This window comes from Gallinula chloropus (genome assembly GCF_964237585.1).
Source record: "Gallinula chloropus genome assembly, chromosome: 2".
NCBI classification, from domain to species: Eukaryota; Metazoa; Chordata; class Aves; order Gruiformes; family Rallidae; genus Gallinula; species Gallinula chloropus.
In genome coordinates, this window is record NC_140086.1 from 102,829,287 (window position 1) to 103,117,644 (window position 288,358).

Sequence of the window (288,358 nt, forward strand, 5' to 3'; positions counted from 1 at the left end):
GAGTTGAATTCTGCATTCAAAACCGCCATTCCATTCATCATAACTTCTTGAAGAGGTTATACATTGAATACCATCATATAATAATAACACCTGATATCATTTACATTTCCTAGCAAGTGAAGTGAGAGATGCATTCATTCTCTTAATCTCCTTGTGAAGTCTTATTTTCCCAAATACCCTGCCAAGTGAGCTCTGATAACGCAAAGCTTCATTCTCTTTCCCCTCCTGCCAACTTTTCACTGTTCTACCTCTACTTATTTCAGTGGAGCTGTTCTTACTTCTTAGCAATGTTATGAAACAGATTCCACAAATTATGTGACTGCCATAGTGTGCCTTCCTAAATCTAACTCCCCATGAGAGATTATTTTGTTTAACTGACAGATAGTAACGTTTCAATTGTCAAGACATGCTCCTCAATGTCTTCTTTTCAGCAATCACAGAATCAAGGAATCATTTATGTTGGAAAAGACCTTTAAGATCATCAAGTCCAACTGTAAACCTAACACTGCCAAGTTCACCACTAAACCATGTCCCTAAGCACCACACATACACGTCTTTTAAATACCCCAGGGATGGTGACTCAACCACTTCCCTGAGCAGCCTGTTCCTGTGCTTGATAACCCTTTCCATGAAGAAAATTTTCCTAGTATCATTCAATCAAACCTAAACTTCTTCTAGCACAACTTAGAGGCCATTTCCTCTCATCTTAAATGTCAATAGGTGATTGTCCCCAATTTTCAAATGTCCTCACATTTTCAAATTAATTATAATATTCAGTAGCACACAGACCACAATCCTTTTCCTCTAATACACAACAGAAAATTTCCAAGGGACTGTGCCTCCAGGGGCCTATGAAAACCCACACAAACAAGTAGTTTGTTTCAGTGCTATCAGATCAGTAAGTTGAAGCAGTGAGTACAGAAGCTCCTGTTTCTGTACTGGCTACATTTCGGGGCTGTATTTTGGACTAGCCTGTTAGACCTAATGTCTCAAATGGATCAAAATGCCACTCATTAGTTCAGACCCAAATGTCCTCAGGTCACCGGGAATATTGCCAATGAGTTCGGCAGCAGGAACAGGGTTTGCTTGAGCCCCCTTGTTTTCTGGCCACACCCACATATATAAAAAGATTTACATATCTTTCCAGCATCATTTGTGACGTCTATCCTTCTGAGAAACTACTGCACACAGATGAAGAAGAATGTTTGTTTGTATGATGTAATTTGAGTTTCCAGATTCTTCTAAGAACTGACAGAGTTTGTGGCTCACAGCCAAAACCAAGACATACAGCACTCTTGTGAATTGCAGAGATAGGCTTTGTGCAAGGATAACTATGCTGAAATTTGGAACCAGCCTATTTCCAGACTTTTTTTTAAAAAATCATGATAATTTTCTGACTAACCCTCAGGGAGATGGAATTTTGAAAAACAGCAAAACAACAAGAAGCATCAGACAGCATGGGATACTAAGCCTGCGTATCCAAATACGTCATATATATTTTTGTTCTCTTTCGAGATGCCAGACTTGCGAATGTGACTGTATTTAAAAAAACAAAACAAATCACTGGTTTTATTCCTGGGAAATTTTTCCTTTTGGTCTGTAGCACGTCTCAGGATCCCTTTCTGCAGTTCCCACACCCAGTGGCACGAAGCTATACTCCAGCTAAAGACCCTAATTAATGGCTCCTAAAAGGACAGAGATTCATATCTGATGGATTTAGGATCAGACCCCCTCATAGTGATACTACTGCACTGTGCCCTTCTCCTAGCATCAATTCACTGTTGCGGAGCCATTCAAATTATCCAGCAAATATTAAACTCAGCTATGCCTGGACTTTATTATTCCTCTTGTGCTTTGGGAAAAGGCTGAAATGCTCATTGATGACTTCAATTGCAGTCAACGAAGCATCTATCAGACAAAAGTTGCTTGGGAAACAAGCAATTAAGCAACTCATACATAAGACTTTCTCTTACATTTGAAGGTGTCTGTGTTAATCCTAGTAAGTACAGCAAACTTATTTTTCCTACAGGAAGGTACAATTTTTGTACCCTGACTTTCCTCCTTTGTAATTCTGTGTATAGTCCTGCATTACTCACATTACTCTTGTTGCATGCCATTGTATAGAAAACAGGTTTCAGACAGAAAACTTAACAAGCCTGTTAGGCATATATTGTGCAATTTAATTTCTGAATTCCTAAAAACCTGGGTCTACACTGAAAAAGAAAATAAAGAAAAAAATATTATTTTGGAATTGGTATTTGATACATTTTAAAAGGAGTCTGTATATCAGAAATTACTTAATACTTGGTATCTGTCAGCATTCTTATGGTGGGCATAAAATTTATTTATAAGTAAAGATAATAAGAAGTTGTTCATTAAATGGGCAGTGTGCACATTGCTGTCTTCCAAAACATTAAAATCATAGTCAAAGAAATGTAATAGGTGAGTAAACTGAAGGAGAGTGGGAACTGATGGCAATTAATATGAGCATTTTTTTCTTCTGTTATTTGTGTACCTGAGTTCCTGGTTGAGTAATATGTGTATAATAATTAGTTATTGTAAATTGTAGCCTATCATTTGGGCATTAGCACCCAATGGTTTGAGGTGCATAACAGCAGACATTCATATAGACCTGACACCTACCTAGTGTGATCAACAGAGGAAAGGATCTTAACTCCTGTCAGGCCAAAGAGGCTTTGGGTATCCATGATGCCCAATGTTGGACTAAGATGCAAGTAATGCAAGTCTGATGTACAAGATAAAGTAAACTAAAAAAGTAGATTTGCAACGAGAAAACAATATTTCATGGCTAGAGCAATACATAGGATGTTAGAGATGCCACGTTTATCTGGAAATGATTGAGACTTCTGTTATTTTAATTAATTAATGTAATAAATACAACAGACTTAAAACTATCTGTTGTCTTTTGCACACAAATCGCCCCATGCATTCCCTTACCTTCGTGGTTTTGGTAAGGGGAAACTTCTCAACAGAATACACAACATATGCTGTTGGCTCTAACACCAGTCTGTGACATGATTTTTCAACTTGGTATTTTCTTTCTCAACTTATACCCTGCAAATATTTTAAAAGTGTCTTTTCTTTGTAACTTATTCTGAAGGCCACATGGTTCCAGATCTGTGAAGGCGCTTTCTTTTTGGTCTGAAAATGGAAAAGGGTTGCTAAATTACACAAGCTTTAATTTGGCATTATGTAGGGAAGCTTGCATTCTTGAGAGTTAAATTTTGGATAGTATCTAGATGACAGGTTGGCCATGAGCCAGCAGTGTGCCCTGGTGGCTAAGAGAGCCAATGGGATCCTGGAGTGCATCAGGAGGAGTGTGGCCAGCAGGTCAAAGGAGGTGATCTCTACTCTACTCTGCCCTGGTCAGGCCCCACCTGGAGTATTGTGTCCAGTTCTGGGCTCCTTGGTTTAAAAAGGACAGGGACCTCCTGGAGAGAGTCCAAAGAAGGGCTACAAAGATCAGTAAGGGCCTGGAGCATCTCCCCTGTGAGGAAAGGCTGAGTGAGCTGGGACTGGTCAGCCTAGAGAAAAGAAGACTAAGGGGGGACCTTATTAATGTTTATAAATATCTTAAGTATGGGATGCAGGGGGAAAGGGCCAGCCCCTTTTCAGTGGTCTGTGGAGACAGGACAAGGGGCAGTGGCTGCAAGTTGGAGCACAGGAAGTTCCGCACCAACATGCGGAAGAACTTTTTCACAGTGAGGGTGACAGAGCCCTGGCACAGGCTGCCCAGGGAGGTGGTGGAGTCTCCATCTCTGGAGATATTCAAGACCCGTCTGGACACCTATCTGTGCAATATGAGCTGGGGAGCTGCTTTGGCAGGGGGTTGGACCCAATGATCTCTCGAGGTCCCTTCCAACCCCTACAATTATGTGATTCTGTGATTCTATAACCATATAGAGTAAAATGGGACGATACTAAAAAGTCTGGATTGCTACAAAACGTAATGTGATCATGCAACAGAAAGTAGACCTACTTCAACCACAACTCTAGTTCCCATGTCTTGTCCCTGTAGCAAACACAGCCACAAATAAACAAGTACACGAAAGGTGTAAGTTCAGCTAATGTACCAGAGAAGAGACAGCTGAATATGAAAGAGGGGGAAGGATAAAGTAGGAAGGGAAAGAAAATGCACCCTTTCTATGTGTCCATAAATTACACTTTCACTCTTTAGAGCAATGGGAGGAAGACAGGAGATTCTGTGAAGCACAGTGCTTTTCAGTTGTTTCTCTCCTGCTCTCCATCATCTAGAGTGGATTGCAGAGATTCAGTATAACCCTACATGAGTTCTCTGCTCTCACTAAATCTGAATAAACAGGAAGAAAATTGCAAGGCCTCTAGAATAAACAGGAAATGTAAATGTGGAAGCTCAGATTTCGTACAGTTTTATAAGCAGTGCTACTTTGCATATTTAGCCTTTGTCCACATGGAAGAGTTCCATCAATATTACTCAGGTTTGGTCTATAAGTGTTATTCAGCTGTTATCTGTGTTGGAGTTTTTCTTTTTTTGTTTTCTTTATAAATTTATTATCTGGATTTCCAGATACATTGGTATTGATCTCATGATTGCCAAGTAAGGTTTTGAGCCAAATTCTGTCATTTACATAAACGCATTGCAATGCAGTACCCATTGGCTAACACAGTACAAACAGCTAATTGTTTAACAAATGCTGCAAAGGAGATTCAACTGCATGTTTGGCAGTGTTACTTTTCCATTTGGAGTGCTTTTTGTTTGAAGTGCCACAATGTTGCATTAGCCTTGGTTTATGCTGTTTAAAAATATGTACTAAGTTCACTAATTATGTATTTTTTTTTTAAAGGACTGCTTTTATTTGTTGACATTGCCAGTCTCTTCTTCAGGTCATCAAAATGGTGCACCAGAAAGTTGCTGGGATATTATAAAAGAAAGAAGAGAAAGGAAAGAAAAATCTTTCTGATCGTGGGAACCACATTTCTGTGTGATAAAAGCACCCATGCCACTTGTTAGAATACAAGTTACACCTGTATTAGTGTTTAAGAAAGAGGTGTGTGACTGTGGTGAGGGACAAGGGATTGCTCCCTTTCATTCCCTCCACCCCCTAATTCCCTTTCTCCCATTTTACTTACCTTGTCTCAGCATTTCTCCCTGCATTATTGTTTCAGTTTTGAAAGTGGCATACTATAGAAACTCCCTGCATCTGAAAAGATGCTTGTAAATGCAGTGTACAGTGCTACCCAAGTATGTTACTTCCAGAGCACAGAGGAAGAAGGTCACCTTTTTCTGCTACATCTAATCTGAGTTCTGCTGGTACAAACTGCTGGACAATCCCAGAGATTTTCAGACTCCATAATCTGAAAGAGTTATTAAAGAGTTATTAAAACTGAAGTAAAATTAAAAAGTAGCAGCAAACTTTTCTTCAACAGACTCAAAAAACCCCAAACCCCCAAACCCAAACATGCAGGATACTGTGATCAATTTCCCCTTTTTTAGAGGGACTCGCACAGATTAATATATTGAGTCTCTAATTCAATCCTGGACAACCTGCGACCTCTTTTGGTCAATTAACAAAATGAGCAAGAGTACAAAAGGCTGAAAGGCCTTGGTGCAGTCACCAAGTGGGGCATTAAGCAAGGCGGATTTCTCTCTTGACACATCCTTAATTTAAATTCCCAAAGAAAAGTAGCTATCTACTCATATACCATATTCTTCCCACATGAAATCGGGCATTTTTTATCCTGTAATATGGTACCCCTTTCAAGATGGTATCTGAAAGGTATCATGACTGAATAAAGAACAGAGAAAGCGAACTGAATGGCTGATTCTAATTATCTAAAGTGATCTGATTTGTATAAAGGGCAGTCTTGCAAGAGACTTGCAAGGATCAAGGCCACTACCTTCAGCAGTAATGTATATACTTTCCTCTTCCACATGAATTTAGACACATGAAAAGCTGATGAATTACTAGGTGAGCTTCAGTGTTAATAAAGAAGGGCTTGAAAACAGCAGTAGGCCGTCTCTTACCATTTCTACAGCAAAATAATTTGTATAAGCCAGTATCTGCAAGCATTACTGGTTTTATTTTGCATGAGGACCAAGCTCCTGTGCCTGACAACACTGTATGTATAAGTCTACGTATACCCTTCTGCATCAGCTCACAGGATAGCTTCAGAAATGATGGTGACGAATTTTGGCATTGCTAATTCAGAATTTTTCCATCCAAATTAAGCCAGGTTAACAGGGGGAGCAGAATAAGCCAAGTGGAACAAGGATGGAATTTGCAGTGGCTACAAACAGAACGCAAACACGTGCATTGTGCAAAACCAACATCAGGCTTTGCTGCCGGGTTTTGGGGGGGGTTTGGGGAACTTTTTTTTGGGATGGTTGTGCTTGCCTTTTTTTCTGGGTATGTAAGGATGTTGCAATGAAAAACATTTTCTTATGGCTGCAGGTAAAAGCTTCAGAAGCTCAGAAAACACTTCAAAAAAAGATCAGGGAGGTAGATCCAGGAAGCCGGAGCACCACATGCGCTCAGTCCTGTACCAGAGAGAGCAGTGCCTGTGCAAAGCCGTGGGTGTGGGTGTGCGTGTGCGAGCGCGCACATATACATCCCCCCCCTCCCCCCTCAACCCCACCACCCCCGCATCTTCCAAGGAAATGCAGCTGTCATGTGAGCTGTAAGCCGGTCCCAAGGTATGCCCTGAACCTGCGTGCCTGCCTGCGTGTGCGTGTGCGACCGAAGGCACGCCTCCTCGATGGCCGGGGCTCTGTCAGCTGCAAAGCAGGCGGGATTGTAGCCGGGAGTCCAAAAAAGGGTACTGCCCGCGAGCTCTACTCGTGCCTCCTCCGCCGGTGCCAAGGAAACGGTGACGGACACGGACACACACACGGACACACACACACACACACACACCCTCCACTTTTCCTTAAACAAAAGGCGCACGACGCGCCCCCCACCCGAGAGCCGTACCCCTCACAGCTGATTTCTCAGAAGTGCCCGCAAAGCCCGAGCACCGCCGCGCCCCCCGCCCCCCCCTCCCGCCGCCTTCCCAGCCCCTCCGCGACCGAAACCTGGATTTGGCGAGAGCCGGCGCCCTGCGCCGCGCCGTGCCGCTCGTTATTCATGGCGCGGGGCGGGACGGCGGTCGCGGCGCTATATAGGGCGGGCCGGGCCGGGCGAAGAGGCAGATGGGCGCAGAGTGGCGGGGAGTAGAGGTGGATGGCAGGCGGCAAAGAGAATAAAAAGAAGATACCCTTGCTTTCTTCATCAATTTTTATTTTTCCTCTCCTTTTCCCCCCCACCAACCCCTCAGCTCCTTTACCTCCGCTCCTTCCCCTTTCTTTTCTGAGGCGTTTTTGGACTAAGTTTTCTTCAGACCGTCGGGGTTTGGCTTTTTAACTTTTTCTTTTTGGGTTTTTTTTTCTTTCTTTTTACTTTTAGAAGGCGTTTTATTTTATCGTTTTTTCCAGTGTTGTGTGTGGCCAAAAAAAACCAAAGAAAAAACCGAGAAATTAGTGTCGAGCGAAGTGATTGAGGCTCTCTCTGCAGGGAGGAGGGGGAGGGAAAGAAGGAGAAAGTTGCCTTTGTTGCTAGCAAGCTTCTTAGTGCCTTCGCATTTAGTAAGGGCAGGCGGCTGAAGAGAGGGGTCGGCGTGCGTGTGCCAGCAGCGAAGCTCCTGCGTCCCCGCTCTGGTAGGGGGACGAGCGGCTGTCCGGTGGCTCGGCTGGCCGGTGGCTCCTCTCGCCGCAGCCCCTCGGAAGCGGCGTGGGCCCTACGTGCTGCTCCGCTCCGCTCCGTTCCGTTCCCTCCGCCCGCGGCGGCTGCGCTCCAGCAGGGGAGCGGCCGCGCTTCCGTGCCCGCGCGGGGCTCTGCCAGTCCCGCTCCCCAGCCGGGGCTGCGCGGGGGCGCCTCCCGGCGGCCCCCCTCTGCCAGTTGCCATGGTTCCGCGGCCCGGCGTTCTGTGGGCAGTGGTGGCGGCGGCGCTGGCGCTGCTCGTCCGACGGGCGGCGGCGGCCGCGGCGCTGGCAGGGCCGGTGGTCCGCTGCGAGCCCTGCGACGCGCGGGCGCTGCAGCAGTGCAAGCCCCTGCAGCCCGACTGCGCCGAGCGGGTGCGGGAGCCGGGCTGCGGCTGCTGCCTCACCTGCGCCCTGCGCCAGGGACAGCCCTGCGGCATCTACACCGAGCGGTGCGGCGCCGGCCTCAGCTGCCAGCCGCGGCCGGAGGAGGCGCGGCCGCTGCAGGCATTACTGGAGGGCCGCGGGCTCTGCACCAACGCCACGGCGGGCGGCAAGCTGCGGACCTTCCTCCTGCCGGGACCTCATGCTGCAGGTAAGGGGGCTGCGCTCCGGGGCGGGGGCGAAGGAGCATGAAGAGGTGGCGTGTGCGCGCCCCTCTTTCCTTTTTCGCTACTTACTTGCCATGCTTTTTAACTTGCAGACCTGTTGGTGGGGAAAGGCCCCTTCGCTGGCTGCCCGGCTTTGCCGGTCCGCTGAGGGGGAGGGGGGCTCGTCGTGCAGCCACGTAGCCGAGGCTGAGACCGTTTTGACGGAGGGGTGCTTCGGCCGCAGGAAAGGAAGAGAGACGCCTTGGTTTTTTTGTGTAAACTGGCTTTCTCCGCGGCTGGTGCTAAGAAGTAGCTCCTCACGAAACAGACACAGTTTCTCTTTTCCCCAAAAAACCCCCCCAAAGTAATCTGTGACACGCACACGCAGGCGGGGGGACACACACACACACCGCGTGTTGGTCCTTGCGGGTGCGTGGGGCTGACAGGCTGCAGAGCCTGGGATGGAGAGAGGGTCAGGTCCCCGCGATTTTCCCCCGCAGTGTTCCTGGAAAGAGTGCGGGAGTAAACCCGAGAGTGTGGGCTGCCCCCTGTAGCTGCAGCGTGCGGCTAAGTCAGGGGAACGCGAAGCGCTGAGAGGAGAGAAAAGGAGTTAAATGCTCCCCTGGCCCGGGAACGGGGTTATTCGCAATACAGCGTTTGCACAGCGGTGTTTGAGAGGACGTTGGGGTTGGGTTTTTTTTTTTTTGCCTGCACTGCAAATAAATTTTTGGTGAAACGAAGTTTTCCCCAACTTCTTACATGTCTTGTTAATGAGACCTTCACAGAGCCGGGTTTGTTTTGTTTGAAGAGGAAGGGACGATTGGAAAAAAGCTCTGTTAGCATGCACATTTGGAAACTTAAGACAGGGACGCTTGGGATTCAGATCAAGAAAGTACAGTCCCTCTGTGCAAACATTTAATTAAACTGTTTGCTAACCAACAGCAAGTATGTTAACATTTATTTAATGGAAAACTGTGTCAAAAGGCTATCCAGTGTTTGCATTTTTAAAAAGTCAGGAGTTTTTCTGCTAGGTTGCAGGGACTCTTTGGCTGGCCTTTCTCCTTAGCTGAGGAAGTGGCACCATTGCTCTAGTTAACTGGCTGTTATGAGAGTAGGAGATGCCTTATTATACTTCTTTATGTGCTGCTCCCAAAGCTGTGGCGTTTTGAATGAGAGTTTGTAGGCACTTACTATGTTTAAATCTCATTGGAACACAGAGCAGCTTCCTGCATCACAGGAACTTGGCTCTGCATATTTGTCCTGCACATGAATTGGAAACAAGGGATGACTCCTCCATACTTGAGAGTCTGTGCTATTTAATGGAGGGGTAGTGCTTTTGACAGCGACTGTTAGAGAAGGAGAAAGGGGAATGTAGAGCTCCACTGTGCTGAAAATCTTTAAGTTTTCAGCCTAAATATGCAGAGTTCCTTTTTTTGTGTGTTCTTGGCTGAGAGAGAACTCAGGATTTGAAATCAGTAGAAGCTTTGATTCCTGATAGAGTGTAAAGTAGGGCCCTTACAGATCACATTCAAGAAGTGAAGGTTGGAAACCTGGGGTGCAAGAAGGAAGAAGTACGCTGAACCTGTGTCACACATAGTGCCTACCTCCTTGCAGGGACCATTCCACTTTCATCTGGAAATCCAACAAGCAGGTTCACATCATCTCCCTTGCACACAGCTAGGTCATGCATCATGTGCTACACTTTTGGTCATTTCTAGTTTACAGAAATTGCTAGAAATTTGTATGGGCTGCTATATATTAAAGTATTCTCTTAACAGCTCTAGTAGGCCACTGACTTAACTTCGGCTCTGAACTGCCAACTAGTAATGTGCATGCACAACCCTTCCAATCTCTTTTTTTAAAAGAGACCAAGTAACTCCTAGAGCAAATTTCTTTCTGTTACAATGGTGTAAAGATGATAGGGCACCAAACTTTGCAAAGCTTTGTTTTAAAATGTTAAAATGAATGTATGTAGCATTACATACATTCTGAATTGAAGTGCAAGAAGCGCTATTGAGATGTGGTGGCCTATCTAAACTGAAGTGACCAGCCTGGTAATTGTTCAGTGCACATTACAAAAAACAAGTAGAAAATACTCTTAGAGAAGGCAATCTAATGAACTGAGCTGATTGCAGAAAACCTAGTAGACATTGATTTATGTTTAGGACATTCAAGTTCATAACATTTTATTGTGTTATTTCTTTCAAACTTCACCGAGAATGTGGAAAAAAATATCACTGTTTAAAAACAGGACATTAAACCACCAAAAATATGTTCAAATACCACTGAGAGTCTGAGTTAAACCCACAAAAGCCAGGAAATTTAGTCTTAATACTTAAACTTCCTTAACCCATTTGCAGTGGGAGTTGGATTTTCCTGGTCAATTATGTCCATTGCCAGCAGTGGCTACACTAAAACCACTGGTACCAAGGTGTTAACTCAGATCCCTCCTCCTCGTGTCCCGTCCCCAATTTCTGTGTATTGGCAGTGGCACTGCACTGCCTGTATGAATCAATGGGCTAGATGAACATGGGCTTTCAGGTTTAGCAGTGAATTTCTTGAATTTTGTGGTTTTCCACTGAGCCATCAAGTACAATTTTTAATACAGATTTCCACGACGTTCCTTGCACATTAGTTATCATTGTGCACTCCCAAATGATTACACACTCACACGTACCACACCCCCTCCCCACCCCTCACCCAACCAAAAAGTGGCCAGCAGCCAAGACGGCAACTAGTGGGACTGATAGGAATATCTAAAATTGAAAAATTCCCTGGAGGAAACGGAGCCAGTTACAGTTACACATCAGGAGTGTCCTACAAGGGGCAAATGCAGTGGAGACAAGCATCTCAGAAGGTGCAGGAACACTGGGCTTATGCAGTATTTTGGAAAAATGTGCTTCTCCGGTATTTTTGCGGATGGCAGTTTAAAGAGGAAATGTTTTTGAAGCTCATAGTGAAGGCAGATGTTTGTCTTTTGACACCATTACAGAATGAATGGCGGGTTTTGTACATTACCTTGAAAATATTTTGCACACCTAAAAACGTTTCTGGTTTTAGTACCAGAAAAGTGAAAATGTGCAGGTTGGGGTTGTTGTTGGTTTTTTTTTTTTCTTTCCTGTTCTGTATGTTGAATAAAATCAAGAAAACCAAAGTGCTAAAAGTAGCCAACTACAACCATGACACTTTAACGTGGTAGAATTCGTTGTATTCATGCCGCTTCTTTAAAAAAGAGAAAAAAAAGGACCTTCCTGGGTAAGACAACAGAGTCACGCAACAGCCCATAAGTTAACCAAGCCAGACGGGTTTAAGTGAAGTTTATTAGATTAGCCGTGGGTCGGCAGTGGCGGAGGGGAGGGCTCCGCGCCCCCGGCGCCGGGGAGGCTACCGCGGGCTCCCGCTCCCCGGCGGCACAGACCTGCCCCCTCCTGCCGACGGGTGGAACTGCAGCGGACACCGAGGGGCGAGAAAGCGGGAGGGAGCGCTTTTTCGGATGCGGGGCAGCCAGCACGGGCGGTACATGAGGGACCTGGAGAGGCAAGGGGATGCTTCAGTTACAGAAGTCGTCTCTTTGGCACCAAAGATCCCGATGCTCGAATGCTAAGTTGTTAATGGGGTTTTTTTGTACAGTTGTTGATTCCTATTTTGTAAAGGCAGACTGAGCAGGTAGGCTAATCTAGTGGGTTGTTGCCTTTCCAGACACAGCTGGCAGTTGATTAACATTGTTTCTTCAATGCATTTATTTTTCTCAAAGGAAATTCCAGTGATTCAGAAGAAGACCAGAATACCAGCAGCATAGAAAATCAGGCCATCCCAAACTCTCACAGGGTGCCAGATTCCAAATCGCATCCACCACACATCAAAATAGATATTATCAGGAAAGTGCAAGCCAAAAATACGCAGCGCTATAAAGTGGAATACGACTCGCAGAGCACAGATACACTGAATTTCTCTTCTGAATCCAAACAAGAAACAGAATACGTAAGTACTTTTGTGAATGGAAAGACATTTCCCAGCATGAGAGTGTGTGTATGTACATACATATTGTGCATGAGACAAGATAAATAAATAAAGAACTAAACAGTTGTAATTGTTGTAGCAGTTTAGGGGATTCTGGTTGTTTAACCAGTAAAACTATTGGGTCTGCAAATCCAGACAATCAGCAGACTGAGCAGATCAGGTTCAGAAAACACAGAGCTACTACCACAATGATGTTTACGTTGATACAAGTAGGATTTACATTAAGTAATTTCTTAGCGATCGAAAGTTCTTGTTTCTGCCTGTAATTATCACACATTTGTGAGTAGAATTAGGACAGGTTTAACAGTATCATTAAATTTGGTTGCAAACAGCATTATTGGGTTGCAATAATGGAAATAAAGATGTCTCACATGCAGTGTAGTGGTACTGTGTTAACACTCCACAGGGCAAATCAAGGGAGGTACACTTAGACTTCATTGAAGGTTTAGGATCTGGACTGATTACTTTGTTCATATGAAGTGCTGAACACCACCTCCACTTCCAGTTGTAACGTGGTGCCACTGCCTAAATGCCAAGGCTCACAGGCACAAAAGCTGCCATTTCTCTCTACTGACTGTTGCCCAGTGGATTTGCAGAGCAGAGCATCTGGAGTGTGGTGAATCTGAGGGGTTTCTGTTCCTGGACATCCTGGCTGCTAACCTGTTGGTTATCCTTACGCCTGTGCCAGATGACCTAAAGAAAATATGTTGGGATATACTTTGGCATTTCATCAAAACAGTCATGGTGAAAACAGATGTGGCTTCCCATTAGCAAAACTGGGGTTTGAAACCTTTATGATATGAGAAGTTGCTTCTGAAGAGAGCGTGGCCTCCAAAGTAGCACAGGAAGGATGGTGAAGCTGCATGTTTAGTTTGTCACTGATACCCAGCCACTTAGTAAAAACACTTCAGTATCTGCCTTCTAGGGTGTCTTCCTCCTAAAATCATGAAGTAAACAGCCTATAGTAAAATAACAAGCTTTGTTAGCTCTAAGGAAATAGGGTCCTGGTCTTAACTAGGACGGATGTTTCACTTGCATAGTAGCTGGGCCCCATGAGCAAAGGCACACAGTCTTACAAAGATGCTGGTGTCCGTAAAAAACAGAAGTATATCTACGGGAGACAGGTATCTTAGCAAATGCCCTTCCATCTGTGTCTGTATGATAGCTTTAGGTATGGATCTTTGTAACCCTGCTTCAGAATAATAATTAAAAAAAGCTGTTAAATCTTTTTGTAGGCCTAACTTGGGACCAAATATTTGAACATGTGTGATTTGCAGTCAGTATGGCTGAGTAGTTTTCATTTTTTTAAGGAACTGCCAATAAGAGCAGCAATTTAAAGCACATGTTTAGAGGTTGTGAGACTGATAGGGAAAGAAAACATATGAAAGTAGTAAGGAAGGTCTTTGCCAACCAACAAAAATCAATTTTAAAATCCAGTAGAACTGTGGAGTCTGTATGCTTTCAGACACTCACATGAAAGGCACGTTATATGAGCAAACTTTTAATATTACCACTTGAAAGTATAAATGTCATTACTCCAGTAATTAAAAATTGCACCAAACAAGTCTTTATGTTGATACAGCAACTTAAAAATTTTAAATCCATGCTACCATGCAAAGAAATTTTTTCGTGTCTCTGCTGAATAAGCGGGCTGGTGAACCAAGTCAGTAATGTGCCCAGACAGGAGTGTAGCTAAGTACGGTTTATAGGCTGTGACTCTTGAATCTCAATCCCACTGCCTTCTTGGCCTCTGGCAAAATTGTGAACTCCACCACTCCTGGTTTTCTGACTGCAAAGTGGGGCTTGTAATGCTTTGTTCCCTACCCTGAAGGGCTGTAGTAAGAAATAATTAGTTGGCATTTGAGATATGCTCTTAAAAGTGCTTCTGGAAGTTCTTTTTGGTTGGGTGTCCTAGAGCTAATTTCACTACATTGTTGTCAGCCTTTTAAAGATTGGAGAAAGGCAAAAATGTGAGTGACATACTTAATGTAACAAGAGTGTTGTGTACTTCCTTTGCAAGTCTGCACCTATTTGGTCCAGTTGAAATTGGGAGTTTTTGCCAAAGTTGTACTACTTTATATAAACATTACGACAAGCTACTTGTTTTCAATTAAATCGATTTCATTTAAACTTTCAAATGCAGCAGAATGATGAAAATCAAATGGCATTAGGGAAAAATCTCAGTTGCCTACCCTCTTTTCCCACTTGGTGCAAGACCAGCTTTACAAACCTAGGTTATGTTATACATGATTGATTTACATAATCATTAAGCCTTCCTGTAGGTATATGTGGCTGAGATTTCTACAGGAAATGCCAGTCTGTGCCTCAGCATAGCTTAGGGCCTTTGCTGTTTAGAAATTGGCTTATTCTGAATAAAGCAGAAAGTCAGAATTTTATCTGTAAATGGTCTGCCTTTCCTGACATATCCAGCCAGCCCTTTTTAAAAATGTTTGGGGGTGTGTGTGTGTGTGTTATGCTTCTTGCCCTTTAACTCTTGTGTGAAAGGCAGCATTTGAGAATGAAGGTTCACCTGTGTTTTCTAAAATATGTTTGTTAACAGGGTCCCTGTCGTAGAGAAATGGAAGACACTTTAAACCACCTAAAGATCCTGAATGTCTTGAGTCCCAGGGGGTTTCATATTCCAAATTGTGACAAGAAAGGGTTCTACAAGAAAAAGCAAGTAAGTACAGTTTCTTGAATGCACTTCATCTTTTCTGCGTCTTTACTGGAGGATCTTGCCAATATGATGCACAATGTATCATTTTAAAGGGGAACTAGTTTATTTCCAGTTTCAGGACCTGATCCCATAGTGTTGAACCTTGTCAAGTGGGGACAGTGTTTTTATTTTCTGTTGATCTTGACAACAGATTCATTTGAGAAACATACGCATGAGTTGGCTGGTGTCCTAGATGCCCTTTGGTTTAAAAAAAGCAGTGCCTGTAATAACCCACAAAGCTAAATGTTGCAGTCACCATATGACTGCAATAGATCAATGCTTTGAATTGTAAATAGCTGCTTCAGAGTTCCTAGAAGAACTTCACTGGATCATATTACAAAAAGCAACTTGAGAAAGGTATATATCTGTCCTTTATGTGCTACACAGATCGCTTCCAAAATCCAGGTCATGTTATCATGAAAGTGATAGGAGTTACTCTGCAGTAAGGATGGCTTATCAGCCCTCTTCGGTTCTGGGGTTGTGACCTTGACAAATGCAGACCTAAACTGCAGGTATTTATGCTTTAGTTGTTTCAGGTTGAGCTATGGCAGCATTCCCCATTCAGCGCTGCCCTTGAAGCTTATTCAGGAACTCGGGGAAGTGTAGGACATGCCAGGTTCTTTGCTTAGTGTGCACATCCCATCTAAATCCTGTGTTTAGTTAGTGATCTGCCTCCAAATGTGTTTCTTGGTGTAATTCCAAAATTTCCTGAATTCAGAAGTTTCTTTTAAGATTTTCCTTAAGGTAAACCCTCTACAAGGATAGATTTTGTTTGTGGACCATCTTGTCTATCCCATTTGGGTTTACCCAAGTCAGCCTCTCTCTATCTCTGGTAGCCAAAGGAGTGTCTGACTCTGTGTTATTAGCTAATGCAGTACACTGGTTGGAAATGAGAGGCCAATGTTCAACCCTGCAACCTTATTTTAGGAACGGTATCTCTCCCATTTTTTTGGCTTCCAGCTTTCTTAGAAACGGTCTTTCCCTTTTGGGTATTCCCTGGAGCTCTGTGTTAAGCTGGCAGTGTCAGGTGGGGCATTTGCAATAGGGGTGAAGTTACCAACCATCCCTTCTGCCATCAGCCTAGCATTGACTGTACAGCTTGACCTTCGGTGCATGCTGCTGAGCTTGTGTACACTCTGCAGCTTTTCCTGAGCAGGTGGTGGCAACTCCCAAGCAGGGACAGCGTTTTGTTTTGTTGTCTGGAGTTTTGAGAAGCCTCTGTTATTTACGTCCCACTGTGTGTAAACTAGCAGAGAGTAATGCTCGCATCTCAGCCAGCATTTGTGTTCAGAAAATACATCAAACTGCTGCGTGGAATGGGGCTAGGACTGTGTTTCATGCCTGTGCCATAAAAGCATTTCTTGGCTACTCTAGAATGGCACATCATTTCACTGTGTTAGAGGCACACAAGTAGTATTGTAGCCCTGTTCCTTTTCTAGTATTACAGAAGACTGCAGATTGGTATTTACTTTGTTCAGTGGATCTTCCTTTCATGTGTCCTCAGGCTCTGAGGGTTTTGCTTTGTCAGCAAAAAGGTGGTTCATACGCAGTCTTTGGAATGTCTGTGTAGCAAATGGGATCCTCAGTAAGCACGTATTGCAGTGTCTTACTTTAAAGGATGACTGTAATTTAAAGTGCAATCATGGTTCTGCCTCTGAGACCGAAGAAAAAGAAAAGAATGCTTTATGAGAATAAGGTGTTGGTATGGAGCAAAGACATGGTTCTGCTGTCTGTGTAGTGTCTGTGCTGCCTGGAGATTTTGAAACTGCTTTAGGAAAGCTTGCTGCACTATGTGCGATGATAGCCCATCTGGACAGCAAACCTAGAGGATGGAGGGGCGCTTTCATACCTGGCCAGCCTTGTCAAGCACCAGGTATGCCAATTTGCACAGGTCCTAGTAGTTTCCAGGGTAGTTTGAGACAATTCAGGATTGCAGGAGGTGCCCATGTGAAAAGCAGTTGGAGTGTAAATGAACCTCAATCAGCTCTGGAACAGGCATTCACTAGTGTGGCTTACAGAGGCAGGCTGCTTTTCATACTAACAAAATACAAACCAAAAATAGTATGCTTGAGTTGCTTTTGTAGAATTAACTCCTAGAAAAGGAGCATCAGTTTGAGAAGTGAGCAAGTCTTGCCCAGACTGAGTTCACTGTCTGCAAGGCAATGCAATGATTGTGTTTGGTCTTCTCTTTGGAGCATTAACATTTAGGGCTAATACTTTAGGCACCATGAGCAGGTGTCTGATCTCATTAACAGAATGCTATGCTATTTTATTAATTTCCTTCATTAGAAATATGCAATATTCTTTTTAGTATATTATTAGCAATATTAAATATTCTTTTTAGCATATTATTAGCAATATTAGCAAATAGCGTTCCATATGTAATTTAGTTACATTCTCTTGTGACAACAAAATATAGAGTAACAGGTTAGGAACCAGACAGTAAATCTATCAAAAAATGAGTGTGAGCTAGGTATTTTTAATTCTGGAAACAGCTACCAAAAGCACTACCTACGATGATAATGTAGATAGGTGTGTGTGATGGTAGGAATCTGATAATTATGGTCACACTGTAAACCATTAAAACTCATTCAGGAAGCACTTCACATGTTAATATATTCTACCCTCCTGATCCCTTGCTCTTTCAATCAAGGTGAAATCAGTTATTTTTCAAGACATTGATGGATATCTAGAAATTTGCCTCAGAGGAGTAATTTGCATATATGAAACAATTTTAAGAACATAAATTTATTTGTCAGGGTAGAGCTTGAAAAATACTTTGCACTTTGTGTTATATATAAACTTTGTTAAAATCAAGCCTATTAGCATTTAGAACTCTTTGACTTAATAAATCACATATGTAAGGTTGTACTATTCAGCTGTGGTGTATAGGTACATTTACGTGGAATAGGTTGATACAGGCACATTTCTGCCTCAAGCATGGAAAAAAAGGGTTTTGATGAAATTAAATTATTACATGGGGCAATTACTAGAATTGCCCCATATTTGTATAGTGGAGCCAGATACTCACCTAAATGGGAGCTGGAATTGTTCCACTGAAAACAGAGCTGGCTTTGGCAGGAGCCAAGACGGCCTGAGGTATATGTCAGTGCTGTCTGCAGTCTGTTCTGGGAGACCACAGTTGTAGCTCCACAGAGACCTCTGGGCTGACCAGGAATTCAATAGGATACCATATGCTTTACTGTGCCCCACGAATACCTCTGCGGCACTTCTTTGTGGAAGGGAGAGGGGCAGGTGTCATGGAAGATGGCAGCTGGTGTTTCTATCAAAAGTAATTATTGGCTCCACCGCTTGGGCAATTTTCCAGCTTTTTGGACTTCTGAAGTCATACTGAAGAGCCTTGGAGTCCAAAATTCAAGGAGCAGATACTTACATATATTTTTTCCAGACTAACTGTCCACCAGTTCTGTAAGGAATGCAAGCTAGTTGCTTCAGGATAAAAACTTAACTTTTGAATCAGACAGTGCTTTACAACTGACAACATGGCTGAGTGAGTAGTACAACACTGAAGATTGGAGAAGGTAAATTGTTTCCTGACAGAGTGTTATTTCAGCTGTGGAATGATATAAGTGTTTCATTTTCTAAATGGGTTATCTAAATGAAACTTAAAAAAAAATAATGCTGGTATTAGGGAAGGTGTTCCTGCAGACTAACTTCATGCTGTAGTTAATTCTGAAAATTGATTATGCGGCGGTAAAGAGCAACAGAAGCCTTCGGCAGCATGAGATAACTTTAATTGATCATTTGTTTTGAGAGTGATGCAAGCCTATGAATCAGAGTTGTGTAACACACTTCATATAGTACTTCTAAAATTGGAGGCTGTGTTACTATTATTAGCAGAAGTGTGGTTTCATTGCTGGCAGCCAGAAGCCCTGTGCTTTAATTTGGGCTTGATCTGTGCCTGCTCTTTTGGGAAAAACAACTCAATAACTGCTGTCTCAGTTTCCTTTTCTGTAGAATTTAAATTATGGAAAGGCTGTTGTTTATGAATTCCTCAGTTTTGGGTATGAAGAATTTAAGTCACTAAATGCTAATGCCACTTAAGCTGGAGTCCAGTACAGACACTAAAACTGAATGAAAAACTACCATTGACATCAGTGGACTTTGAGCAAGCCGTTCACAGAAATCCTGGAGAATATGCAGCAGCTTGAGTCACGATTTTGAGACAATACACAGTTGTAAAACTTACGTTTAAAGATTTACTACCTAAAACCAGCTGAACAGGTAACAAGAACATAAATGCAGCTAACCACATAGTTTAGCAAATTATTAATAAAGCTGTGCTCTCAGTAGGTTTGAACTTTCCCATCCTCTCCTAAAATAAGTTGATAGGTACTTTAAGCTTGATCTTGTCTTCCTGCTGCTGTCCATTTGCATAGGGCTAACGTTGAAGGACTGCATATTCAGAAAAGAGAAGGCACTGTATTATTTCTGCGTTTGGCTTCTTACTCAAAAATATATCACAAAGGTAGATTAGCTTGCAGTTGCAGTGAGTAACATTACTTCATTTACTCTAAAATAAAATAAACAAGATGGAACCTTGTTCAGAAATTTGTGCCTAATGTGTGATCTGCTTCTATCTCTCATGAATTCCAAGTGAGCAAGAATGTCTACCCTACTACATGCTACCACAGATTACTTGGCTCAGAGGCTAATCTGCTGGTGCAGCTGTTCCAGAATAGACCCGTATTCATCGTTCTGTCTAAAATACCACCCTTTTGCCTGAGGTCCTAAGCTAGATGTGGAAAGGATCAGGTGCTTTGGACAGCCCAACACTTGCTTGATGTTTCCTTGTGTTCCACACATGGAAAAGATACTTCGCTTTATGAGACACTGCTGTTACCCACATGGGAAATGGGGACACACCTATTTAGACTCTGGAGAACAAGCAGTTGAGTGGTTGTGGCAAACTACCTGACTTGTACCAGCCTGAACCTCTGAAATACTTAAATTGCCATGTGATCTCAGAGGCAGTATTTACTCTGCTTGCAGTGCTGAGGGCCATGAATGGCTTCAGTCTAGCCTAGCTTCCTTCATGTTGGCAATGCAACAGATAAAAACTCAGTCTTTGGAAAGATAGATATATTTGTGTCACCATACTTGTGTCACTGGCTCCTTTGTAAGTCTGTCCTGACTAAACAGACATTCCTGTTAGCATTTGCAGCAAATCCTGTATCACCAAATATCAAAACTTGAGCTGACAATGAAACTATGTCTTGGCAATGAGGTTGACCTTGGCAGATCTAGTGAGATAATCTGTGTCCTGGAGACACATGTCTTTTGAGTGGGTGAAAACCTTGCAGGGTACCAGAAGTTCACAGTATGTAGCTGTGTCTGGGGTTGCATACTGAATGCAACCTGCAGCAAGTTGTCTCCTTCAGTCCAGTTTTTAGCATTCTTGGTTCATTGGGGAGGGCATTACTTCATACCTACTAAGTTTCATAATGTACTTCTACTGCATATTTCTAAAGAAGTTCAGTTCTGTTGCCTGTCTAGTGGTAGTTTCAGGTTGATCAGCATTGCTGGCAAATTCCACCAGGCCACTTCTAAAGCTGACATAAGTTATAGACTAGTATATGAGCAACCTTATTTATAGGAAAATAAATGAGAGCTGGGTCTGTTTAGCCTAGAGCAGACAGAGAGGATCTGACTAATGTTTATAAATATCTAAAAAGTGGATGTCTAGAGAAAGGGGCTAGACTCTCAGTGGTGCCCAATGACAGGACAAGGGTCAATGGGCACGAACTGGAACACAAGAAGCTTATTTTCGACATGAGAAAACCTTCACTGTGAGAGTGAAAGCACTGGCACAGGCTGCCCAGAGAGGTTGTGGAGTCTCCTTCTCCGAAGATTTTCGAGACCTGTTTGGATACTGGCCTGTGCAACCTGCTCTAGGTGATCTTGCTTTTGACAGGGGGATTGGACTAGATGATCTTCAGAGATCCCTTCCAATCCCTACCATTCTGTGAAAATACACGTGTAAAGTTCTGGTACACCTAGCAGTTGTTGAAGTGATAACTCCATTACAGAGGGGTTAGGTATCCTCTAATAAATGTTAACTACAGTATTGAAATTCCTCCAGCAAACAGATGCAAGCCAAGGGTGTTTACTGCTGTAATGGCTCCTTTGCCAGACCTGTACTTTAGCACAGAACAAATTAACTTTCTTTTCCAAAGATGGGTCCCAGTCGTCAGCCTGTACTGTTGCAAGTAGTCCTGGTATGCAAAGGGAGCAACTTTGCTGCCTCATATAATAGGGAGTAGTTCATAAAGCTGTTTTCTGGTATTTCTTAGAGGAGTTTCATTAAGGAGTAATTAAACCCAAAGGGATTGACAGGCCGATGTGGCAAGCTTTTATTTTAATACTTTGTAGTGATATTAAATACTCTGATTTTGTCAGAAACAGACAGGATATGGGAGTGCAGATAGCAAATAAGCAGGGATCCCCACTATATTAACACTAAGGGTGGAGAAAACAAAAGTGATGCTAACTGGGTCTTCTGTTCTCTTTCAGTGTCGCCCGTCCAAAGGTCGAAAGAGAGGTTACTGCTGGTGTGTGGATAAATATGGACAGCCGCTTCCTGGGTACGATGGGAAGGGAAAAGGAGATGTCCACTGCTATAACTTGGAAAGCAAATGAGGGCTGGGTGCCAGCTCTTCTGGCATCTGTGCATGGCTGCTGGACCTCACAGAGACCTTGGAGGGGCTGGGCAAATACTGTGGACTGCATTGTGCGTGGAGTAATGAGCTCTGTCTCTGTGGCTGACAGGAAGCTGCAGCCTCTGCGGACGCTGCTGCAGCTGCACCCCGCCATTGACACACACTGGGCTTCCTATAAGACCTGTAGGGAGCTCTGAATTCCCACGTAAACCTGCACTATTGATACCCAGAGAGAGAGAAAAACAAAAGGCACTTCAGAATGGATTCAGGGAGTCTCCACTGACTTTTTAAAGAATGGCCTGTGACCAATTTGATCCCGAAAGATACTGTTTTTTTTTTTTATTTTAAAGAATTTATAAATTTTAAGCTTGTAAAAGCATTAAAGAAAAAAAAAAGAAATACACAGAAATGAGGATTTAAAGGTTAAGCTTTTTTTTACAGGTCTGATGGGAAACTTGTTTTCACGGGTAAAAAATTTTATAAAAATCTCAAAGAACTTTTTAAAGAACGTATTTCTAAAATAAAGACATGGCTATTTTTTCTGTAAAATATATTATGAATATTCTGTTAGTCTGTATTTAATATAATTGTTTTTTAATAAACTTTATTTAAATGTAACAAGTGAATACCAAATACTACACAATAATTCTAGTGTATACTTCTGTATGCAGAGAGAAAATACGAGTATGGAATGATTTACCAACATGTATAGATCCATATGCATACACACTGACCTAGGTAATAGAAATTAATTTGTGGAGCAAAGGAAGTGTTTTCAGAAGAGATTAAGTTTTTGTTATTTGAAGTAACTACAAATACCAAGATATTTTTTGTTTTGTTATGTTATTGGTATTTGTAATGTACCCATCACTGAATTATGCCACTGGAAAGGATAACAGTTGCACTGAAGCTCTCGGCAAAGCATTCTTCCGTCTGTCCTTTGCTTCAGTTTGTGCAACAGGGCTTACATTTCCTCTGTTTCATGCTCACACTAATATAGAATATTCACGAACAAAAAATTGCCATTACAGTACCACCCTTTTTTCAATTTATTTCCCTTATTTATTTTGAAAAGCTGCATCTGTTTTGTCTTGTCTTGGTACACTCTACCAAAGCACATACTCTGTATGAGGAACTCCTGTTTAAAACAATGCTGACGAGATGTCGGGGATCGTGGACCCAGGTGTTGAGACCCACGTGCTTCCTTTATGCTGCACAGTTGTTGCTTGCTTTGACTTTGGTAGAAATTATTTGCCGGCATCTTAAGCATAGGATAAGAACCGTTGGGTTGAAATATTTAAGCCAACTGTCTGCCATGATGTTACATGTCCTTTTAATCAGAAGTGATTTGGGTTTTTTTTCTGGTATGTGATGCTTTTGTATAAGGAAGACTGGAAATATTTTTTTTTTTTGAGGCTGATTGTTTATTGAACTTCATGACAAATTCTGTATGACAATGAAATCTGGATAAGGAAAGGTGGCCTGTGAAATGTAACATCTCTCTGGAAAGTAATGCCATATTTTGTATATGTATTTATTTATATATTTTATATAAATATTTTATATATTTATATAAATATATAATATATTCTTACATGTGTCACTATAAATGTTTGATGTCACTGTAGAAAAATGAAACCATCAACACTCTAATTTCCTGTTGGGTTGGGAACTCTATGGAAACTGAGGGCAGTGGGTTTCCAGCCAATGGGGCCAGGGGTTGTGCTGATGGAGGTGATACTGTGGAGCTAAGGAGCCCATTCCTCTCCCATCCCATGAATTACAGCCACCCTGGTTCCTGCCAGCAATGACAAATGTCTTGAAACTGTGACATGGGAAAGTGTGGATATGCAACTTGCCAGGATCAAGACAGACTGTTGCCATAAATTTGATGTTTATAGCCTTACCCTGAAATGTATTAGATGAACAGCCCTGTGTGCATTCTGCACATTTTCCTAATTTCTATCTAGGAAGTTTACATCATCATTAAAGTTGAAATCTTTTAACCTTAGATTAAGGAAAAAAGTATACATGAAGTGATGTTTACTCCAGGCTAATACAGATTTCCTGACAGATGGTTACAGAAAGCTTTGTGAGGTGAAGATTTCTTGCAATATTTTTACTCCTAATGCAAATACAATGCCTGCAAAGATTTGTTGGCAAAAAAATAAATGTTGGGCTTTTTTTTTTTTTTATGTTGTAAACCAGTTCCTTTCAGTTTCCTCCACAGAGGGAGAAAAGTTACATATACAGCAATATTTGTGCACTGAATCGTAGAAATGAAAATAAGAGTGATTAAGGAAAGTGACTTAGGTCGGGTTTGGTTTTTTTTTTCAATTGGTATCTTGTGAGCCATCTGAAAAAGAAAAGCAGCTTCTCCCAAAAAAGGTGGGGAAGTCCCGTTTTTTAACAGCCTGTAGCATTATTTCTGATCTGTCAAGTTTTGTCCAGTAATATTCTCTAATCTCTGCAGAGCACAAATTTTATTTTGAAAACAACCCAAAATACTGTATTTCAAGGAACTCAAACTGATTCAAGCAAGCAATCTTGCATGAATTATGAAAGAAATTGCATCCATCTCCTTTAATGGTACTAATGGTCTCTGATATGTAACAGAAAACATACAGCCATAAGGGGAAAAAAAATGCATGATCGTGCCAATCAGTTTTCTTATTTTGCTTCCAATAGATGTCTTTAAAACAAAGACTATGACTAAAAATACTATAAAAAAAATAATTCTCACCTTGAATTTAAAGCTTCCCCTTCTTCAGAAGTTCCCTTTTATATACTTTTACAAGCACAGTTGCTTGCAGTAGTGTTGGATACTTCCCATTGTCTTATCAGATGTTCCTGGCAGCTGGCATTCTTCATATGAAATGCAAAATAGCATTATTCCCTCCACACCCCTCCTCCCCCCCAAAAAAAACCAAACCCAAACCCAAAAAACCCTCTTTAAAATTAAGTGAATCAGTGGTGGCTTTTTCCTTTTTAATATTCCTTTTTCTATGAATTCAAGAGTTCAATTCAGTAGAGAAGTTACTTGTCACTCAAAGGTTTTTCTCATGGCTATGAGAGTCAGACTTCAATTCAAAGAAAAACATTTGTGAGTTACATCCAAGCAGCAGAACGTGGGCAGCACACAGTAAATGTACAGATCAGTATCAGTTCATGGGAAGATCACCCTCCATGCACAGGTTAGAAATGTTTCCTGATAAGAGTGGGGGACTTTGGTTTTGGTAGCAGAAATTAAACCAATGCATTAGAAAAATACCTCCTGTTTTGGTGGCTTCGCTGCCTTCATCTCAGATGTTTGGGGTTCTTTTTAAAAGTGAATATTTGTCAGCTTTTTTTCTTAATTTTAACAAACCTCCAGGAATCTCAGGTGATTTGAGTGAGCGTGATGAAGTCTTAGAAAAATCCTTGTGCCTTCTAACAGTATTTACACATCAAATATTTGCATGCGAAGGCACTACAAAAGCTTAACATATGTACTGCAAAAGTTGGTAATTTCTTTTTGAGCATATTTCATCTCTAGGTGCTTCATGGGTACCATATGTAGCCCAGATTGATGTGGTAAGTTTTTATTTTAACCAGTGTAATAAATAGTTGCATAAATCCCTATAATTGACCAGAATGCAAGTTAAAGCTGTTGGTAAGCAGCTCTATTATCTTCTGAACTATTTGAGAAAGTTCCTTTTTTAATAGACCTACTGTTCTGTAGCCTTTTGAGCTCAGAATATCCTTTTCCACCTTTTTTGGCATGCACACCCTTCAGGGCATAATGTTAGCTATTTGTGCAATAGGGGAAGGAGTCTTCAATGAATACCAAAACCACAGAATTAATTAGGTTTTAGTACAGTCTAAACTTTTTATGACTAAATTCCATAGAAACCTTAACACAGCATAATTCTTTATTGCACAGAACCCTAAGTTTAAGTAATGGTTTTACAAACCTTTTGGGAAATCATTTTTTGGTATCTAGTCACTCCTTAAAACTCTGCAAGCAAGGATGACTCCACAGAGATTTTACAGATTAGCAATAGGAATTATGTTTAAAGTATGAAAGGTGCTGAGCAATTTTCCTGAATGACAAAGCACATTAGTATTAAAAATTAAATGTTTAGGTGGGTAGCTGCTTTGTACATGGTCCTGCTGAGCCTTTAGGAACTCCGTTAACTTGTATCAGAAGCTTACTTGCTTCCTGCATTAGAAAGGACCACTTTTTCTTCCCCCACTCCCTCTTTTTTTCAAAGAGTTACAAAAAGAAGATGCTGTTGTGCTCTATCCCCAGCTGGCAACTAAGCACCACACATCTACTCGCACTCCCCCACCCCGAGGTGGGATGGGGAGAGAAAATCAGAATGGTAGAAGTGAGAAATCTCGTAGCCTAAGATAAAGACAGTTTGATAAGTAAAGCAGAAAGGGCACATGCAAGGAAAGCAAAACAAGGAATTAATTCCCCACCTCCCACCAGCGGGCAGATGTTCAGCCATCTCCAGGAAAGTAGGGCTCCATAATGGTGACTTGGGAAGACAAATGACATGACTCTGAATGTCCACCTCTTCCTTCTACTCCTGGCTTTATATGCCAAACATGACATCATATTGTATGGGATATCCTCTTGGTCAGTTAGGGTCAGCTGTTGTGGCTGTGTCCCCTCACAGCTTCTTGGGAACCCCCAGCCTTCTTGCTAGTAGGGTGGTGTGACAAGCAGAAAAGGCCTTGGCTCTGTGTTATAAACACTGTTTTCAGCACGAAACCAAAAAATACTAGCTACTGTGAAGAAAATTAAATCTATCCCAGACAAAACCAGCTCAGATCCAAAAAAGGATATCAGAGTATTCTGAGGGCAATCTTTTTGTTGACAGTATCAGTAATGCCTTCCTCTGCAAGCGTGCAAAATTTTGTTTAATGCAGTTAGAAGAGAAACGTTCTGTTACGTCCAGTGGACCTGAGTATCTCCTTCCAACTGGACAATAGCTAATCTTCATTTGATTTTGGAGTCTCCATACTTGGAGATACTCCAAAGCTGCCTGGACGGGGTCCTGGCAACCACCTCTGGGTGGGCCTGCTTGAGCAAGGGGGTTGGACCAAGTGATCTCCAGAGATCCATTCCAACCTCAACTGTCCTGTGATCCTATAGACCTGTCAGAATGTGGTATCTTGGTATCCCGAGTTCCAGCACATGAGATTGTCTACATTGTAAAACACATTGATTGAGAAGATGCTTCATTTTTTTTCTGCTAAAAAAATTTTCCTAGTAAAATGGCTTGTAGTGCAGATTTGTTTGTCACCAGAAGTTTTAGTTTTAAAACTTTGCATTTTATATTCTATTTCATCCAGTTGAGATTTTGCAGCTATAAAACATATGCACAAGCCTTAGAGAAAATTTCTTTATAAAAAAAAACTTTGCTTTTGCCCTGTACATATATTTAAAAAATGCAAACAACTTCAAGGCTGAAAGCTGAGGCTGAAAAAAAAATGGAGACCAGGTTTTAGCAGAAGCAAAGGATAATGCTGCAAATCTCAGTTTATCCTTGCAGAATGTATGTCCTGCTGCAGTATGTATCCTGGCTTTCCACTTCTGCTGACCTATCCAAATTCCTTTCTCTGTCATGGCTAATTTCAACCCACTGTTCTCTCCATGAGTGGGGATGTAAAGTAAGGCAGCAAATTTATTGTTGCAGAGACCGGCTGAGATTTCCTCCAGAAAAATCTGTGAAGCTGATCAAAATGTCATTGAGAAGGACTACTTCCTACAGCCATGTGTGGTAAGACCTTCCAAAAGTGGGGTAGTGAATGAACTTGCTTACAAGAGCCAGGCTGAGTGTACATTTCCCTTACTTCTTGCAACTTAAGACCAGTGGCTATTTTTGCCTGTTTATGCCACACAGAGAATATTCAAGGTGAAGACTTGTTTCCTGTATCTGCTGCATATCATATAACTTGCACCCAGTAAAGAAGATCTAACTGACTGATCTTGAAAAGCTGATTACTGCTTTATCACAGGGGTGCCACACTTTCTGCCCTCAGATCCTGCAGTACTTTTCCACAGCTTCTATTACTCTTCTCTGAGTGACATGTAGCTGCTCTTCTTTTTCCTTTCCCTTGCTGGGGCTAAATGGTGAGGGCTCAGCTACTGAGGCAGCAATGAACAGAAGCCTCAGGCAAAAAAAATAAAATGAAAGATGATGATGATATAGCCAGCATTTGCTCTGGGTGTCCAGAGACATCCCGCACTTTTCCAAGGTACCTCATCAACAACTTCACATCAGCCTGTTGAACTACAGTGAGAGAGAAAAATATCATACATCACCACTGGCACAATTATGCAATTAAATACCTCAGTGTAGGCACAAATGGGCTGTTCTTTGTTAGCTTAACAGGGGTTGGAGGAGACTGAGAGCAGGAGGAAGACTGTTCTGCAGGAATGTTCTGAGTGGCACAACTGCATCAGGGAGACTGCTGCAGTAGCTGTGCCCACTGGCCAGGCACTTCCCTGATGGGAAACATGGTTCGTAAGGAAACAGCAAGGAGCCAAGCATGTGTGCAGCCCTGCCTCACCCTGCGTGCCCTTGTCTGCTGGGCTGCCCATACTGCCACTCAGAGGTGATAATCCAATGTGGAGTCTGAAAAGGCGAGCAGAAACATTCACAAAATGAAACAGCCATATTTGGAATTCCATATCTGGAATGGGCTAAATTTAGATTTGTTCATTTGATCATACTTCAACATCCACAAGCACCCTTACTTCCACTTCTCACCCGGGAGGTTGCCCCTCTTCCTGGGCTCTTGCAGTAGCTTATTTGCAGATGAACTTTGCACCCTGGGGAAGGAGGTAGGTCAAGGGGAAGGAAATGAGGGAGAATAAAATCTTTGTTGACAGAGCTATCATCAGAACTGTTTTCCTTACTCGGAATGCAAGTGTTGGTATGTCTGGGCTCCTGCTCTACTGCTGTTGGTTTTGGTACTTTCTGGTAATACAGAACAAACTGGCTATGTTTCAGCAGATCCTCTTCTCCTTTGTCCCCTCCCATCTTTACCTAAATGTGACAAGGTAATATAGGGTGAAATATCAGTACGAGAAGCCCCCCACTTATCCCAACTCTGCCATTGTTATTTATATACCACTTACCAAAGTTTAAAAAAGGCAAATGTGCTAAACACTATTAGGTGTTTGTTGAAATGCTAATACTGCACTTTCCCATGTGATCTCAATCCCTGCCTGATTCTCTATGCAATGTACAACAAGTGCTTAAAATAATTGGCCCATAAATATGAAATATGCTGGCAATTTGAAAGCCTGGGACCTTGTTGTCAGTGCAGCTTGAGGAGGTTGTTTAGGCTAGTGGTTTATCAGAGAAGCGATAAGCCAAGGAAAAGTGAACACACTTCAAAGGTGCTGTCTAAAGGCAGAGATAGGACTTGTCTTTTTGATGTGCAGCATGGGCTGAGAGTCTACCTTGGAATGAGCCACTTGGATCTTTATTTTTACACATACTTATGATTATGATTGTGATTATAATGATGGGTTGGGCAGGGGTTAGACATTGCTGCTATTCTGCAATAGCAAGGCAGTGATGTGGGTAGAAAAATAACGTTTCTAATTCTGCAGAGTCAGTGCTTCTAGACTGCTTATGAAGTACAGACTTCTTTGTTTCTGACTTCACAGAAAAAAAGCCTACACTGGTTTATTATTTCTCTTGGACTCCCATGTAGTGTCTGATGCTATGGGAGCTGAGCACTTCCCAGCAGAGCAATAAGTCTGATGACAAGCCTCTGCCGTGTGTCATTCTTTTCCACCTCACTTTTATTCCCCTTAAGGAATGCAAGCTATATGTGACATATTTTCTATTTGTTTTTTCTATTTTCTGATGTGTTTAGGAGTCTTATTAGCAAGTGCAAGGTCAAAGGAATATATTGAGTTTGGGAAGGAAAAGGCTAAATCTTGATGTGCTTAATATCTAATCATGTTTTGGGCTGGGTTTGCAGAAAGCTATTCCCTGCATAAGTTTTGCCTTTGTAAACCTTGTGTCCTTACGGCAGAGGAGTGACAAAGATGCTGATGAGCTTTCAGTATTAGTGTTGGCTGCTCTCCACCCCCATTTTCTTTCTCTCCTTTGTCTTCCCCTGCTTCCTGCCAGCGCTAGCCAACACAAATGTGTCTCTGCTGTACCCCAAACTGATGAACTGAACTGACTCAGTGTGAGCAGAGCCAGGTGATTGTAGGCTGTCATGGAGAGCCTTAGGTAAAAAAGAGGATAAAAAATAAAGTACAGAGGGCAGTGACCTCATTTCTGTGCTATGAGCATTTTGTACCTGGCAGGAGGCCAGAGGCAGGAGGAAGCATGGCTAGAACAAACACTGCTGCAGCAAACCTGGCAGGGTTTTGGCAGGAAGAAGCACAAACTAGGTAGGTAGGGTTCTCAGATAATGTGAACCAAACACTACAGATGTTCACCTAAGACCTTCCCACCAATTAATTTTTTTTTTAGGTGGGGTAGGAGGAGTGGAAAAGGTTGTGAAGGGAGGTAGCTGAAATAACGAGGAACAGTACATCCCCTTTACACATCCAGCTGCATGCCAGGTGGCTAAGAGCATCCTGCAGCACCTTCCCCGTCCCCCCCCCCCGCCCATTCCCACCAGGCTTGGCTCATCAATGAAGCTGGGACCACTGCAGCAAGCACACACTGAAGTCAGGATTGCCTGCCAGCTGACACATGCCAAAAACACCCACCCTACAACCAGAAAAAAATATCCAAAACCAAAGGAAAACTACAGACGGTTGCATTTTCACCCTGTTAACGAGAGATAAATCATAGCACGTGGCATCAATGGCCTAAATGTAGTCCAAGCTCCTGACAGCACTGTGATAGGGGAGATAAAATTTGCTGCCTTTGCCTCCTTGCATTAGTCCTAATCCCAGTATATGGAAGAGTCTGGCCCAAATCAGACAGCCCATCCCAGAGCAGCTCAGCAGAAGTCTGTCCTGGTGAGCCTTGGCAAGTTGTCACATGAGGCCAGATTGCAGATAAGGAGGTACCTATCCCCTGTTGCTTTCAGTGGGAGGTAAGGAGCTAAACCCCCCTAAGAAATTGGTCTGTCATGCCTGAATGCTGTATGAAGCAACTTCTGCTTCTGGTACTTAACATTTAAAGGAAAGAGTTGCCTTAAAACCTTCATCTTGTCAAAAGTTATTGCAGCTAGGATGAGAACCTGTCACTCTGCAAAACATTCAAGTGCCTGTCCACTGGATTGGTATACTGCAAATAGACCGTGCTGTTAATAATTATTAATGTTATGAACATTTCCTGTGTCTATATATATATAATGATCCCAAGAAACAGGACCAATTTCTGTTTTTTCGAGATCAGCCTTTGCACAACGTCGATGTGGTGAGAGCTGTCACAGAGCCCTTAAACATGCAGAGTAGCTGTGTGAATATGATTTTCCCCTCTTTTCTTCACCATTTTCCCTTGGCAATGCCACATGACAATTGTTCAGTGCTGGGTAGACTCTATGAAAGGTTTTGCTCAAATTTGCTGCTTCTTCAGTATTTTGATACAGTGATTGCCAAGCATTTTGACACAGTGAATGCGGTGTCGTAACACAGTTTTAGCCAGGTCTTACTGTTGCTCATAACTGGAGGGTTACACAATAACTTATAACACCAATGCTATCACCTGCTTTGCAGTGATTTATTTGTGAAGATCTCAAAACACTTTACAAAGAAGGTCAGTAGTTTATTCATACTTTTAAATCTAAAGCAGTTTATTAGACCCCAGTTGGATCAGCTGATACTGACATGCAAATACAGCCAAGACATTCAGCAAGCACCATGTGCCATGCCACAGAACTGTAATATGAAGAGCAGAGATCTCCACACTTTGACTTTACAGTTTCTACAGGCCGCTACTCGCTCCCATTTAAAACCCAAAGCTTGTGCCAAGAAACGGCAGGAGGATTTTATGCTGAGTTTACCTCCTGCCAGGCTCTTAGAAAATGTTATTACTCTCCTCTCAGGCTGTTTTCTCAGAGACGGTTGGTGCAGCTTGTTTCCACCTCTGGGACTTGCTAAGTCCCACACCAGTTTCTCCATGGACAAAACCAGCTTGAAGCTTTCTTCTTTTCTCTGCAACCACTAAGTTGAAGGAACATTTCAGGGAGCGAGAGGGACAAAATCTCAAGCCAAGGGGACCCCGTTTTTTCCCCAGATTCCCTTTTATAACCTCTGACTTCTCTGTGGAGGAAATGGCTCTTTCTAGTCTTGACATCATCTTTCAAGTGCAGGAATACTGCTGCCTTGTGCTTTTGAGTGGAGAAAGGCATTTGGCTTTCCTATCCAGAAAATAAGTTTTAATAAGTTCCCTTGGAAGCTACTGCTTTGCCCAAGGCAAACGTTTGCAGAGCACAGCTGGGATTGGAGAGGACAGGAGAAGGGGAATGGAGTGTGCAGAGCAGAAGACTCATTGCAGGAAAATGGAGTTCAGGGGGGCAGATTTGCAAGAACTGTGTTTTCCTTCCCCTGCTGCACTGTCTTGCCAAGGCTGAACTGGTGAACAGGCACATGCACAAAGCAAGAGACCAGGACAGTGTAAGAAGACAATATTTAATAACTCATCTTAAATAACATGACAATGTCAGCAACTTACAACTGTCAAAGGTGGCACAGAATATCGTGTTGTGTTTTGCCATTTATCTGGTGAATATGTTTGGAAAACAGAAACAAATACTGTCTTGTCAGGAGCTTCAGAATATAATCAAGGTTTAGTCTTTTTTTCTTTTTTTTTAAGCAACAACTTGACACTGAAACAGAGGTGCAAAAACCAATGTGATATATAAACAAAACAGGTTTTAAATAAGTTTCTAAGTGTGTTCTCTACTGAAAGGTATTTTTTAAAATTCAGTTTTACATCTATAAATATATAGTATAAAAAAAGCAAGTTTACAAGCCATTTTTCCCAATAGAGTTAGGCCATTTGAAGTTTTAAGTAGCAACATTCCTCCAACATATGATGCATACATTTAGGAGCAATAATATTAAGTATTTACATATAAAGTTATGAAGTGTTTGAGCATATAAATTAGTAACAACACACGCAGACAAAAATGCACATACTGTGAAATAAATAATCCAACAGCTTTACATATGAGGGTATCTATAATACTATACAAACAAAATATACAAGATTGTAGGACCTGATCTTGTAGTTGCTCATATCTGTCACTCAAGCATCTGACTAATCCCAGTGCAGTTAAAAAGTTGCTTTATGGGATTACTCATATCTTGAAAATCAGGTGCACAAATCTACTTTACTGAAATGGCTTCTGACTGAAATGTCTCCTGACTAGATCAGGCCCCACATAAAACTTGGTGTGAGTGAATGTGTTCGGCTTTATTCTTGTGAGTTGAGATATTGTTGACATTCAGGGTCTCCTTTCATTTCTGGAGATCCAAGAATTCTTCTTCCACTTTTAGGATAGACACACCAGCATTCAGCAGACTCTCCATCCAGTGAAGTTTCACACTAGAATATCATTAACAAAGAAAAACCCACAATAAGTAACTGTAAGCAGAATTGCAAGTAGAAGTGTTGGGACAGAACTAGGATCAGAAGGTGGGGACCTGCCCTGTTTGTTTTGAATGCAGGGATCCCTGTTCCAACAGAGCCTTTGGACGACACTTGGATAGGGAGCAGTGTCCCAAGCTCAGTTACTGCAACAGCAGCTTCAGATTTAAAGCAGTTTGCCCACTCCTTGTTAAACAGCAGTATCTTCCAGTATGAGAAACAGAAGGAAGGCATAATATATGAGCAGGTAGAGTGAGAGCAATGACTGGATGGTCTAGGTCTTCACAAAGGGAAGTAAATAGGGTGGGCTTTTTTTTTCTTGGAGAGGAGGTAAAACAGATTTCTGTTTGCACCTGATTACATCCCAAGTCACACTGTTTGTGAGTCACACAGCAGCGCCATGCCCAAAAAAAAAAAGGAGCCTTGGTGACACGTGTTTGTGCAGACCTACTAAATTTGTGTTCATGACCTGTGGTTATAAGGGTGTGGCTTGAGGTTTGGATCTTAAATTTGCAGATTATTCTCAGTGTAATTTGCCATGGTTTATTTTGAGGCGATAATGGAAATGAGCATATAACATATTCCATAGGCAGCACGAATCAGTATTTTTTTCTACTTTCAGAAGGATAATTTTGATCCAGAGAGCTTTTCACTACCAGTGTGAGTTTTTCACTGCCTGGGAGCTGAGAGCCTACTTCCTCCATAGTCATCGTTATATATTCAATTGGCTTTGCAGACAGCATGGTGGATATTATGAATTAATGTCGACTGGGAATATGCTAACAAATTAGGTACATGGAGCTTGATTTGGCCTGGGAGCAGACAGGGTTAAAAAATTTTGGAGAAGGTGCACCTGTTCTGTGAATGGAAAAGACTCCTGCCTCCATTGCTGTCAGCCCACAGCATGGAGCTCACTTAAGAGAAGGACAAACCATCTGCTCCCACTACTAAGTATCTGTGTTTTCACAACCTGCTTTTCCAGCAGCTGCAAACTCATGACTTTGGGAGCAGAGGGCTATGAAAGGGTTGGCTGTGTCAGGCTAGTTGCAGTGCTGCTGTGAGCAGACAAGGGAAAAAGCACGTACCTGTTTGCTGTGGTAAAGTCCATTCTTGTTGCAGTTGGGCAAGTAGAATTTGTAGATCTCCCCTCTGCTTCTCTGCTGAGCCTTTGCTAATTTATAAAGGGCTCTGTAGAGCTCCTTCTGACAAGGCCCCTGCAAGAATACCATGCAAAAGTTATCATTACCAAAATCACAAAGAAAACAGCTAAACAAAAAGTTATCAGTATAAAGCTAAGAAAAAAATGAAAATACTTAGTCATATAATCTGCACCAGGCTGGTTTGCATGTAGATTTTACTTGTTTCAGTAGGAGCACAGCCAGAAAATTCTGGTGTTGCATTCAGGCCTTTGTTTTTTATTCTTTGAGGTATTTTCTGTCCTCAGAAACATGAGGATTTAAGTCCTTAAATTGCCACACAAGGAAATTTAACCTGTACTAAGTAAACACATTACTGTTCAGAGGGTACAATCTCTCCTATTATGGGGAGGTACACATTAGGAGGCTGGTGTACGTGAGGCTAGCCACGTTTTCTGGGTTGCCATGGCCCTGTGCTCTGTTGATGTATGGAGAATAGGAGCAAGACATATATAGACAGTGCAAGAACAAACATCTGAATGTTTGTTATCTTTTGTGCAGGACAGAGCTGTCGCCAAAGCAGAATAGAGATCACCTCCGTGGGTCTCAGACCCAAACCCAAAGTTCCTGGAACTGAGTCTGAAGAACTGTTTGCAATGTTCACTGTTCTCACTCGCTTTTTCAGAGTCACAATTGCTGTGTATTAATAGCACCTAACGTGCTTAAATGAGTGAAATGGGAGAAGTGACTGAGCAAATATTTTTACTTTAGAGTTAAAGTAATCATACCCTCTGCTTTTGCAAGACCTTTCCTTGACAGCCCCTCACATAAGTCGTCCTGTTCAAGTCAATGGGCTTATATGTGGCTCTGAGTGAGAAAAGCAGAAGCCTAAAAATCAGAACAGGAGCTAACAGCACTTCTGTATAACAGTTCAAACTAAATTAAGTCCTGTTCTGAATGTGGAATTAGGTTTCCTAGGATGGGGTGGTGGTTAGTAGGGTTTTGTTTGTTTGGCTTTTTCACCTTGTCCGTGAGAATTATGAAACTGGGTTTCTGTAGTGCCCAATTCTAGCTCAGCGGAAAGTGCTGCTGCGGCCTGGGACTGGTCTGGCTGCGGTTCTCTGGTGCCCTCAAGTGGAACAGGGGCCTGCTTGCAAGGGCCTCACAACCCCGTTACCCACCGCGGTTTTGCATGCAGTGTTGACCCTGAAAGTTGATTTTAGTTGCTGAGCTTTCTGCCTTTTCAGATGGATCGACGACTTCATAGTGCTTCCTTGTGATCAGGGTGAAACTGGCTTGGGTTTGCATTGGTGTTTCCTCAGTAACCGTGTGAAGTTATTTCACTGAGGATTGGACCAGTGAACAATGCCTTTAGTTTTCAGGGTTTTTTTTTAACTAAAGCACAAAAAGACTCTAGGGTTTTAATATGGACTCGTGGAAATTAAGGGCCCATGTCATAATCTGATAGTAAATGCAGAGAAAGATTCAACCCCTGCATGGAGTCCGTATAAGACGCACCTGATGCACACCTGTTTTTATTGCTCCTGCTATTTTGACTGTTCCTCAAGCATCTGATGGAGGCATCCAAATCTGATGCTGGCTACCCAAAACACTGACAGTCAGCATGACTGCTAGAATTTAATATACATTTTAATTTTCCATTTTGAATCAGTAGTATCTACTGAAATGGTCTTTGAAAAGTTTACAAAGAAAACCTACCTGCTCTTTCCATTTCTTGAGTTCAGATAGTCTCTTTGCTTTCATGTTTTCATATACATTGATTGTATTCCAGGGGATGGATTTCTCCTGGCCTATGGCAAACATCAACTGATAGTTCAGCAATTGATCCTGTGTCATTTCAGCGCTTTCCAAAGGCACATCCTCAGGTTCAATAGAGTCTGGAAAGGAATAATACTAAGGTGAACATCTTCAGTGAACTTTTGCATTTATTTCTCCAAGTTAAAATGGTAAAGAAAAAGAACAATCATAAAACTTCCCAAAAAGTAATATCTAAACCAGATTCATTACAGTAGGTCTTGCAGAAGCAATAAATTGTATATGCAGCATGGCAAATTAAACTTTTTTTCATAAATGAGGGTGCATTGGCTGTTCTCTAAAAAAATTCTTATTTTATGACCTTTTGGAAACATCGTAATCCCAAAGAAGAACTGCAGCTGATCTATTAGAAATGGAAAAACTTTCTTGACCACAGTGGGTTGTAGAGGCTTTACTAAAATCTAAATTCATTACAAGTTTAACAAAGAGTTAAATTTGTAATAAATTTAGACTTTTTCCCAGCATGATTTGTTCCAGTTTTCCTTCAGGAAAGAAACTGGTCCAGACCTGATTCCATGGCATCCTGTACTTTGTTCCATGGCTTGCTTCACATATAAGAAGGGGTTGCAATTCACAGGAGCCAGCAGCAGCTCACATTGGCCTGCAGTGGATCAAATAGCAAGGGTATGGCAGAAGCTGTTCGGATCTGCCTAATCATGGCCTGCGTGCCAGTACCTAACTCAGCATGTGTGAACTATCCCACTGGAAGCAACAGATGATCTTTGCAATTGCAATTGTGTGATAAAAGTTTTTCATGTGTCTAAATAACTTGTCAGATTGAGGCTGTAAACAATCATCCAATGGACCAAACAACATCTGGCTTTCCCTTTGCCAATGTTTCAGGGAAAAAAAAATAAAAAAGGGGGATGGAAAATTGAGAAGGGGAAGAAAGATTAAAAACAAAGAAATAATAAATTCAAAATAATATCCTAGACCTTTTTAACTGCAGGAGGCTTAGTCACTGTTCTCTCCAGTTCTCACCCCATCAAGTACAAGAGAAACTCTATTTATTGCCATCAGTGGCCACGGTTATTTTGTCAACAACTATTATTTTTGTAATGCTCTGGAGTTACCAACACATGAACATAGCAGTAATGATGGTGAAAATAATAATAAATGGCAAAACAATGAAATAACACTAAAGAAGCTCCTGATCATCATACAGCATCATATGCTCGATACGTCGTTTTGGTCAAAGATAATCTGGCTGGCACTGCACTACTTTAGATACATTTTGTTCTTGAAATGAAGCTTCTCATTCTTTGTCATGACTTTTGGAGATGGACATAAAGTCTAGAAAACGTTTGTCCCACTGTAGTTTAGTTTACTGCTAAAGAAAAGCAGTTGCAGCTTTCCAGAAACCTTATTTTGATCATTCTGCATCATCCCCTTACCGCGCTTTAGGGTTGCCCTGCTTGCTAGCTGTGGCGTACCCGCTGCACCCATCTCCTGGCCCCGCATCGAGATACGTCTCACCTCGCACAGGTCCGAGCACGTTTTCCTGGACAACGCAACCTGCCTTCCCTACTTGTCAGACGCCTGCCTGACTTCGCTCATTTCCCCCCCGCCAGCTCCCGACGCCCGGTGCCCGCAGCGCTCTCGCTGGCCTCGGGCGCACCGAGTTCCCCTCGGCGCGGAGCTCCCCAGCCCGGCGGTGAGGAGCGGGGACGCGATCGCGCCGTACCTGCCGGCTCCGCCATGTGCATCCCTCCGGCCTCGCTGACGGGCAGGCACGTCCCTTGCCCCCGGATGAGGGCGGAGAGGGGTCGGGGCTCTCCTGCGGGGACGTGGCAGCGCAGCCCCTGGCGGCACCGGGCTGTGTAGATCCCGCACGCCTGGCCCGGCCCGAGGGCACAGGTCTGGCAGCAGCCGCAGCCAGGCTGCCGGGCCGTCTCCGGGCAGCCGGGCGCCACGGGCGGGCAGAGGGATAGCTTCTCCTGGGTACACGGGGCGCAGTGCATGGGCTGCAGGGCCACCCCGGCGGCGAAGCGGCAGCCCAGCAGCGCCGGGAGCAGCAGCGACGGCAGCCAGCAGCGGCGCAGCCGAGACCGCAGGCTACTCATGTCGCTGGTGAGGAGGGACCACAGAGAGGGCAGCTCAACGGGCTAGGAACAGGAGGCAGTTCACAGACATTCAGCTCGCCCGGGCCATTTATACAGTGCCTTGCCTGGCTATTAATCTTTAACCCCGAGTTAACTATTATCTGCACAGGAGGGCTGAAGAAGCATCATTTCACTGGCAGTTCAAGTCCCTGACCACACTTCCCCTCCCCTTTCACTTTCCCCCTTTATCTTTTTTCTTTCCTCCAGACATGCAGGAATGCTTTTATTCCCTCACCCCCACCTCTCTGCCCTAGCACAGTCAACAAAGAAAAATGTGATGGGGGTGGAGGGGAAACCGGCAGAGGCGAATGGATGAGTGTGTGTGTGTGTGTGTGTGGGGGGGGGGGGGGGGGGGGGGGTATCCCCTCCCCTTCTCCTTGTCACAAATGTCTCCTGTTCTTGACATTTAGTAAAAATGTAAATGTTTAAAAAAAAGGGGGTGGGGTGGAGGAAGTTGGGGGTGGGGGGGCGGAAACCCCATTGAAGCTGAAGCAACAGACTTCTTATTTCCACAGCAACAAATGTAACAAAGCCTTGTTTTAGTTTTTGTCATGTGGCTGCAGGTTAGAAGGACACTGACATACCGAAGAGGAGGCCCCAAGGGTAATAAAGCCATCAAGGTCCTGTAACCACTGCACGAATGCACGTAGGAGTCCTTGCATTAACCTTCGGGAGGGGCTGCACAGCCGAAGCTGCCAGGATGGTCCCGCGTCTGAGCTCAGCTGTGTTACCGCTGCTGGGACGGGAGGGGTATCAGTCCTCAAAACTGGGGAGGGGGGGGAGAGACAGTGTTTGTCAAACAGTAAATGAGATATATGCTTTCTGGTTGTCCTTTTACCTTCTCCATCTCCTCGTATATCACCGGGGGGGCGGGGAAATCTTTCCTTTTCTCCTTTGCATGCGATGGTTGTCACTACAATAAAAGCAAAAGTATTTAAACTTCACCGTGCTGAGCAAATTATTTTATCGTGGTATTTGCAGTATGTACTGAGCTTGAAATAGCAAATTCCACCGACAAGTTATCTAATGTAGCATGATATTTGTTTGGGTGGGGGCTTTTTGCATCTAGTTCTACTTTTTTTGTAAACACACCATTTGTATGAAAGAAAGTGAAGCAGAACTCCAAAGGATTGTTTAACATTCTACTATTCACTCAGGGTTTTTTTGTGGGGTTTTGTTTGTTTGGTTGGTTGGTTTGAGGTTTTTTTGTGTATTGATGCCAAAGGTTTTGTTTAGAATAAAGTGCATTTGTCACAAAAATATTCTTTTTGGGGACAGGCTTCCATAACTTGAGACATTTTCACTTAACTATTTAAAGTATTATTTTTTTTTAATTCAGGTTGTTTTAGGCATCTCTATCTGCATATACAGAACATGGCAGCTCTTAAAACTCACTAGCATTTTTAAGTATTTTAAACCAAACTGACTTTACATATTTTAAATTAATCCTGTGTACTTCACATGTCTGACTAGGAGCAAATTTTGGCTGAAAACCCTAGCGCATGACAATCTTTGCAGAACATCACAATTAGACTTTCCAAGCTCTCATGCTGTTTCACCCCCCTTCATTTCTAATTTTTTTCTTATATATCTGTTTTATAGAATCATGACTCTCTTACCATTCAATGTGAAGTGAAAAAATATGCAGAAATGTCTTCTTTCCTCCCTCAAAAAAAATAGTAAACAATGCAAACCAATGTCCTTTTCATGAAGAAACATGAAAAAAATTACAAATTAAAGATAGACCCAATTGTAAAATAACTAAGATGCAAAGAGCTAGTATGCATTTGTATATGTGTGTGTATGTATTCATTCACTTATCTATGTATGTCTCTCTGCTATGTTAGATAGCTTTGAGTGAGCATGATTGAGGATCATTCTGCTACTGACTGCTTACTATAAGTTACTTGTTCCCGAAATGACTGGAGTCCAGAGTGGCTGACACTGTCCTGCCTGCAGTTTTTCTGTCTTTGAAAAAAAAAGATGTGGACTGAGAGGAAATGGCTTTTGATGACATATGTGAAAAGTTTTTTAAAAAAGGTTTTTAACTTATTACTATAATTATTAAGTAACTAGATAAAATCAGACACAATGCAAGAACAGAATCTTTGTCTGACATACAGACTTACATTACAAAACTTCCATTAATTTTAGAAGAGTCTCCTTCTTTCAAAGCACTATCACATTTTCAGATCTTGGGCATTATTTTAACCTCACTGTGGTCTAGCTGGCAGTGTCTGAACTGTCCTGGAAATTCCTAACAACTGGCAGCCTTTTAGAAGTTAGACTTTTTCAGTTTACCTAGTAAAATAAAACATAAACAAACAAACAAACAAAAACCAAAAAAACAAAACCCAACCCCAAAACAAACAAACAAACAAACAAACAAAAAAAAACCCACCACCAAAACTCCACAGATTATAAAACATTTTGAACATAATTTTGTTTCCTTTATGATTTAGGTCAACTCTAAATAATGGCCCAGCCTCTTTTCCTTTGCTGTCCTTTGTACAATCAAACTGAGAAAACCTAAAACTGCTAGAGCAGACTTTGTAAACAGATGTTCTCCTGCACAAAAGGTAGACCCATAAAAATCGGTCCCTTTCATATCTCGTTTATAAGTTAGAACAGGTTACAACAACTTAGGGCAGTATCAGTCAACAAGGCAATGTTTTTGTGTAGCCCATGGAACATCAATGAAGTCAAAGTATTGTATATGTTTATGTAGGCTCTGTTTGATGTAATACTACAACTCATCTACCAATCTCCATCTCTGACCCTGACATTGCTTTAAAGAACACAAACAGGTAAGAGTCATGAGGTTAAAAACATTCATGATGTAGAGTTGTGTTTACTGAAGACTTTTGATGGTAATTTTTTGGTGTCCCAACTGTTGTCCCCTAATGTGAACCACTTGTCAAAAGACACCACATGAATCCAAGGCAAGGGATACTTTTCTACAAGGCTTTTCTCAATGGTTTCTCAATAATTCTTAGCCAATGACCTCATTTTGCATGTTAAATAAAGTTTGGGATTTTAAATTTTTTTTAATTTAAAGCCACATGGAGTGACTCATAAAGAGAACACAAAGTTTTATTTAAGTTTGTCTACAAGTGATCTGATCTCTATCCTCTATTCACCAAAATTCAAGATGCCAAATAATTTCTTACTGGGACTGCTACACTGGATGTTTAAAAAAAACCACCCCAAAACAAACAGTGGAATATCTTCATTATTTTTCTTTAAGTAAGAAACTAGTACTGAATTGTAAGTTTAATATCCAAAACTGCTGTGTGAAATACACACACACACATACACACACATGGCATCAAGCATATGAAGAGAAACAGTTATGATTGATAGAAATATTTCAAAAAACCCTAGTCCCTTCTCTGTCATTTATGCCCTATCAAAATATGCTTTATTTCAGATCTGTGGATTATTAAGCATTTTTATCCAAATAATTGACAGTGATTAGATTATTGAGGAATAATTTGATTTAAACGTTTTCTGATTGCTTGTCACTTTGTGGCAATGACATATATGTCATTTGGTATTACTTTTCTGTTCTGGTTGGGTAAACATGATTTAAAATTAGATTCTGGAAGCAGATAATGAGGTTTCCAATTTTGTGTTGCAGTAATATTCCCTTACTTTTGCAGACTGACTTGTGCTGGTTTCGTTTGGTTGGGTTTTGTTTGGGGTTTTTCTGGTTGTTGTTTTGGGTTTTTTTTTGTTGTTTTCTGGCAATACCTAAACCTGCAGAAACACTAGTGAGAGAAGAAAAGAGACTGTCTCATGGCTAGTCTAGCTAGGGAAGCCTATGGACTTTCTTCATCAAATCATGGTTCAAAAACAAGGGGGGAAAGGTAATTTATTTCCGTAATGGCACCCAAAGTGTTTGGGCACTGCGTTAAACACCTTCTTCACTACACTGTGCATGCATAGACCAGCCAGATAATTATTTTCTAAGAACTATTGAGTTCTTCTGGCAAGGGAGGTTGAAGTCCTTTAGTCATCCTACCATGGGCCAGCTCCTCCATGCAGTGATGGAACAAGTGTGAGTTTGCCTAGCTGGAAAAATAATCCAGAGATACTTTGCCAAGAGGTAAAGAGGACAGCACTATGCAGAGTTTGAGTTCCTGTGTGAAGTTAATAGAAAAAAATCTTCTGCTTCAACCCTTCTGCTGTAGTCAGCATTACTAAGTGAAGTTAAGGGTATTCTCTGGGACCAGCGGTGGAAATGAAAGCTTTTCACTACTTGCCAGAGTAGCCTGTGGCTTAGCAGGGACTTTGGAAAATTTAAATGATCCCTTTAGCACTGACTCCAGGCACTTTAACTAGCACCTGGTGTTTAAATCTCTTTGTATTCTTCAGCCACTTTGTCTCTCTGGGCCCAGTAATAGAAAAGAGCACCACCAACCAAGTAATGTGCCCTTTACTGCAGTCTCTGAGGGCTGTAGGCACTGATGAAACCACTCTCCAGCCTTCACTACAATTACGGATAGTTTTACTTTCCTAAAGTGGTTGCTATTTTGTGCTGATAAAGGAAAAGGTAAATTCCCCAGAGATTTACTCTGAAAGCAATTTAAATAGAATAGGGCTTTCAAATACATATTAAGGCATCTCATGTGAAGGTCAGTTTGAGGCAGTAACAGAAGACTACTGCTTACTTTCATGTCTGAGTCTGTCACATGGGTTAAAGGCCAGGATGCACACAAAACTCCCCTTTTCACCCCAGGCTAATACATGGCTTTCCAGGAACAAGCCTTTCCACATTCAGTAGGAAGAAAAGTAGGCAGTACCAATGGAGAAATCCTGAGATCCAGCCCCAGAGGAAGGGCATCATAGTCACAGCCAGTTACACAACTTAAAGGAAAAGTTTCTGTGGAACAACAGGCCAACAATAATTAATTTCTATTGGTTTATATTTCATCAGATACAACAGTGGATATTCTCTTTCACAGTAGAGAGGCTGAATTTTAAAGGAAGAGCCCTTGATGTTCCAAATTCTGGTTCTTTTTTTCTGAGGCTTCATGGAGGCTTTTTTCCTCCATGTAGCCAATAGTACTCTTTGGATAATAGTACTAAAATCTAAAATGCTGGTTTTTTTCATTTTTATCTTTTAAAAAATGCCATGTAAACCAGGAATAAGTCATACAGCCAGAACACAGGAAGTTAAGAGATACATTTTCTCTGGTTATCCATTCTATGAAGTGGAAAGCCAAAACGGGACAAACATGACTGAACTGTGCTGACTACAGGAACAGGGGCTGGACTGCAGGCAGAGCAGAAGACATCAGCCTGGAATTCTGAGCAAGACAGAGGCCTATTACTAACAACAACATTACATGCTGATAGAACAGGAAGGCACCTTTCTCTGGATCATTTATAATTGTTTTCCATACGTAGATTATTCACTTCTGCACTGGTTCCTGCAAAAATAAACCAGCTTGCCCAGCTGCATTTGCCAAAAAATCTGTCCCTGCCTTTTGTTCTGGGCATTTCTGATTTCATCAATATCATTGCTACCAATTGTTTTTATAATGTTTTTGCTAGTAATAAGGAGAGGTTTTTGTTTTTTAATTTTTCAGAGCCTCTACTGTTTCCCTAGAAGACAAGATACAGGACTGTGAGATTTCTGTTCAAGAGAGCTTGAGGCTTGCTTGGATGAGAACTGAAACCAGGTGAACTGCTGCTAGGATTCATGGTTGCTTGGGTTACTCAAACACTTATCAAGTGTGAAAGCTTTTGGTGCTCACTGCAGCCTTAAACTACATGTGTTTACTGTTTCAAACTCTTTGCAGGGAATCCACAGTGAGGTATTGGCAAATTCACACTGCCCAAAGGAAGAAAGATGGTCAGAGGTGCTGTCCTGTGCTTGGGACCCTTGAACATTTTGGGGTGTGTGGGCTGGGGGCGGGGCTTGCTTTCTGGAGGAAAAGATAGGAGAACAGAATGAAGGCAAAGTAACTGTGAGACACAACACACTTGTTCAGGTGGGTCACCCTGTGTGGCACTTACTCTTGAGCAAATACAACTCAGCAAGTATTTCAGAGAAAACTGAAGCTACTGACTCTATTTGTCAACAATTTTAGGGCTCTTTGAAGGAGAGCAAATTTTGCAAATAGATACATGAAAGGGTTAGTCCAACCTGTTATTATATCAAAATCACACTGGAGATAAGATTGAATGTCACATGAATATTTGCCTGACCTACTGTATAAATAATCTCTGCCATCAAACACAGAGATCACACAGAGTTACTTGATTAAAAAAAAAATCAATATAATTAATGTATAATGAAACAAAGCAAAAAGCCAAGATTAGACTGTCAAGGCATTTCATTACAGATGAATGCCAAGTGCCTCTCTTTACAAATAGGATTTTGACTGAATTCAATTAATGTCTGTGATGATAGTGTATTCTGTAGCAAAGCCAGGTGGAAAAGAATCAAAGTTCTAGTGACCTACAGCTTGGTAGTGATGGGTCAGTTCTAAAAACTCAGACACAGAAAAAAATTATGAGAAGTCTCAAAAACTTTTCTCTCATGAAATCTGATTAATCTAGCTATTGTAGAAATGTTATTGTGCAACTATAAAAAAAGACTTATTTTTGTTGTTGCTGTTGTTATGACAAAAATAAGCACCCCCCAAACCACCATCTTTTAAATGTAATTTTCTACAGTTTTCTACATTTTCTACACTTTCCTGCCCTCCCCAATTTGATAATTTTCTCAAAGATATCTATCTAGAAAAAAGATGTTCTGCAGACTTATTAAGTATATAAAAAACCCCAAATCATACCTTTTAAAATAATCAGTCCAACTTTTATTTTCCTTTAACTCCACTGGTTTTGCATTTTGAGAAACCAGAACAGCCAATTGACCTTTTACGTGTCAGGAGTCTGCTACTGTAGTTCATCTTGCTTTATTAATGTCTTCTCTACAGTCTTCATTATGCCACTCTCATGTAAGGGCTTAATACTCTGGCTTTTGTTTTCCTTAATCCTTATTATCACCCAGTCATGGCCAAAAAAACCCACCTGCTGCTGAATATACTAGGCAAAGTTGGTTTGTATGCTCGCATCACAAGCTATCACAGAATCACAGAATTGTAGGGGTTGGAAGGGACCTCGAGAGATAATCGGGTCCAATCCCCCTGCCAGAGCATGGTCCCTAGCACGTATCACAACCCTCTGGGCTCTGCCATAAGCTATGTAGTAAAATTTCCAATCCTACAGTCTCAGTGAATTTAGCAGCTAGCTAGCGACAGTCAGGATGCCCAATAGCACTTCTTTCTCCAGCATCCCAGTTCCACCCCTCTTTCTTCCCTTTAGCAGTTACAATTATAACATGCATCCACTTCAGCACACGTGTTGTAATTAAAATTTTAAATTGTAATTGTAAACTTACTATGTAATTGTAATGGTTTCCCTCCCCTGGTCCCAAAGCCTGTTGCTGTTATTGAGCTATGGCTTGTGCAGGCTTAATTTTTGTTTTTTTTTCTTAGAGAAGAGCAACAAGTGCTAAAATACCTGTGATCTCCTTTCTATGAATATTTACACACAGGACCAATTTGATTTAATTGCACACTGTATGATGGAATAAATTTTATGTTGCTCTCTTGGCTGGGAAACACACTTTGAAAGCCATTTTGCCTAAGCATCTTATAAATGTTTTTTTTGATTCAGTTCTTCTCCTAGTAAATTTGTCAGCAATGCTGCCCATACTTCTGGAGGATTATGGTATCTGCCAATAGAAGAGGGTCAGTACAGGGACAGACCTGCAATGATGTGATGAGCTGAAAGCAGAAGTAAGTTAGAAAGTGACATGAAGAGTTAGGAAAGGCCAAAAGGGCGAAATGTAGGACAAAAAAGATATCAAAATTACAGCAACAGTGAGAAACAGAAAAGATATGAATTTATTATTTATTTTTTCACTCCCTGGTAGTAATGAAGGATGTTTTTCGCCCCTTCTTTCAATTTCTTCAACAAAAATGAATTAAACCAGAAAAGGCCCCGCAAAACATTTGAGAAACAAATACCACAGATGAAGACAGTGAGTCACTCACCTGTGATGCAAGTTCAGTCTTCCTTTTTACTGAATATTTAGGCAAAGTAGAACAATACTGGCAGGTAACCCTTAAAAGACTTGAGTCCACAATAAGTCTAGAGATGATGCCTATCTCAGATAAGAATAGTAGTTGAAATACGGTCTCTCACTTCCTGGAGTTTTATCCTGTGGGCTACTGAAACTAAAGGGAGATAGATATACCTCCTGTCTGACTGGTGTCTGAATCTCCTGCACACATGTCCCATTTCAGGGTGAAGAGCTGAGACTGATGTAAAGCACTGTGAGATCACGTGCAAAGGCAGATCCAGGAGTCTGGCATCCAGGAACTGCCATCAGGTTCTATGGAGTCTGCAAAATTTCGTTGAGTATGGACATTAGGTACTTACATAACAGTACAAGGACTTAGCAGCAGATCTAAGGGGTTTTTTCTTTGGGAAACACACACACACAACCCTACATCCTAGGTGGGATCTCAGGATCTGTGCCTATGTCTAATTTTTAATAACATTTGAAAACGTTACCAAATAGCTTCAACTGGACCAACTTTTCTCAATGCTGCTAGGCTCAGTCAAAACTTCAGGAAGTTTGTTAATTTTTTTTGAGTCAGAAGTTTTGAGGAGTGATCTTTTTAACAGGTGTTGTGGACTGCAGGGACAGATGGAGCTAAGGGAGACTTTTGTACTTATGTGTCTTATAGAACAAAACACAGTGGAGTACAGGTCCATGACACTGCACTGAGATTTATTATTCAGGGTTTTTCCTTCAGCAGGAATGCAACTATGTTGTAATTTAGAGGAAAAAATAATATTTTTGACTTTTCCTAATAATCCTAAGATTGTTCAGCTATGATCAGTGAATAAACTTAGTTACCAGTTCTTTGTTATTTAAATCCAAAATATGTTAAATACGTGTGCTAAACATTTTTCTCTTCATTTTGGCCTCCAACAGAAGCAGCTGGGCAGATCACTCCCAGCTCTGTTGTCAGGAGTGTTACCATTGCTTCAGTGGGAACAAGGCTGAGCTCATAAATCCAGGGTGAAGACATTTCTCTTCCCTCTGTTCTTGGTAGTGTTTTTGTTCTTCTCCATCCAACATCATGCTTAGTCACCATCAGCAGGTAAATTGTGTAATATCCATTCAGGGACAAGTGTACTGAAAACAGTTCCCTAGGTCAAGGTCATAGCTTAGCTCCTAAAGGAAAATTACTGCCCTAAAAGAACATTGCATTTACAAACATGTTCAGTGTTGCATTCGAAAGCCAGGGCAAGAACAAGGCTCAAGAACCTGCTGCAATTCTGATTCACATTCATCCAAGCAGAAAATGGACTTCTTATCTTACAAAATACAAGGCCTTGGGTTAAGAATCTGTTCCCTAACATTTTTCCAGCCTCAGCACCTGCAGTCCATGTTTAGGTCACTAATAATGAGAGGCACAGTTTCTGGAGGTACTGGACTCTATGGCTCCCTTTAAGGGTTTTTTTGGTGGGTTTTTGAGGGGGTTTTTTGGGGGAGTGGTTTGTGTTTGTGGTTTTTTGTTTGTTTTTTGTTTAAACTGTGTTAATATCACAATATAAATATGGATAAAGGAACTTGGCATGTGAAGAGTTGCTAACCTAACAGTAATTTGCCATTGTTGCCACTAGAGGATGAACATTCAACAACATTGAAATTGCATACTACTAGTGTCTCTCTCAAAGCCTATTCTTTCCAAAGTATGTGTGTATACTGTAACAGAAAACTAGCTTCATCACTAAACTTAAATATTAAACTCCAGTATATTTGTGAAACATAGCAAAACAAATGAAAGTGCAAACTCTGTAAACAAAAGAAATGCTGCTTTTTTTATTATTCATTTTTCATGGATATAGTGATATGTGAAATGCAGTATGTGTAGTTTCATATTGCCTAACAGCCTGGGTTTTAAATAATAGAGACAAACCTGTCTTTGGGAATAGCATTCACTAGGAGATATCACGTAGCTTGGTAATATGTAAGTCTGGCTGAAGGCCTGTGGTATTCTAACCTATAATTCACAATAATACTGTTAATATAGAGCAACAGAAAATACCTGAAGTACCAACTAATGCTATTTATGTTTTCTCCTGAACATCTATCAGAGCAATATTGTGACTTTCAAACTCACAAGGACCCACTTTACAGCAAGATAAACGCTGTACAGCCTTTTTTATTTCTTTTAAGACATTCTGAAGAGAGGAAATAGAAGTGGTTTCCAAAAGTCTGAAAGCATTGTGCATGTTTGCCTAATACAGCTTAAGGACTTGAAAAGACCCAGAGAAAGTCAATTTTATGTTACCACTGTGGGAAACTGGTTTTCTTCCAGTGAGGAAAGTCTCTGGGATTTTGTCAGTACCAACTAGTTCTGTGAATGCGGTAGGGCAGCACCCTTGCTCTCTGGAATACTGTCAGCATTTACTGTTCTGAATCTTAAGTTTTGCATTGTACTTGGCAGAAGCCCAAAGACTTCTTAGATATTACGCAGTCCCTGGATTCCTCTTGTATTTGATGCAGCCCAAAGCAGGGCCTAAGAAGGACTTTCCCAACAGCTACATCTCTGGCCTACTAAGGGCTGGAATTTGGTCCAATTTGCCCTTAATGGCCTTTCCACTTGGCCTGTCATCTTGGAGGGCAGCAACCAAAGGAGACAAAGAAACCCTGGCTATGGTAGCTGAGTCTGAGTTTTGGTAGAAGACTGACATCAGGTATCGGTTGAGCAAGTAATCCAGGTATGGAAGACAGAGGACTTCTATGTCTTATAAGGAAGGAAGCCACTAGAAACCAAGCTGGAGAAGACATTTGATGGATGGAGACATTTGAAGACCAAGGAACTGAATGAGCTCAGGCAGGAGTTGAGGATGGCTTTAAGAGGTGACTGGGAGAGAGAAAACTACAGAAGCAGCATCAAGACTTTCTGAGACCATGATGAAGAAGGAATTGGCTATCTGGGAAGGTACAAATAAACAGGAGACAGAACTGGGTCATTTGGATTAAGCACTGGGTCATGTGGCCAGACTAATCTGTGCTTGTCCCAGAAGTGGAGGAGGGTTTTACGCTAACCTTGCACTTGCCTGATCTTAGTTCAGACCCTGGCACAAATCATAGATGCTGATGAAATGCCTGCAAGCTCAAGGGGAATAGCAGCACATCTGCAACAATGCCTATTTTATCTCAAAAGCAGCTTGAGATCTACATCAGCCAGGCTCTCCCTGGTTGCCAGAGGAACCTGTGGGGGCCAGACAAACAGCCTGGGTAACACACACAAACAAATACCAGAACATTAACTAAACATCAAACTAAGTGAGCATGCCTTGGCTGGTGACCTGAGGGACAACATCACCCCACTGCCTGGCTGTGGCAGAAAGCCAGGTCTGAGGACAAGGCTGTTCTCCTGAGAAACTCTGAAGAGTTTAACTTCAGGAATCATTAGCAAAAACATCCTAATCCCTTTCAAATCCTGAGAGAGGTCGTAAAAACCACAACCCCACTCTTGCATTTTTGAGCATAACACAGATGTTACTGGTTAGTCTGTCTCAATGTTGGCTTGGGCCATGCTTCTTTTCCTCTGCCATCTTGGACATGAGATGTTACAAGCTTCAGTGTGTGAAAGGAAGTGTAAAAGCTTCTCTTGCTTCCATCCTTCATTCACAGCTTCTTTTGAACAGGACCTCTCCCCTTCGGGGTAACTATGTAGTGCCTGGGACAGGCTGAAAAACCAGTACTGGCAGGCAAGTACATCTACTAGAGCCACAGAAGAGCAGGAATATATATATATGTGATAAAACTGTTCTGGATCCCTGCTACTGGAGTCCCATAGATCACTAAGGTGTTAAACTCTGCCTAAAGATTATGTAACAGAAAATAGTAGAAGCTAACATGAGCATTATGCTTTTTGCTTCACTGGTATTTCAGGAAAAGCTGTTGAGAGCTAAATCACCATTTTTCCCCCCCATACAGCTTTCACAAGGCACCCTTCCTCCCCCACTACATGCACCAGCTCCAGAGAAAAAACAGGAAAAACATACCCCCTCACAGCACCTAGCTGATCTTTAAGTACCTCCAACAAAAGTCAGGTGCATTTAAAACCCAGGACTGGGACAAACTAATTTTGAACCAAAACTTCAAAAAGAAACTGTCAATAATTAATAATCTCTAAAGGCTGGCCTCCCTCCTTGGTGCCTCTCACTATTTCCTCATCTCCCCAGCTAGCAGCAAAAACATTCCTGATTGCATCAGTTTTGATTACTTTTTAGATGTGGAGATTCTCCTTCAGCTAACGAGGATTACACTCTATGTGGCCACCAGGACTTTGTCACTTAAAGAACATCAGCAACTCTAGACTATTAGAATGCTACACAAAAGGGAATTGTCAGGAAGATCTGTTGTAGGATGAAGAATGATTCTAATACAAAATTCCCCTTCCCTCCTTTCTTCCAGGCCTTTATACATTATAAATTAACATAGACTTTGATGCAGTGTCAGTTTTTAATGCATACATGACTCCTAGACTTAAGTGACAAAAAGAATCAAGAACAACAACAAATAATATTTTGGAAGGAAAAAATGAGAGAATGTTTAAGAGGCACTGTAGTCAGTTGTGATTTATTTGAGCCAGCTGTTACCACAAGAAGGGTGTGATAGCATTAATTCCACAGGTTCAATCAAGCTTCTTCAATTGTCAGTTCATGTTCAGTTGCTTCTTCAATGTTTTTAAGTTGACGAAGAAGCCATTCTCTTTGTTTCTTTTTCTGTTATAGAAAATAAAATATTATTTATTCAAAATAACACATCCAGATATTTCCTGCTTTTAAAAACACCACATAAACAGAGGCATTATGGAACCAATTGGATTTTGGCTGAAGTTATCCATTTCTTAAGTGAAGAAGCATTTACTCTCTAAGTGAGTAAGTTTGACCCATCCATAAACAACATGGTACACAGTAAAAAAAAAAAACAAACCAGAACAGAATTTAATGGCCTCTCACTGACATGACAGTCTTTGGAGTCTAACTCTGCTGCCTGCTCATCCTTTCTGTGGACTTTCCACAGGGCTTATGCCAATACTAAAAATTCTAGGAAATCGAGTTCTCACACCCCACAGAAAGATAAAGATCTACATAAATTCTATTAATCTAAGCTTTCCTCAGGAAAACATACACCAAATCAAATGACTGCAGAGAAGATCCTATTTGCAATGGCGAGCATTGTTTTTATAAAACTTTGCAGTTTGGATTAAACAAGGAAAGAAATAGATTACTAGTTTCTTCAGTTTTAGTTAACTTGCCATCATAAGCTTGAGATTTCAAATCACTGATTCTTTACCATTCTTAAGTTTCTCCTAAAGAAGTTTCTATTTTTAAGAAAATAGACTTTTGCCCTAGTGTACACAACTAGTTATGCAGTTTCAGGAGTTAAAGCAAGAACTGCTTTGGAAGACAGCATCACCTCCCGCCTGTGATTATGAATTGAGTCATAACCTACTAGTCCCTGTGGTATCATTCCTAAAGATATAGTCTCACTGGTAAAGTTGTGGAGATATTCTATAATAAATAATCCTATATTACTACAAAAACCTGTATATATTAAGCATCGGTAGGAACTTGTATAGCTGAGCTATTTGACAACTAAGGAAAAACAATTACCACAAGAGCTTTATCAATTTTCTTCTTTCTGGTTTTTACTAGTGGAACATCTTTTATTCCTGGTATTCCAACAACAAGCCATGAAGGTTCACTCTCGGGAATTACTGCTACCTCCTCAGATGCTTTGGCAGGAGCTTCAATTTCCATGTTTGGGACAACTTCATCACTTGGGTCTTCATTTGATTCATTTGAAGCCAACACTGTTGAAAGCCTCTTTCTAGAATATACAAGCCGAGAGCTTTGGCTTATCTCATCATTTAATTCTTCAGAGCCAAACACTGTTGAAAGCCTTTTTGGGGACGTATAAGGGAAGTATGCTTCAACACTTACTAAGGATACTTTAGTTAATGATCTACTTAGATTTGATTTTGACATTGGAGATCCATGAGCTCTCTTACTGGCATCTTGGTCCTTGATTGATTGATTTGTCATATCTAGAAGAGATGGCATTGTTCTTGAAAGCACTGAGTCCACTGGAGTGCTGTGTTTCACCAGTTTCTTTTTCAGAGATCTTTTAACATTCAAAAATGAATCTTCTTCCTCTGACATCTTGAAGTCGGGTTTATTGACTTAAGAAAATAAGAAGAGAAAATTTTATATTGCTCACATAGCAAGAGGTACTATGTACGGTGTTCATCTGCTGATAAAACAAATCAGACTAGCAGTCATCAAAGGTTCAGAAAAGCCAAGTTGAAAACAGAACCTTAGAAGACAGCTTGTCCCATATGCAATACTTATTCCTGTCCCAGCCCTCTGCATATGCTAGAAATTTAAGATCTCATTAACTACAACATCATTAAAACTGTTTTCAGCATGTACATATTGAAGCTGCTAACATTTATAAAGTCTGCTCATTCCAGAGGTATTAGCATAATGTGACAAAAATTCAAGTGCTCTAGAGACATGTGCAGAGAACTTCTGGATTCAAACAACTGCATTGCATGCACCAATTGAAATTTTATTTCTCTCCTTAAAAACAGGTCACAGAACTCATTCCCTTCTACTTGACATTTGACTTACTACTGCTGATCCTAAACCAACTATGTTCCTTGCAAGTCTGTTTTCAACTGAATTTGCAGCAATGGCAAGGTTGTTCTTAGCAGTGTTTGCCAGCCCTCAACAAAAAACCTAACACCATGGCTTCTTACACATGGAGAAGCCCAAGATTAATTATCTCAAATATATCCAGTTTAAGATATAATATCTTAATTAGATGAGCAGTTAAGTATTTCTAGTACCTCTTTGTTTCATGAAGCAGTTCAGATATTTCAGAGAGGTTCATTGCATGAAGCACAAGGGGGGGGGAAATGTTTTAAATACCAATATTCTAAGCTGTATCAAAGATCTTGGTAGCAATTGAGGGGCAAAGTGATGAAAGAGGGGTGCACAGTAGGACAGGGTCAAATGCTTGCTAAAGTAAAAGGTATCAGTTATCCATTCTTTCTCAATGTTTTTCACCTGTGTTGGATCTGGTCTAACAGAGTTTCACATCCACTTTGGAATGTAAACAGATGGCCAAAGGTAGAGCACTAATTCTTCAGTACAGCAAGTCATGTGTTTTGTGACTTTTTCCTCTTTAGAAAGAGTGGGAGAAGAAAGTTCCATTAGCACTTATTTTTTCTTCTCACTCCTTCACTAGGCTAGTTTGTGATACATTACAAACAGCTCTCAGGCTACAGATGCTACCTTTTCCCTTTCCTGTTCAGCCAAATTGACTTCCTTTAGTCTATATCACAAAAGTTTTCTGGAAATAAGCTTGCATGATTAAACTTAGAGTAAGAAGTTTTCAGCCACCACCCCTCCCTCTCCAAACCCATTCTCAGCTATGTTTCCCTTACTCATATAAGGTTTAGGTAGTCAATTAAAAGTTTCTTCTTATTAAATTTTTAAAGAACGCTTTCGACCAAAGCTTCTGAGGAAAACAAAGTGGTTTTTTCCTCTTTCACACTTTTTTGTGCATTAGATATATATACACAAGCAACACTTTTCTATTCAGTTGTTTTAATATCATTATAGATTAAAATAGGGGAGAAGTGTAAAAACAACAAAGATAAAACATTTAAGAATATCAGAGTCTATCACAGAGAACATTTCTTGCAGCAACACAAACCACAGATCCAGCATCCAACAAGACAAAAAACTATCCCATTAAAAAAACCAAACCAAAACAAAAAACCCTAGACTTACCAGATTCTCCCTGATAGCCTCCTCTGCTTCTCAGGAGACTTAGCTTCACCTGCTTCTTCACTTCTTATAGCTCTGCTAGCCTCCCAACATCCTTTGCTGCGAAAATCACACATTTAGATTTTTTTAATAGTTTCAGCAGTGTCACTCACCAAATAAGCTACTAAATAGAAATCTATGATGAATTAATCACAGAAAAATGGCTAGCCAATTTATCTATGTGCTATGCCTATTTCTGTTTAATCTCTGTTGCTTGCTCTGGAATTCTATCACAAAAATACATCTATTGGTTAATTGGTTTCATGTATTTCCTTAAGGGACATCGAGGATATGTCACAGGATGGATTTGTGCTGATGGAGTATATCTGTGCCCCTACTGATTTTATTTTTTCACTGCTTCTCTTGCTTCAAAAAGAAATGAGAAAACAAATGTTAAATCTGCCATTAAAATGTCCTTTTTGTAGGAAAATAAGTAGTGAGAATTAATTGAAGATTATTTTAACCCAGGCTGAATTTCATGGTGTTGCTAAAAACTGTGGAAATAGCAACATTTTATCTTGAAGAAAGTGGTTTCAAAATACCGGCTCTCAGATGAGAATTGCATTGGTCTGAAATGGTATGGTTCAGGTAGGGGACTGTAATTTTTGTTGGCAGAGAAAAGCAGCTGGACTGCGCTGTGCTGGCTGAACTGCAAGTCAGCTCTGTGGTTGGTGGCAGTAACCAGCTGCTACCACAACACTGTAGAGCAGGCACAGGCTTGGGGGAGCATGTGCAAAAATATTGGGGTAGCCCCTTTTGACAAAGCCTGACCTGTGGACCTTTAAAATCGAAGCAGATCAGACAGACCTAATTTCAGGGCTTTATGCTGGTGACCTGAGGTTGTAGAGTGCATCTAGTGCAGACAGAGGGGCGAAGGGCTGATCTCACTGGGATTTGAACTTGTGGTTCCAGAGAGTCTAGGCACTTCTAACCTAATCATAAACCAACCTCTCTTGCTGCCTTAATTGCACTATGAATAGAGAATTGGAGCTACCAGTTCAATATTTAGGAATAACAGTCTGTCAGTATATGGGGAAACTTGCTAGGTTTAAATTATGTGCCCCTAAGGAACTGAAAGAGAGCTTGAGAAATGGAGGCACTTTACAATCACATGGATCGCACGAGTAAACATCCTGGAAATAAATAGTCTGTCCAGGATAAGCTATTTATTTCCTAAACTCCCAGAGGAGGTTCCTACAGGAATATTTTGAGAACTAAACAAAAAATATTTTAAGATATTTGTGGCTGGGCAAAAAAAAAAAAAAAAGACAAAACAAAAACCAAACCAAACTGAACCGAAACAAAACACCTCAGTCCTTTATAAACACATAAGAGGCAAGACCAATCCTTACCTCATTTTGAATATTAGTAGCTTGTTTTCAATCTAGAGGCCTTGTGGCTTGGTGAGCAAACCCACCATGTCAGACCTACTGTACCTTGCAGAGCTCACAAGCCAGTTCCTTATATAGCACAGAGCAGAGAGTGATGTCTTGACATAGTGTTGCAATGTTTGCACTCTCCTCCTGTGCCGGGGGGACATAATATCACTTCTCCCAGCAAGCCAGTTGTGAAAACAACTCTGCACAGCATGAACCTGCATGAAAACCTTTTTGGTGGGTCTGAGCGAAATTGACATTTCACTGGATTCCTGCAAAAACCCTGGTGTTGGTTTCCAGGCCTCCTTGCATTGCTTGCCGTCCTTGCCATGCTTGCCCTCACTTTCTAGTGTATTCTTCTCGTGACATCTTACAGCCCACCAGCACTTTCTGTAGCTACATCATCTTTCTCCCAACTTTCCAAGGCCTTTTCCTACAAACTTTTTAAAAATAACATTCTCCTTTCCTGCAAAGCCATTACTTGCCATTTCCTCTAGTTCCTTGACAAATGTTGTCAAGATATAAATAAGGAGATTTGATGTTGCTCTCACTGTTAGCCATGGTTTCTCTTATGCCCTACAAATGTAGCTTTTTATAAAGTGGGGGCAGAATGTTATAGAGAACAGGAAGGACATAAGTATGCAGAGATCAAACAGGAAAGAGTCTAAAATTCATTCAAGCATGTAGAGCTTAGCAGACCAGCTGTAGTCATGATACTGCCTTGGCTTTGTTATATCTTTAGCCTGGACACAAAACATCCAATCTCTTGTACAACTGGCACCTTGGAGACTTCTTGCATCTTTCAAAGAATGACACATACCATACCCACTCACACAGTCACTCTGAACCATTCCTTCACTAAAATTACATTCCTTGGTATGACCATCTTCCACAGCATTTTCTACTCGATATGGAGCAATAACTCCACAGGTCTGGATCTAGTTGTTTGGTCTATGTTTACACACCTTTCTCTATTTTGCTGTGTGATGCAAGATGGCACACAATTCTAGCAATATTATTTTGCACTTTCGTATGTATTATATCAAACTTCCCACAGCCTTATGGTTATGGAGTGAAAGATTATTTTATTGATCTCATTTTAGGAGATAGCTTCATATCCCTTTCTAAATTTGTTTGAAAATGACAAAACACATATAGGAAATTACTTAAATGTTTTTATTGCATTCCTTTGTGGGAAACATTGACTTAATATTTTTACTTCCAACCTAACAAAAACAGCACAGTGTTTTCTTCAAATATCAGCCCTTTCATTCCAGTTCAAATGCATGAATTCCCTTTAGAGACAAGAGAGACTGAGGAGGCCTCATCTGGAAGAGAAAACTGGAATTATTTTTCAGTTTACCAATGGATAACATACATACAGAGAGATAAAGGGACACCTTTTTCCCTGTGCGTCCTGGTCTAATCTGAGACACAGCACTTCTTCGATTGCTGCTCTAGTAATTTCTTCATTTCCCCACTCTGATCAGGCATCTCCAGTTTTCCTGAAGAGAACTTGGATGGTAAGTCCATAACTCATTTGCTTCCCTAACATACCATATTGAATTTGATACATAATTCTAGTTAGTGAATTCACAAAGTTTGCAAAAGTTACATTCAGATGTAACTTAGATCCTGCTAAGCAGGTAGGAGGTAAGTGGGGTCTTTTCTGGGAAGAACAGTATCAGGTCTTCTCCCTGTTCATGCAATTAGTCTGATGTTTAATAAATGACAGAAATTAGAGGAAAGATTAGAGGAATGGGCAAGACAAATGAAAAAATAAAAGAAAGGAAAATAAATTGTATTTCCTACATGATTTAGAAGACTTAGGCTCATATTATGAGTTTATGGATGAAACCACATTAAAATGCAAATCTGATTTAAATCCCATAACCTGTTCTTCCTGTATCTGAGCTTTGTGTATAGGCAAGTGAAACAGGAGAGCTCTAAGACTTCTGATCAGGCTGAACTCCTTGGTAAGAATAGGAACATGTCATTTGTTGACATGAAGGTTGAAAGCATCATGGAGCTTCATCAAGAACTACCCTCTGCAGATGTAAACACTCCCTTTGTCTTTTCAGAATTATCACAGAATCACAGAATTTCAGAATGCTAGGATTTGGAAGGGTCCTCAAAATATCATCTAGTCCACCACCCTGCCAGAGAAGGATCACCTAGAGTAGGTCACACAGGAGCGCATCTAGGTGGGTTTTGAATGTCTCCAGAGAAGGAGACTCCACAACTGGGCAGCCTATTCCAGTGTTCTACCACCCTCACAGTGAAAAGGTTTTTTATTATGTTTACATGGAACCTCCTATGTTCCAATTTGCACCCATTACCCTTTGTCCTATCACTGGCCATCATTGAGAAGAGCCTGTCTTTGTTCTTCTGACACTTGCCCTCTACATATTTATAAACATTAATGAGGTCACCCCTCAGTCTCCTCCAAGCTAAAGAGGCCCAGCTCCCTCAGCCTGTCCTCCTAAGAATGGTGTTCCACTCCCTTAATCATCTTTGTGGCCCTGCACTGGACTCTTTCAAGTAGTTCCCCATCCTTCTTGAACTGAGGGGCCCAGAACTGGGTTCAATATTCCAGATGCAGTCTCACCAGGGCAGAGTGGTACAGTGGGGTGTGCAAAAGGAACAGAGCTACTGTACCACTGAATCATAAGGTCCTTAGGCAGCCACAGATATTGAAATGGAAACAGTCCAACACTCCCTGTGGACTTAGCTTCTTGAGAACAGAGCAACCCAGTAAGTCTGGACACACTGAAAATTCGGATATTTATGATAAGGTATACAATGGAAACAGTCATTTTATATTGTGTTTTTCATAGCATAGCATAGAATAGAATAAAATAGAATACTTTTTTTTAGTTGAAAGAGGCCTACAATTATCATCAAGTCAAACTGCCTGACCAATTCAGGTCTGACCAAAGATAAAGCATGTCATTCAGAGCATTGTCTAAATATGTCTTAAACAGTGACAGGTGTGGAATATTAGTTGTCCCTCTAGGAAGCCTATTCCAAGGTTTGGCAAACCCTTTGTAAAGAAATGTTTGCTAGTGTCACATCTGAACTTCCCCTGATGGACATTAGATTTTGATGTTGATGCTATAAACATTTTACCTAGGTCCACTAATTGCAAAGAATTGAAAGTAGTATTCAAAAGGATTGTGTCTTTTTCCCTGCTTTAATGTTATGTTAGGACTGAGAAAACAAAAGCCTTAAGGAACACATCTTCATCCCTTATGGACAAGTTCAGTGACACATCTTCCCTCAGCATGAAACATCTCTGTCCTCAGATGCAGGGATTGGTGTTGTATGTGAAAGGAGGATTGGGTGGGAAATATTTAAAGATGCTACTATCTTAAGACCACTTATAAAACCTTAAGGCATTAAAAATTGTTGCCTCTTTCAGTTAAGCAAGGTTATGATACACAAGTAGTCACTTTAAAGCCATTGTGGGGAATCCCAAAGTATCTTTTTTTATCCAAAGGCCTGACAGATTAATATTTGACTTCAAAAAGTCTAATTACCTCAGTAGTAAAAAAAATATGTACACTTCAATAGCAGTAGAGGTCACTGACCTTCGATAAAAATCAATGTGCCACCACCTGCCTTTGTAATTACGTCAATGACTCCTTGTCAGTATATGCTTATCCACTTCACTCTTACCAGCGTGCCACAATGTGTTCTATCTGCGTGTTGTTTATTCACTAGACAGTGTCCTATACACTTTCTACATGTTTCTACACCCCAGAAGTCAATCTGAGTTAATAAGCAACCAGGATCTTTCCTCAGTAACTTGCTCTGTGTTTTTTGATACCACTGCTTCTTTCTAATTATGTTGGCAGTGCTGCTGAGGAGTACATATTATTGCCAAAGTTCAATAAACATGCGGAATAACTATAAAGTTTGGGGGAAAACAGTTGGTGGAGCTTTCATGACCTTTGGCAATAACATGAACACAGTCTGGCCAATGCCAAACAAATGAGTAACTGCAAATCTCTCAGCAACCAGAAAATGATGGGTTTGCTTTACTTTATTACAGCTAATAACAAACAAATATTGCTGTGTTGGTCAGTGCAGTTGTGTGGCCAGACAGTGTAGTCCTGTGCAGGAGGTCAGGCCAGATGAATATCAATGATTCTTTCTTGTTTATTAGAATTGCAAAGATGAATCCCCAGGTTGTCTGAGATGAGGGAATGCTAATGAAGTCGTCAGAGTCCCACTGACTAAGTGAAGCAGAGCATTTGTCACCCAGAAGCTCATATGCTTTGTGGTAGTGTAGTAAGAGGTATGTTACACTGTTTTTATGAAAGCCCTCATTGTCATTTTCAGGCTATGCTTAGTAAATGTAAAGGTAAACATTCATCATAATCAGAACTACTTCATCACTACCTCCCTCTAATTCCTTATTTCTGCCTTGCTATAGCTAAATTCCAGCAATAGTGGCTCAATGTCTGGTTATAAGTATAGAAACAGCAGAAGTCTGAGAGGCTCCCATTAATGTGGTAGCAAAAGCCACTGTCTGTTCTCTGAGCCTTGAGACTGAAAACCTACGCAAACTACCGTTGCAATTGTTAGCACAAACAATCTGAATAGACTGGATATTTAGGATCAGATCAAGACTCTTAAGAAGCCTGGCTATACCTCAAGATTCCCATCCTTAAATGCTCTCTCCACAGTTCAGTGGGTTTAACAAGAGCCAAAATTGTCACGGACAATTTCCACCATATAGCTAACTTTCCAGCTATGACCTTTTTTTCCATCAGAATGGCCCAAATGAGAATATGGCCCATGACTGGTACTTGTGTAAGTGTTTCCTTCCATTGAACTTCATGTTATGCCAGCAGGAACAGTGCATTAGCTGTCTGCTGCCCTAGGGAATGGCTGCAAAACTGGAAGACTTTGACATAGATTTAATGGCAATACACCAATAATGTCTGGATGATGTACACACTGTTCTTATTTTCCATTCTCCCCTTCCCCCTATTTCAAATCAACAATATCTTCTGGTGACATTTTTGGTAACACTTCCAGTCCTGGGTGGTGGTGTGGTGGGTTGCCCTGGCCTGGAGGCCAGGTGCCCACCCAAGCCATTCTATCCCTCCCCTCCTCAGCAGAACAGGGGAGAGAAGATACAATGAAAGACTCATGGGTCAAGATAAGGACAGGGGTAGAGATCACTCATCACCATGATAGGCAAAACAGACTCAACATAAAGAAAAATAAAACATTGAATTTATTACCCAATCAAAACAGTAGGACAATGAGAAATAAAACAAAATCTTAAGACACCTCCCTCCATCCCTCCTTCTTCTCAGTTTCAACTTCACTCTTGAATTCTCTATCTCCTCTACCTGAGCAGCAGAGGCAGATGGGGAATGGGGGTTGGGGTCAGTTCATCACACGTTGTCTCTGCTGCTCCTTCCTCAGTGGGAGGAATCCTCCTCACACTCTTCACTTGCTCCAGTGTGGGATTCTTCTCATTAGACACAGTCCTCCATGAACCTCTACAACGTGAGTCCTTCTCATGGGCTGGCAGTTCTTCATGATCTTCTCCGGCATGGGTCTTTTCCATGGGATGTAGACCTTCAGGACCAGACTGCTCCAGTGTGGGCCCCCATGAGGTGACAAGTCTTTCCAGAAAACCTTCTCCAGTGTGGGCTTCCCACAGGGTCATACCCTCCTTTAGTTGCCTTCACCTGCTCTAGCATGGAGTCCTCCACTGGCTGCAAATGGGATCTCTACTCCCCATCATCCTCCATGGGCTACAGGGGCACAGCCTGCCTCACCATGGTCTTCTGGGTGGACTGTAGGAGAATCTCTGCTCCAGTGCTTAGAGCACCTCCTCCTTGTCCCTCACTGACCTTAAACTGTCTGCAAAGTTTCTTACATCTCATTCCTTTTTGGTGATGAAAAGCTGCTGCTAGTTGTTTTTTCCTTTCTTAAATAAGTTATCCCAGAGGCCCTACCACTGTCACTGATTGGCTCAACCTTGGTCAGTGGCAGCTCTGTCTTGGAACTGGCTGGCACTGGATCTGCGGACCTAGGTGGAGCTTCTAGCAGCTTCTTGCAGAAGCTACCCCTGCAGACCACCTTCACCCTCAGTTATCACATAAACCTAAACCAGGTGGTTTATGCTACAATAATACAGTCTTTCTGGAACTTCCTATCCAGGGACTGCATTTCTATAGCATAAACCACCCACAACTGGAACAAGTGTTCTTGTCCAAATATGCTACCCCATTCTTTAAGCAAAACAGATTTTAATACTGTGTGATTATGACTCTGAAGTGATGCAGCTGTGTAATTTGGCATAGTAGAAAAATGTTTCCAAGTACCTGGCCTTTGTCAGTAATGCAGAACATACGTTATGTCATTAACAAATGTTTGTGTATGTATATACTTTATAGACAAGTATGTGTAGCTCTGTGTGTATTTATATTCATACAATCCTCCAAAACAACATAGGGAGGGTTGTGCATTTTAGTACTGAGAAATAGACTTAAAATTCCAATATTGCAGAATAGGTCCAGTGAAAGTTGACCAGATTTTCAGTTTCTGAAAGTCCTTTTGACTTTAGTGGAGTTATGCTGATGGACACTTATGAAAATCTGGCATGCTGCCTTTCAGAGGGGAAGGGGGAAAAAATGACTACGTAAGACCTTGAACACTTCTCACTGGTGTAAGAGCAAGCGAAGAACAGTTCCATCACACTTACTGTCATCACTTTAGTTCTGTACATCGCTGTGCTCTCTAACCTGCTAGAGCAACAGCTGGGGAGCCTTAGTCTAGCATTTGGAATAAAAAGCCTTGCATCTGAGCCCAGGCTGTTTTTCCATCACAAGGGACTCTGCACTTCCAAGTTATCTCAGGGCATATCTGCATGGACAGGCGTGGCAGACCTGAGCGCCTCTGCTTTTGCTCTGAGCTGGCCAGATGGGAGACCGCTGTGATTTGGAAGCGGTACAATCGAGTTATTTTGGTACTGTGCCCAAGCTTACAGAGGCTCTTGGGAGATGTGTTACCTGATACAACTTTATCAGTTTTCAAATCAATTTTAATTTAACCTATGCAGTATTACACTTAGGTTCATTCTATATCTTGCATAATATAAATTGCCTATGCAAACTATACTTGGCCCAAGTTGGCCCAATATTTCTGGCTTGTGGAAAAGGAGAGATGAGCTTCCCCTCCAGGACTTCTAGTCTATGTGGCCAGTATTTTGCCAGCATTTGCACATGTTTACTTTCCTCTGCTTGCACAATGGATAGAGCACTTGGTCCAAGCTGGCTTTCAGTGTGGTCAATGCAGAAAGTCAACAAGAGTCACAAGGCACCTGAATTGTTCCCATAAGGTTCTTTAGTTCAAAGAAATTGTGAAAGTAAAAATGCAGGATCTTCAGATGCATGTTTTGGCCTGAAAATGGAGAAGTAGTTGGAACCTCCAAAAGGCATATTGGTATAGAATAATGAATACAACTTGATTTTTAGATAAAACCAAACCAAAACAACAATCCCAAACAGCTGTTTATTCAAGCAATTTTTTTTCCTTTATTAGATTCCAGAAATTATAATAGTGCAAACACTCAGTATAAAAGTTGCAATAAGAAATTTACATTCACATTTAACATTTCAGTCCATTCACTTTTTAACATAAAAATAGGACAAATATTCAATTGCTTTTCTCAATTTAACAATCTTGAAAAAGACTGGAAGATACTCTACAATATTCTATTTACATAAAAATAGACCCGTATTATTAATGCAAATCTATCATTAGAAGTTACCCAGTGTTAAGTTATTGTATTGTACTATGTATATACATACATATCTATATATATAGTGTATAGATACATAGATATAAAAGCTATTTATAGATTCAGTGGGCTATAATACTTGCAAAAACATCTTGACTTGCTAGGTTATTCCTTAAATTTAGGACTATTAATTTTATTTGCTTTTGTAGATATTTCTATTATGATACAGCAGGACTTCCCCAGTCCTTTTGAAGTCACTGGCAATATCCCATTTAACATCAGTGGCAGAGGAATATACCTTAGAAGAAGGCCTGATCTAAGAATCCAACAGTCATTGAATCCATTAATTTTATTGGGCTGTAAAGATCTTCTGAAACCTCATATGTCAATTAAATAGAGAGAACAATGTATTTGGTTTTCCGTTTGAGGCCTGGAATATCTCTACCCGATACAATTTTTCTTTTTTCAAAGTTTAAGCTGAGTATTCAAATTAGTTCAGAATGCAATGCAGAATTTGCTGCAAACATCTACAGATTAAACAGCTGAGAAGATTCCCCTTGCATGGTTTTCTTACTGAATACTTCAATTCAACCTATCTTATAAACCCTCAACTCTGCATTTTTCCTGAATGCCCTGCATGTATTTAGTAAACTGGTAGGGAACATGAATTAGGCTATTCTCTCTTGCTCATCTGTGTCTCTTCTTTGGGGACACAAGCAGAGGTGTTGTGCTGTCTGCAGCTGGCAAGGCTCACTCTCCAACTTGCTGCCAGCTGCTGGTGCCTGCACTCCTACCACAGGGAGGGCACATTTATTTGCCCTTTCAGGTTTACTATTATATGTGCTAACCACATCATGTCAAAGATACTTCTTTTCCCCTGAAGACCTATTATACGAAAAATCTGCTTTTTGGAAATATATTTTCTTTTTGATAAAGGACAAGTTGGACAATCATTTGATGGAGGACCTATGGAGAGATGTGGTAAGCAGGCCTGAGAGGACAGTAACTACCTGCAACACATGTGATGGCACTGAAAAAATGAAGGCAAGTTAAGGGCAGCAGTGTCACCAGTTTCTTATAAAACAGTCTTTTATGAGCTGCAGGTCACATTTTTACATCCAAAGAAGAATTACAGTGATGTTAAGAGGCTGGTGGGGATGCCTGGCTCCTTTTCCTCTTTTTCTTATGATGTTTATTAAATTTAAACCCTTTCTAGGATGCTTAAAAAGATACACACTATACAGACCAATTTGAATTGCAGAACAAAAGCTCCATGGGTTTGTTTTTTTCCTTCCTTAGGCTGCCTTTATAAAAAGAAGAAATCACACACACTTTCAAATCTTTTTGGTTAAACAGATCAGAAAAATTCTTCACATCTTAATTGAAGCAGAACCCATGGACATATACCAGAGTGGCAAAAAATAGCCTCTTGAGAGCAGAGAGTATCTGCTGTCTGATCAGCAGACAATCCAGACCAATGTGAGCTGCAGCACAAGTTTTAGTGGTGGGAATTTTAAGAGATGGGTCAGATTTGGCTGAATCCTTCTGAAACTGTGAAATCTGTATATTAATACTGTTTTGTACCATTATCCACATTATGTCTACAAAACAATGATTTGTGCACAAATCTCCACACAAATATATCATGGAGCCTCCAAGAAGTTTTTGAGCACTGTCAGAATTTCTTTGCCTAAGTCTGAATGTGTGGACTAGTTACACCATCACTCTTTTTTCTTAATTGAACCCTAGCAATGTTACCATTAAAAAAGCAGGAATTCTAGGTGAAGAAGGATTTTTACAGTAACGATTTAAAAATGTAATTATCATGAAGCTATTTTGTGATGGCACAGGTAACTAATTTCCTTGATAATTCTTGATGTATGGATCAAATGGAATTTGAAATGTAAAAACAACCAACCTTTGCACCCATACATGCTAAGGTGTAAAATACACAAAAAACCCCACCTAAATAACTTCAATGTGCCAGTCTGAATTTTTCATGACTCATGCCACCATTAACAGCTGTAGAATCAAAGCAGCCGGTCAGGCACTTAAAAGTAAGACACAATAGTGTGCAGAACCACAGGAATTAAAACACACATTAGCCTTGCTCACAAGAACCAGTCTAACCAACGCCTAGCAAACCCGGCAGCACACTTACAATCTGTTTGGAAGTGTTCTGGATGTTTCTAATCAAAGTGCTGTGTAATCCTGTTCTGAAAAGGAGTGCAGCCATCTGTTTCAAAGGAGCTCCAAACTATCTGGACAGATTTTCTGCAAACTCAGCTCGTTGTGTGCGCTGAGCTTTTCTAGGAAACCTGCTCTTATTTAGCTTGGAGCCACATAAACCTGTGTATGGCCTCCCTCCACAAACACCAGGAACACTTCTTGCACCCACATCGCTGTGTCAGTAGTAAATGAAAGTAGGAAAGGAAGTAGTAAAAAAGCTTCACAGTGATGCAGCACTTTTTGTCCCTTCAGTTTTATTCCAGTGTGGTGTCTTTGATGCCACAGAAAGCACAAAATGGGGATCAGATCCTCCAGCATGCAGTAAGGCACAAGAAAGACCAAGTCCTTTCAGCACGTAGGCTATGTACCTTAACCAATGCTAATTCAAGGTCAAATTCATGATCAAAAAATAGGCATTAAAGGTGATAACACCCAACCATTCCTAGTAATTCCTTCAGAAATTCTGAAAGCATTTTGCCAGGAGATCTTAAACACTCTTTTGGATGTGAACAGACACAAAAACTGAGAAATGGATCTGGCACAACTCTTATTTCTGTTGCACTAGGAATTTGGTTTGGCTCTGCCAGCTCAGATATTCAAGACCTGTCCCATGTCATTGAAAGCTTTATCTCAGTCTTCAAAAAGGAGTACTGGCTTTTCACCTTTTCCTTTCAGCAATTGCTAATTCACATGCTTCTTTTTGTTATTTTGTACTCTTGCTGACTTTGTGGAGGGTTTTTTTTCATCTTTTCCTGTTTTTGTCCTTGCACTGATCAGATCAGGTTGTAAGTCACACCAGGCCACCTAAGCAGTGTGATGTTTTGAAAAGTAATTAGAGCAACATGCAGCTCCCCTTTATGTGTACCTTTTTTCCATTTATTTACATTTACCTATGCATTCATGATTTAGATTTGGCCTGAAAACTCAGTGAGAGATGGAATTCAAAGTAATGAAGAGCTAATATGCAACAGAGTTGTGGAAAAAGCCAATCAAAAACTGGGTTGGGTAGAGAACAGAGTCCAGATTGTCATTACTCATAACAATTATGCCACACTGGGATGTACAACCCACTGAATTTGGGATGAGTTAGTTTATGACAGTTAGAATCCCTTAACAGGTGTATTAAGCAAATCACCCATACAAGGTAGTGGCTGTTGTATGCAGGCATCTGGGATACATAGTATGAATGCATCTACATCTGAACTTATGATGACAGAAGTACTTGCAAAAGCTGTACTGCTTGGTTAACATCGTAGTCACCTGATTAAAGAAACAAAATAAAGAATTTCTAAGTCCTATTATAAAACTAGCTCAAATCTGTAAAATGCAAGAAGTCCTTATTAATCCATAGCACAAAGTATTCACAGTCCATACCCATTTTCCTCTGCCACCAACCTGTGTTATGCTTCTGCAATACTCCTCATTTGTCATACACTAATTATGTAAGTAATTTGAGAAGTAGTCTTGAGTTGCAGTGACGCAGATAAGTCAACTTTAAAAAAAAAAAAACACATGCAAAATACCTCCAAAATTTATAGTTTGTTCAGCAGCAATCCAGGAAAAATCAGCTAGATGATTGCATATTGATTTCTTATTCATCTGTCACTGATGTGGGCCTCCAGCTGTGGGTTAGGTTGTGATGCCTTAGGGAGGCATCCCTGGAAGCATGGCTTTAGTGAGAACAGGAATCAGCACAGAACCCAGATGGCTCAAAGCCAGGGAATCCAGTGAATCTTCTAATAGTTTTGTTAAATACTTTCTGCTTATCAATAGAAGTTACTTGGAAAATGAGTCAAAAAAGCTAACAAAAATAAGGCAACAGAATTAATTTATCTATATATACATACATATGTATGTATCTAGGAAAACAATCTATTTGCATTGTTCACATACAATAACTTATTAGCACATTAGAAATATACTCTGGGTAACGTCAATGGGCCAAATTCACCTCCTTTACCTTCCATAGTGTTGCACCTGCATACAGCAAGGATGGATTTGACACTTGGTCCTTCTTGATGAAAATACTACATCAAATGCAGTATCAGAGAATACCCACTGAATGTCAGATATTACACCATTATGAACTAGAATATCTGGTGATTTTTATATTACAGTAAGTAGAATTTATTGCTTCTAATGACCAGAAGGTACCTTATGAAGACAGCATAGATGTTGATAACACTTTTAATATACTGTATTATGGATCTTGGAACACTGAGGTTGGTAGATCATAATCATTAAATTAGTTTCCTTCTTTATTTGCTGTTTGCATTTTGATTTTGCTTTGCTGAATGCACATGCAACCAGTAGATTTAACTTTGCGCCAGTAGTGATATGTCAAAAACATTTAAGGAAAACTTACTGTTTTGTTTTCTATTACTGAAGTCAGGCATGAGTGGCATGCAGTAGATTGCAAGGAAAAGCAAAAGGACATCCATTTCCAAAGGATTTATAATCTCCATGCACATGTAAAATGTCTCTTACAAAAATCATTAACATTTCTTAAAAGTGTGACTCTTTGCCTCTTTCTATACAAGTGTACATGCAGATACCTCTCCGAGCTAAAACTATTTACAAAATTTCATAATACAATACATCTTTAAAGTGAATAATACATGAAAGGCCAATGTTTTCTGTTGTTTTGTAACACTGTACAAGATTAAAAATAAATAAGGCAGTATAATACAGGTTTATCACAAATTAAAAAATGTTGGTATTCACTGTAATATAAAACTCTAACTCGAAAGAACATTATGGCTAAATAGTCCTCCTGCCTGGGCAGAACACATACAGAATCTGGACTTGCTGATGTAAAGAAAACACTTTGTTTCTGCTGCAAGCAGGAATTCAACACATGAAAATGATTCATGCTACTCACTAATGTATTCAGACTCCTCAAAGCACTGAAATGGCAAAGGTCATACACACCGTTTCCCCTCGACCAGTGACTCCCAAGTACTTTCTTTTGCCTTACAGATAAACTACAGGCAAAAGCATGAAAGAGATTTAGGTGCATAACCTACTCTCAGTTACAGTGTTGTAAAATACTCAGTTCAGTATTATTGTGAGACTGTTGTAAGCCAAAGCAGAACTTGGCCTACAGAAGCTCAGATCCTGACCTTCATAAGCATGCTAAACTTCTGGCGATTTCTGCAGGCCTTGTGGGTATGTAAAGGATGCTGATTCAGCCCTGATGAGCTGAAGCTTTTGGCTTTAAGTCTCACCTAGAGAAAGCAAGGGAGAATATGCATGTGTTGCAGTGAAGACAAGGGAGTGTGACTTGCCACAGTGGGAAGCTGCTACAAACCCAACACGTTTTACAGGCTGGATTAAATAGCTCTCTAATCAATGGAAATAGAAAATGTTTGGAAATATCTAGCCAGTAATTCAACTGAATGCCAAGTTTTTAATCTCAGCAGAGAATAATTAAAAAAATAATTTAAAGATAAAGGTTTCATAGGTACACTTTGAAATTAGCTCCCAAAACAGTGAAGTTTGAAGATCTCTGATACATATCTCCCCATATAAAGAACAAAAGACTTTAATTATTACTGTTGTCTAAAAGAGAAAACGTGCAAACTGATGTGAAATATTGTGCTTGCTATTGTCAGACATCAACATGCCAAAATGGCATCACTTTGTTGTAGGACTTGTACATGTTAATTGTTTCAAGCTAACCTCTGCATGAAACCGTGAACAGAAGTGCAGGAGGCTATTCTGCCCTCAATGCAACATTGGGACTTTTGGATACTGTGTGGCAGAATTGCTTGCTTGCTGGGGCTACAGCAAGGTCCTCCAGGAAAAGTTACAGAGCTTGACCAGAAAATTAATAAATGCAAGAGAGGAAACACATCTGCACAGACTAAGGTGGACACAAACCAAATCCCACAGAAACCCAAGGAAATCCTTCTGATGATTTTCAGGGATATTGGAATGGGGCACATATTATATTCAGCTAATTGCCAATAAAAATTTGAGAAAATGTGCATTTGTGGGGTTATCAGAAGTATTGCTACTACCTCTTTCCATGTTTAAACTTAGTGAACATAACAAAGAATGTAGAAGAACAGAGACATTTAAAGCTATCACATGAGAGCTGAAATAAAACAAACCTACACGGAAAAGGAAAACGGGGAAAAATTACATGGATAGGGAGGGAAAGCATAAAGGCAAGAGCACAGCTTCATGATTTCATGATTTCAACAGGCATTTGGTTTTCCCTGTTGGAATGGCTGCTGAACACTGCCTATTATTTTCACATGGCTTTTTACTAATTTGTGCCTTGGCTGAACTTTCTTCATGGTTCTGTACTGCTCATTCCAGGACTATAAAGAAATTTATTTTTGCTTTCCTTAGTAAAACCAGCAACAACAGCAGCAACAGAATAAGAAAAGTGTTAATAGTAGGACTCAAAGTCTGGAAACTGACTCTAAATACCCCATCATTAATGCTGGAAGCTGGCACATGCACACTGCACTGGCTGCAGCACCAAGAAGCCACCCTGGTCTGCTTTACTTGCTCTGGAGGGTCAGACCTCTTATAGAAGGGCTGACTGACAAATGGATGATGGACTATGCCTGCATGTCTGGTCCTTCCCATTCAACATGGAAAACATTCTTACAAAAGTCATGTGTCTCATTTGACTATTGGAGAGGGGGATCAGGTTTAGAAAAACTTTGGAGTAATCATACTTGTTTCTGTTAATATTTTAAAATATTAAAATGAATAACCAAAGTTTACTTTGCTACATAATCTTCCACTGACATTACTCCAAGACCAGGCTGAGAATGAGTCTGGAAATGAGAACAGTCTGGAAAATATTAGTGCAGGGGACCGACTCATTTCTGCTTACTGTCCATTTAGTCATAAAAGAAACAATGGCAACATGCCTCTATCTTGGACCTATTAAAAAGTAACAAAGAAATAATTTCATCGTAAAGTTTTGAGGTGGGTCAATGGCTGTATTTGGTCTATGTATCCACATACTACCAGATCTGCTGCCAGGATCTGAAGATGCTTGTAATAACAGCACATGTAAAAATAATGTTTTGTTATAATCAACAATTGTATAACCTGGTCTATTTGTGAGTGGAACTGAGTGATTAGTGCTATTGCCCATAATGTTTTCCATTTTGGTTAAATATCTGTTTGATTCTTTAGTTCTTACAAAACTACTAGAAAACATAAATATGCAGTGTGGTTTACATGGCTACCACTTATTCAGTTTAATTATTTAAATATTTCTTCTTCTAAATCTGCATTCTCTACATATATTTCCTTAAGTGCCTTGAATGCCTCAGAATGAGAATTAGATTATGCTAGAATAATACCTGTGTACTGGATAGGTGTTAGGGAGATAAAGAAATGCAGCAGCATCTGCAGATCAGGCAGGGTGTATACACCTAGTGCAGTTAAGAAGAAGTTCTCAGTTCTTTATAGTCACTTTAATCACAACATTAATTTTTCTAGATTTATAATGAAGCTCCTCGCTGACTGTGTACACAAAAAATAATTAAAAACCCTGCTGAAAACCACAGGAGTCCCACAGCAGCCTGATATGGCTACATGGAGAATGCAGCATTTCTTTAACCATTTGCATCTCTTGACACAGTATTTGTCTATATACTTTTAACACAGTGACTGCTCCAAAACAAATGCCAATTGCAGGAGAATCACTCAGAAACTTTTTTCCACTGAAATCAGTAATAAGATAAGTCCACCAAATGTGACATCTAGTACATGGAAATTTTCTACTGTACAGTCTGGAAAACTTCTGTAGGGTGGGGGTTTTTTAGGTTTGGGTGGGGGTTTTTATAGGGGTGGGAAAGTTGTTTAATTTAGTTAAAAGGAAGCTTTGCATGGTTATAGACAACACAAAGTTTTGTTTCTCTTTTGGAAAGCAATGAGGCTGGTTAGCTTGCACATCCCCATCAGGACAGTATAGCACCTATCCATGGAGCATGTGTCACTCAGCTGAATGACATCCAACTACCCCCACCTCAAGTACGGAGTTGCACTCCACATTTCACATCCCAATTAGTGTTTCAAGATGAAACCATGAACCATATGATGTGGACTGCATTGAAGGAAAAAGAACTCAAAATATGTTCCTTTTTATGCAGATTAAAATCAGGACTCCCTCTCCTGGCACATTTACCAGTGTGTTCCTCATTTGGGCAAAGTTTGGCTGTGCTTGTTTCTCAAAATTACAGCTTTCTATAATCTACAGCTTTGAAGAGCAAGCCTGGGTAGAATCAAGATATAATAAAACTGTGGCATCAATTTAAAAATCAATTAAGACTTAAGACTATGTTGGCAAACATACAAATATCACAAAGCTAGCAACAGCATGTTTGTCACCAGTACAGGACTATTCTTTGAGCTGTTTAGAAAGGTAAAGCTTAATCCTGGAACTGAGCCACAGGAACTGTGCTGTTTGTAAAAGCTTGGAATAATACCATCCTTGCTCTTCAAGAAAAACAACACTGTACAAAAAAGAATTTTTCTATATTGCATAAGCATATTGCTGTGCTTGTGGGGTGGCTCCTCTGTTTGGCACACTCAAATGACTTCTGAAGAGGCAGCACTTCTAAACTACCACCTTTTTTTTTTTTTAAATGGAAAGAATATAGAATGTTGTTTTGCCAAACCGTTAAGCTCTGTGGTTTATCTATTTCATATCCTAGTGTTATGATTTGAATTGGATTTTTTTCAAGTTTTTGGAGCATGCAAAAAGAATTTTAAAAAATACATAGGGGTTAGCAACTAGCTGAATCCATCCTTCATTAATATGCCATGGACAGCACAATGAACACTGTTCTCATTGCTTTAACTCATGCTCTGAGAGCAGTTTCTCTAATTCTTGCTGTAGCTCTGGGGAATCTTCAGCTGCCCCATACTCCATACAAATGCAGCTTTGCTAATCCCAGACCCAAGAATGCTGGCTATGACAGAAAGAGAAATCTGTTTCCTGTCATTGCAGGTGGATGTATAAATCAATACATATTTTTATGTTTATCTCTATAAATCTTATTAAGTCTACACTGGACTGTTTGTATATGTGCATATATAGATTAAAACATACACACACACACACACACAAATAATTGCTTGCACGTTAATCTCATTTTTTTCATTTACCACTTAAAAATGCCAAGAAAATATCCCTTATTTCCAGAAAATCAGGTTTTGACTTTTTCTAACAGAATTGTTAGCCCTTATATGTTCCATCCCAAGAGTTCATTACACAGTCCCCAAGTTCTCTTTGGTTGGGTTGCAGTGGTCCTTGGTTAATGCCATAGCTTATGGCCTATGACCTCTGATCTCTTGGTAAAAATTCAGGCAAACATTGCTCTCCAAGTTCATCGCAAACGGCACAACCAAATCTCCTTTGCTCTACGCCTCCTTCACAGCTGGCACAGAAGGAAGATAATGCAGTGTTTGATTTGTGTGAGTGGCAGACGTTTGACCAGCTTTTACAGTAAAGCTGGCAACTGAGGACACCGACGGGCAGCTGGTGCCCAGCTTTGTTTGAATGTTTGCTCTACCGTAAGGGTACATTTTCCGCTCTAAGTTTAAAGACCGTGTTTGTGAATTATTTCCATCGGCCTTTCCTTCCAGGAAATAGGTCAACATTTCACCTTTTCCCTTGACACTGACTTTACCCCTGCACACGAATTCGTAACTGCACCTTTTTAGTATCCGCTGAACTTCTTCTGTCACCTGAAGAAAAAACAAAACCAAGAAATATTAGTTTTTCCTGCTCATGCAATCCTAGGATTGCTCTCTGCTCCCCATTACACTTCTCTATCACGAAATACATGTAAGTAGAATGAATTAGCAATTATCGTTGGTCTTGGGCTCACAGTATTTTCTTAAGAAATAAAAAAAATCACTGACTAAATGTAAATCTGAGAAGCAGAACTTCTGGTCTTGAGCTGAATAATTACACAGACAGATTAAGCTCCTTCCAACAGAAATGTGTAACCAAATTGTCCGCTGTTGTAAGTTGGATCAATTCCCGTGACGTTAATTTACTCCAGAAGAACTTTTGATCCCTGGAGATTAGACAGGTATTTTGGATGAAGCACTGTTCTAATCTGAAGGAGATTTTGAGAGGTGAAGCATTGCTTCTAGTGAAGTTCTAGTAGAACAACAATATGTTCTTTGTCTATGTAGCCTCTCTGATCCACAGTATCCAAGACATTTTTAGAGCTATATGAAATGCAGTAGGATGCAAATGGACACAGATCCTTTCCTTGTAGTTCTTATTCAGGCAAAATTCCTACAGCATAAGGACTGGCCCATGCAGTGTTGGTACTCCCAGGCTTGCTTGCAAGGGTGTGCAATGCAGCAGAGAACTGATTTTCTTCTGACAGGAAATTATTTATTTGAGAATTTTGTTACCTCCAAGTAATGAAGCATATATAATGGGAAACAAGTATACCTCTGATATTTGAATCACTTGGAGAATGTTCCCCTTTTCATAAGAACCACTAGGACCAAGTGAGACTACGTTTCCTAAGTGGTCTTGAAAATGTAACCACATATAAACCAGGACACATGTAAAGTTTGCAAAATTGTCTCAGAATGCACTCACCTGAATCTTCCCCTGCACCCCAGTACTATCCATCCGGCTGGCAACATTTACAGTGTTCCCCCAGATATCATACTGTGGTCTTCTGGCTCCGATGACTCCAGCTACCACCGGCCCGACATTAATACCTAAATTCAAAAGAATGAGTTTGTTTTCAAACACTACAACATATCATCCAAAGGAAACATGAATCTTGCAAAACAGATTTAACACACGTCCCTTAGAATTCTTCTGGTCATAGGACATAATATATGCTAAATCAATGCCAATTGGACTCTATATTTGTAAAATGTTTAGAAACAAAATAAAGGCAAACAGCGATATGTTGTTGGAAAATCAGTAAGATAGACAACATAAAAATTTAGTTCATCTGTGGATTTTCTTTTTTGGTTTAAGAGAAGAAGAAAAACAGTGCTAATACAGAGTTTAGCTGTTGAACAATTCCGGACAAACAGTTAAAGATCTTTAATTGTTTGTTATGACTTCCACTGTGGTTGCTCATATAAAATATTTAGTGGAGGTTTTCCAAGTAGAATAGCAATAATTGCCTGGACGACACAAGGAATGAGAAGCATGTCACATTGGTTGTCAGTATTAGACAGAGAGACACTGGAACAGGATGTTCAGGGAAGCAGTTGAGTCACATTGCTGGATGTATTTAAAACACAGGTAGATAAGGTGCTTAGGGATATGGTTTAGTAGAAGACAGGTATAGTTGGACTTGATGATCTCAAAGGTCTTTTCCAACCTAGTGATTCTGTGAAAATGGCCCAAGCACCTTCTTGGAGAAACTACAGAGACTGATTTTACATTTTTATCTGGTTTTGATATACTGTTTGGAAAATAAAAGAGGATGTTCCTTGTTCTGAGTGCCCCAAAGAGCTGCAGAAAGCTAAAACATGCATGAGATTCTGTGAAAGAGCTTTCCCAGGCAAGTTATGCAGAAGAATGGGGATTAGATATTTGTCTTCTGCCCCTTTGTGAACCTGGAAAGACCAGTTATAACAGAATTCAAAGAGAATTTGGGGCTGATAATTATTAGGATGTACAGGAGGTCAAAGATGTATAACTCTCCTATTGCTACCCTTGATGCCTTTGTCTTTCTCAATTTACACAGCCGGCAACCTCCTTTTTTCCCTTGTCCAGCCTATTCTCACAATTCAGTCATGAAAATATACAGAGAAAGAAACTGGAGAAAACTATGTATTAGAAAATGCTATGAAATGAGAACAGTAGTGGAAGTATCATTGGAAAGGAGCAGGATGCAGGGAAGGCAGGGAAAAGGGGCACCTGCTCTCTAGGAGGGCTAGGAGAAAAGGACTCTGAGAGGTAAGATGTGTAATAAAATGTAAAGGATTGCATTGGAAGGATTTGATTTGATGGAGAAAACAGGACTCAGCAAGATGATCTGGTATCTGTGGAAATAAGCTCCGATCACAATTCCAACAAAGCTTATGCAAATGCAACTTAATAGTTAAGTACAGTCAGGCCCAGTTTTCAGGGGTTTAGCTATGCAAAACAGTGCAAGCCACATGACTGGGTACACTAATAATACTGTATAAAATTAACAGTGCAGCTTTCCTTTTAGGGGTGCTTAGATTAAGTAAACACACTTTGACATAATTGTCTCAATATGTATCAAAGTATCAATAAATACTGATGCTCACTACACAGCCTGCTCACTTTCTATATGTATGTGACTCTCCCACTAATGAAGCCTTTTAAGTTTTAATCGTGAGTGCAGACCACGTAATTCTTTGCGTACAGCACAGGAAAAGCCAACAAACAACAATGTTTTGCTTGTGTAATAATTGTAGAAACGTGACTTACCAACTCTTAGGACAAAGTCATTGTAAGACTGATAGTTGATTTCATCAAGAACGTCAAACATCTCTATTGCAAAATCTGCCAGTGTACTCAGATGGGAATAAATTGATTTTTTAGCCTAGAAACAAAGTAGTATTGCACATTAGATTTGTATGATACTGAGAGACAGGTGAAATCCTGAAGTGAAAAACAACAAAAAGCTCAGACTGAGTGGCTTAGGAAAAGAACTGAAGTCATTTTGCTGTTAGTGAAAAGGAAGTTTTGATGATGGCTACTGCACATGCATTCTTTTCTCAAGTACTGATTTTTTTTCTTCCCTCTCTTTTTTTGATTTCTGGAAAGATTGGAATGCAAAGTTCCCATGGTAAAGTGGTTCTGTTGCTAGAGAGCTGCAGATGTTTGTTGTGAGCCTGGCAGGGAATATAACCTGCTTTCTTACAAAACTGTTTTGCCTGATGAGTATTAATAACTACAGTTTCTGCTCTCTTCTCCCTTTGGGGCTTTTGCCATCTCCCAGATCCATGGGGTGCATGCTGTTCCCATTGACAAAACTGCTGTCAGGTTTAGTCCTGTGAGATTTTTGAAAGGTAAGCAGGAGTGTGTTGTTATAAAACATATTTAAATAAAGCAAAGCAAAAGAACCAGAAGGGTTTAAAATGTTTAAATATCGACTAGTAAAAAACCCCCAAAACATAAGAATATAATTTTTGCAACTATAGTCTAATTAAATTCTGGAATTCCTTTTCAGTGTGTACTGTGGATTCCAAAAGTCAGCTAGATTCAAACATAATTACTCAAACTCATGGAAGAAATATTTTCTACAAAGTAGTAAAAAGATATTATGTCTAGCTCTAGAATTTCTTAAGCAGCATTTCATTAGAAAGTATAAAGAAGAGGTTTGCATGCTTGTCCTGTAACTCATGCCCTTCCCTGGGATTTTAGTTGGCTAGTCTTGCATTGGCTAGTTAAAGGCAAATTACTAGAATAGATCTTTAACCTGACTCAGTATTGTTGCTTTCATGTTGTGCTCTTATTTGAATAATAAATATGAATTCTTTAACAGATTTGCAAAATGAAAGTGGGCTAAAGGTAGGATATGGTGAAAGAAATACAGGGTCAGTGGCAGTCTAGCTTCAGTAGGGTGTTGCACAAGAGGGCTGTGGCAGCTGGCACAAGATGAGAGCTCACTGGCTTTTTGTCATGATAGTGAAACTTTATAAATGGAGTACTTGACAGTGGCTGAGAAACCTGAGAAACAGGTTGCTATTTGCTTTATTTGGTTCAGTTTGAAAGGTTTCCTTCATGTGGCTGAAAAACTTAAAAAAAGTAGAGCAAAGTGCTAACAAAAAATGATAAAAGCCATCCTCAGGCCAGTCCCAATTTTTAGAATGGATGCTTTTTTATCTGCCTGGGTCTCTAGCATTTTACTTCTTGCAATGTCAACTAACTCAACTGCTTTCCAGCCACACCAAAAAACAAAGGAAGAACAAGAGTTAAGTTTAAGGAGCTTATGACTACCCTTCCAACAGAGAAGAATAACATTGAATATCTGGAGGAGGGAGGGAGGAGTGTATAGTTTTATTTAATCCTCTAATGTTCTTTATATTCCTTATCCCTCCATTTTTTTGCTGCCTAATGAATGCTTTGATTTCCTGCAATACCCCTCAGAATTGCAGGACAGAGGACTGGTAACAAATACTGGATGAGCTGCAGAAGTGATAGATGACTCTCAAAAAGACTACTGGCAACCTGTTTTGAATCTCCACTGAAGAACACCACAAAGTTAGGACCCTGGTGAATTCAGGACCCTGGTGAAATCACAGGTGTAATTTCAAAGGACTCCACACACACAATGAACTTACATTGTGCAAAAGTTCTACAAAGAGTTTGGTTTGTGTGCTGTCCGAGCTTGGTTTGTGTGCTGTCCTGATGGTGAAACTGGCATGTAATTATTTATTTAAACATCAGAGGAATAGTTACTGGAATGACTGTCCAGAGCACCACAGCAAAACCACTCTGACAGAAGCAATGTGCATTTACTATGGTCACCTGCTGAAGTCAAGCTGCAGAAACAACAGTCCTGTAAAATATTAAACATTTAACTTCATCAGGGTATCAGGGTAGTGGGTTCTTATGTGTGTAAACATCATCAGTTAACTCCATACTCATGTGTCCAAAACCTAGTATGAAATTCATGGCTCACAATCAGAGGCTGTGACAGATTTTCTGATGAAACTGGGACAACCCTGGTAGAGAGAAGGCCATGAGTCTTTAGTCTCCTATGGCTTCCCATGGGCAGATATGATTTCATCGGGCAGTCCAGGGACTGTGATGGTTGGCAGTGAATGTCTGTGCATGATGGGCTGGCTAGCCAGGATCACTGGACTCCTGATGCATATCCACACTCTGAAGAACTAGTGGGAAACTGCCAAGAGGATATGAATAATTTCTACTCATTTGAATCACACAAGCAGTGGGAAGAGAACACCCAAGACCTGAAATGCCAAGTTAAAGCAAAAAAATAAAAAAAAAAGGCTCTTTCATACAAGGTCTTTATATTTCCTGGAATATGGAGTGTTAAATAAATTCTACCTGTACAGAAAACTTCAAAATTTGTCCCAAGATTTCAGAGAAAAGTAGAGACCTGTACAAGGCCTTCTGCAGTCATTTAAAATGCATTATTATCATATGTTCAGAGCTGTATATTCAGTACTGGGCCAACTCAACTGACCCTTTAGTTAGCAACTCTAGAATACAAGAGATAAATATAGTTAGGTTTTGGAACATATGCTGTTGAAGTTACCCAATAACACACTTGTTTTCAGGATTATAGTTCAAAGAGCATTTATAGCAGACACACAAGTATGCTGTTGCCTGTTTGCCTGATATCATACCAAACAAAATTCAAAGGATCAAGTTTTTTGCCCGCCTCAGGACCCAGGAACCAAACATTTCAGTATAAAATACTTTTTGCAATGTGTTTCTAGGAATGATACAAAGGGAAATGTCAGTTGTAAACACCCTGCAGACTAGAAAATTAGTTGCATGTGATATACTCCAACACGATTCTAACAGCTGATTTCAATGTGGCCTTGTTTTTTATTTACTTAACAAGGATAATTGTTGCTAGAAAGTTCACAGGCCATATTCTGGCCCTTTTTGCTTTTGCCCTCTAATACAATGCTATTTCTTAATATTATATCATAGGCATGAGTGTACATCTGCCACATCTGTACATGCATATCAGAACAGGGGAGAAGCATTTAGTAATTCTAGGCAGACTAGGTGCATTTTTTGCTTTAATTTTAATTATATTCTGCATAGCAATATTTTTTTTCAGAAATTATATTATAATTATGTTTATTGTGCACAGTACTCTGTATATATTTAGTATGCTATACAAAGGGATTTTCTTTGCTTTTCCAGATGCTGCATGCAAATAGAGGAAATCTCTGTCCCAAGACACAAACTTAAGGTAAGAAACACACTCAGGAGTAGTAATGATAAGAAGAGAACTGTACTGCAGAGCTAGTGGATCTGAAATTACTCAGACCTTTTTATTGTTGAGTAATTAAAGGAGTAAAAAGAATGCAAGCAGTAAAGTCAAAGAAGAGGTGATTTGTAATGAGCAGGGTAAAGTGCAGTAATATACTTAGTGCTAAGTTCCTGTTCATGATGGGAGTTGGGAGACACTGTTTTAATTGTAGGTTGCACCAAGATTTCAATATAAAAATAAAAAGAAAATCATAGTCCTGTTTTAGTTTTGCAGCAATTCTTTACGCCTGGAATGTCTCCTTCCCTGCATCTTATAAGGCCATCTAAGATACTGGTTTTAAAGCACTGTCACTCTGACTTAGGAGCTCTATATGCCAATTTGCAGAGAATTCAGGGCTGCAAACAACGAAAGGCCATATGAAGGCACATCAGCAACTGGTGGGATAGCCATTTTTATTTTTAGGCTACAGTTCTTTGAATTTCATATTTAAATTGTTGTAAAGAAGTAATACAAGTTATCTATGATCACAATGAGTTAGCTATTTTTCTGATGTTCCTCTGGAACTTGAAGGAGAATGGTTCCTCCATAAATGACCATCATGTAAAATCTTCTTACCTTAGTTCCTGAAGTAGGTACGAGTCCCACAGCTGCCATATATGTACTTCCAATTGTCTTGATCTTTTCTATGTCCTTATAATATTCTTTGTCCATAAGCTTTGTTTAAAACACAAAACTGTTAAATATTACGTAATATTTTAGACAAGCAACCATAATTACCAGATATTATGTGCAAGTTGATCAAACCATATTATTTTTGGCAAGTTGAGGCTTGCCTGCTTTGAGAGCATGCAAAAAAATTACTGTTATTTTGAATTTTAATACTCTTCCTATATTAGAGGTATTTGAGGTCAGACTCACATGCTTAAAAGTACAAACTGGACACTATGGAGAAGTTCAGTAGATGCCAACTATAATTAAGTAGGATTTTTACAGAACTGTTTTATTAGGCAGTTCAAGATATGCTGAGTTGCTCCAGACAGTAGCAGATAGTAATAATGTTGACAGTAATTTGGTAGAACTGATATGGTCAAAAGACAAAGTGTTTAGACCTTACCTCATCAAAATCAGCAATAATTTCATTTAAGAGGCGTAAACATTCCACTCCCATATTATTGCCATCCAATTCAATGTAGAAATCATTGAAATTTGGGATGGAAGCAAACATCACTCCCACTTGTGAATATGACTGGTAATAGAGGTCCTGCAGTTCATGAGCAGATAAAATTTTTGTTTTAAAAGGTTAATCTAAAGTAGGCATCATTATTATGATATCTATTCTACTGCTAAGCAACAGATAAGACAAAAGCAACGATTTTTCGTAGAGAGAAAGACAGCCTTATTAAAAAATGTTGAAAGATCTCTTCACTCAAAAACACAAGCGAAAATTAACACCTAATCTATTAAATGCATTTAAAACAACTTAGTGTTTTTCTCTGTTTAGACATGGAAGTAGTGAGTAAAAATTCTGTAGAAAGTCCTAACAGTTGTAGAACTTCTCTTGTATGGGAAATCTAAATTTTAATTTTGTTTTATAACTAAACAATTTTACCCTGCAGTATAAAACCAGCCTCACTCCTTCATATCTCTCAGTTAGAAACCTGTATACAACATTTACAATATAATGATGCTCTGTTCAATAAAGTTTCTGCTTAAGAATTTGGAGAGCTCACAGAGTAAAACCACACTTCTGTGGTGCAAATACATTGATCTAACCTCTGAAGACCAGCATCATGGCCATTATGGCTGCACCAGAAAGACTCTAGTAATGGTTTCCTGAACCACTTTATTTAATCACTGCCATCTTTGATGTTAGAAGTTTATGTGTTTTCCTTGGTTGTGTACAGTTCTCTCTTTTAACTTTAAATTGATGGGTTTGGAAATGGCAGCGTATTTGCAGAACTAGAGTGGTTCATACAGAAGTGTCCAGCAGTTCATACACTCATCATTCAGAACAAAACTAAGATGATGAAATGCTGGGATAAATTACATATTCTAAATTGATTGGAAAAAGGAAAAGTGATTTGCATGCAGACACTTGGCTGAATATATGTTGAATGACACAACATCCCCTTATCCTGCCTTTTAATAATGTTCTCCAGAGAACACAGATACTACAGCAAAAGAAATAATCCCAGTCTAATTCTTCAACACAAGTTTTTACAAAACCATTCCTTTTAATATGAATGCAATTTTGTAAGTCCAAGCCTTCCCTGAAAACAGAAAGTTGAAAGGTAACCCAAGCCACACAGTCTCAGAGCCATACAACATCACCATGTATTTAAATTTTATTTTGATTACCATATTTCTTGGATTAGACATAAGAAAGTGCTGTGCAACATGCGCTGGCAACAGGTTGAAGAGAATTCTTTTATTATCCAGCTTGACTCTCTCCATATCATCTCTCTCTTCTTCTGCCTGTGGGCACAGAGGAAAAGTAAAGCCTTTACAAAAAGCAAAAAATTATCTGAAGCCATCAAATAGCTTCTATTAATTCACTCTGAAATTTAATTACACAAAATAATGCCTACAAAGAAGAGTGGGAACAGTTTTCCTTTATCATTATTTAACATAAGGGAAAATTCCTTTAAGTCTTTAGTAGTTCAAGTAAAGTCACTGGGCTGATGGCTATTTTCATGGCTTGATAAGCTAAGTGTATTGGTGTCTTCAGTGGTTTTCGGTTCTTTTAGGTTCTTGATATTTCTACAAAATAAAAATCTAGGATAATGCCACGTAAGTCACATTGGCCTTGCAGGCCAATTTCTTTCCCAGGTAGGCAGAGACAGTGACAGCAGTGTTTGATTCACCTTTTCAAAATGATAAGCCTGGAAAATCACCAGTGTTTAAAGCAAACCTACTATATTTTGTAGTAAAATTGAAACAAACCTGGTAATACAATAACCACCAGGGAAAAAGGTTTTTAAATTGAACATACTTAAGAATTATTAAAATGCATATATACACATATGTAAAAATAATTACCATTTTTAGAGGTGTTCTCAATTACTCTGTTATTTGTCATGAAAACATAAGACAGTTCCTGCACACAAAACACAGTTCTGTTGTTGTGTGCAACAGCAATTTTATCATTTTATCATTTACGTGAAAGATAGCATTCAGATGGAGTGCCTAGGAGTTAAAACAGCTGAGGTCATTAACCCAAGATACAAGTATCATATTATAGGTGACTTCACTCACAGGAGTTAGGAGGAATTAAAAATTAGGACACAATTCTAAAAATTACACCCCTTATTGGAAAAATACTTAGTATCTAGGTCCCAGAACTCATTTGGGACTCCTGGGTTTTCAAATTCCAGCCTAGAAAAATTAGTTGTCTGGAATTTGCTCTTTCTTGTTAGAACCCCACATTCTGATTTCAATTAGAAAATATTTGATCAGTATCGTATCATTTCATAGAGACCTCAGCTTATTCTTTGCTCTTCAACCACATTCACTGAAGCGTAATTAAGATTTTCTGCCATGATCCCAATATGGTTTTATCTGGTTACAGTCAGCTGAAGACTGGAAGGCCAAATTCTCAGGTGTTGTTGAGAAACTACAATCACATAAACCACCAAAGAATGTGCTCTAATCATTGTTGGTGTTCCTTTGTATGTAGAATTTGCTATCCTGATCTATTACAAAATCCACATACTTTTTTTCACTATCTACTCCTGTCTCAGTAGGAAAAAAACTAGCCACCTCTTCTCTTTGTATAGTCTTGCAATATTCTTTTCATGTGTTGGTTGGGTTTTTTTCTGGAAGAAAATTTTTGCTTTCCTAACAAAAATTAGGAAATGCCCTTTTTATTGAAATCACACATTCTGCTTTGCCTTGCAGTTAACTTCTGTATTCTTAAATTTTTTACAAGTAGAAAGAACGGTGAAACAGTATTGGTTTTATAAACATAGCTTCTTCAGAGATCATTAACTTTTGAAATAAATTCTCATCTCTTCCTCTAATTTATGTAATAGAAATCAGAATTTATTTCAGAGGTGAAATATCAGTAAGCAATACACAGCAGTTAAGATCTGCAAGAAATATAGCCCAAATTTTTATTCTAAGCAAGAATGTATTTGTGAGATGTTTCCTGACACTTTTGTTTGCTGTTTAAATTTCATATGCTGTTTCCTTAAAATATACTTGCCCTATTTTGGTGCTGTAACTGTCTGACTTATTGCTGTCTATGAACATGTGTAATGACCTCTCCCATTTAGCCTGACGGATGGAATTTAAACATTCTAATAGTAAAAATAAAAAGCTTCTTTCTTCCTAGAAATTATTAAGTTTCTCAGTTAAGCTCCCAATACAATATAAGGCAGAATAGCTGCCTAAAGAAAAATACACCTTTGGGTCAGATCATAGAGATTTCTGGAGAAGTCAAAGTAATCATGCAGTGGTAGGTAAGTAATCAACCTGATGTACTCCCTGGGTAGAGTTGTAGTTCAATCACTGGCATCTGCTGCTCATCTCTGATCTAGATATTTGAGATCAGATTCCTTGCCCAGTCATAGACCAAAGCGTTCCTTTTGGATGACACTCACAATGTTCTTTAGCAATACGTAGTGTTGTAGTGTTTCCTATCATAGTGTATGATTCACAATAAAGGTTTCAGAGCAAGCCACAGCACAAAGACAATGCTGCCAACACTGAAGCAGATCTTTGTGACCTTGGTCATGTTGCTGAACTAAAAAGCTGAGGACTGAGCTTTTGAATGAACAGCTAATAGCTTAAACCAAACCACTAAAGTCGTGACTTAAGGGATGGCAAAAAAAGCTCTAAGAGCAGGGAAAGGCATCCTTGGTGACTTGGCAGGTTTAGATTAGATATAAGGAAAAAAAATCTTCACTGAAAGCGTAGTCGGGCATTGGAACAGGCTGCCCAGGGAGGGGGTTCAGTCACCAACCCTGGATGTATTTAAAAGATGGGTAGATGAGGTGTTTATGGATATTGTTTAGTAGAGGATGTCTATGGTTGGACTCAATGACCTCAAATGTCTTTTCCCACCTAGTCATGCTGTGATTACTAAGAAACATGGTAGCATGCTACATTTCCAACACACCTAGCAAGTATCTCTTCCTGTCTTCAGATGTAAAACCGTTAACTGCAATTTTAACTCTGAGAAGTTTCAGTTGCCAGAAATCAGATGAAAGGTACTAAAGTCATGGAAGGCCCTGAAATAATACCGTGGGGGGGAATGGTAGCAAAGCCTAAACAGAGGCAAATTATGCAAACAGGAGAACAAGGGGAATGTAGGTCAAGTGCTTTTTGTGCCCTGGCCTATTTCAGGTCAGAGATTTCCTAGCCAACAAGGAGAGAGGAGTGCACCCTGCGGTTCAGAGAGAATTTGCACTGGCAATGCCTGTGTGGGGTAACATGAAGAATAAGCTGTGTTAGCTCTGCCAGACCCAGAAGCAGAACATTTGTGGAATTAGCATAGGACTCCTTCTGAGCTACTTAGTCATGCGTAACAGTTTAGACCAAACATGGACTGACTGTACTTATAGCATCCACACATGCAAATATCTAACATCCTGCCTTTATTAAAGTGATCTGCTAGGAGTATGAACTGAAGTGTATCTTCTCTGCTACTACTGCATAGAGCTTGAGTATCCATACTTTTGCCCTGCGCTGCCTAAGACAGCTCTCATATATGTCATTCCTTGGGAGTTGCCTGGTGAAAAAGGAAAGATCTTTTGTCTCTTGCTAAGCAAAATGCAGAGTGAAGGTGAGGTAATAAAAGACTGATTGTGCTTAGCAGCGAGGACACTAAAAGTATCCCATCACATGGCAATAAGAGGAGGGAAGTAAACTGATTATTGATATTTTCTAGACGTTTTCCCAGCTTCCTGCTTTCTGCCCTTCATGGGAATGCAATGAGAGCTGTTTTTTCTCCTTGTGACTCAGGAAAACTACTCATTGAGCAGCTGTGATAAAAGTATGTGTAGGCATCACCGTTTCCCAGTCAATACAGACACTGTGAAGGGAGGTTACTTGGGGTTGGAGAAATAAGATTAAAATAGCATAGGTATTTACATTCCTGGTGGAAATATTATTCAGGCAGCTAAACAGAATCTAAATTTCATCTGTTTGCCCGTATTCCTATTGGTTAATTAAGGAAACCTGTGAGTATGATTTTTATGCAGTCGCTTCTGGATCAAAACCCAACTTCTTATTGTGAAAGTAAACAAGAAAGAAAATACATAGGTATGAGCAGCATCATTTTTCACATGCTGCTTTTTTGCTTATACATGTTTGGTATTCATGGCAGCTAAGTCATTTTGCAGACTGTATTTGCAAAGCTACAAGATTTAAAAGCAGGCTTTGTTTTTGTTTCAGACCTGGTGACAAAATTAAAAAAGTTCTTTGGTTCTATGGCTTTTGACATCAGTGTAATTAACAGCAGTAGTTATCATCAGTAGTTATCATCAGTAGTTAGACAGCAGCCCATAGTTTCTACCATCACCGATAACTGGCTACACATCCTCTGTTCAGGAAGTGGATGGCACTGTTGTATCACCTGAGATATCAGGTGACTGTTTAATAAGCATAAAAATGCTATAGCCATGTCGCTGGCTGAAGAGTTAATCACATGAAAAAAAAAAGATAACAGATAAAAGATAACAGCTAAAAAGAAGCCAGGCAAAGAAACATCATTTTTGTACCGGAAGGTGGCACTAAAACCTCAAGAAAGAAACCCATCATACTGCTTCTATAGGGCCAGATTTTTAAGAGGACATGAAAGAACACCTGCCAAATCATGCCTAACAACTGTAAAATACCTGTTTCTTACAAGTATCACGGATTAGAGAAGACAGGAGAATGATATTCTAGCATTCCATAAAGAATAAAACAATCATTTATGTTATTGTATTATTTTAATTTTCCTCCCTTACATACTCTGGGTGAGTGAGCAACTCCCTTTTTTGGGCAGTTTTAGCTTCTTCATAAATGTATTGCTTATATTTATTTGTCCATTTTGCCCCCAGCTTTGTTGAATAATTTGCATAAGAAAAAGTGATTTTCACAAATATGTAAATTCTCCTATACTTGCTATTCAGTTATTGTCATATGAGCCACACAGAGTTACTGAAAAACATTATGTAGGAAACAAAATTCCCCTCACACTGCCTGTTAAAAAAAACCAAACCAAAAAACCAGAATTTTTTTTCTGGAAATAGTGTGATAGTCAGAAAGTTTAAATTTGGACCAGAAAAAAAACCCACCAAGCCAACAAGAATTTATAACGCTATACTATGCATGAAAAATAAATACAAATATAAATGTTTTAACAACTTATCATCAATCAGAAAAAAATATTTTTCCACACAATGTACATTAAATATGCTGGTTTATCTCTGTTTTGGCTACATTGCCTAGATGCATGAAAATTAGATAAAATTTTCTTGAAACTATAATTTTTCCATATCAGTTTTTGTTGTTTGGAATCTTTTCTTCAGAACACATTTACTTCCTCTTGTGGCAGATGAAAGCTATAGAAATGGGTTTCTTCAGACATTAGTATAGATCACTAAGCATCTATCTATATATTCTTATTAATAATGGTATTAAATGAAGGACACTTTAAGTGTTCAAAATATCATTTCATGAGTACTAGACTGTTGTTCTTGATGAAGTAAATGAAAATATCTATTTAATCCTCTTTATTGCAGCTTATGCCACAAATGTTTTTATTCATCTGAGAACATTTTTACAGGCTTAGCCCCACAATGAACCTTACTAGAAGTACACAGTGCTTACAGTTTCCTGAATTGCCTCAAGTCTGAAATTATCCCAGTTGTAAGCCAGTAATTGCGAAGCTTCCTAAAAATACATGTTGTACCATGTTGACATGTCCTTCACACAGCAGCGGCTGGCTTCTGGGAGATGTGAGCCTCCCGGTCTAGTGGTGGTTCATGCAACTCAGTGTTTGCACAAAGAACCAGTATGGTTCTTAAAAACAAGAAAATCTCTACTATCTCTGTGCACCCCATCAACAGCATTTCTAAAATTGATGCTACCAAGAATGTAACCCAATTAAGACAACTTGATTCAATGGTTACTAGTACCATGGCTGTAGAGAAACATGCCCAAGAATACTGATTCATCATATAGAGAGCTCCTGCAGTCCTCCAGCAGCTAGAGAAAGCTGTCAGTCAGGACAGTTGCTTTTACCCTTGTTTCCTCTTAAAGAATATGAAACTACTAGTAGCTTGGCATTTGCTAACTCTTCAAAGGCATTTTATTATATAGGTATTTCCAACCTTCTTCCCAGAACGTTTTTAATACTCAGATTTTTCTTAAGCCAAAGAAACCAGTAAGTACAAAGGTAATGTGGGGTTTTTTTTAAACTTATCCATTTGAATAGGTAAACACTTCTGTAACTTCCATCACAATGGTACTTCTGCATGTTATGCTAATTAGTCCTTGTAGTAAATATCATTTACAGTCAATACACAGAGAGGAAATGAGGACAACATTCTTTTCAACGTGTTATCCACTACCATTTCCTGCACAGGGAAGATCTTCCATGTGGAATCAAGAACAACAAAGGTATATGACCTGACCATCAGAGGCCAAACATCCACCCAACATACAGATTTCAAAGAATGGTAGTTATGTTGATCTCTAATTTCTGAATTTCCTACCTACACTGATTGTTTTTTCTTTCTGTTTATTAACATGGAAATCTCACAGACAAGATGGTACCAAATAAGTACCTGATTTTCAATTGAAAAGACCTGAAAATGCCATTTGAACTTCTCAGATGAACAGCACTTTTTGATAGGTACCTGAAGATGCTGGACATTACTGACATTTGAAAGGCATCCATATATCTTCACTCCCCTATTGTCCTTTGGAATAAGTGCACATTTGTTTTAACAATAGTGGTAGATGACTAGGTATTTCTGTAACACCTGACCTCAAAAAAAAAAGGAAAAAACTTTTCTTCTTTTACTATTGTCCAGTTCTGGTCTTTCAGGAGGCAAACATCCTATTAGTTTCCAGTACTTGAATTTTAAAACTAATTGCTAATTAAAAGCAAAGTTAAAGCTAAGAATATTTAAGCTGTACATTCCCAAAGGCTGCATAATTCACCATGCAATTCAGAGCAACAGAAATGCTGAAAAGCATTTAAGATGTCAGAACTCATTCTTGATATGTTGAAAAGCCACAGGACAGCAAAACAGTCTCTTCCTGTTCGCTACTCAATTTCGTGTCTAGGAATGTGATAGAGTATCTCATGTGTCATGTGTCACTTGCATACTTCCATCATGTGCCAACCTATATAAGGATAACCACTATACAGCTAGTCCTGTGCTATGTTTCAGAGGATTTTTTTTCCACCTGAAACTATATTTGGCACCACAGCAAGAGGAAACTACTATCAGTTTGTCCAAAACAAACTTCTGAGGCTCAACATCTATCAATATTGGAGGTCATAGGACAAAAACTAAATTAAGTAATCACGTGCTGTTGACACAGTTAAACAGCACAGAGTCCACAGAAACTATAGAACAAGATAAACTTAAATCATAAAGGAGATGGACATGGTCTTGGACATCAGGACAAATAAAAGCCAGCAGAGCTTAACTGTGAGGTTGAAAATCTTTAATAGTAGAAGATAATAGAACTAAGTCGTTCCCAATTTCTCCATTCTAGGTAACACAACAGAGCCAGGGATGTGTTTAACCCATGTATTCCGGTCTTGGTCTTACATGTAAAAACAAGCACTGTGATGATTTATACAGTACTCTTAACAACACAGTTAACAGGTGTTGTAGGTGAGAACCTTTGTGAACTACAGGAGCATAAGAATGCAAGATTTATCATTAAAGCAGCTTCCAAATTCCACCAAAACAAACTCACATCTTCTTCAACTTTCTTCTTCCCTTAGGGTGTACTGTGAAACACTTTGGAGGTGGGAGTAGGGCTGTTGAAAAGTATGACAGGAGGTAGACGTTCCCTGATGCTCCTGCTTGTGGCCAATATAACTTCTACAGGTTTTTCTGTGAATATGATAGTTAGGAAATATATTGCCAAAAAAAAGGTCCACGCACCTGGTATCTACATAAACTTCTGTTCTTTCTTTGGGAAAGAGTTCCATAGTCTCATTGCATGATATGGGTATAAGTATTGCTGCTTATCAGTTTTATTTGCTTCTTTTCTTGACCTAAACATCAACTTACTTTCACCACTTTTTGCATTGTAAGATGAAAAAACTTCATGTACTTAATTTCTTTACCTCAAGTTTATATTGCCAATAGTCAATTACCCATGCTGGAAATTCTCCCTATCCATAATACCCCTTAGAGATATATATATAGCTTCATTGATGAGGCACTCTTATAGAACAATTACAAATACGTAAATAAAAAAATCACTTCTCCAGAGCAAATAAATTTTATAAATCTATGGAAAGAAAGCTATCATAATTTTTTGCTGTAAACCCCAAAGACATGAAAAATTTTGGAAGAGTTTTAGCCCAGCTAATTAGTTCTGAAAATATCTGCAAGCCAATTTTATGTGGATGAATATGAGAAAAGAGAAGTTCTATGACTTGCCTGCACAGCCCAGAGGTAGTCCAGTCGCAGCTTCAAGTCCACCTGTCTGGAATGCAGTGCCAAAGCGCAAGAAAATAGTAAAATGGCTAGTATTGGTTCATAGCCACGCATATAAAAGGAGCCGCCCCTTAAAAATAAAAGGGAAATAAATGCATTACTACAGGTTTTCTAATACCTAATACTGCATATTTTTAAAATCACATCTTTAGTTTAGAACATGTGGGTACCCCCTAATCGCTGGCTCATGTAGGCAGGGAGATAGGTGACTGTAAATGTGAATACTGCATCACACCAACATTCAACTTCTTGAGGACTTTATAATGCTATACATTACTGTAATGTGTGTGCATGCTTTTAATTAGAAAATATAAAACCACTCTAAAGCTCAAATGAAATTGAAATTGGTGAAGACTGCTGAACTATGAAGTGACATTTTTAACAGTGTTTTTCTATTTCATAGTATAATTAGACTTCAGTGTGTTAAGTTGAGGTATATCAGCATAAAACTACAGAATAAGAGAGCAAAAGTTGCTACCTCCCAGAATCTGATTTTCTGTTGATGGCTATTAGTAGATACTATGATTGCTGAGGAGAGGATGGCTTAAGTATTTCTTATAGTCTGCTGAGTATGTAACCCGAAGAAGCCCTGAATGCTAGATAATAGTTCTCATTTGAGTAACCAGTGTTGTGACTATCTGTACAAAAGTACCCATTGCTTTAACTTTACAAGATACCTACCCCACTGCTTTTCTGTAACCACTGAGTTCCAGAATAGCTATGTAAAAAATTGTAACAAAAAGCAGGAGAATCATTTTTGGCAAGGAAGATACACGTAGAAATATTGCCAAGGTCAGAGTCCCCACTACACAGGAAAGGAAAGCATAGTGGGCTGTGTCACATGGAAGTTCACTCATTGTTTTATTTGTTCCACCAGGAGAAATGATGACTATTGAACTGCTAGAATTGGTATTCCAAACCCATGGCATACAGCCAACCTAGAAAAGATGAAAAGGGGAGAAAGTTAAATACAAAATAACCAGAAATGTGGTTGTTATGGGGACTGACTGTACTTTGGGAAAATATGGCCATGGAGCTTCCATACAGCTCACTGCTCTAATAAAATCTCTCTCTTTTTCCTGTAACACTTTTCCCAATTTTAGGTGGGAATCACTCTTTGTTAATTAGGACCCAGTAAGCCAACCAACTAAGATACGGGCTTCACACTCAGTGCTCAAAACCCAGAGGTTCTCAAACCAACATATTCCTGATAACATAAGAAACTTCAGTAAACATTTTATGTGGCCATCTAGGTGAGAAAGGTCCTTGCACAGAGCACAGCAAAAAATGTCTTTGTTTTATAGACTAATTTGTATCATTTTCAATTAAACAAATATAAAATGAAACATATTTTGATCTTTGACTGGTAAGCTAAACATGAGTAATATTTTTTCCACCTCTGCGATATTTCTGCTATCATGTATGATTCAAATACAAGTCCCCATCTTAATTATCCCTGCCATTTCAGTTGTCCAAGGAGTTCGATTTTCTCCCTAGACTGAAAGGAAAGAAATGTTTTAGTCCGTTTCCTATGGGAAATTTGATGAAGTTTAACCTGCTTCTTCCAAAGGCAATGTCATTCACATATCTCAGAGCTGTTACCCGAGGAAGGGAGGAATTTATAATTGAACTCCAAACTTCACCACTTACAAAGTGAAAGTATAAGAGTTAGCATAAATGGGGAGAGTGGGATGATAGTGTGAAACTGATTTTACCAGGCACTGCCACATATAGCCTGCTCTGTACTTAAGTTTCTCCTCTGAAGTGTGCAATGAGACCTTTTTATTTCATCCTAACCATCACTAATGAAATTTTATAGCATGCTGTAAAATAACTGACAACCTGAAAGGTCATTAAGTAATATATTTTTCATTTAAAAAGAAGAGTTATAATAAATGAAATATAAGTTAAACTCATAGTATTTCCTAATGGCTAACACTAGGAAATGAGATGAGAGTGAAGTGCAAAGTTGATTTAATGTGATTTTGTACAATATCTTTAAAAATGCTGTTCGTACTAAACTCATCTGAAAACACAGGTATGCATGAAGAGTTCATAAATGAGGTGCAATCCATCCAGGAAAACACCATACACTCTACAACTAAGAGTGAAACCTCAACACCTAGTTCCTCTGCTAGCTGAAAATTCAAGAGGTTTTACTTTGCAGGAACTACTAATTTCTACGGATGAAACATTTCTTCTAGGCATATCAATGGTTACAGGCAATTTTTGCTTCAATAAGGAGAATATTATATTTGTGACTTGTTGCTTGTAAAGTTTTAACTCAATGACCACTGCCTTGCTGGAGGCCAGAACTTCTGAATCTGCCTACTTCCACCAATGTTCAATATGGACTTACTATGTCTGTTTCTCATTTTCACTGTCTTGAAGTGGCAGCTATGTTACTTGTTTCATCTGATCAAAGTAAGTATCAGATCTATGGGGGCTAATCCACACAGGTTCTGGGTGTCATAAAATTAAGCTCAGTATCGAAGTCAGATACGCAGCACTTGCTAAGATGCTAGCTAGCCTGGAGACTCTGTACATCTCTATGCAATTGTGCTTATGTGCATATTAAGAATCCCATATATATATCCTTATGTTGTTAGGGCTGTGTATCAGTGCGGAGCTGGATGTTCAAAGGGAAGGCCCCTTCTACACTACACTTCTACACTGATGCGACGTGGAGCAAGTGGGTTGCATTTATCATGCGGCAGGCTTGAATAGGAAACCACAATCACCCAGGAATCCTGGAAGTGATCAGAGACTTGCCAGAAGACAAAGATTTTGGAATGTCACCAGAGGAGGATGTGATGGGTGCTGAATAGTCCCCACTGTATAGTGAACTGCCAGAAAATGAGAAAGAATATGCCCTGTTCACTGATGGGTGCTCTCGCATTGTTGGTAAACATCGGAGGTTGGAGGGCTGCTCTATGGAGTCCTACCAGATGCATTGCAGAAGCTGCTGAAGAAGGCAAATCCAGACAGTTTACAGAGGTAAAAGCTTTAAACATTGCCAAACATGGAAACTGGCTGAAACTGTACCTCTATACTGACTCCTGGATGGTGGTCAATGCCCTGTGAGGGTGATTGCAGCAATGAGAACAAAGCAATTGGCAGAGCAGAGGCAAACCCATTTGGGCTGCTCCATTGTGGCAAGATATTTCTGCCCAGTTAGAGAATGTAACTGTAAAAGTACATCATGTAGATATCCACATACCCAAGAGCCAAGGCACTGAAGAACATAAGAACAACAGGTCGATCAGACTGCTAAGATTGAAGTGCCTCAAGCAGACCTCGACTGGCAATGTAAGGGCGAATTACTTATAGCTTGCTGGGCCCATGACACTCAGGCTATCAAAGGAGATATACAGATGGGCTTGTGATGGAGGGGTGGATGGACACTATCTTGCAGGCCATCCATAAATGTGAAACACATGCCTTGATCAAGCAATCCAAGCAGTATGTCCTTTGTGGTATGGAGGATGATGGCTGAAATATAAATTTGGGGAGGCCTGGGTCTTGAGAAGCAAGTCCTGTGGTGACAGGGCACTCAATAAGAAAGAATCGAGTCGGACAATGGGACCCATTTCCAGAATAATCTCATAGACACCTTGGCCAAAGAACATGGCATTGAATGGTTATATCATATACCCTACCATGCACCACAGTCCAGGAAAACTGAGAACTATAATGGACTGTTAAAAACTACGCTAAAAGCAATGGGTGGTGGAATCCTAAAAAAATGGGATATGCATCTAGCCAAGGCCACCTGGTTAGTTAACTCTAGGAGCTGGTCCTGCCCAATCAAAACTCCCATGGACTGATGAAGGGGATAAAGTCCCTGCAGTGCACATGAAAAATCTGTTGGGGAAGACAGTGTGGGTTATCCCTGCTTCAGGCAAAGGCAATCCCATTTGTGGGACTGCTTTTGCTCAGGGACCTGGGTGCACTTGGTGAGTGATGCAAAAGAATCACTAAGTGTATCCCAAGGGGATTTAATGTTAGATGAGGACAGTCACGAAATTGTTGGTGTATAACACAACCTCCATGGCAGATGGTATAAATAATAGATAAATGATATGTTATGAACCTCCAAAATTAGCTGAAAATGTAAGATCTGATCACAATGTAGATGGTGTGGAAAAAGTGGTGGATAATATCCTGGTTCTGGTCAGGCCAGAATTAACTTCCCCAAGGAGTCATCACATTTGATATAAGTTAGCCCTGGCTGTGTTCCACACCACCTGACATCACTGCCTTATAAAAGGGGGAAGGGCAGTCCTAGGTGCCTCCAGGGCAGTCTCAGTGCTTCAGGGGCTTTGGGTTGGTCCTTCTGGTGTGCAGTACTTGTTACAAGTTATAGTCTGGTCACTGAGGTACTCTGCATTATCACTGGCTGTGAGTGAATTTTGCCATGGGCTGTTATTGTTCCCCTTTCATACTGATTTTATTAGTAAACTGTTCTTATCCCAACCCAGGGAGGCTCTGTCAGTTTCTCCTATGGGAGTGAGGGAACAGGGTGTGGTGCTCAGCCACTGTTTGGGGCTGAATCACTATAATTAGTCATACAGTTGATATTCAGGAATTCCCAGAAATGTCTGAACATCAGTAATTGTGGGTACCTTTGAGGACACTGGAATTTGCAGACAAGGGATTCTGTGCCCACTCAATTCACAGAGCCCAGTTTAGTAGATGTTCTCAGGGCAGATCCAGGGAGGAGTGAATGCACTAAACAAGGGGTTTGTCACCTCAGTTAGTACTGCGAATTGCTCATGAAGTCACCTTCTTGCTATTGGTCAGAAGACATTGCCTAAATCCTGCAGAGAGGCATGATTTGAGACATACCTCCTCAGTGTTTCCACTGTGTTTAGTGTGCTATTTTTGGGTAGATTGTTTCCTTTGGGTATCCTAACATGTTTAATTCATTAGCATTAGCAGCCAAAATGCTGAAATTGAGTGCTAGGAATTTGACAAGGCAACAAAATGCCAAATACCTGGGCAGAAGTTTAAATCTCATTTGACATTCAAGTCCACCAAGTAGAACTAGCTGCTAATCTGCCATAAAAGAAGCTCAATTTCCAGAAGTATGGAGACAGTTCACTTCATACAAGAGAAACTTCTCAGACATTAGTGGTGAATGTATCATGTTAGTAGTACAGTGAAACACCTCATATCTTTATGCAATGCTGTCCATATTTTAATATCTTGTTATCTATTCTGATCTGCCTGGACTAAAAATATCCCCCTGTTATTACACAGAAATATGTTCTATAATTTGCCACATAGAAATAAGTAATGCTGTTTGACACCACGCATTATCTGTCACAAAAAATTAGCCACTGAACTAGTAAGCAAATTGAAAATTTAAATACAGTTTTCCGATCACATCAGCAGATTATGGGATGCTAAATTTTGATAGAAAAACTTCTCTATGTGGTGATTAGGTATCATCCATGGAATTTTCTAATAGATTTTCCATTCCTAATTCAACACCTTAACTCAGGGAAGACAAAGAAGACAAAGTTCTAATTATAACAAAGGGCTTTTTTGGAAAAAAAACCCAAACCACTGTGCTCTGCAAGTAGAATAATAAAAAAGTAGGAATTTACTAGATGAGAACATGGTATGTGCTTAATGGATCTAGACCAGGTTGTTCTTTAAACAGAATGCTAAATAAGGCAATACTTGGTTTAAATACTCACCACACATCCTTGAGCCACAGAGTATATTAAGATCACAATAAAAATACACAAAATGGTACGTATTTGTATTGTCAGGCACCCTGGAAAACACTAAGGAAGAAAAGAAATTATTTATAGTGTTATAGGATTTTAAAATATATTTTAAAGTGGGGTTCTTTTTCAGTAATCTATAAAAAGTGAATAAAGGATATAACAATTTTGCCTGCACTGAAAATTATGAAACAATTATCCAGTTATTATTGTGTATATGTGTTTTAAGGGTAATTGCATTTTTGTGGGTAATAAATGTGAAATTATTATTATTATTATTGTACATTATTTCTCACTATGTCCACGCATACTGCAAATAATAAATTAGGATGGCATTTGATTTTGTTCCCATGGGGAAAATATTCAAAGCATCTTTTTCATTGCAAATTATCTGCTACAAATAGTAATCCAAGAGAATGTACTGTGGTAGCATAGAATTTTGGAGAGGTATTTGTGTCCTCTGCTATAAAAGTCACAGTAAAGGTCAGAGTAGTTTTAATTATAAGGACACCTTAAAAACATTGAATTTGTCATAGCAGAAAGAGCAGTAGAGAGCAAAAATGTCTGGTGGAACGGAGTCTTGTGAATCTCTTGCTCAGACCCATTTTTCTCCTGATTCCATCCCTGTCAAGTGTGAATTACTTGCTGCATATATTAACCCAATGAATGAAGGTGAGAGAGGAAGGATAAGTCTGTCAGGCTCTAATACTCATGCTTGTTCCAGCCACACTGATCTACTTTGGTTTCAGGGAAAGCTGCTTTCCTTCTTTCCTCTTGCATTCAGAATGTTTGGGGTATCTATTATCTACTGGATCCATGATACATCTTTCAGACCACATGACTTTTTCCAGTGACTTCAAGGAGCAAGAATCAACTCCAGAAAACAATCAGATTTTAAGGAGGAATAATCCTGTGTTTCTTAAAAGGAGGAGACTCAGACTTGGCAAGACTGGATTTAACTTAAGATCAAAGGAAGCAAGGAAACATCTAATTTTTTGATGAAAGTCACCAGTCCTAAAGAAAAGCTGCTCACTTCATGGGTATCATCGACATTAAAAGCATAGCATCCACCAGGCAGCAAAGAACCCATAGAGGGGAGCTTCTGTGACCCTGGCACAACAGAAATGTGTATTGAAACTCCTCCCCTTCTTTTCACATATCCCCTGTGTGTGTGTGACCATGAATTAAAAATTTGATACAATTTAGATGAACTAAATTCTTCTGGGCTGTGAAACACGAGAATGCAGCAATTACAGAAAAAAATAAAACACGTGTGATCTGCAAATATGTTCTGGCTTCAGTAAAGATTAAGTCCATGAAAATGTAGGGGGGGAACAACGAATGTAATATCAACAGTAGATTTATTATTGACCTGAGTCTATTTGCTACACCAGAAACCAGTTTAACTATTAGTAAGCATCAGTAAAGTAATCTGGGATACCTGAGATATATCCCCTTAAATACAACTGAGCATAAAACTGTTAGACCATTCTTCCAACTTGTCTGGATTCCCCTCAGAGGAGTGTTTAACAGGACAGGTTCCAGGATAAACTCCTGTGGTACCCTACTTATTAGTGGCTTCCAGGCAGAGTATGACCATTAACTGCTATACTTTGAATGCAACCACTCAGATATTCTCTGATTACCCATGAAGTTTTCCACCAAATTAGACCAAAATCTTTTGCACCTAAGAGGTGGAACATGCATTTTTTAATCCATATAAATATAAAATTATAATTTTTGAAGGAAATATATATTCCATGAATTCAATTTGCAACCATATAAGTTATCTACTGATAAAATGAAAATCCCCATAATTTAAAGATAATGCAGCATGGTTAATGGTGACAAAGCAAAATGCAGATTCAAAGACAACATATCCTGACACAGTGCACAGCCAAATTTTTTTGTCTGTGTGGTATGTATATGTTCTAAACGTTGACATGTTAACTATTGGGTAAAAGCAGAAAAAAAAAAACCCAAAACTTTAAAAAGTAAGATAAGTAACATGTCTGAATTGAAACTCTGACTGACACTTTTTAAGATTTATACTTCTGACTTTTGGACATTCTAAGACTGCACCTGCTTTTTTATGATAGCATAGCATTTTGGGATTCATTCTCTTTGTTTTATTTGTGGAATATTTATTAATGAAATACATACTGTCAGATCCCACAAATGGCAGGTTGCTGTACAGTAAAACATTATAGTGATGAGTGAGGCTTTTGATGCTAAAGCATTGGAGAAGCTGAGGCACTTGTGCAGTGAAAAATAGCAATCAAGTTTTGGAAGACTGATTAAAAAAGGGGAATGACCACATTATAATTCTATATTAATTATACATAGCAGATTCCATTATCTTTTATTTAATATATAAGGTAAATTTTCACTACAAAATTTCAAACTGTGACATTCTGATGTTTTATATTTCTTTATTTTTTTAATGCTGGACTTGATCCTGCAAGGTACTGAATCTTTAGGGGAACCTGGAATAAATTCAAACTCTGTTGACTGCTGAAACAGCTATAACAAACTAAGTTTGCATTAGCCCCAGGGAAATGTCACTAAGCAGAGCAATTTCCCACAATCATCTGTGTTTTTACTGTCCCTACATAGAACAGCAGATCAGACAATATACTACTGTGGCTTTATGAAACAAAAGAGAACACCAAAATTACTCCCAAATAATTGTTTAATTTTATAAATGAAGATCAGCTCTGTACTAGAGACTTTGCTAATATACTTATGTTTTCAGGAAAACAATTACTTTCACCCTGCCAAAGGGCATTTTTCTTAACTAAAAATTATTTTGTGCTAATTGGTAAAGCTGTTTAACTGTGTAGGTGTCTTCTCCTGATATTTGTCTGAAAAGACTAAATTTGTCTGAAAAGACTAAATTTAGATTTCTTTAATCAGAAAATAATCTTTAGATAAATTATTCTGATCTGACAGACATAGTTTTCTCCTACAACTAAATGCCCTTCTGCATCATTATTGTTGTGAAAATGTAAAGGAGGAGAATTAATCATTACTAAAGGTTTTGAAAAGGCCAGGGGTTGTGTGTGCAAAACGTTGTGCTTTCCCATCAAAATAGCTGCTGTTTTGGCAGAAAAAGAAAACATAGGGGAAGTTAGCAGGACTTTACACCCATATACCAGTCAGAATGGAATGGAGAACTAGCGTGCTCTGTAGTCAGAAAAGAGAAAAAGACAGTTTAAAGCAGCAGTTCATCTGAAGCCTGGAACAATTTAGTAGCTACTGATAGGTGTTCAGGGAAGACATAGTGAAAAAGAACAAGAAGTATAGCATTAATGGCACTGTATGCTACACTGCTGCAACTAGTCTACTTGCAGGTAAATCATCTTTGGTTTTGAAGTGCCTCATGCACTACTTTAACAAAGGACTTGAAAAGCACATAGACTGCAGATTATGAATATATGAAACATGCTGGTGACTTCGCATTCCAAAAGACAAATAATGCACAAACCACTAAAAGGGAGAATATTCATAAAACTTTAAGTCACTTACTTGTACTCGCGTGACATGTAGGTACATAATACAAGCCACTAGGAAGCATATGCAGAACACCAGGAGAACAAGAACTACGGTACTCCTAGAACCGAAACACAAGAGAAGTAAAGCACTGCAACTCGGTAGCAGGTAAGAACAAACAGCACAGGAGGCTGGAGAAAAAATGCAATTCTTCTGCTGTAGAATTTCTCAGTATGTGGCTTTGATTTCAAATACATGTAACAAGTCCCACTGATACACAAACAGGGAAATTGCTGTGGTATAGTATGCATATCCAGTCTGGCTGGGGCTGTGACTCCAGTTGCTGTCGGTGTGGATTTTGAATACATGTGTAAGTAGACAGACACTTCTCCTGTGCTTTTAGAGGGTTGGCTTGCATTCAGGGTGGTAGTATACTAGAGAAAAAATAATGCAGGGGACATGATCGCAACAGCATTTTTTAAGTCAACAACAGCTGCTAGTGCTGAGTGGAACTCTGACAGAGATTTGGGTTGGCACAAGTAACAAAGGGCCACATTGTTTTTTAAAAATAAATCCAGCACAAGACATCAGAAAGGTTCACCATCAGGGCTTGCTTGTGGCTATGATGCAAGTTTGCCTCCATAGCTTAATTTGGCAGGAACAACCTGCCACAGCTTAGGTTGGCAGGAACATAGCCTTACTTTCACCAACTCCATCTGGGGATATAAAATCTGTCTTTAGCTAAGAAGCTGTTTTGCTCAAACGGTGATAGGATTTGTGAGAATGTCAAGTTCGTTGCTTTCTGTGTATGTATGCAGCAACCGGCTTTCTTACATCTTTTGTCTCCTGATTTTGAGCCTCCTCGGAATATTGTGATACATATCAAACACCATTAATGTCTCCCATTACAGTAGCACACTACACTTCTTGCCTTGGCATACTTATAACTACTTTGGCAAACTAAAGAGCAATTGAAAGCTCCAACTTCTGTGGAGAGTGGATATTTTCCAATACTTCCAAAATTTTAGTCTAGGTCATAGCTTCATCTGTGTCACAGTAAGGGTAGACCCCAAAAAGACTAGTACTTTGGCTGTATGAAGCCACCAACACCAGACCCTGGAAAAGAGAAATTAAGACCATTCAGTGGGTGTTTTTCTAACTAGCCCAGTGATGAACCAGTCCATCTTCATGGCCTTCAGTAGTCATGTTCTGTTGGAGCTTGTATGTCTGTCAGATCAGAGCTTAAACTAAATCTATTAAGCTGTATTTTTTGAGTGACTACTTTTTGGAAAGGTTACCAACAGTCATACCATATGATTCTTGGAAATTTATTTTACTTTCAACTATACAGTTTGTGTTGCCTTGTTCTTAATTGCCATGTGCTGTAGCTGGGCTCTACATCAGAAGAAGGTGAAAGTTCTTAACTAATCAGTCAGCAGAGGTCATTAATCTGGAAATTAGATTGTTTTTATAAGTGACTTTGATTCGTCAGATGAAAAGTATTGTATAAAATTTAAATAATTATTATTAAAGTTAAAAAAGTGTTTCTCACACTTTCAATTAGAAATAATAGAATATAGGAATAAGTATTATTCTAACTGGTGATTTGTGAATAGAAAATACCAGAATTTAAAATGGGATTTTCAAAAGCATTTTCCTGTGCCCATTTCTATTTTCACTGAAACCATAAAAATCAGTAGGAGTCAAGCTTATTTTGAATGTTTTAACATTCTCATCTGAAAAGGCTTATTGCTAATTATACCTTGAACACAATTACATCGACTTATTGTAACTCCTAGATTTGAAAGTGAAGTCTAAATACCTTTTCATTTAGAACAGATAAAATCTGAAGTAATCACTGGACTATATTACTCAACAATAGGCATCTGATATCCCCCAAATAAATCATGAGCATTTTGTTATATATGCTTTAGTTCAGCCAAGGTCTGACTGCAACTTATGGGAATGGCCAAACTATGCACTAAGAACTTTGTGCATTAATACCAAAAATCTCAATGCAGGCTATAAATTGGGATTGAAAACCTGAATGGATCTTTCAGCACTTAGTTCCTGTTAAAACTCTCTGTTTACCTGTTGCTATCAACACCTGAAGTACCTCCTCTAAAGCCAGTACAAATACATTTAGAAAAGCTCCAGTAACACCTTTGTTTGTAGTACTGAAATGCTTATATAAGTGTGGTAGGTTTCAGTGCATCCTTCTACCAACAAAAAAGGTAGGAAAAAAGAAAGGAAAAAGAGAAAAAAAAGGAGAGAGAGTAGGGAAGAAATTGTTTCAAATAATATAGCAAATTGTGGCTCATTTGTACAAATAGAATGGGTAATAGACTGAGGGTATACCAACATAGAATCTCCTGATTGAGAAGCTACAGACCTGGGTGCTAATTCCCATCCACAACCATGTTTCAGTCAGCACAGGACACATGAAGATGTTCCACTTTGAATTATAATGGCAAAACCAAGAAACTTACTGTGGTATTATTAGAAGGTAGACAAGGCCAAATAAGGCAGCTAGAATTAATGAGAGAACTACAGCACTAGTGAAGTACTCATCCTGAAGCTGGTGGTACTGTTAAAGAAAGAAAGAAATTAAGACACTGAGCATTTTATACACACCCTGCCACCCACACTTGTCTATTCTCAGTAAGAAAGAACTTCAGCCTAAAATAAAACAAGCGCCTACCCATTTTACACACATACAAATAATCATTTAATTCACATGAAAAATATAGATGAGGCAGGTCTACACAACATTTTCCTTGACCACTTCCTGTTTCAGCTGCCCTTATTGCCCTAGATGTTTTGGGGTTTTTTTTGGTCAAATCTGCATTAGGCTCAGGCATAAGTTTATCTTTCTGGGCAAAAAAGACTCAGCCATTTTTAACAACCCCCCTCAGTGCTGCTTTCAAGGAATCCTGTCCTGCCACCTGTAGTTCAGGACAGGACACTAATAGGTGGGCTGGAGACAGCTGTTAATGAGAGACAATGACTCAGTTTCCTTGGTTCCACTAAGCCACAGTTCTTACAGCAGAATACTTTCCAAGGCTGGAAACACGAGTGTTTTCCCAGAAAGGTCCAAACTCCAATCTCATTTACACTGAAAGACTTTCTGTTAATCCAAAATCATATCACTTCTACTTTTTCAAGTACATAAACAAAAGGTGGTTTTTGTGTTGGGTTTTTTTTTTTCCCCCATACAACTCTGTAAGGAATAAACATTCTACTTTGTTAGTTTTTATGTTTGCTTGTAAGTCTGGAGTAAGTCCACTGCTATTAGCATAGTCACCAACATAAAATCACAATCTTGCCCAGACATTTAAGATTTTTTTTAGATTTTTCTATTATTTTTAATATTTTCTATTTATGGTGCTGCACATGTCAAGGAAAGCATCCTCGTGTCATTAATGCTTCTCCAGAGGACATGAGTCAGTAGGCAAACCACATTGCCTTGAGACAGCATTAAACAGGTGATGCAGGTCAGGCAGTTTGGAGAAACAAAAGCAAGGCCAAACCACAGGATGTTTAACTTTAAGGGGCAGGATCTTGGTGAGTAGAAAGATCTTTCTTTGTATCCCCTCCAAGTGCTTTCATAGGAGGTGGGAATGTTTTCCTCTTAACTGAGAGCCAGACACGATGATTATGTAAAGATGGTGAATAGAATTTAAATATCATTTAAAAATTAACCAAAAAGCAATGCTAGCTGGCTTACAGCCTATGAAATCAGTAAAAATAATTTTAAACCTCCTTACTTTATTTTCACGCTCAATTTGCTTATACTTCAGGGTAATGAAGTTCAAGTCAGCCATCTCAGACTCAGTTTGTCGGGCCTCTATCAGACGGCTGATGTATCTGTTTACTCGAGTCCCCGGCGTGTTGTATACAACATTGTTAGAAAAAGAAGAACGATTCCTGAGTTTTTCAGAGGCTGTCCTTAATGCTCTCCTCTGTAGCACACATGAAGAAAGAAGCACATTGAAATTTATCATTGCTGTTCATTTTATGTCCAGCTCACAGCCAGCATGATGAATTCATTAAGAAAAGTAACTACAAAAGACAGAGATCTTATCTCCATGTTATTGCCATCTTCTAAAAACTTCCTACCTGAAATCCAAATCTCATTAAAATCAATGAGTAACCCCCCACTGCATTCCAGGATTTAAGTCTTTATCTACAGAAATTCTCTTCACGTGCTGCCCTGATAGGTCTCTGCCACTGAGGAAATAATCAGTTTGATCCCAGACAGCGTCATTTTACCTAGAAAAATAATTAGAATTTTTTTTTCTTGATGGAAAACCTGGAGTTCTGGACATCTTGAAGACAAGATAATCAGGCTCTGCACAATACAAGAGAAGTACTATTCTCCATGACTGTCTATGTAAAACTATATATTTTGACAAGATAATTTTCTTTAATCTCTTTCTCAATGACTATACGTGACCTCAGAAGGTCCCAAATCTCAAGTGTTCCTTCCTTTAACTCTCTACCTTTAGCTCTCTTGTTAAGACCTTCTGGGTATGCCTTAAGTGAACTTGTAGATCCAGATGCAACAGTCCAATAAATTATCAGAGCTGATCTGTTCCTCATTGGGATCAATTCCTCTGTGGCTGTGATAGCACAACTGACAAGATGATCACTCATAGCCTTTTCCAATGCAAAAGATTTACCACAGAGCATATCTGAAGGGGATTTTAGACAATCTGTCTGACCTTTTGCAGAAAGCACTCGGAAGATGGTGAGCAGCATCTCAGCCATACTGGTAGTAACCTTCAGTTGAAGGCACTGTAGTCTAAACCACTATGGCTGATCTGCACTAGTATGACTGCCCATGCCACAGCACACTGAAAGGGCCAGGGCCTTCACAGAATACTCTTGTAGATGCAGCATTTTTTAAATGCAGAGTGAGAAAGATGTAGGCCAATCTTGTTAAATTAAAAGCAGTCACATAATGGTTAGGACTTTGAGTAGGAAGAAAGAGACCTCAATTGAATATCCTTTTCACCTCAAAAGGGATCAAGGCCAACTCTCAGAGGAGAGTTTTGACAACCAAGCTTACAGAAGGTGTGCTATTTTAGTACAGTTAAAGGAATACTTTTTTATCTAACATCTGCAGAGGTCCAGAAGACAATTCAAAACATTATGAAATGACAAGTCTGCTCAGGGATAAGGACAACATTGGCTATGGATATAATCAGTAGAGTCTGTCAGCAAGCTGTTACAAAAGGGCACAAAATTTCTCACTTCAGAGCAGTCGGTACTTAACAGCCCACTCTTTAAAGTCTATACTGCAAAATATCCTTTGAAGCCAGATGGTAAAAAGTGGTGGTGATTACTATTTAAGTAATTCTACAAGAACAGCAGTTTACTGTTTTATTCTACAAAAAGTAGTTCTCATGAGATCCTCACCAGCAAACGAACAGTGGACTATAGCAGTTCAGTCATTTAAAGAGCATATGTTATATGCATATTATACCTGAATACTTACGAGTTAACTGTTGTTTGTTACCTTAAGTTTTCTGATTATAAAGAAGAATGGACTATAGAAAGATAAAATAACGGTTCAAGTCCTGTTTTGCTGGTTATATATGTAGAGATCATGTAATACCAGCATTCAACCATTATGAGACTGCTCAATAATTTTTTTCTTTAAACTGTCAGATTGCACTACTTGTTTGGAGTGTAAAAACTAATTGTTTCAACATAAAAAATAGTCTTGTGGACATACATACATAAGAGCTTTCAAATCCAATCTTTTGGGTTCTGTTAGCCATAAAAAAAAAAATAATCTTAAGTTGCCAGCCAAACAACTGTTTTAAATATTTCTAAACAGAGATAAAGCTGTTCCTTTGCAGAAGACATTTGTCCTACATGTTTGCATGGAAGCTGAGTGCTTTCAGGAATACTGCTAGGAATACACAATTTTGCTCCTAATAAAGATAAACAACAATTAATTAGCATATGTATTACTTAAGGTATAGCAGAAAGTACATCTTTGGGGATATTTTATAATTCAGATTTAATCTTATCGCATAATAGTAGGGGTGAGCAAAACAGCATTAAAAAAAGAAAATGCTTCTTTGCTTTAAAATCTGGAATGAGTGTAGACAATAGGAATTATTCTGATATATGGAATAAATTATATTATCTATCCTACCATTTTGAAATAGGGTTAAAGTTACTGTGGTTAATTAAAATAACCATTTTCAAGTCTCTTGTTTTTATCTCTACTATTATTTCACACATAGATTTATTCAATGTCTTGTGTATCATCAAGCTCAGCTATATATATTTCTCAGAAAATTGAAAAAATACATGCTACAGCGTGTTCTGGCCTCAAAGCCTTTATAGCCATGATTTGTTTTACATGATTTGAGGACTGATATCACTGTACTGCACTGCATCCCTGCGCTGTAACACAGCATATTCATACGCTCTATGATAATTGTTCTGTATTAGGTACAAAAGCTGTGAAAAACTGGTTCAGTTAGAGATAGCATTGTAGAACTTCACTGCAAATGTACTGGCATGAGAAAATTTTCATTAGATCCCTAGCACACCCGTATCAGGATTTTCTGTGCATTCTACCATATTTATACATATGCAGAAGACACGTTGTAATGTATTGTTTATGTTTCAAACAATGTGTGGGTTACTTATTTTAAATACTCAAAGAGCAGTAATAATTCACAACTGGAAGGCCTTTTGCATAGCCAATTTCAAAATCCAGTCTGGATTGACTGAGTCTTCACTGAAACTGCTTTAAAGGAACTAACAGACTTCTCTCCCCTTTTCATGAAGAAGAATCACAAGCACATGTAAAATCCAAAACATAAAAGTTAGAATGTTTTCTGAAAGTAAGATTTAGACTGAAACTTCAAGAAATGGACAATATTTAAATAAATAAATAAGTGGTGGAACCAGTCAGGTTGAATTACTGATTCCAGTGCACACACTCCCTGCTCTGGAGCGCTGGTGGAGTGACCTATATAATATTGCCATCTGCTGGCAAGGAAAATGGAATAAGCGATGTTTGAAAAGATTTTTTACCATAGGTTTCTGGCTAAATCCATAAACAGAAAAGGAAAAAAAAAAACCAGGATACTAGTATGTAGAGCAATTTTGAGTTATGACCTTAAAAGCCATTTAAGAAAGCAGTATTCATATTTATAGGGCCTTTTTTTCTTTAGGATTTATATTAGGGACTAAGGGGGTTTTTTTGCAGATCAGATGCCTTTCATTTTTTAGACAACCATCTACAGATAAAAATTATTCTGCTATTTTGCATTTACTGTCATCACCTTCAGACTGTGATGGACTCATGATGCAAAAGGGCAGCTCTTGGTAATTGCAGAAAAAGCCTCAGAAACTCTAATTTCTGTAAAGAATGCCCTTAAAGATGCCACATAGGCCACCTGTGCTGGCTTGTTGAAGAGGAGCTCCAAATTTGAGGCCTGTTATAACTAAGTTTTGTCTTTACTGTGTAAAGGCTGCAGATATTAGATAGCTCTAGCTCCAGTAGGAACACCAGAAACTCCTCTATCAGTTGGTCAAGTCACCTTGTATGTTCTCACAGTAGATGTGTTTGATGAGGCCCTGGAACCAAAGCCCAAAGCACCCACATGAATTACCTTATCATCATCTTCACATGTCATGACATTGGAAAAAGGGATCTCTGCTTTGAACATCTTACGACAGTGCATGAGCTGAACAAGTAGGTAGCAGACTGTCTTGAACTTCATTCTTTTGGCAGGCTTAATGTCTGAAAGAATCAGTCCAGGAAATATCTGTTGGCCAGAAACATAATATTTATAATTGTGCAATTACAATCCCATGCAGACATACATACATACCTGCAAACATTTACACCATCTAGTAGTCTGAACAAAGCAATATTCTAAACAAGAGGCAATGCATTTTGACAAAAATGTATGTTTGCAGATGAAGATTGCCTTGTCTTTTTAAATTTGAGATATAAAGACTCTATTGAACAGACAGTATTTAAACACATACTCAATATTTTGGGAACTGTTTTTCTATACAGAAAAAAAAGTGTGTTAATGACAAACTCATAAAAGAGCCATTATTTGTATTTCTTTAAAATAAATTCTGGAAACATACAGGAGAAAATAAGGAGAAAAATAGAAATTTTATTCATTGATGTTAAAAATATTTTTTTCAGTCTTTTTCTTATTTCCTCAATTTGATACTTCAACCACTAGTAAGCCCATTGAAATCAGAAGAGGATGGCTTTTGCTTTAAAGATATGCTTACATATGTGCCCAAAAAGGAGACTGTGAGGCACTGAGGTTATATCTTACATCTCATTTCTTCAAAGCAAGAGGTGGTATACCACAAAGAAATATTCTCAAAGGGTTGGGTATAATCTACTCCTTTTACCACAGATCTCCCAGTTCAGCAAAGACAAATATTTTCTTGGTTAACTGTTAAGCATGTATTTAACTCTTGCTGACTTTAGGAAAACCCTAGCACATGTTCAGATGCTTTCACAGATCAGAATAACACTAATCCTTTATTCTTCCCTAAGTATTTATACCAATCTTATTTGTCCTTCTGGCATACGTAAAGTAGTGTTCATGGGAAGTAGGGAAAGATCCCATGCCACCACAGTATGAGAATTTAAGCTTGTTTTAAGTATTGTTTTCTGGAACAGCAAAATAAAAAAGCACAGAGGATTCGGCTCTTAATGATACTAGGTAGAAAAGACAGAATAACACTCCAAAAACTTTATTCAAATGCTCTAAAACCTACAAATGACACTGAAGAGTTACTGAACAGCAGTGATGAAGGAATGAAGGTAGTAAACTGGAAGCATTTGTTTAATGCATATTTTGATGGATACATTATTTTAGAGAGACAGGACAAATGAAAATGCTTATATTCTGAATGGTATATCAGGTATTGGTTTTCTATGCTGTTTAATACATACAGCTGTGCACTTGCATTTTCTGGATAATCAAAGGTATATCTTATTGACCTACCAATACTCTGTTTAATCAGTTACACTGTAGATATGAAACCAAAAAAAATACTTGTGGATAAATAGTTGCACATTTTTATTATCAGATGGCTGTGTTAGAAACATGAGACTTGTTCCAAGTGTGTAAGGGTGCTTAGGTATGCACATGTCCTTCACAGTGCTGCCTGAAGCCAGCTAGCATCGCCAGTACTGTACTGCATGGTCATTAGCTAAATATAAAAGGACATTAGTGTGACTAGTGAAGTGACATTTTACCAAAAGTCTCCATAAAGAGATTCCCAATATGAACCAGCTGGGGAAACACTAAGTACTCACTCAGATGAGTTGCCCTGAGCAACCTACAATTTCAAAAGTGAAACTAACTCCAAAGGCCCCTCCCAAATTCAGCTACTGTGTGATGCTATGAAAATGTGTTCTTTAAGGCTGGCCAAAAACCTATCCACTCAAAGTAAGTTGCAATACACACAAGGAGGGCATGTTGGCAATTCCCGGATCATGTGTAATTTTTAAATAGCTTTTTTTGTGGTTTCATTTTTTGTTTTGTTTTAAATCTGGTGGTTGCAGGACATAAGATTCTGGAATGGGACTGAGGATTTTCCGTTCTGCTATTATATATACACTATCAAAAATACAAACAAAGGAATTTTCTCTCACTTTCATCTCACAAATTATGCCCTTCTTTTATTATTAGTTTTACAGCAGAACAAACTTTTGACACAGTGAACTTCTGCGTTTAAGTAATCTCACCTTCTACTATAAGACAAGGCAAGAAATGCAGTATGGTCTATTAAAACAGACTTAACCCAAACAGATATAAATCCCCTCCCAATGTCTTTTACTCTGCCTCTTCTCTGAACTTGCTTCCTGACAGCATTACAGGAAAGCTAGATTGATGCATTTTCATTCCAGCACATTTTGTCAATTCATTTTCCTTTCCAACTTCTTTTTGACACTCAGGATCATTTCTGATTCTGTTCACCATTCATTTGCTTCATAATTATAGGAAAGGTTGGTTGTTTGCTGCCACACAGCTGGCAAATAAGGTTAATAGCTGGGATTTTCTAACAGAGCACTCCGAAAGCAGCCAGACTACAGCTTTGTGAGCATCTTTAAGTATGTAGAAAACAAACAAGTGCTGATTAAAATTCTGGGAAAACACCCCAGTGTTTGAATATCATGTAATACTCTGGTAAGGGATTCACTGCTGCTTATCTGGGATTCTCAGAAACAGACCACAGTGCTTAATATGGCACAGAAGAAAAGATAACATTGACATTCAAAACACATTTACAGAAAACATAAATGATGTAGCACTGTGTCTGTCTATGCTTTCTATCTTCAGACAGGCTAGACCATGCTTCTTGGTGGTAGTATTTCTTCCATTACTATCTGCGAGCCATTTTGTCCTGAGATAGGTGAGCAAATAATTTTTTTTTCCAGTACAGTAATATCATCAGACATTTGCTTTTCACAGAATCACGAGGTTGGAAAAGACCTTTAAGATCATCAAGTCCAAACATTCCCTTCCTATGCCAAACCATATCCCTAAGTACCTGATCTATCCTTTTTTTTAAATACATCCAGGGAAGGTGACTGAACGGCCTCCCTGAGCAGCCTGTTCCAGGAAATTTTTTTTTTCTAACACCTAATCTGAACCTGCCCTGTCACAGGTTCAGATTAGATGTTAGGTCTCGGCTGCAGGGGGACACCCACTCCACCATGGGTTTCTCCAAAGGCTGCAGGGCCATCTTTCTCTCCTGCACCTGGGGCACCTTCTCCTCTTCCCCCTTCACTGACCTTGGTGTCTGCATGGTTCCTTACATCTTCTCTGGTGGCAAAATGCAGCTGTAAGCGGGTTTTTTTTCTGTTGAATGTGATTCACAGAGGCACTATGACCATCAGCGATTGGCTCAGCCTTGGTCAGCAACAACTCTGACCTTAAATTGGCTCTCTGGGGCCTGCAGAGAGCTCCTAGCTGCTTCTTGCAGAAGCCACCCCTGCAACCTCCCCCTTCCCCAGCAGAACCCAGCCATGCAAAACATGAACAGTTGGCATAAGGACAGTTTGGTGGGACAGCGAAGGGAGGGAGAAATAGCAACAGGACTTATAAGAAGATACAGAACTTGTGATACACAATGCAGCTTCTCACCAGACTGTACAACTCAGTACAGCTCAAACCCATCACAAAACTGAACCATCCCAGAGCTGCACAACCTGGAGCCACATCATCCCCTTTTTATACTAAGCATTACTTTTTATGGTATGAAATACCCCCTTTGGTTAGTTTTGGCTACCTGTCCTGGCTGTGTCCCATTCCAACTTCTGGTGAAAATTAACCCTATCCTAGCTGAAATCAGGACATTATCCATCCCGTATTCTATGCCATCTATGCATGTCAACAATTCCTTTAATCACCACCATTTTTTCTGTCTTTGATATATATATAGACACACAGAGATATATAATTCCCTTTGTCTATGGGCCATCCCTCTAAAATGTTTCTTGAGTTCATTTAGTCCATGACTTTGGGCCCCATCTATCATAACAGTCACTCAGGGCAGGAGTGATGATGTGTGTCGTTGGATTGTTGCATGCTGCATCCAGAGCTCTGAGCTGGTGCATCTGGCATGGTCCATGCTTGCAGTCTGCAGGTTGAAGATGTTGATTTCAAGGAAATTGCTGGGCACTGATTGCTGAGGCCCCTTTGTCAGAAAATTCTTCTGCTGAATTGCCCCATACAATGATGTCATCAATGTATTGGAGGTGCTCTGGAGTTTCACCTTTTCCCAGTGCAGTCTGGATCAGTCCATGGCAAATGGTGGGTCTGTATTTCCACTGCTGGGGCAGGTGATTCCAGGTATACCAGACATCCCTCCAAGTGAAAGCAAACCATGCCCTGCACTCTGCTGCCAAAGGGATCAAGAAAAATGCATTACCAATATCAGTTGTGGCATACCACTTGGCTGCCTTTGAGTCCAATTCACACTGAAGTTCCAGCATGTCTGGCACAGCAGCACTCATGGGCAGTGTGACTTCATTCAGGCCATGATAGTCTACTACTAGCCTCCACTCTCCATTGGACTTCTGCACTGGCCATACGGGACCATTAAAGGGTGAGCAGGTTCTGCTGATCACTCCCTGACTCTCCAGTTGACAAATCAGCTTCTGGATCGGATTAGGGAGTCTCAATTTGTGCAATATGCTGCCAGTACACTTTTGTGGTAGCAACTGTCACCTCTTGTTCTTTGACCTTCAGCAACTCCACAACGGAAGGGTCCTCCAAAAGACCAGGGAAAGTGGACAATGCTTCAGTTTCTTCTGTCTCTGAGGCAGCTATTCCAAAAGCCCATCAGTACCCTTTTGGGTACTTGAAATACCTAAATGGAGATAGTCTATACCTAAGATGCATGGAGCCCCACAATGGGGTGCTTTTGCCATTCATTTCCAGTTAGACGCACCTCAGCCTCCAGTAGAGTCAACTGTTGGGATCCCCCTGTCACTTCAGAAATACAGATTGTTTCTGACCCTTCATAGCGTGATGGCATTAAGGTACACTGGGCACTGGTGTCCACTAGAGCCTTGTACTCGTGGATCTGATGTGCCAGGCCATTGAATCCACGCAGTCAAGTAAACTTGGTTGTTTCTCTGCTCCACATGGATGGTGGCAGGGCCCCTCTAATCTTGCTCATCATGGTCACTACTCAGTTCTTGCAAAAAGGACTTAGAGACCCCTTCAAGAGGATTATATGTATGAATAAACTTTCCACTCAGCCTGGGGAACCACCCACTGGAAAGTGAAGCAGCAGTTTTCTTAGCTTGCAACTCATATACTTTCCAACCCACTTCCTCATGTCCTCTCCATGGTCCTGCAGGTAAAACCACAGGATGCCTCATGGTGTGTATGGTGTGTACCCTCTATATTCTCTCTCCAGGGCAGAGGAAGGCTTACCCTTAATAGCTGCAATAGTGATCTGTAGAGGTGGGCAGTAGGACAAATTCTTTTCAAATTGATGGATGTTCTGGGACAGTTTCTCCACAGATGAGACAAAGGAAGAAGAGAGACTCTCTTAATTTTGTCAAAGTTGGTCAGACACTTTATCCACTGCTGATCCCTCTTTGCTTTTCTAGTCCATGGTACACATTCCATACAAACTTCTGCCATATAGGTTGGTTACACTGGACTTCATCAGGATTGGTGGGTAACTGCATGTTTTCTGGATCCTAATAAATTGTCTCCTGCACAGCGAATTCCCTCAGGTACTGGATACCTCACTCCATGATGATTCACTTACCTGCCCAGCTTACATCATCTTCACCTTTCCTTCATGCTTAACAGAAGTCACCTCCAAAGGCTGAGGGCTTGTGTCTTTTTCTAATTGCCTTGTCAATGTCCCCTTCTTCTGGGATTCCAGCTGCTTGGCCTACCTACTTTCTAATTCCAGGCTACTGCCCCATTATCCCAGCATTGTAGCAGACAGGTGATAAGGTACTCACCTAGACAATGACAGCTATCCTTTTGCATATCTCACAGGTCACTTAGGGACAGGGATGAGGTGATTGCCTCTGGTTTTACCTCATCCTCCTACTCTTGTCATGCTCTCGGTTCATCATACAAACTGATTTCTTTGTGTATTTCATCTTCTGTATAGGAGCAATTGGTACTAGTATGGGTTGGTTTTTTTGCTCAGCTGCACTGCATGTCACAGGGATTTGAGTAGCCAGAGTGCCTGTTGAGGGGTTTGGGTAGCTGATGTGCCTGTTGTAGGGGCTGGGGGTAGCCACAGTGCCTGTGGGTCTGTCTTCCTTGTCTTCCCCCTGACGGCACTACCTATTATCAAACAGTGCTTGGTAGATAGTGGCCAGGGCCTGGCACAGCTCAGTAAGCTGTGTTTCCTTGGAATAGCTACAGCATTTTCCTTTCAAATATTCTACGACTTTATCAGGGTCCTTCAGGAGTGAGGTTCCAAACCACTGGGGGGAGAAGTTCTCTAGATGCCTGCCCATATTCTCTAACATGCCATGCCACCCTGACTAATCAGCCTTGGGGAAAATCCCTCGGTGGCATTCTTAAAAACTATTTTATAACCCTGAAACACATTCAGGAGACATAAAAACAGGAACATGCTAGCCTGAATATCCCAAAGGTATTAAAAATTCTCAAGGACAACTGTAACCAGCCTAAAGTGAATAGAGGAGGTGAAAGAGTGGCAGAAAGTATCCCCACTTTTCCCCCCAAACACTGGGCGTGATTATGAATCAATTCAAAGAAATGCAGTCCCAGATACGGACAGGACAGCAAGACCCCATACAAATACCAGCTTAAGCTCATGATTGTTGGTGTTCTCATATCATAAATTGGTATCACACAGTACAGCAAAATGAAATCTGGACCCCTTTCACAGAGATGATAAACACTACTGCAAGGAAAATATACAGCAATTATGTGTTTACATACCACAGCCATGTGACCAAAGTCAACACCATTGTGACCAGCAACTGTCTAAACAATAGAATGAATGCTTTTATCAGAATTTTGCTTTCAACGTGCTTGGGTCAGATGTATCATTATCCCAACACTTTGTGCTCCACCTTGGGTGCCAAAAAGAACTGTTGTGCTTTAGCACCAGATGGCAGCTCTGCATTACATAGCCACTCATTCACCGCCTTCCACCGCCCCTTTGTGGGATGGGGTGGAGAATGGGGAGACAAAGGCAAACTCTATGGGTTGGGATATGGAGAGTTTGCTGGGACAGCAAAGGGAGAGCAATAACTGGACTTGTAACAGAATATACACAACTAGTGAAACACAATGCAGTTTCTCACCAGACCATACAACTCAGACCGTACAGGTCAAACCCATCACAAAGCTGGACCATCCCAGAGCTGCACATCCTGGAGCTGTGCCTCCCATCCCTAACTAGCCCCTTTTTATACTGAGCATGATGTCATATGGTATGAAATACCTCCTGTGGTTAGTTTGGGTCACCTGTCCTGGCTGTGTCCCACCCCAACTTCTGGTGAATATTAACCCTATACTAGCCAAACCCAGGACCACTTACTGAATGGCAACACAAGCAGTTTACTTCCAGTGCCAGGGTGCATGTATTCCAAAAACCTGTGCAATACAAAGTCTCAGGGGCAGATCAGACCCTGTTGAGATACAAGGTAGAGCTACCAATAAAAGGCTGTGTATCTACCTATTAAATCAGATCTGCTAAGGTATATCTGGGGTTCTAAATCCTGGAATGCCCAAGATAAGCATTCATATCTCCAGTTGTAGGAGCTGTCAGCCACTGAGAGCAAAAATCACCATGGAGTCTTCCAGGCATGGCAGCAGTGGTAGTTTCAGATGGTCATCAGTTTGAAAGCAGAAATCATCATTGTGTGCCCAGCTATGGTCTCAAATACCTAACTTGAGGCATTTAAAATTAAAACAATTTTGTCAAATACATTTTTCTTGCTGTAAGCTAGCAAGAGTTTGTCCAAGTATTTGGAAAAGTTTTCACATGCCCTGTATTAACTGTATAGATCCTTTCTTCTGTTCCTATCTAGATTTTAGGAGTCAGAGCTCTAGCACTCTGTAAGGGCTGATGAGCATATGGTCACACGTCAAAATATCCTCAGAATGACTTAGTCCAGAAATCTGACAAAATCACCATGAAAACTTTCTTGAAACTAATCAGACTGGAAATCTTTGGAAGAGTCAGATGAAAAAAATCCTCTGGAGTTGCTAGCAGTATGGATTAACTTATTGGGCTCTAAGTACTATGTAGAAAACACAAATCTTATGTTTGGGAAAAAAAAGAGTATCTGAGAACAGTGTGGCATATTCATGTAGACCTAACTAGAGTGATTAAATAGAATTAACTTTGCAGAGAAGGAAATTTCATACAAATAGAGATGAAACTTTGATTTGCATGGAAATAATAAAAATAATGAAGTGATATAATTTTAGAACTATTTTTTCACTCAGTTTCCTTTTTCCTTCTGTAGCCTTGTTTTCCTTTTGTTATTATTCACATGATGATGTCAAGATGCAATCTTGACATGAGGTCAGAAAAATCTAACAACCTATCTAAAATCCTAGCAGGACATGGATTATATACATCAACTTGCTTCACTTTAAAAAGTTAGATGAAAGTATTATTAAAACATAGTATAAAGCATCTCAAGAGTGTGTATGATCCATTATATTTGTGAAACACGTTAGTTGCTAACAATGATTCACGTGTAAAAGAGATTAACTAATAAAATGAAATGGCAACCATATGTAGTTACATGTAGCTACTATGTATTTATTCTATCCAAAGCAAAAAAGCAGTCATGAATCTATGTTGTTTTCTCTGTGCTGTGTTGTGAAGGTCTGTGTCCCTCAAAGGATGTTTGCATTACTGGACTAACAGATATGTATGCCAAAGGATATTTACAGCAATGGACCAAGGGATGCCTGTGCCAGTGGACATTTGTACCAGTGGATGTCTGTCTCAACATTGCTGAAATACTGCACTTCCTGCTATTACTGCTGTCCTGTGATAAAGGGCACTTGTTAATAAGATGCTTGTAAAGGGTTAAGGGGGGCCTTGCTAAGAGGATGGTTTAAAGCTCCACAATGAGTATGTCAGGAGATGACCTTGCATAAACAATGTCTTGTTTGCACAGCTCATTTTTAGTATATTTAGTCTTGAATAATACAGTGATCTTGAAAGAATTTAAAGCGAACCCAGGACTGATAAGAAGGAAACATCCCAAGGATAGTTGCGTCCAGCTGGAACAATCACAACTACACATGTGCCAGAAGGAGGAGGTGAAAAATTCAACCTGATGACAACTTTGAGCCTTCATCGCTGAGACCCCTGATGACCACGACCAGGAGACAGTGCAGAGACACAATTGTGAGGAGTTTATGGAAATTACTTCCTGGAACTAATTTTAGTACGAAGCAGGGGGGCGGGAAGGGGGTGGGACAGAGGACGAAACGACGATGGGACAGGACAGGGACAACACGACATGACAGGTTATGAATATGTATAGGGGTAGGAGGTAATCTAATGAGTATCATTGAACTGAATATAACCATGAAGAACTGCCACTTTGGTGTGCACATCTGTGGTGGAGCGATACCCCGTGCACCCAGTGCTGAGTAAACATACCTGCACTATAACTCTTTATGAGTTGTGAAGTTTGTTTCAGTTTGGCACACCAGATGGGACCCTCTCTGTCCAGCTGTGGGACCTGCTGAGGACAGGACTCCTCTGGGAGTCCCCGAGACTTCTCGGGAGGACTCCTCTACTCACCCAGATCACTGCAAGGACAGACAAGGACCATCTTTCAGTGGACCAAGGTATGTTATACTTGGGAGGGGATACTTACAAGGCATAAGGAGATGACCTACGTATGGTAAAGAGCCTGATGCTTGCCCCTGGGGGGATTCGAATCCAGGTTCTGGTTTTGGGAGAGGTCTTTAGGTATACAGGGAAGTCGATACAGCCAGACAGGATGCTGCAGCTCTGTGGTAGTAGCTATTGCACCTGTACTTTCCTTTTCCCATCTTTCTCGCTCTCTTTCTTGCATCTCTGCAAATTTTGATGTAACTATTAAACTTTATGGAATCTGACCTCATTTGTGTCTTAATCTCACTCTGGGAATAACAATGAATCTCCCCAGATCCAACCTTTCCAGGTTGGGACATATGTCACATAAAGTTCATTCCACGCTGGGGAAAAAAATTCTATCAGCCACAGAATAGACATAAGCAAGAGAAACCCCATTGGCTGTTCGTGGAAAGATATGGAGCCTGGAAATTTATTTTAATATAGATCATCTGCTTCAGGCAACAAAGCTGTGCTGATTAACAGTAAGGGAGGATGTTGTACTCCAAGTAAAAAAATACTGCCTTTTCAAGCAGCAGAGTTTAGTGACAGGATTGCAACTCAGGAAGTTTAAAATCACATCTGTTTATGGTAGATGAAACAACAATATATGAAAGCAATGTGACAGCCTTTGCCACTTTTCTTGCAGCTGCTGTCATGCAAGTTTGAATGAATCTCAGGTTGCTGAGTTTCTGCCTATAAGCTTGTGAGTCAAAGAAATTAACTGATCAGCCTTTTGAGCAGTTAAATCCATCTGCAGTTCACAATAAATTATGCCACCAGTGTGTAGTGTATATAATTGCTCTAGAAAGTTCTATCACTTGCAAGAGTTTTTACATTTTAAAGAGTATTTTCCAAAAGATGCTTCTGAGTTGTGTTTGCTTATTGAGAGGATTCTTGAATCTTCAGGCTTTCAGCTAAGTTTTTCTGAAATCATAAGGCTGTCAAAAGTGTTCTACTCTTCCTCAACCATTGTTTTAACTTCTCTTTTCAAATAGACTGCTGGTATTTTGGTTTGGCTGTAATTATTTTTTGGACAAAAATAAAATAGACATTTTAGCCACCTGCACTGCAGTGTTTAGGGCATGATTCACCACAGCAAACCAGGCAGGAGACAAGTGCAATACCTTTAACCGGCATTCATTTACTTCTGGCTCGATAACTAACCAAGTATTCAGAAAAAAATGTTTAGACCCTTTTGCCTGGGATTTTCAGGATGGTTTTAGCATTCATTGCTCAGAGATTTCAGGTAACAAAGCAGGGCTGTCCAAGCTACAGAAAGAATCTTCTGAGAATTCCTGGCATGGCTTTACACAGTAAGGTAGAAAAACATCAGCTTTTTCAGAGAAACAGCTAGATTCCAAAAGGCAAACAGATGGGGTACTCACTTTCATAGACTTTTCATGAATGTCAATCACTGTGTGCAGTTCAAATAGTAGATGCAGATACCATGGGATTTACAATACCACAAATAACAGATAACTAGTATCTTTGAATACATAATTAGTTGGTGAATAACTCACCAGCACATTAGTAGAAATTTTGCAGTGACACACAATATATTGAAAACTAATTATTTATGGTATTTGAGTTTTGCTTTAAAATCCACAAGACAATTATGAATATAGGAATAATTTATAAGTTGTATCTATCATGTTTCCCTATGATTTTAATAATTTTTATGACCCCTTGACCTGGACACAACTCTATTGCTTCCTGTTAATGGTCTATAGCATTATTTGTCTTTGTCTTAGCTCTGGACCCAGTAAAGTTGCTCACTGAAGCAAGTTCCCTTAAGCTGTCAATACGTAACAGTGATTGCAGACCCACATCTGTAAATCCAGAAACTAATACATTCTGAGAAATCCTCCCTCACAAAATCTTCTTCACTTCTGACCACTGCTATGCTATCTGTAAGAATACCTTAGGAATGACATCTGTTTTCTTAGCTGGTGAAATTAACAAGCCTTTTCAAAACTACAGAGGTGCCATTACAGAGTGACTTGCTGCAACAAAGAAGTAAGCCCAAGTACAAATCTACCCCCATTAACACTGATGTTGAGGCCAAACCTTAGGAGGTGTTATACTTTCTAGAGCAACCATAAAAATGAAGTAGACAGTCCATCTGAATCGATTAGGTCTGCTGTTCTTCTGGGGGCCAGCTATGTCATCTGTAAAACTGATACAAAAACACTTTGACCAACATCAGTGCTGAAGGGAGAAAGAACAAAATATTCTGGTGAAAGCCAGATCCACTCTATTTAAAAAAAAAAAAAAAAAAAAAAAATCAAGTTAAATTTTAAGCCTAGAGTTTGAAAGTCAGGTAGATTACCAAGGAAATCTTAATACAAAAAGCTATTTAGCCAGGTCTAAAGTTCCTATAAAGTTCCTGTAAGGAGTTCTGAGATGACAGATCTGGCCTAGAATTTTTTTTCCCTGAAATAACATACACATACAGCAATATTTACAATACTTCAGAAAGTTAGGCCATTTTGAAACTAAGAGAATGTCCATGTGCTTTAAGCACAGAGTCTGGATCTTGTGAATATTTAATATACTAGAAAGAGCTGTGTTTTCTAACTAGATCAGACCTGTTTTAAAAGTCTAAGACATTAATGGATGTGGTCAGACTTGTGACTAATTACATTAATCAAATTGTGTCTTGGTGCAGTATTTTGGTGATATCACTATAAGTTTTAGTATCAATATAAAATTTCATGAATAGTTAATTAAACTTTGCTTGTTTTCACTAGAAACTGTACCATAACATTGCACATTATATTTCAAAAACATATTTACTTATGAAGATCATCAAAAACATTTAATTTAATTTAAACTAATTTAATAAAAAAAATCTGTATGCCTTTGGAAACCAGATGAAATATTTAACTCTGTTTGGAAGCTGAATGCTATCCAATCAAGCATAGAATCATAGAATGTTTTGGGTTGGAAGGTCATCAGGTTCCAACCCCCCTCTGCCATGGGCAGGGACACGCTCCACTAGATCAGGTTGCCCCAAGACTCACCTGACCTGCCTTAAACACTGCCAGGTAGGGGACTTCCACAACCTCTCTGGGCAACCTGTTCAGTGCATTACCACCCTTGTTGAAAAAAATTTCTTCCCAATGTCTAATGTAAACCAATCCTCTTTCAGCTTGAAGCCACTGCCCCTTGTCCCATCACTACACTCCCTGATGAACAGTCTCTTTCCCACTTTCTGGTAGGACCCCTTTAAGTAGGCCACAATTAGGTCTCCTCAGAGCCTTCTCTTCCCCAGACTGAAGAAGCCCAACTCTCTCAGCCTGTCCTCACAGGAAAGGTTCTCCATCTTCATGACCCTCCTCTGGACTCACTCCAACAGCTCTATGTCTTTCCTCTACTGAGGACCCCAGAGCTGGACACAGTACACCAGGTGGGGTCTCACAAGAGCAGAGGAGAGTGGCACTCCTATTATTAATAATAGACTAATACAACCTTTACCATAATTTAAAAAAAAACCTCTAACAAAACAAACTCAAAAGTATTCCCTCAGTGGCCACTCAGAAGTGATCTCACATGTATTAACTTCTATTAATCATGATAATCACATCAGATCAGATCACAAAATCATGGTTAGCTGATTCAATGAAAGAGTAAAAAATAATTGGGAGTACTTCATAGTTTCTTTACATTTAAAATGTACCTGGTACTTCAATGAGTTGTCTTATGCTGTTATTCTCATTCTTGGCTTGGGCAATATTTGTGATGAAAGATCTTCATGTCAGATCAAAAATAGAAGAATGCAGGGTATGTGTCTTCTAAATAAATAAATAAAAGTGTGAAAAAAATCTAAGCGGACCTATTTACTTTTCAAATTCAATAGATTTTTGGCCATCTGTTGATCATAACATTGATTTTCATTCCTCTTGGCATCATACCTGCTGAAGTCAGTTCATATTAATGTCAGAGGTGATGCGTAAAGAATAAAAAATGTGTCTGTATTTCAACTGCTCCAGAGGAAGGGATACAATATTAAACCATCAAATAAATGAATTCACCTAAAGAAATGACATCCTGTCTGTGCTTCATGGGTAGCCTTCTGTTTCTAGGTCTCTGAAGAGTTAATGACTGAATCAGAATAGGAGGGGACAGCAGGTATTTATTCTGAAGGTAAATTACTATTATGTAGCTCATGGTCCAATGATCAGCATGCAACTATACAAAACTGGGGATGTCTGTGATTTACTGTGGGAAACAGCAAAGTGACACGCTGATTGATCTTCAAACCCAGTGCAGAAGCCAGTCAATACCAGTAAAATTCACAAAGTGATTTTTTTTTGCTGCCAGTTTGGCTTTCACATCATTGGTGCACGCCAGAGAGCTAATGTTATTAGCCAGCCTGTACTGCAGCATCTGCCACTTCCACAAAACTACCAGTGACAACCATGGGTAAGATGGCATTTGGTTTATGCAGCTGATCGCAAACTGATCACTCACAGAGTAGTTTCTCAGCAATCTTGCAAAGACAAAGAAATGTGTGCTCACACAGGAGTAGGCTCTCGCTCTTACACATTAAACATGCATTGACCTGGTTTACTTTAATATGTGAACTGTCAAGTTTCTGTTCCTCAGTCACTGGTTTATGCAGCAGACTTGGCATGACACAGTTTCTGTATGCCATAGCTATATTTATGCCCTTCTCTGTCTACTTGTCTCTGCACACCAAACTATCAACTATATCCTGAAATTCAGCTCTTTCTCTTCTCGATATGAAATGAAACTTGACACATAGTAACATCGGAAATTAAGTTACACATTATGCTGTAGGAATGAAAACAGCAGAAACCAAGACAATAAAAAATCTAGCAGCAATAAGCAACTCACCTACCTTAATTAAACCTTCCCTTACATTTTCTTTATCAGGACTGATTAATTTAGGAATTAAATCCGGTTTCAAGAAAGCCACCAGAAAAACCTGTCAGTGACTGCGAAAACAGAATCTAGCCCACTTGTTTTCTTTCATACTGCCTAAAGCCAAATCTAATCATACATACCAGAAGAAGAACAAAATGGGAATTTGCATGATTTTCACAGTGGATGGGAACACTCTGTCTCTATAATAACAAGATGCTTTAGAGGAAGGGTATATCAAAAAGAAATCCTTGCTACAGCCTTTCCAGGTGTCAAAACCGGGAGTTTTGACTCCCAGAATCAAATTCCCCTTGTGACTGGACTCACAACATGCCCATAATATTTTCCCAAGTCACCAAATTCGGACCAAAAACCTGCCTGTGGGCCTGGAATTAAAGATGACCTGTTTTTCCCTGTTTACAATTACTGGGGACTGCTCCAGCCACCAGAATTACATGCAGTTTTTAGAAGGGGTTAGGAGAGCGTGAATGAAATGGCAAGGGAATATGTGAATGAAAGAGTAAAGATAACTAGAAGAAAAATAGCCAAGCTGTACTCTCAAACACCATTTTGAATGGAATAGTGAGTAACATATAACTACTGATAGAATCTTACAGAATCTGAATAAAACAACAGTTTTCTTTTTTGGGGGTAAATTGATCAACTTCTCTGTGTAATGTTCAAGATGAGCTTTTTTGGTGTGCCCACCTAAAATCAAGAGTGCTTGAAGAGCTTTCAGAAACAAGACATACCAGTATTAACTTTGCTTTCAGAATATCACAAAACAGTTGTTAAATTACAAAAACATATAACAGAATAATCTAGAAGTTGTGGAGCTTACCTTCCTACGATGGGATGGCACAATAAAATACGTTTCAATATTATGCTTCTTCAAGAAACTATTCCTTTCATGACCATATCCTGGTTCTACCTCATAGTCCCCATTTAGGCATTCTAAGGTGGTCTTTGTAATGTGAACTTTCCTGGAGAGAAACATTGGACATTATTATTTAAAGCAAAGATACATTATGTGCTAGTTGCTACTGAAATATATCTCTGTGCAGAAGATCACAAAGAAGACAAATTATGAGCAAATCACCCATTTTTTTATTAAAAAAATGATTTGTTTTGTCTTTTCAGCCAAATAGAAACCAGAAATATTTCTATTACATGCATTTTCTAAACTTCATCAGAGTGAACAGAGATAACTGTTGACTGCCCAAACACTTGTAGAGTTGTTCATTTGTAGAAAGTGAAAGACTGTACATCATCTTCCAATTTGTGTGGCTTGTGTTTACCCCAAGGCCTGCTTTGAAAAACATCCTGTTGTTTGAAACTTTTGGCTTCACACTCCAAATCCTTTCTGTGGATAAAGGAAAACCTTTTTTCTGTTGCTCTTCACATCTCTGACTTATGTCATTTACTCATTCTGTTTAGTAGACAGCTTTCTAATTCACTTTGTTTTGTCAGCACAGACATCTTTGACACTATCCATGAGTTTCCTTATCCTGAAAACTCTCTTCATGTTTTCTTCCTAAAGATCCCTTATATTTGAAATGTCTTCACTGAAGAGATCTGAAAAGCTATTACTGCTTTCACAGAATCACAGAATTGTAGAGGTTGGAAGGGACCTCAAGAGATCATTGAGTCCAAGCCCCCTGCCAAACCATGTTCCTTAGGACAGATTGCACAGATAGGTGTCCAGACGGGTCTTGAGTATCTCCAGTGAAGGAGACTCCACAACCCACCTCGGCAGCCTATTCCAGGGCTCTGTCGCCCTCACTGTGTTCTTCCGCATGTTGGTGCGGAACTTCCCGTGCTCCAACTTGAGGCCATTGCCCCTTGTTCTGTCTTCACAGACAACTGAAAAGTGGTTGGCTATTTCCCCCTGTGTTCACACACTTAGAATAGTTATAAACATGAACAAGATCCCCTTCTTTTGGGGAGATGCTCCAGTCCTTTAATTATCTTTGTAGCCCTCTGCTGGACTCTGTCTAGGAGATCCGTCTTTTTTTATACCAGAAACTGAACACATTTAACATGAGTTCAGGTTTTTTTCATTGGAAAGCCTTAAGGTAAGTAACATATAAAATACACTGACAAAATTTTCTAAGGCAGACATGTGTAACGAACAGAAATTCCCTCATCTTAACCACAAAAATAAAGAGGTTCCATTGCGCCCTGGACAGCAAAAACAACAGAGGATGGTAGGTCCCAGTTCAAATGTAAGTTGTACACAGAAGTACACCCATGCATTTTTCCAAAAGTGCCCTGTGTGCTTTTAAATTTGGTCCAGGGCTGTCCAAGGAGTACTTAAAGTTGCTAGGTCATGTCCCATGGGTTGGCTACAGATTTATGTGCTACTGTGTCATTTGATCACACACTATCAATATTTGAGTGCACAAACATTTTTTTTTTCCCTATAGTACACTATTAATGTTGAAAATCTTACTATATAAAAGAAATAAGGCACACAGCCCCACATGTGTAGAGGTGCAAGGCTAAATTTTTTCTGAAGTAACTAGTTGGTTTTACTTTTATAAAATGTAATGGTGAAAATCTAGAATTCCATCTTCCTATCATTGCCTCATTCCTACTCTTTAGATTTGGAAGCTTCCAATACAGCTTTCATTTGGAAATATTTTGCTTCTAATCAAACCTATTGCTAACATAAATATCAAGATAATTTGGAGAATTCCGCAGGATAAATCGTGTAATACATTGACTACTTTTACGAATCACAACCTTTCCTATCAATAGAAACTGCATTGCAAATTCCTCAAAGAAGGAAATAAATTCTTCACCCATACAGGTCTCTTTCTGTGTTTTCTCAGACTTACCCAGGCAGTCCTCCAGCTTCCATTACATTAGCTAAAGTCACATCATTTGACCAGACATCGTATTGCCATTTTCGCAGACCCAGGACCCCACAAAGCACCCTGCCTGTATGCAATCCAACTCTCATGTTGAGATCAACTTCTGTGGCTTCTGCAACAGATCTGGAAGAGTCAGCATCACAATATTAGTCTTTAGACAATGGAATTGCTCTTGATTTTTTTTTCCTCTCTATTCCCCAAAGTTAACATATACATACATGACTGAATAGACAAGATCTTTTAAAAAATCTCAGATGATGAATTTACATACTGATCTTTGCTTTCACTCGTTTCAATGCCCTAATTGTAATTCCCAAGAAATAATTTTCTGGGTCATATTTTAAGTAGTGTTGAACAAAAATCTCAGTATTTTTCAATTTCTTAACCTAAAGCATTGAAATTTGATTTTCCAGGTTTGAAGGAAACGCAGAAAATTTTCTGTTTCATTACATAAAATAAAAAGAAAAAAAGCACAATAAAGCAAGTGTAGCAAATGGCTTTATCAGAAAAATTCTGTAAGATTTAAACTTTTAGGTTGAATCTGCCACTTTTGCAGAATTTGTTATCACACTCCTTCAGAAACTTAAGACATTTTACTGGGACATAAACAAAGAACTTTCTAGCTGAAACTCAAATAACTCATAGCCTAATTCATGCACTTTCATGTTAATCTTGTGCCTCACACATATCCACTTCTTTTGTCATAAATCTTCCCTTTCCTCAATGTATATTTATTACAGGAGGATGGCAGGTGACCACAATGTGACTGTTCAAATCAAAAGAAAAATTTTGAAACCTATCTTATTAGGCTTAAATTTAACCTGACATACAAGCAAGCAAACGTTTCAATGCTACCGTTAGTCCAGGATGCTTTTAACTCAGTATTAAAATAGGCCAAATGGCTTCTTTTTATCAAAAATCTCTTCATATTTCTCTTCTTCCTAACCTTGGGTTTACTGGTTGGTGCATTTTTCTCTATATAATTCTTTCTACCTCCCATTTCACTCATATAAAGATCCTGCTTGACAGTACTTGGCTTAACTGAGTTTCATCATGAAGAAGTTAAATATTAAACACTAAGGCAAAGATTGATCTTGTGAGTGAAATATAAACTTGAGTCACTCAAGACTTGCATTTAATTTCTCTCCATGTTTTATATCAAAATAATACTTTCCTTACTCCTTTTACTTGCAGTGGCTTGATCTCAAGCTAATAGTGTAAAACTTAATTTGCAATTAAAATAATATAAAACAATCTGGAAAAAAAACATAGTATGGACCCCAAAGCTTCCTCTCTCTGCAGCACACATGGTTAAAAATAATTTTTAAAAGTTATTGTCTCATTTATGTTGTCACAGTTCAGATTTATGATGTTGTCTTAGTTTACCATTTAATTAAAATTTCACTTGAAAAAAACCTACTCAATAAAAAAATTACATTGTTCTTCCAAATGTCTCAAACCATCAGTTTCCTTGGATGAAACTTATTTAATATTTCATTATATTTTTCCAACTGATATTTTCACTGTGTACTACTGCTAGGAAACTCTTGTAACTACTAGTAATCACACTGAGTTATGCTGTGCCTTTACCTTTATGCCCAGCTAAACATCATTTCCTATGGTGAGACTGAAAGGACACAGACTTACATTTAAATGCTTTTACAGTTTCTTCTAGAAAAGAGGTATGAAGAGGTACTACTTGAGAATGCAATTGGGTAAGCAATGACTCCATTCTCCTATGTTCTAATCAGTTCAGTTACTCCGGAGCACAGGACAAAGAAAATGATGAAAACAATAAATCAGTGCAAGAACAACAGATGAAAAGTTATGACGAACACTAATATATTTCTAAAGCTCCTGCAAGAGTGGCACAGAATCCACCTGTAACTATGGACTTGCACCTGTAAATTAAACTTCAGATTTTCATTGTGTACCAGGGAAAGGGGGAATTAATTGGAAAATTAATTATTAAATTAGTAATTATTAAAATTGGTAATTTTTGTGGCACGGTAAAGAAGGATTCTTCATTTCTGTGAATGCAGGACAAACTATAACCCTTCCTTGTGAACACTGAAAAGGGGCCGTGAAGCACATTATATACAGAAATAACACTGTGCATAAATCTCTGCAGCTTTTTCTGTCACAGACACACCCAGCATTTCACAGCTAAGTTGCAGTGCAAAAAGAGGTAATATCATTGAATAAATGAAACTGATCAATCACTGTAAGGCTTCACTTACAGTATGTTTTTAGATTTAAGTTTTCCAATACATTTATTAGAAGACCTTAAACTGAGACTCTGGCTACCATCTTCATTGACCGATACATTTTTTAAAGTTTCATCCAGCTACATTGGATTTGACAGAGAGGTCTTTAGGAAGGACTTTTCAATTATCTCAGTAGTGACTGCATCTGTGTCTTGTTTACTACTTGTTTAAATACAGTTATCAGAAAGAGCACATGCTGCATATGTCAAGATGTGGGGTAAGCAGCAAAAGATACTCGTCCTCCATTTAAGTAGGGCACTCTGCAGCCATGAAGTGCTGAAGTACAGACTGTGTCAGCCGTCACTAATGCAAGTAACATGGAGTTATCTTTTGTCCCTATAGGGAATCCAGGCCTACCACATTTTCCAGTCATATTTTATGCAACAGCACAGAAAAGCTTATGCACAGCTTTCTGAAAGATTAAACATTTCTTTGTCCTATTTCTACTCACTGCAAGTCAGCTTTCTTTTCTTCAGTGTCTGTTCACTCAACCCTCAAAAATTACTCCAGAGTCCTAAAAGGACTCATCTGTTAGAGGGCTGCTTGTGTATGCTGTCTACCTGACAAAGCCTTGAGGAAATTAAAGGAGATAATAATATAAGACACCTAATGATAACTTAACCTTTGTATCTTCAACTGTGCACACCTATTGTGCTATTAACAGATTAACCTTACACCAAGATCATACCCTGCAAACCAAAGCCCTTCAGGATTACATCTTGCTTGCCCCTTTATGCTCTCCTGTACCTACGTTGTTATATTCATTAGCAAACCTGCAAGTGTGTGAATTTCTCTGTTCACAAATTAATGTGAGAGGGTTTTTTATCCATTTAAAGCAGCACATAAATCCACAGGCTAAACCTAAGTGGAAATTCAGACATTGCTAATGACTTCTCCAGACTTTTGACCTTGCTTTGTCCCAGTTGGTGTAAAAGGGAGAAATTTAACCTGCTTTTTGAAATCTGAATATCATAACAAGAAGTAAATTAAAAGAAATGGTAAATGTAATGTGACTGATCATACTCCTTGTTAAATAATCTGGAATGTATAATGTATGAACGACAAACCAAAATCTGAAAACACTGTATGTTTTGAACAAAATATTTCCAAAATTATTCACCTAGTGAAAAATCAAAAGCAAGAGTGTGTTTCTAAATTTTACCCAAGAGCGTGTTTCTAAATTTTACCCAAAAACTACAATTTGTTTCAGGGGTGCTTTCACCATTATTAAATTGAGTAGGAGAAAAATCTCATGAAAGTTACATTAAAGAAGTCACAAATAGGAAAAAGAAAATAAGTTTCTCAAATACATAATTCATTATAACTAAATCTCTCCTATGCTCAGATACAATATACTAAACAGAAATTGAAGAACATTTTGTTTTTAAACTAGAGGCATGCAGAGTTTATGAAAATGAATAAGATCTATCCTCACAGCTGAAGTGTCCTACCAAGTTTCTAAATTTTACTTCTCTCCTTAGCTACAAATATTTTATGTACTGTTACAAACCATCAAATTCATTTAGATCATCTAGAGAACAGCTCCAGACCTGTGCTGCATTTGAAGGAAAACTAAAAAAAAAGGTCTGTATCCCATTTCTTGTAAGTTTAGGTCTCTTGTTTACGTGCAACAATATCTGCAAGGAAGTAGATGTTTCCCAGTTAAAGGCATAGATGACATTGTTTCAGTTACATATGTTTACCTTTTTTATATATAGAACCATAGAGTCATAGAATGATTTGTGTTGGAAGGGATCTCAAAGATGCATAAATATTAAGGCTGTCCTTTAATTTTGCACATCTCCCTAAATATTTATGTTTCAGTTCCATTTCAACATCATCAGGAACTGGTTAATTCTTGGATGTTTATGATGAAGACTGTGTTAGATGGTTGGACTCGATGATCTTGAAGGTCTTTTCCAACCGTAACCATTCTATGATTCCATGTTTGTGTGAACTGTGCTGTCAGCCCAGCAGGCCATGAGAGGAGTTCTGTGGTCTGTAGGCTAGAGTACTAACACCTGTGCACTAGGCCCCATTTCCCTCTCTCCTACCTGTCTTCTTACAAGGTGGGGGCCATGTTAGTCCTCTCAGACAATTAAGTTTTGTTGTTTGAAAACCTTTGTTGTCCCATTTCAGCAGCTTTTTCTCCAGGTCAGGTTCAGAGTTTTTTTGGGTTTCTATTTTTTAAATATTGACCAGAGCTGCACACTTTCCCAGTACTTTGCTCACCTAGAGCATGGCAGCAGAGAGCTAAAGCAGAGAGCCAGGGCAGTGAAAGTCTGTTGGCTTTAGCAGTCAAGAAGCTCACTTTGACAGAGGTGCAAGCTGACAAAGATCAGTGGTGGTGAAGCCAGCTCATGGCATACAGCTTTCCAAACTGCTGGAAACACAATTGCTGTTTTTTCCAGAATTCAAGGTCAACTCACTCCTACCAGTCCAAATTTGCCCAAGCCCTGGACCTCTGGAGGACCAGGGGAAAAGTATCAACAGTGTTGACATCAGGAAAGTTAGTGCTTATCTCTGCTTTCTCAGACAAAATATCACAGAGGAAAACTCGGCGCTTTAATTAGGCTTCCTCAAATTGTCTGCTGTAGTTCATCTCCCATCCCCATAGGAAGGATACAGTTCAAACATCAGCGTCCACAATGTTCCGTGCATCCAAACAGCAACACAACATGCACTTGAAAAATAAGATCAAGTTCCACCTGTGGGGTCTTCCATGGAACACTGATGTGGTCATCAACAGTAGCTGGTCAACCCTATAGGATAAACTCACATACATGACAGACAAAAGCTGATCTATCTCCTGATAGAACCCACTGGGGCACCCAGATTTCAAGAAGCAAAGGTTCTGGACACTTTCCTTCAGACCTCTTCAAACTCCACACACAGTAGGAACATTCAATCCAGGGGAACAGCCAAGATCAATTCTAAATAAACCTCCTCCCCCCATAATATGTATCTATGATCTACAGATGTGCTGCTGTGCTATGCTGCCTGCTAATGTAGACACAGTAATGCACCTAATGGTGAAATTCTGAGTCAGTACTAAAATGGAATCCTGTCACCTAAATATTACCATGATAGTTAAGGTTATTTTGATGTACAACATCTGGCCTGTACTGACGTACTGACACAAAACTCATTGGTGGCAGCAGAAATTCTTATGGAATATAAACAGAATATAACACTATTTATTGTGTTGTTTTATTAGGAAAAAAAAAAATCCTGCCATAATGCTTCTGGTCTGTCTTTAACTGTGCCCTTGAAAAAAAACAAACTTTGTAGAAGGCACATGAAATTGTGAAAATATTAAGTATTTTATAATTTTCTTTGAAAATTACCCTGAAAATCTAAATCTACATATAATGAGGGAACATCCTCAGATGATACTCACATGCAGCACCATATTCTAGGATATTTAAATAACAGTTACAGAGAACATGAAGAAAGTAAAAGTATCAATTTATATGCATTCATTATAACATTCAACTCAAGTGTATCACAGAATAATCAAGCAGCCACTAGAGGCTTCTAGTTCTTTATTTCCTAGAAAAAAAAAAATCTATATTCTCTCTCGAGCAAAAGAATCCTTACTCCTAATGGCTGAGATAGTGGTCTCTAGAGGTCGGGAGTAGGACTTTTCTGGGTTGCTGAACCTCCTGGGACAGTTTCTCCACAGCTGAGGTGGCACGTCAGACCCACAAGAGTACAAGGCTCTGGTGGATACTGCTGCTCAGTGTACCCCAATGCCATTGGACCATGAAGGGGCAGAACCGATCTGTATTTCTGGAGTGACAGGGGGATTCCAACAATTGACTCTGCTAGAGGCTGAAGTGAGCTTAACTAGGAAGGACTGGGAGAAACACCCCATTGTAACTGGCCCAGAAACGTCTTCCATCTTAGGTAAGTATTATGTCCACAGAGGGTATTTTAAGGACCCAAAAGGGTACTGGTGGGTTTTTGGAATAGCTGCTTTGGAGACAGAAGAAATTGAACAACTGCGTGCCTTGCCTGGGCTCTTGCAGGATCCTTCTGTTGTGGGGTTGCTGAAGGTCGAAGAACAACAGGTGACAATACCACGACGGTGCACAGTCAACAATATGTATCAACCGAGATTCCCTGATCCCCATCCCTAAGCTGAATCATCAACTGGAGAGTCAGAGAGTGATCAGCAGAACCTGCTCACCTTTTAACAGTCCCATATGCCCATGCAGAAGTCCAATGGAGAGTGAAGGCTGACAGTACATTATCGTGGCCTGAATGAAGTCACGCCACCTACAGTTTGAATTGAACTCAAAGGCAGCCAAGTGGTGTGCCACAACTGACACTGCAAATGCTTTCTTCTCAATTCCTTTGGCGATAGAGTACAGGCCACAGTTTGCTTTCACTTGGTGAGGCATCAAATATACATAGAATCATCTGACTCAGGGGTAGAAACAAAGCCCCACCATCTGCCATGGTCTGATCCAGACTGCATTAGAAAAGCACCTGCAGTATATTGATGACATCATTGTATGGGGCAACACAGCTAAGGAAGGTTTTGAGAAAGGAAAAAAAAATAGTCCAAATCCTTTTGAAAGCTGGTTTTGCTATAAAACAACGTAAAGTCAAGGGCCCTGTGCAAGAGATCCAGTTTTTAGGAATAAAATGGCTGTATAGGTGTCATCAGATCCCAATGGATGTTAATAAAACAGCAGCTATGTCTCCACCAACCAACATAAAGAAGACACAGGCCTTTTAGGCATTGTAGGTTTTTGGTGAATGCATATCCCAAACTACAGTCTCATTGTGAGCCCACTCTACCACGTAAACCAGAAGAAGAACAATTTGCAATGGGACCCTGAGCAGCAACAAGCCTTTGAACAGATCAAACATGAGATAGTCCGTGCAGTGGCCCTTCGGCCAGTCCGGACAGGGACAGATGTTAAAAATGTGGTCTGCCAGCAAGAATGGCCCTACATGAAATCTCTGGCAGAAAGCACCAGGGGAGACTCGAGGTTGTCCGCTGGGGTTTTGGCATCAGGGCTACAGAGGATCTGAGGCCTGTTACACTCCAATAGAAAAGGAAATACTGGCAGCATATGAAGGGGTTTGAGCTGCTTCAGAAGTGACTGGAACGGAAGCCCAGCTCCTCCTGCCACCCCAACTTCCACTGTTGGCCTGAATGTTGAAAGGGAAGGCCCCTTCTACACACCATGCCACTGATGCTACGTGGAGCAAGTGGGTTGCACTGATTACACAGTGAGCTCAAATAGGGAACCCCAATCACTCAGGAATCCTGGAAGTGATCACAGACTGGCCAGAAGGCAAAGATTTCGGGATATCACCGGAGGAGCAGGTAATACGTGCTGAAGAAGACCCACCATACAACAAACTACTGGGGAATGAGAAGCAATATGCCCTATTCACTGATGGGTCCTGTTGCATTGTGGGAAAGCATCCAAGATGGAAGGCTGCTGTATGGAGTCTTACAAGACAAGTAGCAGAAGCCACTGAAGGAAAAGTTGAATCAAGTTAGTTTGCAGAGGTGAAAACCATCCAGGTATCCCTGTACATTGTTGAAAGAGAAAAGTGTCCAATGCTCTAACTCTATACTGAGTCCTGGATGGTGGACAATGCCCTGTGGGGGTGGTTGCAGCAACTGAAACAGAGCAACTGATGGTGTAGAGGCAAACCCATCTGGGCTGCTCCATTGTGGAGTGCTGCCCGGCTGGAGAAGCTTGTTGGAAAAGTATGTCATGTAAACGCCCATGTTCCTAGGAATCAGGCCACGGATGAACATCAGAACAACCATCAGGTAGATAAGGCTGCTAGGATTAGAGTGGCTCAGGTAGATCTAGAATGGCAACATATGGGTGAATTATTCCTAGCTCGATGGACTCATGATTCCTCAGGTCACCAAGGAAGAGATGCAACATATAGATGGGCTGGTGATTGAGGGGTGGACTTGACCATGGATGCTATCTCACGGGTTATCCATGAATGCAAGATGTGCTGCAATTAAGCAAGCTAAGCGATTAAAGCCTCTTTGGTATGGAGGATGTTGGATGAAAGATAAATATGGGGAGGCCTGGCAGATTGATTATACCACCCTCCCACAAACCCGTCATGGCAAAGGTTATGTATTTACAATGGTGGAAGCAACCACTGGCTGGCTGGAAACATATCCCATGCCCCATGCCACTGCCTGGAATACAATCCTGGGCCTTGAAATGCAAGTCCTGTGGTGACACGGCACCCCGGAAAGAATTGAGTCGGACAACAGGACTCATTTCTGAAACACTCTCATAGACACCTGGGCCAAAGAGTATGGCATTGAATCACATTCCTTATCATGCACCAGCCTCTGGGAAAATCAAACAATGCAAAGGACTTTTAAACTCTACACTGAATGCATTGGGTGGTGTGACTTCCAAACATTGGGATAGACATTTAGCAAAGGCCACGTGGTTAGTTAACTCTAGGGCTCTACCAATCGGGCTGGCCCTGCCCAGTTGAAAATTCCACATCCTGTAGAGGAGATAAGAGTCCCAGTAGTGGTATGAAGAATATATTGTGGAAGACAGTTTTGGGTTATCCCTGCTTCAGGCAAAGGTAAACTCATGTCTGGGATTGTTTTTGCTCTAGGACCTGGACTCTTCCCTTCTATGTAATGAAATAGATTTCCAGATCTCACTCAAGGTTCATATGCAGTTCTCTCACATTCATAGTTTTTGCCTTGGTAAACTAATAATCAATGAAGAACTCTCAAGCATAAAAAAAAATGGCAAGTGAATTTCACATTGCATTTCTGAAAAACAGAAGAAATTAAAGCTTTAAGCATGACATACAGAAAGGAGAAAGCAGCAAGCTATCATTTTGAGAATACAAACACGTGCAACATGCACATATCAGGACTGGCTTTGAGTTTACATACTGGTGTGCAAAATGAACAGTGTTTATCCATGCAAAATGAGAAATTGGACTCCTTTCTTTGTGGCAAATGGCAATAGGAATATTTCATTATTTCCTGGTATTTTTTTGTCCCCTAATCAATATGTGTATGTGCCTCTACATCCTTGTACCTGCGCACTTTTTCCTCACAGCTATTAAATAGAGCAGAAAATCGTACCTAGAATGACCCTTCCTAAAATCAGTATCCCGTGACTTGAAGGCAAGAGGACAGTACTAGAAGAAACTGCTGCTCTTCTGAGAACGCACTTCCTGAATGTCACAAAGCAGCTGCTGTAGCACTCCTGTCTGGGTTCACTGTGCACAGTACTTACGTGATGGTGTCAATCATATCCAGTCCCATCTCAACACAGCAATGGGCATGATCTGTTTTGGGTTGGGTCAATCCTGACACACAGTAGTAACAGTCCCCCAGAATCTTTATTCTTCTACAGTGGTTTTCCTTCAATAAAAACAGAATGACAAACATTTTATTGTTGTTATAAATATTCCAGTATTTACAGGATAAAATCTTAATCATAGAATCATAGAATGCTTAGGGTTGGAAGGGACCTCAAAGATCATCTAGTTCCAACCCCCCTGTCATGGACAGGAACACCCTTCACTAGATCAGGTTGCCCAAAGCCTCATCCAACCTGGCCTTAAACATTGCCAGGGAGGGGGCTTCCACAGCCTCTCTGGGCAACCTGTTCCAGTGCCTCACCACCCTCAATCTTCTCCATTACTATACAATCATTCAAGAAATCCTTTTGTGTTCAAATGAAGTGATCTATTGAATCATGGAATATACTGAGTTGGAATGGACCTGTAAGGATCATCAATTCCAGCTTCTGGCTCTACACTGGGCCAGCCAAGTCAGAGCATGTGACAGTGCATCGTCCACATGCTTCTTGAACTCAGTCATGCTCTATAGTTCATGAAATCTGGTTTACCTGTACAGAGTAGCTGACATATGAATATTTGGGGTTTTATTTATTTATAATACATATATACACACTGGAGATGATTCCTATGTTGTTCAACACACATGGGGTAATTCTGCTTAAAACCATAGTTCTGAACAAATATTATTCCCTTGCTCTCACATTAGGTCTGTACGAATTCAAGATCTGAAATGAGCCTTCACTTCTATATGAACCCAAACTAAAGGACTGAAGCCAAGCAACTACTGAATATCATGAAATGTTCGTATTCTGGGAAGCTTTTGCTTTATCTGGTTCCAACTTAGCAAGAAAGATGATGTATTTATCCGTAAAGATACACACACTTGTCTATTACTAATTCATAAATCATGATTTACAGTAAAGCATGATCAGTGTAAATTTGACACACTTGCAGATCAGAAAATACTGTCAGTTTACATTACCATCAAATTTATCTCCTGTTTGCCTACAGGTTAATTTGTACAGCCCAGGAGATCTGGCTAAATCTCTCCCATTTTGAAAAAAGAACGATGGCATGTGATGACTGCTTCATTGATCTGAGCACAAAGTTCATTTCTAAACAAAGAGCACATAATAAAATGCCTTTCATTAGGCAATTTAATTTATAATCTATGAAGACACATGAAGAGGTGATGGCATCCTTTGCAGCTGGTCTATGGCAACTTCTACCCATTTAAAGTATGGCACAGAAAATTAAATAATTTGATTAAATGAACGTGACTTACACAGCTGGGACTAGGCCAGAAAGTGCCATGCACAATTAGCTGTTGTGAATATGATGAGAGAGGATAAATAAAAATCTGATTCCTCCTGCAGCAGTGTGCCATGTAGATATGATTTCAGTGGCACAGAAAGCAGAAAAAAGAAAGGGATGGGTGAATGCAAAGTTTTGGAAAAAAAAATTTACAAATGCCCTCATCATACTGGTTCAGCTTCTCATCCAGGCACATATTCTCGCACCTACAAGAATCAAAGCTTTCCTTAACTGACCACACTCACCACACCATTACCCATATCCCAGCTCAGAAGCAATGGCTATGCCTACAGTGATGGTTTTTATTCTGAAATGTCATACACCAGCATTCAAGGCTTGTTATTACATATATAGACATCCTTGAGAGTAGCCCTGCTGAGAAGGACCTGGGTGTCATGGTGGACGAGAAACTTCACATAAGCCAGCAGTGTGCTCTTGCAGCTCGCAAGGCCAATGGTATCCTGGGCTCCATCAGAAGAGGGGTGGCCAGCAGGGACAGGGAGGTGATTGTCCCTCTCTACTCTGCTCTCATGAGGCCCCATCTGGAGTACTGTGTACAGATCTGGGGCCCACAATACAAGAAAGATGTAGAATTGTTGGAGAGGGTCCAGAGGGGGCCACGAAGATGATTATAGGGTTGGAGCACCTCCCCTACAAAGAGAAGCTGAGGGAGCTGGGCTTGTTCAGCCTGGAGAAGAGAAGGCTGTGGGGGGACCTCATTGCAGCCTTTCAGTACCTGAAGGGGGCATACAAACAGGAGGGGAATTGACTTTTTAAAAGGGTAGACAGTGGCAGGACAAGGGGGAATGGATTAAAGAGAAAGGAAGGAAGGTTTAGATTAGATATTAGAGGGAAATTCTTTACAGAGAGAATGGTGAGGTGCCAGAACAGGCTGCCCAGAGAGGTGGTGGATGCTCTGTCCCTGGAAGTGTTCAAGGCCTGGTTGGGCAACCTTGTGTAGATCCAGGCCTGGAGTTTGGTGGCCCTGCCTGTGGCAGAGTGGTTGGAACTCTATTGTCCTTGGGGTCCCTTCCAACCCAGACCATTCTATGATTCCATGATTGCACAGTCTTTGAGCTGCAGGCTTTCTCACACCTGTCTTTTCTCTAAAAGTTACCAAGTATTTAACAAATATTATAACATGAGAATTACCTCTGTTCAGGCATGGAAGAAGACATGCTACCATTATTTGGGAAAATTGGTTTGTTTACTTTTTATAAATTATGTAGAGCGCCATCTTTTTAGGTATGCTTATATAGTAGAAAAGGCTTTTCTAAAACTGACTACTTGACAGCTCTTCTGCTGCAGAGCAGGATTTTAAATAAACCAGTATTTATCATTGCTAATATATATTTTAGTGAATGTGAGCATAATTATTCTAAAAGCATTACCACCAAGGCTTTAGAGTATTTCCACAGCATATAGACACAAAATGCATCACCAATTTTACTTAGAGATTTAATTTAGGTATTTTGGCTAAATAGTGTAAGTACAATACTTATTGATTAAGTATCAATGCACACAAAGCAATATGCAGATCTCAAAATTTATCCTGACATAAACCAAGCCTTCCAACTCCAAGTTTTTGAACAGAAACCACTACGTTTTTCAATATGAACCACTAAGATTTTTTTTAGGAGAAACCACTAAATTATACTGCCAAAATAAATTTGGTTTTTTTTTAATTGTGGAGAAATCTTAAAGCAGTAGAGGGTCCTCAGTAGTTAAAGCTGGAAGCTACTTTTCAAAATAAATCCAGGTTTGGTTCACAACTAACAATTTTATATAAAGCCCTTTTCATCTTCCAATTTGGTGTGCATAATATGTGGCCTGGCAATGGTTATATGACCCAGCTGAACGTTATTCAGAAAATTCATTTCAGTAATCTGGGCTGGACAATACGTTCGTGTTAATCAATCAGTGTTCTCTCCTATTCAGTGTCACCTCCAAAATGGCTCATTTCTAATGACTTGGTTTTCTTAGACAGTTTACTGTGCTATAGAGCAGTACTGCACATTTCATAACAAAATACACAAAAATACTTCAAACTGGCACAGCAGAGTCTAGCAGCCTGGCAGACAGCTTAAGAAGGGAAAAAAAAAAACCCCAAACCAGAACTGAGCTTGATCCATTACCACTTTTCCAAGTCACTTTTTAATACTTGTGCAAGAGAATAGAAAAAAAAAAGGAATACAGCATTTTCCAGAGAGATATTAATTTTGATGGAAGACGTATAGCTAAATCACCTGTTTTTGAAACCACCACTCTGTTCCTTAACAGATATTATATTGACTCTCCTTATTTTTAATAATAAATCAATATATAGTATTGTTTGCTTTCTCAACATGTGAGGCAGACTTCCAGGAATGAGACAAGAGCAGCTTTTTAAGAGCAAGCTTTATAATGACTGATATGCAAATTAACAAAACAAACCCTTTCCCTCTCTTTGTTTCCTCAGCAACTTCTAAAGAAGCTCTTAACTTCGTAATATTTTTCACATTTGTGACAGTGATGAATTCAAGAGTGATTGCTAGTTACAAATTGTAATCACAGTTGATACAAGCAATGCCTGTTTAGAAACAGCTGATAATTTGATTTTATGCACAAGATAAAAAGCACCAGAGATTGTCCACCTGTGGTGTCTCACGGAGCCTAAGAATGCTGGAAACTCTTTAAGAAGGAAATTCTGGTGGCACAAGAGCAGGCTGTCCCCACGTGCCAGAAAAGGAGCCGACAAGGGAGACAACCAGCTTGGCTGAGCACAGAAATCTGGGTGGATATCAGAAAAAAGAGGAAAGTCTATGAGCTGTGGAAGAAGGGGCAGGCATCTCAGGAGGACTACAGGGATGAAGTAAGATCATGTAGAGAGAAAGTCAGAAGGGCTAAAGCCCAACTAGAACTCAGATTAGCCAATTCTGTGAAAGATAATAAAAAATCTTTCTACAGATACATCAACAGCAAAAGGAGGGCCAAGGACAAACTCCAGCCTTTACTGGATGCAGGGGAAACATTAGTGACAAAGGATGAGAACAAGGCTGAGGTTCTTAATTCCTTCTTTGCCTCAGTCTTTAATAGTAAGGTAAGATGTTCCCTGAGTATTCAGCCTCACAAGCTGGAAGACAGAGAGGGAGGGAAAGCAGGACAAAACTCCCATGATCCAGGAGGAAATGGTTAGAGACCTGCTAGGCCAATTAGACATTTACAAGTCTATGGAGCCAAATGGGATCCACCTGAGGGTATTGAGGCAGCTGGCAGCTGTACATGCCAAACCCCTTTCCATCATCTACCAGCAGTCCTGGCTGACTGGGGAAGTTCCACTTGACTGGAGGCTGGCAGATGTTACACCTGTTTACAAGAAGGGTCGGAGGGAGGATCCAGAAAACTCCAGGCCTGACAGTCTGACCTCAGTGCCAGGGAAGATCATGGAATAGGTCATCTTGAATGCTATCACAAAGCACATGCAAGACAACTGGGTAATCAGACCCAGTCAACATGGGTTTATGAAAGGCAGATCCTGTCAAACTAACCTGATTGCCTTCTACGACAAGGTGACCCACTTATGGATGAGGGAAGGGCTGTGGATGTAGTGTACCTTGACTTCAGCAAAGCCTTTGACACCGTTTCTAATAGCATTCTTCTTGAGAAACTGGCTACCACTGGCCTGGACAGGTGAACCCTCTGCTGGGTTAATAACTGGCTGGATGGTCGGGCTCAAAGACTTGTGGTAAATGGAGCTAAATCCCTCTGGAGGCTGGTCACAAGTGGTGCTCCCCAGGACTCAGTACTGGGTCCAGTTCTGTTCCATATTTTATGACCTGGATGAAAGGATTGAATGTTCCCTTACTAAGTTTGTGGATGACACTAAGCTGGGAGGAAGTGTTGATCTGTTCGAGGGTAGGGAGTCTCTTCAAAGGGATCTGAACAGACTGGATCAATGGGCTGAGACCAACAGGATGAGGTTCAACAAGTCCAAGTGCAGAGTCCTGTACTTGGGATACAACCCCATGCAACGCTACAGGCTTGGGGAAGAGTTGCTAGAAAGCTGCCTAACAGAGAAAGACCTGGGGGTGTTGGTTGACTGCAGGCTGAACATGAGCCAGCAGTGCGACCAGGTGGCCAAGGAGGCTAATGGCATCCCGGCTTGTATGAGAAACAGCGTTGCCAGCAGGTGGAAGGAAGTGATTGTGCCCCTGTACTTGGGATTGGTGAGGCCTCACCTCAAATACTGTGTTCAGTTCCGGGCCCCTCATGACAAGAAAGACATCGTGGTCCTGGACAGTGTCCAGAGAAGGGCAACCAAGCTGGTGAAGGGGCTGGAGAACAAATCTTACAAGGAGTGGCTGAGGGAATTGGTGGTGTTTTGCCTGGAGAAGAGGAGGCTGAGGAGAGACCTTACCCCTGCTTACAACTATCTGAAAGAACGTTTTAGAGAGGTGGATGTTGGTCTCTTTATCCAAGTGACAGGTAATAGGACCTGGGGGATTCACCTCAAAGTGCACCAGGCCAAGTTTAGATTAGACAATAGGAAAAAGTTCTTCACTGAAAGGGTTATCAGACACTGGAACAATGCCCAGGGAGGCAGCTGAGTCACCATCCCTGGATGTATTTAAAAGACTTGTAGATGAGGTGCTTAGGGATATGGTTTAGAAGCAGACAGGTATGGTTAGGCTTGATGATCTCAAAGGTCTTTTCCAACCTAGAGATTCTATGATTTTCAAGTGGATCTGCAGTATTTCTTCTGGCACAACTATCCATCACAGGGTTCGTCAGTGTGAAGTGGAATCCTAGCCTGGAAAGCAGAGAACACTTCAGAGCTGTTAAGGAGCTTTCTTTACCTTTCAGACAAGCACTTTATAAGGCTGTCAATTTTTCCTGTTCGGTATAGCAGGAGGGAGGGAGGAGAGACCTTCTGTTTCAAACAACCTCAATAGATCCAAAGTCAGAGATGCTCAGAACATTATTTTTGTTTCTTGCAACACTGTCGGGTATAAGAGCCTCTTTAAAGCTTTTACTTATTTTAGAGATGGCAGATGCGAACGCCGGAAAGAATCCTTGCTTTGCCTTCTGTCACTGCAACAAGCTATCTCCTTCAACATACTTGTGTGTCATGATGGTATGTGAGCAACTATCAGAAAGAGTCAAAGTGGAAATCCAGATAGACTACAACTTTTAAAAGCAAGACTTTAAAAGCTTCTTTTAATTTCATTTAACTTTTCTCTCTCACAATTACACTAACTGCAGTGGAATTACACCAAGGATGAGTCTGACTCTGTGTGACTTAATTACAATATATTTTATGTTTATTATACATATCCATTTCTTTTTTTTGCAAGGCTGCTAGCAACCTGGCTTCAGACTTTTACTATCCTACCCTCTTGGAATCAGAGACTATGAGTAGGAGGATTTTTATTTATGCACAAATTAGAAGGACACTTTCGTATTGTTCTTTACTAATAAAAACTGCCCCAGGTCAGGTAGCTAAAAAGACTTTTAACCACATCAAGTGAATTTGGGTTTAGTTATGCTGTGCAGAATAAGAGAAAATTTAATAAGGCCTACAAAAAGATGGATAAACAGTGATCCCCATTTTCACTAACTCAGATGCTACCAGTCTTACACTCTTCTAGAATGATCTTGGACATGAGTATTAATAACATATAGTTTTGTTTGGGCTAGAAAAATATGAGTGGAGTTTGGTCACTACCTGTGACACTTAGTAGTTGCAAAGTTAGTCTAAAAAAAAAAAACCCAAACCCAGGCTGAGTTATTGAAGTGTTGAGGTAAAAGGAAGGAGATCTACTAAGTCTGGACTTACACTGAAGGTTTTACTCCCTCAGAGGAAGGATTTGGCAACCTCACCAAATAGGCATTAGTGAGACCTCTGGGTATTGTCCCTGCATGCTGCAAATTAGTATAAGAGGAGCACTGCATGCAGCACAGGGAGCAGCTATTTAGCTCAAATAGCCCTTTGTGCCTCCCCCATCCATTCACTGCCTGAAACTGTTTAGGAGTCTGTGGGAGGAAAAACTCATTGCTTTGCTCGCTGAAAAAAATCAAAACCAAACAGCTCAATGTTTTCTCCATATACTGAAGGAAAGTGTTGGGTAGAGGGAAACTATCAAAATGCAAATCTCTGATGGCTCAGAATTAATTCTGCTGGAGGTAGTGGTGAACTATGAGGGCTGAAGAAAGAATATACTCTATTCTCCTGGTCCTGCTACTGCTGTCAAGAACTTCATCACTGGGGCCAGGCAGTGTCAGAGGAGGACGGTCACCTTCCTTTACAGATGTTCAAAGACTCAAAAGGAAGATCAGTGACTCTGAGGAAAGGATGTATCACAGAAGTACATTTGTGGTTTTCTCCCCTTCATAATTTTCCCTCTCATTTTCCTTCCTTCGTGTTTTATCAGTCATTTTCATTTGGAAAGCTCCATTCCAACAGCTTCCTCTGAGCAGCCAGCTAAGCTCAGAGCTGAACTGCATCTATCAGGTACACAAAGGGGATCAAGTTCATATCAATCTGTCTGGCATCATGGGTTTCAGGGGGACTACGCTAATTTATACCACCTGTCCCTCTAATCCTCAGGAACTCAAGTAATAATTCAATAATCATAGACTCATAGAATGGTCTGGGTTGGAAGGGACCCCAAAGATCATAGAGCTCCAATCCCCCTGCCACAGGCAGGGCCACCAAACTCCAGGCCTGGATCTACACAAGGTTGCCCAGGGCCCCATCCAACCTGGCCTTGAACACTTCCAGGGATGGGGCATCCACCACCTCTCTGGGCAGCCTGTTCCAGCACCTCACCACTCTCTCTGTAAAGAGTTGATTCTCCTGTTTGTATGCTCCCTTCAGGTACTGCAAGGCTGCAATGAGGTCGCCCCACAGCCTTCTCTTCTCCAGGCTGAACAAGCCCAGCTCCCCTGGCCTCTCTTTATAAGGGAGGTGCTCCAGCCCTCTAATCATCTTTGTGGCCCTCCTCTGAACCCTCTCCAACAGTTCTATATCCTTCTTGTATTGGGGGCCCCAGATCTGAACACAGTACTCCAGATGGGGCCTCAGGAGGGCAGAGTAGAGAGGGACAATCACCTCCCTGTCCCTGCTGGCCACCCCTCTTCTGATGGAGCCCAGGATACCATTGGCCTTCTGAGCTGCAAGAGCACACTGCTGGCTCATGTGAAGTTTCTCAGCCACCGTGACACCCAGGTCCTTCTCAGCAGGGCTACTCTCAAGGAGCTCTTCTCCCAGTCTGTATCTATGTCTGGGATTCTTCTGGACCAAGAGCAACACCTTACACGTCGCAGTGTTGGATCTCATTAGGTTCACTCGGACCCATCTTTCCAGCCTGTCAAGATCCCTCTGGATGGCTTCCTTTCCTTCTGTTGTGTCAACCACACCACTCAGCTTGGTGTCATCTGCAAACTTGCTGAGGGTTCACTCAATTCCATCATCCATGTCATTGATAAAGATGTTAAAGAGCACCAGTCCCAAGACAGACCCCTGGGAGACACTGCTTGTCACTGGCCTCCACCTGGACACAGACCCACTAACCACCATCCTCTGTCCACGTTCTTTCAACCAGTTTCTTATCCACTGGATGGTCCACCCATCAGATCCGTGGTGGGGCACTGTGTCAAAGGCCTTGCACAAGTGCAGGTAGATGACATCGGTTGCCTTCCCTTTATCCACTGATGCTGTCACTCCATCATAGAAGGTCACCAGATTGGTGAGGCACGACCTTCCCTTGGTGAAGCCGTGCTGTTTGTGCCGAATCACCCGCTCATCCCTCATGTACTTCAACATGTCATCCAGGAGGATCTGTTCCATGATCTTCCCAGGCACAGAGTGAGGCTCACTGGCCTGTAATTCCCTGGGTCTTCATTGCTCCCTTTCTTATAATTGGGAGTGATGTGAATAATCAAGGCTAACTGCATCACAGTTACAGTCCTTTCTTGGTTATTACAGTATAAAGTGACTTGGGTGGGAAGAAAATGCTAAGTTCCTCTAGAACTCCCCAAAGACATAAAATAGCAATAAAATGCATTCTTTATTTATCTCTCTTCACAAACTTAAAACTTCATTCTACTGCCCAAAAGGTCTGGAGAGAAGACAAGATAGATTCACCACTGTTACCACTGCAGCTTATTTTCAGTGTATTTAGCATGTGTAACATATTTAACATTTATAGCACTTTATGCTTAAGTGTTATTAATCTCAATAGAAAATTGGCTTAAAAAGCTTTGAATCACTCTAGAAGTTAACACAAATTTATCTATATTACATGTAATACAGACACAAAAAAAGACCTGCAGAAAGAATAGTTGTTTTCTACTACATCCCCTAAAGCTGAAATGACATTTCTGTTCCGTTTCATTAAATTTGTCCATTATATTGGAATGGAAGTGGAAAAAGTGTATTTTGGCTATCAATCTGTATGAATATATGCATCCATACACATATATGTGCATGTACAACATGCATGGACACACAGTTCTGCAACTTCCCTACACTCTCTTGCATATACACACAATGTATGCAATAAATGCAAAGTTCAATATTCATCCTCTGGACTACTTATATACTAACCAAGGTGGCTAAGCCTGATGGTTATGGGCCAGACACCACTTCTGAGCTTCCCCCACCCCCTCATTTCAACAGATTTGAACACATACAGACAAAAGATATGTGGGAGCTGATACCTGTTCCCAGAATTACTAGTCCACTCCTTTCTTTATGTAAGGGACTAGATATATGCCTTAACAATTGCCAACAGAACCATACCCTCTCTCTTTCTTCTCTCTAACCCTCCCCCCCTCTTTCCTCTCTCTCAATCACCATAAAACCTCATCACCAGACACCCATTTAACAAAGTGAATTCCACCCATCACGAAGGGATATACATCTTTTATACCTCAAAGTGGGTTATCTCAAAGCATGTATCCCAAGTCCTCTGTGCATGTGACCAGAACCAGGGTCAACTGAAGGACAAAGTGTGAGGGGGCTCAGGACCCTCTTGAACTTTTGGGGACGCTCTGCAATCGGCAATGGACATACATCCTGCTACCAGGTGGGAGGTGTGGCTATGCCAAGAACTTATTGACTATGCAATGAGATAACACTGTAAAAAGGCAAGACCAACAAAAATGGGGAGGAACGTTGCCCCACTGGACCTGAAGACAGCGTCTGATGTGATGCTGCAGATCCATGGTGGTAGCTATTGCACTCACTCTCTATCTTTCACTCTTTTCTCTTTCTTAACCCCTGCTCTTGCACTCTTCTTGTGGGCCAAATAAAGTGACTTGACTCTTGACTCCATTTTGAGTTGTAATTCTGTTCCTGAGAATTGTGAAGACCTGGTCACAATAAAACACCTAATTGCACCTCACTCAGGGGTTAAGCTCAGCCACCCCTGCCACCCGGAGCAATCTGAGGTCGGTTGGAATGCAAGGGGATTTAACGTCTGCCAAATCAGTCTATCTGGTTCTGGATCGTGACATGTTATGAGAGGTACAGTGAAGGCCTGTGGAAGGTTTGTGGGCTACCTGTTCTGTGCATTGCCATTCTCACAATAAATTCTTTCCCTTCTCCATATAGAGAGTAATTTTATGAAAGTACAAGGTTACATGTTTAAATGTCCTGGAGAGTAAGAACCTATGTAAGAGTCACATCTGTTAATTTACTTGAAAATGAAAAAAGGATTTTGGCAAGAATATTTAGTATGATCATATACAAGCATAGGCATGGTTATCTCATTCCCAGCTTTCATTAAGTATTCTCTAAGATGCAGTCTTTTTATGAGGAGAAATATCTCAGGAGAAAAAAACCTAAACTAAATACACTATAAAATGTCAAAAAACTAGTATCTTCATTTCAGAAAAGGGATGTTTTTCCAAATTCTTCTGTAGACAACACAATAGGTAGAATTTTAAAAAGATCTGTCACAGTTGTAAATGAACGAATATATGAAATTTGGTCATGCTGCAAATAAAAAAGCATGGGAAATCTTCAAGAGCTGATCAATGGAAATGTCCATTCTACTCTATTTGGCAGAATTACTAAAAAATGATGGTGTGTGAAGAACTAGTAAGATATTTTATACAGTTGTCATAAATAAAATAGTTTCCAGAAAGATTTCCATATCAAGGAGATAAAAAGTTTGGCTTGAGAAAAGCAAATCTGACTGTTCTCAGGATAGTGTTTTTGGACTCCAAGGAAGGAGTCATGCCCCCCATAGGCTGAGGAGACATCCTGATGGCTGCTCCCCTGATGCACTGCTATGCCCCATATAAAAAATCCACACATGAGTGAAAGGTTCTAGGTAGAACTGTACATGCAGGGTATACTGGACAGCTAAAATATACATCTGGGTTATCAGTCAACTGCCTTTACAACAATGAAGTGAAACAGGTACTTCTGGAATGCAATCAGACTTCCCCCTTGGATCATATACATTGAACTCCACAACTACCTTTCTCTATGCTTACTCCACAAGGAGTCAAAACAATTTGTTTCAGCACAAATGCCCACACTGCAAGCATCTAAAGGTGATCAGAATAGTCCAATACAGTTCTATACAATCACACAAATATCAGATTTGCAGAATATAAACTCCAGAAGAATTTGGTAATTCCCCACAAGCATGCAAATGATGACAAGAGTTATGACAGAGAATTGCATACCAAGCATAGTATGCTCTTACCTAAAAACTACCATAAAGGAGGTTAGGCAGATCCTAACTTCTGTGCTACCTACCCATTTATATGCTCCTACAATGTTTCAAGTGTGTGACATTATCTTCTTCCCTGGAAAACTGTCCCACAGGCACTTACTTTAGCTTCACTCCACACACACTTCATTAGTCCCTGATCCTATAGTGTTGCAGACATATGCATTAACTTACATGTAAGGTCTGCCTCAGTGGGATCCTCTGTCTGCACTACCAACACAACTTGGGGAGACAAGTCTCCTTAAATTAGCCTTTGTAAATCTCAGATTTGCAGAATTGCCCCCTAGTGCACGCTTACCTACTTCCAAAGTGTTTCATGCTGAAAGTTTGTTTACCAGCACTAACTTTCCCATCTTAACCAGCCCACAAGAGTTTGTTCATTTGATATTTTAAAAATACATCATCACTATCTTCATATAAACTAAAGGCATTCTATAGATTCAATATAATCAGTTTCTTCAAGTGATTGCTTCCAGCAATAGCTAGTTCAAAAGCACAGCACAGGACTACTCTTGACGCAGTAAAAAAAAAAAACAGCAGAGAAAATTATTAAAAATCTTACTTAAGGCTCAGCAGCAACATTGTTAAGTTCATTAACTTTGAGGCTGAAGGGTACAAACAACCACTTCAGTAACATGGAAATTTGTAAAGTAGGGACACTTAACTAGATCAGGTCACACAAAGCTTCATCAAGCCTGACCTTTAATACCCTCAGGGATGGGGCCTTCACCACCTCTCTGTGCAACCTGTTCCAGTGTTTCACCACCTTCACAGTGAAAAATTTCTTCCTAATGTCTAATCTAAACCCACCTTGCTCCAGTTTAAAACCATTACCACTCAGCTAATCACTACATACCCTTACAAACAGTCCTTCCTCAGCCTTCATGTAGGTCACCTTCAGGTACTGGAAGGCCGCTAAAAGGTCTCCCCTGAGCCTTCTCTTCTCCAGGCTGAACAAGCCCAACTCTTTCAGCCTGTCCTTGTTGAGTAGGTGCTCCAGCCCTCCGATCATCCTTGTGGCCCTCCTCTGGACCTGCTCCAAGAGTTCCATGTCCTTCTTGTGCTGAGGGCTCCAGAGTTGGACACAGTACTCTAGGTATAGCCTCACAAGAGCAGAGTAGACAGGGAGAATCACCTCTCTCAATCTGCTAGCCACACTTCTTTTTATGCAACCCAGGATGCAGTTGGCCTTCTGGGTTTCAAGCGCACATTGTTGGCTCATGTAAGAGCCAACTGAAGATACACATAACTGAAGATATACATAACTGCAAAACAAGGAAGTGGTGTGTGTCAGTCTGGCTAAAAGATGAAGAGCCAGAAGTGTAATAAAAAAGTAAGACTCTCCATTCAGAATTTCAAAGTTCTCTTCTAGTGATGTCATTTGAAAAATGCATATACTTCACATATCCTTCTCCACTTTTAAATAGAAAGTCTTAGAAGTTCAAGATGCAGTAACATGGAAATTGAAAGGGAAATAACTGAATCTGTAAACACAAGATTAGATGAAGGAAGGTGAGAAAATTCTACCACAGAAATGAACAATTAAAGATTAAAACTTCTCTAAAAAGCAAACCTGTTTCGTTATAGAAGCATAGAATCATAGAATGGCATGTGTTGGAAGGGACCCCAAGGATCACAGAGCTCCAACCCCCAGTTATTCAGGATGCTGTAAAAATGCCTCTTCGATTAAGATGAGTTGTTACAGCTAAAATATTCTAGGTGTAGCTGAACTGTACCACAAGATAGTGGAGCTGTGACCATGAAGAGTACCTGAGACCAGGGACATGAGGAACTCTGTGTGATGCTACTAGGGTAAATGCAGCCTTGAAAGTCTCCCTTTTTTGCAGGAAATCCATGGCACAGCTAAAGCATGAAGAATGAATGCACTGAAATATACAATATATATATAAATATAAAGCAGCAAGGCACTCTGCCTAAGTGTCATTTTGTCAAATCCTTGGAACATAAAAAACCACAAAGTGCAAATTATTGTATCATTAAAATTTGTCATTCTTACAATTAAACTGATGAATGACAAACTGGAAGCTAGCTACAGTGTTGAAAGTTAATTGCAAGGCATCTGAAGATCTCATGCTAAGATCAGTTTTTTAAAGGATTCATTGATAATATAATATGTAATGCAGAATGGCTATCATTAGGGCAAAATCTGAGACAGTATAGAGCTACTTTGGTTAACTAAAACTGGAAGAAAGTGAGAAACTTCAAAATTAAGAGCCTGAACAAAGTAAACTAAGTCTGAATCGCAGTTAAAATACAACAGAAATCAATGCAAATTCATTTCTATTTGAAAGGTAATTTTCTTTATATTTCTTTAAATATGAGCTCTAAAGGCAATTTTTTTCCTATTTCTCATTGGTTTTATGAAAAACTTAACTAACTGCATATATTCAGAAAGGTGGCTTCTTATCATCATGTACAGTACAGAGGGAACCTCCACAGAACAGACAAACTTACCCAAAATTGTTATAGAAAATCAGGGTCCCTAAATACTGTAACATTACACATACTTCGGTAACCAGACACACAAATGAACCCTGAGGCATTGATAACAGTGCCTGTCCCTGTAGATTCACTGTTACTCATGTTTGTTTAGCTTTGTATTTTTGAGATTCTGTTTCTTTAAAGTGACTAAATTTGGCCCATAGACTCAAAAGTTACTAAGGAGACCAAATGTGAATAAGCTAAGATTGTTTCTTTAAGAAACTGAACAGTGCTATTGTGAACATAGAAAACATGCCATTATTTGAAGTATTGTATTCTGATCACCTCCTCTCCTAACAGAGTTCAAAGTCTCAGTGATTTATAAGGTAATGTAACCTGTACAAGATAAGCGTTTGAAAAACGTATTTTTTTCCAGAGGTGAATAAAAAAGAAAGGACATGATAAAAGAACAAATAATTTCTACTAGGGAGCAAGATCAGGAATTTTCTTCCCTCTCTATCAACTGAATGCACAAGCAACTTTCAAAGGAGTTGAATGACAATTAATTGAAATCTAAGGTTCCTCTTCAGAGCTCCCTGTCACATGCTGTAACTATATTTGAAGCTATTGTGATGCAAAAAAGGAAAAGCATTTCAAAAAGAACAAAACTATTTGCCTTACCAAAAACATCCAACAAACAGCATATAGAAAGAGACTTGTTGACACTTGGTGGGTGAAATTCAGTAATGAAAGTAGAGGAGATTATTTGAATTTTTAAAGTAATTTAAGCTCTTTACAGTGAACAACTATATGGCCATCCCTTTAATTTCTAAGGTATATACCTATGAAGTGCTCTGGGCTGGGGACCTGTGGTTTCCATAAGGCACTGCCAATAGTCCCAGTAATCCAGTGTTGACACAAAAATAATTGTGTTCCGAAGTCATACCAAAAAATGCACCTAGGATCTAAGTTAATCTGCTTTTATTGGAAAACAGGAACACACAACAGTTCCTCTCTGCTATTACTTGAACATCTAGTGTAAATCAGGGCATAACACTTGATCAAAAAACAATAATTAAGAATAGGTCTTCCTCAACATGGCATCTTGTAGAGCAGAAGATTTCTGTCTCCTTGGGGTCCCTAAGACCCGTTTATCAAGAAGAAACCCTAGATGCAAAAATGTCCACTGGCTTCAGATCTCTCATGTGGAAGATTACATCAAGAAGTGAGTTTAGATGATGTTTATGTTGGGGACCCGAAGAAATACGTTCTTTTGGTTGTAGATCAGAGCCTGAAGACTAGATAACTTGGATAGTGAAAGACCATAATTTATGTAGAATTGATACTTCTCAGCAATGAAGGTTCTGAGAACATGGCTGGCAAACAAGATAGATTTGATGTTTTGTTTTTTAAAGAGGAAAACACATTTTCAGCATACTGTTAAATGTAATTCAAAACAAAATGTGCAACTTTTTCAGGCACATTCATTCCTCTCATATCTTGTCAGATTCTTGTGGTACTGCTAGGAGTCGTAGGCAAGGAACATTTCTCTCATTTTCTTTTCCTTGGGGAATCTGGCACAATGTAAGTGCAACGACCAAAACATAAGCATCAGTTATGACATGGATCCCATCTTGCCTACAGCAGTGTCTCTGAAAAGCTGTAATTATTTCTGTGACAAGGAGTGCTCTCTGTGAAGAACTAATTTTACTCTCTAGCTTCTGATTATCACAGAAAGTATTTTTATGCCATACTGCCAATATTAATATTTTCCTTATCCTGTTATTTTCTATGCAGAATAGAAATGGAAATATTGAAATATCTTCTCTATTTTGTGCAAACAAAACCAATGAAGAACACTGATGACCTCCAAAAAGGGGGGAAAGAAAGTATATTTTCAAATACTTAAATTTCTTTCCTAAACAATTAAACTAGACTGTTTTCTCTCTAGAATATTAATAAAAAACGGAAGCTTTAGAAATTCATGACACACTGGGCTAAATTAGTCTTAAATAGATTTCTAACATGTAACATACATCAGTTTTTAAGAAGGGAATTTAAATTAAATTGAAATAAGAATGTTGTACTTACTGTAGCTAATTCATCAAATTTGCCAAAGAGTTCATTCAGTAGCTTCACCAGCTCTTGAGCAGTACACTGTGATGCCAAACTAGTGAACCCCACAATGTCTGCAAACAAAATGCTGTAAAGAAGAAAAAAGATATAAATACAGAAGATATCTTCAAATCCTTGTTATCTTCTTTCATACCACAACAAACAAACTCAAAGAAACCCAGAAAAGCTACCAGTAAAGTGCTAGTATGAACATAAATGGCAAAGATTCAGACAAATAGGCATCAGTCTAGTGCTGTCAACTGTTGTAGAGAACCCTGGGACACTTTCCATGCTGAGATACCTATCCTATATACCTATTTTAGGTAGATATGGCAATGGATCTCATTCCAGGGGTTCCCCCATGAGCACTCCAGGAGCATAGAAAAAAAAAGTAGTTTCTCTTCTTTACAGCTGGGATCTTCCCAGCTGAATTGGTTTCAAAGGCAGTTTCTGCATTGTTAGAGTTCCACAACCACACTGATAAAGACTTGCATGTGGTTTACTAAGTACTTAAAGGCATGAGTTTTTAATTTGTGTACGGTAGGCCTGTGGTGTGGTCTTACTTCTCTCCCTGGGAGAAGCTAGCATTCAGTGTCAGGCCAGGGTTCTCTGTACTGTGCTGCATGGCCCAGTAAGTGTCCAGCTTCCATCAATCTTAGCAAGGTTTTAATGTCCAACAGTATAATCATGTCTGAACAATTCCTACTCATCTGTGATGATCAAGGGAAATAGCTGAAAGAAGCGCAGATACTAGGGACAGAATAAAAATTCTTGAGCAGATCCTGAAACTTAAAAGACTGTGGAGCTGTGATCCTTTTAATTTTTCAGATTTCTTCATCTGTTGGCAGAGGCCCAGAGCCCACTGCAGGAACATAATGCATTTATCTCCAACACCCAGACTACAAATATCAAACAATTCTTTATTTATGCAAATGTTAACAAACAGTCCCATTGTTGTGAGTTCCCGTGTCCAATATCCACGTTTTGGAAAATAATTTGTATCTGGGGCTTTGGAAGTGCGGAGAGGCGCTGGGAACAGACTGCACACCAATATGGTTAAAAGCAACCAGCTCACTTTATTCAAGCCGGTAGCTGTTTGTATACATCTGAGGGTTACATAACTAGGGGCCAGAATAGGGGGGGGGAAGGCCATCTGCACCAGGTCTTTATCTCCACAATAGAATTTCGAAGTACCAAGAGATCTCCTTACAGGTTCTCATTCCCAAGGTTTTCAGCCCCTTGTTAGTGAATTCTTACGGCTGTTTTTGCAAGCCCAAGTAGCTGTGGCTCTGATCAGCTAGTCAGGCTCCCACATCCCATGCTACATGGCCTAGGTATATGACATAGTGTAAAATTTAGCTTTCAAATTGTAAGCTAAATTAAGCATTATGTACTCCCTCTCATCAGACCTTCACTCTATAAATAAAACAGCAGATGCTAAAAAAGCAAGACTAACAAGTCTACCATTTCCCATTCACCACAACCAAGTCTAAACTGTCCAAATAAGCCACAAAGAAGAGCAATTAGAACTCCTGACTCATCATCAATTTCTATAATTTCATTTAACCCAGTTGCCAAAATCCCTTGTCTATCATAACAGGTTAGGTAACATATCCCAGCACAAAATCAACTCATCCAAAGTTCAATGACTTTAATATCCAAACAAAACCTCTATGTTGTCATGTTAACACTTGGGGCAGTCTCACCATTCTCTTCTCCTGTGAGCATGCTTTATGTGAACATTGTTCACAGTGGCCACAGTTCAGGGAGAAATAGCTACTACATTCCTATGCTGTTTAAACACAACACAAAGGCATCTTAAAAATAAAACATCAATCGTTTAGATAATTTTACTGATTTTTGTCTATGCCATCATGAATGTGAACCAACAAAGTGATGGGTAAGGTAAAAGGCATTAACAGAGTGAAATAATGCCACTAAAGTGCTCTGGATATTTGGAGGTCTACTTATTCTCTTAATTCTGAGGAATAAGGATTGACATCCTTGTTGTCCAACAGCCTTAGACTGGTCTTTCTGTAAACTCATCAGTTAATATCAAAACATCATCCTAATTCCTTGAAGATTTTCAAGTGTACTCAAACATGCATGAAGCTCTTCAATACAGTTTGTTTTATGACCCATATTCTTTATAACCTAAATGTACATCAGAATTCATAGTGTCAAAAAAGAGAAAGGAAAAAACCAATTAGTTATTGCAGTCCAATATTATCATGATTTTTAATTAGATACTGTTAGTATGGAGGGGGACCACAGATGCTCTTTTATAACAACAGCTTCTGCTAGCCTCTCTGCCATTTTACATCTCATCATTTGCACATTCTATATATTGATTGCTTTATTTTTCTATTTCAGTTTTGTTTCCCAATATAACCACATTTACATTAACAGCAGTATCTCCTGCAGCACCAACAACATCCTCTTGAAAAAAATTAGCATTTGGGTTGGTGGGTAGGCCTTTAAGGTAATGTTATCTGTTTACCAAGGTCTTTAGCAGTGAAGAACATACATACCAACCATAAATATCCAATGTTTGTGGAGACTATATCACAATATCTTAACTAACAGAGCAATCATGCTGTTGACATGCACACATACATAAAAACCTCTCAAGTTAGTTAAGCACAGAGTACAGGAAGCATATTAGTGGATAATTATTCAATTAATGAAGTTATTTTACATATGACTACATTAAAAATTCAGTATGGGAACCTCACTAATTCTTTAAATATTTAAAAAATGCTTAGCTCGGAGAATTTGATACAAAACATTTGCAATTATACAAAAAAGTGAAGTCCATAAAGGTACTCACAATACCTAATTGGACATGTAATTGCAAATTTAGGTAAAATACATAATTATTGTGTGCTGAGACAGAGTTTTAATTGTTATGCTTGCAAACTATTTCATACTGCCATTATATGCATGTGTATATTTTAAAGCTAATGGAATGGGTTAGATATATAATTATTGTTACATTTTCTTGGCATAAGATTTTTTTTTAATGTACTTCTTCCTTACAGAATTTGTAACTGACTTAATACAATATTCCTAAAATGTGCAAAGTATAACTCCTGTATCTGGACAAGGCACAGCAGAGAGGGACAATGCTGTAAGTACAAGTCCTGCCCTTTTTTTAGAGAAATTCTGCTCATTTCTACCACCATAAAATGTTACAACCACAGCAATTGCTTCATTTCTTTTGAAAGTAGGCTGAAATGCAAATGACCCAATCTCATTTTTCAGCAGGGATGGTAGAAAACAGCCAGTGGATGACCAGGGGCTTTGCAGACCCAAAGTGCAACTGGGACTGTGAGCCTGCTGCTTTCATGGTCTGTTGCCACTCAGGGGCTGCAGTCGTGAGGAGGGTGACTCCCTCTCAAACACACAGCTCTGATATTCTAAAACTGGCATTGAAAATCATTATCCAGTTAATTTTGTTTTAGTTGGCATGCTGACCAGTATTAATTATTTCTTCTACTTTGTCTGTTGCCCCTTCCATTACTACTTGGACTGCAAGTGGTGTGAGGCAGTGCCAACACTTACTTTTTATTTTACAATGTCTAAAACAAGTTAGAGCAGCATCTTGGTCAGGGACACAAGCTTTTGACTATGGAGTCAAATCACCCACCTGATGCAATAAACACTTTTTTCCCTGGGATGTCCTACTCTGGTTTTTGGAATATGACACAGAAGGTCTTTACCAGGAGGTGGCAAAATCTGCCACTGGGAGTTAGAACAGAATAGCGATTATAGTTCTTGCTGTGTCCATGAAAATCATAAGGCTACTAAAGAGAGGAATGGTAAGACACACAGTACCAGAGTTCTAGTGATATGCCTGAAGTGTTTCAAGGGCTAAGCCTGTTTTCAAATGTATGAAAATATATCACCTGTTTCTCAGCAGAACACAAACTAACACTTTCCTTTATCTGGATATATTATTTACACCAAAATAACAGGAGCCTTACATATAGTTATTTAATGTCTAATATTGACAAACTTAGGAAAGTTAAGACAAAGCAACTACAGGACTGACATCAGTGTTAAGGTGGCTTAATCACTCCTGTAGATGTACGCATTCAAGAGGAAGGTAGCCTTGGTTCACTGTAACTTAATCACTAACTTCCATGGAGGATCACATCCTCAGAGCAGATTAAAATAGAGCAAACTAGGGCTGCCATATATATGCATGAAAGAGTCCTCCTAATGGTATGGTATGCAAAGGGACAATTCACAGTGACTGAGGTAATTTTATTAAGAAAAAAACCCGGATATATAGAAACAAGAAATAAGAAGCTACCCATTAGCAATTGTTTCTCTTGATGACTGTTCAGGGATATGACTCTCTGTGCTTTAATTCCACAGAAATCTAAACAATGCCATTGGGGCACTCTGGTGGGAAAAAGAAACCCACAACACCACCCCACCCCCCCCCCCCCAGAAAAAAAGAAAAAACAAACCCGACCAATCTCGGTTAAATTTCAACTATTAAAGAAAGAAGATAAATGAAACTGTAAAGAAACTGAAAACATAGGATGAGGGTTACTTCTGTTTGTTCAACAGTGTACCTGTCCATGATTCAAACACTGTTCTCCATGACAAATGGTGTAAACTGGAGAGTTAGCATGACTATGTACTTATTACAGTGCTACACCTGGTGTTGCCTCATTGCCCAGGGGCTCAGCAATACTCTTATTCCACAACTGACCCAAGGGACCCCAAGCAGCTATCATTCTCTTTGCTTGTGTGCTACACCAAAACCTTTGCAATCTAATGCTCTTTGAGCTATTCAGCATTTGTCCTTTAGTTTTCAGTCATTTTTCAGGATTTCAGTAGTTTTCAGCATTTTACCAGTAAATTCACAGGATCGGAAAGATTGGCTAATCTGGTAAAAATTTAAATCACTTTGGCTTCTAGACAAGCTATTAGCGTCATAAGTTACAACAGTATGTCAATATTCTAATTAAATCCTAAGGGAAAAAATAATCCATTACTGAGCAGAGCTTTGTCAAACTTCTGCTCTGCTCTTGATTTTAAAATCTGTTTGACACCACTGTGCTGCAGGAGCAAGGCTGTCCTAGGTTAGAGGTTTGCTTGTTCCTAACACTGCCGGCTTGCTTACAAAAGATGAGAGGAACATATCCTGAGTATTACTGAAGTGCAAGACAGCAGTGGAAGGAGACTAGTTTGGAATCTTTCCTTCTGATTGCTTTATTTGAGATGCAAGGCACACTTTTGTTACTGGTTTTCTCTCTGAAGGTAACAGCTATGGTTACCCTTTCCATGACTTTAAGCCCCTATTGCTCCAGCAAATGTTCTGCTCATAGCTAATAACTGCTTGTTGATGTAGCTGCACTGGCGTTAGTATCACCTTTCTTCTTGCAGTGGTCCCAGAGAAAGGCTAAAACACAGTTTCGACTGCAGCTTTTCTGTGGATCTGAAACCTTCAACTGATCTTATTCTTATGTAGTAACTAAGCTTAAAACTACTTTTAAAAAAATTAGTTTTAACATTTTTTAAGGTATTGATTGCTAGAGTTTAGCTTAAATGCTCCCCATTGCAATTATAGCCTGTCTTCCTAGTATTTACATAGTAACATTTCTACATTTGATAGGAAAATTAACTTATTTCTGACAGGAACTTAGTTTCCTTAAAGATATATTGTACATAAATGGCATGTCTGAATTACCACTAATACTAAATGAAAACTATCATGTCCAAAACATTTTGAAATATACATAATCTTAATAAGTTATTTGCAACTGCAAAAAAATCACCAAATTTACAAATGTCTTCAAAGGAGTTTGGTTTGCTACAGAACATTTTGTGTTACAGATGCTATGCATTGCATCTTTCCCCCGAACTTTCTTTCTTAATAAAATGCACCTAGCTTTCTGACAAGAAAACCTTTCCAAAGAAGCTTGAAAAAAAAAAGGTCCAAATACAGTACAGTACATTTATTGCATCTAAAATTACCAGTGGACAGTTCCTGCTAGATGGTCTACACACAGATAACATGCCTAATTTCTAATATCCACATAAATTGAGTACAAGAATACGCACCCCACAGATGACTGCAACGAAGTATATATGATAGATACCTGCATCTTATTGTATAAATACAAATTGGTAAACACTGAAGAGGGACATTTTTCTTTTGACTATTTGTTTCCCTTCTGATTTATTAATGACATAGAAGGAGGGAGTGCACCCTCAGCAAGTTTGCGAAGGACAACAAGCTGAGTGGTGGAGTTGATATGCTGGAGGGAAGGGATGCCATCCAGAGGGACCTTGACAGGCTTTGAAGAGTGGGCCCATGAAGTTTAACATGGTCATGTGCAACGTCCTGCACTTGTGTCAGGACAATCCCCAACACGGATACAGAGTGAAGGATGAATAGACTTGGAGCAGCGCAGCAGAAAAGGACTAATGTGGATGAAATATTGGACATGAGTTGATACAGTGCACTTGCAGCCCAAAAAGCCATCCCAGACAAGTTGTGTCTGCCCCATTCTTGGAAGCATTCAAGGTCAGGTTGGCTGGGGTTTTGAGCAATGTGATGTGGTGAAAGATGTCCCTGATCACAATAGAGAGATTTGACTATGTGATCTTTAAAGATTCCTTGCATTCCAATTATATGATTCTATGATTCTAATTTTTAATAAAAGCTTTATAAGGATATTTATAACTGCTTCTCATAGAAAAATTCAGAATAAAAGCAAAGTAGCTCTGCAGTGAGCAACTTCAGGAAAGAAAGCATTGTGAATGCCACATCTGTCACAAACAAGATGCGCTGGTTCAGCACAGGCATATAAAATACATACATCATTATCTCTTACTCCCTAACTATCTGGAGCATTTCTGTGTTGACAAGCCCTGAGTCATCCCTCCAGGACCTCTTGTATTCCTGTTTTCTCCCTGTGATCCCTGCAGGAAGGCATAGCCAGCACCTGCCCAGTGACTGCATCCCTCCAGGAAGCTGCTGCACCTGCTAAAACCCAGTCCTGAAAGCCTGGGGCTTGGTTTGAGATTTAAGCTGCTTCCCAACTGTGAGCACTGATGGAGCACGCCTTTTCTATGTCACTATGGAGTGCTCAGAAACAGAAACCCTGCCAAGTTACATAAGAGATTTATGAGCTTGTAAGTGGTAAACGGTCACTTTTAACAGTGCTCCTTCATGTGCGTTATGCACTTGCCTGGTCCTGTTAATTGCAATGGAACCACTTGTATAAACAAATACACAACAAAATAAGGAGGGGTTGTGTGCCCTTTTTATTTCCCCTTGGGTCATTTGTTTAATTAGAGTAGAACTTAAAATAAGAATGGTATTTTAATGGCACATGGTGCCTCAGAAGGGAACTGTAGGGCGCAGGTTTACCACAATAGAATTTTTTTTTTTTTTTGGCCTATAACTCAATGCAGCAATTAAGAAGCAAGTGCTCTCAAAAAATAAAGAGGGCTGTTAAAGCTAAAAACGAAGGGACAGTTCTTTTTACAAAATAATCATTCTTGAAAACTAGTTCCCTGTGAAGTGTTACTGGCTCAGAAATCCTGCGTGCAGAAGCCTGTTTTGGTAGTTCAGCCCCAAAGGAGAAACAGAGAAAGCCTCCATGGGTTGGGGCAAGGACAGTTTACAGACAAAATTACTGTAAACAAAGAACAATAATGGCCAATTACACTCACACCCAGTGATAACGCAGAGTACCTTGACGACCTGATGAGATTCCACAGTGCCACACAACTCAAGGACCAACCTAACACCCCAGCCACACTCAGACTGCTCTGGAAGCCTTAAGCCAGTACCCCTCCCCAACCAGCCCCTTTTACGGGGAAGTGATGTCAGGTGGTGTGGAAAACAGCACAGGCTAACTCAGCTCATCTGTGATGACTGCTTGGGGAGGTTGACTCTGGCCTGTCCAGAAACTGCACACCTGTTCATAGGCATCATGGTCACAGCTTTTTAAAATGTTGGAATTCGCAAATTAAATTAAAAATTCTTTTGAGTACTGATGCTTTCTAGAAGACAGGATAGACCAGAAATATTTGCATATAAATACATGCAGACTGTACTCTGGCCTCAGAATGGGTCACACCAACCACTAAATGACCTCAAGGAATGTTTTTATGGGTAGTTTGAACCTGGTTTGAACCAGGTTTGAACCAGGCAATGTGTTGCCTGATTTAATATCTCTTCTTACAAGGCAGCCAGTTCTATTTGACACTTGTGAAAAATTTGGATAAATGAAATTGCTGTGCCAGAGCCTCAGTCACTTGGTAGAAGTTCAATGTTTATTTTCTCTTTATCTCTTGATATTTATAAACTTTATTTGAGTTACAGAACAAAGTGAGAAGTTGTCTGTTAACATACCAAGTTGGCCATATCCGCATCCATGCATGTATTGCAACAGCTAATATCTAAGGGAGTGGGAAAAATCCATTTCAGAAAAGACATGAGGGCTTCATACAGGGCACATATTTAATCTGAAATAACAACCTGAAATTACTTAATTAAATTATAGCTGCATTGAGAAATTCAGTAACGATTGGTGTGTTTTTAAAGTAGCCATTGTATGTGTGTGTATATATATATTTTTATATATATATATATATATATATATATATATATATAAATAAACCCTGTAGGGTGTAGTGGTTTGGCCCTAGCTGAAGGCCAGATGCCCACCAAAGTCACTCTATCACTCCCCTTTTTCACCTGGACAAGGGAGAAAATATATGTTGAGAGGCTTAGGAGTTGAGATAAGGACAGGGAGAGATCATTCCACAATTGGTGTCATGGGCAAAACAGACTCAACACAGAATAAAGGAAAGAAAACGCTCTAATTAATTTACACTACACACCCAATGAGAAGTGCGACCAGACTTTAAAACACCTCCCCTCACCTCTCCCTTCTTAGCAGATGTCACTTAGTCATTTTGCTCCCTTCTCTCCCTGCTCCCCACCCCAAGCTTGGCATGGGGATGGGGTGGGAGTTAGAATCTGGGTTTCAGTCAGTTCATCACCAGTTGTTTTCCTTCTTAGCCGGAGGTGGGGGAGGCATTTCACAGCTCCTTCCCCTGCTGCACCATGGGGTTCCCACCCACAGGGAACAGTCCTTCATGAACTTCTCCAGTGTGAGTCCTTTCCAATGGAAAGCAGCTCTTCACCAGCTGCTCCAGCGTGGGTCACTTGTATGGGGTGCAGTCAAAGAATCATAGATTATCTCAGTTTCTCAGGCCTAAAACTGCCCCAGCCTGGTCCTCCAGAGTCACAAGAACCCCCCCCCCCGCCCCAGCAAACCTGCTCCAGTGTGAATCTCTCATCTCTGTGCCTGTCTCGCTCCATAGGCTACAAGAGCTGGCAGAGGCTTGTTCCAATGCAGGTCACAGTTGTCTTCTGTATGTCTCCACATGCTCCAGTGTGGGGCCATTCCACAGGCTGCAGGTGGAGTCTCATCCTTTTCCAGAGGCTGTGGGGCAACACTGGCTCAACCATGGGTTTTCTCCACAGGCTGCAGGGGCATCTTTCTCTCTGGCACCTGGGGTACCTCCTCCCTCAACTCTTCCCTGGCCTTGGTGTCACAGTTTCTTACATCTTCTCACTCCCTTCTGTGGTGGCAAAAAATGACTGCTGGCATTTTTTTTCGTTTTAAATGTGATTCACAGAGGTGTTTTGACCATCACTGATGGGCTTGGCCTTGGTCAGTGGCAGGTCTGGCCTTGAGTTGGCTGGTGTTAACTCTCTCGGGCCTACAGAAAGCTTCTAGCTGCTTCTTGCAGAAGCCACCCCTTCAGCCCCACCCCTTCCTCCACCAGAACCCAGCCATGCAAAACTACAAGGGCCAGAAAAGGGATAAGAAAAGTACGTATAAATCCTATGTTACTTAATCCTATCCCAGGAAAGAGCTGTCTCCAATGTTATAAAACATACTCCTGACCACCACAGAAGTGCTGATCTGTTGCAGTCTTCCCATGTAAGCTGACATCTTGTTACAGAAAAATCAGATGCAGCATGTAATTTAAACTAAGGCTATTACTACCAAAGATGCCCACTGCATAATCCTACCCCTGTGTTAGTTAATGCTTATCCAAGTAATGTATGTGATTGTGAACAAGATAGAAGTGTAACTGAAATATGGTTAGTGTGACCAACAAATCTTGAAGACTGCCAAAGAAGAAGATGAAAATTAGGTGAAAGGTGATTCCAACAGGGGGAGATTGCAACCCTCACCCCATGGACCACCCACACCAATTACATCACTAATTCAAAAGAAAGAATGATTAGGCATGCTAATTTACATAGGAGGCAAAGAGTCTTTTTAACCAACCATATTAATAATATATATATGTTGTAGGAGCATAAATATGTTAATACTAAGTGTATAAATAAGCAATGATCTGGAGCATTGGTGTGCTGTCTTGGGACACACACACATATTTGAACAAATATGCAATAAAATATCTCTGCTCTGTCTGTATATTAGCATATTGCAAACTGGGTAAAGGAACCCGCAGATTTGCAACAACAATCTGGTCCTCACATCCTTCAATGTGGCTTTCGCTGGTGTCATCACAGTAAGATAATACTTTCACTGTCTTGAAATGGCTCCTGATCTATATATGGACTGCTTCTTTCTCACAAAGCCCAGACATTACACTGGTTGTGATTATCTTACCTCCTGATGCTTGAATTTAGTGTTCTTACTGGGTTCAAGTTATAATAGCATTGGATGTGCATTTCCATGTTTTGTTTGGCATTAAGTTGTTTGTTTCCATGAAAAACATATGTAGTAATTTCCTACTATACAGCAATTCTGTTCAGAAACTTTACAAGGTAAGAGATGACCAAAAAGCCTCATTTCTTACTCTTTGACAAATAAATTTATATTTTCTTGTAGTCCATTGGGTAATATTCAGGTATTGCACAGAAAACATACAAAAAGAAGCAGCACATCTCTAGAGTGACGAATTTGTTGGCAAAGGACTGATTTTCATCCACTTGTGACAATTGCTTTTGACTTCATTGAAAAGGTTCCATAGAAAAATATATTCTGTTTTAGCCACTATCCTTTACACAGTGTACACAGGAGATAATAAAACTTGTCTGGGACTGATTTTGTGTTCCTTTTAAAAAGGCATAGATACATACAGAGTGTTGGAATGGGTAACGACCTTTTCTTGTACCATTATCTCACTTCCAAAAGGAAAGTAAATTTGTGCCTAGTGATCTTTGACATGAACCAGCTGCTGAACAGAGGGCTTTGATTTTCTTCAAAAGTTATCAGTTAATGGATTATGAGAGGGGAGAATGCAAAAGTGTTAAAATTTTAATAATTAATAATAATAATAATGCAAAAATTTACAGCCACCACAAAACTGCACTAGGAAAAGTAAAGTAAAAGGAAGGGGAAAAATACAAATAAAAATAATAAAGGTGATAAAAAGTTGACATAAACAAAATATTCACAGCAATTAATTTAAAAATATAAAACCTAAGTGAAAAATAGTTACAGAACAAGAAAAGAAACACACATCCAACCAACACTCATATCAAACTGTGGACTCTCAGCATTTGTTTCTGCAAAATGCAACCATTAAGTGTAAGCATTGTTGCAAAGGATCTGTTTCTACTGGATCCAAATTATAAAAATTCCAGCTCTGGAATTGGAGGGACATGGAGGGTTCAAGCTTTCAGCCTTCCTTTGCACTTCTAGCATTTTCAGTAAAGTTATTTATCAGACCTTCCCCAAGTTACAAGCTTATATGTGAGTGTCATAGCAGGAATTTTTCATTTGCTAAATGTGAGCATTTTGAAGGAGAAAAGGGTTTTTCTCTACAAACCACTACAGTTCCCAGGGTCCTTGCAAGTTCCTTTGACAGTACTACCATTCTGTGTAGGATGCCATCTACTCAGTGCTGGTTTATGGGCTACATTCATTGATGTCCTTAGAAACATCTCAAATAGAAATACAAAGTAAGTTTTAAACTGGTCTCTTCTCCACACAGGAATTTTCAATTGATATTGGAGGAATTTAATGCTTTGTACTGCAGAAAGAAAATTAAATCCTACTAAGGTAGAAGTCTGAAGTGATTTCTAACTGAAGAGAGTTATCTGTTCAAAGAGTTATCCTGGGATTAAAATCCAGTCTACCAGGGTAGACTGGCAACAGCTTGCTGGGTATTTACCATGACACTATTTCTTCCCTTAACTTCTTTTAATACAGTAGTTGCATTATTGAAATAAAAGGTAATACTGTTTCTTAGAGTACAGATGGTGTGTGGAAGTCTCAGGTCTCTTCTCTGACGATCTTTCATTTGACATTAAATTGAGACAACCTCACTTTGCCTCCATCTGCCCCAAAAGCACCCTTTTAACGTCGGAGAATTAATTCACCTCTCCAGACAGGGTATTCAAGTTCAAATCTTCTATGAACTCCACACAGAAGCAGTGAGCAAGCCACAACAGCCTTAGTGGTTATATGAGATACTATTTCATTTAGGAAAAAAAAAAATGGTACTCCTGAGGTTACATTTCAAAAAGATCTCAGTGCAAGAGAGGGTTCAGAAACATTACAATCAACCAGTCCATGTGCAAAGAAATGCCATCAAAGACTACCCACACTGTAACCAATAATTGTACTAATCAGGATATAAATATCCTTGGCTTGCCTTGAACCTGAATGTAAATGAAATTAACAGTAGTATACATGTATTTCATAGCACTGTCATGGCATAACTAGACAAAATTTTTGTAAGTATATAAGCAAATGTCAGCACCAAAGGAATAAAGACAGTAGATCACCCAAGCAACAAAAGCTGGCAGAATACAAGACAAGCACAAGTGACTGCAAATAGACAGGACATGATCCAAAGATGGAAGATTGGTAAGAAAAAGAATAAAAGACAGATGGTATTGGGGCGGGGGGCAAACAAATAAAAGGAGGAAGCATAAACAAGGAAAATCATAGAAGGAGTAAGACAGCCCACCTTGATCTTGAATTCTCTCATTTAGGAGCTTTCACGCGTGACTTTGGCAATTGAGAAACATGAAACACTGTAACCGACAGCACTAATTTTAGGCATCAACTCTGAGGTATTGTACTCTTAGGGCTAGCTTTTAATTGATTGTTAAAGATCAAGAGTTTTGTATATGTAGGGATAATGATCAATATTATATAAGATTTAACCATGAGCAATAAGTCAGCTGCTAATTAATAAATTCAGTAATGTTTAATTTCACAGTGTAAAACTGACCTGATTTGTTAGTCTTCTAAACACTCCCATCACAGCCATCTCTGACTCTCTCTCTGACATAAATGCTTTTACTTGAAACACTTAATCACTAGGAAATAGTCCTTGCAAATATTAGTCAGCTCAATGCATGACAGATTGAATTCCTAGAGAATTCCAGTGGATGAGGTGCTAAAGGGAGTTTACTCCTTTACAAATGGTACAAATAAAGGCAGTTCTGTGGCGTTATTTATTAAAGCTGAACCTTGCTTGGTGCAAGGATGGGACCAATTAAAACTCTTCAACTTTGTGTAAAAGTTACCATACAAAATAAAAAACCTCCTATTCTGCCAAAACATAATACAGCACAAAAAGAATGAGTACTCATTTTAAAAAAGTTGTCTGCCTCCCAGCACTACTATTCTAAGCCATTTGTTAATTCACCATTATCTTCTGAGAAGACTATTAAGTCCTCCTAGTGGGACTGTTCTCCCACTGTATTCCTTATTTGGTTTTGTTTGGGTTTGCATTTTGGGTTTTTTTTTCTCTAAGACCTGGCTCAATTGCATGTCACTGTATTTCTCTGCTTGAAATTATTTAATGGGCTACATCAATCCTACCTAACATTGTCATGCCTTTGAATGTAGATCTTGTGGAAAATCCTTTCAGGAGGCTTCAGGAAATCTTCCTTCATTTCCATTGCAACATTTCTGGGCAAAAGACTCATCAAGAGACGTTCCTAAAAGAAAATGCAAACATCAGTTTTGTGGTATAGTGTGTGACTATTAGTCAAAATTTTTAAACTAGCAGACTAGATACACTTTTCCTAATGTAGTCTGCTTCCTGAGAATTTTGGCTGTATACATAATATGAACCATTTCTCTCAAACTTCTGCACCCTGCATGGCTGTGGATTTTTCGAGTCTTCTGCACTAAAAGAAACAAAAACAACAACCAAAAACTATACAGAAGGGGAAGAGCCAGCTTCAAGAGCACATAATTATCCATGATTTTCATTAACATCACAATGCTAATAATAGCAACTTAGTTCATTGTTAGCAGCATTTATCTGTCTGGGAAAGACTTCCCAGGATCATTTGCTAGCCTTTTGTGTATCCTATTTCTGAATCTAATGAAAGTGTTGCGGTACAAGGACTAGAACAACTGGCTATTAAGCAGAAAGAGTGGATGATTGATTTAGCCACAGTTTGAATCAGCAGAACAGTAATAATGGTAAAGTTTTAATGACATCTTATCCAGTGTGGCAATGCTGTTCTAGCCAGCGCAGTAATGGAACACATCAGTACAAACCCCTGGTTAAGCACATCTTTTCTTGATCTATCCACAGAAAGACTTCTATCATGGGTCACTGACCTGCAAAAAAAAGGACCTCTGATGTTTTGGATCTTGTCAGTATTGACTATAAAGGACCATGTAGTTTTTCCACATATTCTGGTGGTACCACCTGGAAAACTTGCAGCAGGTGTTCTTAAGAGTTTTAAGATATCCTTAGATACCTACATGAGTTTTGTTTTCACACAGAAAACACTTACCATTCAAAATGCAGTTCCAAGTTAATCCATCAGACCTGCAAGCTTCTGCCATCAGCACAGTCTGAAGGAATTTGCATAACCACATCTGATCTGATTCAGGAATACCAGGTTCCAGAGTATAAGGGTGTTGTGGTTTAGCCTGAGGTAGCAGCTGAGCACCACACCTCACCCCTCCTCCCCCCGCAGCAGGATGTGGGATAGAATTGGAATGAAAAAAAAAACTTATGGTTTGCAATAAGGATGGTTTTACTAGGAAAGCAAAGGGAGAGGGAAATAGCAACAGGACTTAGAACAGAATATACAAAGTAGGTGATATACAATATAATTTTTCACCCAGCAAGCTGACCATCCTGGTCAATACACTCAGACCCTCCTGGAGCCTCACTGTCCCTCCTTAACTATCCCCCTTTTATGCTGAGCATGATGTCATATGCCATGATTTCTCTGTTCAAAACAAATAGTTTTTACCACAGTGGATCTTACAAAGCTCTGTTACTCCTTGTGTCTTGTAGTTGATATACTGTTTTAACTGAAATATACTGAGGTTATAAAATGAGCTGACTACCTATCAGAGAACAGAGATTCTACACAATAAAGTATTTTGAACTGTTGCTTTTTCTTGGTTTTAAGATGGTGTAAAATCCAAAGGATGCTGAAATTCAATAAGCATTATCCTAGATAATGCCAATTTTATGATGTCTGATAAGGACTACATTTTCACTGTAGCTACTCTTTAAGTGATTATGTTAAAAGATCCTTGGCATTTTGCTTAAATCAATGGTAAATTCCAAAACCACTATGAAGAAATAGCAGAGTTTCAGTTTCTGTTACCTAGAAAGTCAGTCTAAAACAGTCAAACAAAAATTACACTGACAGACCCTTACAGACACCAATGCTTACTGAATAGTTCTTCTATGGCTTATTAAACACAGTTACAGCGCAAGATGTCAACAAAAACCTCCCAGATAACTTCTGCAGTGTGCAGCAAATGGAACAGGAGCCAAGGAAGTAATAGCAATCATCACTGTGAATGTAGCAACAGAGACCTGCAGGATGAAGCACTGAAACAACATTGAAACCTGCAAATGTCAGATGTACTAAGGGAGTCTAAAAAAATGGTGATTCCTATACTCATTAGCCGCATGATTACAAGACCTGAAGGAAGCTTATGAAAATCCTAAAACAACTTCTGGTGGCTTGCTTTTTCCATTACAGGTTAAAAAAAAACCCAACCAACAAACCAAACCCCCAGAACAAGAGCAAACTGAGAAAGAATTGTAGAACCTTTTACAAAGTGGTTTAGCAGCCTCAGACACACTGAGCAAAGAAAGATGCAATTATGGCCTTCCCAAAGGGTAGCCACTGCTGACCTTTCAGGGCAAGAAGGGAAGCAGCATTATGGATGTAAATAATTGTCACTGGAGGAAAGACTAGAAAATGTCAGCCCACAATGGAAAGTATCAAAGCACTGAAGATAAATGAAATACAGCACCTAGCTCTCTAGAAAAAATATAAGAAAATTGTATTTTATTTTGGACAAAACTTATCTAGCAAGCAAAGCAGTATTAGCCTTCAGGTCAGTTTCAGGAATGATCAAAGTTGATCAGTCGAGTGCTTATGGGTAAGAATCAAGGGTCACACTAGCATGAGTGACACTGTTGTGGGTGTGTACTATAGGCCCCCTGATCAAGAGGAGTCGGCTGATAGTGCTTTCTATAAGCAGTTAGAAGTAGCCTCGAGATCCCAGGTGCTGGTCCTTAAGGGGGACTTCAATTACCCAGATATTTGCTGGGCAAGCAACAGGGCCAGGCATGTGCAGTCCAGACAATTTCTGCAATGTGTAGAAGACAATTTCCTGCTACAGATGGTGCAGGAACCTACAAGGGGAGGGTGGGTGCTGGACCTTGTTCTTACTAACAACGACGGGCTCATTAGGGAGGTGAAGGTCAGGGGCAGCTTAGGACAAAGCGACCACGAAATGATCGAGTTCAAGATCCTGGGTGGAAGAAGCAAGCCAAAAAGCAGGATAGCTACCCGGAATTTTGGAAGAGCTAACCTTGATCTCCTCCGCAACCTATTAGGAGCTATCCCATGGGCTACGCTGTTAGGAGGAGAGGGAGCCTGTGGGAGCTGGGTAGCATTTAAACAGCACTTCTTCCAAGCACAGGATAGGTGCATCCCTTTGAGTAAGAAATTGGGAAAGAGAGGCAGAAGACCTGCGTGGATGAGCAGGGAGCTAATGAGTAAACTCAAAGGGAAGCAAAAGGTTTATGAACTGTGGAAACAGGGTCTGACCATCTGGGAAGAATATAGGGATGTTGTCAGGGCCTGTAGGGAGCGACTAGGAAGGCTAAAGCCCTCTTTGAAATGAAGCAGGCAAGGGACATAAAGGATAATAAAAAGTGTTTTTTCAGATATGTGAAGTGTAAGAGGATGACCAGGGATAATGTGGGTCCCTTGCTGAACGGGGCGGGTGTCCTGGTAACAGGGGATGATGAGAAGGTGGAGATACTGAATGCCTTCTTTGCCTCAGTCTTCATTTCAAAGGCCCCTCGGGACCCACAGATCCTGTATGAAAGTTGGAGTGTTGGGGAAACAAAGAATTTCCCTCTGGTTGAGGTAGGGGAGGCCCAGGAGTGGCTCAAAGGGATTAATGCACACAAATCCATGGGCCCTGATGGGATACATCCACATATCCTGAGGGAGATGGCGGAAGTGATTGCTGAGCCGCTCTCGATCATCTTCGATAGGTATTGGAGAACAGGAGAAGTGCCTGAGGATTGGAGGATAGCCAATGTCACTCCAGTCTTTAAAAAGGGCAAGAAGGAGAATCCTAGCCACTATAGGCCAGTCAGCCTCACTTCTGTCCCTGGAAAGGTTATGGAACAGCTTGTTCTGGATGCCATCTCCGAGCAATTGGAAGAGAAGAAGGTCATGAGGTGCAGTCAGCATGGATTCACCAAGGGGAGATCGTGCTCGACCAATCTCATAACCTTGTATGAGCTCATCAACAGCTGGGTGGATGGAGGGAGAGCAGTGGATGTTATCTACCTTGACTTCGGCAAGACTTTTGATACTGTCTCCCATGACATCCTGATAGCAAAGCTGAGAGAGCATGGGATAGATGAGTGGAAAGTGAGGTGGGTTGAGAATTGGCTGTTGGACTGGGCTCAGAAGGTGATGATCAGTGGAGCAGAATCTGACTGGAGACCTGTGACTAGCGGTGTTCCCCAGGGCTTGGTGTTGGGTCCAGTCTTGTTTAATATCTTGATTGATGACCTTGATGAGGGAATAGCATCCACCCTCAGCAAGTACCCAATGATACAAAGCTGGGAGGAGTGGCTGACACACAGGAACACTGCGCTGCCATCCAGAGAGACCTGGACAGGCTGGAGAGCTGGGCAGGGAGAAACTAGATGAGGTTCAACAAAAGCAAGTGTAGAGTCTTGCACCTGGGAAGGAGTAACTGTCTGTATCAGTACAGGCTGGGGGATGACCTGCTCTGTGGAGAAGGACCTGGGGGTCCTGGTTGATGACAGGGTGGCCATGAGCCAGCAGTGTGCCCTGGTGGCTAAGAGAGACAATGGGATCCTGGGGTGCATCAGGAGGAGTGTGGCCAGCAGGTCAAAGGAGGTGATCCTCCCCCTCTACTCTGCCCTGGGCAGGCCCCACCTGGAGTATTGTGTCCAGTTCTGGGCTCCCTGGTATAAAAAAAGACAGGGATCTCCTGGAAAGAGTCCAGAGAAGGTCTACAGAGATGATTAAGGGCCTGGAACATCTCCCCTATAAGGAAAGGCTGAATAAGCTGGGGCTGTTCAGTCTAGAGAAGAGAAGACTAAGGGGGGACCTTATTAATGTTTATAAATATCTTAAGTATGGGATGCAGGGGGAAATGGCCAGCCCCTTTTCAGTGGTCTGTGGAGACAGGACAAGGGGCAATGGCTGCAAGTTGGAGCACAGGAAGTTCCGCACCAACATGCGGAAGAACTTTTACACAGTGAGGGTGACAGAGCCCTGGCACAGGCTGCCCAGGGAGGTGGTGGAGTCTCCTTCTCTGGAGATACTCAAGACCCGTCTGGACGCCTCTCTGTGCAATATGAGCTGGGGAGCTGCTTTGGCAGGGGGGTTGGACCCAATGATCTCTCGAGGTCCCTTCCAGCCCCTATGATTCTGTGATTCTGTGAACTCAGAGATTTGCAGCTGAAAGCCATTGCAAGGTTTGGGAAAGGGCTCTTCTGCCTAGGTCTCACAGAATCACAAGGTTAGAAAAGTCCTTTGAGATTATAAAGTCCAACTGTTCCCATCCTGCGCTAAACCATATCCCTAAGTACCTCATCTACCCTTTTTTAAAACACACCCAGGAATGGTGACTCAACAACCTCCCTGGACAGCCTGTTCCAGGCCCTGAAAACTCTTTCAGTAATTTTTTTTTTCCTAACATCTAATCTGAACCTCCTCTTGTCCTGTCACCTGTCACCTGGCTGAAGAGACCATCGCCCACCTCTCTACAACCTCCACTCAGGTAGTTATAGGCAGTGATAAGGTCTCCCCTCAGCCTCCTCTTCTCAAGGCTAAACATCCCCAGCTCCCTCAATCACCCCCTCCAGCCCCTTCATCAGCCTGGTTGCTGGTTGCTCTGGATTTGCTCGAGGACCTCAATGTCCTCCTTCTGGTAAGGAGCCCAGAACTGGACACAGTACTTGATGTGCAGCTTCACCAATGCTGAGTACATCCTATTCAGTAAGTCCTAGTATCATTGTCTGATTTTTTCATTTGCTCCTGTATGGATGATCCAATTCTAAAAATAATCTGAAAAACAGACTAAAACTAAAACTAGGGGTGCGTGGCTGCATAGCGCACTGAATGGAACAAGGGACAGCACCAAAGCAAGGCCAGTCACATTTGTGGTGACATTCATGCTTGAGTGGCTGTTGCTTCTGACATAGATGGTTGATGACAGAAAAAAATTGGAAGAGTAAGACAGGGAGCACTAATCAACTGGCAACAACTTTGACTAGAATAAAACAACACTCATGCTGCAGACCTTCTTATTGGTAACAAATCATGTTGTATTGAGGTAGCCTCAACATGTGATATATTCCAAAACACAGGGGCCAGTAGAGAGAAAAATGCTTCCACATTTTCACCTTTCTCAATGATCCACAATGCTGCTTAGGCTTATTACATCTGATTTATATCTAGAAAATTAAGTCTTGGCTCTATGACTATGCTATTTTAGGAACTCTTTTCTTCTCCTGCTGTAAATCTTCATTAAGCATTAACATGGTCTAAAGTGAAATTACATGCTGAAAGAAAATATTATTTTCAGAGAGTGAGGTTTGACAATGGTTTTGCATTCCCTGCAAAAATCTCACTAAGAAAGGAAAAGAACAGATGAGAATCTCTATCGCCTTCATTGACAACACTTTTCATTAGATTTGTATTTTTAACTGCCAGTCCTAGCCTGGGATTTAGAATGCCAAACTGGCTGCCTCTACCAACTGTCTCATCCTCATTAATGATTTATGCATTATTAATGAAGACTTAGTTAAGTTTGAAAAGGACTTTAGGAAAACATCCAAATTTCTTCCTCCCACAACAATGCAGCATTGCTAGAAATAAGAAAAGGACAAACATTCAATTCTAAAACAAGTCAAAATGTACACGCCAAGCCAATTAGGAATTGCTCAGTGTTACCTTGGCACTACTCAACAACTAGAATCATTATGCACATGACAGAGGAGGAAAACATGCAAAGGCAGAGAAATCAGGGGAAAAAAAAACCCTGTTTCCCATTGTTAATGGCCAAAAAGACCCCATATTACTACTTGATGTTTAGAACTTTCAGATACAGAACATTGCTGTATAGCAAATCCCACTCCGGGTTGGACCTGGGGAAATGCAGTCTTCTAGTTACTCAAGAGTTGGCTGAAAAAGCCACAGGTGATCAGACCTGGTATAGCTGGCAATCCTGCTTTGAGGGGATGGTTAGACACAATGATCTCCAGAGGTCTTCTCTGACTGTTGTGTACCAAGGAGGACAACAGCACAAGGATCACGATCCTGGGGAGGCCTGATGCCATCCTGCCACCTTGCCACACACAAAGTGGGACTTTAAAAATACCAGGGTAGCTCACAGCTCAACACCACCTAGCAGCAGTGTGATTTCTCTTTCCCTATCAGGGAAGTAAGCAGGCAACAGAGAAACAGACTGTTGAAACAACTGTTTCCATCATCTGCACGCTCTATTCTGCCCCAACACTCTCTTCAGCTTTCTCCAATTTGGAAGCTTCTCAGCAGAACTCCCTCTCCCATCCCCAGCCTGGACAGCTTCTCTCTCCCACAGTCCCCCTCTGCTTTTATGGGAGTCCCCAGTGCATGCTCCTAATACATTTCTTTTGCCTGTCTCCAAATGAAGACACCATTCCCCCTCAGGGTTGAAAACAGTTGTTTTTCTTATTTTACTGCTTCTTCCAAACACTGATGACTGTCTCAAAGTCCCTTTGAAATTTGCACCTTGATTTATAATAATTTCATGCAGCTCCCCAAACAATACTATCCAGTCCAATTCCACATTCTATTCCTATTGTACAAAATGATTTATTTTGACATCAGTATGGGAAATGACTGTGATACATTTTAAAATTTCTTTAGTGAGTTGTAAATCATTTATGATCCCACTCTCCCTTCATCAGAAAAGGAGTGAAATGCAGAAAAAATGTCTTAATATTCCCTGATAGCATCTTCTCCTTTCTTTCCCATTGCCTGCTGTGCAGTTGGATGACCCCTCACAACTCTCTATTCATAAACTTGATGTACTTGCTGTGTATTTCCATAGATTATAATGAGATAAATAGAAAGCAAAGTGGAAATCTTATTTATAGTCAATGCAGAGTATTTTATTAAGGGAGGCAGTTGTTCCCATTTTTATGAGATACATAAGAGAAGCAACCAGGTGAACTGTAGCATTGCCTTAAAACTGTGTGCTCTCATGTTTCTCTGGTTCTTTGAAACCAGTTCCTCCTTGTCCTCATATGTACCTCTCTTTGCTCTTCTGCAGTGAACATGGGGAAGGAGAAAAGACGTCCAAAAACTTCCCTGGGTACAACCACCAGTGACAGAATGATCAGCAATTATGGAATCATTCCTTAAAACACACATTTCAAATGTACTCAAACTCAGAGTTAGGTGGTAAAGCTTCTGGTCTCAACACAAACTGCTTATTTTTGTCTTACTATTCTGTTCAAAAGATGCATGGATCAGCAAAGACATGCTACCAGCAATGGAAACATTTCGAGAAGGTTAGTGGGCATGGGAAGATACCAGTATGGGACACCTTAAAATATCTGCTAGGAAAACAAAGAAAAGTCAAATGGGAGTGGTTTGTTTTTTTTCTTTCTTATTAAATGTAAGTTTAATAAATGTCTTTATTTCTATCTATGAAATTCTAGTAGGATTTTAATAAGCATGTTTTTGAGGGTTTATCAATGAAGATAAATTTTTTTGGGGGTGCAGAACAGCCACTGAACATACTGTTCTAAATCTTCCAGTGTGGAAAGAAAACATTTTGCCCATTCTCTTGCAGGGTCAGGAAGGTCAGGCTTCATCTTCCAGTGATCCCCTCATAGTGGTACTAACAGTATGTGTATATACGTTGCATATATGTGTTGAAAACAAAACGAGACACTTTAAGCACAAGTTCAAAAAAGTTAACTTATTTATAAAAAGGATTGTCTGATTCAAACAAAGAGGAGCCTTAGAAATGATCAGGAAGGGTACCAATCATCTGCCAATGTGATAACTGAAGGGAACACAGAAGTACTAATGTAATTCCTAGGCAGGCCTGCAGCTGAGACACGTGTCAGATCAGGTTTGCTGGAGTCTGAAGCACCATACAGAGCAACGTTAGTGGGATTTTTCTCGAAGGACATGCTACATGTTGGAGCTCAAGATGGGACTATAGCACTCCCTGTTTTTCCTCTGCCCCATGAGATATGAAAGCCTCCCTTACCACACTCCTCCCAAATCCCGGTATCTCCATCAGCTCCACATAGATATGTGGCAAACTTGCTCTGGCACTTTGCTAAGAAATGGGGCCAGGGCAGGGGAATGGAGGGGGTGGGAAAGGCCACAGCCACCTCCAGTCCTCTTTCCTCACTGCAGGAGTAGATGTTCTGTAGCTAAGGGTCCAGGGGTACAGAATGGGGGAAAGTGTCAAAGGAATATTAAAGATATGTTGTGAAGCACTACTGCACTAGTGTCACTGCTTCACAACATTTCTGTTGTTTAATATATCATACTTTAGAACTACAGTAGCCATTCAGTATCAGTACATGTTCTTTGTTACTGCAGATTTTTGCCAGCGGTGGAACAAACAAGAAGTGTTCAGTATTCAGTAAAAATTTTGCTGCTGATAGAAGCTGAGCTCAGTAGCAGGTGTAAGCTGACTAAGGATTTTAGAAGACCAGAAAACTGAAGTCAAAAGCAATAATTTTAGAACCTTAGTGGTAAGCAGATAGTATTTCAAAACTACAGATGCCTTTATTATAGCAAGACCAAAGCAAATCACAATGCAAAACAGTAAAATGGAATCTCCTGAGACTAAGACCTAAAACTTTGAAAAATCTAGAATTTCTCTAATCTAGAGTAGAAAAATCTAAAAGACTTTTTCCTTTACTACTCATCCTCACTTTTGTCTTCAAAGAGCACAGAAATGAGCTTAACCCATCAGCAGAAATTCTCTTCACCTTTCAAATGGAAAAACAAGGACCATCCACGAACATGCTGAGGAACATGATTCAGATTTAGTACTGGGAAGATCATGGAACAGATCCTCCTGATGACCCTTCCTGTGGCAGGGGGTTGGAACTCTATGATCCCTGGGGTCCCTTCCAACCCATGCCATTCTATGATTCTATGATCTGTTCCATGATCTTCCCAGGCACAGAGGTGAGGCTCACCGGCCTGTAGTTCCCTGGGTCTTCCTTGCTCCCTTATAAATGGGAGTGACATCATCTTTTTCCAGTCCCCAGGGACCTCTCCTGACAGCCACAACTTTTCAAATATGATGGAGAGCTCAGCTGCTGTTTCGGACTTGCTCTGCCCTTACTCCCCCAGTTCCCACCTAGAGGTCCAGGGATACAACATTCTGGGACTTGAGAATTATGAGAATCCTGACTGCCAGAGAAGACCGAGGCAAAGAACTCATTCAGTACCTCAGCCGCCTTCACATCAGTTGCAGCCACTTCTCCTTTCTCATTCACCAAAGGGGGTACGCTCTCTTTGGCCTGTCTCTTCTGGCCAATGTACCTGTAAAATCCCTTCTTGTTGTTTTTAACAACCCTCACCAAGTTCAGTTCCATCTGCGCCTTGGCTTTCCTGATCCCATCTCTGCAAGTCCAAACACCATTCCTGTATTCTTTCCAGGCTACACACCCTTGTTTCCAGAGCTTGTACTTGCCTTTCTTTTCCCTGAGTTTGACCAGCAGGTCCTTGCCTAGCCATGCTGGTCTCCTGCCCCTCCTGTCACTCTGTCAGAGGGACAGAGAGCTCTTGAGCTCTCAGAAAGGCATCCTTGAAGAGTAGCCAACCTCCATCACCATTTCTGTCTCTAAGGACCACCTCCCAGATCTCTGCCAACAATTCCTTAACAGCCTAAAGTTTGCTCTCAAATCTTGGAATGAATTTAAATTGTGACAGATTAAGTTCACTGCAGGATGGCAAACCTGCAAAAGAAAATCCTTAGAATGTATTTTTTTCCCCAGTTAATGGAATATGGTCTTGTTCTTTTCCCTCACAGGTTAACCAAAAAGACCAGGCAAAACATGTCTGACAGTATGTGTGTGCAAATAGTGTATACTGTTGCACACTGGAATGAAAGCCAAGTGCCCAGCTCAGTATCCTGTTCATGGAGATAATCTTGTACTTAAGCGGTAACATAGCAACTCAGAAACCATTTGGCAAACTGCACATGTGACTACTGCCAGCTGCTGTGATGTGAAGCACCTATGAGGCAGAGCTGCTGGTCTACAGCGGAATAGCCTTGCTTTTCAGGAATGGCACAGGAAAAGCTGTGCAAAGCTTCTGTTTAAGCATTAGCAAGCTTTATGTTATGCTTAAAACACTCCTAGAAGAGAAAACAATTCTGTGGACAACAATAAAATACATGTAACAGAACTTTCCTAATGACATTTTCAAGCTTCATGTAAATTCTGTGAATCAGAAATAAATCCTGAGGTTGTATTACTTCATACTGTAGCACGCTACTAAAATAGATAAAAACTTTGTATGAATGTCCACACAGCACTGTTGTCATCCATATTGCTCTAAATTTTCGCATGGCTTTCTCCCATAAGAAAGCACTTGTGAGGTATTTATTATTTAAGGATCTGATGCACTATAGTCACCCTTCTTACCTATGATATTTTGCCTTAGCAAGTGCTATCCATGATGTCAATTATTAAAACCTGTATGATAGCATATTGTTAAACATCTAATGACAGATTTGTGTGCTCTTTATTTGTCCCTTCTTCTCAATTTTCTAATGGAAAATACATAGATCAAATAGGAAAAAATAAACTGAAAAAGTCACAAACACTACCAGTATGTACTGGCTACTTTAAGCAGAACTTATAGAAAATTTCTCATTTCTTTCAAAACTCCTAACATTAGCTTACCTATTTATGTTTGTCTACCCAATGTAAGCCAGCATACATTACATCAAAGAGCTTAACATGTGGCATGCCCATATGTTATACATACATATATGAGAATAAAGAAACTGCAACAGCAGTCCAAGGCACCCCTTAGACTGAGTATGACTGACTACATATGAATGAAAAATAGAGTTTGTATGCCCTATTTTCTTCTTCAGAAGTCTGTCCAGTGGCCATAGTTCACACTTTGTCTCAAAAAATGAAACGTCTGATAATGAATGTAATTAATATTAACATCAGGAAGCTTTCAGGGGGTGAAATAAATTGTTATAGCACTGATCTGGCCTGCTGTTACAAATATGGCTTTTTAAAGGTTTTTATAGGTTTTTCTATAAGACCATATGTTACATTTTGCAATTAAAGGCATGTGTTTAGCATAATTACAATGTAATTAAAATATATGTCCTTTATGTGATTTATGACTGTATGTTTTTTCTTGTGTGTTAGTGAGTTCCTACACTTTGACATTTCAAGTCTGGTCACAAAGCACCTCTTTCTTGTACCATACAGCTGTGTAGCCCTAAGCCTAGGTGTCCCCCTGTGACCACTTTCAGACAAAAACCTCACCATATCATCAGCAAGGTGTTCAGGATAGGAGCAATGAACTACCCTTGTATATGGCTATCGCTACTGAGGTTTGCTGCCTATAGGTTTAAAGGTTAGATTACAAGCCTCACTTTTACTTGGCTATTAGGTAAGACTGGTCCCAATGGTATGCCAAACCACACAGCTTCTGTCACTAATCACATTCAGATGGGATGTTTATTCTGCATAAAAAGAGGTGCAATAGAGCTGTAAAATTAGAACAACCTTTTTGTTTGCTATACCTTGCCTTGCAAGGGGTAACAAGCAGTTCCTAATGGCTTCAGGTTGGAGCTGAAGCCTCCTACCTGAAGGTTTGCCTGAGTAGCCCTCAGATTTATTATCTGCTGTATTAAGGATAGACACATGCAGCACTGCTGCAGGACTGAGGACTAACAGATGCTAGTCAGTGGAAAGCTTCTGGGCAACAGTTGCTGTTTGGGACAGAGAAATGTGCTCTTTCACAGCTCCCTTTTCCTGAGAAAGGTGGAACACAGCAGGATGAAGGTAGCCAACCATTCATCTCAGCTTGGTGTAAGGATCTTAGCAGCCAAAGGTGGCAAACAGAGAGCATGACAAGTTCCCATCTCTGCTACTGCTGTTTGGCCAAGAGGCATTGCTTGCCAGCCTGCATGAATGGGCACGAAGCCCAGCAGTTCGAACTGAGAAACTGAAATGGTAATACTTCTTAATTTCTCTCTTTTCCCTGATCCTAGAAAAGAACAAATAGATCTTTGATGGTAAACCATCCTGTGTAGGTTCAATGACACCATGAACTCAATTTTACATCTCCTTGTAATGTAGAACACTGATAATGTGGCACAGGCTCACCCTGACAGCTAAAATTACTTAGTCTGCCTACGTTTTTCAAAGATGGCACTGGTGTCATGGTTTCAGCTTGGATAGAGTTAATTTTCACAAGAAGCTGGGAGGGACACAGCCAGGACAGCTGACCCAAACTGGGCAAAGGGATATTCTATACCATGTCATGCTCCAGATGTAAGGGGGAGCTAGCTCAGGAGGAGGAATGGGAAGGAACAGTGGCTGCTTAGGGACAGCCTGGGCATTGTGCTCTGGCCAGTGAAAAAATTGCATTGTGTATCACCTACTTTGTATACTCTGTTAAAAGTATAGTTATTTTCCTCTTCTTCCTTTGCTGTCCTATTAAACTGTCCTTATCCCAACCGATGAGTTTTACCTTTTCATTTTACCTTCTTTATTTCCTTTTTACCTTTTTATTTCCCTTCTTCTCCCCATTCCACCAGGGAAAAAGGATATGCAAGTGTGGTTCTTCACTGCAACTGGGGACAAACCGTGACAACTAGCTAGTTTTTCTGGAGAATTAGGTATCATGTCTCACCCTGCAATTTGTGTAAAATCAGGACGACTTCCCTGTTGCATACCAAATAATTTGAACAGGAACACATTGTTGTGCCTACACGATACAGATTAAATTCTTGCTGCAGGGCAAATTGCTGATGCACAGAGGCAGTATAAATGATTACAGAAACAGGGCCTGTATTTAAATGATCAATTTCTGTTGTAGTTTTCTGTGGCTGGGTTTGGGGAAGGTGGGGGTAGGCTGAAGGGGTGACTTCTGCAAGAAACAGCTAGAAGCTTTCTGTAGGCCTGCCGTAGTAAACATCAGCTGACACAAAGATGGCGTCATTGTAGACCAAGGCTGAGCCAATCAGCGATGGTCATAGAGCCTCTGGGAATCACATTTAGGAGAAAAAAAATGCAAGAAGCCACTTTTTGCCACCAGAGAAGGAAGTGAGATGTAAGAAACTCTGCAGCCACCAAGTTCAGTGTGAAGAACGGGGTGGGAGGAGGTGCCCTAGGTGCCAGAAAGAAAGATGCCCCTGCAGCCCGTGGAGAAACCCATGGTGGAGCTGATGTCGTCCCACAGCCCATGGAAAAGGCCGAGACCCCACCTGCAGCCTGTAGAGAGGCCCCACGCTGGGGCAGGTGGAGACATACAGGAGATGCCGTGACCTGTGATGGAGCAAGCCCCTGCCAGCACCTGCAGCCCGTGGAGAGAGACAGAGACACACAGAGAGAGGCCCATGCTGGAGCAGGTTTGCTGGGGGAAGTGGAGTGTGGGGTTGAATTGTGACTCTAGGGAGGACCGAGCTGGGAGCATTCTGGGCCTGAGAAACATTCTATGATTTTATGACTGCCCGCTATAGCAGTGACCCACGCTGGGGCAGCTGGTGGAAGAGCTGAGGCCTTGTGGGAAAGGACTCACATTGGAGATGTTTGTGGAGGACTGTCTCCCATGGGTGGGACCCCACACTGGTGCAGTGGAAGAGTGTGAGGAATGACCCCCTGCCCCCAACTAAGAAAGAAAACAATTAGTGAGGAACTGACCTGAAACCCCCATTCCCTGCCCACACATAATGACAGGGAAGAAGGGAGTGAAATCCTGACTAAAGTGAAGTCTGCAAAGAAGGGAGGAGTGTGGGGAGGTGTTTTAAGATCTGGTTGCACTTCTCATTATCCGACTCTGGTTTCACTGGGTGTGTAGTGTAAATTAATTAGAGAGTTTTTTTTCCTTTATTCTGTGTGGAGTCTATTTTGCCCATGACACTACCTGCAGAATGATCTCTCCCTGTCCTTATCTCAACTCCTAAGCCTCTCAATATATATTTTCTCCCTTGTCCAGCTGAAAAGGGCAGTGATAGACTGACTTGGTTGGGTGTCTGGCCTCCAGCCAGGGTCAAACCACCACAATTTCATAATTTCTTCTGCACCATAATGAAAAATGCCACAAGTTTCTGAGAATAAAAAGTATGGTAAACATGAGGAGAACCTGATTATGCATTGATAAGCATGCTATCAGGCACCCTAGAAATTACTTCTGCCTGAGGCTGTGCAAGTAACTAATTTTCCAGTTTGGTTGCTGAACTGAAAGAAAAAAACACCCCAACAAGCCGTTATCCATTACCAAAATGAAAATCCAACGTGGTTTGCTTTATTCAAACAGAACGTTTTTCCTTTTTTCATAGCTGCTAGAAGTAAAGCATAGTGGATAAAAAGACTGGAGGGTTGCTACAAGTATCATCTTTTTCCCCAAAGTTACAGGAGGTAGTACACATATCCAAACATCTGTAAATTCCAGATTAATTGTTTTGAAAGAGTATCTGAACCCAGAAGGGAGTTTGAACTCAAAACACGCTAGGGAGCAGTTCAAAGTGTTCTTCAATGAGACTTGTGGTATCTTTTGCTGACACCATTTCATTTTCCATGAACAGTTATTAATCAACCCCAGTTACTATATGCAGTGTTACAGATATTGCCCTAAAAAGTAGTAGACACTTGGAATGCAGACACATATACATACATGCAGACACTTGTCTGCACAATAAAGCATTGCACTGAGATAATTTAGTTACCTTCAAATGACCTGCTGGAGATGTAGGGAAGCACTGCAGAACAACACCCAGGTGCTTCCGCTGTCTTGCAGAACCAACATTACCGCAGTAGCATGGTGTTGTACTGGCAAAAGGAATAATTTTGCCTGTCAGCAAAACTAATTATACTTGCTAGACTGCCATGCTTCTGGCCCTGAAGCTAACCACAGACCTGTTTGTCTTAGCCCTGCGCTTCCAAACTCTATGTAGTTTTTAATGTTTCCTTCAGCTTCTTATGTTAAATCCTGTAATAAACTTAATTTCATGCATTGTAGTGGAGTACACAACTACCTCAGAAAGATGGATGAAAGCACTAAATACATTTCTCCAGTCCGGATTGTTTGACTTCACAGTAGTTGTAAATTCCCAAATAGTTAAGATTGCCAATCTCCCATACTGAAGGCTTTGCTATTCTCAAGTTGTTTTCATACCATCACATTTTAATTGTAAGCAAGTTGAAAAGTAACATTTAGGAGGGAAGGAAAGATCTGAGCAAGTTGCTTGAAAGACAGTGTTTATTTTGCAAACATACTCGCATGACCTATGCAATTAAAAAAACAATGAAGATACCTAAGCTGTTTGTGTAGGCTTTGTGGGTTTGCATGAAGTCAAAGAGTTTTCCAGCTTGCAATAATAGGCACTCTTCACATCAGCCTGTGCTGCAGCAAGTGGATTTCATTCATGGAAATTATAAACTTTATCTCCTAATACTTGAATATGCATTAAAATATTTTTATAGCCAAGGGGGGTGGAAGGGAGCAGGGGAAGTGAGTGAGATTCATTACAGAGTTGTCCAGATTTGTGTCGGAAAAAGCTTCCATGCACCAGGAGACTAAATAGGGTACAATTCTTCAGCTTGGAAAGAGAGATGAGCAGGGGTATGAGGGAAGTCTACAATGTCACGAGTGGCATGGAAAAGGTTACTGTAGAATGATTACTCATAATTTATAACAAAACAAGAACTGGAGATAACCCAATCAAGTCATCAGACAACAACCCTATGACAAATTAAAGGAAGTTCTGTTTCACAGAAAGCATAATTAGGGTGAAATTCACCATCACAAAACTGTGGGGAGGACAAAATATACATATACCATAACACTAGAAGAATGGAAACTGGGAGACTACAAGCCTTTAAATACAGTTGTTCCGTTGCACTTCACATGAAAATAGTCTCTCTCAATCAACAGCATGTTACTTCTTTCTCTACTCTGAACACATTTCCCATTCCCAATAAATGCTTGTGTTTTTCTTGCTCACTTGGGCAAGAAGCACTGCCTGGAGGCTGCTGAGCAGGAACAGATCAAATGCAGTTCCAGGGAACGGCACCCACCTCACAATATTTATCTTAAACTCCTTGCTTTGCAGAGGATGGTCTTGCTGCTGAGATTGATATACAATGAGAGAAAGCTTATACCCAATGAATTATTACAATTATTCACTCATAATCTAAAACTTACTTGGTTCTTGGCCTTTGCTTCTGGTTTTACTCTAGAACTGTAGTCTAACATTCAGCAATATAACGAATGATACTGCCACTGTGGGCAGTTATTTGTGATGACCACATAAAATAGGGTGAACATTAAACTGAATTTTAAAATAAAAGAGTCCATCTGTTCCCCTTCTCCTCAGCAACACTTTCAAAGCCTACTTGCTAACTCCTGCATGATGACCAAAAATGCTCTAACAAGAGATCTTTGCTCTTGCTCATAAAAATATATTTATCAAAACTGTCACTTGGGACTGTTACTACAAATGCATCCCATATGAGGACAATCACTGTAAGACTCAGAGGAAGAAACCTTATGTTTCAGTTGTGGTATCTGTCGCTCAGAGCCAACACCAACTCTAGAAGACTCTCTACATTCAAAATCAAGGAACATGTTCTTTCACGTTAAAGTTGCACAGAAATACCAAAGAAAGGCTTTAGCATTTCACATTACAGTTCTCAATGTAAAAAGGCTACAATTTTTAGGTCAGAGCATTTGAATGAGACAAGAAAGTCTAATGAAAACATTCAGTGCTTGTTAACATGTAATATTGGTACTTCAGGGAACAAAAATACAGGAATTATGACAAAGAATGAACTAGGTCAGCAATGTCTCTTTTCCTCTCAAACAGTCTTGAGTGTTGCCAGCTGGAAACTTTGGCTATGTTATGCCACAGCTACTGCAGAATAATTTTGCAGCCTGTAATCATGTCAATTCCCACCCTGCTTTTAGGGGTATTTTAATGTAGTGTGAGAGCAGCCATAGAAAGTATTTTGGTGGTACTACTTAGCACGTTTCACCACTATATTGATTTTTACACTGTGTTACATAAAGTTATTTTCACAAGTGTAGGAGAAGAGAGTATCCTCTTCACTGACCTGTGGACTGCATTGGAAAAATATTTACAGGAGTCTCTAGGTACACCATCAACAACAATGGTACTTACACGTAATGGTTTTACTTTCTTGTGTTTCTATATGCATATAAAATAAGGCAGATTGCTAATGTGCTAACTAGAGAAACACAAAAATTAGTATTATTTTCATGCTCGATTCCAGAAGCAGGTTTACAAAGGCACAAATGGCAGGGTTGCCTAAATCCCATGGAAATTCACTTATGGCACATTATATGCCTTTGAAAATCTTCAGCTCTGGATTACAGAGCACCGGAATCAAACCTAAAGGCTTTGATCCTAATACCATTTTTACACAAAAATGCATTCACTCAATTCATAACAAGTACTTAAGGACACACATTATTTCAAACATAGAAATAGACTTCCTAGAGAAATAGCAGGTTAAAGGAAGTAAAGGTGTGCAATGTACATAAGCTGTGAGGACTCCACTATCTTGTACAGAAAGCTTTGAATGCCACTCAAGTCCTTTACTGGCATAAGTTATGATCATTCCAAAGAGGTCAATGTATTCCAGCATGGGCCTCTATTACACATACACAGAAAGAAAAATCGAACTCAAGCCTTAAAGATGAATAGACCTTAGTAGGTTTAAGATCCAGACCTGTGAGTAACAACAGCAAGCTCCAGAATATAGCGTTTTTTTCTCATTACTTCCAAATCTGCTTGGAAGACTGATTGATCAAATTATGTGAAATAAACAAACTATTAAGGTGGCTTTTGAGAAAACGAATAGGTTGTTACTTATTCATGTACACTAAGGCATCTTCTCTCCTAAATGTAGACTTCTATTTATAGGTGTTATGAATGCAAGCAGGTTATTGCACACATAGCCAGAAGAGAATTATTTACAGCATATGTAATGCCTTCCCAAAAACATCCATGCAGAAAAAAAACCCAGTATCTTAGACTGCAACAGTACATCAGCTTTGCCTCAGCCCTAAAATACATTCCCTCTGGTGCTGGAGCTGACAGTAGTCATGGAGTCAGCCTGCAACTTCTGTGTGCGATGCAGATGAATAATGAAGAGTGTGCATGCACTGGGGAGCTGAAGCAGGTTGGGGGAGGCAGCACCCCTCCTTTGCAGTGGAAACATACACATACCCTATCATGTACTCAGCAGCAATGTGTCCTGGCCTGTGGTTCACATAACTGCAGTCATCTCACCCCCTCCCCCTCCAAAACAAACACACAAACAAACAAAAAGAACCAAAAAACAGAGAAAAAGAAATAAGGCTTAGAAACTGACCTGTTTTTCATTTTCATCCTCCAGCCTCAGCCTGTCCTCTATGTAGTTCCTGGCCTGAAGGAACGCCTTCCTCTGAGCCCTTTCTGTCAAAATCCTCACAAAGACCCCATACAAATTTACACTGACAAAAAGGATTGCATTGGCCACAAGCTGTAAGAAAGAAAGAAAGAAAAGTAAATTAATATTATAAAATAGAGATTTTAATTTTACATTTCTACTCGGAGGGAAAAAAAAAAAAGGAAAAAAAAAGCATTGTCTTCAAAAATTCTTCCTTGCTGACCGTGTCTCTGACACCCCTTCCCACAACAGAACTGCAGAGAAAAAATTATGGTAGCTACCACAAAGCTGGGAAAGCAATATGGCATAATACAGAACTTCACATCTGAAGTTACTATTTCATATGATGATCTGTAGCTTATTACTTTCATTCAGCATTAGTTCTTTCACCACCCCTTTGGCAGATGTGCCCATCTAATAAAGAAAATGGTATCTTCAGCTTTTGTTCAGTTGTGAGGACCCCAAAATTATTCTCCTATGCCTTTGTAAAGTAAGGATACTATTGTCCCTTTTTTTATATAGCTGAGAAGGAAGGCACTAACAAAATCTGTGACTAATCAAAGTGTATGCCTGGGTACCTCAAACTTTCATAACATGCAGTATGCACTTGGAAAATCTGCTTCTCTTCCCATATTGACACCTTCAGTGATAATGCTGAGGTTTTTTGTGAAATCATCCAAAATATCACTGGTATCCTGCAGCAGACCTCTCAGAAGGTGCTGAGCATCTCAAAATGATGGCCCATTGCAATGCTATATGCAGGGACAATGAATTATTTTGAAATTACTTCTATGAACAGTTTTGATGAAGGACACATAATGACCAAATTTCCCTACTGTTTTTTTTTTTTTTTAATGTTTTTACAATGTGGGATAAAGGTAGTTATTGAGCGTAAATAACACAGCAGTGACTTGCACACAGCCTCCCTATCTAAGAAAATCTTGTGTAAGTTTCACCACATCTGTGACATCTGAAACATGTCTTCAGATGGTAAATTTTGCAATGCAATGTAGTGTTTGTTTAGAAAGGAGTTAATGAGAACTGTTTACTCAATATCTTTTCAGTCCCTTTCTCCATATTTGCTCAGTTACTACCACAGCATCATGTTAAGAATTCATGGAACTCATAAATTCCAAAATTTCAGAAATCAGCTGGCACATAAATTAGCCAAGCTGGGTGCAATAAGAGCAAAGACAGACATTATAGCAAGTAACACAATTCATGTTAAATTCCTACCCATGTAAAATAGTTCATAAAGACCATATAACTGACATTTATTTCTTAATTCAAGGTACACATTTCAAACTAGTACCTCTCTACTGTTGCATGATCTGCTAGCATGAATTGGAGACCGCTGCCCTTGTTTGCACAGCACAATGAGTCCAGCTGTGCCAACAACACAATCATTTTAAAAAACCCCAAACAACCACTGACATAATTGTAGAGTATTCTTACTAAGAGGACTAGGGTTAAAGGTTTGGATTAAGAAAACATGGTAATCAACAATCCATAATGTCTAGAAACTCCCTGCTGATTTTGGAGAACTTCTGGGAAATGCTTCATCCTACAAAAATAAGAAGGAATTTTCTGATGTGTGTAACTAATGACAGTATACATCTCCATCTCCTATGATCTCAGTATAGTGGGGAGAATCCAAAGATTCATTCTGGATGGGTTCTCCAGGCCTTCATGGATTCACAAGTCCTCTAACTTTTACCTTCATACTTGGTTGTTGTTGAAAGGACATCAACAACTTCTCTCCAGACATTCTTACCAGTGCAAAATCAGATACCCTGTGACAATAAAGGGAGCTGTGCTAGCATTAGTGTTTTCTTTCTTCTCAGGTATCCAAAAGAAACAGTTTTCTCACAAGAGCTAACACCAGTGAAGGATGGAGGTGTGGCTTCCTCCTAGAATGGCAAAACTTGGGTCCAGGTGTTATCAGTCAGATGAATTTAAACCTAAGAATCTTATATACCAGATAGTTACATGTCATGTGTCAGAGATATAAATACTGATGGCAAAACTCTGAAAATGAAAAGCAGTACATTAACATATTATTTCACAACACAGGCTGAGCATAAACAGCCTGCCATCCCTACCCTGCTTCATTTTGTTTCATCACAGAAGACTGAATTATCTTCTCAGCACAAGTTAAAGTCTGCTAAAATGAAATTACGGAAGAAATTCCAGTAGAATCCTATTTTTAGAGGCATGAATACAGCCACACTCACCTTATTCCTGCATTTTATCATTCTGAAGTGTAGTGACAACAGTGTATTTTAAAGCTGATTCTTAGAAGTGCAATGGAACAAAACCAGAAAGGATTTGTAAAGGCCACAGAATAAACAGTCAAGCCAGTTACAGGCAGTGCAACTGCCCGACCCCATTCATATACAAAAGAGCTATCAAGAAATAACACAGGGTGCAAAATTAATGCTGTCTTCATGCACTGATATCAGGGTGGCCTGAGATATAAATAATTACTTCTAGAGATAATTAAAAAATAAAAATTAAAAAAAAAAAAGAGCAAACTCGGTTTCTTGAACTGGAAGCAGTAAAAAGATCATATGTTGTAACTGCCAGCTGTTTTGGGACTATCATTACAATTTCCCTCAAGCAATGGTGATCACCTGGACTAGGGGTAACCAGTAGGTGGGTTCCTGCAATCATGCAGCCACTTTCAGACTCAGCAGGGTAAGTAATTTTCCGACATACTTTGAAAAGTTTAAGATAAAACAGAGGCTTAGCTGTCAGCTCTGGCCTGCAGGGAGACAGGGAAAGTGATAAAGCAAGTAAAAGATTCATAGATCTCAAAATGTGAGAAATGAAAAGTAGGGCAGATTGTCTCCTGAGGTAAGAGTTCCTTCCCTCCATGACCAATTTTCCACTTAATTAATAGTTTTTTTTCCCCAATAGCAAACTGCATACATCTCTCTCTCTAGGTTTCTCAAATGCATGCCATTTCCTGGTCCCTTTTATTTTAATATGCAAATATGTACCTCCCTGTATACACACATATATAACTGACACACATTCTGTTCTGTAACTCCAGGAAAGATTGAGATACTTGCTGTTAAAACTAAGCATCTTTGAAGAGGTACTGAGGCATCCAAGTCTGTTGAAATATCAAGGAATTTAATTTTAAATGTTTCCAATATTACTCGTACTACTGTTTAGGATCAAAAAACCCTGCTCTTCAGGTTTTACCATCACCCTCTATTTACAGCACCACCAAGGAAACAATGTACTTAATGCAATACAAAGAGACTCAAAGATATTTTTATGCTGAAACCTCTTTAAAACACTATTATTCTCTCATTCCATAATGACATTACAAGTCAGCCAGAATAAAGATAGTGCATCAGGGTCATGAAAGCATTTTTAAAATGTATTAACTTTGCATTTATTGTATGCATTGTGCATTCTGCATATCTGCTGTACTTCAGTACCGACACGCTGAACTTTAAGCTGCGTTAGTCCTTGGCAGGGTACACTTTCTATTGCTGGATGAACTCCAGCATGGTTCCTCATGGTTCCTGGCTCTAGAGGGTATTACCAAAGGCAGACTTCCAACACAGAAAGCTAGTTCTTGTTTGCTGCCTAGTCAGTGAAGAGGGACTGGTAGAACAATATTTTGACCGCATTTCTCTCCCTTCTGTATTTTGCTTCATTGACTTTCTTGTGCCTCAAATTAATTTTGGTAGGGAACACAAACAGTGCAATACAGCAACACCCATTAAGGAGTAAGCAAAGAATTCTGTAGGTAAGAAGTACGTAACATGCACAAGCATACACAGGTCTTGAAGAGTTTAATTAAGATCTATATTTTTTGCTCAGAAACATCTCCCACTTCTTGAGTCACTTTTGGGATTAGTTGGGAGACTCTTTGAAGAGTCTCACAAAACTTTTCTCTCTATTCCAGGTAGGATTTATTCTCCATGTTTTCTTCCTGCATGTGTACATTTGTGCATGCACTTGCTCTCCGTCAAGCAAATGGTGAAAAATTCTTCTATGTGTTATTGTTTGCTTTTTGAGAGGACTCTGCTTACTCAGCAGTCTAATTCTGCTGTCAGGTAAACAGTTGCATAGTAGATGCTTCAAAACAAAGGCTGATTTTCATTGTGGAGTAGCTTTCTGTTTGTTTCACAAAATTGCCTCATAGAAAAATGTGGCCGTTTCACAAAGGACTTCTGGAACACTCAAATACTTTTTTTATAAAGTGAAATTCATGTGAGTGAATATTGAAATACTGAAGTAGACTAAATGAGAAATATAAATTGCCAGAGAAGAATACTTCAGGAGACTCACTCAGAACTTTATTGTGCTTTCTAAAAGCTGACCTTCTAGTGTCAATGGGAATGAGAAGGGATTTCAGTAATTGTCACTCCCAGGATTATGATTTAGTGGCTAATATTAAGTAATTTATTGTCAGCAGCATAAGGTCTTATGCTATCCCATGAGGTAGGGAAGAGTGGAGTATGTAGGAAATACGTACAGTATTTCCAGGTGAAGGCTGAAATTTGCAGGAAAGACAAGACCAATTTTGCCGTTCTTGTGTGCCTTAAACCTGTTAAGAGGTATGAAGGGCCTGATTTCTCCAGTTTTCCCTGTTAACTGAATTTTACTGCAAGAAATTTCTGTGCCACTATTGTTGTTCCTGTTATGTAAACAATGTAACATATACTAATTCTGTCAAAATCCTTAGAAATATGTCTACAAAATACATTATTGTAAAATACAAATGTATGTTGTGAAGCATGCCTCTAAGGAAAGAGGCATCAACAGCTTACCAAAATGAGTCAGTTATTCTACTAATAAAGCTCTTGAAGAGCTAGGCAAGACTGTTCTGTTTATGTAAATTGCTGATATGAACACGATCAAGACCTTTTACAAATTTAAACAGAAATAGTTTCTCTTTATCCCATTATGGAAAACATTGCTATTACAGGAGTACAGTATTTACAGCACAGGACTCCATAAAAGAGAATACACAGCTGCCTCTTGAACCTCACATGGCTTTGTTAAGTTCAGTAATTCACTTAATCAAATCACTTTGCAACCTTTTGAGAACACTTAATTACTACATCTGCTCCCTCTGCTGAAGGGGTGTAATGTAGGAGCAGTGAATTCCTCTTTAGTTCTGTCTGTGTCCCAGATAGAACATCCTCCTACCAGAGAGGGCAGCCAAACAAATATTCTCCAGATTAAATAAAAGTATTCCCATTTAGACTAAGCATCCCTCTCTTACATTTGCTAGTTTTTGTCCTACATGTATTATGGCACACACTAAGAAAATACTGTTCTGCTGTGGTGTTCTCTAAGGTTTCTGTCTTTCTTTGCACCCCTCCTGAATCTACAGCATTAGTGGAATTAGTGGCTATTTATTTCACTGGTAATAAATAGGTTCACTAGGTGTTGGAATATCAGAATTAGGGTTGATTGAATTATACATTTTTGAAACCTAAACCTTATGTATTATTGCAGCTTAAAATCATTCTGATAAAGATATCTGTGACACCAAATATTTGTTTTGCTGAAGTCTCGGAGCGCCAACTGCCTGCCCATAAATGCTGTCACTCAGGTGTGTGACATTAATTTTAGCCACCTGTGTTTCAGACTCTGAGGAGATATGCCTTTCTTGGTGAATTTTTGAAAGGAAGTTACAATTCCATCATTTTTCCCTTTCGCATTAACAACAAATTAAGTCTTTATTTTGAATTACCCAGACTTCTGGATTTTTTAAATTTTATTTTTTATTTGTAAGGAACACAGAAAAAAGCACTTATGCAGAATAACTTTTGTTCTTACCTTAACTTTGTTTTTAATTAAAAAAAAGACAGCTGATTTTTATGGAATAGGAAAAATACCAGACAGGACTTGCAGGTAATATACAACAGAACACTGATATATGAAATTTTAGAAAAAAGCAATAAAGAACTGGATGGAAAATATAGCAGTAGCATACAATCTGAAACACCTTCGAGCACAACTTCTCAATCACTTCAAACCATTCCAAAGAAACGGTCATAAAAGCTGTGGCTTAGGGAGGGGGGAGGGAAAAGGAGGGAAATGGTTGGTGCAACAGTAATGTTTGAGTCTTGCCAAATATAGGACTGGGCTATTGCACTTCAGAAATTCAGTAAGAAAACACCCTAATTCGTCTCTGTATGAAGCCTGCTTTTCTACATAACATGTGAGCACATTTCTGAACAGGTTCTTGTCAGAATGAGAAGAAGATTCATTACTTCTCTCGGTTTCATACTCCATTAAGCCCAGTTGAGGTTACTATCAGCGATCTTTCCATACATCAAACTATAACTTACAGATAGATAATTGTAGGTTACTTTTATACAAGGCAACAAAAGCCACAAGAATTGTTGGGGTTCTTGCAGACAGAAAAGAAAAAGTGAAGTATATTACATGTGAAACAAAAATAATTTGCCAGACATCCATACTAATGAATCAAATCTTGGTACCCAACAGAACTGGCTTATATACACGTTCTTTCACTATAGAAGAGGCTATGAATGACTTTCACATAACATATGAAGGCTTTAATACCTCAGCTGTAGCTTTTTCTAAGTGTTGTATTATGGTACTGTATTCCAGAGTGTGTAACAGGTTCACAGCAGAAAATGTATATATACTTATACAAATAATTGTATATGTTGCAGTCGCAGTCACTTCCATCTGTGTAAAGCTGCATCGGTAGATAACGGGAAGGCAACTGATGTCATCTACCTGGACTTGTGCAAGGCCTTTGACACAGTGCCCCACCACATCCTTATCTCTGAACTGGAGAGATGTGGATTTGATGGGTGAACCATCCAGTGGATAAGAAACTGGATGACAGAACGTGGACAGAGGGTGGTGGTCAATGGGTCTATGTCCAGGTGGAGGCCGGTGACAAGCGGTGTCCCCCAGGGGGTCTGTCTTGGGACCGGTGCTCTTTAACATCTTTATCAATGACATGGATGATGGATTTGAGTGCACCCTCATCAAGTCTGTGGATGACACCGAGCTGAGTGGTATGGTTGACATAATAGAAGGAAAGGAAGCCATCCAGAGGGATCTTGACAGGCTGGGAAGGTGGGCCTGGGTGAACCTAATGAGGTTCAACACTGCGACGTGTAAGGTGTTGCACTTGGGCCGGAAGAATTCCAGACATAGATACAGAGTGGGAGGATTGCCCATATATACTTAGGACCTGTCTCTTGTCAGCTTTAGTTTAGTTGTCAGTGTTTTCTGTAAAAAACTCAAAAGTGCTCTACAATGCTTTGCCAGTAAACAGTGCTGGGGCAGAGAACTCATTCCGTTGGCCAGTGATGGAGCTGATGATAAAACATGGGTCTTCCATGTGCTGGCTCTTTTCTCCAGCAGTTCAGTCTTGCTCTTGTCAGGCCCAGGAACTGTGCTACTGGGGCTGCACCATCTATTTGGTACTGAAACGGTGATCTCCTGTGCTGTACACAGGCTACTTCCAAAGAGGGCTTGAATTTTGCTCCTGGAAGGTTGAGTGCATAAAACCTAGGAAGTGCAATGCTTATCTTTAAAGCCTCTAAGTGCTTTTTTGAAATTTAACTTCAGGGGACTTACTCAAGACCTGGGAGAAAGCTAATGGGTACAACCAGGTTCCCAAGCCAGTATATATCAGTTAGGTATGATCTCAGGCATATTGCAGATGAGAAAAAACCCCACAAGGTTAAGTTCAAGCAGCTGTCCAAACACTACACTGTAATGGAGTCATTGGGCAATTATGCTGAAATACATTACTTAAGGTCATACACAGCAAATTCAAGTTATTTTTGATGACCCAAAGAGTGTCAGGTACACATTTTTCGTATCAAGCATGGGACCTCATATTTATTTTACGCCACTAAAGAAAGTTTGCCACAAAAATGTCAAGAAGTATATAGAAGTCTTCTAACAAGTCACCAGCAAATTAAATTGCATGACTAAACTCTGAGGCCCTGGTTCTCACTCACTGCCTAAACATCTGGTCCTTTTCCAGATGACTGAATGCAGCCAGAGATAGAGGGAAAAGTGCATACGCTGTTGCTCCGGCTGCCTGTGTACTGCTAAGTGAAAATGTAACTGCGTTAGGACTGAACTGATCTCAGTCAGTTTCCCTTTCCATCAGGATTGCCTGCTAGACCTGGCAAAGGCCGCCTTGTATCTCTTTTCTCTTTTTTTTCCCCTTCATGCAGATACTTGAAGCAGTTGGTGAATGATGTCAGTTCTGGTCAAACGTCCTGAAAAGATGAAAGCGTTTGCCTTAAGGAAACTATGTTCTCTTACACAGAGCCCATTTACTTTTCTTCTATTGTGCTTTGCAAGTTGCAAGAGCTGTCTCTGCAGACAAGATTTTCATTCTGCAGGGTCATTTAAGCTATGGTATCTTTTGTCAGTGTTGGCACTTGAGAGCTTTAATACTGTCAAAGTTGGAAAGGAGCAGTTTAAGCAGAAGAGATCGAGAATGCTAGCCATTTACTTTTCAGCTTTTTGCAAAGAGAAACCAGCTATACAGCATGTCACTAAGCAACTGATCAAACAAGCAATTAATGGAAGATTTAAATAATATATTTCTGGTCCTACTTACACTTGAGAGACTTATTAAGAAAACAAAATTAGACCTATGTTTAATTATTCTGTTTGACAACTGAATTAATCAGTCAATGGTTTCAAGAGATGGTAAATAAATTCTAAAGATTTAGGATGACAGCACCAAAATGTATTCATTTTCAGCTAGTGATCCTAAAAATCAAGTTGCTATATCTCTATGCTATATGATTAAAAATAGTCTCAATGTGGTAAAAAATGGATGCATGATTCTGTGGTTAGGAATTTGTGTAGTTTTCCAAAATGATTCATGCAAACTTCATTGCTAGATCAAGACCTTAGAAAAAACAATATGCCAATTTTGTGAGGAACAAGATGGTTTTAAAGATCTATTATGAGAACATATGACAAATATTTTCTTGCATTGTATGATTGTCTTGTCTTGTGTGCACTTCTGGTTCTGTTTTAATGTAACTTCAATTATATGGCAAAAAAAATGTATTTTGGAAAGAATTCACAATATTGTGAATGTCAAGCATTTAAAAACACTGAGCTGGACTGGAGAAATAAGTCAAAGTATTAAATCACAAACCTGGAGGAGGCTAAGAGATAACAGAATATGGACACAAATCAAGTATGTTTTTGAAAAAGGAGGAATAAATGGGTCCAAAGGGAAAATAAAAAAAAAGAAAGAAGGAAAATAATCTTAAAAAGTGGAAGTAAAACATGACTACTCTGAGCAGAAAAAGTAGTAAGAGAGCTAGAACTACAGATATGATACCAAATTTAGAGAAAATTTAGCACAATCTTGAACACAGTGCTTTTTTTTTTTTTGGCCAATGACGTATTTTATTCTGCCTCATTATAGAGGGGTTTGCAAGGTTCTTTTACTTGAATGAAAGAGATGATAGGTAAGGATCATGGACTGCTATTCTTTGAATTGTGAACAAGGTGTCTTCCTGGGCTGGTTTTTTTTTGCTCCCATAGCTACAAAAATGCTCAGAAGCTCATTCCAATGAAATTCATCCTTCCTACAAACTGACCAGTGAGTCTATTTTCTGCTTTAAATGTCATTAGATCCAGTTAGCTTAAGGCTGTCCATCAAATTAAGAGTATGCAGTTTTAAGAGAAATGGTGTTTTTGCCATGTACATGTTATAAGAGATTATAAACAGCAGAATATTATGCCCTGGAAAAGACGAGAGTGGGATTTAACTGAGTTATCGAGAATTTTGAAAATTACAGAGCAAAATAAAATACATCAGGAATTTGTTATTCTCCTTCAAAACACATGAGACAGGGTAGACAATATGTTAAAGCCAAAAGCAAGCTGTTCACTGGTAAAAAAGAAAGTCAATTGCAACTACTGTAATATGCCATGTTATATTACATCTTTTGTAACTGTACACAAACTCCTTCTTAAAGGTGTGCTGTGCTCTTTTTAATAAAGAAATGAAGAAATAACACATATGCAATAGGAAATATATTCTTCAGTGTGGATATATTTTTTCTTTCTTATAGACTGAGCTTTGCTTAGTCTTTGTATGACCCCAGAGATGCAAGATAAATCAAGAACTGCATCTGACTACCTTCATAACATTATGAAAAATACCCAACAGGTGTGGGCTTATAGCTGGAAAGAGGTGGTGCTCAGGATGGCGACATTATGTGTGTTTTAAGAGAGATTATTTTGCATCAGTGTAGCTGTAGCATCAGCCCAATTTCCAATGAAGTCTCTTGTCTTAAAGACACAAGATGCATTACAAGAATACAGATAAGAGATTCAGGATTCTTCTCTTCCCTCTCTCCCCCCCAACACAAACACCAAAAAAAATGAGATTACTTTTTAAAAATGATCCACTAACCTGTAAGTTGCAAAGGATTTGTATCATAAAGATTGCACAGGTACAGGAAAAGTTGGCACATCACAGAGATGTGATGAAACATGTGAAGCATAAATTTATATAAAAGGGGCTCATAATAAGAGCAAATATAGCACCATTGATTATACACTATATACATATATGAGCAAGCTCAAATATAGACAGAAGTCTGGCAGAGGCTTCTTACTCTATGGACAATCTTTGCTACCTACAGAAAGATTGAAACAATGATCACTTATTAATTCAGTAATGTGTCAACCATTTTAACATTTCCTAATGTTTCCTGAATGGTCTAGAAAAAAGCTACTAAATAAGTAGTTTCTAAAACATTATAGGATGGTGTCAGAAACAATCCTGAAAATTGTAACTCTGTAAGAGGGGATTTAAAAATGAGATATGTAGTATTGAATTAAACCTTCATAATAATTGTACAGATATTTAGACTTTTTTAAACCAGAAATGTAATAATTTCACTGTACACTATTTCTGAAAATTTTTCTCTTTCTGTATTTAAGAATAAAATCAGATGTGCAACATACACTTTTGCAACAACAACATACTACTAATTATATTTATGACTCTGTAAAGTCATATTATGCTAATGAAGAGCTTGGTTTACTGTTATAATTATTAGACTTTTTTATGTATGTTTCTGATATGAAGATATCAATAATGAAATTTTTATGTCAAATGCTTCACAAATTTTCTTGGCTAAGTTCTAATGCACTATCTCTTGGGTGATTGTCCCAAATGCTCTGACAAAATATCCACATTAGCTGTTCACATTTCTTTAAAAAATCCTAACTTACAAAGACAGATTCATTAGGGAAAGATCTCTTGCCTTCAGCACTAAATACCAATGAACTGATTCTAATTCCCCCAATGAAGTAATCTTAAATACTTCTTAAAAGAACATGCTGTCAAACCCTGGGTCATGTGGTACTTGATAATTGAGGTGCTAGCAAAAATGAGATGAGAAAAAAATGTAGGTGTTGGATTAGTAATTTTGGAACAGGATGAGTTTTTGTAAGCAGGATGAACTTCATAGAAACAAAGAATGGGTCAAAACAAAACTGAGAACCAGAGAGTTTTGACAAGGTGAAAGATCACACAGTTCAAGAGTATACATCCTTTGCAGGCTAAGTGACAAAAGATTACTTAGACTAAGGACAGCTGCAGGGAGAAACAATAAAGAGCAGCTTGAAACAGTCAAGTGCCATATAAACAGAGTGTAGAAAGTGAACAGTCAGACAAAATGGGTATGTGCTTCTGTGTCAATACAGAAGGGGGAGGCTGGGATGAATACTGAATGTGAAATATCGTATTAGGAGGATATGAGAAAGAAAATAATCAGCGGGACACCGATCCAAGATGCAAATTACATGGGGAAGAAACAAAAGGTAAGTCCACTGGAGTAGTGCTATGCATAAAAGGAAGCATGCATCCCAACCAGGTGATAAAATGTACAGAGATGTAACAGTATCTCCATGGATTAAAATATAATTATTTAGGAAAAGCATATTAATAGGGCAAGGCTATCACAGCCTCAGGAGAATGGAAAGAGGGAGTATGATTCACTTGGTACACTTCAGAGTAGATGGCAGTACAAAATATAGACTTCAAGGGAGGCTCCTGTCATTTCCATGCAGACTCCATCACTTTTACACTGGACCATGACACTAAGGAAAAATTTTATATCCGATAAATGAGTGCTTCCTGAAGCAGCTAAATGGGGAACTAACAGAAGGAGAAACACTCCTGAGTGTTTTTCTGACCTCTTTCCTCATCTCTGCTTCAAAATGTAACTGTCAGAGTACAAGTAAGCACAAGGTACTCAGAAATAACCTAGCAGGAGAAAAAGAAAAAAAAAAAAACAAACCAAACCACAAACCAGAAAATACACAGATAGTATTTGACTTCAGAAGGAGGAACTATTGATATTTGCAAGGAACATATCAGGGAATCTGTCTTACAATGAATTATCTGTAGTACAGTTTATAAACAAAATCCCAAATTTAGGGGATCAGATTGCTAGGACCAGGCCATATTCTGCTAACCATTCCTACGATGGTTAGGTTTGGAAGTGACCTTAAAGATCACCTAGTTACAAGCTCCCTGCAATGGACAGGGACATGTTCCACCAGACCAGGTTGCAAAAAGCCCCTGGCCTTGAACACTGCCAGGGAGGGGGCATCCACAGATTCTCTGGACAACTTTTTTCAGTGCCTCCTCACACTCAGTCAAGATTTTTTTCCCTAATATCTAATATAAATCTACCCTTTCAGTTTACATTATCCCCTGTCCTATCACTACACTCCCTGATAAACAGGCCCTCTCCATCTTTCCTATAGGCCTCTTTAGGTACTGGAAGGCTGCTGTAAGGTCTCCAGGCTGAACGAGACCAACTCTCTCAACCTGTCCTTGTAGAAGAGGTACTCCCATTCTCTGACCATCTTTGTGGGCCTCCTCTGGACTCACTTCAACAGCTCAGTATCCTTCTTGTACTGGGAACCCCAGAGCTGGATGGACTACTCCAGGTGAGATCTCACAAGAGCTGGGTAGAAGAGCAGAATCACATCCCTTTGTCATGCTAGTTTTCATGCAGCCCGGGATTTGGTTGGCTTTCTGGGCTGCAAGTGTGCAATGCTGACTCATGTTGAGCTTTACTACAATCAATACTCCCAAGTCCTTCTCCTCAGGGATGCTCTCTGTTCATTCCCTGCCTAGTCTGTAGTTGTGCTTGGAATTGTGCTGACCCATCTGCAGGGCATTGACTTGGCCTTGTCAAAATTCATGCAGCTCATATGGGCCCACATCTCAAGCCTGTCAAGGTCTGTCTGGATGGCAGCCCTTCGCTCCAGCATGTTGACTGCACCACACACCTTGGGGTCTTCAGCAAACTTGCTTAGTGTGCACTCAATCCTACTGTCCATGTTACCAACAAAGATGTTAAACAGCACTGGTCCCAGTACTGACCCCTGAGGAACGCTATTTGTCACTGGTCTCCATTTGGACATAACCACAACTCTTTGAGTGTGACCATCCAGCCAATTATCTGATCAACCAAGTGGCCCATCCATCAAATCTATGTCTCTCTAATTTATAGAAGAAGGATATCATGCACAATACCGTCAAATGCTTTGCACAAGTCCAGGTAGATGACGTCTGTCAATATTCCCTTATCCACCAGTGCTGTAACCCCGTCATAGAATGCCCCCAAATTTGTTAGGAATGACTTGCCCTTGGTCAAGCCATATTGGCTGTCACCAATCACCTCCATATTTTCCATATGCCTGAGCATAGTTCCCAGGAGGATCTGCTCCACGATCTTGCTAGGGACAGAGGTGAGACTCATTGGTCTGACGTTCCCTGGGCTACATTTCCCCTTTTCCAGTCAACGGGAACTCCAGATGGGCACAATTTCTCAAATACGATGGAGAGCAGCTTAGCTACCTCATCCACCAGTTCCCTCAAGACCCATGGATGCATCTCATCAGGTCCCATGGACTTGTGCACCTTCAGTTTCCTTAGATGTTCTTGAATCTGAACTTCTCCTACAGTGCATGGTTCTTCATTCTCCCAGTCCCTGCCTTTTCTTTCTGAGACTTGGACAGTGTGACTAGAGCCCTTGCTTCTGAAGACTGAGGCAAAAAATCTGCTGAGTACCTTGGCCTTTCTTCTATCCCTGACAATCAGGTCTCCCATTTTGTTCCAGAGTGGGTGGATGCTGAACTATTGATTTTATGTTGGGCAAAGTGGTAAAAACTGAAAAACCTCAGAATCCATAGAACAAGCACAGTCAGAGAAATGTGAATGCAGTACTTTTAGAGGGAAAGTATGTCTGCAGAACATGAAGTGTGTCTCAGTTGGTGCTTTTATTTAAAAATTGATCTGAACTAGCACAAGCACCAGTCACAGGAACACTACCATTTTCTTCTAGGAGCCTCCAGCAACTTCTAGTAGTATTTTTCCTTAAGTAAAAATGCCAGCTAAAACGATAAAAAGAGATAAAATCCATGAGGTTCATTCAAAGTTCTGACAACTTTTGTGATATAAACCTACTCATTACATTGAGACGTAACAACTGCCCCATATTCTGACTACCTCTAGAACACCAGATGCATAGTCTACAATCAGTGGACTTAATTCTGCCAGTAGTCACTTCACATAATCTGGTTCCCTTGGATATCTAGATCAAAGTCAGAATCATTACATGCTTTCATCCTTAACAATTTAGCTATCCACACTGCAATCTAAAGACTAAGTTATAGCTGCTATGTCACTATTTCCAGACTATCTACATATCTCTAATATTCTGAAATTTGTTTTAAACTTTTTGAACTGTTGCATTTGCTATATTGCTTTGCTTTTTCATGTAAAAAACCCCACCAAAACAATTGTTTAAAATAGGCATATTTTCATATTGAGTAACCAAAGAATCTAATTTTATAGTCAGAATTAACCAAGCAGAAGAAATGGGGAAGGACTGAGATTAAAGTTTTGGAAAGAACTCTAAATAAATTTCAATATGTGAATATGTTTGGAACTGTGTTCATATATATATTATATGCAGTTCTACCCTTAGAGACCTGTGCTTAGAGGACACTGAGATATTTTTCCATTCCCCCTTGTCCTGACAGTGTCTACTACCCTTTTAAAAAGTTGATTCCCCTCCTGTTTGTATGTTCCCTTCAGGTACTGGAAGGCTACAATGAGGTCCCCCCACAGCCTTCTCTTCTCCAGGCTGAACAAGCCCAGCTCCCCCGGCCTCTCTTTGTAGGGTAGGTGCTTCAGCCCTCTAATCATCTTTGTTGCCCTTCTCTGAACCCTCTCCAACAATTCCACATCTTTCCTGTATTGGGGGCCCCAGACCTGCACACAGTACTCCAGATGGGGCCTCACCAGGGCAGAGTAGAAAGGGACAATCACCTCCCTGTCCCTGCTGGCCACCCCTCTTCTGATGGTGCCCAGGATACCATTGGCCTTGCGAGCTGCAAGAGCACACTGCTGGCTCATGTTAAGTTTCTCATCTACCAGAATCCCCAAGTCCTTCTCAGCAGGGCTGCTCTCAAGAAACTCTTCTCCCAGTCTGTATCTATGTTCGGGATTCTTCCGGCCCAACACCTTACACCTGGCAGTGTTGAACCTCATTAGGTTAACCCAGGCCCACCTTCCCAGCCTGTCAAGATCCCTCTGGATGGCTTCCTTTCCTTCTATTATGTCAACCATACCCCTCAGCTTGGTGTCATCCGCAAACTTGCTGAGGGTGCACTCAATTCCATCATTGATAAAGATGTTAAAGAGCACCAGTCCCAAAACAGACCCCTGGGGGACACCACTTGTCACCGGCCTCCACCTGGACATAGACCCATTGACCACCACCCTCTGTCCACATTCTGTCAACCAGTTTCTTATCCACTGGATGGTCCACCCATCAAATCCACAGCTCTGCAATTTAGAGATAAGGATGTGGTGGGGCTCTGTGTCAAAGGCCTTGCACAAGTCCAGGTAAATGATGTCGGTTGCTTTCCCTATTAGAAAGGAGAATACCGTTGGACCCAAAGTAGAAATAAAGGTACCAGGTAATTTATTTTTTTTTTCATGAAGACTCTTCCATACTACTATTCTAAATTATACACACACAAAGTGCTATTCTAATATAGGTGGAGCATACTACAATATTCATGATACTATTTACAGTTTCAGTTAAAAAATATTAAAGGTGTATAAATTACAGACACTAGTATTTTAAAGCCACAGAGAATACCATTAAGTCCACAGTCATGAAGCCACAAGTTAAAGAAGTAAAAGAGATAGCTGCAGAGAAATATTCGTGTTCATGCTCTAAGCACAGATTGGCAGACAAGCAGTAGACATCCTGCCTACTTTTAAGGCCTTAAGACAGAGAATAGCAATACTGCCAGTTAACTAGTGTTCATTTGAAAAACTTAATGAGGTGACCAAAATCCATAATCCACAAATTAATAGTCCAATATGTATGATGGAAATGGTATTGGTAGAAGCCAGCTAGGAAAGAAGGCAAGTCAGACATCACTTTCTAGGACTATCAGAACTGAACAGAAGACCAGCTAACTGCAATACCTAGTCAACAGATGCCCATCCATCACAGAGATGATATGAACTGTTAAGAAGTGAAACTGCCAAACCCACAGTTCCCAGATGGAGTAATTCTTCACAAAAGATCAAAGCTTAAAAATCAATGTCTTCGGCAGTTGCTGAAGATTCTGAGTTTCAAACAGTATTTTGATAACATTTTAAAATAAGCACCCCAGGAGAGGAGTACAAATATCAAATGTCTCTTGCAAATATACGTTACACAGTTCAGATTCAGAAATATTTAATTCAATGGCTATGCAAGTCCTTTTGTTAACAAAAAACCAACAAAGCACACACACCTTTTTCTACTCCTCTGGCAGTTTGCGAACTGCAGTTTGCTCTGGAAATTTTTGGCACTCTGGCAAACATGCTGAGGAATTCAGATGTGGTTTGAAAGCCTGGCTTGGAACCATTAAAGACAGCTAATGTCTGGCCATGCTGCTGCTATTAAGCATTCATTGGGTTAGCTTCTTACTACAGTTTGGTGATTTCAGTGCATCAGACATTAGCTGTGACATTAAAATTACTGCACAAGCTTTTATTTTTTCATGTGCAGTTAAAAGTAGTTGATGGGGCCTATGATGAAATATGACCAAGAATACATGGAAGAGCTTTTTATTTTTACCTGTATCCAAACTATCATTATGCATTTGACTCCTAAGATGGGATGAGACAGTTTCTGCACCCTGGCCTCCAAGAAAGATGCAGGCATCACAGCACTGCTGACTAAACTGCCTGAATGGATCTACCAAATCTTGTGATAGGTCGTCCCATTTGGTTTTCTCTGTTGCAGAACCCCTGGTCAACAGTTCTGCTGAGTGAGAAGGAAACAAACCACCAGTGGGACAGATTGAACCAAAGAGAGGCAGGTAGAGCACTCTTCAGGGTCCCACTAGCTGGGAATAGCAGTGTGCCATGCTCTGAATGATAATTAAGGTGGAAGAATAAATCTGTGGACACAAACAAGGTCTCTTTTGTTCTCATCACCTAAAAAAGAAGCCGTTCACAGAGCAACAGGATATGAGAAAGGGACTTTAGTGCACCTGGTGGTGTGAGAAAGTGGCTGTTGCACACAAGGCAGCTATGCACATGTATGCCTGTGTGTCACTGCACAAAGTAATGTAACAAAGGGATGTGAGACACTAACTTGGGAAAAAAAAAAAACAGACGTAGTTTCACAGTGTTTAGTACAGCCAAACTAATGTTTTCACTGTGAAGATACTTTATGTATATATACAAATATATGAAAGAAGCCTGAAACTCTGCTGTGAGAGACTACATGACAAAGATCAAGACTGAAACTAAAAATACAACAGGGAGAAAGAAATGAAGCTAGCCCTCTAACTGTGTCGGGAGATTCAAAATGGCACAGTAGGAAATCCATAGGAGAGTAAATCCCTTTCATCCCATACAGTTATCCCTTGCTGCATAGTTGGTTTTGGCTATCTCCTTTCAAGTTGTAAAGGCTTAGATCATTCTCTTCAGAAATTAGAAGTTTGCCTGAGTATCTCATGATAATTAATAATTCTGAGTTATCTAAAATACAAATTGGGCTGCCACATATGATCTATTAATGATCCCTTTAAAGTTAGAACAGCATTTTCAGAAAAATTATTTCCTCACAAATGTAGGTCAATGACTATTCCACTGATCAGATAACTGGAATATCTTAACCTACTTAAAGGAGTTTAAATTTAAACTTATTTCAAAAAATCATCCATTACAAAATGATGTGTGTGTATATAGCTATGTGATATCTGTACATGTTATGTAGATATTTATTTATATTTTATATACCTTTATATAATATCTACAAATATATGTTCCAAATTCCAGTTTTGAATGACTGAAAAAGTCATCCCAAATATTATTATAAATCGTAACATAGAAAACTTCTAATAACAACTGAAAACAACTTTTCACACTGCCCTGCCATATTGCCCACTGTCATTTCATGTAGCCAATGTTTCACAGTTTTGTAAGCAAGCAAGAAATGCTAACACTCTGATGTAATCCTGTGCAAAATATCCCTTAAAGTGCTTTATTTGTTTTTCTAATGAAATGCTTAGCCAACCCACACAGCAATATGGATACATGTTACTCTGTGAGTGTACACATGCTCCTCTGCTCCTGCCTTCCTGGAAACACACATGCAAGCCTCCTACTTTCCAAATGTAAATGGTATTAATTATGAGAAAGGACCTAAATGTTTGCAACAGGGACTTAACATTTTCATCAACATGCTTCCTCACTAAATATTAACTTAAAAATAGGGGTAATGAGGGCAGTTTGCCAAACTAGAACCAGAAGTAATGTGACTTCACCATTTCCATACAATTCCACTTTAAACAGGTACTCAAAGATACACCCACTTCCAAATGATACATGACGTGCTCATCATTAAATAAGGTCTAATTTTTATACAACTACTATGCAGTCACTCTAATGAACCATGACTCTGAGTTCTACCCTTACCCCTAACATTGGAAACTTGTAGTCAGAACAAGACAGCAGCGTTGCCGAATGGTCTGCAGTGGACTCTCCAGTGGGAGTTTGTTGCACTTAGGTGCTGGCCCTTCCAAGGATGACTTGTGACTTTCAACAATCAATCCATGGTGCAAAAAAAGCGAAGCTCACAGCACGTTCAAAGTATGAGGTGGCTTGGTAATCTTTAAATCTGAGACACTGCTGGGAGCAGACATTATCTGCCCCACCACTGACAACCATCTGAGGGGCAGCAACAAGCTGGCACCTCGGGTTTGATGGTCACGTTCTGCCCCATTCACCCTGCTGGTAACAGCACCAGTGTGGCCACTCTGCAAGGGAAATGCTTGCTCATTTTAATTACTGGACAGAATGGCCAGCAAGTGGTAACTGTGTGAGGATTATGGGCAAGATTATCATCGAATCGGTCATTACGATTACCTATGTAGAACTATACATAAAATTTGTGTTACCCTTGTAGATCATAGTGCATGGTTTCCCTCAGTCAGGCATAATTCAAGGGCCTGAATTAACTTTATGTTCTGATACAGAGAAAAGGGGAACTGAGACAAAAAAAAGGAATGAGTGGGAAGCAATGTCCAAAACCTGCTACCAGCACAGGCATCAGTAAAATCTCTAGGAAAAATCTCTGCTGGGAATATCACTCAATGAGCCCCAGGCACTAGGCACAGTGAAGCAAGCTTAAAATGGTAAGTGGGTAACAGCCATAAAATAAGTATCTTTGATAATTAAAGGTACCATATTCTTGACCATAATCTCTATGAATGTAACTGTAGTATTAAAGTCTAGATATACAGACATATATCTAGAGAGTATGGTGACTAGCAATATAGGCAGGCACAGAAAATGCAGAGAGATTGTCCTTCTGTAAGAGATAATCAAACATCTTTCTAGGCTATTGTGCCCAGAGCAAATAGCTGAGGTGACACTCACTTCATCCCAAACAGAAAAACAAGAGCAATGCAGTCCTCTAATTCAGCTGTTTTCTTGGATGCTTACACCACTTCCACTTGGAGCTCTCTGCTACAATTCTCTTACACTCTATTTGGCCTCGCTTTCTGCTGTGTAAATCTATGTATTTAGGACAGTCAGCTGTGACCATTCCTCAAGCCATGAGGAGAATTTCTTTTCCTGGAACAGATCAGTGCCAGAGACACACATGCAGCAAAACCTTCTTCAGGACTAGAAGTGCTCTGCTGGAGCACTCCTGACCAAAGCATACCTTCAGAGGAAGGTAAGGGATACAGTGACTGTCAAAACAGGCAGAAAGAATTCTTTCCATAAGACACTGGACGCTTTTGAACAGATACCTTCCCTGAAATCAGCATCTTTCTAAATGTATGTTCATGTACCTTAATGCAACATGGATGCGGTAGTAAGATTACTATGATAATTTCTTATCGTACTTCAGTGCCTTCATATTTACTGTTTACTATCAGGCACAGTAGTGAGACAATTTTTTGGGAGGAGGAAGGGATCATCTTTCTGTTCTGAACTAACACACCACCCAGTTCACAAAATGATCTTTGAGGGGTTTTTTTAAATTAATTTTATTAGATTTTGTTTTCTGGGCAAAACTGCTGAAGAGGTATTGGAGAAAGGAGAATGGAAGGTTTTTGGGGGTTGATTTGCCTTGCCTGACCCTACTTTCATATTTTATTTCTCTGCATGGCATTCATTTTCATAGGGGTTACTAATACAAGGGGTAGTGCTATATACTTTGGCAGTCAAGTGAGAGGCTAAAAGGAACAGTCTCTAATTTAAGATAACCTACATGCCATGTTGTCTCTCCCAAATCATAGCTTAAGAAACCTTTCCCTTTCAGGAGCATACAGGCCATAATTCTGCTTTTAAGTGGAGCCAAAGAAAATTCTAAGGGTATGCTTATTCTTTATGTAAAGGGAAAATATGTTGATAACAACTTAACTCATCCAGACCTCAAGTTCACACGGATTTCTTAGTATGAAAACTTAGCATGTGCTTCTCATATGCTGTCTTCAGTGATTGCTAATGCTTTGGAAATCCCAGGCCCTGATGCTATATTGCTTGTGCTCATCAGTGTAATTAAGAACAGAAACCTAAGCCATGTAGTTGCAATGACATGATAGCCCAGCCACAATCCCTGATGGTAACACAGATAGCACTTATCTATGTGACTCTGTCTGATCACGTCTTTCTTTCTCCTCTGTATATGATCTCATCATAGCAATCTGTATTATTGTTCCTGTTACCAAGCATATGGCCACAAGAAGCGTCTTAAAATGTCTCTTTTAAAATATATTCAGAGTACTAATTCAATGATATAAAATGTATTCTGGGATCATCTGATAAGCAGTTATAATCAAACACAAAACTAACAAAGCCAAAAACATCAGTGGGTAGATTTTCAGTTTATATAAGCTAAAGTCACTAGACCATTGGTAGCAAACATACTCTGGATCAGGGAATAAAGTTCAGTTCTTAATTGTGAGATATATAAATAAACCTCTCTCTCCTGCTTGGGTAGGCTCTCTTAATTAATGAAGTACCTAGCACTATGTTTGTACTGCCAGTGCCGGAGCAAACAGTTGCACAGTTACCTTGGTACCATTTTATTATGCATGTTTAATTGCCTGTTTGGTATCAGTGGTTCCTATCTTGACCTTTGAAACATGTCTTTACTAAAGTCTAATAATTGACCAATCACAAAATGACTAGTTGTGCAGTGCACAGCCAGTGTACACATGCATATTTAGGGAATCACCAGTCTCTGGTGCTCATGGAGATGCCTATGGACACAGTGTGATTCAAATGGCCATGCAACTGGAACTTAGTTCTGTGAAGCTGCCACAGCCTTCCCGTGCAAAACAAGAGCTCAGGCTCATAAAGTTCATTCTGCACCACTCTACCCAGCTGCAAGAACTAGTGCCTAGAGTTACAGACTCAGTTTGCTGATCATGGGGACTTGGGTGAGTAGGTACCTTTCAGGATGTTTCAGCCTAAACTGAATTCAATAGCAAGACATTTTCTCTATGCAGTCCCAAAAGGTGTTCAAGCAAGTACTCCTGGCACACCTTGAGCATTTTTATGGCACAGATTCTGCAGCACAGGTCATCCAGGGGTATCCACCTCATGCCCAAGCTGGAAGCCCAATGTCATCTGTCATAGAACAGGGAGAGTTGGACCTCCTTCTGCAGAGGAATGGAGTTTAAAGCCACTTCTCAGAGTTTAAACTCCTCTACTTTGCTGTGCCCAGTCAGCATCCACAGTTTTCAAGGTGTCTGCTAGTAAAGGTCTTGTTGGGGAGAAGTTGAAAAGCAGTCAACCATGGGTTGGCTTGGGTACAACCCACACACATATTTAGGTGCCTAATCGTCCCTAAAATGAACCTAGGGTCTCTGAAACACAAATACTTGTGAGGACCTGTGCCTCACAGTTCAAGTTTTGTTGACTATATGGATAATGTAGTATTCAATATATAATAAGGCCACTGCTATGTCTTAAATTATTTCTGAAGGGATATTTAGCCTTCCTAACAGTGAGTAGAGGACACCTTTAAAAATCTATGCTTAAATGTCTTTACATTCACTGACCAGTTTGATGGTGAGACCCGAGTAGGTCACTGCTTCTCAGTGAAAAAAAATTGAAAAAAGAATTTGTTTCAAGCTTCCAGAGTTAAAATGTTTTAATCCATGAAAGACTACAAGAAGCCAGAAGGACAAATCTTGAAATCTACACTTTATTTTTCCTTAGGCTTTTCTAATTAAAATCCCCAGTGAAGACACACACAACACATTCCTACAGTCCTAGTGGAGTGTACTAGTCATGTATTAATCATCATCTGAGCATTCTGCATGACCAGGAGGAAGTCAACATTTGCACCTGAGGGAAGAAAATGAATGAAGAAAACAGTGTTTTATTTTCTTTCTCCTACCACCTGAGAAAGAGAGAAAGAGAGGAAAAAAAATAATCTAAGAACAAAAAAAAACCATGAAGGAGAAATAAGAAAAAGAAGAAAAAAGAAAGATCAAAGAAATGTACTAAATGTACTAAATCGACTATATACAATTAAAACAAGCTTCTAATCTAGGACATTGTTTTGTGTAGTACTTGGATATGCATGAATGCATTTGGTGCAGAAATCAAGAAGAATTATGCAAATACAGCTGAGGACAAAATCTGCTTCATTTTCAAAAATTACTGTACTTAAAACACCTTGTTGGTTGCATGAGAATGCTAAATAATGTAAATAAAGCATGTCCCATGTTGTCTAAATCTCACCAAGGCTAATCACACTGCAAGTACTGGAAATACATTACCCAAAACATAATTAGAAAGGCACTCAAATAATTTTTTACCTCTTTCTTTTGGAGTTTCTTTCCAATCTATTGAAAAGTCATTTAAGTACAACCAAGTCAATTAATTAGCTGTCTGTATAGTACACTGATTGCACCATTCTTACGATAGGGTAAGTTCACATACTGGTCCTGCATGAATACTTAAATAGGACATGCAGAAGCCGAGTTTGGAATGCTGTCATCACCTGGAGTGGTCAAGAGCTAGATGAGTGTATACGGAGTTTCCAAACAACACAATCACTATTTTAATGTGGAAAGTACATGTGATGAAGTCGATAGCAATGTATACATTTTCTTATAGCTACAACACAAATATATTGTCACCTTTCCACAACTGAATGGCAATAAAAATCTCACATGGGATTCAACAGTGATCTTCCAACAAACAGGAGCAGCAAAGCACATCACACTGAGAGAGGCTGTGTGTCAGGCCCTGGTGGGGTGGCAGCACACAAAGAAATCTACCTATCTTCCTATATAACTGTCATATTCACAGCCCAAACCTCACTTGCAAGTGCAGTTGTACAATGTATTTCCCTGCCTTAATTTTAGATAATCCAGACCTGTATAAGGATAATAGAGGTGTTTTTTCACATGGAAAATATGATTTTTAAATTAACCTGCTTAAGTGTAAAATAATCTTCCAGCAGACAGACAAATGCTTCAGCTTGAGATCACAGTGCTTATGAAAAAGCAGGCCCTGTAGTTACCCAGGAAACTCTATTTATAAAGGGACACAATTTAGATTGTCCCAGAGGCTTGTAACATTTGCATCAAAGCTTCAGGAGATGAGAATCGTCAGTATTTATTCATTAAAAAAAACAAACCTCACTTTAAGAAGGTTGAGTGGTGTATTTTTTTCCCTTGGCTGCTGAGAAATGATCTTTCAAAAGCAAACAAAAAAACCCCTCTGAAGTTGTACTTTTGTGATGTGTTTATGGAAAGTCAAGAGCAACACACTTAGGATGTTACATTTGCTGGTCAGTTTCACAGGGAACTTCTAATCCAATAGAAGGCAAAACGAAATAAAATAAGATAAAATTAAAACATAGAAGGAATGCAACACTAAAGCACTGTTAGTATTTTCTGTTTGCTGCTATTCTGTAGTGACCCTGAGGTTGCATCCAGAAACCTCCATTAGATGAAGACCTTCTCTATAATCATTGAGTAAAGGAGATGGAATCACAGAACGTTATCTCCTTAGAAAAAAAAGTATAAAATGCAGAAAGCTAAAGTAAAGCAGGCAGAAAACCTTGAGTTCGGGTCAAGTACTTAATTGATAAAATGCTCTTAATTTTAGGACCAGGGTGAGCTTTTCTTTTCCCCAAGAACTCTGAAAAAACCCCAACCCCTCAGCTACTATTAGAAATTCACAAATTGAAGTTGTACAAAACACCATGCGCAAAGACCCAATGCACTTCCTACTGTTTTCTGAACTTTGATACCAAAAAACTGTCTATGGAGGAGTCTTGATGCTCATATTCAAGCAAACCCACTGCTGAAGTCACTGAGGAAACCAGTCAGAGATATATCCTTTGATTTTTCTAATTTGTGCATCAATTTCTACTGTTGAGCAGCATAAAGAATAGGAGCTGCACCAAGACGAATTCCTCTTTTAAGGGTTTTGCACAAGTAGGAGCTGCAGATGAGATGCAGAAATCTGTATTTATGGCCAGTGTAATAAAAGAATTCAGAAAAGATAAAAAAGAAACCTTGCATTAGCCATAGAGATGCTTAGAAATGAGTTGGGGAAAAATCTTTAAGAGGTTTGTGCAAGAACACTAACGAGGAAAAGAGACAGACAGAATGAGAAATTAAGCGTACTCTGACTCATTTCCTTTGGGAGGGAAAAACTGAATGAGGAAAGAAAAAAATAGAAAACAGGCTGGATACTTCTTTCAATAACTTTCAGAATAAATCTCTTTGTGTGGGTTATTGTATAATTTAGACTAGCATTTGCAATATTCAAATGTAACATTCAAATAGCAAAAAACAAGCAGAGTGGAAGTTCCACAAATGAAAGCAGACAAGAGAAGGGAAATGGTAATTTTACAAAATATTTTATAAAATAAAGCCGCTTACATCCCTCACAACTTTTTATCTATTTTTTGATCATGTTGAATTGCTGTGCTGAAGTTGGCTTCAACTACGTGCTGTCAACTGTACAGCTACAGGTAAAAGTCCATGATGTACATAGTAACATTTTTCTAACTCACAGTACTTGTGACGTTGCTCCTGGGAGTTACTGTGAGTTATCAATGGGTTACAGGAGAGCTTCTCTCTTCTTTTTGGCTTGACTAACCACTGACTCACTCAAGCTTTCCCTCCGCTTGGTCAGGTACACACGTATTACATCTTTCTCTTTTATGTCATGAAGCAAAAAGAAGCCAAAATCCTCTGCAGGTAAACCAGAAAGTCTGTTAGTGTTTCTTTAGAAACGTCAAACAGAAATTCAAATAATATTTGTACAAAACATCATTTAAGGGCCATGTTTAATTTTCAGATTTCACATTGCTTAATGTTAGTTTCTTACCGTTACCAGAATTAAAACACAGTATGCTCCAGCCTAACTCCATTCATCTTTATCTCAGCAGTGTACCTGGGATACAGATTTATAATGAATAGCCATTAAAATTATGCCTGGTTTCCTCTAAAATTTGATGGAAAATTATATTTGTAGCTTTATTTTGCCCAAGAGAGAAAAAAAAATAAGTGAAACCATTTTGACTATTATTGGAAAATATATAGCTATTCTTGGTTGTGTACATTTATGTAATTGCTTTGGGTAAACACAATCAATCTGTCATCTACATCTTATACAGTTAATAACAAAGTTATTGTGGCAAATGCATGGGGAAAAAAAACTTAAGTGTCTCATAAACATGCTCCATTTAACATGTAACATGAAACTCTTCACTTTATGAACATCCTGCCCCAAGTCACGCAGATCAGAGGAAAAGATTAATCTCAAAGTAACTGCAACATGACAGTATGGCTTAGCTCAGAGTACATGGAAACATTTTAAACTCTTCCTTGGGGTTTTATGATGCCTAAGATGAAGATTTTAGGAAATTCTTGACCCAACAATTGCAGCTGGACTCAGGAGACTCACAATCTATTTTGACTGACCTCTGATTTTTGAAATTCATCTTGCTTCTCTCTCTATGGTCTTTTTTCTGTTATTTGCTGTCTAGCAGAGGACAATGGATTGCCTCTTATTTATGCACTTCCACAGCAAGCAATGAATTGAGAAGCTAATAAAAATTGACACCTGTAGGGATTACCATAACTTCATCAGTAATTATTATTATTATTACTATTACTAGCAACAGCCACAACAGCAATAATAGTAACAGCAGCAGCAACAACAGCAGCCACAACAACAACACAACCTGAATTTCAGCTTAGAATTTCATGTGTAAGTTTTGGGAGCAATCCCCTGTTTGCTTTGTGTTCCTGTTTTCTCAGCTGCTATGAGAAAACAGTCATTTAAAAAGAAACATCTTAACGAAGCATTACTGCATGACACACAACTGCAAAGCAAGACTGGTTTCAGGATATACAACTAGTGTATTTTAAGGCACTACATAATTCATTTTCAGCAAGTGCTCTTTGTGTTTTCCATCAATTTGCTGTGAGAAATCTTTATCACACAACTACAGTGCTATGCAAGGCCTCTGCCTGAAAGACACTACAAGGCAGATTTAAACTGTGAGTCTCCTTCTGCTGACTGTGACTGGAGGCAGCAGAGCTGAAAAGCACTGTTAAAAAAATTAAGGTGGTTTGGAGTGCCTTTGTAACACTTATAAAAGGTACACTCTGTGTATGAGTTACAAAATTACAGATTACAAAGCAGGCACTCCAACCCCAAAATAATAGTATAATACAGAATGGCCTAGGTTTTATGCAGGAAGATCATTTCTGTACATTCTGAAAGAAGCAGCATAATGACATGACATTTCCATGCCAACATGCAAATCCCACTGATTTCCCATATCAAATTCCCATATGGTATCTTCCGTAATTGGCACCAGACAAACCATTAGCTGTTCTAGAACTGCTGGGTTCTGTGATTCACTCATGGAGTCCACTACACTGGTTATAAAACCTCCTGGTGGACACTGAAGCAATTTTTAAAGTTATGAGGCATTTATGTATGTCTAAAATAGCACTTTGTAGGAATTCAAAACCTTTAAACAAAATTTATCTGTTTCTAGACATTTTTAAAAGCCACTTTCTTCTTCTGTCACAGTTCAATAAACTAGTCCTTCTGTATAAATGGCTTCAGTGGGGATCATTCAACTGCACAGCATGACATCCTTGTCTCTAATTTAGAGAGACATGGATTTGATGGATGGACCACTCTGTGGAGAAGGAACTGGCTGGATGTTCACACACAGAATTGTGGTCAATGGCTCAATAGCCACATGGAGGTCCATGACAAGTGGTGTTTCGCAGGCATCAGTAATGAGACGAGCACTGTTCACCATCTTTGTTGATAATATGGACAGTGGGATAGAGTCCACCCTCAGCGAGTTTGCCAAGGACACCAAGCTATGTGGTGAGATTGACATACTGAAGGGAAGGAAGGCCATCCAGACCTTGACAAGCTGGAAAGATGGGCCAATGCGAACTGCATGAAGTTCAACAAGGCCAAGTGCAGGGTCCTGCATGTGGGTCGACGCAATCCCAAACACCATTATAGGCTGGGTGGAAAATGGATTGAGAGCAGCCCTAAGGAGGACTTCTGGGTGCTGGTTGACAAGCTCAACAAGAGCTGGCACGGTGCCACAGCAGAAGGCAAACCATGCCCTGGGCTGCATTAAAACCAGTGTGGCCAGCAGGTCAAGGGAGCCCATCTACTCTGCTCCCGTGAGATACCACCTGGAGTACTGCATCCAGCTCTGGGGTCACCGGTACAGGAAAGACATGGAGCTGTTGGAGCAAGCCCAGAGGAAGACCACGAAGATGATCGGGGGCTGGAGCACCTCTCCTATAAAGATGGGCTGAGAGAGTTGGGCTTGCTCAGCCTGGAGAAGAGAAAGCTACAGGGTGACCTAATTGCAGCCTACCAATACTTAAAGGGGTCCTACAGGAAAGTTGGAGAGGGACTGTTCATCGGGGAGTGTAGTGATAGGGCAGGCTTCAAGCTGAAAGAGGGTAGGTTTAGATTAGACATTAGGAAAAAATTCTTTACTGTGAGGGTGGTGAGGCACTGGAACAGGTTGCCCAGAGAGACTGTGGAATCCTCCTCCCTGGAAGTGTTCAAGGCCAGGTTGGATGAGACTTTGGGTCTCAACCTGGTCTAGTGAGGGTGTCCCTGCCCATGGCAGGGGGTTGGAACTAGATGATCTTTGAGGTCCCTTCCAATCCAAACCATTCTGTGATTCTATGATTTTGAAAGGTTTTCCAGACATCAGAAAATATGCTTGTTGGTCCTTAACAGTAATTTACGTTTGCAAATTGCATATAAATGTTTGGCACCTGCAATGAAAGCTGTTCCAGGACCCATCAATGAAAAATACTGGTTTAACAGCTATGCTAAACCAGTCCAACCTTTAGTTATATCCACTGATTTACCTATTTTCCAAGCTTCAGTAACTAAATTAATGCACACGTGTTTAGCTATGAAGTAAAAACTTAGGCTGCATGTACAAAAGATGTCATCAAGTTAATGCTATTCCCACTGAAGTTCACATAGCAGGGAAGATGACACAGGTCCTTTTACAAGACAAGAACAATGACATAAACTGTCAAAACAGTTGAAAAAAGCATTTCTTCCCTCTTTTTTCACGCTGGTTGCTCATTCCTATTCCCAGCCTCTTCACGCCAGCACCTGACCATGCAGAAGTGAACAGGACTATCAAACTCAACCATCCAGGTAAAAACAGCACATCCTACCAGGCTGGTTTTAATCCACAGCAGCTCCATGGTCCATTCAGTGCAAGGATTCAGCAGTATCTCCTTCTTTGGAGATATTCAAGACCCATATAGACGCCTATCTGAGTGATATGTCCTAGGGAGCTGCTTTGGCAGGGGGGTTGGACCCGATGATCTCTCGAGGTCCCTTCCAACCCCTACAATTCTATGATTCTATGATTCTATGATTCTATGATTCTATGATTCTATGTTAGAGTGCTGATAATAACTTAACAGGGGTGTGTATCCACATCCATGTGACTACACTTTTCAGTGGTAATCATGACTTAAAATATGGCCTGAAAGTAAAACTAGGCCATTAATAGTTGCTTAAGGAAACCGAGAAAGAAAGAACTACCCTTTTAATTATTTGTCTAACCCTAATCACTTACCTGTGAGACTTCCTTCCTATAAACTCTAGCTATCTGATGATCCTGGAGTTCAAAAAAAGTCTAAGCACTGCCTTTCAACACTAGAGTTTTCTGGTTACTATCCAGAGGGCATTACTTGAACATCACACATCATCACACCTGCTAATGGTTTCCAGGTTTATTATTAAGGACATAAACAGCAGATGTGATGATATCACCAGTTATCACAAGGCTTTGTTACCTCTCCTGTTATCTGACCTGTGTGTTAGCACTTTTATACCACTCTATGATCCACATAGAGATGAGATTACAACACTGAAGGCTGTATTGCCAAAATGAACTTGGCTGTATGACAAAGCTCACGTGACAAAGCTCAACTGGAAGATTCACAAAAATATATCTGAGGTCTGACAGAATGGAGTGATGTCTACCCTTACCAATGGCCCAGGCACAACTGACCTAGAATGGAAGGAGTGACTCCATAGTGCAGAAAGTGAAGACAGCAGAACTTGGTGCACCAAGGTGTGTCACCAAGGGTCTCCTCTTCTGTACTGGCTTGTGTTCCAGTTTCCTTGAGTCAGAGGAGAAAAGGTATTAGATGGATTTCCTATTCTGTTTGCAGTCATGGACAAACATGAGTTAGGGTTTTGTGGTAGGCTGATCTGGCTGGAGATCAGGTGCCCTCGCAAGCTGCTCTATCACTCCCCTCCTCAGCTGGACAGGAGAGAGAAAATAGAACAAAAGGCTTGTGGGTTGCAATAAGGACAGAGAGAGGTCACTCACAAATTACCATCATGGGCAAAACAGACTCAGCTTAAAAAATAATTAATCTAATTTATTACCAGGCAAAACAGAGTGATGAGAAATAAAACCAAAGCTTGAAACATCTTCCCCCTTCCCTCCCTTCTTTCTGGGCAAAACTTTACTCCTATTTCTCTACTTCCTTCTCCCTAGCAGCACAGGGGGACAGGGAATGGGGGTTGCGGTCAGTTCATCAACTTGTCTCTGCCACTTCTTCTGCCTCAGGGGAGGACCTCTCAAATTCTTCCCTTGCTTCACCGTGTGGTCCCTCTCATGGGAGACAGTTCTCCAACCTGAATTCTTCCCACAGGCTACAGTTCTTCATTAACTGCTCCAACACGGATCCCTTACACAGATTGCAGACCTTCAGATCCAGTAGGATCCTCTACAGGGTCACAGGTCCTGCCAGGACCTTACTCCATTGCCAGCTTCACATGGGGTCACAACCTTCTTCACATCTCCACCTGCTCCAATGCTTCAATGTGGGGCCCTCCAAGGGCTGCAGGTGGATATCTGCTCTACCATCATCCTCCATGGGCTGCAGGGGGAGAGCCTGCCATACCATGGTCTTCTCCATGGGCTGCAGGGATATCTCTGGTGTCTGGAGCACCTCCTCTCTGACCTCACTGACCCTGGTGTCTGCAGCAGTGTTTCTCACATCTTCTCACTCCTTTCTCTGGCTTCAAAATACTACTGCTCCTTTTTTTTTTTTTTCCTTCTTAAGAGGCACTACCACTGTTGCTGATTGGCTCAGCCTTGGTCAGCAGCAGGTCTATCTTGGAACTGGCAAGCATCGGCTCTGTCGGACATAGGGGAAGTTCCAGCAGCTTCTTGCAGACTGCACCCTTGCAGTGACCCCACTACAAAAACCTTGCCAATAAAGATTTGCACTTGGAGCACCCTATGCTGGAACAGTGTGCTCTAGAGCTCAAGGGCATCATCAACAGACTGGTGCAAAGAACATTTTCCTTCTTGTCTTTGGCATTATGTGTGACTGACACTGACAGCCTTCTCTGTCTATCAGTTTATTAAGGACTAAATTAGTCCATAAAATGGAAGGTGGAACCAAGTCTCTGGTATTTATTAATTGTTAAAAGAAGTCTAGTATCTGTTTACATTCTATTTTTTCATATGGTAGTCCTTTGTCACATGAAACTGTCCAAAGGAACTTAACCCAGAAACTGCTTGGTCTACAGATTGATAATACCAATCAATATCTACAGCTGTTGATTATATTATATCTAGGTACATAGTACAGTGATATTTTATTACATCTAGGACACCAGTAGACCTTTGACATCTACAATGATCCCAGGAATTTTTCCCACAGGAGACAGTTTAAGTAACTCTGAAAACAACTGTGAGATTTCCAAATTCTAGAGAGAGAAATAGTTCTCCTGAGGATGAGTAACCTGATCCCTAATGATTTTCCTGTATTCATCTACTCCAAAACAGCCTACTGCGTGCCAGCTTTTGAACTACTGTACCCAATAGTTTCCAGATGACTGAAGAGCTTCTTAAAGGAAAAAACCCACACCCTTAAAGTACTTGGCATTCATTGCAGTATGCCACAGAATGAGCTCGTGCTGTAGCCAGTGTCTACTTACATGTTGCACTGCTGTCATTTGCTGAAAAGTGAAAGCCCTCAGTTCTCTGCTGGGGCTGATTTAGGGTCAGTGTTACTTTTGCCATATTAAGATCATGGTATTTACCCAACATGTTAACAGTTAAACACATCAACAGACTCTGAAATACCTTGGAAGGATGTTTGCTTCATATGCTGTTGTTGTACATGTTAATATCACCGATGCAGAGGCCCTGTGAACTTTCCTTAAAATTCCATACATAATACCTCATACTGTATACATATTACCTCATAAGCAATCCTAGTAAAACAACACTCATGCTTGCTACAGACTAAGAAAACAACTTTAAGTTTGGCAGGCATGATGAGTTAACAACTATAATTCTATATAGGAAACTCAGAGTTTCATCTCAGACTGGACTGTGGGCATCAGTCTTCCCTACACATTTTGGCAGGTTATGAAAATATCTTTAGATAGTAAAAGCTTTAGCAACAGAAATTATAAATTATGACTCTGAAGAAAAACAAAAAATCTTTCCCTCCCTCATGCAGCTCCACTCTTGAAACCCTTAGTTGCAGTAAGAAAAAAAAAATGTCCAAGGTTTGCACTGTTGAATAAAACCATTTGCACTTAGAGATCTGCACAGTAAGATTACTGTAACTCAGCAGATACAGTAGATAGAACACCTTTAGGATTACTTTTTTTTTTTTAATTCAACTACAGAAAAAGGTTTTTAACTGTCTTGGAAAAGTAGTTTTAAGTCTTTTTCAGTCTTTTTTTATGAGTGGAATGGCAGCACCTATCATACACAAGGGAAAAGACAAGATAACAACGGCTATATCCCTGTGAAGATAATTTCTTTGAGAATGTTAGATAATAGACTACATACATGACAAATTCCTAACTTTACAGTGGACCAGCGACTCTAAGTTGCTTCAGGGACCTGTAAGTCATTTTCTAAGAAAGACAATTTCTCCCTAGTTTAGGTATTATATCATTTGCCCAACAGAAGGGAAAATCATCATGATCAGAAGCATAATTCTTCAGTCTATGATTGTGCTGGAGAAATGGGGCTTTTGCAAATGATACCATAGAAATTTGGGACTAAGGTTCATGAGAATAGACTCATTAACTGACAAGACAGATAAAGTCCTGGGACTGAATGTTTTGTACCCTCAGGGAAATTAGGAAAGATCAGCTTCCTTTCTGCAGTCACCCCCATCCCAGGAGAATGTTCCTCCGTTTGCATCTGGTTGATGTTCTCTTTTGGGAGTTCAGTAGAGGTCACTGCTCCAAGAACTGCAGTAGTCAGCACAAAAGTTGATAGGGACTGTTTCCACAAAAGCAGCAGCAGAAAAAGAAAAAAACAAACAAGCACCACATTTTTTTTAAATTACTAGGTGCTCTGAAGATAAACTAGCAATGCTACAAAAATATCAGTTAAGGATAGAGAGTAACTCATAGTTTTACAAGTGCTTATGGCCCATTTCAGTACATCCTGACTGGAAATTATTAATTATAAATACCAAATATAAAATTTTCCATCATTTTCTCCTAAAACCCAAGAGTAAGAAAGGTGTATTTTTCATGTCTCTGTCTCATAGACAGCTAAGAAAATCCTATAACTTGCTCTATACATTGCCCATCAAATAAATACATTGACTACAGATAGCATTTGTGCTAAATTGTCAGTGAGTATTCAGGAACGCATTCATGATTCCCTTAATATTTCTGTCAGACATCAAATAAGACTCAGAAATAATGCTGTTGAGATAAAAAAAGCCATGCCAAACATTTTTATTAATCATCCTCTTCTAGTTTTTGAATTTAGTAATAGCAGTTGGACTGATTAACAGCCCACCAAAATAATCTCACTCTTTGCTCTTAAATATCATCATCCTTTTCAGTTGAGGATATTCCAGAAGCTGCGCTCTCAGTTAGAAAAGCCCATTGCCCTCCCACCAAAGCCATTTCAGCAATTGTGTTAATATTAACCAATATTGTGAAGTGCAGTTTAGAATAGGAATGCCCTCTTCAGGCTTCAAAGAAAAGATTCAGACTAATCATTGTAACAGTACAAGCAAGAAGAAATGAACTATTGATACAACAGTTTATTTTGACTAACAGATAAGGCAAATTAACTAAACTGCAATCTCCTCAATCTACTGCTGCCTAAAATAGAAGGCTGCATGGAGATGGCCAAATAAAGTACTGTAAAGTTTCCATCTGGGGAAACTCAAGCCGCTCTCATTCACCACTGTCATTTACATAACTGAGGGTGGGAAGAGGAAACTCATACACTGAACATGAAAATAATCCTCAGTTTGTTTCTCTAATTTGAAAAGCACAGTCATAGAATGGTTAGAGTTGTAAGGGACCTTTTAAAGATCATCTAGTTACAAGACCCCTGCCATGGACAGGGACATGTTCCACTAGACCAGGCTGCCCAAAGCCCCATCCAACCTGGCCTTGAACACTGCCAGGGAGGGGGCATCCACAGTTTCTCTAGACAACTTCTTTGTGTGCCTCCCCACACTCAGTCAAGATTTTTTTCCTAATATCTAATATAAATCTACCCTTTCAGTTCATATTATCCCTTGTCCTATCACTGGCTGCTATAAGGTCTCCAGGCTGAACAAGACCAAATCTCACAACCTGTCCTTGTAGAAGAGGTGCTCCCGTCCTCTGACCATCTTTGTGGGCCTCCTCTGGACTCACTTCAACAGCTCAGTATCCTTCTTGTACTGGGAACCCCAGAGCTGGATGGACTACTCCAGGTGAGGTTTCATGAGAGCTGGGTAGAGGGGCAGAATTACATCCCTTGACGTGTTGGTCATACTGGGTTTCACACAATCAGAGAATCACTATGTTGGAAAAGACCTTTAAGATCATTGAGTCCAACCATACCTATCTTCTACTAAGCCATATCCCTAAGCACCTCGTCAACCCATCTAATAAATACATCTAGGGATGGTGAGTCAACCACCTCCCTGGGCAGACTGTTCCAATGCCTGATAACCCTTTCAGTGAAGAATTTTTTCCTATTGTCTAATTTGAACCTACCCTGGCGTAGCCTGAGGCCAATCCTCCTCATCCCATCACCTGTCACTTGGGTGAAGAGATCAACACCCACCTCTCTAAAACCTTCTTTCAGGTAGTTGTAGGCAGGGATAAGGTCTCCCCTCAGCCTCCTCTTCTCCAGGATAAGCAACCCCAGTTCCCTCAGCCACTCCTCATAAGATTTGCTCTTCCGCCCCTTCACCAGCTTGGTTGCCCTTCTCTGGACACGGTCCAGGACCTCAATGTCTTTCTTGTCATGAGGGGCCCAGAACTGACCACAGTATTTGAGGTGAGGCCTCACCAATCCCAAGTACAAGGGCACAATCATTTTCCCAGACCTGCTGGCTACACTGTTTCTCGTAGAAGCCGGGATGCCATTGGCCTCCTTGGCCACTGGGTCACACTGCTGGCTCATGTTCAGCCTGCAGTCAACCAACACCCCCAGGTCTTTCTCTGTTAGGCAGCTTTCTAGCAACTCTTCCCCAAGCCTGTAGCGTTGCATGGGGTTGTTATGTCCCATGTGCAGCACTCTACACTTGGCCTTGTTTAACCTCATCCCGTTGGTCTCAGCCCATTGATCCAGCCTGTTCAGATCCCTTTGAAGAGACTCCCTACCCTCGAACAGATCAACACTTCTTCCCAGCTTAATGTCGTCCACAAACTTAGTAAGGGAACATTCAAACCTTTCATCCAGGTCATTGGTAATAGTATTGAACTGAACTGGACCCAGTACTGAGTCCTGAGGAGCACCACTTGTGACTGCCCTCCAGCTGGATTTAGTTCCATTTACCACAAGTCTTTGAACCCGACCATCCAGCCAGTTATTAACCCAGCAGAGGGTTCACCTGTCCAGGCCAGTGGCAGCCAGAAGAATACTGTGAGTCAAGATACACTACATCCACAGCCTTTCCCTCATCCATAAGTGGGTCACCTTGTCGTAGAAGGCAATCAGGTTAGTTTGACAGGATCTGCCTTTCATAAACTCATGTTGACTGGGTCTGATCACCCAGTTGTCTTGCATGTGCTATGTGATAGCACTCAAGATGACCTGTTCCATGATCTTCCCTGGCACTGAGGTCAGACTGACAGGCCTGGAGTTTTCTGGATCCTCCATCCGACCCTACTTGTAAATGGGTGTAATATCTGCCAGCCTTCAGTCAAGTGGAACTTTCCCAGTCAGCCAGGACTGCTGGTAGATGATGGAAAGGGGTTTGGCATGTACAGCTGCCAGCTGCCTCAATACCCTCAGGTGGATCCCATTTGGCTCCATAGACTTGTAAATGTCTAATTGGCCTAGCAGGTTTCTAACCATTTCCTCCTGGATCATGGGAGTTTTGTCCTGCTCTCCCGCCCTCCCTGTCTTCCAGCTTGTGAGGCTGAATACTCAGGGAACATCTTACCTTACTATTAAAGACTGAGGCAAAGAAGGAATTAAGAACCTCAGCCTCGTTCTCATTCTTTGTCGCTAATGTTTCCCCTGCATCCAGTAAAGGCTGGAGTTTGTCCTTGGCCCTCCTTTTGCTGTTGATGTATCTGTAGAAAGATTTTTTATTATCTTTCACAGAATTGGCTAATCTGAGTTCTAGTTGGGCTTTAGCCCTTCTGACTTTCTCTCTACATGATCTTACTTCATCCCTGTAGTCCTCCTGAGATGCCTGCCCCTTCTTCCACAGCTCATAGACTTTCCTCTTCTCTCAGATCTCTCTGCTAAGCCAAGCTGGTTGTCTCCCTTGCTGGCTCCTTTTCTAGCACATGGGGACAACTTGTTCTTGTGCTGCAAGGATTTCCTTCTTGAAGAGTGTCCAGCCCTCCTGGGCTCCCTTGCCCATAAGGACTGTCTCCCATGGAATTTTATCTACCAGCTTTCCGAACAGTCCAAAGTCTGCCCTATGACACTCCAAGGTGGCCATTCCACTGACCCTCCTCTGTACTTCTCCTAGAACTGAGAATTCTATCATCTTGTGATGACTATGCTCCAGGCATCCTCCAACCGTCACATCTCCCACAAGGCCTTCTCTGCTCACAAACAACAGGTCCAGTGGGGCACCTTCCCTAGTCATGTCACTCACCAGTTGTATCAGGAAGCTCTTTTACGCACTCTAGGAACCTCCTAGACTGTTTCCTCTCTGCTGTCTCTTCCAAGTAGACATCTGGTAAGTTGAAGTCTCCCACAAGACAAGGGCTAGCGATCATGAGGCTCCTCCTCCTTAAGGCTGCTCTCAATTCATTCCCTGCCCATCCTGTAGTTGTGCTTGGGATTGTGCTGACCCATGTGCAGGACTTGGCCTTATTGAAGTTACTGTGGTTTGCATGGGCCCACCTCTTGATCTGTCAAGGTCTCTCTGGATGGTAGCACTTCCCTCCAGCATGCCGACTGCACCACACAGCTTGGGGTCATCAGCAAACTTGCTGAGTGTGCACTCGATCCTACTGTCCATGTTACCAACAAAGAAGTTAAACAGCACTGGTCCCAGTATTCCCCTGAGGAATGCTACGCATCATCATTACTCCTTAGAATTCAAAGTGTAGATGAATGGCAAGTACAATACTCATCACAGGTAATCCAACCATGGGCTTAAAAACTAGGCTTCTTCAACCATCACAGCCCCAACCTACAGCTGGTTTGACACAAACCCACATGGATCATCAGAGACATCAGCACAACAGCTGCAGACTCCAGTACTGGGAATTGCACAGGAGATCCATGAAGGCTCATCCTTCATTTCCAGAGCATAACAATCTAAGGTAAGTGACCCATAAGCCCATCTGAGGAATCTGCAGAACAGACTTCAGAGACAATCTGCAACAATGGGAATTTGATCCTGATACAACTTCTCTCCCTTACAGGCCTGGCTCCTTTCATCTGCCATTACTGCTCTTATGTCATGAGGTAAACAAATAGACCTTGACTTCCTACACAGTTCACGTTAAATGGTGTGCCCTTTTAGTGAAATCACTCTGGAATGAAACTGTTAAAACAGGGCAGAAGAATTTTTGGCACATCACGTAAATTTCTCCAAAGCCCTGTGAGATGGTTTTTGGTATTTAAAAGTGAAATGAAGCTCAGGCCTATATCCTTCACCTCTGAATGAACATTGATCAATTTACCTAAAAGCTGCATTTTGCCACATTGTAGTTCATACAGATTAACTCAAACTCCCCAAACTCAACAGAAAGAAAAACTTTTTTTACTTAGAAGGTCTATTCTCAACTTTCTACTAACAAGTTCTGCTCAAGCACAATATTATTTTTCAGGCTGTTGATACTTCAAATTAAGGATATAACTTACGTAAATCTCTTACAACTGTGTTTGTGTTATTTCATTTCCTAATTTTGTGTGGGTGGATAATTACCTTTATCTTCTAAGAGAGAATCAAAGATTTGTGGAATCACAGATTGTAGAAATTTGCTATTGTAGTGTATGAAGGAGCAACCTATGCAAAAAGAAAAAATGTCATGTTGGCTATAAGCACCCCTTAATACTATTGTCTTTCGTTATTCCAAGTACAGAACTGACAGACAGAGCAGTAACTATGCTGTTTCCTCAAATTCCTCCAGGTATATCTCTTAAAAAATTGAAGAAAAGCTTATTTCTTCCATTAAAAGTTTCCCACAGAAAGAAAATAAGAAAGGAATGAAATACTTCATAAATCTTAAGACAAAACATATGCATTGCATTGTACTCTTTGATGACCTCTCAGACACATACGAGCTCATCCCCAAAGCTTGAACCAGGCTCTTCCACTTGCACGGTTTCCTCCTCTTCCCAACAGCAAGGGTCTTGCAGGGATTAATACTACCTGATTCCTTCCTGTCAGTCAGCAATGTTCAAGAGTTGCAAACCACAAGCATTTTAAGTCCCAGATTAAATTTTCTTATATCATGTTATGAAATAATCAGAACATGAAACCTGAATGAAATCATGCCTTCCTTTCGCCTCCCTTATAAAAGCCTTCTAATATTTATCCCACATTGGCACAACCAAGAGCTTACTAGCAACAAAGAATGATGCTGTTCTGGCTCACCTCCCTCCTTCCACACATGCCATCCACATTTAGTCACATTTTATAGTATTTTATTCCTCTAGGGAAGACAGCAATACATGGCCTTTTGAATGTAATAAAGTACAAGACAATAACTAGCCATGATGGACAGAAAAATGTTGTTAGCTGATGTTTTCTGAAACAGCAATAGCAGAATTCAGCATGCAAGAGTGCAATGCATGTAATTTGACAGAAGAAGAAAGAAAAAGCTACTGAGTTTGCAAGACCTTTGGACTGAGGCATGTCAAGCTTGCTTTGAGCTAAAAGTATTAACCAGATGCCCGTACCTAGTTTGTGTTACTTTTCCTTATCTTTGCATGTTAACACAACTTTATGACTGTAACAAAATGATATAGTATGCTGAAACATAGCAGAGGCCTTGAGAAGTGGAGACATGAAGATGGTGTAGGGGAGTACAGCCATGGGATTACAAAAAATGGGGCACAGGCTTGGTACTGAAGACAACACCCATAGCTGTAAAACTCACCAGTTACCATTTAAAGAAATGCAGACCTGAAGATGGACAAAACTGGTATAGGTGTAACAAAGAAAATAAAGCAGAACTATCTAACATACATCAACTACATACATCCAACATACATAGAAGGAACCATATATACTATATTTGGATGCAACATGTAGCTGTAGACCAATAAAGAGACATACATGTTAGCAGACTTAAAAAAATGTCTCCAAGTGGATCTTAGAGCAAAGAAGAAAACGTTAACATGAACATCCCATTCCTTCCAGTGAAGGGCTCCAGATGCTGCCAACACAGGTATCACCACTAGCAAAATGAAGTCATGAACTTTAAGACGTGAAGAGGCAGGGGAAGGGATCCTTATTATGCTGCTAACTTTATATAAGATGTCTTTGTCCATAAACAAGACTTTGAGTGCAACAAGACTAAGATATGATAAGAGATGTTTGACAAGTCAGTCAGAGCTTACCTCTAGCAAATTCAACCTTCGTTTCTATGGGAAGTTTTTTCCATATGAAACGTACAGATGGGAGAGGATGAGGTGGGGTCATGAACAAAGTCTGACCTTTTGTCATGTGTTTATTCTCTGTCCTAGTTAACAGGCAGCTGGTCCATACAAACAGCAATATCTTAGCCACAAGTGTCCATACAAAGGTCATATGACATATCACTGCAAAGAACTGCTACCAAAAAAGTAAAATTCTTACACAACTCTCAATATAGTGACATTCACTGGAGGGAAGAAGCTGCATGCCCCCAGGCAATTAAATATGACAAAACCAACTAAACTTATCTGAGAAATTGTTATTTACTATTTCTCCAAGTCTGTACAATTCTTTTTTCCCCAAAGGCTTCTTATTTCTCAAGAATGCAGGACCATCAGCATGCTGTTACTTGTTTTGGAAATCTGTGATGGAGAGCAGTGTCAGCAGTTTGCAGACTCCGGCAGCCAAGAGCATATTAATCTCACTGAGCTCTACATTCCATAGAAAATCCTACACTTCAGCCTTGAGGTTAAAAGACTGTGGTCAGTACCTAGCAATCCCCAATCCACAAAGGAAGATTAAAATCCCACTTTAACTAGGGAAAAGAAAAATTAAGAAAAAGAATTACCAGCCTTTTATTTTGGACTAAATGTCAACCTGAAGTTGACAGATAACACGAATCTCTCAGAACAGCAGTCCCAATCTTTGTAAAGAGAGAAAAACAATAAATTCAAACAGATTATTAGTGCACAGATATGTTTGGAATATGAGAGATGTTCTTGATACTAATATTTGAAGAGCACCACAGGGAATACACTAGTAAGGTCCCTCAGCAGTACTTCATATGCATAAAGGAGAAAACCTGAGCTTTGCACTGACTAATAATAACAGTGGAGCTGAGCTGCCTTTGATTTGCAATCCTTTTTATTAGGCTGCTGGACTCTACCTTCTGTGTGAGAGACAAAGGTGTGGAGATTAACATTCTGTCAATGGAATGTTCATTAATTACATTTTAAACACTAGCAGAAATGAGATTGATTTTGGCATAGTTCCTTGCAATACTCCAGAACGCTAGCAAACTAAGCTACAAAGACTTAAGACAAAATAAAATTGCAAGTATTAAATACATTATTTTTAAAAACTATTACCAGTTTCCTCCATGATATGTTTTTCATAGTCTCCCCATTTCCCACTGCAGTTTTGGTACTTCCTGAACCAATGAAAGTGCTAATCATACAAAAAAACCCCCCCAAAACCAAAACAACAAACAAAAAAACCCACAAAAAAAATCAAACACATGCAGAAAACCAGTTTTAAATACAGACAGAAAAACACTACATAATATATTTCACCACACTGCTGGGAAAAAAAAAGCAATTTTTCACTTATTTATGATAGAGCCTTTCTTCTGCTCTTTCTTATGTTGGAACTTTGGTTTTCACAAAAGATTTACTCTTTCGAGAAGATTTCTATGATGTGTGAGGGTGCTTTGTTTTACATGATTTGCTTTTGAATTTTCTGCAGATGAGCATATTTATAAAAACAAAACAAGGGTACAAAAGTATTTAGAGGGACAAAACCAGTTATTAAACATTAAACTGTGCACATGCCACCACTTCCTAATTTCTGTTGAGCAGCCTTTGCCTTCCTCACCCCATCTGGCCTTAATGTCTCCAACACCCACTCACTGCAGCACAACAAAAATTAGACTAAGCTCCTTGGAGCAGGGTTTCATATTTCTGTTACTGCTCTGAAGCATCTAACATACATCTGGAAGCTGCAGGGGAAAAAAACCCCAACCAACAACAATACAGAAAAGGCTGTAGTCCAAGCATTTAAAACTTCATTAGCAGGTTCAGCCACCTTGTCATATTATATGGCATGAACGTGTTGTTCCCGACTCCAAAGGAAGTGAGGCTCCACCTGAAGTGACCAATGCACTGTTGGTTAAATACACTATTTACATCCTTATCACAATGGCAGATAAGCCATGCAAAACTAGCTGTGAAGTCAACATGTCTTTTGCCACCAACTTACTCCAAATGGGCTAAGGTTGCCCACAAGTACTTTGCATATTTTTTTAGTATTCCACTTATATTTTATATATATATTATTTCATTATACATTTCACTTGAGAAATGAACAGGACAGAATAGCAGACTGGCATCTTTCATTTGATGAAAAAGCAGCTACTGAGTGGAAAAATGAAGATCAAGTTCTGCTACAGTACTGGCTCTTTTTGCCTCCCTGAACTTGTGTACCTCCTCTGCTCTTGATATATGACATGACATGAAATGAGAACTAATGGTGGAGAAAGAGAGAGAGAAAAGAAATCATCCTGTGATCTCTACAGACCACCTGACAACAATGGGCTGTCAGAAAACTCACTTGCAAATTCAACAGTAAAACTGTCTAGACCTCATAACAAACTTCTTCCACAATGAGACCATCTATTGATTTTAATATGCCAAAGTGTTTGCACATTTATACAGATGTAAATTTTAGGAATGCCACAGGACCTCCAGGGGGTCTGTTTCAGCGCTGCTGAAGTCAGTGAGGCTTTCGGCATTCACAGATTTGCATATGGTGACTCCTCAGAATGCAGAGACTAGAACACGTGCATCCAGAAGCCCACTTCAAAGCAAACCCTTAAACTCGGCTTTGCCCATTTTGTAGTGAGGTGAGCTTTAAATAACATCAAGTGCCTGGTCTTGCTAGCAACTTGCCAATTTCACTTCAATGGAAGTTACTAGATCTGTGCTTTCTTAAAGCTAAGGTTAAACAAAACCAAATTTGAATTCCTGTCTGAATCACCCAAAAATCAAATACTTCTTCAACGGAATACTAGCCTCAGTGGATGGTGCAGGTGCTGCTCCATTTGTGGATGCAGCAGATTTCTATTTAGAGATTTAAACTCACCCATTTGCTTGGGGCTAGGGGGCAAGGGTCTGGGAAAAAAGAACAGAGCTATTCATGCAATTGCAGCTTTGCATTGAGCCGTCCTGTCCCCCAGACAGGCTGACTGCATGCTGTGTCCACAAGCACTGGGATGGCCATGATAAAATCCAGTGGCTGGGAAGCAGATTCAGACTGTGACCCAACACCAGCATCCATTCTAGCTTTACAAAAAACCCTGGGTTGCTCTCAGGCCAAGCAAATCAAAACCAGATGATGTGGCCTTTGCACAGCATTAAATTTCTAACCATTTTGAAATTGTTCTTTGGAAAAGAAGAGACAACCTCTGTGTAAGGGAAGAGTCCCTTCCACACAGAGAGACAGCCTTCAACTCTGAAAACTTTTTGCTTGCAAATATACAACAAATCAATGTGCATTTCTGTGTGATACAAGTTCACAGACCAGTTATTTTGCTTAACTCAGAGCTGGTTTCTGCTTCCTGTTACCAGCAAAGCATACTGCTCTGAGGACTGCATACAAATTACTGGTATTACTTTGGGGACCATAGTCAACTATTTCTAGGTATTTTGCAGCCAGCTTCTTGCCTGGCCTGTAATTTAATTAAAATCGTGTGAAGAAAGTTAGCAGATTTCCCCTCTTCAAAACGTTTCACATTCAAGCCCTTGGTTAGGTCAGTAAGCGAGCAGAAACTTAGTGTTAGCTTTTTTATGTTTGTCTAGAACAGCAGGTGCCACACTGTGCTGCAACTTGGCATCAAGGATAATCTGCCTCTGTGCCAGGGCAGCCACCATAGCCCCGACCCTCATGAGGGCTGATCCATACTCCAGTAAAAAAAAGCTATCTTCAGCCCTACTCAAAGAGAAATATTCTAGTGTATTTAGCATCCTTTTGGATGCTTTTAAGGAAGTGCTCCTGCATTTCATCAGCTCTCCCTCTCATGGAAACTCTAAATCACGCATTTAAAAATAGACCATCAGATTATCTGGGTAAATCATAAAGCTCAGCTTATCTCTCTCTTCCCCTTCAAAATATACAATTTATTTTGTCCACCAGCTCAGCAGCGTGAAGCCATGAATAATCCTGTTTGTCTCAGTAACCCCACTCTTTTGATTGTCCCCGTGTACCTCCATTATGTGCATGTATGTGGTGCTGGTGTGTGTGTGTGTGTGTGTCTGTGCAAGTATGTAAGGAGGTCAAAGGAATTCACTGTTCTGGGCACAAAGCTGTTTATGACCATGCCAACCGTGCGCATCCCAGCATCGCCGCACAGCCTCACACAGCCATGGAGAATAACACCAGGATTCAGCAGAAGCAATGCACTAAGTACTGCAATTATGCATTAAATTGTTTAACACCAGCCTAGACCCCAAAACCATGTGCTTCCCCTGAGGGCTGACATAATCGATGCAATATGAGGGAGGCCAGGAACATTTTTCCATTTCTCGTTCCCGGCGGTTCAGAGGCACCACATAACGGAGCCTTCAGCAGCAGATCCCGAGTCCCAGCCCCAGCGTTTCCCATCCACGCATCTCCTCATCCTCCTCCCCCTTTGCCAGTGCGGCCCATCAGGCCACGGGAGCCGGAGAAAGCCCTGCAGGGCTATAAATAGCTACTCGCGGGAGGGGGGGGGGGAAGGGTGCAGCAGCACGTTTCCAAAGATGCTTGCTGCAGAGGGAGGTTTGGCTGGATCATTTCGGAGGGGAAAGGGAACCGGTAGGCAGTCACCGCCATACGAAGTAATGTTTGTGGAGAGGAAGCAGCAGCTGCCCCGGGGAAACTGAAGAGGGAATGCCTCGCTCGCTGGCAGCGAGGTGGGTTTCCTTTCCCCCCTTTGATTGTCCCATCTATTTCGGATAGTTTCTGCAGAGCCTCCCCGAGATGGGCTGTGGGCGGCGAAGGGTCCACGGCTGAGAGAGACAGTGGGGATACCCCTCAATTTGGTCGAGTGTTACTACACAGGCAGCTCACGGTCCCTGCCGAGTTCTTACTGAATCAAGCGGTGCTGTTGATACGTACTGGATTTGCACTGACTGTGCATGCGGAGACCCCGCACCTGTCTCAGGGTGGAAATGGTGGTACAGGCTCCCCTACCCCCTTCCCGGCTTCCCCTCGGGAGACAAAGCCGAGAGAGGTCGCGTTTCCCAGGAGCCGCCCTGTCCCCCCCATCGCCTCCCGGAAACTTTCGGCAACTACAGTAATGGCCTGAGGCGCGGGTGCGGGCTCGCCCCTCCCCGCCGGGGACACAGCGAGCACTCCCCGGCCACTGCCCGGCGCTACCGCCAACCCGGCAAGCAGCTCCCCGAGGCGCTCTCCGCGCCTCTCCGCGCTTCCCCGCCCGCCAGCCGCGCACCGCGCGGCTGTGCAATACTGCAGTGCCCGGCCCGGCCCTTTCTCACCGTCCTCCAGAGCCGCTGCCGCTTGGCACTGACGGAGGTGGCGGTGACGATGAGGTGGGAGACGGACACCACCAGCCCGAAGACGATGGCCAGCAGGGTCCGGACGGGCAGCAGCGAGTAGGAGACAAAGGTGACCAACATGAGCTGCCACATGCCCTGCTCGGGCGCGCTGGGGGGCTCCATGCCGTAGGCACCGAGCGAGAAGGGGCAGCAGAGGAAGGAGAAGGTGAAGCTGAACAGCAAGGTGAGCTTGACGATCTGCTGCAGCTGGGTGACCTGCAGGTACTTGACATTGGTGACGATGAAGAGGGAGAGGAAGATGATGCAGTGCACCGGGTGCGAGCCTTTGGAGATGGTTAGGCTGGGGCCGGAGAGCAGCTCCACCAGTGCCAGGCTGGCAGTGAGCACGATGAGGATGGCCAGCGCCTTGAGGGTGGACGTCTGCTCCAGCTTCAGGTTGTAGCTCTGGAAGAGAGCTTCCAGCTCCTTGCAGTCAAACTCGTCCTCGCAGGCGATGGCATCCAGCAGGAGCAAGGGAGGGGGATCCCCGAGCCCGGCTCCCGCTCCCGCCGCCGCGGCAGCGGGCGGGGAGCAGCAGCAGTGGCAGCACTTCTTCCTCTTGGTCTTGACTTTCTGAAACGGTATTTCCTCCATGTCAGTGCCATTCATAAACCCCGGGGAAGAAATGCTCCTCCTGGTGTCCCCCGCTGCCGCTCCTCCGCCTCGCTGCTCATAAAAGAGAGAGGGGCTGCGAGCAAGAGCCGCGGCCGCACTCCCGCCCGCAGCTCCCGCCGCCGCCGCCGCAGCTCCGCGGACGCGGGCACCGGGCGCAGCCCGCCGGCCGCAAGCCGCGGCGCCGGCAAACGCCCCCCTCCGCTGCCACTAAGGAGCCGGGGGTGGCTGGGACGGCGGGAGGGGAGCCTCACTCGTGCTAATATGCCAACCTTCCTGCCTGCTGTCTCTCTTGTCTCCCCTCCACCCTCCTCCTTCCCTGGTGCTCCAGGGATGTTAATCTCCTAATGACACCAAAACACCATCCAAAGGTTTGAAATCAAGCGGAGGGAGGGGTGGGGACAGAGGGTGGGTGGAAGCGGAGAGAAGGGGAGTGGGGGGGATAATCAACAGGCGGGTCTCCCTTCAGAGATCGCTGTTCGTAGGAGCAGCAGCTGTGGAGAGAGGGTGGCAAACGGGTTCCCGGGGCGCGGGCAACGTTAAAAAAAGAAAATTAAAAAAAAAAAAAGCAGCAACCTGCGCCAAGGAAAAAGAATAATAATGAAACCCAGCCAAGGGACTGGGCTAACAGCAGCAAAACTGGGGCAGTGGGGCCGGAGAGAAAGAAAGAGGCAGGGCCACCCCCTTCCCACGACCGAGAGCATCTCACCGGGGCTGGGGAGTGAGAGGCGCCTGCGCGCCGCTCGCTTGGGAAGCCGGACACGTTCCCCGCCGAGCACCGCGGATCCGGAGCCGCGGGGGGACCACCCGCGCCCGGCGCAGCGCCCAATGCCCCTCCCCGCCGGGTGCCCAGGGCTTTCCGGCGACACCAGCCTTGGGGCAGCCTGACGGTGCCTGTCCGCCGGTACATCTAGTTAAATATTTATAAATGTACAAGGTGTATATGTATATAAAGACACAGAAATACATGTAGATACACACACGTTAATGTATACAAATATATTTACATTATAAATACATGTGTAAGTGTATATATATATGTATCTCAATTTATCAATGTAGGTGAAGCCTGCTTCCTTTGAGAAACAGTCTTATCTGCCTGAATAAACATCTTGATGCTACTGGTTTTGCCTCTTGGACTCTGAAGCAGTTGGAAAAATCTCAGTGAATGAGAACATTTGCAAGGAAACATGTTTCTGTGCACACATCTGTCTGTCTGGGAGTACGGATCAATCAGTGGCTGTGGAGGGCTACTCTTGTGACAGGAGCTAATTACCATCCCCCACAAAATTTCACTCCATACCCCATAAAAAACTTGAGTTGGGAGTGCATGTGTTGTTTTTTTGTAAAAATCTTGCAGTTCTGCCTATAATGCTGCTACCACATGCCACTATTTATGAAGTTGCCACCAAGGAATACAATACAATATTCTTTTATCTAGCCATTGCATCTAATTTTGGGATTATGATACTGACTGCAAACTCAACTAAAACTAGAGAAAGGACTTCAATGTTTCCTTTTGGACAATTGGATATGTAAGAAACAGGGCTAGGAAGATGGCAAAATAGTAGACTTTGATAGATGACAAACATTTGGCTTTTCAAAGGTAGTGCAGGAATGCTTTCCAGAATCAAAGCAGAATCCTATTATCACAGCTATGTGACACGGTTTAGCCCTGGCTGGGAGCTAAGCACCCCACGGCTGCTTGTTCTCTACCCCTGCATCGGGATGGGGGAGAGAACTGGAAGAGTAAAAGTGAGAAAACCTGTGGGACAGGTAAAGCAAAAGCTATGTGATCTATGAAAGGAAACCAAGGAATTCATTCCCCATTTCCCATGAGCAGTCAGAGGTTCATCTATCTCCAGGAGAACAGGGCTCCATCACCTGTAACAGTTCTTTGGGAAGAAAAACGCCATCACTCTGAATGCATACACCCTCATTTCCTTCTTCCCCCAACTTCATATGCTTCGTATGGTATGAAATACCCCATTGGTCACTTGGGGTCAGCTCTTCCAGTTGTCTTCTCCCAGCTTCTTCTGCACCCCCAGCCTACTCAGGGTGAGAAGCAGAAAAGGCCTTAGTTCTGTGTAAGCACTGCTCAGCAGTTACGAAAACACTCCTCTGTTATCAACACTGTTTTCAGCACAAATCAAAACATAGCTTCTTGCTAGCAACAATGAAGAAAATTAAATCTATCCCAACCAAAACCAGCATGGTATGTTGAAGATCTAATTGCTGATTTTTGGGTCAGTGATGTCAGATTCTGGTTCAAGATTTGAGCTGAAGAGATTTGAGATCACAGACTCGTTAAGTTTTCTTAGAGCTGTGAGTGATGTTGGTACTTTACTTCTGGATAGTAAAGTAGCTTTAAAAAAATTTTGAATATGTAATCTAAAGCAATATAGTTTTTTGCATTAATATTTTAGTCTTAGTCCTCTGGACTCTATGCGGTTGGGTTTTTTTTAACCTGCATAGCCCTCATGAGAAGAGAATTAATCAACACTGCTGGAGTTTGTGTGTTACATATTTAAAATATTTCACTCTTGAGACAATGACTGTTATTTCTTCTGTGTTCATGTGATGCCACTCAAGGTGGTTTCTTAGACTGTGACTTAGACCCTCAAAACCTGTAGAACTCTAAAAACAGCTGGTATTTAGATTTCTGTGACTTCCTTCAGGAAGAAAGTGAAGGGGTTGCATTTGCTGGCCCAACTACTGGAAACAGGAGTTTAGCTTAAATTAAATCAAATCTAACAAAAAAACTCTTTCTTTGCTTTGCAGTATCTCTAGTGTGTTTGGAAAGCTAATAAAATTAATTTTCTTGTTCATTTTGCTGATAAATTCACTTTGGTCACATATATATTAAACAAACACACATTTATATTTTCACCTGTCCTTAGCTTTCTTCTGAGCTCATATATCCCAAGGGATGCATTAATATTTCACATCTCACACTGCATAAGAGGTGGCACCTAGCTGCCCAGTTCTAGGAAAATCTACTGAAAGTGCTGTCATGCTAGCAGTTATCATTTCTTTCTTCTGGCTCTCAGTTTGCTGCTGGGAAAATGGAAGGTGAGTAATTCCGTACAAGGCACCCTGTGGTTTAAACTATTTTCATGCTTCCTACAACCTTGGGTCATGTTAGTTAGTACATATACATACAGCAGAGAAGGCCCCTATGTATGAGACATACAAATGTCCATTCTTATTAGGTCAAAGAGAAGCAGTGAACTGTTGAAGCGCCATCTTCCATAGACACTGTAGGAATACAGAAATGCCACACAGCGTTTAAAGAAACTCTTTGATCATTTATACACTGTTTCACATCATGGGGTAAATATCCTACCTTGCCCTGCATAGCAAAGGAACCTTGGACCCTTTGAAAAAGGTATCTTATTAAAGCAAACAGCTAGCTACAAAGCTGCTGGATTGCTCTTGACACAGTACTATATTTTCTGACCAAACTTACCTGCTGCAGACAACAGCAGCCTGGTTGGGGGTTTGTGAACTATGAACAACACTTTGTGTGCTGTAGTGCACTTCTGGCTCATTAAGGAAACTATATATAGTTGGTTTTGATATATGATGCCCTCAAATTTCTAGATGTTGGCAGATCCAATCCAGGTCTTCCTGTTGATTGTCCTTGCATTTGTAACCAGAAACTACTCCAGGAATTAATGTGGTATTGACAGGAAAGGGTGATTAGAGCCTAGCTTTATGACCTTTTGCAGTGCAAAACCTACCTGTTTTTGCAGCCTTTTCTTCAGAGGCAAGTTGGCTTGGTTGGTTGAGTCACTGGAAGTGGAAACCATTTCTTTGTGGAGAGTTGGGCAGTATATGGATCTAGGTTCCACTAAACAGAAGCGTCACTACCTTTTACTGGACCTTAGGACTAGTCTTGAATTAAAGGGCTACTCAGAGTTTCTGAACATCTGCTTTTATTTAATTTTTACATATAGATTATCAATTTAATGATTATTTATTTTTTACTGCCCATCTTGTTTTACTTGACTGAACTTGGTACTTGCATTTTGCATCTCCTCACTGTCCTGGTTTCAGCTGGGATAGTGTTAATTTTCTTTCTAGTAGTTGGTATAGTGCTGTGTCTTGGATGTAGCATGAAAATAATGTTGGTAACACACTGATATTTTAGTTTTTGCTTAGCAGTGTTTGCAATTAAGTCAAGGACTTTTCAGCTTCCCAGGCCCTCAAGCAAGAAGTCATGAGCCTTCCACAAGACACGCACAAGAAGCTGGGAAGGGACACAGCCAAGGGACAGGACAGCTGACCCCAACTAGCCAAAGCAATATGACCATATGAGGTCATGCTCAGCAGTACAAAGCCAGGAAAAGAAGAAGAGGAGGACATTCGAAGTGACAGTGTTTTTCTTCCCAAGTAACCATTATATGTGATCAAGCCCTGCTTTCCTGCAGATGGCTGAACATCTGCTTACCCATGGGAAATGGTGAATGAATTCCTTGTTTTGCTTTGCTTGCATGTGGGGCTTTTACTTTACCTAGCAAACCGTCTTTATCTCAGCTCAAGAGTGTTCTTATTTTTACTCTTCTGATTCTCTCCCCTGAATCCTATCTGGGGGAAAGTGAGCAAATGGCAGCATGGTGCTTAGCTCCTAGCTGGGGTGAAACCACAGTGCTCACCTCCAACAGTTTCAAGCACCTGCTGCCTGGTGCATTGGCTTGAGATCATTTTTGGAAGCAATACTTTTCACAGAACTGGAGTTTGTCAGATTCATGACAATTTTAGAATTAAGCATAATCAAAGTTTGGCATCAATAGAAATTTTGTCTTGGGTTAATTTTTATATGAGTAAGGATGGCAAAAAATTTAATATTTTATCCATATTTAGTATTGCCTGCTTGTGACAGAATGTCACGCTCTATCATCTGAGACAGGGATAGAAATTTTCTCACCCCCTTTGAAGGTAAGAGTAAGGACTCTAGATAAAGCTATTAAGAAATTTTTGCAGACTCACTGTAGCAGGCATAGCTTGTTAATTCCACCACAGAAATAAAGATGTCTCTAGAGAAAGAAAAGAACTGATGTGGGCAGAACAGAAGAGGTCCTGCAGAAAGCACTATGAATGGCCAGGGTTAAACATAAAAATTCAACAAAGAGTTTTCCTCCTTTCATGGATCTATGAAATATATTCATCCTTTTTTTTTTTTTAATAGATTTTGAGGAAAGCCAAAGTGTAAAAAAAAGTGAAATTTTCCAAATCATGCACAGATTTATTCTGGAAGCAGTATGGGATCTCCATTTGTATTTCTATAGCAAGAAATATCGACTAGATTTTTGTAATGCTCCTGTTTAAATGCATGTCTTGAACATTATAGTATCAATCCTTCAAATTAATTATGATTTTTAAGTTTTACTTAGGTTGCATCCATTCATATGGGGAACAAATGAAACAGATAGTTCTGATATATACCAGTTCCACAGTTAAACAACTTCAGATGCAACCACAAATTCCGCTAACTAGAGAGTTTCTACTATGGAACTGAAATAAACTTTCCCAGTGTCAGTAAGTGAAAGCCTCACAACACCTACAAGCTCAGTTGATGTTTAACTTCATCGCTGTCCCCCATAACAGTTTATTTCTTTAGATTTTTCCTTTGTGCTTTTTCATACAAGAACCAGTTTTACCTAAGGCACCCAGAACAGAGCTGAGTCCTTCACCTGTGCCTTAGCTTCTGCTCATGTCTAACAGCAGCACTTTTGCTCACTCACTCTCCTTTGGTCCGCAGAGTTTATTTGCACTCAGACTATTTTAATCACATTTCTATCTGTATAGAAGTCTATTTGATTGTGTTGTCTATTGGAAAAAAAAAGTGGATGAGAAGAAAATTACATTAAGGCCTTGACCTCAAGTTGCTTGTCAGACAAGACTACTACTTGAAGCAATTAGGAGATTTGACCGAAAAATAATATGGTTAAAGTGGCTATTTTGTCAGTAGAGAATGAGGATGGGTTTTTTCCAGCCCTCTGCTGAGCAGGCAGTACAGATATTAAGTGCATTTGAGTCCTTTACCTCTCTTCTATTCTAAGCTTTCCAGGAGAGCATGAGACTTCTGTGACCTACTGAACTTCTATGTTAATACTGATGAATCTCTTCAGTGAGCAAGCAATGTGCTTTTGAGCCAGCATGGTTTTATAGCAGATCAGGTGAATCCTTCCAGCTTTTGACAAGTCATTAATTTCCTCGATCAGTACTGCATCGTCTGATTTATCTATTGTTCACCTAAAATTAGAGCCATCCAAAGACCATTATATAGGTGTGGTGGTTTAGCCCTGGCTGGAGGCCAGACGCCCACCAAAGTCAGTCTATTACTCCCCTTGTTAGTTGGACAGAGGAGAAAATATATATTAAAAGGCTCAGGAGACAAAATAAGAACAGGGAGAGATCATCCTGTCATGAATGACATGGGCAAAACAGACTCAACACAGAACGAAGGAAAGAAAACTATCTAATTTATTACACTACACACACAGTGAAACCAGAGTCAGAAGCGCAACCAGATCTTAAAACAATGTGACCAGATCTTAAAACACTTTCCCCCCCACCGCTCCCTTCTTAGCAGACTTTAGTCAGGATTTTTGCTCCCTTCTTCCCTCCCATTGTGGCATGGGGGGGGCAGGGACTGGGAAAATGAGGTTCTTGGTAGCACCTTCCTCCCCTCTTTCATTCACAGCAGATTTTCCTTTAGTCATGATTTTGCTCCCTTCTTCCTCCACATTGTGGCGGGGGTGGGGGTTGGGGTGGAGTGGGGCAGGGACTGGGAAAATGGGGTTCTCAGTCACTTCTTCATAAGCTGTTTCCCTTTTCCAGATCTTAAAACACCTCTACCTCCCACCCCCCTCTCCCTTCTTAGCAGACTTCACTCTAGCCATGATTTCACTCCCTTCTTCCCCCCCCCTCAACGTGTCACAGGGAGGGACAGGGACTGGAAAATGTGGGGCTTCGGTCAGTTCCTTGCAAGTTGGTTTCCTTCTTGGCTGGGGGGGGGGCATTCATTCCACACCCTTCGCCTGCTGCACCGTGGGGTCCCACCCATAAGAGACAGTCCTCCATGAATTTCAATATGAGTCCTTCCCCACAGGGCTTTATCTCTTTATCAGCTGCCCTGGCGTGGGTCACTGCTATGGCGGGCAGTCATAAATCACAATGTCTCTCAGTCCCAGTCCTCCACAGGGTCACCAGCCTCCCCTCAGCAAACCTGTTCCAGCGCAAATCTCTCTCTCTCTTATCTCTATGTCTCTGTTTCTCTTCACGGGCTGCAGGTGCTATCAGGGCTTGCTCCAATGCAGGACACGGCATCTTCTCTATGCCTCCACCTTCCCCATCCAGCATGGAGCCTCTCCATGGGCTGCAGGTGGGGTCTCGGCCTTTTCCATGGGCTGCATGGGGGACACCTGATCTACCATGGGTTTCTCCACAGGCTGCAGGGGCATTTTTTCTTTCCGGCACCTGGGGCGCCTCCTCCCTCCCCATCCCAGCCTTGGTGTCTGCACAGCTCGTTACATCTTCTCACTCCCTTCTCCAGTGGCAAAATGCAGCTGCCTGTGTGGTTTTTTTCTTCTATATGTGATTCCCAGAGTCGCTGTGACCATTGCTGATGGGCTCGGCCCTGGTCAGCAGCAACTCTGGCCTTGAATTGCCCAATGTTTACAGTCTGGGGCCTGCAGAGAATTCCAGCAGCTCCTTACAGCAGCCATTTTCTGCAGCCCTCATTCTCTCCCAGCACCCAGCTATGCAAAACTGCGACAATAGGTAAAATTTCAGGCAAGGAGGTTGCTGCATTTCTACAAGGAATTCATTGACTGTTTCTTCTATGATCTCTAGTAGCCACAGCTCTTGTAATCATCCCCAAATACTGCACCCGATCTGGATATCCTTCTGCCTCACCACTCCCTACTGCATCTTCCCTCTTACCTCAGAGAAATGTCAGGTTATTTCCTTCGTCAGTAACAGCATGGAAATGACACAGGAAAAGTTTTCAAGCTTCAAAATAATTTGCTGCAAACCTTGCCAAGGGGTATACAACAGTGATACATTTTAAGAAACCAATCAGCAAAACATGAAATCATAAACCCACACCATATACTTTCATTTTAGATCTGTAAGTGAGAGGCTAATCTTTCTCAGTGGAGAACAGTATGCGTGAGGGTATGATGCAGCTACTCAGCTATGAATGTTGTGGTACACCCTCATGGTGCAGCACAGCTCCATGCAGAGGCACCAGCTTAGTTACTGAAACCCATGTAGTTGTATGTTATGCAGCCTCACAGCTGTGTCAGAACTTACCACTTAGGCTTCCTACTACATTTCCATTTCCATTTACATGGTTGTGCAGTAACCAGGTCTGGAGACAGCTGTTTCAGGGATCTCTGCACTTACTGTGTTAGCCTGCAGCAGCTGACAACCTTTTCCCATCTTTCCTCTCAGTAAGGCAGTTCTTGCTCTACATTCATGTCTTCAGAATCACATTTCCATCCAAGGCCAGGATATAGCCTGAACAGTTGTGTTAGATTGTTTGCTTCAATAAAGCTGTTATTTTATCTTCCCTGGTCAGCTTGGTTAATAGACCTTTTTCTGACCCAACTCCACAGTTGATATCTCACGTGTGTGGATGCCTACCTGTGCTATATATCCTAGGGAACATGCTTTGGGGTGGAAGGAACCCTCTCAAGGTCCCTTCCAACCCCTACCATTCTGTGATTCTGTGAAAATACACAGTTCTAGAAAGCTGGATCAGTTCTCAGGCAAAATGCAAATATTTTTTAGTTCCCAAAAAATTCCTTTTACAAATCCTTCCAGTAAAACAGAGAAAAAAATCCCCAAACTCAACTCTTCCTCCCTGCCCCCGCAACATCTCAGTACTTGTCCATGTGACACAACAGTGCAGACTTCCCAAGCTGGTTAGTAGATTTGGTAGCGATTTCTGTTATGCAGGTGATCTCATTGACAAAGTCATTCTTACAAATCCCTTAGCTGTAAAAATGTCCTCAGTAAAATTGAGACCACTTGGAAGAAAATATTTTTAATTGTCCTTGCTTCCATGTCAAGCATTCAGTTCTCATTGTAGGAGACTAGCATTGGGGCACTAGCAGGATTTGACATTACACAGCTCTGATCTGGTTCCATGAAATCAAGGGACGTTTTGAGCTTCACTGCAGGTATATTAGCCTTGATAGTTTAACAATGCTTATTTCCTAAGGAAGGGTTCTGTTCTTCTTTATATTCATATTGCAATTTCCTAAGGTTTAGAGCCTTGGTGTTCTTGTTTGCCTGATGTAATGTAGTTTAGATGTATTTCAGAGTCCGTTTAAGGACAAGCATTTTGCTTAGTGTAATCCCTTCAATCCCTTGAAAAGGAAAACACAAGATGTAAGCAAAACCAGACAGAAATTATAGCCAAATTCCACAGTTCACTCCTAGCCATATTTCTGATACATACATTGTTAAAAAAATGCATTACATTGTAATTCATATTCACCAGATCTGATCATCTTCTGTTATGCTCATCTGTAAGTTATACTGCACACACATTCTTGGATCAGTTATGGTAAAGCACGGTGTTATTATTTATGAACTGAAAGTTTAGTCAAAAGCACTTTTTTCCTTTTTCCTTTTTTTTTTTTTTTTTAAATGAAGTCAATCAATTGCTTAAGATCCCATAATATATAATCTCATGTATACTCCTACCGTGCCAAGTTTTCATTTCTGGCAATATTCAGGATATGCTCTGCTATGACTTTCCATCACTGTGTATTCATTAGCAGTTCTGTAAATAGCTTCTTCAAGTGCCAGACCTGAGGCTCTCTTCTGGACTTCTGACTTGGGCAAAACTCCACATTGATTTAATTTGGGAGTCTTTGTTAAGTAAGGTTTCTAAAAGCCAGCATATATTAATTTGTAGAGCTTCCTGTCAAAGAGGAAAAATTAACAACAAAAAGTAATATATTTGTGGTCATTTCCCACTGGAGGAAAAGAATGCTTTTTAAATAGCAATTTTAGTGTTTTCTGATGATAACTGTGAAGCTAACAATAGTTTCAATACCTAGCATACTACAGACAACCAGCATGTTCTCTGCCAATTAGTGCTTGCACTGTATCACTGAAGCGAATACAGATGTAGTCCTTTGCTTGCTTTACAAACCCAAGGAAACAATCACCAAAACAAGTGGAATTTTAAATAAAAAAAAATAATGATGCTTTTCAAATAGAAATATAAACTTGTTACTGGAGGTTAAATCACACAAGACACTTAGTGCAGATTCACCTCCTGCAGCACCCACTTGCAAAGACCAAGTACACAGAAACCACCTCTATCAAATACTGACCTACTATTCCACTTGATCTCCACTGAGGGCAAAGATTCCCTCTATTTTATATAATCTGTGTAATGAGATTCTTCATGTAAGTACCGCAGCCAGCAACAACTAATTAGGTCAAATTAACAGCACATATGTTACTGGATCTATTTTGAGTTTAAACCCTCAAGATGGAGCCGCCCTCCTCTTGCAGGTAGTAACTGCTGGGTGTTAAAAGTAAAAAGGCAGTTTTATGTCGTGCTGTGTTAGTATTCCTTTAGTCAGATCCTAGCTCAACATTAAGACAGATTTCCAGTGGCCTGCAATGCTATATTTATTTTCTCATCACCTGCATTCTCCTTTCATCCTAAACAATTTGCATAAACCTGCATAATGCTATTTAGCTTATGTCCCAGTGTTACTATAAATAGATGAACTGGAAATTCAGCTTAGTAAAGCAATTTAATTCTTTTCTTGTCTCATTCTTTCTTCCTGTTTACATGCTGTGCATGTGTTTGTGTGCATGAAGGTGTGAAAGAGAGATAGAACACTCAAAATTAATTTTAAGAGATAAGTGTTATTGTTTTTATTAACGATTAGGGGATCTGATGCAAAAGTCAGACCCTTAAGAACAACCCCGAATACTACAGGGATTCCTGTATATATGTGTGTATGGGCATGCATGTAAGTATAAATACTTGTAAACAGAAGCAGGATTTTTTCTTTTTCCTTTTTTCTTTAAAGACAAAAGAATTTATATTTTTTTCATGTGAGACAAGTTGAGAGTTATGTAGTCAGGTGGGCATGTTACTAACACTAGATTCCTTTGGTTTTTGTGCTTTCATTTAATTGCTCAACAACCTGTTTGCTCATCAGTCAAGTTTACAGTATAAAATTAGGTTGAAGTTAAAAATCTCATAGATTATAGAATATCTCTGGTTGGAAGGGACTCATAAAAATCATCTCTCTCCTTTTTTGAAGCAAAATAGAAATGATGCTTAGATTTTATTTAAAATTACATTCTTTTCTCACAAATTTTGTTTTCAAAAATCATTACAAATACATTAATTTAAATACAGGTCAACATGCCTAATTTTTTTTTTTTTTTTTTGTATATTTGGTACAGCTAGTTTTGTAGAACCTTAGCAGTTAATCCCTGGAAATGCTTCCCCTCCTCGTCACTGATAGCACTTTAAAGCAGAGACGCATTACTCTAAGGAGAGCTTACCATTGTTTTTAACTCTACACTGAGTACTTACAAGCCTGACTACATCTATTATATATTGGGTCTTATCCTCTGGTCTGAAATATATCTCATTTTTCTAAAAGTTAAGTGCTATTTTTCTTCCCCTAATCGATATAAGTGTGAAAAAGGTTGCAGCAAGATTCCTGCAAAGGTATCAGGTTATGGTAAAGGGCAAATGCATTTTTCTAAAGGATTTCCAAACAATTTTAGGGATGGAAGTCATTACTAACATTAAAAATAATAAAAAAAAAAAATATGTAGGAAAATTCAGTTAGTATTGCAGTGGTGAAACCTGTTTATTTTTGTTACTAAGTTTTATGGTTTTATCCAGTACCAACATACAATTTGGGCCCTCTCCAGAACTCACCAAAATCTAGGAGAACTTTCCACCCCACTTCAACCCCAAGTGCCACTCCGCGGTGCCCAGTGATGAATTCTGCCTCATGGTGGGCTCTGTTCATCTTACTGCCTAAGAAAAAAATCCCCAGATTCCAGAGGGAACATATTCTACAAGCCTAAATCCAGAGGTTAAGGAACTCAACTGGGTATTTTCCATCAGGTCTACAGGTTTTTATGACTGGCTAATAACTTTTAGGCCATTACTTTCCAGACATATGCCTGACTGATGGACCTTTTCAGTCAGATTTGTAACAGCTCCTGCAGTCAGCAATGTGTTTCCTGAGGTCAACCTATCTACACAACAGACTTACCCACCAAGCAAATACTGAAGAGAAATGCCATATTCACTAAGCATTCAAAGATTCTCCCCTGTAGGTAATTTTTTTTCTCCAAGGACCTGGTGGGAAGAGGTAGCAGTGATAATCCAAAAAGTGATGAGAAGGTTTTATGATGAGGCAGGAAACTCAAGTACCATCCCTCATGGTGCAGGGATCGTGTGTGTGCACCTTCTCACACAGCTTGGTGGGGCCACCAAGCTGGAAAGCAGCTTGACAGAAATTGACTTGGGGCTCCTGGTGGACACCAAGTTGAGCATAAACCAGTGATTGGGCCTTGCAGCAAAGAAAGCTAATGGTATGTTAGAAGGAATATCCAGAGGGAGATGATCCTTCCCCTCTTCTCAATATTAATGAGACTTCATCTAGAGTAGTGTGTCCTATTCTCAGTTCCTCAGTATAAGAGAAATGTAGGTGTACAGAATAGAGTCCACTGAAGGGTCACAAAGATGATGAAGGGACTGGAGCATCCCTCCTGTGATGAAAGGCTGAGAGAACTGTGACTGTTCAGTATGAAGAAGAGAAGGCTCAGTGGATCTAATCAATGTATATAGATAACTGAAAGGAGGGCATAAAGAAGACTCATTTCAGTGCTGCTCAGTGACAGGACCAGTAGTAATGAGTACCAACTGAAACACAGGAGGTTCCATCTGAACATCAGGAAACACATTTTTTATTGTGAGGGTGTCTGAGCATTGTCACAGGTTGCTCAGAGAGGATGTGGACCTGCCATGCTGAGAGATATTCAAAAGCCAATGGACGTGGTCCTGCGTAAATGCCTCTAGGTGGCCCTGACCATGTCCAGCGATCTTTTCCAATATCAGCCCTTCTCTGATGCTGTAGTTCTGTGATATATGTGGGAAAGGGACTGCAAACCACTTTGCTGCAACCCCATTACAAGTGGCAGGCCATCTTATGTGCGGGAACTGTCCCTCCATTTTCTACATTAAAAAAAAGCAAATTGGACAGTGCAAGATGTGTCCTAAGAAACATATCTAATGATTGCAAAATACAAAAGTATACAAAAAAAAACATTTTAGCATTACAGTTTTATGTAGTGACTGAAAGGGAGATTTGAGGACTATAATTTGTGTTCAGGTTTATAATTTAGTTGCCCAGATCACTCATGGGATCTGACCTACAATGAAAATTTGTAAGCACGAGCAGAGAAATAAGAAAACGGTGCCCTATCAAGCTGATCTTCACAGACTTTGAAATATTACACCTGGAAATGATTCCATAGCACAGCTTTCAAAAGTTAGTAAGTGTAACGATCTGATTTCTTAGCCTTGCATTTTGCACAGAAGTAAGCATTATATCCTCTTTAAAACATATTGTGATTTATTGAACTTTCAGATTTGCAGTATTTTTTTCCTTCCGTCTTTACTCACTGATATAATTAAACTAACAAAACAAACCCGCCTGGACGTCTTCCTGTGTGATTTAATCTAGGTGGTTCTGCTCTGTCAGGGGCAGTTAGACTAGATGATCTTTCAAGGTCCCTTCCAACTCCTGTGAATCTGTGAATCTGTGAATTAAAAGAAAGGAAATGTGAACAGTGTGAGATATTATTCATGCACCATATCTGAACAGCATTTGTCTTGGTTCAGTTGTGTTCTTATGATTTCAGTAAAACTCTTCACAGACCTTTTTATATTTAAAGTTTCTGTCTACCTTATATGGTATTACACTGCATGCAGCAGATTAAGTGCCCTTCTAAAATTTCAGTATTTGAAATAGATCAATCTGGCTTTTGAATAGATTTTCAAAACCTTTTTGTCATCATGGGGAACTTTTTTTAACCTAAGAACTCTTATGCATACATATATGAGTACAAGCTATTATGTCTGTCATAATACAAGGCAATTCAGCTGATATTATTGTCATAAATATTTAAAAGCTGGTACTTACAGTGTAGTCTAGGAGTATTCTAGTAGAGTCATAAAAGAAAAGGGAAAAGCTATTAGATCTTCATGTAGATAAACTTGGTTAAAATAGGAGTGAAGATGAGGCACTTGGGCTGTAGTTAGCAGGTTAAACTTAGGTTTAGAGATAGTAAGAATTAAAACCTAGGATGTCTTTTCTTGGCTGGATTTTTAGCACCATTTGGCACAATCAGCTTAGTCATTTCTGGTTTGGAACAACTTTTTCTTCCACAGTGTAAACAGAGTTCATGTGAGAACACATACATAGCACATCTCCCAAGAGACTACAGGCAAGATACAGTGCTGGTCATGGCTTTGATCAACCTGATCTACTGAAAGAGGTTCCTGCCCATGGCAGAGGGTTAGAAAAAATTTGGTGGTCTGTTCCAACCCAAACTGTTCTATGATTTTGTGATTCGGTGTGCTAGTTGATGATTCTAATCAGAAATGACAATAGAAAATTCAATACCATGTATTCAAGGGTGAGAACAACACTACATATACCTGGGATGCTGCACCATGGCAGAATCATGCGGATAGAAATGTAAAGTATGCATAGAAACACTGAGTTCGAGTAGATTGCTTCAAAAGGGCTTTTCTATTTCTCCAAAAGTAGTGGTCAGCATTATATCTTGCTCTTCCTTTTTCTCTTGTAAATTTAATCTGGTAAGATTCATTGTGAAAAATATTTTTTTCCCAAGACAAGAATAAAGAACATGAGTTGAAGAGCCTTTCAGCTACGTTTTTAGGTGTCTCCATTGATTGGACACCCAGCTCCATGTAGCCTTGGACAGGAACTGAAAAACTCTTTAATCGCAAAGATAAAACATGTCAATAAATGGAGGAAAACCCTTTTTCTGTACTTCCGATGGCTTTGGTATCATTGCTGTCTCATGTAGGGAAATAGAATAGTCTGTTGGGAGCTTTTGCCAGAGGAACAAGCTTATGCATATTTGATGTGGTTGCTAAATGGTATTGTGTTATCATTTGTGAATCACTGAAGCTTGCATCTGTTTCTTGTAGCTGGGTTTTGGGCCTAAAGGTTTATTTTAATGGCCCATTAAACTCCCACCTGGTTATTTTCTTGCTTATGCTAATCTATTTATGTGATCGTTTGTAGACTGTCTAAGGCAGGTAGAAGCATATAGTCCTTTCCATGATCAATTTTAAGACACTGGGACTGTTACCCATTTAAAGTATACAAAGGCCTCGTCTCAATATGCAGCTAGTTCAAGGCAGTGAAAGGGTGGAATTCCTCTACTTCATTTGCTTGTACATCTAGAACTAATGAAATATAAGGACAATAAAAAATCACAGATTCTTAGGAATTATGTGAAGTATGAAATGCAGCAATAATGAACGTTATTTTTTTCAGCCTTGAAAAAAAGGGACTTAGAATGTTGTTTACTCATATAAAAATGTTAGCATTAAACTATAGCATTATTGCAGTTATTATTTAGAATTTATTACTTGTACTTTAGTAATTTCAAAAATACTACTATAGAATCATAGAATTATAGAATGGTTTGTGTTGGAAGGGACCTTATATATAATCTTGTTGTAATCCCCCCTGCTATGGTTAAGGACACCTCCCACTAGACTAGGTTGCTCAAAGCCCCATCCATTCTGGTCTTGAACACTTTCAGGGAGGGGCCATCCACAACTTCCCTGGGCAAGTTCTTCCAGTATCTCACCACCCTCAAAGTTAAAAACTTTTTCCTTATATCTAGTCCATACCTACCCTCTTCCACTTTATACCTATTACATCTCATCCTATCTTTACACACCCTTGTAAAAAGTCCCTCCACAGCTTTCCTATTGGCACCCTTCAGGTACCCTTGGAGCCTTCTCTAGGTTGAATATCCCCAACTCTCTCAGTCTGTCTTCCTAAGGGAGGTGCTCCAGTCATCCTATCATCTTCATGGGCCTCCTCTGGACCTGCTTAACTGCTTCATGTCCTTCTGTTGGGGGCCCCAGAACTGGATGTAGTACTCCAGGCAGGGTCTCACAAGAGCAGAGTAGAGGGGAACAATCACCTTCCTTGACCTGCTGATGACGCTTCTCTTGATTTAGCCCAGGATCTGATTAGCCTTTTGGACTGCAAGCACACATTACCACATCATGTTGAGTTTCTTATCAACAGACATCCCTGAATCCTTCTCCTCAGGTCTGCTCTCAAGCCGTTCTTTGCCCAGTCTGTATTTTTGCTTGGGATTGCTCCAACCTAGGTGCAGGATGTAAGGATCATCTGGCTCAGAGTTCCACAAACAGGTTTTGGCAATGTCTAGGCCATCAGGTGACTCATGGGGGGTTGTAATGCAACTCAGTCTTGAATTGCTTTGAGACTCCATGTCAGCAGAGACAGCCCACAGTCCTGCCCACTGACACATATATCAGACAAAAAATGAAATAAAAATCCCTTGTATTCAGTTTGAGATGGGGGAACCACTTTTCCAACTCTGTGAGGAGACTCTTCACCCCTTGTCCAGGATGTTGGCTAAGGTAACATACTGAGAATCCTTACCAGGGAGATGGGTAAGTGAATATTTGCTATGCTTTAAGTTTATAGTCTTGGGTAATTAACTCACACACATGTAGTATTTAGTGCGCTGGTGATAGTGTGTTCTGTGAACCTGCTGCGGTTGTAATATTGAACCTTGTGAATTGCCTGCGGGCGCTAACAGTGAGTGACGTGACTCGGTTGCAGGCGGTAGTACTGAATTCTGCGGCTGTCAGTGAGTGACGTGTCTCGGTTGTGGGCAGTAATACTGAATTCTGTGGCTGTCAGTGAGTGACGTGACTCGGTTGCGGGCAATAGTACTGAATTCTGTGGCTGTTGTGTTGGCAGTGGTGTATTCTGTGACTCGCTTGTGGTTGTGATAAGTGTAGTCATACTTCTAAACAACGATAGTGCATTTCTCCATTGTATCCATGAAACCTGCAGTAGTGACACATTGAATGCACGTGGTTCAAAAGTAAATTGTTATTTTTATATTTAAACCCCTGCATTCCAGTGTCTTTCCATCACACAGGACCTTGCACTTGGCTTTGTTGAACTTCATGAAGTTCTCAAGTGTATCCAGGTCTCTCTCTCCCTTCCCTCTAGCGTGCTGACTGGACCACCCAGCTTGGTGTCATCTGCAAACTTGCTGAGTGTGCACTCCATCCCAATGTCCATGTCACTGACAGAGATGTTAAACAGTACCAATCCCTGAGGAACACCACTTGTCACTAGTCTCCATTCGGACATTGAGCTGTTCACCACAACTCTGAGTGCAACCATCCAGCCATATGTTTCAACTTATCCTGGTTTCAGTTGAGATTGAGTTAGTTTTCTTTCTGGTAGCTGGTATAGTGCTATGTTTTGGATTTAGTATGAGAATAATGTTGATAACACACTGATGTTTTCAGTTGTTCCTAGGCAGTCGAGGTGTCTACACTAAGTCAAGGACTTTCCAGTTTCTGATGGAAGCTGCCAGGTGCACAAGAAGGTGGTAGAACACAGTCAGGACAGCTGACTCAGGTGGGTGTTGTGGTTTTGCATGGCAAGGTTCTGGTGCAGGAGGGGGAGGTCTGAAGGGATGGCTTCTGCAAGAAGCAGCTAGAAGTGTAAATACCAGCTGGCTCAAGGACGGATCTGCTGCTGACCAAGGCCAAGTCCATCAGCAATGGTCATAGCACCTCTGTGATAGCATATTTAAGGAAAAAAAAAAAAAAACCCAAACAAAATGCAAGTAGCCACTTTTTGCCACCAGAGAAGAGAGTGAGAAGATGTAAGACACTTTGCAGACCCCAAGGTCAATGAAGAATGATGGCAGGAGCCACTTCAGGTGTCAGAGGAGAGATTCTCCTGCAGCCCATGGAGAAGACCATGGAGTAGCAGATTGTCCCCACATGCAGCTCATGGAGGACCCCATGCTGGAGCAGGTAGAGACATACAGAAGACACTGTGACCAGCATTGGAGCAAGCTCCTGGAAGGACCTGCAGCTTGTAGAGAGAAAGGCCCATGCTTGAGCAGGTTGTCTGGGGGGACTTGTGACTCTGTTGGGGACCAGACTGGAGCAGTCTGCCTGAGAGACTGCACCCCATGGAAGTGACCCATACTGGGACAGTTGGTGAAGAGCCCTATGGGAAAGGACTCATGTTGCAGAAGCTTGTGGAGGACTGTCTCCTGTGGGTGGGACTTCACGCTGGAGAAGGGGAAGAGTGTGAGGAATGTCTGCTCCCCACTACCCCCACTACCCCCTCCCCGGTCCCTGGGTAAAAAGGAAAAAAACTCGTGTGGAACTGACTGAAACCCCCATTCCCCTTCTCCCCCTGTGACATCTGGAGGGGAGGAAGGAAGAGAAACCGTGAATAAAGTCAAGTCTGTGAACATGCAAAAGGTCTGCAAAATCTGAATTTCCATGAAGCTGTAAAGAAATCAGGAAGAACATGATCTTTAGAAATCTTTTCAGTGGTTTAGAAAGGTTTTCGATCAAATCTAAATCACCTGGGTGATACCATCTGAAGTGCGTCAAAAGCATCAGATGGAAGCTTGATAGGAAGATAGTCAAAAGGTTTCAGCGTTAGAGATGAATCTATATATACAATCTGGAAAGTTTTGAAAGATAGGAAAAACACAGTCAACAATGGGAAATCATTGGAAAAAATACCTCTCAGCTGGGAGAACTATTGTTTTGAAAGTGAAAGCAGGAAAAAAGTACTGCTGAAAACAAAGGGATTTTAAAGGACAAAGATGTGTTGTCTTTGTAAAAAATGTATGAAAGGACTGAAAAAGAATTGAAGATAGGGCACTGGTGACTTTCAAACTATAAATTTAATTAACTGGATCTCTCATCGGATTTTAATTTAGAAACAGAAATATTTCACCCTCACCTAAATATAGGAGCTCTTTAGCATGCATCAGAAGACCTACCCACAATAAACAAACTCATGGGATATAATTGTGAGAAAGACAAAAAGGATCCCCTATTATAGTCCGAGAAATACTTTATAATGATATAATTCTGAAGTACATAAAGGACATATTTTATATACAATTTTAAAATAAATAATTATGTAATAATTAGTATTTATATTTACTGGAGGACAATATTTGTGAAGTGTGCTAATACTCTGTATACTGCAGAGTGGTGGCGCTTCTTTCTCACAGACACAACAATTCATTACGCTCTTCTTTTCTGTGCTGGTAGATGAAATTCCAAGGACACATACTGTAGCTTTTGGAAGCATTTATATGTACACTTGGTTTTAAAGGGCCCATCACCAAAAGTATTTTAATGACATCTTTTGTTTTTAACTAAAGTAGACTTAATCTAGACAAAGAGTAGCATTTGGGAGTGGCTGCGGGTCCATAGATGGTGGAATTTGAAGAATCAGGAAGAAAGAGGTCTATTTTGTTCCAAATTCCCAAATAAGTTGTTTGCCCTTCTTACGATGATATAATTAAATATTTCTGTAGAAAAAAAAAAAAAACAAAATCTCCATAAAATCTTTACCTACCAGAAACAAAAATGTGTGTGTTGTCACAGCAAATGTATCTTGGGCTGTCTTTTCACAACCCTGGGAAAAGAAACCTGGCTTTTGGTTACTATATTACTTTCACATTCAGAACTGACTTCATTTTAATACAGGGAGTAGCTTGGCCAAAGAGCTGATTTGTCTCTACTGACTTTTCTGTTGATACAGCACTCGTTCTTGTCTTACTTTTAAATTCCTTGCATCTTCCACCACACCTTTTCACTGACTCAAAAAAAAAAAAAAAAAACCAAAAAAAAAAAAGACAGGCAATGTGCCCAGGGCTCAAAGTTCACCTGCAGATTGAAGCAGAGATATTTTCACTTTCAAATCAATCTTTTGATTTCAGCCAATTATCAGTTGGTAACAGCAGCTAAATTACTGGTGCTTTTCCTTCTTTCTGCCTCCTAGATACCATCTATATGGAGGGTATGATGGCAGCATAGTCATAAACACAGGTGTCTATGATATTTTACAGGTATGCATGTGTGCATTGTTCCTTTAAAAATTGCTGGGTTCTGACTTTGCAGGAATAGGAAACACTGTCACTGTAAAAGTAGATATACAGAAAACAACCAGGAAAGGTGTCATGAATACCCAGAAAGTTTTGGGCGTATTTAGTAAAAGAACTAAACAAGCTAAATATGTGATTTAAGTCTCCCAGTTAGAAAACCAAAACCAACTACTGTACTACATATTGTCTAAGGCAATTGTGTTTTAAAAAAAAAAATATTTTCATTAAAAAAATGTAGATGGAGGTCAGCAGGCATAAATCACAATTAAATGCATTGAGTTTTCAGTGAATTTGAGGTGAGGGAGGCTGGGTGAGCCACCGCTGATATCAATTTACTTTTCTTTGCTGGATGTTGTCCTACAAAATAATAGACTACAAAAGAAAAAAAGAAAAGATAAAAATAAGCAACATGCTGTTTGTGTTAGAGCTGCTAAAACAATGCTCCAGAGCCTAATGACAGCAGACAGGGTCTATAAATCTTGTCACATGTAACGAAAAGCAAGAATATAAAGAGAAATGTGAGCAATTGGTTAGAGTAGGTGTAGGTACTTTAATGTACTTTAAATAATGCTATCTAAATGTTCCAACAGTATCTCCAGCTTAAGTTGCCTGTTATCAGTTTGCAGCATGTGTCCAAAAGGATATTCAGTTAAAACACCGGTTTGGAAAAAAAAAAAGGGATTTAAAATATCCTATCCTGGTTTTTTTGAATGTCTGTGCTATTTAGAGTCAAGTCCTCATGGTAAAATGGAGGAAAATCATGGGCTAGAATGACTGAGTAAACACGAGTGAGGTTTGCAATACAAACTCCTACTGAATAATATCATCCAGTGAAGTCTAGTTTCATTGCAGTCAGTCGCTATGTGACTGAGGAAAGAAGTCTTTTTCATGTGTCGAAGAAACAGAAGCATAGGAAATTTTTTAAAGATGCAGTTTTTAGAAACATTGCAATGTTTTTAGAAACATTGTCAATACTATTCCTTTGCTCTTTATTCTTATAATTGAAAATTTTCTTATTCTTATATTGTATTCTTATAATTACCATAGCTTTTCACTTGGACTTTCTTCCTTAGAAACGTCCCTTAGGAAGACAGGACAAAATGGGAGAATATCTTTTAATTCTTATAAGAACATAGTGTTTTAAAAAGCCAGTCACAAGTGATGTTCCCTACAGCTTAGTATTGGAGTCAGTTCTCTCGAACATTTTCATCAATGATATGGAACAGGGGATCAACTGCACCTTCAATAAGTTTGCAGACAACACCAAGTTGGGCAGGAGTGTTGATCTGCTTGAGGGTAGGAAGGCCCTACAGCGGGATCTGAACAGGCTATATTGATATGCCAGGGCAAATTATATGCTGTTCAACAAGGACAAATGCTGGGTCATAAAATCACAGAATCATAGAATGGCATGGGTTGGAAGGGACCCCAAGGATCATAGAGGTCCAATCCCCCCTGCCTCCAGCCTGGATCTACACAAGGTTGCCCAAGGCTTCATCCAACCTGGCCTTGAACACTTCCAGGGACAGGGCATCCACCACCTCTCTGGGCAGCCTGTTCCAGCACCTCACCATTCTCTCTGTAAAAAACTTCCCCCTAATATTGAGAATTATGAGAATCCTGGCTGCCAGAGAAGATCGAGGCAAAGAACTCATTCAGTAAATCAGCCTTATCCACATCAGGTCCTGCACTTAGATCAAAACAACCCCATGCAACATTATAGGCTTGGGGAAGAGTGGCTGGAAAGTTGTTTGCTGGAAAAGGCCCCAGGGTATTGGTTGACAGCCAGCTGAGTATGAGCCAGTAATGTGCTCAGGTGGACAAGGCTAACAGCATCCTGGCTTGTATCAAAAACAGTGAGGCCAGCAGGACTGGAGAGTGATTGTCCTTTTGTACTTGATCAGCACTGGGGTGGCTGCACCTTAGTACTGTGTTCAGTTTCGGATCCCTCGTGATTAGGTAGATTAGATGGGTATACTCTTCACTGGGTTAAAAATAACTGGATGGATGGACTGTCACAGTTTTGCCTCAGCCAAGAGCTGGGCACCATGCAGCCACTCACTCCTTGAGGGAGGGGATTGAGGGAGGGGGAAAGGCAGGGAGAAGAAAACCAGAAAAAAACCGCAACCTCACATAAGGATAGTTTACTGGGATAGCAGAGAGATAGATATAATACTAATAACAGGACTTTATAGCAAAATATATGAGACTGGTGATACACAATGCAGTTTCTCACTGAACTGCACAACTCAGGCTGTACAGCTCAGAACTGTCCTGAAACTGGACCACCTCCAAAACCCCACATCCTGGAGCTGCCTTCTCCTCCCCTCACCAGCTCCCTTTTATCCTGAGCATGATGTAATTGGCATGGAATACCCTCTTTGGACACTTTGGGTCACCTGTCCTGGCTGTGTCCCCTCCCTTCTTGTTAGCAGGGAAATATGAACAACTGAAAAGTCCCTGACTGCTTGGGAACAATTAAAAACATCAGTGTTGTCAGCACGCTCTCATCCTAACTCCCAAACATGGCATTCCACCCTCTGCTAGAAAGAAATTAACTCTATTCTAGATGAAACCAGGACATGGGCCCAGAGATTTGTGGTGAATGGAGCTAAATCCAGCTGGCAGCAGGTCACAAGTGTGTTCCCCAGGGCTTGGTGCTGGGGCCAGTCCTGTTTAACATCTTCATTAATGATCTGGACAAGGGTATTGAGTGCATCCTCAGTAAGTTTGCAGATGACACCAAATTCTGTGGGAATGTTGATCTGCTTGAGGGTAGGAAGGGTCTGCAGAGGGATCTGGACAGTCTAGACTGATGGGCAGAGGCCAACTTTATGGGATTCAACAAAGCCAAGTGCCGGGTCCTACACTTTTGTCACAATAGCCACAAGAAATGTTACAGCTTTGGGGCAAAGTGGCTGGACAGCTCCCTGGAGAAGGACCCGAGATTGTTCATTGACAGCTGGCTGAACATGAGCCAGCTGTGTGACCAGGTGGCCAAAGTTAACGGCATCCTGGCCTGTATCAGGAATAGTGCAACCAGCAGGAGTAGGGAAGTGATAGTTCCATTGTACTCAGCTGTGGTGAGGCCGCGCCTTGAGTGCTGTGTTCAGTTTTGGGCCCCTCACTAGAGCAAGGATTTTGAGATTGCTGGAGCACATCCAGAGGAGGGCGATGAAGCTGGTGAAGGAGCACAAGTCCTTTGAGGAAAAGTTGAAGGAGCTGGGGCTTTTTAGTCTTGAGGAAAGGAAGCTGAGGGGAGATCTTATCACTCTCTACAACTACCTGCAAGGGAGTTGCAGAGGTGTCGGGGTTGGTCTTTTTGCTCTGGTGACAAGTGATATGATGAAAGGAAATGGCTTAAAATTGCACCAGGTGAGATTTGGGTTAGATATCACGAAGAATTTCTTTACTGAAAGGGTTGTGGAACATTGGAAATGTCTTCCCAGGGAGGTGGTAGAGTCACCATCCTTGGAGGTATTTAAAAGGTGTGTAGATGAAGTGCTTAAGGACTGGATCTAAAGGTAGACTAGGCAGGGTAAGGCTGTGGTTGGACTCAATGATCTTAAGGGTCTCTTCCAACCCAGGCCATTCTATGATTCTATGATTTTATGGTTTAGTGTTTGGACTAAACCTCACAGAATTAGGCTGATGATTGGACCTGATGATCTTTAAAGTCTTTTCTAACCAAAATGATTCTACGATTCCTCCTAATAGGATAAATTAAGACACTGGGAGGAGCACCAAATTTCCTAACAGCACCTGCTAAATGCCGGAAAACCTGTGAATATAATAAATCTTGCCATTCTTTCCCCCAACTCATCTGACACAGGGGAGGCCTTTATTTCATTCCTACTGAGGAAGGAATTTACTTCAGTATAAGTTTTTGATACAGGGCAGGAGTTTTTAAATTAATCTGTGCTTTCACAGGTGGTGGCTGGCCACTGCCTGATCTTTCTTTGTGTTCCTGCAATATAAAAAACTTTAGAAGTTCAGACTGCTGCAATACCCCTTGCCCCCATGTCAGCTTGCATGTATAGCTCAATGTCACTTTCCTAGTGTCCAAAAATGCTTCCTATTTCTATTAATCCGTATGCACCCATACCTTTGCAGAAGCAGCAATCTAGTAATTATGTTTATAGGTAGAGCAACACAGGGAAAGAGGTGTAGATCTATGCTGGGGTGTAGCACAGACAAGTAGACCAACGTGCAACATGATTTATGTTACCTTTATTGTGTGCTTTCACAAATACTCTTCAGTGAAAGGCAGGAAAAATTAAGAATCTATTAATCTTTGGACATTTGTTTGACTTTGATATAATGACAATTCTGAAAATTCACTCATTGATATTTATTACCAGCAATGAAGAGACGGTTTAGCTTCCCTTTCTGTATGTGCATGCAATTACATGAAAACTATCACAGGGGTGCATTCATGCCTATTACTCTAGTTCATCTCCAAAACTTCAGACAACAAAGCAGCCTCTCTTCAAAACAACTGCTTTTTTTTCCTTTGACACAAATCTCATTATGTTATTATTTTATCTATAATTGGATGTATCATATAATTAAGAGATGACATATTGGTTGGATTATTCTTTATGCATTTCTGAGAATATATAAGACTGACAGCTTTTGTATTCATGTCTGCTGGCAAAGATAACAGAGATCAGCATACATTCCACTCTGAAAGCTTTTTCCTCCTCTATTAATGATATTTTTTAAGACAAACATTGTTCAGCACTTCCTACCTTTTTTTTTTCTTCTGTCTTCCTTTCCTTCCCCCTCCTGTGCACATTGATTGCTGAATTGGAGAATTAAGTATTCTTTCGTCTGCACACAGCTATTTACATTTGGTGTTGCTTTCCAGGTTTGTCTACTTAGGGTGCAACAGCTGGAGTTTGTGCTGGTCTTGCTGAAAACCAGGAGAATTCTGCAGCTTGCCAATATGCCACAAATTTGCTGTGGTGGTTTAGCCCTGGCTGGAGGCCAGATGCCCACCAAAGTCTATCACTACCCTTTTCAGCTGGACGGGGAGAAAATATATATTGAGAGGCTTAGGAGTTGAGATAAGGACAGGGAGAGATCATTCTGCAATTAGTGTCATGGGCAAAACAGATTAAACACAGAATAAAGGAAAGAAAACTATCTCATTTATTACGCTACGCTACGCACCCAGTGGAACCAGAGTCAGATAATGAGAAGCACAACCAGATCTTAAAGCACCCCTCTCTTCTTAGCAGGCTTCATTCTTGTCATGATTTTGCTCCCTTCTTTCCACCAAGTGTGGAGGGGCAGGGAGTGGGAAAATGCGGGCTTCGGTCAGTTCCTCACAAGTTGGTTTCCTTCTTGGCTGGAGAGAGCATTCATTCCTCACACCCTCCCCTGCTGCACCACGGTGTCCCACCCAGACAAACTTCTCCAACCTGAGTCCTTCCCCACAGGGCTTTAGCTCTTCACCAGCTGCCCCACCGTGGGTCACTGCTATGGCGGGCAGTCATAAATCACAATGTCTCTCAGTCCCAGTTCCCCGCAGGGCCACAGGCCCCACCCCCAGCAAACCTGTTCCAGCGCAAATCTCTTGGTCATCTCTGTGTCTCTGTCTCTCTCCATGGACTGCAAGTTGCACCAGGAGCTTGATCCAACACAGGTCCTGTATGTCTCCACATGCTCCATCCAGCGTGGGGCCTCTCCACGGGCTGCATGTGGGGTCTCGGTCTTTTGATGGGCTGCAGGGGGACACCTGCTCCATCATGGGTTTCTCTACAGGCCGTAGGGGCATCTTTCTTTCTGCACCTGGGGCGCCTCCTTCTGCCCTTCCACTGGCCTTGGTGTCTGCACAGTTCCTTACATCTTCTCATTCCCTTCCCTGGTGGTAAAATGCAGCTGCCTGCGTGGTTTTTTTTGCCTATGTGTGATTCCCAGAGGTGCTGTGACCAGCTCTGATTGGCTCGGCCTTGTTTAGCAGCAACTCTGGCCTTGTTTACTCTCTGGGACCTGCAGAGAGCTTCTAGCTGCTTCTTGCAGCAGCCACCCCTTCAGCCGCCCCTCTCCCATCAGAACCCAGCCATGCAAAACAGTGGCAGTTGCACCCAGACTCTTTTTCTTACAAACTTCCCTTAAGATGGTAAAGGCCTAACCAGAAAAAAGGTTTTAATTGTCTGATATGTTAACATGTAGTAAATTGACCAAATGAGATTCCATTAAACCTCAATCTCAGATGTGTTGAACTTTAATCTATTTTATGAAGAAGTAACATTACAACCAGAAGTAAGCTTTGCTTTCAGAAAAAAATCAACAGACTAACTTGCCCACACTACTGAAAATAACTTGTCAAGCTGGAGCTCGCGGGATTACAGCTGTCTTGTTTTTTGGCTGGGATAGAGTTATTTTTTATAAGAAGCTGGGAGGGGACACAGCCAGGACATCTGACCCAAACTAGCCAAAGGGGTATACCTTACTATATGATATTATGCTCAGTATATAAAGGGAGAAGCTGTCTGAGGGAAATGGATTGCTGCTTAGGGACAGGCTGCTTAGGCAGTGAGCAAGATGTGTTATGTGTTACCCACTTGATGTATTCTTTTTGTTAGTTTTGCTGTTGTTTTCCACTTCCTTTGCTGTTCTAGTAAACTGTCCATATCCAAACTCATGAGTTTTATCTTTTTCTTCTGATTCTCCTCCTCATCCCACTGGCAGTCGAGAGTGGGGAAGGGGAAACAAGAGGGGGGGGGAAGGAGGAGTGAACGAGGTGTCACACAGTATTTTGTGCTGACTAGGGCTAAACATAGCATAGACAGAAAAACTTACACAGCACTGACCATTTTGACTCACTAATATGACTACATCATTTATGCATTTGCAATGGCTGGCACATATCCATGTTAAAAATCTGGCACAGCCTCTCCTTTCTGATTTTTAAACTGAGTCAATAAAAGTGAAATTCATTAGGAATGTTGTGATGTCTATAATTTTAATAGTTTGTCTCGTAGTAAAGCTAGAAAATCGACCTTTAAAATGAGCCAGTGACATCAGGGAAGTACCAAATTATTGCAGTCCAAATTTGGATGTCAAAACTGCTGTCCTTGATTTTCTCTTTGTTTTCATTAATAAAAGCTGCAATTTCTGAATCTTAAAAAGGTTGCCATTTTGCCTACCCAATCTCATTGAAGCAGATACACATTTGGGATATGGCCTGCTGTACTCTAACTGAAAAAGAGACATTGGCAGCATATGAAGGGGTTTGAGCTGTTTTGGAAGTGATTGGTACTGAAGGCCAGCTCCTCTGGCACCTGACTGACTGCTGGTGATGGGGTGGATGTTCAAAGGGAGGGTTTCCTCTATAAATCATGCAACTGATACTGGAGTAAATGGGTTGCGCTGATCACACAATGGGCTCAAATAGAAAACCCCATTCACCCAGGAACTGTGGAAGTCATAATGGAGTGCCCAGAAGGTAAAGATTTTGGAGTATTGCCAGAAGAGGTGATGTATGCTGAAGAGGCCCCACCAAAAAGGACTGTTGTGGTTTTAACCCCAGCAAGCAGCTAAACACCATGCTCCTGCTTGCTCACTCACCACCACTCCAATTGGATGTGGGAGAGAATCAGAAGGGTACAGGTGAGAAAAACTTTGTTTTGAGATAAAGACAGCTTAATAGGTTAAGCCAAGCACACAAGCAAAGCAAAAAAAAGGAATTCCGCATTTCCAATGGGCAGGCAGTGGCAGGCAGGGATTCAGTCATCTCCAGGAAAGCAGGGTTCCATCACCTGTAACAATTCTTTGGGAAGACAAATGCCATCATTCCGGGCATACCCGTCATTCCTTCTCCCCCAGCTTTATATGCTGAGCATGATCTCATATAGTATGGCATATATACATATATACAGTATGGAGAGAAATATTCCTTATTACTAAAGAGTTCTTTGAGGTTGAGCATTCTGCTTTCTTGGACACCTTCCTGTGTTTCGTTGTGATTACTAATCCAGTCAGCTGAGAGAGCTTAAGCGAGACCTTCTCACTGCCTCCACTGACCTGACAGGAGGATGCAGAGAGGTGGGCGATGGTCTCTTCAGCCAGGGGACAGGAGATGGGACGAGGGGGATTTGGCCTCAAGCTGCACCAGGGCAGGGCCAGCTCAGATGGGAGGGAAAAGTTCTTCCCTGAAAGAGTTGTGGGGCTGTGGAACAGGCTGCCCAGGGAGGGGGCTGAGTCCCTGCCCCTGGGTGTGTTTAACAGACGGGGAGATGAGGTACTTGGGGATATTAGTCAGCACTGGACAGGGGGGGTTGGACTTGATGATCTTAAAGGTCTTTTCCAACCTTGTGATCCTATGAAAACATCCTGTGAAAACATCCCTTTGGTCAGTTGCAGTCAGCTGTCCTGACTGTGTCCCCTCTCAACTCCTTTTTGCATCCCCAGCCTACTCACTGGTGCAGTGGGGTGAGAATCAGAAAAGGCCTTGGCTCTGTGTAAGCACTTTTCAGCAGTAATGAAAACATCTTTGTGTTATCAACACTGTTCAGCACAAATCCAGAACATAGACCCATACTAGCTATTCTGTAGATAATTAACTCTATCCCAGACAAAACCAACACATGCTGTTTATTCTCCATTATGATCCAGGGACAGAATTTTGATAGAATATTTATTATCATGATTGCTAGTCGTTGTTTGGTAAATGTCCCTATTTGTTTTAAGTTTTATTTTGTCCTGGACATAAGGACACATGCCTGCTTTATTTCTAAGGACATAAACAACTTTCCTCTTGTTGGCTAATAGAACAGATATCTTTTGCCCACACACAGATTAGCAGCAGTCATCACATTTTGCAGAATAAAAGGCGCTCTAAAATATGCCAAGGGCTTTATTCTCCAAAGCACAGGTACAGGTTAGGGGCTTATGTGTTAGGGGTTGTTTCCTTGGGGAGGAGCACATATGTGTTTTATTTTTATATGTTTTGGAGCATTCCAATTTTACATTTCCTGCTGACTATGGTGACTTGCAGCATCAAGGCCTCTAAACTTGTCTGCACTGGTGTAGCAGAAAGATGGAACTAGGCTAAAATGGTTTCTGTAAAAAATGGCATGCTTATATTGACAGTATAGTTTGCACCTGGTTTGTAGACAACAGAGATCAATGTGGCTACACAGGGAGAAATTTGGTCCAGGGCCTACTAAGGCCAGAGTGGAAGTTACACAAACTCAATTTAACTCAAATTGAGTTAAAAGGAGTTAAGACTGTGCATTTGAGAATATTGGAACCACAAGTGAGCCAGATTTATCAACAGTCTGGGATATTTTTTCCTCAAGCACTAAGCTCAGTCATGCTGGAGCCGAAGTTTTGCGGACTCAACTCGGATCAATGTGCTGAGCTCCTTTATTGAAACACACACACAGCCTATATAGGTTTTTATATCAGTACATGAGTTACATTACATTGCTATTGGTTAGATGCTCCATTCACCCACCTTACATGTGTCTCACCATTGCTAATAATTCGTTGAGGCTACACAGTCACTTTGTTCCTTTTTAAGGCAGCTGTTATCATTCTTGCAGTTTGTTATCTCATGGATTTTCTTGCAAGCTCCTGTTCTCACAGAAATCTGCCCTCCTGTTACTGCATACTGACATGTCCCTGCTAGCTTCCCCAGGCCTGGTTATATGAGGTCAGCAATAAATCTGGATGGGCCACGAAACCTGCTCCTCTCAAAATACGTTGCTGCACAGTCACATTCTGTTTAAGCTTTAAAAATGCTCTGATCCCACTCAACATGCTTGGAGTGAGTTTAGTGGGCCAATACTTATGGCAAGGGTAGCATTTTTCACTTGGAAAAAAAAAAAAGAGAAAATACTGGTTTTGACATTAAAGAAAATTACTAGGAAAGGTTTTAATCTAATTTCCCAGTCAAGGTACTGTATCATCCTTATTTCTTCAGACACACGCTACTTAAGATAACAGACTGTCACGCAGAAAATGTGAAGCAGTGCATCTGAACTGTAAGTTTCACAGTAGGAAGAATGTTTTGTCTTTTGACAAGAGTCAGGCAGACAATAACGTTCCTGGATCAAACACAGTGAAAATCAATATATGAGAGAGTATTGAGACTTTCTCATACTATGTTTGGAGAGCTATAGAATAAAAATAATAGAATATGTAAGGGAAGCTACTCACAGCTTAACAATGATGGAGGAAATAGTTACCCAGACACAACAGAATAAAACCTAGGGTAAGGATTATTCAAAATGAAAATGTGGCTTGTGCAGAGCATCAAAACACTGAGAGAAAGCTTGGCTTCTGTTTGAGTAAAGGGAGAAAAAGAAATTGAACGGAAGGTCTGAGGAAGTTTATCCACAAGGATTCCTTTTAGGGATAGTGTGTTAAAAAGTATGAGATGTTTTGCTTAGCAAACACACAGTGTAAACCACACAGAAGCTGTAGATGTTGGCCAGAAGAGGAGCTGACAACTTCTGTGTGGCTGAATATTTCCCTAGAAGTGTCCCTGCCAGAGTTTCCCTCTGCACAAATTCCCCTGCCCTTAAAAGCAGACTCTCCACTGCATCTCAGCTGATTCTCTACTATTCAGACTCTTTCTTCAATATTCAAAATTTGGAGAAACTAGATGGTATTTTTCATTCTGTTTGGAGTTACACCTGGTAGAGGCCAATACACAGAATCAGTCAGTTCCTCCACATCCCACTCGCTCCCTTGGGATACAGGTCTTGCATCCCCATATTCAGCATATGCTTCTGTAGAAGAGAAAAAACAACCAGTCTTGTTCATTGACATTACTAATCTACTATGACAGCACAAGCCAAGCAGACATTCGCAATACCTGTTCACTCAGAAAACATTCAGAAAAGAGGTTAGGGAAACAAGAGAGGAAGATAATTTAGGAAGGGAGATTTTGTTTAGCATAGCATTAAGCATTTATCTTCCTTTTTTTTCAGTGTAGTCAGCAGAGTTGACATGTCACTAAACATGTTTCTCTTGACCTCTGGCCTGGAAATCAAGTTTCATTATATGCAAATCACCTTTCCAGTGACTGGCATCTGAATAATGTATTCCAGCATGTCTGTTTGGTGCAGGTACACTGTCACTACGCTGGGACCCTGCCAGCATAAGCAAAGTAACGCCTAGTGAGCTTGCCCAAGGTAAGGCGGACGGCTCCACGTTTGAAGACTGCTTCCTCCAGGAAAGAAAGGAGGGTGATAGTTGTGGGCGACTCTCTTCTGAGAGGAACAGAGGGCCCAATATGTCGGCCTGACCCTACCCATAGGGAGGTGTGCTGCCTTCCCGGGGCACGGGTCAGGGATATTTCTAGAAAACTCCCCAGCCTTATCCGCCCCTCCGATTATTACCCTTCATTGGTAGTTCAGACTGGCAGTGATGGGATTGCTGACAGAAGCATGAGGATTATAAAAAATGATTTTAGGAGGCTGGGGAAGTTAGTCGATGGAGCAGGCATGCAAGTTGTGTTTATCAGTATTCCTTTGGTGGCAGGGGCAAACACTGAGATAAGCAGAAAAGGCCATCTTATAAATGCATGGCTGAGAGGCTGGTGCAAACGCAAAAATTTTGGATTCTTTGCTCACGAGGCGGCCTACTCGGCACCTGGCCTGAGGACAGCTGATGGGAATTGCCTGTCTCCGAAAGGGAAACGGATACTTGCCCAGGAGCTGGCAGGACTTGTAGAAAGGGCTTTAAACTAGATAGGAAGGGGGAAGGGGATAAAGCCAGGTCTGATAGAGATCGGCCTGGGGAAGTGGTATTGGGATTAGGAGAGAGGCAAGGGGCTCAGCTGAGGTGCGTCTACACTAACGCACGTAGCATGGGCAACAAGCAAGAAGAGTTGGAAGCCATAGTGCGGCAGGCAAACTATGACCTGGTTGCCATAACAGAAACATGGTGGGATTGCTTCCATGACTGGAGTGCTGCAATGGATGGCTACAAACTCTTCAGGAGACACAGGCAAGGAAGGAGGGGTGGTGGTGTGGCTCCTCTATACGTTAGGGAATCCTTTTCTGCTACTGAGATTGTGACTGGGGATGATAACATTGAATCCCTATGGGTAAAGATCAGAGGAAGGGCTGACAAGGCAGACATCCTGGTGGGCGTCTGTTATAGACTGCCAAACCAGGATGAAGAGACAGATGAGGTGTTCTACAAGCAGCTGGCACGAGCTGCACGGTCATCAGCCCTTGTCCTCATGGGGGACTTCAACTTCCCTGACATATGCTGGGAGTACAGCACAGCACAGAAGAAGCAGTCTAGGAGGTTTTTGGAGTGCATAGAGGATGCCTTCCTGATGCAGCTGGTCAGAGAGCCCACAAGAGGAACTGCCCCGCTAGACCTGCTGTTCATGAACAGGGAAGGTCTGGTAGGAGATGTGAAGGTTGGGGGCTGCCTTGGACAGAGTGACCATGAAATGATACATTTCTCAATTCATGGTGGAGCTTGGAGGGGGAATAGTAAAACTGCTACCTTGGACTTCCGGAGGGCGGACTTTGATTTGTTCAAGAGACTGGTAGGGGGAGTCCCTTGGCATTTAGTCCTAGCGAACAAAGGGGTACAAGAGAGCTGGTTGCTCTTCAAGAAGGAAGTCTTAAGGGCGCAGGAGCAGGCGGTCCCCCTGAGCCGCAAAATGAGCCGGCGGGGAAGAAGACCGTCGTGGATGAATAGGGAGTTATTCTTGAGGCTCCGGGAGAAAAAGAGAATCTACCGCCTGTGGAAGGAGGGACGGGCAACTGAGAATGAATTCAAGGAAGTCGTCAGGATGTGTAGAGGTGAAATCAGAAAGGCAAAAGCCCAGCTTGAATTTAACCTGGCCGCTGGGGTGAAAAGGAATAACAAACTCTTTTATAAGTACATTAACAGTAAGAGGAGGACAAAGGAGAATATCCACTCTTTACTGGATGAGGCTGGGAATATGATCACTGAGGATAAGGAAAAGGCGGAGGTTCTGAATGCCTTCTTTACGTCTGTCTTTAAAGGTCAGACCAGTTATGCTCAGAGTACTCCTCTCTCTGACCTGGTAGTCTCGGCTGGGGAGCATGCTAACTCCCCTGTGATTCTGGAAGAAACGGTCAGAGACTTCCTACTCCAACTGGACTGCCACAAGTCCATGGGGCCTGATGAGATCCACCCGAGAGTGCTGAGGGAACTGGCAGAGGTGGTAGCCGAGCCGCTTTCCATTATCTATCAGCTCTCCTTGTTGACTGGTGAGGTCCCAGAAGACTGGAGGCTCGCCAATGTGATTCCCATTTACAGGAAAGGTTGTAAGGAGGATCTGGGGAACTACAGGCCTGTTAGCCTGACCTCGGTTCCAGGGAAGGTTATGGAACAGATAGTCTTGAGGGAGATCATGCGGCATCTGCAGGATGGCCGGGGGATTAGGCCTAGCCAGCATGGGTTCATGAAGGGCAGGTCCTGTTTGACCAACCTGATCTCCTTCTATGATCTAGTGACCCATCTGCTGGATGAGGGAAAGGCTGTTGATGTGGTCTACCTAGACTTCAGCAAAGCCTTTGACACTGTCTCCCACGGTATTCTCCTGCAGAAGCTGGCAGCCCGTGGCTTGGATGGGTACACCCTCGGCTGGGTAAGGAGCTGGCTGGAGGGCCGGGCTCAGAGAGTGGTAGTAAATGGAGTTAAATCCAGCTGGCGACTGGTCACGAGTGGTGTTCCCCAGGGGTCGGTGCTGGGGCCTGTCCTCTTCAATATCTTTATTGATGACCTAGATGAGGGCATTGAGTGCACCCTCAGTAAGTTTGCAGATGACACTAAATTGGCTGGGAGTGTGGATCTGCCTGGGGGTAGCGAGGCCCTACAGAGGGATCTGGACAGGCTGGAGAGCTGGGCTGAAGCCAATGGCATGAGGTTCAACAAGAGCAAATGCCGAGTCCTGCACTTTGGCCACAACAACCCCAGGCAGCGCTATAGGCTTGGGGTGGAGTGGCTGGAGGACTGTGTGGAGGAAATGGACCTGGGGGTACTGATTGATGCACGGCTGAACATGAGCCGACAGTGTGCGCGGGTGGCCAAGAGGGCCAACGGCATCCTGGCTTGCATCAAAAATAGTGTTACTAGTAGGAACAGGGAGGTGGTTGTCCCCCTGTACTCAGCACTTGTGAGGCCGCATCTCGAGTACTGTGTTCAGTTTTGGGCCCCTCACTACAGGAAAGACATTGAGGCCCTGGAACGCGTTCAGAGGAGGGCTACTAAGCTGGTGAGGGGTCTGGAACACAGGCCTTACGAGGAGCGGCTGAGGGAGCTGGGATTGTTCAGCCTGGAGAAGAGGAGGCTCAGAGGAGACCTTATGGCACTCTATAGCTTCCTTAAGGGGGGTTGTAGTGAGCTAGGGGTCGGCCTCTTCTCCCGTGTAGACAGCGACAAATCTAGAGGGAATGGTATCAAGCTGCGGCAGGGGAGGTTCAGGCTGAACATTAGGAAGCACTACTTCTCTGAAAGGGTAGTCAGGCACTGGAATGCACTGCCCAGGGAGGTGGTGGAGTCACCGACCCTGGGGGTGTTCAAGGAAAGACTGGACGTTGTATTGAGGGACATGGTTTAGTGGGAGCTAGTAGTAATAGGTGAATGGTTGGACTGGATGATCTTTTGGGTCTTTTCCAACCTTGATAATTCTGTGATTCTGTGATTCTGTGAACTGTACTTTACAGGTTGTCTACACGTGTGTTCTGTGGAGCAGTGGTGTCTGCTAATAAAATATATCTAGAAGCCATCTGCTTAAGAAACACAGATTATAGAGAAGTCCAGGAAACAGTGGACCAAATGCCGTTTACTTCTCCCTGATAGATCTGCTTTAAAGCTGAAATAACACAAATTATGTAGAAAGTTGGTTTTGCTGACCCCATTGGATTAACAGAACAAAGTTTCCTAAACAGTGGGAAAACCTCCTATTCTATACTATACTTTGTGCCATGTAGCATGGACAGTTTAGCAGGGGAAGAGAGCATAAATGTTTAGTTCCAGCTATTTCTGGCTGCCAGAATATATTTGTACTGGTAATTCTATATAAATTAGAGCCTATATTTCTTGCAATTTATAGAGAAGACTAAGATGATTTAAATCAGAAAACAGGAGCCTCCGGAAAGTCAGAGATGTGATCACCTCTTTACTGTACACATAAACCTGCACTGAGCTTTTGCAATAAACACAAAACATGCTCTTTATTGACATTACTATGTGGATTTATGGAATGGATCTAATGATGATGACGAAGAAGAATGATCAGTAAACATGTGCACATATTCTATATGTATCAAAACCTTTGTTTATTTCACAGGGGCTTGAATTACAGTTTCAATGACATTATTATTTTTAAAAATCTTTCTATTTTCGTTATTTTACTCTTTTTCAGTACCAGACCATGATAATAGGTCAACTGTTTTTCTTTTTTCCAGGTTAATCTTGTGGTGCAAACCACTGGAAGAGCTATAATGGTGCAAAGGTGAAGATCCCAGGACCCTCTGGTACATTAATCAACAGAACCGACTTCAAGTTAATGTAAGAGAACCAAAAATCCCTCTTGTGAAGTAAATGTCTATGTAAAATCAAGTCATCAACACTTTCACATATCAAACCATTGCAAACCTCACTTTGCTTGGTAATTAAAGTCTCATCAATTAAGTATTTACTCATGAGCACAATTTTAATGGCAGTATCACATTCATGAATGCTTGCATATGCATGTAATATGTGCATATTGAATCTTCAGTGTCATGTCTTTATTCCTACTAGTAATACCAGAGATAGTCCAACATATGAGGCATAGAAATGGATTTAAAAATGGTAGCTGAAGAGCTGTAAGGGTACAAGAATTAGCTCTGGATTATAAAGATTATAGTTGTTTATCACCATATTCCATTTGCTATCATGCATCCCATTCAGGTATGGGTATCCATTTGGCACTTTCTTTTGGCCTGTTTTTAAATCCATCAAAATGTACTTCCTTAATTTTAAGTTTTTAGTGTGGCATTAGGAAAAAGGCTTCTGAATCCAGTGTATTGTTCATCTGCCTGTGTTCCCAGAGCCTGTAGTAATTTTGGATCGTTTAACTATTTTTAAATGTGTCTGGGTAAAAAGGCTCAAAGACTATTAACTTTCTATAGATTTGTGGAAAGAAGGTCCATGGTGGCAAAAGAGACATCTTGTTTGAAAGGTCTGGCTGAGGAAAAAAAGACTCAATGTGAACTCACATTTTAGTAGACATCAGAGAAAATACAAAAAGAGAGAATAAACTCAGGTAAATGCCACCTTCTTACATAAACAAGCTTCAATAGCGCTTACAGAAGTCCTCACAGGCAGTACTTTGTTCAGAATTTATCATTCAAATGCTTTATTAAGTCTACATGCAGGTACCTTTATTAACAATTTTAAGACTGAAGTCAGGTTTCCTTAAGGAAGTGACCTGTTTTCTACAGAATTTTGTTGCTGGTTGCAGCTACAGTCTGATCCCTTAATTCTTTATCAAATGATTCCCATAGCTGCTTCTTCACTCCTTTGCCTGGACTGGTGACAGGTTTTAATTCATCATATTATTTGCCTACCCTTTTTTAGTATAATCATAGTAGTTCTTTTCTAGTCTTTCAGAATTTGCCAATTATTTTAAGATGTACAAAAGTAGTAAATTATTTCCTCAAGAGGCCACAAATCTGTTCGGCCAACTTGCCTGAAAGTCTGAGGTACAACCTACCCATCATTGCCAAATGCTCATCTTGTGCAGGTATTTTGTCTCCTCTTGGGATAGGGATTTTGTCTCTTTCCAAAGTACAGATGCATCAGACTAATGTATGTCATCCTTCCAGGACAAAAATACATCATCCTGCTCATTTGAAAAAATACATCACCCTGCTCATTTCAAAAAGGCATCTGTGTTTTCTTCATCACTGGACTATGGCTGTGAGAGAAATTTCCATTGCTGATAATACATCCACTGTTCTCCTCCCAGATAATTATGAACTGTTTATGGCAGTACCGTCAGTGTTGCCAGTCATTAGTTTTTCTTCTCTACCTCCAGTTTTCCCACTCCCTTATCAAATCATCTTCCAGGATGATGCCATTCCCAGAAAGGTTCCTACATTGATCCTTTCAAGAGACTTCAAGGAAGCTGCTCCCTGCTTGCTTTGTGTTCTTGGCAGGTTATTCATAGTCTCGCCCTTGAGGGCAAAGGATCCCAAGAGGGCTGGATGCTCCTCAAGAAGGAGATCTTGGCGGCACAAGAACAGGCTGTTCCACTGTGTCAGAAGAGCAGTCAGTGAGGCAGGAAGCCAGTTTGGCTGAGTAGAAAGATCTGGGAAGATATTAGGAAAAAGAGGGAAAAATATGAGCTTTGGAAGAAGGGGCAGGTGTCTTGGGATGACTGTAGGAATGTAGCAAGATCGTATAGAGAGGAAGTCAGAAGGGCTAACGCTGAACTGGAACTTAGGCAGGCCAATTCTGTAACAGATAATAAAAAGTCCTTCTATAGGTATATTAACAGTAAAAGGAGGGTCAAGGAGAACCTCCAGCCCTTATTGGATGTAGGGGGAACATTAGTGACAAGGGATGAGGACAAGGCTGTGGTACTTAATTCCTTATTTACCTCACTACTTAATAGCAAAGTTGGATATTCCCTGAGTATTCATCCTCATGAACTAGCTGACAGGGAGAGGAAGAAACAAAACTCCCATGATTCAGGTGGAAATGATTAGTGACCTACTTGTCCAATTAGAGACCCACAAGTCAATGGGGCTGGATGGGATACACCTGAATTAAGAGAGCTGGCAGATGTACTAGCCAAACCCCTTTTCATGATCTACCATCAATCCTGGCAGACTGGGGAAGTTCCACTTGACTGAAGGCTGGCAGATGTTACACCTATATATAAGAAAGATCGGAGATGGGATCTAGGGAAGTACAGGCCTGTCAGTCTGACCTCAGTCCCTGGGAAGATCATGGAGAGGGTCATCTTGGGTGCTATCATGCAGTACATGCGTGATGACTGGGGGATCAGGCTTGGTCAACATGAGTTTACAAAAGGTAGATCCTGTCAAAGTAACCTTCTATGACAAGGTGACCCGCTTAATGGATGAGGGGAAAGCTGTGGGTGTAGTGTACCTTGACATCAGCAAAGCATTTGACACCGTTTCTCATAGCATTCTTGAGAAACTGGCTGCCACTGGCCTGAACAGGTGAATCCTCTGCTGGGTTAATAACTGGCTGGATGGCTGAGCCCAAAGAGTGGTAATAAATGGAACAAAATCCAGATGGAGGCCAGCCACAAGTGGTGTCTCCCAGGGCTCAGTCCTGAGTCCAGTTTTGTTCAACATCTTTATCAATGACCTCAATGAAGGGATTGAATGTTCCCTCAGTAAGTTTTTTACAGAGTGGCGAGGTGCTGGAACAGGCTGCCCAGAAGTGTGGTGGATGCCCTGTCCCTGGAGGTGTTCAAGGCCGGGTTGAATGGGGCGCTGAGCAACCTTGTTTAGATGCAGGCCTGGAGGTTGGTGTCCCTGCCTGTGGCAGGGGGGTTGGAGCACTATGATCCTTGGGGTCCCTTCCAACCCATGCCATTCTATGATTCTATGATTCTATGACACTGAGCTGGGAGGAAGTGTTGATCTGTCTGAGTGTAGGGAGCCTCTTCAAAGAGACCTGAACAGACTGGACCGATGGGCTGAGACCAATGGGATGAGGTTTAACAACACCAAGTGTAGAGTGCTGCACATGGGACATAAAACTCCATGCAGCTCTACAGGCTTGGGGGAGACTGGCTAGACAGATGTCAGGCAGAGAAGGACCCGTGGGTGTTGGTTGACTGAAGACTAAATATGAGCCAGCAGTGTGCCCAGGTGGCCAGGAAGGCCAATGGCATCCTGGCTTGTATCAAAAACAGTGTGTCCAGTAGGTCTAGGGAGGTGATTGTGCCCCTGTACTCAGCATTGGTGAGGACACACCTCAAGTGCTGTGTCCAGTTCTGGGCTCCCCACCATAAGAAGGACATTGAGGTCCTCGAGCAAATGCAGAGAAGGGCAACCAGGCTGGTGAAGGGGTTGGAGGGCAAATCATATGAGGAGCGGCTGAGGGACCTGGGGCTGTTTAGCCTGGAGAAGAGGAGGCTGAGGGGAGACCTTATGACCACCTACAACAGCCTGAAGGGAGGTTGTAGAGAGGTGGACGATGGTCTCTTCAGCCAGGTGACAGGAGATAGGACAAGGGGAAATGGCACAAAGCTGCACCATGGCAGGTTCAGATCAGATGTTAGGAAAAAAATTTTACTGAAAGAGTTGTTAGGGCCTGGAACAGGCTGCCCAGGGAGATGATTGAGTCACCTTCCCTGGATGTATTTAAAAAAAGAGTAGATGAGGTGCTTAGGGATATGGTTTAGCATAGGGCGGGAATGGTTGGACTTGATGATATTAAAGGTCTTTTCCAACCTTGTGATTCTGTGATTCTTTGATTCCTCTGACACAAACTAAAATGTTGCACTCCTGGTAGGATATTCATCAAGGGTCTGGTGTTTTGCAGGCTGACCTCAAGAAAAAAGATGTTAATAACACTGACTAATGTGTAATTGGTTGCAGCTCAGTGTGAAACTTTTGCATAGTGCTAGCTTGACTGTACCAATCTGAAAACATGCTCCTTGTAAATTCTTGTGCTTCAAGAGCATGCTGCTACCATATGTGTAAGAGCACAGCCTGTTCCTGAAGACAGCTGTTCCTTATTTTTAAATTTTTGTTCAAATTTACTCAACTACTGCTAGTACAGAATTAAAAGATAATATCTATACATAGAAAAGTGCACAGTAACTGTTTTCTGCTTGCCTTCTCCAAAGGCCAGCTTTTGCTTTGTTGGTACAGAATGAAAAGTCTGTGATAGTTTCTATAACAGAAAACATTCTATAACATTTTTTTTTTCTGTATGTTCTTCCTTTAGTCCCTAGGTATGGAAAAATTGAGATCTGGACCAAGCAAACTGTTAATTTCACTCTGATTTTATTTGCAACACAGGAAATACAGCAATCTTATTTTTCAGCTCAACACACAGTCACAAAAATTAAAGATGGAAGAAAAAGATTTTCTTAAAAAGCACATCAACATTATTACATTGCTTACACTATGCAGTGTTGATATCGAATAGCACAGATTTATGAAAGGCAAAGCCCCCCTGCTTATTCCTCTGCATCACACTCTATTTTCCAGCTGATAGTAAAAGATGTTGTGGAGAAAAATTGAAATAATAGTTGTTGACTAATCCAGGAAGTTGAGCAAAAGATAAAACTGTTGTCAGAAGTGTAGCATTTATCTGTGTATTACTAATTTCAGAGCTGTGGGGATTTGTCTTTCAGTTTGGACTATCTACCATTGAAAGATAAAACAGGCAAAAAATGTGTCTATTTCCTCTTTCAAGATTTTAGAGCCATTGTGCATTATTTGACATTTTCTTAAAGCTACAGTTCCCAGAGTCCAGTGACTGAATAAACATCTTAGGTTTTATTCAAAGCAAAACCCATCTGCCTTCTATAGTGTCAAAAGAAGTTTGCAAACCTGTCTTAAAAGCTCTGTAAATGAAGGTAAGGGAAATGGCAAGCAAGTAAACCAACCAACCAACCAACCAAAAAATTTCTCTGATTTGATGTGCAATTTATATTATTTAAATTATCCAGGTTGGCAATACTTGCAAATTACAGCTTTCTTCTATGCAAACATGTGACAAGTCATCTTTTTCATCCTTCCCTCAGTTCTATGACTGTGCAAGTCACAGCCCAATTGTGCTTCTTGTTGTAATGGTACGATACAACCACAGACTGCGGTGTGGGCTGTGCAGCTCCTTGTCCATCTCATCTAATGTGAAACTGATGCCACAATGGCTGATGATAGTGAGAGACTGCAATGTGCTGGCTGATGTGCTACCTGAAGTTCCCCAGTCTATCCTTCCACTTCAGTTTTTTTTCCTCTTGTTCACATTGGGACCAAGTAATGCATTCTTCATTCACACATACGTATACAGAGTGTATGTACCAAGTTATACAATAATTCAGCTCCCAGAGTTGTCAAGCAATCAGGTGCCAGCAATACCAGCTGATCTGCTGCTGTCTGAAAGCCTGCAGAACAACCAGTCCAAACCAAATGACAGAGACAGTAAATGCATTTATTGCTGGCAGAGCCCACAACACTCTAAGGCAGGGAAACATACCCTCAGAATATTTCTGAGCGATCTACAGAAAAGGGAAGGAGGAATTAGGTAGCTCTCTTTGGATGGCTATAGACTTTTCTTGAAAGTACATTTATATGCTGTCATGACTGAAGTGTAGTTTAGATGTCTTGTTCTTTCCTATACGACTGCACTGGGTTTTATCATTTTCTGGAGATGGGAAGGGGATAAGCTGTGGAGATAACAGAAGTCAGGAAAGGAATGGAAAAGAAATATCCAGATTCTGACCTTATAATTACGTATTGTGTATGAATATAATTACTGTATTAATATAATTATGCAACCATATTCATAGGACCAAAAGTCCTTTATTGTAGTCATATTAAATATCATAAATTGTTCTTTTATGTAAGCATTACAGTTTGGAGATTTGCTCTCTGAGTCATTGGTCTTATTAGAAATAATAATAAGGCTACGGGGACACAGGACTTCATTAAAAATCAGCCTATTTTAGCTTGCATCTGCTGTATACTTTCATCCCTTAGTGTCTAAATAAGTTTTGTGAAATACGAAGGTTCTCATATAGTGACATAATAACAAAATAAATAAAAATTAAATGTCCTTAAACAGTAGTTTGATGTTAAAAAAACCTTGTGTTTGTTGCAAATATCTTTCTTATTATTCTGAATTGGGTTACTAGTACTTCCCAATATTCTTAACCTTTTCTAATTCTCAATCAGGCCTCAGTATGTGCATGCATGGTTTCTAGCATCAGAAGTAGGGTTATGAGCAGTTATGGTGGTTTGGCCCTGGCTAGAGGCCCACAAAATGCCCACCAAAGCCGCTCTATCACTCCCCTTTTCAGCTGGAAAGGGGAGAAAATATATGTTGAGAGGCTTAGGACAGGGAGCGATCACTCTGCAATTAGTGTCACGAGAACAACCAGACACAACAGAATAAAGGAAAGAAAACTAATTTATTACAACTACACTACACACCTAGTGAAACCAGAATTGGGTAATGAGAAGTGTGGCCAGACCTTACAGCACCTTCCTCCACCCCTCCACCCTTAGCAGACTTAACTTCATTCATGATTTTACTTCTTTCTTCCCTACACCATCATGGCATAGGGAGGGTCAGGGACTGGGTGAATGGGGGTTTCAGTCAGTTCGTCATGAGTTGTTTTTCTTCTTAGCTGGGGGGGACATAATGGCAAGACAAGGGGGAATGGATTAAAACTAAAGGAAGGAAGATTTAGATTAGATATTAGGGAGAAGTTTGTTACAGAGAGAGTGGTGAGGTGCTGGAACGGGCTGCCCAGAGAGGTGGTGGATGCCCCGTCCCTGGAGGTGTTCAAGGCCAGGTTGGATGGGGCCCTGGGCAACCTGGTGTAGATCCAGGCCTGGAGGTTGGTGTCCCTGCCTGTGGCAGGGGGGTTGGAACTCTATGATCCCTGGGGTCCCTTCCAACCCATGCCATTCTATGATTCTATGATTCCACACACCCTTCCTGTGCTGCACCATGGGGTCCCACCCATGGGAGACAGTCCTCCATGAACTTCTCTGTGAGTCCTTCCTGTCGGAGTATCATCTTCTCACCAATTGCCTCAGAGTGGCTCTCTTCCATGGGGTGCTGAACTTCAGGCACAAACTGTTTCAACCTGGTCCCTCACAGAGTCACAAGTCCCCCAGTAAACCTGCTCCAGCATAAGTCTGTCTCTCCATAGGCTGCAGGCTTTGCTGCCAGAAGCTTGCTCCAACACTGGCTTCCTATGGGGTAACAGTCTCGCAAGCCATTTCTGAAATATGGGTACTAGAAAAACATGATCTGAACATTTTTATGCTCTCACTCAAGAATGGCTGCAATGGGAAACTTTCAGTTTATGAATTGATCTGGGCCTGCTCTGTTTTTCATGCATTTTCTGTGATTGAGCCTGCTTGTCAAGCTGGAGGTCTCAGTAGCAATTTATATGACTAGATGGGTTTTGCCAAGTTTCTGAAGGGAGGCGTTAGGCATGACATGGCCAGTACTCTCATCACTGTCAACAAAGGCCAAAGCAATCCATCCACAGGACAAGTTTGCCATTCTGTCTGAATCTCTTCTGTGGAAGCCTTTTATCAGCTTTGGTCCCAGAAACAATTTACCAGCAAGCCACAAAAATATAAAGGCGGGCTGCAGTTGACATCTTTAAGAAAAAGTCTCCCTATGCTTCCCACCAAAGAACTAGCTCCACTATACCATAAGACATCAGTAACTACCTCAGAAAACAACAGTTACGTTCCACCTGGCTATTTCATTAGAATAGGAGAAATGAATAAATAAAATTAATCAAAACAAACAGAAAATGTAAACCTAATGAGCTGCACTGTAAGGGGTCTCAAAACTTCCTCAAAAAGAGGAAGAATGTACCCTTATATCCTCTTCATTACAGTAGATTACTCTTACTGCTGAAATGTCACAGAACTGAGCAATTCAACCTTAAAACATCCCTTGGGTTTTTTTTTCCCTACTGCAGTATGCTGCAGACTACAAAGTGCAACATGAGGTTGTACTGAGATTCACACCTCATCTGCTTTGGTAACACTGTTTGGGGAAGGAGATTTTGTTTGATTTTTATTTTGCACTAAGTTGCAGTTGGGGCAACATCTGTGCCTTGGTTCCAGCTGCTGACACACACTCCATTACAGCTCCAGTCCAGTGAGTTTCCAGAACCATGCTTCTTGTTTTCCTCCTCTGCAGATGCTGCCAAACAGCAAACACTATGTTGTGTAGGCATGGAGCAAAAGATCCAAGTTGAATATTATTATGCTAGGCACAGTCTTTCAACATTGGCAGGCAAACCATGACATTTGGGAGCCCAGCAGTAAGTACTGTTCTGTCTTGAGACATCTAGCGAGTGTGTAGTCCAAGACACTTTCTGGAGGTATTCAAGTCCTCTCTATTTCTTTTGTGCCAGGTGCCTTCACATCTATTTCTTATATAGCAGATGACCTTCGGTTTCTGTGTCCTATTAACCAGTGTTTAACCTACATGCTCATATCTGCGTGGGGCTGGCCAAGTTTATAACCACTTTGCATTTGTGAGTACACCAGTATCATTGTTCAGTACAGTCAGTGTGCTGTTTTCTATTTTCTCCTGTTGTGCACAACCTTTCACTTTATAATTAAAAAAATAATATTTATACATTGTTTAAAAGCACAACTGTCTTGACATTTACTCTTCCCGTTTTCCTCCTGACAAATTTAATTTTAAATACTTAATTATTTTTTTTCCTCTGCATAAAACCAGCTCAGGTTGGAAAAGCTCAGGTTGCTTTTTGAGCCCAGGATGTTGAGACATTATCTGGTCCAACCTTTCATTTTAATTCAAAATATCTCACCAAGATTATAGCTTAATCATTACTTAGTACATCAGAACAAGTATCTCAATTTTAGGTCATAATGGAAGCTTAACAAAAGACAAACTTTTGCTTATAATGAGCTGAAAAAGAGTATGCTGAAATATTTACTAAACCTGCTTCCTCCCTCACACTCCCTGCATGTACACTGTACTGCTTGCTGCTCACAGAGGAGTTATGAAATTTTATTTCCTACTAAACTCTTCTCAGCCACTGAGAGATGACACAGCGATATCCTTGTTTAGATCCACGTTTGCAATAGTTCACTATTCTCTTAAATTGAAATTATGTAATGTTTGAGCACTTCACTCTGTCTGTATTATTGGAAATTGTAGTTACTGTGAATCTTCAGCTATATAAATACAAGATGTGGCTAGGGAGTAGTTCTGCAAAAAAGCAGCCAGGGTTTACAGCGGAACGGAAGCCAAACATGAATTAACACTATTATATTTTCACCAAGTTTCCTCCCAGACACTGGGATTATAAACAAAAGTTTTACACCGGAGACATCTCTAGCCCATTTCAACTAGAATAGTATCTACTTAGGGAAAATGCATTTTTAAGGAACATATGAAAAAAGTAAAATGCTCCAATGGGGGAAAACTCAAAGGCCTAACCAAGTGACACAAGACAAAAGACAGAAAGAGGAATGGAGAAAAATCACAGCCTCTCTGTGAGTGCTTCAGAGGGGATAAACCTAAACCCCAAAATTTAAATAGTACTTGAGGACTAGCCTTATTAAAAGAATAGTCAACCTAATCATGGTTAAGAACTATACAAAATTACAATCCCTCATCTAAATAGCTTATGCCTATTTATCATGCAATAAGAGAGATACAGGTTAGAGGAAAAAGTTTTGCATATGTACTGTAATTAATCGTTCAGTCTCTTTTCAGCAAGTCTAATCAATATGTTCTCACTCTGCAAAAGTATACATAGCACCAACTCTGCCTCTAAAGAAGCAACACATAATGTGTTTTGCATATCTTCAGAATGCTTTGTGAGAGATCTAGATTCCCTATTTGCAAAAGGCTGGTGTGCAGAGGAAAGCAAAATGCCAAATTTGAACATGATCTTTCAGTCTGAGGGACAATAAAGGGGACTGGGAAACCAATAAATGATACTTTGGAAAACCCAAAGTGTCATTTCAAGCTCATGGTAAAATAAGTGTCTTATATACAGGCACAGGGGAGGCTGAAATTAGAACCATAGCCTGCAGGCAGATAGTCTTCCAGACAGAGATGAAGATTCCTTTGCCTCAGTAACACTACAGTCTGCAGTTGTCCCATATCTCATGTATTGCACTGAAAGTATCACCTGCAGTACAATTACTCCTTTTCTTATTTTATTTCCTTTTCTCTTGAGCAACCAGTGAATGACACTAGAAACCTCTGTCCCTTGCTTTGCTTTTTCACAAACCTAGCAACCCAAAGTAAGCCCTGTGCAGAGGATTCAGGTGCTGGAAGGCTTTACATGGATATCCAGGTATTTCAGAAGAATGGTGCTTTCAAGTCTGAGCTGACCAAACTAGTTGTCAAAATGCAAAGACATTCAAGCACCAAAACATAGTTAAAGGAACATAGTCAAATGAAAAAAAGGGCGCTTCTTCAGTAACAGTTATAAGATGGCTTTTTGTAAGATGTTTTGCCTAGCAAGATTTATGTACATGCATCAACACCCCATGGAAGTTTTCAAAAAGAGAATGAAAAATCCTAAATTTGTTCACCTGTGGTGGTGTTTTCTGTTTGATAGTTAGAGCAGGGATCTATTTTTATCAGTATGTGTGCCAAGATTTGAGGAGCAGAAGGCCAAAAATCTTCTGTGAATCAACTCTCACAGGTTCTAAAGGAAGTGCAACCAGAAAATAAAATCTAGACTTGGAATTAGCCCAGTTTGCTTATCTGAACCTTAACAAAATCTTTCTGATGTCCCTCTAGCCTTTTATGAAGTACAAAATCACCCTCAAAACTGGGCAGTTGAAGTGAGGTGAGCAGATTCTTATCTATCCCTGTGCTAAGGTATACCATTTGATCAAGTTTCCAAAAGCATGCCTGGTATTTGTTTCCAATACCCGTGTGTATTTGGCAGCCTGAACAAATTGGATAGAATTAGGTTACATCTTTGTATTCTGAATTCATCTTCCAGAGGTAACTTATTACTCACCTGAAAATGTCACCAACTTAAGTGAAAATCCAACCAATAGAATCAAAGCAGGATATTCAAGAGATTAAGCAAGATTTGAATTATTTTTGAATGCATTTTGGCCATATAACACCTTTAAGCAAGTAAAAATATAATTACATTATTAGTACTATGCTGTCCTTGTACCACCTTTGGTAAAAAGTACTAAGCAACGTAGACTAGCCTGGGACAATACCTGAGACTCCTTTTGAAATTCCTGCTATTTGTAGAAGGGAAATTTAATCCACCTCCATCTTAACAGTCATACATGCCAATTAAAATGTAAGGGATGCACAGCTGCTGATGTCACCTAATGCCCATCACTCACAGTATCATAGCCTCTGCTCTTCTGCATCTCCCTGGAATTAGGGTTCTGACTTCCAGCACAGCAGTAAGGATTGTCACACTTGGTAAGAAAACTATAAGGTCTCTGAAGGGTAGTTGGTTTTGGTTTTTTACCCTTATCAGGCTATATAACTCTTTATGGCAAGATTTTGCTAAATTTACGTCGCAGTTTTGTGTAGCTGGGTCCTGTTAGAGAACAGGGGCCTGCAAAGATGGCTGCTGCAGAAAACTGCTAGAAGCTCTCTGCAGGCCCTAGAAAGTAACCATCGGCCAATTCAAGGCCAAAGTTGCTGCTGACGAGGACTGAGCGGTGGTCACAGCGCCTCTGGGAATCACATATAGGAGAAAAAAAAAATGCAAGCAGCTGCATTTTACCACTGTAGTAGGGAGTGAGTAAATGTAAGGAGCTATGCAGACACCAAGGCCAGGGATGGGGTGGGAGAGGAAGCGCCCCAGATGCTAGAGAGAATGATGCCCCAGCAGCCTGTGAAGAAACCCATGGTGGAGCAGGTGTTCCCCCGCAGCCCATGGAAAAGGCCGAGACCCCACCTGCAGCCTGTGGAGAGGCCCCACGCTGGATGGAGCAGATGGAGACACACAGGAGATGCTGTGACCCACGTTGGAGCAAGCTCCTGGCACAACTTGCAGCCCATGGAGAGAGACAGAGACACAGAGATGAGCAAGAGAGAGATTTGCGCTGGAACAGGTTTGCTGGGGGTGGGGCCTGTGACCCCATTGAGGCCTGGGACTGGGAGACATTGTGATTTATTACTGCCCACGATAGAGGGCAGCTAGTGAAGAGCTAGAGCCCTGTGGGAAAGGACTCACATTGGAGAAGTTCGTGAACAACTGTCTCTCGTGGGTGGGATCCCACGGTGAAGCAGGGAAGGTTGTGGAATGAATGCCACCCCCATCCAAGAAGGAAACCAACTTGTGAAGAACTGACCGAAGCCCCACATTTCCCAGTCTCTGCCCCTCCCTGTGCCACAGTTGGTGGGAAGAAGGGAGTGAAATATGACTAGACTGAAGTCTGCTAAGAAGGAAGGGGTGTGTGTGGAGGGAGGTGGGTGTTTTAAGGTCTGGAAAAGGGAAGTAGCTTATGAAGAAATGACCGAGAGCCCCATTTCCCCAGTCCCTGCCCCCCCACCCCCCCCATACCACAAATAGGGGGGAAGAAGGGAGTGAAATCATGACTAAAGGGAAGTCTGCAAAGAAGGGAAGGGTGGAGGGAAGGTGTTTTAAGATCTGGTCGCACTTCTCATTATCCAACTCTGTTTTCACTCTGTGTGTGTAATGTAGTGTAATAAATTACATAGTTTTCTTTCCTTCATTCTGTGTTAAGTCTGTTTTGCCCATGATGTTGATTACAGGATGATCTCTCCCTGTCCTGATCTTGACTCCTAAGCCTCTCAATATATATTTTTTCCCCTGTCCAACTAAAAAGGGGAGTGATAGACTGACTTTGGTGGGCATCTGGCCTCCAGCCAGGCCTAAAATATCACAATTTACATCTGCTACCAGTGCCTTGGTGCCTTGCTTTAAGAGTTTTCCAGTATACATGGCTGCTGGTAAGCAAGACACACCCCCACCCCCCCAAAAAAATGTACATGTTAAATTGAAACATAATGCAAGACAGATGGGGTTATCACAAAATTAGGTTGAGGGATGCTTGCAGGTCTTCAAGTGTTTGAAGAAAATAGATGTGGGCTTCTGAGGCTGCATTACTACAAACAATGTGACCACAGTGACAACACTAGGGAAATAAGGATTTTTTTAGCTAATAGATACAACATTTACCATGATGACTAAAGACTAAAAATTAATTCAGTTTTACTATGATAAAAAGTACTAACATCATTTTAAACTGGTGGCAATGTCCTTTTCTTTCTTCCTCCTTCATATCATTTGCTGTAAAATACCAGCAAGTGTCCAGAAGCCTTCCCCTGGATATCATACAAAACTTGTTGACAGAAATCTTTGGCAGATGGTACTCAAGTGGAAAAGAAGACATTGAAAAATTTTCTGGGATAACATTAGCTAAAAGCAAATATACTACATGGAACTATTCAAATGGCTATACCCTTTCTCCTGCTCTACAACACTGCTTAATGTTTAGAGGAGCATGAAGAAGTGAGGGCCTGGTGTAACAAAAGGGATGAAGGGGAGTAGGAAGCACAATAAGAGGCACGAGGCATCTGCCAGAGGAAAGAAAAACACTAATGAAATGCTTTCATGCGTGATATATTAGTCAAGCAGACCCAACCTGCCACACATCACTGCCCATAACTTATTTGGTAAAAATGATGTGAAAAAAGCAATCTATTGGACTTTTATCTCCACCTTCCATCTTTAAAGACAATTTCTTATGGTATTTAAAGATGTCTTGTGGTTCACTCTTAGTCAGGCAGACATAAAGCGAACAAGAGGATAGAAGGCACCAAAGCAAAGGAGATTTTATAGCAAATTATTTAAAACAAATTGTTTTGTGAAAAAGGCTATTTCACCATCTGCAGAGATCACTGATTGCCCTATCAAGGGTCAGGTTGTGAAGAGCATATCAAGACAGCAAGGCAAAAACAATGTCTCTTGCTCAAATGTGCAGTTTCTGTCTGTCTCTCTCATCACACTTTGGTGAACCCAGCAACTGTACTTGCTGCTCAAGTTGATTCTGCAGGGCAGGATAAACACTACAGAACCTCACCAGATCTTTCAAAGAAAAAGTTCAATAAAAAGGAAACCCTAGATTTAGTTAGGAAAGCATCTTCAACTCAGATTTAAAAATATGCCTGTGTCATGTTTCAGTATTATTTTGAAAACAGAAAGTATGGAGTTACATTCTTTGGTTCACATATTTGCTTCTGTACTAAGTGATCATAACTCTAATTTCCTTCAATTAAATGTCCATAATCAGCTGCTTTAATATTGTGCCAACAAGACAGCTGCATTAGAACTGTTTGATTTCTTTTCATATCCTTACTTCCATTAATCACACACTATTGCGTGGATATCATTGAATTAAAATTCAAAAAATCCCCAGTGTTGTGATTAATCATCTTCCCTAGGAGGGGAAATTAGGTCACAGAAAGGTCCTTTGCTTTGGCCAAGGTAATACATTCGAACTGCAGCAGAAGACAGAAAAAGACATCTACACTGCCAGCATAAGATCATGCTCATCTGCATGCAGGGACAGTTTGTATAGGAGTTGCACTTCTTCCAGCATCTGGGACAGAAGGTGGGGCAAGGGGAAAGGAGGAAACTGATGGTAGAAGAGAGACAGAGGAAAGGGGCTTTCCAAAAAAAAAATTTTTTTTTTTAAATACAAGCAACTAGCTCTGGTGCACAGACAATGGGATATGAGTAAGGAGGATTGGATTCTATCCACAGCTTCTACCCTATCTCTGTCTGCATGGCTTTGAATAAACTAGCTTAGTTTTCTGGTTCTTTTGCATCTTTATCTGTATTATCCTCAGGTGACTGAGGGTTGAAAACCACAGGAGCATTCTTCTGGTGGGAAGGGAATTTAAACACTGCTGTTCAGCATGAAACATGGACAGGCAGGGCAGCTCTGCATATGGCACTGTTGCTCTTGGTGTTGTTGCCAGTAAGAGGTGGAAGGGATCTTCCACTGCCTTCTTGCAGGATGCAGGGTGGCAGTGGCAAAGGTGTTAAAGGTTGTTTGATGAAGTGGCAATCAGAAAGTACATCTAAGGTGGCTGCCTCACTGTATTAAAGGCCTATTTTTATCCAGCCATTTAAGTTCAAGGACATTTCTCCTGCAGTTTTGGAGCGCTCTGTTAGCTCTTTGCCCTGAATTATTAAAAGAGAAGACAAAGCCTCCTTCTTACAGACAAGTGCAGCAGAGATAAACAAAAAATTAAAGCTGGTGTGGGAAGCATAGGTGTTTTTCAATGACAGATGCCTTGGGGAATGGTACCTTGTATCCAAACACCCTTACCTCCCAAAAAATCCCCACATCAACAACCATATCAAAGTGGTCATTGGCACCACAAAAAAAGGCTGTTTCACAGCTACCTCTTCTGTCATTCATGCAGACAGTGCCTTGGAGGGTGCACGTAGAGAACTAAGGACAAGCATTAAAAATGCCCCCAAAACCCACTCCTGTATCCCTGCTGAAGGAGCTCTGTCAGGCTCCCTACATTAGAAGTCTGATTCCTCCACATTAGAAGTCTGATTCCTCCCCGTACACTCAAGGCTGCTGCAGGCTGGATGGAGAGGCCTGAGTTTTCAGAGAAGGTGCTTTAGGGACTGAGACCTACACATAGGTTTTCATGGACTCATACATTACCTCCATCCTAGTGGTTCACTAGAGGAGTTGTTTCAAGCATTTTCAAATCTTCATAAAGTAATCCAGGGAGAAGTCTACTTGCTTTGATGTCTACAATGCACAGCTTCTTCACTCAACTTCTTTCCCTGGAGTTTTGATGTCTGCACTAATGCTGCAATGTATATCACTGTTTTCCTTTCAAAAGGCATTTAATGCAGAGGTAGGTTACATTAATGCTTGATAACAATTCTTTTCCTTTCTTTTCTTTTTTCCCTCCCCCCCTCCCCTCCCCTCCCCTCCCCTCCCCTCCCCTCCCCTCCCCTCCCCTCCCCTCCCCTCCCCTCCCCTCCCCTCCCCTCCTCTCCTCTCCTCTTTTTCTTTTTTGTTTTTTTTTTTTTTTTTCTCTAGCCCCCATGTTCTTCTGCATTCAGATTTCTGTCCTGGAGTCTCCGGGACATTAAAGTTCCTAATTTCTTTTTTGGCTTTCTCATTTACAGACCCCCAAAGAACAGAAGCTACCATGAACTTCAAAGCAATGGTGCACAGAAACTGACTTCACAACTCACAAAGAGTTATAAAGAAGGTATGTTTGTTTGGCACTGGGTGCATGGGGGATCGCTCTACCACAGATGTGCACACCAAACATGGCAATTCACAGTAGAATGTTACATATTCGTGGCATTTTGCAATGCACCTATAGATATGCATAACCTGTCCCAGCTTTGTATTAAATTTAGTTCCAGGAAGTCATTTCCATAAGCACCTCCCAGTTATGCCTTTGCACTGTCTTCTGGTGGTGGTCGTTGGGGGTCTCAGCCATGAAGGCTCAAAGTCTTTTCACCCTGGCATATGTGTAGTTGTGATTGTTCCTGCTGGCACAATTATGCTTGGAATGTTTCCTTCTTATCTGTCCCAGGTGCCACCTTCCTTAGGATGCTTCCTCCTTATCAGTCCTGGGTCCATTTAAATTCTTTCAAGAACATTGATTTACTCTAGACCAACTATACTGGAAATGAGTTGTTCAAATAAGACCTTATTTATGCAAGGTCACTTCTGTCATAAGCACTATGGCACTTCAAACCATCCTGTTAGTAAGCCCCCTGGGTCAGCAATGGCCTTGCCTCATGCTATGAAATATTAGTAGTAGTCATGCCACTAATGTATTTTCTGGAAGTCATCTTTAAAACCACTCAGTAGAAGCCTTGCTAAAAATTAACTCTTTTTACTAAGGATGTGCCAGACATCTCAAGTTACATTCAGAATGGGTAAATTTATAACATGTATGAAACAGAATACTTATAATATTTTGTTTATTTGAATATTGACAAATTAGTTTGCCATGGAACTGGCACATTGAAGGGCAAAACTAGAACATGTCCTTCCCTTTTCTTTTTTCAAGGTGGTGGGTATCAAACTCCACCATCTTAGTTCTGAAGCAGAAAAGAGTTTTTTCTGTTACTGAAATAACACTATCAACTTATGTCATTACAGACACCACAAATTTGGGCACCACAAATATGGCCTAAAAAATTAATCAGCTAAGCAACATGTAGAAAGGAAGGAACAGAATTAAACAGGAATGATGAATAAGGACAGAAACTAATGTGTGCATGTATTTCTGTCTTCTTGGTTGGACAGCAGGTGTATCTCCAGACAGTCACATCATCGAGTAATCTACTTTCCTATAGGTTACTCAGCTTAAGCCAGAGTGGGACGTACGGAGAGATTTCATCCCAAATAAACTGTGGGCAAAAGGCAAATATGAGATCTGGTCGGTGTGTCATACACTGCTGCAGTTAGTGATGACTGGAGAAGGTAAATAGTCTGAAGTAAGAGAGAAAGACAGTAATCCTATCTGAAAGCTAAAATGTCCTTCATAATTTTATACAAAATATTCTTTGCAAATCATCCAATCCATGATTCATTTTCCTTAAGGGGAGAATAGGGGGAACAAATGCTTAGATGATACCACAATAGCTGCTGTATCACTCACATACTTTCTTCTTAAGCATGTTTGCCAACAAATCTCTTTCTCCTCACAGAGATATAACAATTTGTTGAAAAGGTGAAATGAAAGTCACTGTGCAGCTTCTAATTTCCATAAAGATTTGTGTATTTTTGAAGAAACGAGCAAGAAATCTTCCATATGATTTACTCATCATCTAAACTATGCTTATGCAGCATTTTCCTTATGAGGAAACATTGAGAGAGAAGTGTTCTTGAGCACGCAATTAGTGTAATCATCTGCTGCTAACTATGTCTTTTCTTTCTGGGGTCATTTCCACAGGAAGGAGCCCACGTATCCTATAGACACAATTGAATTAACCTTCACAATATTTCTATCAAATGATGAAGCACTAGGTCTTCCAGCAGAAATAGCTGGTACTGAAAACTTGAGTTAGTTGTCCAGATTTTATATTTACCCTACCTGGTGAATTCATCTCAAGTCATTACATTTCACCCTGTTAGCAGTACACTAATCCCAGGACTTTTGTGTAATAAACCATGTCTTTTAGAACAGCAGTCAGTCTCTGTCTGAATATATCAAATTATGGAGACAATCCATCACTTCTCTCAACATTTCCTCCTGTGGCTAAGGACCACCACTGCTAAAAAAATATGGTGTATTTCCTTTTGAATTTGTAAGATTCCTCTTCCTGACAGATCCAAAAGTAATGAGCTCTCCACGTGGAAACAGGACTGGGATGGAGACAAGCTGCTTTAGCTCATACAGTGGTTTGCTTAGAAAGGTTGTTCTAGCAAAATTTTCTCTTGGCATTCTTGCTTTCTTTCTGGGAAGCATCACTTTGCAGTAAGCATATTATCTTCTTCCTCTTACCATCCTCTCAGACTTGATCTAGAAATGTTCAGGAATTTTAACTTCATGCTCCAGTTGCTATTAACTTGATGGTGCGTTTTCTGCAGGAATAAAAAGTATCTCTATACTCTCCTGTTTATTCACTGAAGAATCTCAACCACTGCATTAAAATGAAAGTTATGGCTACACAGATTATTCTGTCATTTAGAGCTGTTTAATCTTTGAATTTCTTATATTGAAAATACCACTCATATTAACTGTCCTGTTTAAATTACTAGAACTACCTACTGAAGAAAACACCATTTACGTGACTAAGCATTGCAGAGTTAGCCCTGATCGAAATAATACAACAAACTTCCTTTTTTTTCACATAACTGCAAAAAAGATGACTACAAATAGCTCTATTGCTTTTCCAGTCAACTTGTATACTGTCCTGTAAGTTTAAACTGTCTGCACTAGAAACAAGCCCTGATACCCTCTTATGCTGGTTTACATAAAAGTATTTCAACCTACTGCTTCATTACAGAAAGGATTATAGATGATGCAAGCTAGAAAAATGGAGGTGATAATTGAATGCCTAAAACATTTAGATACCCCAAATCCTATTCTTGAATAGGTGTGAAGTTTAGTTTTAAACATTCACTTTTCATACCTAATATACATGTAGAAGACCTAAAAATTATTTCAATCTGAAGAGGCGTGAGCACTTCTAACTACTAGAAGCTAGAGCATGTTGTGACAGAAACTATGAAGCCTGATCTTTTAAAGAAAATGGGCACACACATGAAAGTGAGACCCTTTATACCATTTTTACTACAACCTGCAACAGCATTTATTAATTAAGATACATGAAATTAAATTAACGTTATCCTTTTTACTTTATTGGAGCTTTTTTCTTTACAGCTGATGAACTGCTGAGAGAACACAACAGTTCAGGTAAGAATTTTATTACTATTGGCCAGAATGGTAAAGTTCAGATCAAATAATCTACTGATATTCAGTTCCAATGGCTGAATTAAGGACTTTCTCTGTCTGTGGGAATTCTATGACTTGACTTGACATCAAATCTGATAATGGAGAGAAGACATGGCTCCAGTGAAATGGGCATGCCTTTCCTTTGGTCTTCTGATGTTCTACAGCATGTCCAAATCAACAGTTAGTTCTACCATTAAAGTATTCAGGTTAAGAGTATCCATTCTGCAGTGCAATTAAGTTGATACACAGATATTGCAAAATTCCTTCTGCAGCTATCTGTCTTCAGAAATCAAAATGTGGCAGCTGGACAATAGTTGTCAGATATGTGCACATACAAGACATTATTAGGTTATTAACTTTTTTTCCTGAACATATCTGTCTTGGAAAGGAAAATTATTTTTTTTAAAAAACATAAATAAAATATTCTTCGTCATAGAGTGGCTCAATCCAACACACCCCTGACATGAGGTGTGGTAGTAACAAAAAGCACTAAATATAAAATATACACTGATGCTTTTCTACCTTTAAAAAGCCCAGCAAAAAACCCTTTTTAAAAAATCTGTTACTGCACCAAAGGTTAAATATTACCCTTAACATAGTTTAATGATATTTATTCTGGAAATACCACTGAGCTTCCGACTGTCTTTTTGTACATTATAAGGTTTTTTAACTTCTCAGCTTAAATTTATGTTTCTCTCACCATGAAAAAGTATAGAGGATGAACTCAAGCAACTGTGAGTGCTTGAAAGCACTCTTACACATAGGAACCTACTCTGAAAATAAAACTACCATCATTTGAAAATGCAGAGCTCTGCCTTGCAATAGCAAAGCCTGAAGACACTTTCACTTTACAAGTTAGTTGCTGATACTAACAATTCCATTGTCTTTGGTCCATGGTGATATTTAGTGTATCTTGGGAGGGTTTAGAGTAATGGGGTTCTGAAATACAGTTAAAATAAAATATTTTTTAAAACCATACCTCCTTTCATTACTTTCTATTTCTTCTCATTTCAGGAAGTAATTGCACCTTTTGGCATGGCCAAATAAGCTACCGTTCCTCAAACATTTACTCCCAGTAGATTTAGTAGGGCAAGGAGCTGAAAGAATTAACGTGTCCATGTACTATGTATGTGGAAATATATATATATATATTTAGAGAAGTAAAACTGAAGTATTGAGGGACTATCTGAATGATCTAGAAAGATTTCACTAAGCGCACATGATGTGAGTTGGGTATTCTGTTCAACAGCCTGGAACCCAGGTACAGCCACCTGGAACTGAGTTGAACAGAGTTGAACAGTATTTGCAGTATCTGTGGTTTCCTGTTGATTCTTGCCGTTCAGTTTTTATGGGTTCCACCTTCATTTTGTGATTTTAATTAATTTTTTTTAATTTCTGTTGCAAGAGTACATTCAGAAGACCTTTATTCTATTTTCAAATAGAATAAAACTGCACGGGTAAATCACCACAAGAAAAAATAAAAACAGTGAACATGAAGTTCTGAGAGGTAAAACAATTACAGAGGGATTCTAGGTAGGGTGAGAAAGAGGGAAGAACAATCTGGGATTGTGATGGAAGTGTAAGAAAAGTAAGGTATGAGCAGGGTGGGGCACTGGAAAGGATGGGAATGTCTGGGCATCAGTCTGAGAGACATGATGAAACGACGCCTCATAACACACGAGGCTTTCTATCTACAATGGGATATAAAGGTGTTGTGCTTTTGAATGGCTGGGTTCTGGTGGAGAAGGGGGGTGCTGCAGGGGTGGCTTCTGCAAGAAGCAGCTTTCTGTAGACCTGAGAGAGTAACCATCAGCTGACTCATCGCCGGAGTCATTGTTGACCAAGGCTGAGTCAATCAGCAACAGTCATAGTGCCTCTAGGAATCACATTTAAAAGAAAAAACCCCAACACTGGCAGCTGCTTTTTGCCACCAGAGAAGGGACTGAGATGTAAGAAACTGTGCAGACACTAAGGTCAGTGAAGGGGTGGGGAGGGATGAGGTGCTTCAGATGTCAGAGAGGAAGATGCCCCTGCAGACAGTGGAGAAGACCATAGTGAAGCAGGATGTCCCCCTGCAGCCCATGGATGATGACAGGGAGCAGAGATCCCATCTACAGCCTGTGAAAGACCCCAAGACAGAGCGGGTAGAGTCACCTGAGGGATGCTGTGACCTGGGGGGCAAGCTCCTGACAGTGAAACCTGCAGCCCATGAAAAGATCGACCCATGTCAGAGCAGGTTTTCTGGGTGGACCTGTGACTCCATGGGGGACCAGGCTGGAGCAGTCTGGGCCTGAAGGTTGGCATCCCATTGGAGGGAGCCACACTGACACAGTTGGTGAGGAGCTGAAGCCCTGACAGAAAGGACTCACAGAGAAGTTCATGGTGGGTGTCTCCCATAAGTGGGACCCCATGCTGGAGCAGGGGAAGAGTGTGAGGAATGCCCCCCAGCTAAGAAGAAAAATAACTTGTGAGGAACTGACCAAAACCCCAGTTCCTCCAGTCCCTGCCCCTTCCTGTGCCACAATGAGGGGGTGAAGAAGGGACCGAAATCATGACTTGGGGCATTGAACTCGATCTCTTGAGGTCCCTTCCAACCCCTACAGTTCTGTGAGGACTAAAGTGAAGTTTGCTAAGAATGGAGGGGTAGGGAGGCGGTGTTTTAAGATCTGGTCGCACTTCTCATTATCTGA

General features: G+C 40.6%; 4 protein-coding genes across 4 annotated transcripts; 1 reads left to right on the top strand and 3 right to left on the bottom strand.

The window, feature by feature from the left end:
• The first annotated feature begins 7,237 nt into the window (after positions 1-7,237).
• On the top strand, positions 7,238-23,254 carry IGFBP3 (insulin like growth factor binding protein 3). Its single transcript, XM_084280188.1, has 4 exons — positions 7,238-8,330; positions 12,080-12,306; positions 14,906-15,025; positions 21,596-23,254. Exons 1-4 carry the CDS (start codon positions 7,940-7,942, stop codon positions 21,719-21,721), a joined length of 864 nt encoding a protein of 287 aa, XP_084136314.1. The 5' UTR covers positions 7,238-7,939; the 3' UTR covers positions 21,722-23,254.
• A 9,077-nt stretch (positions 23,255-32,331) lies between these two features.
• On the bottom strand, positions 32,332-38,380 carry IGFBP1 (insulin like growth factor binding protein 1). The gene is made up of 4 exons (XM_084260557.1): positions 37,968-38,380; positions 36,167-36,345; positions 34,397-34,525; positions 32,332-33,269 (listed from the first exon to the last, which is right to left on the bottom strand). Exons 1-4 carry the CDS (start codon positions 38,344-38,346, stop codon positions 33,138-33,140), a joined length of 819 nt encoding a protein of 272 aa, XP_084116683.1. The 5' UTR covers positions 38,347-38,380; the 3' UTR covers positions 32,332-33,137.
• A 12,755-nt stretch (positions 38,381-51,135) lies between these two features.
• CCDC201 (coiled-coil domain containing 201) lies at positions 51,136-52,745 on the bottom strand (the record flags this gene model as incomplete). The annotated part of the gene is made up of 2 exons (XM_084260472.1): positions 52,117-52,745; positions 51,136-51,222 (listed from the first exon to the last, which is right to left on the bottom strand). Exons 1-2 carry the CDS (start codon positions 52,663-52,665, stop codon positions 51,136-51,138), a joined length of 636 nt encoding a protein of 211 aa, XP_084116598.1. The 5' UTR covers positions 52,666-52,745.
• Positions 52,746-73,110: 20,365 nt separating this feature from the next.
• ADCY1 (adenylate cyclase 1) lies at positions 73,111-230,240 on the bottom strand (the record flags this gene model as incomplete). Its single annotated transcript, XM_084279872.1, has 20 exons — positions 73,111-73,437; positions 74,315-74,439; positions 76,142-76,256; positions 80,250-80,348; positions 80,749-80,895; positions 81,993-82,105; positions 90,253-90,383; positions 90,995-91,251; positions 96,019-96,108; positions 99,577-99,661; positions 102,030-102,127; positions 103,308-103,502; positions 107,184-107,339; positions 122,654-122,795; positions 124,653-124,811; positions 134,227-134,354; positions 150,871-150,982; positions 164,760-164,878; positions 184,054-184,203; positions 229,572-230,240. The coding sequence occupies 20 exons, from the start codon at positions 230,238-230,240 to the stop codon at positions 73,111-73,113; spliced, it is 3,417 nt and encodes a 1,138-aa protein (XP_084135998.1).
• Positions 230,241-288,358: the final 58,118 nt, after the last annotated feature.

What these genes read in the sequence shown, in the direction of transcription:
- IGFBP3 (XM_084280188.1), top strand. Translation starts at nt 7,940, where the DNA reads ATGGTTCCGCGGCCCGGCGTTCTGTGGGCAGTGGTGGCGGCGGCGCTG. An exon ending in CCAAACAAGAAACAGAATAC is followed by an intron (nt 12,307 to 14,905) that starts GTAAGTACTTTT and finishes GTTTGTTAACAG; the next exon opens with GGTCCCTGTCGTAGAGAAAT. An exon ending in GGTTCTACAAGAAAAAGCAA is followed by an intron (nt 15,026 to 21,595) that starts GTAAGTACAGTT and finishes GTTCTCTTTCAG; the next exon opens with TGTCGCCCGTCCAAAGGTCG.
- IGFBP1 (XM_084260557.1), bottom strand. Translation starts at nt 38,346, where the DNA reads ATGAGTAGCCTGCGGTCTCGGCTGCGCCGCTGCTGGCTGCCGTCGCTG. An exon ending in GCACATGGCGGAGCCGGCAG is followed by an intron (nt 36,346 to 37,967) that starts GTACGGCGCGAT and finishes ATTCCTTTCCAG; the next exon opens with ACTCTATTGAACCTGAGGAT. An exon ending in GACTTTACCACAGCAAACAG is followed by an intron (nt 33,270 to 34,396) that starts GTACGTGCTTTT and finishes ATGATATTCTAG; the next exon opens with TGTGAAACTTCACTGGATGG.